Raw genomic sequence first — 243,793 nt, 5'->3', positions numbered from 1 at the left:
CTCTGAAAAGGAATCAATTTGTATGAAAGTCAACACTTATTTCTGATTACAATTTTTGTTTTAATTTATTTATATATTTTACCCACTGAAGCCCCAAAATGGCATCAAAGGAATAATTATAATATTTTTAGCCCCCCATAATGCAAATATGCTGCCTCTCCAGTATGCAGATTCAAAATGCTACAACAGGGAACATCGGCATCCAAAATAATCACCAGCAAACTGAATCATTATCATAACTATACTTAACAAATTGCCATTATTATAACTACTGCTTCTAGTATTACTGCAGTACTGTGTGTGGTTCGTCCAAGTAGTGTTGCTATAACTCAGCAGAAGCTGTTCCTCTCTATTGCCTGTCTCTGTCTCTCTGTTCCAATCCTTTCCAATACTATATATATAAAAAAAAATCTGAACAAGTGGAAAAGTAGAATAAGTCATTTTGTTTTTGTAAAGTGTTATGAAAACGTAAAAGGAGATGAGAGGGGGAAAAAAGAGATGAGTGAAGAAGAAATGAGTTCTAATCTTTCTCTCATTCATGTGCGGGACTTGCTTAGGGCCTTGCATCAAACCGACAGAGGGATGTCCTGGTCCCGGGTCAGTTCCAGGTCGCTCATGTCCCCTAAGCAACGGTCTGATTAATGCAAACACTGCGTTACTATGGAGGCTGGGACACAATCAGTTCATACACTCATGACCCGGGACAGCAGAGCACCCTGCGGACATGGACGAGTCACCTGCTGAGGACAAAAGACTGGACTTTATAGCGGACTATGTCCTGAGGACTCTGAAACTGAAACGGGACAAATGGCAGAAGTGCGTGTCCAGCGAGGACAACAAGCAGGTGCTGCAGGAATTCCTGGACAGAGCCGAGCAGAGGACCCTGGTGGTGTCTGTGACCGCAGCCGGACTACTGCAGCCCTCCGCCGCCTTCACGGCCAGCCCCAAAAACAAGGCGGTATACTTTGTGAAACAAGGCAAAGCACCGCTCAATCCAGACACCATGAAGGACAATTTGGTCTACGGGGACTTGTCTTACGCTCCGCTGGATCAGTTTTCAGCTCTAGTTGAGGAGGTAAGCAGCAGAGCGCTATGTGTTAATTATTGTTTAGGTGCGTGAAGGACCGGCTCAAAGAGACCACGTCCACTTCTGCGTCACCGGCAGTAAATCTGCAGGGCTGTGAGTGTGAAGTTTTAAAATTAGTTAAATCACACTGGCTCAGTATACATCCAGTGCTAGAGGTACATTCATACGAGTAATATCCTGTTAGGAACCCGTAGTTGTACTACATTTGTACGTCACTCAACTTTATGCTCCATTACATCCAGGGCCGGATTAGCCCATGAGCAGGGGCCATAAAGAGCTGTGCCCCCCTTTGACACCCCACCCACTGCACTGTGGTTGTCACTCTCTGTGCATTGTGTGCATTCGTTTTTAATTTGCAAACAGTATGTGGTGGTGGGGCAAAGTAACTAAGTACTTTATAGGCTACTTCTTCTTCAGTACATTTCAGAGGGATATATTGTACATCCTGATCAGCTACAACATTTAAATAAGTGTGAATACATTAAAACACAATAACATAATACTTTGAAAAAGGGTACATTCTTCATAATCTAAACCTTAACACGAAACTTTTTCTTGAGTAGATTTTTATTAGTTCTAACTTAAATCAATTGCTGAACTCATTCAGGAATGTACTTATTAGTGCTGGATACTGGACCTTAAGATGGTGACCGTTCAGTCCAATAAGGTGACACTTACCGAACCAATATGGTGTCCTGCATACACTTAGCTTGAGAAATAGCTCCTATTTCAAATTAATACCTTTAATACCTATAAGATAGATGGGTTGCCTGAAAGACCCCATCATTTAGTGATGTATATACTTATTAAGTAAATTTGAAAGTAATTACATTATCAGAAACTAATTACCAGACAGTGGCTTGATGCCTGTGGGCCCCCTAAGTGTCTGGGGCTCCAGTGTAATCCAGCCCGATTGTGTCTGATAGCTATTTTTTACTTTGCCCATATGAACGTTTTACATACAGAAAATATCATCAGCTTATAAATTATGATACAATCTTAAACTACCCAGCAGGGTAAACAGCAGTTCTCTCCCCCTCAGCCAGCTAAAACATCACTTAATCATATATTGTAATGTAATATATAGTGACGGGCCATTATGCTGCATAATGAGTGCTTTTACTTTTGATACTTAAGTGAGTGTTAAAGTACAGTTTTTCATACACTTAAGTACAATATTGGACTTTTTTTCACCCCTTGATACATCAAAAGTTTAGTCAAAAGCAAACATTTTCCGTGTTGAGAATACGTCTGTTTCCCTATACTCATCCAGGTTGTGGCCCCACTGCTGAGTAATAGTTGGAACCACGGTGAATGGCCACAGGTAGTGTCTCAGGATGTCAGACGCCACGTCCATTCCCTCAAAACCAATGTGTTCGTGGTGTCAGGCCAAGTCCAAGGCAAGACACTGCTGCCTCTCCCCGCGGACTCCGAGAGAGTTGAGCAAGCTGCCCTGGAGACAGACAAAAGGTAAACAAACACATGAGACTTCAAGGGTTATGTCAATGCATCATTTGTCCCATGTCTACATTCAAAAATGGTTTCCCGGTGAAACGTCACAGGGGGGAAATAGTGGATAAGAGCATCATCCACTCCTTGGAGTCGGCGGTGATTGAGTGGAGCCATCAGATTCATGCAGTTCTGAAGAAAGACTCCTCTGAGGCTCTCCTGGAAGGCAAAAACCCCACACCACAAACAGAGCTGCTCTTCTGGAAGAACAGGTCAGCACCTCTGTTATTACAGACACTGCATATCCGCTGGCAACTTCTGAGAAGCACTTGTTCTATTGTCGTCACCGTGTTGAAATAAAATGTCCCTACAGGACCTCAGAGTTGAATTGTTTCAGAAGTTTTTGCTGGTGCTGCTAATTATTCTGGTTTCAGAACACCTGTGCTATCAAGTGAAAAATGTAATTTGCAGCCCAGTACTCTCTTTTTATTTCTTTGTTGTGCTAATGCAAAAGAATTATTTCTTATGAGGCCAATACCCACTACTTTTATTCTTTGTTTTCCTCTGCATAAATGTTACAAAACTTGTTTGTTCGCCATCTGTTTTTAGTTTGTATATATGCAAACACAGAGTGCGACTCAGCTCTTTGGTTTGCACAAGCTGTTGATAAGTTCAAATTTAGCCTGGCTCAAAGGTAATTGTGTACAAAGTGGGGATTGACTCATATTTTATCACTAAAGTAAAACTGCTTGTACCATACATACTATACAAAAGTATTGAGATATCTGATCATTACACCAACAAGGACTTTAATGGCATCACATTCTAAATGCATCAACAGTTCTGCCGCTAAAACAGCTTCCACTCTTCTGGGAAGGCTTTCCACAAGATTTTGGAATGTTTCTATGGGAATTTTTGCCTATTCCTGCATAAGAGCATTTGTTAGCTCAGGCGCTGATGTTGAACAAAAAGGCTTGCAGCCTCCGTTACACTTCATCCTATAAGTGCTGGATGGGGTTGAGGTCAGGGCTCTGTGAGTGCCAGTCAAGTTCTTCCACACCAAACTCATCCAGCCATGTCTTTATGGACTTTGCTTTGTGCACTGGTGCACAGTCATGCTGGAATAGAAAAGGATCTTTCCCAAACTGTTAATACAAAGTTTGGAGGCACAGCATTGTCCAGAATGTCTTTGTATGCTGAAGAAAAAAGATTTCCCTTCACTGGAAGTAAGGGGTCGAGACCAACCCCTGGGAAACAGCCCCGAAAAGAGGTTTGTCTGGATAATTTTGTCTATATGGAGTACATAGACTAGTTGTAACTAAATATGTACACAAATGCCTGGGGAGACTTTTGCGTAGCTGACTCATCCATCCATTTTCTATACCGCTTATCAGCCAGGGTCGCGGGGAGCTGGAGCCTATCCCAGCTGACTACAGGCGAGAGGCGGGGTTCACCCTGGACTGGTTGCCAGTCAGTCACAGGGCCAACACACAAAGACAGACAACCACACACTCTCACACTTAGGGGCAACGTAGAGTAGCCAGTTAACCTAATGTGCATGTTTTTGGGATTGTGAGAGGAACCTGAAGAAAACCCATGGGAGAACATGCAAACTCCACATAGAAGGGCCCAATCTGGGATTTGAACCTGGAACCCTCTTGCTATGAGGCGACAGTGCTAACCACTGCACCACCGTGCCACCCGTAGCTGACTCAGCTAACTGATGAAATGAATGTTGCCATACAACAAGCCAATGTTATCATATATTAGCAACTAAAATATGAGTCATTTATATTGAAGATTTAAGTTAGCAGACATGGGATATGGTCGAGATGCCCTGCTCATGAGGTGGAGATAAAAGCAGAGCTGGTCTCAAGTACCGTCTTCCCCTCATTATTAGTTTGTGTTTAGCCTGTCAAACATTTTAAATGCAGTCAGAACTATTTATTCTTCCACTTGCCCCGTACAAAGGCTGTAATATATGGGGTGATCTAGCAGCAATCTAACTGCACCATACATTAAATTTATATAACCACAACAACACATGTCTTTCAGGTGTTTAGCCGTCCCTGCTCAGTTTACAGTCCATCGTCAGGGAGCAGGGGAGATGTTTCTTTGGTGTTGCCTTGAGAAGCTGCAGCCTTAAATCTGCTCCTGTGTTTTCACTGCCTTCACTCTCCTGATGCTCACTCTCACTCGCTCAACCACACACATCACACACTGCCTGATTCCTTAAAAGAGCTGCTACTTTAATAACACCAGTCTACCACTATTGTACTGAATCACTCAAGTCATTACTTTGAATTTGATCATTCAAGTTGAGGATTTTGTTTGAGGATTTTTGAAGAAGATGACATTCGGTAAAGCTTTACCTCATTATAACTTCAGTGGTTACTAGGTTGAAATTTGGAAATCACTAAATCAAAACAGGTTGCAACAGTCACATAGAGATTATTATTTACACCCAGCATTAAGAGGGGTGAGTGTATGAGAAATTTCTCCTAATACAGTGGAGCGAATTTCAGCTGAGCTCATTGTGGACAGTTTCATACAGACATACTTCTGGTGTACTCCAATTCAGTCATCTACAACAAATGTGATAAAAACATTTTGTTCTCTATTTTTTCTCCTTGAAGATACGCAGATCTGGAGTGCATCCACACCCAGTTAAAATCTTCAAAGGTGGGTAAGATGGCAAGGCTGTTGGAGGCTGTGGAGAGCAGCTATTTCCCTGCCTTTACGAACATGCAGAAGGACGTCCTTGCAGGTAATGACACAAATACACCTGTCAATATAGAGAGAGATGAGATCCCACATCTACTTTTTCACATGTAGCATTTTTTTGTTGTTGGAGTGACTTTGATCACATCTTCACTTTGCCAGCCTTGGAGGAGGCCAAGGACATCTGCACCTACTTGAAGCCCTTGCAGCGTCTGTTTGAGGACATGGAGAATGCTGAGTTTCCTGATGTCAGGGGTCAGATTGGCCCTTTGATGCACACAGTGTGCCTGGTATGGGCCAACTCCAGATACTACAACACCCCGGCACGCCTCATTGTTCTGCTGCAGGAGACCTGCAACCTCCTCACACAGCAGGTCAGCCGCACTGTCTTCTGTGTGTCAAATAGCAATCCAATCCCAAAGGAGTTTTGTTTTTTTTGTAGTAACACTCTTTGTTGCTAAATAGTCATTACTGTGGTGTTTCTGAAGTGCACTTGTCAAGGAAATACCAGTTGGTGGGTGGTACTGTGTTTTTTTCTCGGATTTTCTGTTGATGAAGTTTTACGGTGGGTTGAACTTTTTTCTTTATGCTCCTCAGTTATGAAGGCTTTTACTGTTCATGCTATCAAATTCTCTATTGTTCCTTTGTGTTAAGCTCTTTCTCTAAGGGATAATATTTTTTGTGTCAAAATGTATTGGAGTGGAAGTATAAAGTAGCACTAGCATTTTTATTTTTGCTACAAGTTTTTTAATTCCAGATATCAGTTATTGGTATGCTTGCTGACACCACACAGTCTGTGGTGTCTGAGGAGAGTTCAATACTTTTCCAGCCTTTTGTTTTTAAAAATAAAAAAGCTAATCCATCCACAAACTGAGGATTATTAGCTAAATATTTTGCTTTTATTATAGCACGAGCTGAGCTTACCTGTTACTGCTCTCCAACACCAGGCCCAGGTGTATCTAGCTCCAGAAGAGATTCTGAGAGGAGAGGTTTCCGAGAGTCTCCTGAAGGTGCAGATGACCCTGGACATCCTGCAGCTCTTCAGAAACACTTACGAGGACTGTAGGGTCAACCTGAGCCGATACCAGAGGAACGGGAGGTTGGTGAAGCCTTGGGACTTTTCCCCGCTGTTGGTCTTTTGTGGATTCGACCACTTCATTAATAGAGTCAAGACCATTAAGGTAAGGATTTGTTATTTGCTGAAAAATGCCTGGATTTTGACAAGGGAGAATTGATATGTCAAAGATGTTAAACTTGCTTTGTGAAAATCTGACATTTCTGTGCAATGATCCCCCAGTTTAGCTTTTCCTCCATTTTTTATTTCCTTTTCCATGTAGGACATCCTTTCGACAGCCGTGGACCTGCTGAAGCTTGAGAAATTGGAGATTGGAGGCATCCGAGGACGAGCCCTGAGCCAGCAGGTCCAGCTGCTCCACCAAGAGTTTGCGGACACGTACAAATTCTTCACAGAGAAGCCTTATGACTGCTTAGACCTCAGCAACAGGGTATGGAGGATTAGGACCCCAGGGTGCATGAAGGTTATGTTCACTTCCCTAATGCGTAAAATGGACTGTAACTTTGTTCTGCTACAAATTCCGTGTAATTTTCACCCCTGAACACTTCTCAGGACAAGTTGGCAAACACCACCACAGTCTGGTCACTCCAGCGTTTGTGGAGCAAATTGTTTTTCTGGCCAAATAGACTTTTTTTCAGTGCCATCTAGTCGCTTAACCAAGATGTTCCCGAGTTATAGCAAGAAAAGCAATTTACTTTGCTTGTAAAACCCAGTCAGTACTCCCTGCTGGATGGCTTTGAGTCAGTGAAATGTGAAAAGGAATATGCTGTGCTGGCTCTGCATTAGCTCGCACTGCTGTGTGGTGTTTTGACTGTCGTCTAGCTGAGCTATCTGCCCTGCAGGAGTATGAAGACGATGTGAGGGAGTTCAAACTTAAGGTGGATGACACAGACCGACGACTAGGAGCTGTCTTCTGTCAGGCCTTTGAGGACGCCTCCGGACTGGAGCACGCCTTCAAGGTCTGAGAACTTAATCTCTCTCTGTTTCTGTCTCTCTCCCACACACACACACATACACGCACATTCACACAGGTTTATTGATTGCCCTTTCTCTTACAGGTTCTGGATATGTTTGGCAGCTTGCTGGAGCGCCCCTTAGTGGCCGCAGATGCTCTGGACAAGTACCCTGTCCTTGTCGCCATGTTTGACAAAGAGCTGGACTGCTGTAAACTCCTTTATAGTAAACACATCCAAGCTACAGCTGAGTTGGGTGAGAATTGCAACGTTGCCTGCATTTCACACAATACTTCAATTTAGTCACTTCACAGAGAGTCATATGAGTGAAAAAAGTTTCTGCACGGTGCAAATGTACACATTCCACTAGAGTGTGATGAGAAGGTCCCACAGGCTTGGTTTAGCCTTGAGTCAGCCTTCAGATTGCTAAGGTTGGGTATGAAGATGAGAATGTTTAGGTTAAGATTAGAGATGAGAGATTCAGATTATATTAAAAAAAACTTCTACATCAACATGCGTTTGCAGAAACAGTTTCCTCGCCCAGTCCACACACATAAAAGGGACTAGGGACTGTTGTTTGTAAAACCATGCCCACTTACTGTACGGTGCACAGCGTATGGAGGGTTTGATTCCCGTGGATGAAATTTTGTGCTTTATTGCATAATCCCCTCAAAAATTCCCAAAGTGTTACGAACTTTACGCTAACATGGTCGATGGCTGAAGGTCCGAAATCTTTATTTACTCATTAAGTAGACTACTGAGTGCATTTATGAACAAAGGAGTGATCCAGGATGCAGCCACAGACAAAACTGTTCACAGTGAGATATGTTGCTGTCAGATTTTTTAATGCAATTTTGCCTTTCACCTTGATTATATTGAGTTGGAGGCATAAATCTCAGCGACAAATATCTCAAAACTCTGATAAAATCAAAACCGTCTTGTACCACATTGTGGCTCGCATTGCGTGCCATTTCTCATCTAACTGCTGCGTCTCTGCTGCGACTCTGCATTGGTTGTTGTCGAGATCGAAGTTGGGATGCTCTTCAATTTAAAAGCTCTTAATTAAAATAGAAAGCGGTATCAAGAGACATCTTTGAAATTTCCCTCACATTTTTAGTCACTGAAAACCTTGACACCCACAGTCCACCCACACAGAGACACAGTGTGTTTTATGTCACCTCGTTAAACCTCTTGTCTGGATTGTGTGGGCGGGTAATTAGACTTGACTGACAGCTCCATTGCTGTCTTTTGGTTTTGCTGTGTCCATTAAGGCGGGACAACTTGTTATTGTTCACACCACAGAGCATTCATGTGCTCCTTAGGTGGTCCCATGTGCCAAGCTGAAAAGTGGTTCTTCTGACTTCAGCGTGTTCGTGTGTTTTTCATGTGGAAACATCACAGACTCTATAAAGTCAGTGCCAATAAATAATTATTCCAATTATTCTGACACCACATGAATGCACTATAGTACAGCACACCTCCACTCAACTTCAACATGAGTAGACGTCTAATCAGCAGAGGTATTGTAAGCACCTGGTGTTGAGGACGTTATAATATAATATATATATATAATATAGATAATCTAACCTATGCTCTGGTGCAGTCCCACATTGTGAATTATGTGTAAAATAATAATATGTGCAATATGGCAACCACGTATTTTAGTATCTGTGTCAGTAATGATTCCTGACATCCTCAGGTTGGACTCCAGTGAATAAGAATATGCCAGCAGTGGCTGGTGGGCTGAGATGGGCCCAGGAGCTGCAGCAGCGCATCCAGACCCCCTTCTCCAAATTCAGACACCTGTCTTACCCGTGAGTCTCCTCTTTTGTCTCCAACACAGCAGATTAAAAAAATGAATTTCGGTACGGAGCATCTCCAGTGGTCTCAGTGTGAATTAATGGCTCTGTGAGCTGTTTTAAAGACCTCATAAAAATGATGTTGTGGAATATTAGCCACTGGAAAGATATTGGATATAACCTTTGCATGGGTTGTAAAATTTCATCTTCTCTGCAGGTGCCTGGAGTCTGCAGAAGGAGCCAGGGTCATCCAGAAATATGAGGAGATGATGCAACTGCTGGACAGGTGTGTGTGGATCTTATCTCAGTGTATTACACTATATGTCATCATGCGTAGATGTATGTGTTACTGAATAAAAGAACAGGAAGGAAGATTAGACAGAATAGACAGTGAGAGAAAAGGACACCAAGGCAAATTACATTATTTCCTCCTCTAATTTCATACCAACACTGTTTTTAGACCGAACATTTGTGTTTTTGTTAGTTGAGTTTCTAACAGTTATGAAGCAGCCCCTGTGGTATAGCATGTAGACATGCAGCTCGGGACATGATTTATGTTCTCATTACTGTGGCGCTGCTCTTCACATTATTTCACAGCACTCCCATAATCCCATGTGCTGTGTCTCTGCTCACTGATGCCAAGTGAGAAATGGCCTTTTAGACCACAGCCAACATCAAAACCTGCAAGATAAAGCATCCCGTTGGGGTGGGGGTGGGGGTGGGAGTGGGGTGCTGTTCATGTGGAATCAAATTCAGTTGCGTTAGAATCAAAGAGAGAAAGACACACAGAGAGATTCCCTATACTTCTGAAGAAGTGTGCTCACGCAGAGACGGGAAAAATCCCACGTCGTGAACATGGCTGCTGTCCTCTTTTCACTTGATTTTGCGGTAGTGTAAAAGTCAAGCCTGCTAAACTGAGATTGTGTACATTTTTGAATCTGAATCGTCGTCATTTTGCATCAAAACTGCCAGCTGTTCAAATATCAGATTGGTGAATAGTGAAAAGGCAACCTGATGAACTGATCCACAAGGCCTAGCATCTGCACTGTATTGTTTTACACAAAATGTGTACAACTAACATCAATAATTTTTTCTTAAAACATCAGGGTTATCAATAATACTGGTGTATCTCGACACCCCTATTCACTATTGCTTGCAGAAAATAAGGGTGTAACACAAAAATATTGGTTTGGTACGTACCTTGATTACCACGATTCAGTATGTTATCAGTGGATTAGTAAAACAAAAGTGTTCCTCTGTCTTGAAAAAGCCTATAAATACCTCTGCAACCAGAAAAAAAATCTCTCCAAATATGAAATAAAATAATTATCTATTAAAGTGCAACGTTTAGAAAATGACCTGTACTTGAACTGCATTTGGGTTCACTTTAGCTGCCTTCAGCTTCGTATTAGTACCATAAAACCAATTGATTCAGTGTATTAGATGACAGCAACAGCAGATGTCTTAGATTAAGTCGCGGACAACTTTAGCTTCTGTTCATAGATGGCTGGTATCACTTTGCTGGCTGAAATGGGGATGAGAGGGAGCGCCGTACCAGGGCTCAGTTACTTTTAGCTAGGGTCAGATCAAGCTCGCCACAATGGCGGCAGCTTCCCCTCGCTACGCTACAAAAACTGCTCTTGAATGGAAAAAGAATTATGACAGTGTTCAAGGTGGTGATCTGACCCCTGATCTCAGTCCAGTTGGCTTTGGGTCTTGTAGGTCTAAAGGTGGGGACCTTTGCGGATTTGCACTTTGAGACATTCAAATAAAACCATGTTGGTACTCAGTTGTAGTACTCAGTGCTACAAGATTTGAAAAATGTGTGTCAGGCAAACCAGGGGGGGCGCACCTGTGATGCACAACCATTTTTACAACCATGTCATTGATCAGGTTTTGCCATCTCTGCGTGATTGGCCTCTGAAACAAGAGCTCTGCAATAAAACCTCCTCTCGTGAAGGCTCTAATGTTGAATGAACTGTTTTAGAGAGGTGTTGATTCAACTGTGTGATCATTATGCAGAGTGGAGTAGAATGTCCTTATTGTCACTGTAGAAAGCACAAAGAGTTTGAAATGCGGTCCTTAAAAGTACAATAAAGACAATGAAAACAATAAAAGATGCATTTAAAACTATGAGGCTTTAGTTTGTGGTGCTGGTGACTGCATGCGTTGTTGACTGTTAAAATAAAAACCAGTTATCTAAAAATAAGCTCAAAATCTTCAAACTGCAGAGTCATTTCAATAACTGTGGGGATAAAGATATTGATTAGGGTGCTTGTTAAACCAACTATGTGTGAATTTTTTAACTTCTTAGCATTTTCAGTATTATTCTGATAACGTAAGGTTTTGTTTGTAGACAAATTAGGCAATGCAACTGAAAATCGGTGACATCAGTGTTTTATTACTGCATTCCTGCAACATCAACTCACACAAGGCTTTTAAACATCATTTACAGGATGACAGGTGACGATAATCAATTATTCAGTCAATTACTTGTCTATCAATGTCATTTTTTAAAGCAAAAGTAAGAAAGATCTGCTTCTCAAAACTGAAGATTTGCTGCTTTTCATTGTTTTCTATGCCAGTAATTTACTTTCTGCTTTTTCTTTTTATATACCAAATAATTCAATGACAAAATGGTTGAATGACTAATCCATAATGATGACTAGCATTAGTTGCAGCCCTTTTTAGAGCTCAGATTATTGTTAGTATTAGGTTACAGTAATTATAAGTATAGTCTAGTCTAGTAGTGTAAGTATAGTTGGGATAAGTCCTTACATGTGTGGTGTGGGTGTGTTTGTGCAGGACACTATATGAATAAATCTTTTATGAATGAGATGCACATCACCGTGGACACACACAGATACGCTGACAAACGGCCATTCTTTATGCTTCAAATGCTTCACATCATCCCTTCATGCCCCCCCCCCCACACAGCGTAATGGAATGATGAACAACACCAGTTCCATGCCCTCAATTTACTCCCATCAGAAATTAGCCCTTGTTATACTGTAATAATCATTGTCGCTGCCTCCGATGAACGCCGCCATTATTATACATATTCCAGTCAGGAACAGGACGGGCATGCTCACTCATTACCCCCACAGACAAAATGCAGCGTGATTTATGGCCATGACCAAGGCATTTGATTGCCTCTGCGTCTGCGGTGCCACTATCAGGAAATGAAGCTCACAGCAGAAATCCAATAAGGAGCACACAGTGCGCACTGAAGTTCTCATCATAATTGTGGCTATTTACAGATTGATATAGCTGTACAGAGCCCTGACATATTCTCTGTTCCCAGCCAGATGAATCAGCATTTATCCTCATATTACCCCCCCCCCCCCACCCGACACACACACACACACACACACCCTACGACTACATCTAGCTCTCCTTCAGCACTCCCTCTCCCTCTGCCCTTATTGTCTGCTTGATATGGACAAGCAAATAACGCCTTTGTTTACAACCTCAGAGGATTGGGAAAATGGCTCAATCACATGCCTTTTAGCTGCTTGTTTTTGCTGCCTATGTTAATTTCTACAACGTGAGCCTTTTTCACGCCTGTGGCACTTATGAAATAAAACCCCACGGCCCTTTTAATGAGAATATAAAACAATGTTACACGCTGGCGGGAAAGGTACATATAGTTTGTCTGTGATTATAACTTTTGTTTGATTGTGTTTGGTATTTCAGATACTCCACCAGGCTGTATGAGACATGGACAGAGACCGTGGGCGAGAGTTCTCAGTACAACCTCGGCCTGCCATTAATCAGCAGGGACCCGGTCACTCGGCTGATCTCAGTTAACTTCAACCCACAGGTTTTTACCCTGAGCCCACATGCTAGAGATTTAATCTGAAACAGGACGTTAGATGCGTTGCTGCCTGTAATACTTTCAGTACCTGTGGACAGGATCTAAGTGATTTATTGGTTTGGTGATATATTGTCATGCACTGACTGTCTATATGAGAGTATAAAGAAATGAAGTCGTATTTCCTCTTTCCTCATACATCATTTAAACTCGTCGGATTATTTAAAATCAGTCAATCTATATGTCATTAATCTGAGTTTTAGTGAAAAGTTTTCAATCATTTAACACCAAAACTCTAAACTGAATGTTCATGTATAAAATCTGCTTTCAATTGTGAAATTGGGCTTAAGAGTAAAGATGCTTACCATTGGCAAACACTACAGGCAGCCTGGTCTGATAAAATTGAAACTCTAGTTTTGTGGTCTGGCTGTAAATTACTTTTCTGTCTTCTATTGTCCCTTTCCCCGTTCTTCCTAGCTGGCGTCGGTGCTGAGGGAAGTGAAGTACTTGGAGGCCAGACAGACTGAGGCCATACCTGAAACTGCAGTACAGATCTACACCACCAGGGGGCAGCTGTGGCAGTATGTGGCCAACCTGGAGCTTACTGTGGGCAGATACAATAAGGTCGGTTTAGATTAGGCTAAAATCAGTGAAGGTGGACTTTCATGGGCTAATTACACTACTGTTTAGTGTCACAGCCTTTGGTTTTAAAGTGGCAATCCTGAGGGACCGCAAATCAGGTCAAGTTACATGGGTAACAGCGCTACCACTTATGGTAGCTAGCTAATCTGCGTGCATATTTGCTGCTAGCCTGCACCAGAAGTGGGAACGCAACACTTTGAGGTGACTGATGCCTGATGCTTGTGGTCACTTTGTGTACTCGTATATCTTTACAATATGCTATACAGCATAGCATTGGAAGAATATAAGAGGCTTTCTTATACAGCAGCAAAGGTTTAGAGCGATAAATCTAGCATTTGCTGATTGGATTATTCTCTCCTATACAGCTATGAAATCCGCTGGTCAAGTTACTGTGTTTATACACATTAATGTAGTCTTTCATCGTAAGCTAGTTGTAAGCTAGTTTTAAGCTAGCTGTAAGATGGTGATAAGGTGGCTGACACAGTAACTATGGACGTGTGTTTCCAGCTTTGAGAAGTGTGTTGTAGGCTGTGCGAACTAATCAGGAATTTATTTTTTATTTATTTTTAATTAGATGTCAAGGGAACAAGAATAGATAAAAAAAAAAAAATCCAGACCTCAATATATGGACCACAATGGCTGTACATGTTACATTTTTTATTTAATGTTTAACTGGTAACATTTTTTGTAGGAAGCAGTTAAGAAACAGTTTGTTCTCCTTTAACGGTGATGTCACTGAGTTTTGGTCTAATCATTTTCTGATATTTCTGCGTTCACACATCCTGAGTAGAGCTGGTGAAAGTGTTTTGCTGGGTGCCTTTCTTCAAATAAATTAGGCTAGCAAGGCTGCTGAAAATCACCTTAAGAACAGCTTCAGCTGTCTGTCACAAGATCCTTTCTCAATGTGTGGTAAGGCCATAGCAACATTAGTCACTCTAACGAAGTATCGGCTAGACTGCCAAGGAATAGAGACATTTGTGGTCTCCAGAGGATGAAAACTAATTATTTTGAGGATAGCCTGATTATCCTCAAAAGGCAGCCAGAAGGTCACAATTTCAATTTGTCCTACATTTTGGTTCTTGAAAAAATATTGTAAAAGTCAGGTTTGGTTTTTAACTCCCTAATGATTTTGTTTCTCTGGCCTTTAGTGCCAACATGTGGTTATATCGCAATCTTTTTATTGCTAAGATTTCTTCTACTTTTTATATCTAACGTTGTTTATTTTTCAATCCATCTGTGAGTTTGGTTTCCTGGTGTTTAAAGAGCATTACAGCCTTGTGGGGATGCTGTAATTTCTGTAAATGTTTTTTCTTTGGTCTGATATTATATCAGAAATGTCAAAATGGCTTGGATCAGCAGCATTCTACTCACTGATTGCCTTATGCAGAAAGCTAATAAGCAGACATATTAGAATTTTATTCTCAAATTATGCTAATGAGGATTTGCATTGTGTGTGTATTTACTTAATGAAATGTAATGCATGAAATATGCTTATCTTTGTCGCAGATACTATCACACACTTAGTTTTATTGTTGGCCTTAATGGGAAGTGGGCATGGGGGCAAAATGGCAATTTTAATAATGTAGTATAAAACAATAAAGGAGTCATCGCTGATGTAATTAACTCAGTCTCGCCGAGGACGACTCCCACAATGCTCAGCCACACGTATCGCAGCTCCCTAAATGAGATGATTACATATTAAAAATACAGCTTCAGGTAGTCAAAAGTTCAAGTCCAATTAAGTCACACAACATGGAACGATCCAGAAAGAGTGACTCTAATGAGGATGACATCCTGTCTTGATGCTCTGGGCCTCTGTGTGGCCTCTGGAAGGGCACACAGAAGTTATATTAGAGTTATATTTCCAAACACGCTGAATGGGAGCTGAAAATCACATCGCATCCTTCTCTCTTTCTCTCTGTCTCTCTGTCTCTCCGTCCTGCTGTCTGGCTGCAGGTGATGCACTCGGTGCTCGACGTGGAGCAGCCGCTGGTTCAGGGCCAGCTCGGGGACATCGACGCTCGGCTCAAAAAGGCAGAAGATAGCCTGAACTGGAACAGCCAAGGTCAGGACTCTAACTGAGTAACTAACTACCAGGTATAGCTTTTGACACCTTTAAGTGCCTGCTTACCTGCTGTTAAAGGGATTATTGACCCAAGTAAACACACAGAAAGAAGACTGACAATAATCTTCTCATCTCATTCTCTGGAATAAGTGAATAAAGGTATAAGATGTGAATAACAATATGTAACAGTCAAGCAGATATTTATATATGATATATATGATACAGGTAGGAGTGTTCCTCCCTCACTCCTCCCTGGTTATTCCTGCCATCCTTCTCAGTTGTAGGGCAGTTGTTATATGAACAAAGATGCTTTACATTTTGAAACACATGAGTGGGGAACATGTTCAGATATCGATAAGTTTTGCCTGACGCTGTGCTGACAGGCGTATTTCTGCTTTCTTCGACTCTCAGAGGAAGGTGGCAAAAATGACAGAGTGTTTGCGATACAAGCTAGTGCATCCGATGATGCAGAACATACAGTAGTTGTGCACGTCTGCTCTCTGCTTTATGTTGTGCGTGTGTGTCTGTGTGCGTGTGTGCGTGCTTACAGCTTATCAGAAGATACAGCATAGAATCCCATTCAATCCTACCGGCCTCAACAGATCCACACTGACGCCCTGCATATATGGATATCACAGAAAGACAATGCAATACAAGACACTGCAAAATATTACAAGAAACAAAAAGCTCTGTTAGTTTTGATGATCATGCAACGACAAAACGAGCAATATAATGGCCAAAAACAAATATAAATCAGAGTCACACACAAGACATTCTTCATTTTCTGGAAAGGTGTTTTAGTTACACACTTCGGCTGTAGCTTCTTTTTTTTTTTTTTCTTATAATATCTTTTTGAGCAAACACCCATCTCCATCATTCATTCCCCTGTAGATGTTTGGCAGTACATTCAGGGGGTGCGAGACTCCGTCTGTGACCTGGAGAGCCGACTTCAGAGGACCAAGGACAACGTGGAGGAAATCCAGAGCTGCATGAAGTCCTGGGCCAGCCCGATGTTTGACAGGAAGGATGGCAAAAAAGATGCACTGCTGAGCCTGGAGGACAGGGCTGAGAGGCTGGACAGGTTTTACAGCCTGATACGGTCCTCGGGAGAAAAGATCCATTTCCTGCTTAAGGTGGCTGACAAAAGACTTCCTGATTGTCTGACGTGTTAAATTATCTTGAGGTTTCACTCACATTTCATCACTCTACAAGGTTATTATGAAGTCAGCAGTTAATGATCTTCTTTGAAATTTTTGCAGCAATTGTCAAATGTGGCATGGATGATTCAGCGTGTCAACTTTTGTCCTTTCTTAGAGCAACGTGGAGCTGTTCAGAGGCGAGCCGACTTCTGAGGAGTGGAAGGCCTACGTGGATTACGTCGACGACATGGTCATCGATGGATTCTTCAACAGCATCGAATGCTCACTCAGGTTCTTCCTGGATAACACTGGTGACTACAAATGGATTCTCTAAAAGAAAGCACTTTCCATTAGCAGTGCTGTAGTGATAGTGGTGTTACTACTGTTGTCTCAAAGCCAGAATGTTGCTGCCAGACCTGACCATAATATCCAAATAAGTGCACCCTGCTACACTGTTTCTACTGTACACCAAAAACATCATCCTCCAGCCAGCACTGACTTGGACAGCTTCTTAACAACACATCCTCAGGGGTTTTAATGTCAATTGGGTCTCCGCCTGCATTGGCTGTAGACGTGAATTCAGTCTGGACTTGCTTGTTGGCAGGAGTTTCGTCATCCAGTTTAGATGGACTGGGATGCGGTTCAAGATATAGTGGATTGTCGCCATGCTGCTGCTGTGTGTGTTTCCTCCTCTTCTTCTTCTTCTTCTCCTTATTCTACACATTCTTCTGCCTCTGTATTCCTCCCTCTTTTCTGTAGAGAACTGACCTGCACATATCTCAGCACAGCTGTCCCCTAATGCGGGGGACACACAGCAGTCCAAGGACACACAGGAGGCAGAAACGCCATGATATATCAGTTCTCGTGCCAGCAGTAGCCTCGCTGTTCACAGGAGATGTACCTTTCTCTTTGCCAGTCAGCTAGCTCTTTTCTAATTACGCATAGCTGATCTTAATAAAAACTTCACAGATTTATAACTTAAAGCTTTTTATATTTTCCTGGATGAGCAGGGCATCACTTCTGCTTGCAACAATGAAGTTAAACGGACCATGGTGTGATGATGTGCAGGGAAGGGCTTCTCTCCTGCTTCCGATCTATGTGTGTCTGTTCTCTCTCTTGCTCTGTGTGAGCAGTTTTAAAAAGACTGTTACAAACAACACTAAATATGGGCAGCGCTCTGGAGTAGTAGGTTGTCCGGATTGAGGAAGATATTTGCTGAAAGTTTGAAAACTAAGTATTAAATTTAATCTTTTGTACATGTATGTTTGACCGTTTCTCCTTCTTCTCTTTGATTCCAGACCAGAAAGCGTCTGTGGCCCCTCTGTTTGAGGCTCAGCTCGATCTCAAGGTTCCTGACATGGTGTTCACTCCACCTCTGGAGTTTGGGGTGGGAGACAGTTTCTTTGAGCTGGTAGAAAGCCTCATCAATGATGTGTTCAGAATCTCCTCACTGGTGCCACGCCTCGCCCAGCACAGCCCCTTCCCCCACTATCAGGTACTGACAGGCTTGATGAAGCCCCCAACATCTATAACTTGTAATTCCTTTTCATTTGCAGTAAGTGAAATCCAGATCACTCCCATGAATATGACACGTGTCCCCTCAGGCTGACATGGAGGACATGGCTGATCTGGCAGACATGCGCCATCTCCTCATGGAACGTGTGCAGGGCGTCATGGCAATGTGCTGTGAATTTCGCAACTCTCTGGAGCACTACAGCTACCTGTATGTGGATGACAGGAAGGAGTTCATGCGTCAGTTCCTGCTGTACGGTCACGTTCTCAGCAGTCAAGAGACAGAGGGTTACCATGAAGACAGTGTCTCAGAGAGCCCGCCAACCCTAGATAACTTTAGAGAGCAGGTGGACAGGTAGGTATTGGTCAAGAGGAGCATAAGCATATGTTTGTGTGTCCATAAATTTCTATCTCTGGTCACTTTTATGTTCAACTCCTGTTGTTGACTTAGGATTTAAAATCCTGTTTTTGTTTTCTGAGTGAAGTGTTTAGTTTAAAGAATAGTTAAAATAAGCAGTTGAGTTTGGTTTAGTTTGTAATTACATGATGGAAATCTGTTTGTCATCATTACGTAGGTATGAGAAGATCTACGAGGAGGTGCAGGGTCTGGAGCCGGTGCATGTGTTCCAAGGATGGATGAGGGTGGATGGCCGTAACATGAAGGGTGCCCTGCTCAACATCATCAAAAAGTGGAGCTTCATGTTCAAACAGCACCTCATCGACCATGTAACTAACAGGTGAAGTCCAGTGAGCAGCAGATCATTGTGGCAAACTTTAGATAGACATTGGTGTGTAACTTGCATGACTGATTCAGTTCACTGACTTCAAGATTCTTCTGTACTTGAGCTACTGCTAAGGCCTAGTCTCTCTAGCTTTTAAGTCATAAAGTCAGTCAATTTCAATGAAATCACAGCAGTCGGCCTCTAGTGGAGCAAACGTGCACAAACCAATTGTAATGAGTTATTTTATGGTGAACGTTGAATGATCAGACTGAGAGACTGTCAGACGAATGGCCAAGCTAACTTGGAGAGCATCTGGGGCTGACTAGCACTAGGCTGTTCTCACTGCGTTTTCCAGGCGGGTTAGTGTTTTAGCTTGTAGTTTTTCAGCTGTGAGGAGTCACCACTTGACTGAGCACTGATGGCTGCCTCTTTTGCTATGATTTGCTGATACCATTTGCTGTGCCCTTCCTTGGTGTGACTGGAACGTTACGCTACATTTTAGCATGCTGTTGTGAGTGTGCTCACACACACACACAACAGTAATAGCATACCATGGAGCAGACCTTTATGTAACTACAGTCAAGTGAGAGGTAAATTAACTGAAATGATGTTAAGTTACTCTTTACATCCTTAAGTGTATTACTGAAATCTAAATGACATGTGAAAGGCACATTTGTAGAAGGGCCGAGGTGGTCATACCATGCGTATATTAATGCCAAATCATAATATATTTATCTACATCAGTAGAGCTGATGAACCCTATTGAATGAGTTGCAAGTCTTCAATACTACAACCTGGGTTCCAAAATAGTTTGAACGCCGCTTAAAGTGTAATTAAAAACAGAACACAAAGGTGTGCAAATCCTTTTTGGAGCTGTATTCATTGGAATACAATACAACGACTATTAAATGCAGTTTTAGATATTTTAAACATTTATGGTCCCCAGGCTAAGATAACCCTGATGACATCATCAGGGGTTATTTTTTCTGACTTCTCAAAACTTCTTCGTTGCCACAGAAGTGATTACACATCTGGTTTCACAGGCTGAGTAATACTCCCTGTGACGCATAACTCAGTGTACCAATTTTACACCTCAAACGACAAATTAATGAGTGTCCCTTTGATGACAATTGCTGTTTCCAGTCTGTCAGATCTGGAGACGTTTATCAGAGTGGCTGAGGCCGGCCTGAGCCAGCAGGTGGATGAGGGTGACTATGATGGCTTGGTGGAAGTCATGGGTCACCTGCTGGCTGTTAAAGAAAGACAAAACACCACAGATGCCATGTTTGAGCCCCTGCAGCAAACCATCGCTCTGCTGAAGGTCTATGAGCAGGAGCTGCCTGACGTGGTCTATAAACAGTTAGAGGTGAGGACTGATATTCAGTCACGTCAGGTTCTTTTTACCAGCACTTATTTTTCCTTTTTGTTTCTTTCGGCTCCGACAGAGCCAATCCTCTAACTTTGTTTTTGCGTCTGCCTGTCTCTTTTCTCTTCCTCCTGGCAATTCATCATCTGTCACTCCTGCCTGCCTCACTTTTATCTCCTTCTCTTTACCTCCCTATCTCTATATCTATCTGTTTATCTATCTGTCGGTCTGCAGGATTTGCCAGAGAAGTGGAACAATGTGAGAAAGCATGCGGTGTTAATCAAACAGCAGGTGGCGCCTCTGCAGGCCATCGAGGTGGCCAGCCTGCGTCGAAAGTGTGCCTCATTTGATGTGGAGCAGCACACCTTCAGGGAACACTTTCGCAACAACGGGCCCTTCAGGTGGAACACATATCTGCTTTTTGTCTTGAAAAGGTTCTTTGGGTAGACTTTATTTTAACATCCTCTTGCATCATTTTTAACCCACAACCAACACATAAAATGTAGTGGTAGGTTTTTTTTTTAAGGTACCTGTTAACAGCGATAATTCCTTTTATGAAACATTCTAGTGATCATAGTGATCATGGAGTATACGCAGTATACTATAGCTGTAAACATAATCACTGATACATGATTACACACATGAACAGATGTGGAGTGACATTATATTATCAATGTGTATAAAAATTAAATTGGTAATTAATTGATTGGTAACTGTTTTGATTATTGCTCAAGTCATTTTTTTGTGTGAAAACACTTTATGGCTCCACTTTCTTAAGTGTGAGTTTGTTGTGTGATTGTAGCACAAAACTAATAGTATGAAGGTGGCACTCTGGGCTCTGGATTAATGTCCCAACATTTCTTGCTGTTTTCAGAATTTTTACAAACCAAACAATTAATCGATTGATGGAGATAATCATCAGTAGATAAATCCCTGATGAAAAGAATCATTAGTTGCAGTTCTATACAAAATAGTTGAAGTGACAGAATTCCATTCGATGCACTTTGTGCAATCCACTCTAGACCATAATAAACAGTTTGCTGAGGTAATGAATCAAGTGAGAAGTAGGTTCATTTTCTCATAAGCTTACAGACAATCAGACTTCTTTTTGAAACCAGTGGACTCGCCCCCTGCTGGTCATTACAAAGAATGCAGGTTTAATGCAGTCAGCCTTCACCTTTCAGACCAGGACACCATTATTCATACAGTCAGTGGTTCAGCTGTGACTTAAGGGCCTCATTAGTGGATGAAGTTTTTGCTGTTATCATCGATGTTTTATATGATTGCATCTGTAATATCATGTTGTAAGTCATTAATCTTTTGTGCTTACACCAGTTATGAATTCTTCACAGGGGAATTGCAAGTTATAGACAAGCATTAGTAAACATTTAATATGAGCTGATGTCTGTTGACAACTACATTATTTAGTGGGGGATGAAATTGTTGTTTTTATTAATTAATTGTTGATTCATAAGCAGTATTAAGAATGACTGTAAAATATTTAATTACTGTTTGGTTTGAGTGTTCCAGATTTAGCCAATGAAGGAATAACAACTGGCTGTTTAGTTTCCTTCCCTAAATTCTGAGAGTAGCTTGGAAAAGATAAGAATGTCACCTTTCCGCCTTCTCACTTGAAGTGTTATCTTGAGGCTCTCACATCCGACAAGGCTAATTGAATCTTAACGTAATGATAATTAATTCATAGGTGGAGATGCTTCGTCAAATGTCTAATTGTCAGATTAGTTATGTATGTAATTGGTCTCTTAATAACCTGGTGATTATTTTCCCATTAATGTCATGGAAGTCGTTGTTAATTGTCACAGTGTGCATTTAGCGCTGGAGACTCTGGTGTGGTTACACTGCAGCCAAGTCAGGTTTGGCATAAGTGCAGCCCTTCATTACCTAAACACAGCTTGATTTATACTAGGCTTGTGCAAATGTGTTTGTGTGTGTGTGTGTGTGTTTTGATGGGTGCCTGTGTGGGCTCATGCATTCAACCAGGTTTGACAGCGAAAGCCCCTACCAGATGCTGGACTCATTCCACCGGCAGATCCAGGAGCGGGAGGCAGTAATGGCCTCTCTGGTGGAGTCTGCCAGCCTGTTTGAGGTCACCGTGTCTGAGTACAAACAGCTCCGACAATGCAGGTAAAACTCAATGCTGGAAAGGGGAAATACCACAAGCCTGTGCCAGATTTGAAACTAATGAGCCATTATAGCAGAGATTCTCTTTTACATTCACAGTATCTGAAGAGTTCCACTTTTTATTCTGGTGTAATTCACTTTGTCCACTCTTCCTTCGTCCCTGAGGCGTGAGGTGGGCCTGCTGAAGGAGCTGTGGGACATGATCTCCATCGTGGAATCCAGCATGGCGGCGTGGAAGACAACTCCCTGGACAGAAATCCATGTGGAGGACATGGAGCTGGAGTGCAAACGGTTCTCTAAAGATATACGAGGGCTGGATAAAGAGGTGAGGATGTGTAATGTATCTCGGGTTAAAAGGTGTGGGAGGCTGAAAAAAGGTGCATAGGAAAAAATTTATCTTGAAACAAGATGAATAAATAGTTTCCAATGGCAACTGACCATTCACTAAAGTCCTCCTCTGAACATTGATTATCCCTTAATAATCCCATAGTAAATGTAACCAGGCACAGCAGCCCTGCCATACTTTGGATTTTGCTTATGTTTAAAAGATGTGCATTATCTCTCTTTTGCACGAGAAATCTGAATTTAAGAAGTTAAAAAGGTGGTGTCTTTTTTTGGCCTTTTCAAAACCAAAAAACACAAGTGAAAACTTGTGATTAAATAGTGTGTTTGTCTGTGTTTGCGCTTTCATAACCTGTAACTATTAGCACATGTGGCTAGCTTACCTCTACAGTAGTAATGGATCATTACTTCCAAGGCAAAAGAGCATATCATTAACTAACTACATTAGTTTGTGGGGTAACATGTTACCTAAGAAAAGCCACATACATGATAAAAACTGGCGTAGAAGCCGGTCTTGGATGGAGTTTTAAGCTAATGATAGTGGTTTGTCCTGCTCTCTTTTGTGTTTGGTGAAGTTTGCATTCTTGAAAAACAGCCGTAGCCATTAATTATCTATTTTTAAATATTTCAAATATAAGTAAATATTTTCTAACATGTAAGCTGGTGGCATGAAAAAATCTGAAGACAATGTTCACAACCAACTCATGGCGCTAACACTGACATATTTAGCTAGCTAGCTGTATAGCTGATAAACTGCTTTTGTCCACTCTCCTAAGATCAAGGGTCTACCACAGGACTCCCACTGACCCCTAAAGTGAAGGGGCAGGGCTTAGCCAAGAGTCATTTGGAAGTTAACGTTAAGTGATCATTGCTCAGAGGCAAGGAAACAGTTTGTTAGGGAAAGGAGAGAGCTTGTAGATACATGAATGTTAACTTCACTGGAATAAATAAAACTAAAATGAAATCCTGAGCTGCAGCTGAAAGCTATCTCGTCCTCTTCAAAAGCTCTTGTGTTGATTCTTGGCCTTTGTCTCTGATAGGTTCGAGCGTGGGAGGCCTTCACAGGTTTGGACAGCAGGGTAAAAAATCTCCTCATCTCCCTGCGGGCTGTGGCCGAGCTCCAAAACCCGGCCATACGAGCCAGACACTGGCACCAGCTAATGGCTGCTACTGGAGTCCGCTTCATCATGGACCAGGTTTCCTATTTATTCTTGGGCTAAAGATGATGTAGTTCTGTTCATGGGTTGGGGTAAATAGTTCCATATTATGGTTTGAATTTACAAGCTGTACATTTGCTGAAACCTTTATTTTTATTAAGCAGTGGTGTTAAGAATTTAACTTGAAGACGGGATACGCACAAGGCTGTTTTCTGCATCCTCACTGGGCCTCTTTGTACTTTTTGTTCTATTTATTTATTTACTTTTTTTTTTTTGAAACAGCTGTTTACTCTGTACAAAATGTATTCCAGGAATGAAGAAACTAAACTGGTCTTGTGAAACTAGTGGTAATAATTTACTCACAACTTCACTTCACGTTTAGATGGTTGCAGATACTCCGCAGTAGGGAGCTGTTTTAGTCACCTGCAAACATGTGCCACCTTTATAGAAGCAAATTAAAGGCAGCAGGCCTTCAGGCAAAGACGGTTAAAGCTGCCACAATGTAACCTACCTCTCCTTTGATGTTTGTCTATCAAATAAGACAACCTACAGTTCTCATCTTTATATTCTTAAAATGAAATTGAAAACATTTTTTGATTAATTTTTATTGTCTACTGTCTTAAAATTAAAGAGATAGCATATTCCTAAAATTTCAGTCGAATAGCCTGTCATGCATTGTACCTGGATTATTTTTATTAGTTCAGGCAGTCCACTGAGAGGGTAATCTTTTGATTCATGTTCACAGCACTTTTTGTGGCACTAGCTTGGGCTTGAACAGTGAATTGTTTCACATCATGCTGGTAGGTAGCGATCACTGATTGTAATGGCTGGTTTCACGTCCTTCGCATAAATGATGCTGTGGGTCCTGTTAAACTGAAACGAGCAATCACAGCAAGTGCTCAGCACTAATATGTTACTAATATTATCAGGTTATATAATGCAGGCTATATCAATTGTGGGTTAAGTTCTAATGGGCTTTTCTCTGAGCAGGAAACCACTCTGGCTGACCTGCTGCAGCTGAACCTACACTGCTTTGAAGAGGAGGTGAGAGGGATTGTGGACAAGGCTGTTAAAGAGATGGGAATGGAGAAAGTCCTCTCTGAACTCAACTCCACATGGTCAGGTACAGGAAGGGGACTCTGCTTTAGTCAGTGCCAGCGTTCTGTTTTGCTTTCGGCTTGAGTTTTTTTTTTTTTCATCCTGCCATCCAGAGTTTGTGACCTATTGATGGTGTGTATTGATCCCATCCAGGTATGCAGTTCCAGTATGAGCCCCACCACCGGACCCAGGTGCCTCTGCTGCGCACTGACGAGGAGCTGATCGAGACGCTGGAAGACAACCAGGTGCAGCTGCAGAACCTGATGTCGTCTAAGTACATTGCCCACTTCCTAGATGAAGTGTCGTCCTGGCAGAGCAAGCTGTCCGTGGCCGACTCTGTCATCTCCATCTGGTTCGAGGTGCAGCGGACGTGGACTCACCTGGAAAGCATCTTCATTGGCTCGGAAGACATCCGCTCACAGATGCCTGAGGTGACACCCCGAATAGATAGAATCACATACATGCACACACACACATCTAATTATAGCTCTACAGGTATACATCACAGACATTCTCATATGCATGCGGGCCTTAACCTGCACCCTTGTCATTGCCGTATGAGCTCAGATGGCATGACTGTAATAGCTGTTAATTAAGAATGCATTAATTGGCTCATACTCCTAGTTTAGGAGCTAAGATTACACGACTTTTTAATTGCTCCCTTGATGTTCGGGCTGTGTTTAAACCCAGATGTTTGCTATTAAACCTCTGATTCTCCCCTCTTCCCTTTGGGAACCTAAATCCCTTGGCTGGTCCCCCTCATGAAATCCTCCGCAGGACTCCAGGCGCTTCGAAGGGATTGATGCCGATTTCAAAGAGCTGGCAAACTCTGTGCATCAAACGCCAAACGTAGTGGAGGCCACCAATAAACCAGGTCTGTTTGGTAAACTGGAGGACATCCAGAGCAGGTGAGATTTCTCTCTGTTAATGGAGGGCACCCTCATACAGGGTTTCTACTTATTCCACATGGACACATGCACACATTGACTGTGTATTTCTCTACAGGCTGTCTCTATGTGAAAAAGCTCTGACAGAATACCTGGACACCAAACGCCTGGCTTTCCCGAGATTTTACTTCATCTCTTCTGCTGATCTGCTGGACATTCTGTCTAATGGGACCAACCCACATCAGGTGGCTCTCCTAATTTTTACCTGAGGGCTAGCAGGCTGTTTTGAGCAGCACTTCCTACTAGTTACCTTTTGAGAGTTTTCTAGAACCATGTATGATTGCACTAGCTCCTTTGCTGAGTGCAGTTGACTTCTGTAGTACCCAAAGTGTCCACACAGAGGCAATGTCCCTTACAGTTTTATAGCCTGTTCCAGCCTTCATGATCAGGACATTGTCTTATGCATCTCCACCTTGAAGAAGTAAATCTTGGTTAAGCACAACTTGCCACTAAATCTCTCTAAGAAGAAGTTAGTAGGCACGCCGCAGAACATGGGTCCTGCCTTTCGATAAACGATTTCGAAAAACAGTAATGAAACGTTATTTATTTGCACGGCGGCAAAGAAAATACCAGTGGCAGCGTGAGCTGAGTGTAAACTGAGAGTGGGCTGTATGTGTCTGTTTGTTTGCACAGGTCCAGAAGCATCTGTCTAAGCTGTTTGACAACATGGCTAAGATGCGATTTGAAGCAGATGGAGAGGGGAATCCTTCTAAGACTGGTCTGGGCATGTACAGCAAAGAGGAGGAGTATGTCCCGTTTAATCAGTCCTGTGACTGCACTGGACAGGTAAAATACGCCCCGTAATCTTTTATTTATGTCTCTAAAATTGTGCTATCATAACTTCAGTGACTAAATGCTTAAAAAACGTTTATTATCTTTGCTAGACTTACTGCTGACAGCATCACTATAGATTTGATAGAAGGATGAATTCACCTACCTGCCCTTTTCTGCGGTGGAAGAAAATATATATCAAATGAAGATATCACAGTCATACAATAAAGGAGACAAATGAAATTGAGTCTGTCTTTGCCCCTTGGGTTTTGCATATCAAAGCCTATAAATCCATTAATTTTCCATTACGTCCCATAGTATTTGCCTCCACTTCCACCCTAATGCTTATTAATGACCTCATTAGGGTCCATTGATAAGAGAGCCCGTCGGTGCTCATGTGACACAGGTTGCAATGTTTTTCTACATTTGTATTCATGAATCTGTCTTTGGTTTTTGTGGGGGTTTTGTGTAAGGTGGAGATGTGGCTGAACCGGGTTCTGGACTCCATGCGCTCCACGGTTCGGCATGAGATGACCGAGGCCGTCATGGCCTATGAGGACAAACCCAGAGAGCAGTGGTTGTTTGACTACCCAGCTCAGGTACACAGACTCAGCGAGGGATGCATGTTTATCTAACAACACTCACTTTTGGGATTTTTCACATTAGTGGCCTGATCCAAGATCAGATAGACTGTTGCAATAATCAAGATATTTCAGTCCAGTGCACACACTCACTGATGCTTTACTGATACACAGTTTGCAGTCACACTCATAGGTATGTAGAGCAGAAACAGCAAGAAGTAGTGTGTTAGGACGATCCATATTTAAAATTATTTATTTAAATTATTATTCTTACCTGTAAGAAAGGTTGCTGCTGAGGACCAGGTTTGCAAAGAACACGGTGCAAATATATGTATGCATTCTGTGTGCATTCAGTGCCTGAGTTCCTAATGCAGCAGCTCATTACACAGCCAGCTCCTAGACTGATCCTGATACTGCCCTCCAGACGCACTCTGCCGGTGAAGGAGAGCTCATAGGATTAGATCAGTGGTGAGATCTCCTAAGCTTTGAATAATAACGCAGTGATCTTAACTACAAATATTTACTTTGGCCAACACCTGAGAATAACTGCTACTGTTATTCAAAATAATACTAATCGGATTATGATATAATCCTTAGCATATATGCAATCATCAATACATTAGGAGGCAGTGAAGACTTTCGTGGTAAACAAAAGGGAGACGAAGTATAAGACTAATCAAAGAACCACAAAATATGCACGAGGTACAGAGAGGGAGGAGAGAGCAGTTCAGGTGGAGGAAGCAGAGGTGGACTTGGGTATTAATATTAGTGTAAAAGTCTTACTTGATTTAAAGTAAAGATATTGTGCTCAAATAATAAATAAATAAAAGTGAACATATTTGGGTGAAAGTCTTAAAGTATGTGATGTTAAATGTGCTTAAGTATCAAAAGTACAAGTAAAACTGGAATCACACACCGTCCTAAATGTCTTAACAAAACAGAAAAATGTAATTGTAGTCTGAAGCGGTTATGCAGTTCATTGATGATCAAGTTCAAATACAAGTTAGATGAACACAAACCACAATGTTGTCCGATTTTTTTTGTATTACAGTAATCAGTAATTATTGTTTTCATTAATGATAGCTCAAGTTCTTCTTTGTAATAATTAGTGACAGTCCCTCCGACAAAAGTGATGGATCCAAATAGCGTGACCTTAGTGCATAATAAACCTCTGCTAACATGTCTCCTTCCATTATGTGCGTGATCCTCCTAAATTCTGGAGAGATAAGGGGAGAGCGGAACAGCTGACAAGAAACTGTGACTCCAGCATGCTGCGTTGGCTTGATAAACACAGCACATGTGTTTGGGGCAGAATGCCTCACATCTGCTCCTGAAAAACAGCTGCAAAAGCCTTTAAATAAATCTTGTACTGAGCGTCTTCCATTCCCTTCACAAATACTCCGATTTGTGGAAGACAGTCGGTTTTTCTGTGACTGGAGATTGAACTTTTGACTAAATATTATCTGATAATGTCCAGTGATAGGGATGTCATACTACATATTTAACACAGCCATGTTCTACAATTTTTAGGCCTTAAACTAAGAGTTTTCCTTCAATAATCTACTTATTGTTGCCGACAGAGGAGGGGAACAGAATAGGATTCTAAAAAGTGACATATGGACATCTCCCTGCCATTGTTAGTTGAAATTATGCTTGACTTTAAAAACGTGGTCTTTGATCTGTATTTCTGCACTGGTCAGCGAAAGCAGCCATGTGTGACAAATATAAACTTCATCTCAATCCAAAGCTTCCAAAGCTTTGTAAAGAGAAAACTCTGGGTTGTATGGGCAATGGGTTGCCAGCTTTATGCCTGAAACATATGGACATATACATATTCATTAGTTGGCTCAGTTCATATATTTGATTTATATTTAGATGCTTTTATTTCTGTTGGAAACAAGTTAACAACTAAAGAGAATCCGAGTAACCCCACATGCACAATCCACCCACCTGCGTTTTATCAGCTATATGTTTCAATAGAATCTGTCTCTCATTTGCTCTGATTCAGGTGGCACTTACCTGCACTCAGATCTGGTGGACGTCTGATGTGGGCATGGCGTTCGCCCGTCTGGAGGAGGGCTATGACAACGCCATGAAGGAGTACTACAGGAAGCAGGTCTCCCAGCTCAACACCCTCATCTCCATGCTGATTGGGCAGCTTACGCCGGGTGATCGGCAGAAAGTCATGACCATCTGCACCATAGATGTCCACGCCAGAGATGTGGTAGCCAAGATGATTGCTCAGAAGGTGAGGGAGAGCACGGTGGATACATCTGGCCAAGAATCCGTACTGTATAAATTTTTATGCAGAAGGTGTGATTGCTTCTGTGTTTTCTGAGAGGCTATTACCACTGAGTAATGCACTCAGAATATTCAAGCAAGGTATGTCATTACCATAATTAGAGGGAGGAAAAGCATAGATTATTCCTGGCTTTACCTCAAGCCTTGGTACTTAATCTTTTTTTTTTCGTCTAGGTGGAGAATTCTCAGGCCTTTGTGTGGCTCTCCCAGCTGAGACATCGTTGGGATGACAAGGAGAAGCATTGTTTTGCCAACATCTGTGATGCACAGTTCCTCTACTCTTACGAATACCTGGGCAACACACCTCGATTAGTCATCACTCCTCTAACAGACAGGTATGGAGTTGCCATGTCATGTTCAGGATGACAGGCAATATCACGAATTCTTACGAATGAACCCAAGACCATGTGACCTGACTGTTAGGCAAAGCTGATTCAGTTCACTTACTCGAGCTTACTAGACCATATCTTTTTCTTGCACGCCACACATGCAGTTAACGGTGATACAAGTGTCAGATTTGCTGTCGCAGTTCTCAGTATTTAGTGAATGAAAGCAAGCTTCTCATTTCTAGCTGGCAAACCTCAGTTTCACTGAAAATGTCATTGGCAGATTTTATTACCTAACAGTAACTCTAGGAGTCGTTTCAAAACGTTTCAGTGTCTCCGGCTGACTTGTTTTAAAATAAGAATCCCTGGCGAATGATGTCTTTAAATTGACTTGATGGCTATGAGCTAGACTGAGGCTAAAGCTATACGTCCCTGGCAAAAATGTATCCTCACAGATGCGTATCGAGGACACTTGTGTGTAAAACAGCAGGTAGGCTAGCTAGTACCTGAAAAATCCTTGAAAAGGGTATTTCATTCTATGTTGACCAACTTTGGCTCGTTAGGTTAAATATTTGGATTTTATGCTTTATTGTTGATATTTTTGAACGTGTTCCAACTTTAAACTCTTGGTATGTATTTCTCAATCAGAACAATGAGAACAAAATACCATAGTTTTATGACTGTCATTATTGTTAGACAACCATCACTACTATTGAAGCTCTGTCATGACTCGGGCAAAAATGTTTATGGACGACGTAATGTGAAACTTGTGAAATTTAGTGAAGTTGACATTTGGACTTTTTCAGAGCCCTCATGTTGTCCATCTTTATTTAGAGTCAGCTGGACAGCTACAGCATGTGGAAAAACCCAAAGCTTAACATCTCTGCAGTGCATAGTTGTGGATGAAAAGATGTGATTGGACAGTCACACTTTGGGAAAGGGTTAAGTGAAGTGTTAATTGGCCAAAGGCTGCTGACTGCTTCACTCTTGAAAAAGGTGAAGTACAATGAGTATTGAGCATATGCTCCTGTATAGTCCATCCATCCATCCATCCATTTTCTATACCGCTTATCCGTCAGGGTCTCGGGGGAGCTGGAGCCTATCCCAGCTGACTATGGGCGAGAGGCGGGGTTCACCCTGGACTGGTTGCCAGTCAATCGCAGGGCTGACACACAACGACAGACAGTCACACACACTCACACCCAGAGGCAATGCAGAGTGGCCAATTAACCTAATGTGCCCAGAGAAAACCCACACAGGCACAGGGAGAACAAGCAAACTCCACACAGAAGGATCCAGACTGTGACTCGAACCTGGCGACAGTGCTAACCACCGCACCACCGTGCCGCCTTCCTGTACAGTCTTTTTCAAATGTAACAGTTTACAAGAAGCCCATTCAAAGTCCATTATCATTTCACAAAATCCATTTCGGTTAATGATTTTTTTTTTCCCTGTTACTAAAAAACTGACTAGAAGAAACAAGCTTCTTATCTAATAATAACCATCTGACGCATTCTGATGATCTTCATTTGAATCATTATGTACACCCACCTCAAACGAATCCTTTCAGAACAACTCAGCTCAGGCACTTAGCCAGCAGCTTGTTTGTTCTCACATGCACATGTTTCTGCAGGGTTCCCGATAAAGTTTTCACTACGCAGAGATGAATACCTGCCTTCCAGAGCCCTTTGGCAAACTGCAGCGTTTGACTGTGTGGTTTTCCATACTGACCAGTATTCCCTTTGAAGCCTGAACAAACAGAAACAATGGGCTTTGATGGGCGGATCAGCAGCCGTGTAGCAAGACTTCACCATCTGGTGCATGGCCTCGCTGCGACTCGCTGCGACTCACACAGTTTGCCACTGGCTTTCATTTCAACAATGGACCATGGACCAAGGGGCTGGGTGTCAAATCCTTTAATCCACAACTTGAGGAAACGGCTAGAAACATATTTGCTCCATGAAACCACCAAGAAAAGAATACGTGTTGATGCTGCCAAGTGAAAACAGGATATCACCAAATGTCACATAGCTGCAAATAAAAGGCTTGTTTACAGTTTGACATCATGCATGTTTGAGTATATCCTGTAGGATTTTAAAGGATCAGTTCACCCAAAAAAAAACAACATTTTGACACTTACTGCTATTCAAGTGAAGTGTATAACATTTTTCACTTCATATTATTTAAATAAAGCTAATGAAAATAAATACAATAAAATAGATGAGTAATAAATTATTAAAATGTACTAAACAAACCATAAAAATTGCAGCATATGCAGGATATCAATAAATATTAATAGCACCAAATTTAACTTAAAAAGTGCTAGTAAACAGAAATGTTTTGAAGCTCTGCTTAGAAGAACTGAGAAAGCAAGCAGAACTTTATATGGATATAATTTGGGTGAACTCACCCTTTATATTTTTAAACACTAGCCTGAACCATCTAATTGTCTGGGGTACAAACCAAGAAAATCACCAAACCATTGCCATGCATGTGCAGCATGTGCAGCTGAAACTGGAATGAATACAGGACTTAAACAAGCTTGTTTACTGCAAGCTGGCTGTAGTCAGTATGGTCTGCTCACCTTCTGCAGCGGGATAATTAGGCCGAAGGAATCACATTCGCTAATCCATACAAGCAGGACCGTTATCGGCACATGGTTAGCATTCGCTCAATACTTACTGCAGAATCTCCAAAGCAGCGACGTTATGCAAAATGTCAGGAATATTTTACCCAGATCACGCACACACAAACACACACCAAAGGAATGGAGGGAGAATGAGTCATACATGAGACGTACAGACTGATGTATGTCTGTATGTCTCAGGTGTTTCTTTTAAAAAACACTGTAATAAAGCAAGTCACCTTGTCACAGCCCCCCAGTTCGGCTTCACACTCTTGTCTTCTATCTGGCTTTAGTTATTCTGTGCAGGACATCCTTATCCAGCCTCCTAGAGGACTGATTGTGAGATTTTTGGCCATATTTCAAAAGAGAGCCATAAAGCCTGTTGGCACTGGTATACGGATGATACACTGTATACAGATGGGATCATTTGTCTTCTCTGAGCTTCTGTCTGTCGTTATGCTTTCCAAGATTTACCCTTTCCATACATCATTCATTAACCAGCAGCTCATTAAAATCATTGCTGTATTGATATTCAAGGCAAACCATTGTGTTTATTACCCTGATCAATAAAGTCCTGATTGTCTCCATCAGTTCACATCCCTGATGCTGCTGGTTTTTATTGATACTAGATGGGCTGACTGTTTGTTAGTCCTGACAGGTTCTGCAGGAGAAGCAATCACTGGTGTGGCTAATCAGCCTGTGTGATAATCAAAGCACAGGAGCAGATTATATTATCATATAATGAGGTTATGTATGATGACGGCTGAGGCGACACTGAGACAGTGTCAGTTCTTGTTGCAAGGCTGTGTCAACTCAGGATTTGTTATTTGTGCTGTGTGCAGTTTTTGTAATGCTGCTGTAGAAATAAAATCTTTGTCCAAGATGCATTTATCTAAAGTTAAGCTGGATGGAGACCTTTGATTCGAGGAGAGCGTCAGAGGAGAGCATCCTTTGTGTGCGGCCTTTTAGTATTTCAGTGGTTTGAGTCCAGGAGATTGGATGTCATGTTATGCTGATCTTCCACCTGTTGAATTCCACTCTGCACTCTGCTCACCTGTTGAAACCATCTGTGTAATTTCTCTTTGAAGGTTTTGCACTCCACCTCAATCAAAAAAAATAAAAAATAAAAAATATTTTGCCACACAGCTGGGCTTGATTATGGTTTGGTTGAGTATGGAGTGTGCAACCAGACTAATGAGTTGTCATTTTGTCAGTGTTTAAAGGCTCTTAGAAAGTATTTAACCTTATTAAAATTGCTTCTGATTGATTCAATAATAAATTTAAACTACTGCACAAAAGAAATAGACATTACAACCTGGCAATTAACAATTGTTTTCACTCCCTTTACATGAAAGCAATAGTCCAGCATTTGAAACTATGATTTTACTGTTTTTACTTTCTTTCCAAGGTGAAATGATAAATTAACACCACCACCATTCATGTATAAGTATAGAGCTAATCAATAGGGAATAAGCTTAGCTTAGCATAAAAAGCAGATAGCAAACAGCAAACCTGCCTCTGTCTGAGTACACCCATTAAAGCCTTAAAAGCTCACTAATCAACATATTTTTAATTTGTTAAATCTGCCCAGAGACAGAAATGTAAAAAAACCCCCCAAAAAATGGCATCTAATTTGTCTAAAACAGCAAGCCTTTTCCTGTTGCTGTTTTTGTGTGGATTAAACAAATAATATTCAGCAACAGCCGGTCTCCAATATATTGGGTGTGTTTTTGAACATCGGACAGGGCCGGGGTAGCTGTTTCCCACTGTTTCCGCTAATTGGCTGCCAGCCTGACACTTTAGACAGAGACATTAAAGCACCACTGATCTTTTCATTCGACTCATAGAAGGAACGCAAACTTATTTCACAAAATGTTTAAAGGTATACTATGCTGGAGGTTTCTTATTATGAAAACAAACAAACTAAAAAGCCACAATGTATAGACTCAGTCATCACTTATGACCAGCTACACGTGTATGATGATTCACTGAGCTGCAGAGATCCATCCCTCTGACTGTATTTTTCAATTGTTCTAAACGTTTCTGGTTGTAAGCCTGTGTGCAGTGAATTTAGCCCCCAGCCAATAACAAGGCGAGGGCTGGGCTCTTCGTCTCACTCTCTGTCCTGGATACATACAGAGCTACAGGACTGTGTGAATGTTGCACTGAGGGTGAGGCGCCTGATTATGGATCCCACTGATTTTCTTGCTGGCCCTTCTCTGCCTCTTGATTAGTTGGTTTGCTTGATTGAGTTGTTTGGCTGTAGACACCATGAGTTAGCCATCTGAGTCAAGCGTAGAGGCTGCATTATGTATTGCTTTGCTGTGTGTCTGTTTTCTTGAGGCTTTTTTGTTAAACAAACATACATCAGCGGTGCTACTACAGCAGCTTGTGAGCTGTTTGTGAGCGGTACGTTTTAAATGTACATTTCTTTATATATATATAATGAATCCCAATGTAAAGTTTTTATTTTCATTTTTATTTACTTTCTGATTGAATGGAAACATTTGTTTAGTATTCCAGGGACTCATTTTAGGCTCCATAAAAACTGCAAACAGCACAGAAAAAACTCGATACCAAGAACTACACATACCTTGTGTCTGTGAGGTGACCGTGCTAACCCCTGAGCTAATGTTGCCGTAGATGCATGCTAAAACAGATCTTGAGATATACCAGCGTGTCTAATCAGCCTCCTCACTGTGAATGAATGGAACGAGGTGGCCTTGTCCATATCATAATAAATAAAAAAGCAGTCAGTGGAATCAGTTTTTTGGTTCCTAGCTGCCAGGCTCCAGTTCTAATCAGCGAAGCATCTGTGTTTCTCAACTGTTATTTAGATGCTACATCACCCTGACCCAGTCGCTCCACCTGACCATGAGTGGAGCTCCGGCAGGGCCCGCAGGCACAGGGAAGACTGAGACTACCAAAGACCTGGGCAGAGCCCTGGGCATCATGGTGTACGTCTTTAACTGCTCTGAACAAATGGACTACAAGGTGAGTAAGCATGCATTGGTGCACATGTAGGACTTGTAGCCTGCGCACGTAGCTAATGTGCATTCCATAATATGCATGTTTCTTTTCATCTTTGCCTTTGTCAGCGATATGGTGTGCATTTGTCATTAAAGTCGTCAGCTCACCTTTGCGCTCTTCTCTTTTCATCTTTTTTTTCTTTTCATCTTCTGTCTTGCATGTTTCCCTCTTGAAAGAAGAACTGTTTAGTTAAACTCCGATTGTTATTTCTTTGCTAAACCTTGTCAAAACGCTCGCTCCGTTCCCAACCTCTATCTTACTTTATTATTCGCTCTTGTATACTCTTACACACACTCATATTCTGCATATTGAGTGCTCAAGGGAGACATAAACATAATCTTGTGATCCGGCTTCACAGGGGCATCATTACAGTATTGAGGCGTGCAGCACCTCCGGCTGTACACACCGCAGCAAGGTATCAGAGAGAAGTGCTAATATACTCCAGGAGGAACACAGGCACTAGAAGCTAACTTCAGAGCCCCACACTGTTACTCATATTCAGTCATGCACACTTACACACAAGTTGGATCAATCCTCCAGTCAGCTCCAGTTTGCGTCAGAGAAGGTTTCCTCTGCCCCGTAATTGGAGAGAAAAGTCAGCTGTCTGCTTCATCCTGGTCCAGCTGCTCTCCCAAGGGCTGTTCACCTGCCCTAAAGTTAGTGTTGGAAAAACTAAAATGTGGGTGGTAGTCATTTTAGCGTTTCTCTTTTTGGCATCAACGCTTTGTTTTATTATGGTGAGGCCCTGTTTATGTATCATCCTGTTATTATTTGCCTGCTCGCAGCCTGCTGTGGTAACTGCAGTTCTCTTTCCATATATCTTCTGTCTAATTGACGATATGTCTGTGTCTGCCTCGCCACACGCCTTATCAGTCAGACAGTCTCCACCTGTGAGCCTGCCTGACTGACTTCCTGTCCCACTGTGTCCATCTGAATATCTGTCTCTCATTCTCTTTGTCCAACAGTCCTGCGGGAACATCTACAAAGGCCTGGCACAGACAGGGGCGTGGGGCTGCTTTGACGAGTTTAACAGGATCTCAGTGGAGGTGCTGTCTGTCGTGGCTGTACAGGTAAGAAGGAGTCCACTTCCTCCGCCTCAGGTGCTCCCAAAATCCCATTCAGGTCCAGACTTCATTGTGAGAGCAGTCGGAGTGTATTTTCACCCTGGGCAGTTGGAACTATGTGTGAGTTTTCATCTTATTTGAGAAGTGGCCTTATCCCAATCAAGTTGTGGTGAAAATAAGATCTTTAAAACAGCACCAGCAGAGGTAAATAGCCTCTTCATAATGATTGCAAACGTAAATTGCTTCAGCTATAAGACTAATCCACCCAGACTGGCCCCTTTGCACCGCAGAGCCTCTTCATAATTGGAGCCTTCTCTGATCTGATTTGAGAGTTGAGGATGGAAAACCACTTTCTTTGCTTGCCTGTGGAGGTGATCATGATGCTCACATTTTTCAGCACTGATAAAAAGCAACGTTGAATGGACAAACTCTCAGAGGATGCTCTACAATAATTTCGGTGAATTAGTATTTGCTCAGCGTTGATACACTTGAGTACATCCTTGATCCTTGCAAATCTGTAACCTTTACCGTCACAACTAAATGCCTAATGTCAACTCTTATTTCAATCGTATCCTCAAACTTCCAAACCCAGTCTTGGCCTTCAGAGAGTTATGTGAAGTTGTGAGGGATGTCCTCACAATGCAAAAAACAAAAAATCAGTCACATACACACACACACAAACACACACACACAGAGCTTGGTTGCAGTATACTTGCAACCAACCAACACCAATCATTTTAACATAATTACAATGCCACAATTATCACTGGTGGCCACTGGGATTTGCTTATGGTGCTGGGAAGGAATTTAATGTTAATGTTCTTTTGCTGAACACTAGTGCAAGACAAAAATCAAGTGTTTGCATCTCTGGGCGTCTGTTTGACTTGGTAATGTTTATTCACAATAATGCATATTTATCTCCGCAAGAGTCTTTCAGATAATTTAATTTTAAACAAAACAGTCTTCACTTGTGCAAACAAATGTAAGCTTTTAGCTGACTGTAATAACAAAGCTGGAACTGAAAAACGGTCTCGTTGTAGTGAGCTGAAATGGCATTTGTCTGTCCTGAGTTAATACAAGCCATGGGACTGTGTCACTGTAAGTCACAGTAAACACATAGGATAAGGTGCAGATTAAGTGAAATGTAGCCTGTAAATATTCATCAGGCAAAATTGGCCAAATGGCGAACAAAGGGGCACAAATTAATACCATTTGGAGAAAAAAAACATCCAATAGTGGCTGTTGCCTGATAGAGTGGTGTTCATTCATTACTACTAAAAACCTGTCATTATTAAGGCTGTTGGCAGAGTGTTTTATAGATTGTACTGAAGAACACCAACAACACTGTTCTGTCATTTTTAATGTAGTTCTTCAATGCCGTGAGGTTCCTTGGAGAGAGAACCTGTCATGGACATCACTCATTGCCACTCAGATAAAGCAAGCACAGAAATCACCATAAGGCTAAAATCCCATACCAAGTTCTCACTTTTAAAGACGAGAAACAGAAAGCGTCCTGATGAGAAACATCTCCAACTGGCTTGGCACAGCCCGGGACAGGAAGCCTATGCAGCAGGTGATTAAAACCGCCTAGAATGTTGTTGGTACCCCTCTACTGAGCATCGGTGATATCGATGGGGTGAGGCGAGGTATCCAGATTGTAGACAGACACCGTTCTCAACTAGCTGATGAACACAGTGGAGCATTTAGCAGCTGAAGAGACAGATATTTTTTCTCAGCAGTTGGCTTAAACCAAAAGCAGATATTGGACTTTAATGATCAGATGGACAGTGCTCCGAATGAATGCCAGCCTTGCTCTGTCTCTGCTGGATGTCACTAACACATTAGCCATGTGAACTTGGTGATACATGTTAATGCATTTGCAGTTTGCGGTGATTAATTCCTTAAAAAAGGAATGCAGGTTTAAGTCATTACCTCAGTATAACCTCAGGTCTTGAATCCCTCTGAAAGAAATGTATCATTCTTGTAGTGCCTTTGCCTTCATTCTCCTCTTCGATCTCCTCCTCGTTTTTGGTGACATGAAGTTAAGAAAAAGACTTTTTTTTCTCTCCATACTGAACAGTGTATACTCTGAGCAACCTACAGTAGCTGGCCCTTTGATTTCGGGAGCCTTTTGAGAAATCAGCCATATTCTGCGTGTTTCAGCTGATGCTAGCTTTTCTGCTATCTTGCATTCTGTTATCCCGGATCAAACAGAGCCTCTCTCTGTGGTTTCTTGAGTCCCTCAGGTGTATTCAAACCATGCATGCTGTTGCCCCAGACAATATCTTTATGCATGTGCAATACTGTCACAACAAAATGCATACAGCTGATAAATACGCTGATCATGATCGTGATGATAACCGAGACAGAGCTCTCCAAAGGATCATCATTCATTGCTAGACTTAACACTGACTTCTCTGCCCTTCCTTGTGTCTCTCATAAGCAACAATGAAAGTCAAGCTGCCTTCTTCCATAAGCTGTGGAACAGTACTTAAAGAATTTTAAAGTGCCAGTAGAATGGATAGGTGTTGCGTGGCATAATGAATAATAAATCACGGTGACTTATATGTGAAGAAGTAGACCTTGAAAACAGAGGAGCGTCAAACTCCTACTGTGACAGCTGGCAGCTTGCTCCAGCGCTCAGACTGCTTCAGTGGAGCCAACGCCGAGCCATCTCTCTCCACGGCGCACACACCTAATCCATCCTCTGAAGGGGGGGCAGCTAGCATAGCGCAGCGACATACTCGGCTGCCGGCCGGGGTCTGCTAACACAGGTGGCGGGACCAATTCTACATTAAATAAAGCAGAGACAAACAGAAGGCTGCCACATAACAATATGGAGATAAATTGGTGAAGTTCTGCCTCTATTACAGCCAATGTAAGACCGGACTGTGAATGCACTGATGCTGCTGGCACCAGGCTGTACATTCAGAGAGACAGCAAAGCTCCACTGGATTACACCTTTCAGAACCGTGTCTGTTCTTAGAATTTTTTAAGATGTGCTTTACTTCCCTTTGTGTCCCTGTAGGAGAGCAGTCGTGGGCTGCTGTCATTTCACATAAAAAACAAGCTCCTCCGATGTCCCCATGAAAACTTTTGTTCTTTTTGTTTTTGGACTGCAGCTGCACTGTTTGTTTTTGCCTCTTCCTGTTTTGTTAGTATGACTGAGTGATCTGTAGCTGAGTACTCACCCGTGAAGAGATGTTCCTCCTCTTTCCAGCTGTCGACTCGCTACGCCTTTTTTACCACACGCATGTTAAATTCATAAAGCCTCTTACAGGCTGGGATTCAGAGTTTTAGGCCAAGACACACACACACAAAGTTTGTCTCTGATATCTCATTCAATCATAATGTAGACAAACGGAGCCTTGGCAGTTCATCCATCCAGTAAACCCTGTCTGATAACATGCTCATATTATTGATGAAATTGTGTCCCTGAGAAAAAGGTGCATATCGCATATCAATTTGACATGCTGTTGTAAATTGACTCATTTATGAGCTTATTCAGGCTACATCCGTTCTGAGGGTTTGATTAGTTGGAAGTGTCTTTTGTGAGTGCTAATGAGTGATAAAAGTTTATGAAATCAGCCAAATCTTCTGCATAGCTTCTGCATCGTAAGGCCTATAGAGCATGCACACTAGAGACTCCTGATAAACTTCCTGTTTATCCCTCCAATAACTTGAATGGGTAGAAAAGTATTTAATCACATAACTCTTCTTGACTATCCAAATGTTTGTTTTTGGACCAAATGGTTCAAATTCTGGTAGCGAAAATAATCATTTTGTGGTGACAAATGATTCTTCTGTACGTGCAGGTTAAAAGCATACAGGACGCCATTCGAGATAAGAAGCAGAGGTTCAACTTCATGGGAGAGGAAGTGAATCTTTGCCCAACTGTTGGCATCTTCATCACAATGAACCCAGGCTATGCTGGCAGGACTGAGCTTCCTGAGAACCTCAAGGCCCTCTTCAGGTAGGCCAACACAAGTCGCACGTCTGTGCTTCACTACGTCGTCTTTTTTCTGGTGGGTTCATGATTAGTCCATTAGTGCAAGTATAAATTATCAATAAGTCATGTGATTCTAAATTATATCAATTCAAAACACTAACAAGAAAGTTTGTCATGAAATTTATGATACACGTATGGTGTCCTTCTCTGATTACCCAGTGGGAGCCAGGCTCCATCCAATCCCAACAGGATCAGTAGATTGAGAAGGGGATACCAGTCAGTAGATGGGAACTTGACAATATTGTTGGAAAAAAAGAGTTCAGCGTCCTTTTGCTAAACCACATTTCATTAACCTTAAATCAAGAATCGATAAGCTAATTGTGACAAAATTTCGCAAAATGTAGGATAAAATTATGGCATGATGATATTTTATATCCAAAAGGTCAAAGGTCAGCTTCACAACATAATGCTTTCTGTTCATTATTCAACACCAGGCAGATTGTGCCCATATATCAATCTAATCTAATCTTAGGTGTCCACCTTGAAACTGTGCTGATTGTATGGATCTTCTGTGCTGTTGGGTTGAACTTGTGTGTGAAGCTTCCACGTTTTAGAATTTGTAGCTTCTTTGTGGGAACACCCATATCTGAGGCATCGTGGTCCACCACAAGTTCATTGGTTTGGCTGATAATGAGCTTCAGTTGATGCACCATGTGATGAAGCTCTCTATCAGCCACTACATAAATTATATGAGTCTGAACAGACATGGGTGTAAACTACAACCTGACCGGTGTTCTGAGGCATACAAGTTCAAGGTGGTGATTCTGTTAAAAACATCAAATTACTAAAAAGGGATAGAGGGAATGTTTTTTTTTTCCACTATAAAGTGATTCTAGTGAAAGCTGTTGATGTCAATTCCACCTGACACAAGTGTCATAAGGCTGCAGGTGCATGCAGCGAGGCAAGAGTGTCAGAGAAAGAGAGAGAGAGCATGTGGTGACTCCTTTAAGGGAAGACAGCTTAGAACATAAAGCAGAGATCATCAGAGAAGAGCTGTGTGAAGTGTTTAATTGTGACGGATTGTGTTTTGTATCAAAGCTGGCGTTGCTCTGCCGTTTGCTTGCTCTTTCTCAAAAGTTACTAAAAAGTTCACAGAAATCAAGTGAATTGAGCGTACCGCAGGTGACAGAACATGTATTTATATCAGCTTATGAACTACATCTGAGCTCCTTTTAATAGCTTCTGACCATTTCACCACAGACCGTGTGCCATGGTGGTGCCAGACTTCGAACTCATCTGTGAAATCATGCTGGTGGCCGAGGGCTTCATTAACGCTCGGGTCCTCGCGAGGAAGTTCATCACCCTCTACACACTGTGTAAAGAGCTGCTGTCCAAACAGGTACTCTCTGCTTTCTTTGACGTTACACATCTGCAAAAAGACATATCCATCCATTTCCACTTCAAAGCTGAACAGCTGACACAATGCTCTTTTTAATATTTGATAAAGAAATGACTCTGAGGCATCACACAAGAGCTGACTGAACTGTCTGGGTGAAGTCTTACGTGCATATGAATAAGAAGCCACAGGGAGTTTGGATGTTATTCCATCTAAATTTTTCTTTAATCTTTTTTAGTCCTGTTTTGCATGTCTTCCTATTATTTTAATTATTTAAGAAAGCAATAAAATCACTCGCAGTGCTGAGTAACAGTTACAGTGCAGCTCCTCAACTCGGGTAAGCAATATAATGAGCCCTCAGTTCTGGATGAATTTCTCATGACCACAGACCCATTTAAGTGTCACAGTACACTACTTCCTTTTTATGGCTGCTTTATGAAGCTCTGGTTCTTCAGACATTTTTAAATATCACCTTAATTATAGTTTTTAGCTGCTTCAGAGTTCAATTGCAAGTTTTCCAACATTAGCAACGCAGTGGCAGTGAAGTCAAATGGTAATGAACAGACTGCTTCTCTAAGCTATATTCATGAGAGCTGAAACTGCAAATCAGTGGAAAGTGCAGATTCACAGAACTACTGTCTTGAATTAAACAAGTAAGTAGTTCATAATTGTGAATATAATATTACACAAGTTCTGCCTCTAGTCCTGTGCAGACCTACTCCAGACACCAGAGCATGCTAAGAGAGCACAGTAAATTATATTGATGTTATCAGAACCTGCAGGGAGCTGAAATGATGCTCTAATAAGTCTGTGGTCTCTAGTTTCATGGCAGCAAAAAGGTCGGAATGCTGCGGCAGTGTGTCTGCAGCTGGTTTCTGCATGGGTCTGTTATAAAGTGCTGAGCTTCAACATAAGGCACCTGTGACAGACACGTGTGACATGTGAGAGCCTCTGACTTGGGTTAAACATTGGAGGGGGACGAAAAGTGCAGATAATTTAAGATGATGTCATGTTGTGAGGAGACCTTCTGTATGCTCAATCCAAGTGTGGGCACAGCTTTACCCAACGCATAATGAAGTCACCAAAGAAAACAAAGCTTTGGTCAACAATGATCGATCAATTGATCCATTTCATAAATACATAACACAGGTTGTTGTAGTTGCACAACGTGTTTGTGGTTGCATATATTATCTTCCATGGCTCCAGACCTTGGGAGGCATTGTTTTTTTTAGCATGTTTTATTTTACTTCAGTCTGGCTCTTAGCTGCTAACTAGCTTTTCACAATCTGAACCAACCAACAACTGCTGTGAAGACATACAGGCAGACATGTTGCACGAACATATCTTAAAATGTTAAGTACTGACTCTCATCTACTATTTCTCTTGTCTGTTAGTAAATATTGTAAGGTGGTTGTGTTCTGACTTATTTCAGCCTAAGTTTCCTCTGATTCATAAAAATGACCAGTTCATACATTATAATGATTCTAGAGATAAATTACAAACATTAAGAGATTACACATAGACTAGCATATGCTAATGTCAGCATGCTAACTTACTCAAAATAACAATGGTAACATGTTAGGCAGATGAATTTTACAATGCTGACTTTCTTAGGTTAGCATGTCAGAATGCTAAAATTTGCTAAGAAGTGTTAAACACAAAGTACTGCTGAGGTTGAAGGGAGCATGCCAGTAGTTTTACAGGTATTTTGTTTCCAAAGTTATAGGAGAGATTAAAATTGTGAGCTGATGATGCTGCTGGATTAAAAGTACAGAGATCATCCCATGGAGATACCTCCACAGTATTGCGTGCCAATTCACCCAGCAGTTGTTGAGATTCTTCACTGATACTCGACACCTACTGGTGGTTTCAAGATATCAGAACCAAATTTTATGACAAGCCATCCAGTAGTTATTGGGACTTTTTAGTCTGGACCAAAATGGTGGACTGATGGAGCAATATTGCCATCTCTGTTTCAGTACCCTGTGATGCTGCTTTGTTTTTTTGATTTGCACACAGATTGATTAAATAGGCCACTCAATGAAATGAGATACTAAAATGGCACAGGGGACACGGCCCTTCTATGTTAAGATGATGGAGTGAGTAATTTTCCTCAGATCTCTGTCAGCAGCTACAGGGAAATATATCATTCTGGAGACTGATGGATCTCACTGGTGAACTGAATAAACTCTGATAAGGTTCATGATATTACTAGATGATAGACGCAGCTCTTTTTTTTTTCTTTTTTAAATTTAGCTATACCTTTTTAATCTCACTGAGTCATCTCTACACATACTGCTGTAAAACTGTGTGTTTTCATCTGCTCACTGACATCTCTCTGGCCTTTACCAAAGGACCACTACGACTGGGGCCTCCGAGCCATCAAGTCAGTGTTGGTGGTGGCCGGTTCTCTGAAAAGGGGAGATCCCGGCCGAGAGGAGGATCAGGTGCTGATGCGAGCTCTGAGAGACTTCAACATCCCCAAGATTGTGACCGATGACATGCCTGTGTTCATGGGTCTGATCGGAGACCTGTTTCCTGCTCTGGACGTCCCCAGGAAGAGAGACCTAGACTTTGAGAAGCATGTGAAAGAGTCCATTTTGGACTTGAAGTTACAGGCCGAGGACAATTTTGTACTCAAGGTGCAGTAAACATGGTTCCTTGGTGGCCTCCTGACATGCTTGTCTGCTTCAGTTTATCACATTCGGTTTTTATTACAGCTAAAAAAAGTGTGTCACAAGTTTTGCTAAGCCAAGTATGAAGGCAAACACAAGTCATCTGCGAAGTCCCCAAACGGGGGTTTCATCTTTAACAGTTTAGACAGATATTACAGTTGTAGCACTTTCATTTAGATTTATCTTACTTCTTTCCAAAAGCTATTTACCTCATGTCATAATGTTCTCCTGGGAAATACACATTAGTGTCAGACAAGTCTGCAGCATCTGGATGAATCGGCCAAATATTGCAGAAAGCCAACCGCTGCTTGCGATGAGAGTTCAGGTGCCGGAGCTGCTGACCTAATTCTAGTCATTATGTCACATACAGATAAAAACACACACACTCACACACATGCTCGATAGAAGGCGGTATATGTCAGAGACAGATGAACGTAGGACCAGGGGAAATAAGTGCAATCTGCCTCAGGTCAAATAGACACGGGAACCACATAATAACACTCCATCAATGGAGGCTGCCGCTGCACCATGCCACTTAACCCTGACATTGTGAGAGACAGCCACGGAAATAAACAAAGAGGAGGAGAAACACAGTGAGTGAGAGAGAGAGAGAGAGAGAGAATGGCAGAGCGGTCAATAACAACCATCCACCCCCAGAGTCTGAACTTTTACTTTCTTTGTTTGTGAGATCAACCTTTTGATTTCAGACAAGGAGGAAAGGGAGGTAGGGAGGAGGGGGGGGGTTGCATACCTTTAGCGTTAGCATGTGCTAGCATTAGTCCTCCCCACGTCAAAGCAGTAATCAGCCAGCGCCTTTGAGAGTATAAAGCTGCCTGCGCTTCGGCTTGAATGGACGGTGAGTAGGAGCCCTGAGGAGTCCGGTCGATGGCATTGATTGAGCTTGCCATCTGTATGTTTGAGTGGAAGTGGGGAGGAGATCTCTCTCTCTCTCGCCCATTTTTCTCTCTGTTATTCTGTTACACACTCTGTGGTGTCACCTCCCATAACTGAATTGACTGGAAATTTTACATTGTGAGTCAAGAAAATTTCAGTCAAGTATGAGGGTGCCTATTTGACATTTGAGAAGTGCCCCCAAACATGAAATATTTTGTATTGCAAAGGTCGTATGTAGAGAAACATTATGTAATCAGGACTGGAGAAAGCCAACTGCTGACACCTTTCATTTAAAATTTATACCTCATATCATTTTATTGTTTTATATATTTAAAAACATCCTTTTCAAATTTTTCACAGTGACTAAGTATTTTATGATAACAGTTCCATATTACATACTACATCCTGGTAGAATGTAATACGCACCATATTCTGACTTAAGTCGACCATCTTGGTCTCCTGAAATTCTTCCCGCGCTTCAACCAGTCGACTGGCCAATGGGGAAAAAAAACACATCTGAACAGTTTCACAATATACATGGATTCAGAACTGCTTTAAAACAAGCCATTGTCTGATTAATGAGAATTTGGTTGGAGAAGGGCGTATCAACCAACCAGTTTACAAAGTGACCAGAAGAAGTCAACCTTACATTATATATACGCTCTTAAAGCTGTACAGTTTTGGCATTTATTATGTTTTATATCAACAAGTAGAAAAAAATGATACAAGATATGCGCTCTTCCATTCCCTGTTATAGGCATACTGACTTTTGTGTATACTTAATTTTGCCACTTTTGTCCACTGGAATTGGGATATATGAAATTTACAAGCAAAAAACACTGAAAACAGTCAGCAGCAGTCAGTGACATTACTTTCACTTATTGCTTGTCATAATGCATTTTTCATTGATTTAATACAGAACATCTTTTGTTTTCTATAGAAACATTATACTACATTTTGCAATAAGTGTGCAGATATCTGTCCTTCCAGAAGACCACTGCTGTCATTTATTGCAGTGTGTGAACAGTGTATTAAGCTGCTGCGCTGCACTGCAGTGCATCACACCACCCTGTCATTCTACATCACTTTATATTCACCATAAAGCAGCACATTAAGACTGAGATGCAGTAGACGGAGTGCTACAGTGTAGTTGCTTGTGAAATGCTACATTATCTACATTGCTACTGTAATAGGCTCAGTGTTTATTTGTGTACCATGTCATCATTGTCCTTCATGTGGTCTAAACAAAGCATTAATAAAATGGTTCATTCTGTGTGTGTGTTAGGTGGTGCAGCTGGAGGAACTGCTGGCGGTGCGTCACTCTGTGTTTGTGATCGGGAATGCAGGCACTGGGAAAAGTCAGGTGATGAGGTCGCTGCAAAGGACCTATCAGAACATGAAGCGCAGGCCTGTGTGGGCGGATCTTAACCCAAAGGCTGTGACCAATGATGAGCTTTTTGGCATCATCAACCCGGCAACCAGAGAGTGGAAAGATGGTAATTATGGCTTCATGCAGAAACCACGTTTGATCAATATAAAGTGTTTAATGACCTTATTTGAATATCCAAACCCCTTCTCCCTGCAGGCCTGTTCTCCAATATAATGCGTGAACTGGCCAATATCAGTCACAATGGACCAAAGTGGATTGTTTTGGATGGAGACATTGACCCGATGTGGATTGAGTCACTCAACACAGTCATGGATGACAACAAGGTGTGAGCGACTTGAATGTGTGTGCTTAAATGTGTGAACTGAGTCTTTTATTTAGTATCAAAACCACTAAAGCGACACATTTTACTGTCTGTTATTCACTAAATCAGCATTCAGATACAAATAGGAAGATGTGGTTGAGTCATCACTGACACGAGAGAGTAGTAAACTATTTGTACTTTGTGGATGAGAGAATAAGTGTCAGTGTGTGCCTGTAATGCTGAGAATAGTAAAAGAGCTGAGGAAAGCAGGTGACATAATCGAGAATAACACTGTAAAAGGCACAAAAAATGACAGTCTTTGTCTGTCCTATCTACATACACTGCATGTGAATGTCCTGTATCCTTCTGTTAGGTGCTGACTCTGGCCAGTAATGAGCGGATCCCTCTGAACCCCACCATGAGGCTGGTATTTGAGATCAGCCACCTTCGTACCGCCACCCCTGCTACTGTATCAAGAGCAGGTAGTCCTTGCCCTTCACAGTATTGTGGTTGTAATAGATGTATTTTTTAATGTCCCATTCCTAAGGAGCAGTGGTTGCCATTGTACGGCTCACGGGGATAAACTAACATTACCACTGCGAGCACACGTCTTGATTAAATTGGCCCTAGTCAGTTTCTAGCCATGCTAGCTGTATAGCACAACGGACGTCTGTTGAACAGGTGTCATGAAATTTGGTGGAGCCATTTATGTTCCCCACTTGATGAAAAGTAATACATTGACTTTTCATCTGCAGTTAAAAATTTCAATTTGTCCAATACTTAGATGTACTCAAAACAGCTGTACTTTGTGTTAATTGCTAATTAGCAAATAGTAGCATGTCAAAATGCTAAACTATAATGGTGAACATGCGACACACAATGCTAAATGTCAGCTTAACATGTTAAAAAAATGTCACTGTAAACATGTTAGCATGTTGATAGATAGATACAGTGTTGTTTTGAGCTAAATGCTAAGTACACCATCGAAGAGCTGCTAGCATGGCTGAGACTAGGATTCTTGTTATGTTTCATTCAACAAGAATTTATCTCTCTGAATTGTGTACTTAATTTGAATTACTTAGATATTAAGTGAAGTGATATCTCCACTCAGTGGTACATTTCTCTAAAAAAAATGTTCGGTTTTCGCCTCAAACCAAGTGATGTACAGAAAATGACGTACAAATTGTAGAGCAGCTGCTTTATACGTAGTACTTGGAAGTGACATGACACATGTAGAGCCAAGAGAGGTGTTTGTGTGTGCGTGTGTGTGTGGGTGGGTGGGTGCGTGAGGGGGGGATTAATGGGTTAATTGAGCCATGATTGCAGGTACTGTAATCATTAAATATGTCATCACTGACACGAGAGTAATGAATTAATGGCTAAATATGTTAGATTCCGTGTTTTTCTTTCTAGGCATCCTGTACATAAATCCAGCAGACCTTGGTTGGAACCCACCAGTGTCTAGCTGGATTGACAGGAGGGAGGTCCAGTCAGAGAAAGCCAACCTGACCATACTTTTTGACAAGTACCTCCCCTGTTGCCTGGATACCCTCAGATCAAGGTAACACAGCTCCTCAGTAGCTCTGTGTCACTATGAGACAACGTTCTTACAGTCATGACCAGTTGACGCAGGATGCTGACATAACGTGGGGAGGGATTGCGAAAAAGTGGGCCGAAGTAAACAGGGACTGACTCAGAAGAACTGGATGTCATCCTACATTCTACTGCACAAGACCACTGGCCTCCTCCAGCACCTCCATCACCAATGCTATTGGAGCAGACAACAAAAACAGGAAGCAGAGGAGGGAAACAGAGGAGGAATAATTAGTCCTCATTACTAGGCCAAAAATCCACAAAATGCACCACAATACTACAGTCTAATGCCACATAGATATTCATGGATAAATTGTCATCCATTTTCTTGGATGTCAACATAATTGAAATTTTATTTTTTAAAGCAACAGTTTTATTTTTTCGGTATCACCATTTAAATAACTTAAGCAGAAACCATAGTTTAATATTTTATTATCTTAGGTGCTGAATGAGGAGCACAAGTCGGTGATAATGCTTGAATCTAGTGATGTAATGTGTCTGTCTTTGCTCAGGTTTAAGAAGATCATCCCTATCCCTGAGCAGAGTATGGTCCAGATGCTGTGCTACTTACTGGAGTGTCTGCTGACTCCTGAAAACACCCCGCCAGACTGTGCCAAGGAACTTTATGAGCTTTATTTTGTCTTTGCTGCGGTCTGGGCCTTTGGGGGAGCCATGTTCCAAGACCAGGTACTGTGTAGGCCTTTGGGCATGAGAGACATCTACTGAGTGGTTGCATAAAAAGAGAAAAGAATGGGACACAACTGAAACAGATGAATGATTTTTTTTTTTCTCTCTCTCCTCAAAGACTTTTTGCAATTGCATTATGGGTATTCCTGGGTGCTATTCAAGCCCTGATGGTTCTTATGCAACTCAACTTTATGTCTCTATTTATGAAAAGTCATTTGAAAGTTATTTCCAGTTGAAGAAATGGCAGATTTTTGAAAAGGGAGAGATCGCCATCTGAAAATGAAGTGGACTCCATTCCTGCTCAACAACACACAGGCTGGCTGAATTTAAATCAGCAGGAGAGCCGTGGCGAGCAGTTGCTAAGCAATCCAGTTAGCGGCGTACAGTAAGCGCGTCCATCTAAGTTATGGGATAAAACTGCTTTCCCCTCGGTACAAATGTACTCCACTTTATTTTCCCATCACAGATGCATTTAAATGTTAAGTGGTTTTATTGACTGGAGAGTTTGTAGTGAAAGGAGTAGACAGGTACCAAGGGGGTGGGGAGGCAAGGAGGAGGCCGAGGATCTGCCAGCCAGCAGGTGATGAGACTGCTTTCCTGTCTGAATCAGGCAGATGTATAGATAGGCCTGCCATCTCTCATTTTCTACCCTTCAACTGCTGTGGCTGTATCTCTATGTTGTCGCCGTTTATTTGTCCTTTGGTTTGTATTCACACCAGTGTAAATCAAATGCACAAATCCATAGCTACTGTATGGGGGGGGGAAGCAGAGAGGAAGTCATTTTAGAGTATTGACTGCCCGCCTACCCTCTGTGTCTCTGCGTGTGTGCTCTATGTGAGTGTAGCTGGTTGACTACAGAGTGGAGTTCAGCAAGTGGTGGGTTGCCGAGTTCAAAACCATCAAGTTCCCATCCCAGGGCACCGTGTTTGATTACTACATCGACCCCGAGAGCAAGAAGTTTGAACCCTGGTCCAAGATGGTGCCCAAGTTTGAGATGGACACGGATACACCACTGCAGGTACAACAGGTTGTTTTAGAGTGTACAAGCTATGGTAAAGGTTTCGATGGAATTACATGGATTTTACATGATTAATAAGTGAAATCGGCTCTCATCGTTATTTTTATATTACCAATACTTCAAATTACTATACATACAGTGCAAAGTGGAACTCTAATCAGAGAATTATCACCCTTTTTTGGCAATTCCCATCAACCCTACAGAACAAAAATATAACAGCTCAGTCTCACTGCTCTCATCCACCAGCAACAACAAGCATCTGTTTGCAATGAAAATCTCTAAAAACCCACTGCACACTGCACGCACAGTACCTAATGTCTGACAGGCAAAGTTAGTGACTAGCTGGGGTGTTTAACAGCTTAAGACACAGATGTGCTTTTCAACAGTGAAGGCTACGTTTATGATGCGGATGAAAAAAAAAAAAAACAGGCATGTTAGCCATTCATTCTATAAGGTCATAATTAATCACAATGTGGTTCTTGGCTTAAATATTGTTATTACATTTTTTTGAACTCTCACAGATAGGTATCTGATTTGGCTTAAAGATCCAGTTTCATTTATTAAACAAAATGCTAAAACATTCCTGCTCCGGCCTCCCACATCATGAAGTTCGTCAGCTTTTCTCTGTTTTATGTCATTGTAACTTGTGACGTCGTCGTAATATCGTTTGACAGTCTCTTGTAGGAACCTGTGATCGGAATTTTTAAAAGGTTTTCAAGTTTTATAAAGAAAACTATTTGATTATTTGAAAAAAATATTTGACACATTTATTGATAATTAACGTAATTGTCAGATGCAGCCAACCCTTCAGTCTTATCTCACAGGAACAGGAACGAGACACATACAACTGACACATACTGCATGTTTTATGTGTATGTATACTGTATGTGTGTATTTGTTTTCCATGTGCAGGCGTGTCTCGTCCACACTACAGAGACCATTCGAGTGCGTTACTTCATGGACCGCCTTCTGGAACGTCGTCGGCCCGTCATGCTGGTCGGAAATGCTGGGACAGGGAAGTCTGTTCTGGTCGGGGACAAACTGGGATCGTTGGACGCAGAGAAATACATGATTAAAAATGTCCCGTTCAATTACTACACCACATCTGCTATGCTCCAAGGTAGGAGCCATAATCAGAGATATTAGGAAAGGTGTAACCATGGCAACAATACTGACATTATCTCCTTCTCATGTTAAAAACTCAGTAATGCACTTTGAGGTGTTCCAATATGTAAAAAAAATCCTGAACATGAGCCAGCTTTTTATTTTCTCTGTTTGAACACCTCCCATTTAAACCCAGCCTTTAGAGTCTGAGTTCTAGTCTAGTTCCCTTCTCAAAAGTCTATTTTTTTGGCAGTTTCTCCACATGGCAGAATTTGATATGACTGTCTGTGAAGTTGAAGGTAATTTGAAGGTCTGTAACCAGGCCAGGTCAGTGCAGCCCACTGGGACAAACTCATGATTTTGGATTATTTTGATAAACATGACCTGACTCCATGTTAGCTAAAAGAAGGAACTGTCAATAATGTATTGATCAAGCCCATTATTTTCTATATTTGAACACCTCAGTTGGTGTCATTGCTGATATCAGTAGTTTTGAAGTTTTTTGGTTTGTGAATGCTCAACACAAAGAAATGTTTGTTTCAAAATCAAAGAAGCAAAGACACAGAGAGGTTTTTGTATATAGTAGACTTGTGCCTTTTCTTATTTCCTACAAGTGGTGACTTTCTGGTTTCATGTCGCGACCCTTTTTGCCAGTCCCGATCCCCAGGTTAAGACCACAGGCTTATGTACTCTTTCAGTTAAACCAAATGTCTCCACACTGACCCGTAACTCTCAGGGTCTTACCTGCTCCTTTAATATTGTTCTTCAACTCCATTTTTCTGAATGTTCATTCTTTCTTTGCTACATTTGTGCTCCTTGCCCGTCCATTGCTCTCCCACACAGCGGTGTTGGAAAAGCCCCTCGAGAAGAAAGCAGGGCGCAACTATGGGCCTCCAGGCAGCAGACGGCTGATCTACTTCATAGACGACATGAATATGCCTGAGGTGGATGCATATGGCACGGTGCAACCTCACACACTCATACGCCAACACATGGACTACAACCACTGGTAAGGCTGTCATTTATGTGCAACTATGCAATATGTATGTATGAGCAAACATGAGTACATGCCTGGGCTGTTTAAAGAGGACAAGACTGTGTCTATGTGGGTGATTTTCATAAAACAGTAGTGGAATTGCTCCTAACTTTAATTGGATAAATGATGGACTGTTTCAGAGAATTTGTCCATGCATTAACATAGAAAAGGATAATTCAGATAATAGAGTGCCAGCAGCTGATAGGTGTAATACCCCAATAATTCAAATGAACAGCCTTCCTGCTGAAAACAGGAAAGGCTTTTAGTTTTCAGACAGATCCTGTGCTCAGTATCAAGGTGCTACAACTTTTATGAGTGTCAAAAGTCAAATGTGAGCGTAGGGTTGTATGATTCCCCTTAAAAGGATTTTGTTGCTCATCTCTCTGACACAGTGAGGCCATTCTGAACATGGTTCCACTGCGTCAGACATAGGCTGACTGGCTTAGACACGGTCAGCCCATTAGAGATATGCTGGGAGGATTTCAGGTATGAAATTGAGAGGAAGGAGGATGTTGCAGAGCCACGGCAGCTTAAGTAGGAGCTGAAGCGGCCATATCGGGAATAAGTGTGGGGAAAGGTGTATGTGAGCCAGGGTGTGTGAGTATGCCAGGCTGTTAAATAATGATTTATTTATTTTTTTTCTACACGCTTGTGCGTGTGTCTGTGTACTCCCAGGTATGACCGTAATAAGCTCCTTTTGAAGGAAATACACAGTGTTCAGTACGTGTCCTGCATGAACCCCACAGCCGGCAGCTTCACCATCAACCCACGACTGCAGGTACACACACACACACACACACACACGCACACACACACACACACATTGTGTCCTCACAGCACATTGTGTTCCACTGGTTATGCAACACACTGCTGAGCTTACATGTGCACTAATTCCTCATGCACATGTTATCATGTCATCATCATCTTTTCTTCATATTTGTCTCCTATTATTAAAGCAGATGACTTTATATGCTGCTCCATATTCATTTGTAATTTTTTAGCCAAACTTTAGAACCTTACTTTCTTTTTCCATTCATTCGTTGGGGCAGCCATTCATGCACAGTTGATTGGATTTAGATGAAACTTTAACAAAAACTAAATTACAACGTGTCTCAACATTATGTTGCAGAATTCAGGAAATTATGCTGGTTTGCCCGAGGGTGGTGTTGGCACATTATTTGCTTGTTCATGTGTAATATCTCAAACTGAACTGATCTGATGTATCTAAAGTTCAGAGAACAAGGAAAACACAGCGGGGAAAATTGGATGCCACAATAACTGTTTATGTGTTCATTCAGTGTTGAGTTGTCATGTTAGTCTAATTGATTGATTTTCATGCGCTCTGGTCATTATCGAGTCCTTAGATTAATAGGTGTCTTCTAAATCTTCTACCCTGATTACAGAATCCTGAATAAGCTCACTGCATCACTGCTTAAAAATAAAACCAAGCTACTGTGGTGTGTGAATACCTCCTCCATGTTTCAGCTCGCTCCAATACAGAAAATAGACTAAAATGATAAAGTAATTTATAATGATATTATGGCGTACATAACAGTCAACAACTCTTCATATCTAAATGAGCAACATATTTTTATTCAAAATCATCTCTGAGTGTTTCGTGATCTCCCTGTGATTAATGTCTGCTTATGTTTAGGCAATTAAACCTGCTCCTTTTAATGATAAGGCTGCTATTCATTTACATTTTCTTATTATTGTAAGATATGATAAGATGAGATACTCCTTTATTGATCCCACAGAGGGGAAATTAGGGGTGTTATAACAGCACAAAGACAGAAATAAGCCAGAGATAAATAGAGGAGCATATAAAATGAGCAATTTTAAATAGGTAAAATAAAAATAATAATGCAATAAAACATGTATACTACATAAGAGGTATTAAACTCAAATTACAGGTGAAATTACAGCCTCCAGCAGTACCCACAACTCTCAAAAAAAAAAAAAAAAGATGAGGAATATTCATATTAAAACTTATGTTCAAACGTTGACACTTGTTCAGAATTCATTTGGTCAACAGTACTCACAGGGGTGTAAAACAGCACTGAAAGGCAACAGAGTAGAAAATGAGGTATGGTTCCATGCTTACTGTGTTCTTTCTCCACACCTACTGGTCTCCCCTTCTACCCATTCTCCCAAATAAAAATGATGATGGTCTCTCACACATGCAAAGGGGCCAACATGACCACTAAAAAAAACACATATACAGATGTATCAAAGTATAAGGTATAACACTCACTATTAAAACTGGGGACAGAATTAGACATAGCAGTGCAGCAGTGCCGGTAGCTGCTGATTGCACAGGTGACTGTGGCTTTGACTATGTTAAATGGTGCAAAAGCAGCAGGAACAAAGGGACACTTAGATCTTGTAGTTACACTTTAATGGTCTCAACTCAGTCTCTGTCTTACTTAAAATAAAACCATTATAAACCTGTGTTACTGATGTCTTTTCTATACCAAAAGTCACAACACATTTAATACTAAAAAAGTTGAGGGACGTGACAGTCCATTCTAAACTTAACTCATGTGAGAGGAGCATTCATTGTTAAAGTCTTTTGTATTTAAATGTTGAGACTCTCTTTCAAGTACCGCGTCCTTGGTTTTCTCACCTGAAGAGTTATTCTTGCAGTATCCGTTAACATTTTCATCTCTTTCTCAAAATACAATGTAGACTTGATATCAGATTTAAAAAAGAAATACCGGTATTTTGTCATTCAGAAATATCTGATTAGCCTGGCAAAGGTTTGTGCTTGAAAAGGAAGATAAAAATATACAATTTGCTTCAACTTGTTTGCTGCATTTTACCAAAAAGAAAAAATCAATCATGTTGACACTATGTTCTGTTAATTCATGGAATGGTAGGTGTAAAAAATGATTTTCAAATCAACAAATAGAATTCCGACAAAGCCAAGACCTTTGTTATGCTCCAAGTTATGAGCTCAAGATGTTCTTCAATATCTTGTACAGAAACTGTATTGACTTTCACCGAAAACAGCCTCTAAAATCAGATCAACTTCGACTTTCCAGCATTTGACAGGCGTCAAGCAAATTAGGCTTATACTAACATGTTGATGAGGAATCAATTGCACTGTATGGACAGCAGTGAATTATCAGAATTATTACAGTATATAATTGAAAACAGGGTATGACTTCTAATGGGGATATACAATGCAAACTCACTGATCCAAGTTTGACTGACTTTAGTGGACTACTCTTCTGAAACAGAGTGATTAAATTAAAGGTCAAACTTAAAGAGGGTCATATTTGAATTGAAAAGGCACACTTAACCGAGCCACAGTCCCTCTTCGCTCCTTCAACACCTGCAAGGTGACCCTCACTTTTAGTCTGGAAGATAACTGAGTGCATCATTAATGAGGAGCAACATGTTTACAGTTGCCTTGTTTGTGCTGGATTTCCCTCCGCAGCGGCACTTTTCCGTCTTTGCCCTGTCGTTTCCTGGAGCCGAGGCTTTGAGCACCATCTATACCTCCATTCTGTCTCAGCACCTTAAAGGCGAGGGCTTCAATGCTGTCCTGCAGAAGAGCTGCCCCACCCTGGTCCAGTTAGCTCTGGCCCTGCACCAACGCGTGTCCTCCACCTTCCTGCCCACCGCAGTCAAGTTCCACTACATCTTCAACCTGCGAGACCTCTCCAACATATTCCAGGTAACATAAAAGAAGAATTTGTCTGTACAGACGTTCTTTTACGAGAACGACCTCGTGTTAATCTTTTCGCAATTACATGTCAGAAGTTAAATCGAAAAAGTTGTGTGCTTTTTCTCACTCCGCTTTCCATTTCGAACTAGTACTTAGATATTTTGCCTTGATTCTCTCTGTTTTTACGGCTCTGCTTCCCACATGGAAAAAGCCAGGCTTCTGTCACTAATTTCTCATCTAAATGATTATTGATTTAAGAGCTGGGTCTGAAAGCTAGAAATAAGTCTGAATTAAGTGTAACAGAAAATAGAATGGATTTGCACTTCCACGGGTGTTAGTGATGATTTAATGTATTTAAATGAATATAATATCAGAGCAAGAAGGCTGTCGAGGGAGAAGCTTTTGGGGCCATATTTCTGTCAAAATCCTCCACGGTTTCATGGAGGGCAGGCTCTCTCATTTAACACACTCCATTGTATAATTAATGCTTTAAGCCACTCGGCTATAGGAACTTCTTATTCCATAATTACGTCTAGGAGTTTATAAAGGCAGCTCTGAGTTCTTATTCCACAATGTAGAAAACACACGTGTTGTAATGTACTATTTCATGTTTACCTTTTCCGTTCTAATCTGTATTCTTATACTACAATAGATCAAGTTACTACGAATAATGTAGAAGTATTGCTGGCAAAAAAAAGTATTGTAGAAGTACCATCATCCAGTGAAGTTTCTGCTCCACTTTTCCTGCAGCCCCACCATGATGTTGGCATTTGTGGTTCCAATGGCATTCATGGTGTTGCACTCAGTTGTAGAAAAACGATGGAAGTAGTCATGAGAAGAATGAAAAACAGGGCTTGGGAGAGAGGTTCAAGCTTTTCCTACTTTTACAATTCAGTCAAATACAAATAAAGTGTTTAGCTGTCAGAGAACTGAAGTCAGATCAATATACACCATAGGTTTCAGACACGGTTACGCCATCCAACCACCACTTTCTTTTAAGCATATATGGGCCTTAATGATGTCTTTTAAAACGAAAGGAAACGAAAACAGTGGTTCGTTAGCTAGCTAATGTTAGCTTAATCTAGTTGCTTGTCCATGACGCGCGTCTATGTGTGCGTGGTGATACGGTTGACGGGCATAGTTCAGTGAAAGGAGAATCACTCCTACATGAAACTTCTCACAACAAGGTCTGTGGATTGTATTGAGTAATTTTAAATGCATTTCCCATCTAGTTCCATTTTATTAAAGCAATGGCAGACATCTTTACAGCACATAACTGCAAAACTCTACAACTCCCACCAAAACAATCTAGATGTATGAATAACACTACAGGTAAGAGGAAATATATGCACCTTTGATTTTGGGTAAACTGTCCCTTTAAATATCTTATTATTGACAGGTTTGATAGTTGGATTTTGGACATCATATTGAGTTGATGTGTAGCAGGTTTGAACACTTTTAAGCGTAATTACTATCCAAAAGCTCAAGCTCTGATGACCTTCCCTCCAGATCCCTGATCACGCTAATCAGAGCCTTGAAGCAATAAGAAGTTTAGCCAGACCATAACACTTTGAAGCCAGCATTTAAAGAAGCATTATGTCTGTTTTGTATTTGTTTTAATAAGGGGTTTGCACAGTGTGACAGGACGTCCGGTAGCCACAAGGAGGATATGGTGTCAAAACTTTCTCCCTGTTCCTTTCTTCACCATATAGAGAGAATACAAAGAAAGCTAGAAAGAGGCTCATGGAGCTTGTTTGAAGTTTTCCTGCCTAACTTATTCTACTCTTGGCTCTAACACCTTAGAACAGTCAGGAAGAGGTGAGTAGTCTTGCAGCTCACAGCTCTGCCTCAGCTGTAATTCCCCCACCGTACCTCTGTGCTTTTGCACCTTCAGAAGTGGAAAAGTATTTGGTGAGACAGTACAAACGCTTCAACTAATTCTGAGCATGAGGCCTAAATGGTTGTCACTCTGTTTTCTGGCTTGACGTTTCAGATGTTCGCCTCAGCTGAAATAATTGGGGGTCTTTCTGTGATTCACTTTGTTTTGTAAAACTTGGGAAGTTGGAGATGTAGCCAAAGGCAACCGTCTCATTATGATCAACTCTAATGAGCCGTAAAACTGAGCTCGGAGACTTTGTGTGCGCTTACAACACTCCTCCAAAAAGGTGTTTTTAAATGTGACAAAAGAAGTGGGTCCAGACAAGGCTCAAGGTTGCGTCTTTAGGAGACTATTGTTGCTGTTATTTGCTGACAAAATTCTCAGGTCAGGTTTTTTTTTTTTTGTTGAATAGCAAGTAGGAGCTAATGCCAACGTTTTTTATTTTCTCAATCCCCACTACTTTTTCCACTTTGTATTTTGCCACTTTACTCTGTCTGTCCCCTTCAGACGCTCTATCTTGATAAAGCTCAACTGTCTCTGAGATCATTACACCCTGTGGATGTTAAATTAGATGTACTATAATTGTAGTGTACTGTAGCCAAATTCAACTTAAAGTATTAGACAAACAGTTTGGTGTCCGACTGGGAGTGTTGTCAAAGAGCTGTACTGCCGGTGCGCGTTCTCTGCCATGACCAGCGGGCATATCTGAGGGCCTGTCTTCCCCACGTCAGCCCAAATGAGCTCCTCAAAGCTCAAGAGGCGAGGGAGAAGATGGGAGAAGGACGGACGAAATGAAAGAGGAGAGAAGAGACCAGGGAAGAGAAAAAGATAGAAGGAGTGTACATGAGACTTGCAGTGCAGAGAGGCGAACTGTACTGACTGCACAATACGTCTGTATGATGTTTCGGATAGTCAGCTGGGTGCATTTGTTAGCCAGGGAAGTATTGTTTGGGGCTCTGAGCAGCTGTCAGCCTACGAGGAAAGCATGCTCACTCCAGACAGACGGACCGACAGATACATGCCGACATCGAGAACTCTCTAATCCCTCTCCTCTGAGCTGAACAAAGCAATGAAAGATCAGGGACAGAGAGGATGAGATAGTCTGCCAAAGTCAGCTGGATAGAAGGAAAACAAAGTTCTCTCTCCTCCTCACTTTGTTAGCGTTTTGCCGTTTGCTCGACTGGTACAAAGAACAGTTAAGTCTGCAAGTATGACTGTTATGTAGAGATGCCATATGGCGTTTTGTTTTGCTCAGGCACGCTTTTACACAAGAAGTGACTGACACTATTAAACAATGAAATGGAGTAGAAAAAGACAGATCTATTAAAAGTCAAGGGATTGGATCATTCACACATACTCACGGAAAACAACTTGGCTTTTGTAGATGTAGAGTAGATGTGATAATTCTGGCTCCGTTTGAATCTTCAGCATACGCATCCACACAGATATCCACACACGGGCACACCTCCCATCTGCACCATTACACAGTGGATTTAGCAGCCAATTGTCACATTCAGCGGGCTCAGATATGAAGGTAGATCAGATTCAGCTGGCTTTACCCCCGGAGATGATTCTGTTGATTAGAATAGGTTCTGGGGCTAGAAACACACAACATCTGCTTGCCTCTGCTTATGCCTCCTGGGTGACAGTACTCAGAGGGGAACAAACAGTGCCTGGGCGCCTTTTCGTCCCCTTCCTCATCCTATACGGCACCTGTTATGTGAGGCACTTAGATGGCACGAGTTCCGTCTGACTGCGTCGTGAACGGTCCTGCGGGAAAGCCAACATGTCACACAGACCTCTAATCAATCATCCACTAAACACTCATCTGCTCATTGTCATGACTTTCTGTTTCAATTTAGGCTTCTTTTTTTTTTGAACAGAAGATGAAAGAAGTATGAATTACAAACAGAAAAACACATTTATTTTCAGTCATGCCTGCTGAATCGGTCCCAGAGGATGAATCTTATTGATTTAGTGATCCCCTGACTTTTCCTCTAGCACCACCATGTACCAAGTTGAAATTTTGCTTTTGATTAAAATATCTCCAGAACTATTGAATGGATTGCCATGAAACAGAGGCATACAGCTCTCCCACAGGATGGATTTTAATAAATTCGTTGATCCCTGAATGTTGTTGCTGTACTTTTATCCTTTCAAGTCTGAATTAAAGTTTGTCCAATACCGGTTTATATCCGGTTATATGACCACTGTCTCTTCTCTTTTTGTGACCCTGTAGTATACAATGACCAATGGCTGAATGTCGAACCTTGAAAGTAAATGACATTCCAGTTCACTTCCAGTGAGTAAATGTTAGGATCCTAACAATCTAACTCAGGGTGGTGACCATTACATAACATAACATAACATAATTACATAGGATTACATAATCCTACTGAAGACCATTGTACAGTTAGTCCTCAAACATCATGTTAGCATTGTCATTGTTAGCATTGTTAGCATGTTGACATTAAGGTTTAGCTCAGCAGCGCAGAGCTGCTCATGAGGCTGCAGACTGGTAATCTGCTCTGAATTCACTCTCTCACTCACTCATGCGTGAATACTACCTTTTCTTTTTTCATTCCACTGTGGGAATTTGCTTATTGCTTATTCGGACATTCAAATAAAAAAATGGAAAATAAATATAGTGCGCTGTGTAGTAAATAAGAACATTACATGTTACGGTCACAGGCATCTTTCCTTGATTATTCATAATCCTTCCATCCAACTCCTGCCCACAGAACTTCTCCACATGCAACAATATCTCCAAGACAGTGAAATGAAAGAATAGTTCTGCCATTATTTTTTCAAATATCTGTGACGCACCTATTAACTGCTTGCCCTCTCAGTATCCACTGATTTGCCCACAGTGACTGTGAATACTTTTCCTTCCTTGCTGTGGTGTAAAAGAGCCAAATCAGTCTCTGGAATGAATGTCTAAAGTAAGGCTTATGCTTGACGCGACGTCCTTGGCACAAGAGAGCACATGCCACAAACAATGTTGTTATTTCTCTTGCGTTGATTATGAAGGCTCAGCGAGTTGGCACGACACTCACCTCCAGGCTTTTGTGATTAGCCAAGCGCTGCAGTTTTCAGTTGAAGATGAAAGAATTTTAAGTAGACTGGCCGAACGGTTCGCCTGCACAGACGCTTCTAGAGACCACATAGACAGTAATGTCTTCACCTCAGCACAACATGTGTCAGCGGTCTTTTAAATGTGAGCATTTTCAAACACTATACTGTTCAGTAAACAGATTCCGGCACATCACTAATGTCTTTTTAATAGCTGTTAACAGATCAATACATCCTTTGGATTTAGGTGCACATTTCTGCTCTTTTAGTCAACATTTGTTGACATTTTACTACCTTACAGAATGTTTTGTTTGTTTGTTCACCCCCCCCAGCTTTGTACAGAATTACTGGAGTGACCGACGCGCTGATGATAAAATCACACAGCTTTGTCTCACACAAGTATGAACAAAGCTTTTCCTCTCTCTCTCCCTCTCTCTCCCCCACCCTCACTCTCTGTCTGTCTGCCTCTCCCCCTCTCTCCACAGGGTATTCTCTTCTGTACCGGCGAGTGCCTCAAAGCCCCTCTGGACCTGCTGAAAATCTACCTGCACGAGTCCAACCGGGTCTACAGAGACAAACTGGTGGAGGAGCAGGACTTCCAGGTCTTTGATAAGCTGCAGGCGGACACAGTGAAAAAGTTCTATGAGGTGAGAGTTTTACAAAGTTCAGCGGAGGAAGACAAGAACGAGAGGCTGGAGGATGGGGGTGGAATCATTAGACTGCCTGCTCTGTGTCTGGACCTGGACATCAGTGGCCAATGCAGCGAGGAGAAAAAGAAATGTTGGGGAGGGGTGGAGGGCCAAGAGAGGGTTAGAGAGAATATTAATCAGTGTGGTATGGGGGTCTGGCTGTCAGGGTCTGTGCTGTCAACCCAGCAAATTGGAAAACATTTTAATGGTTTTCTGTCCACTGCTCCCTTCACTACCCTCTCTGGCTCTATTGCGTGCACACTAGTCATGCCACAATGAAGAACCTGACAAGTATATGTGTACACACACCCACAGAAAGAGAAGGAGAAGGACAGAGAATAATACAACCCACTCCAGAATATATTATTCAGAGTTGGCACCTTCAGTAAACCTAAGTGCCACAGAGCAATATGCACCATGTTTTCTTGCTATTTTTACATGCAAACAAGGAGCTCTTTAGAGACCGTTGCGCTGCAAGGAAGTACACTTGATTCTGTAACAATGAAGACTGCACCGGAAGATAATATAGATGTGAATTTGTAAAAAGAAAGCCTCCTTCATCACACCTACTGCAGGTTTTCTGCAAGTGCAGGTTATCAGAGAAAACAAGCATCCCGAAGAGAGACACAAAATCTCTTCAGTGAAATATTCAGGGCCCAACAGTTGCCAGGGTGAAAATGAACTAGGTCACCCTCTGCGCAGCTGTGATATTCAGCTGTGTCCCTGTCCACATTGTTTAAACTTAACACTAATGTTATGCTGACAGGGGTAGTGTGTGGGTTTGTATGTTTACCATTGCAATGTGTGTGTGTGTGTTTGTGCATCCCTCCCTTAGGACGTGGAGGAGACTCTGGAACAGACCAGGGAAATGAACCTGTACTGCCACTTTGCCCGTGGGCTGGGGGAGGCCAGGTACATGGCCGCAGAGTCCTGGAGCACCCTCAATAAAACCCTCCTGGAGGTGCTGGACAGCTACAATGAGGTCAACGCCACACTAAACTTGGTGCTGTTTGAGGACGCCATGGCTCACATGTGAGTTAAAGTTTTGGAACTCTGGGATCTGTCGGGGGGGGGGGGGCATGTAAAGAGAGAGTTTTAAAAATGTGTTTTTGTCAGTTCCTTTATTGTCTGTCAAGCAAATCAAATGGCTTCCCAGGTATTTTCGGATTTGCTGTTCCATTTCACAGACTGCCAAAAGCAGACAGGCAAATCTGTAAGTATACACCATGGCAGCCTAACATAACTGCAGAGAGCAAGTTATGTTGTGCTTCAGTCAGAAACATTAGCAACTATTAACTCACCAACACCACTTTTGCTTATACTTTCCCTTGAAAGTGCAAATTGGAAAAATTGAAAAATTGAAAAAAATGAACCGACATTATTGACAGACTGTGAAGAAACAACAGTGTTGAGGTTATGTCAAATAAGTCTTTTTGTTGTGTTGCAGAGATATCTGCTGAAGTTAGCGTGCTAACCCGCTAGTCCTGGCCCGTCCTGTCTCATAATACCTCTTTGTACCTCTAGAGGCCCATAGCCCCTCGTAGTTTGAACTGGTTCACTAAGTTTCGCAAGCTCTCTTAGAGTTTAGTCTAATAAGTAAACAACTCAATCACAACTCAATCACAAAATGTCAAGAAAATAAATATTCTTACACCTATTGTCCTTACTAAACAGGAAAGTACAACTGTACACCTTCTGAATTAGATTCAGCTGAGGCCAGTCACCTGCAGTAATTTTCTGCAGCTGACCGACCAATCAAAGATACCTCCAGCAAAATATAAGCAGCAGAATTAGCAGTTACTATGGTGACCTTAATTCACGCTGATTGACATTATCATTTATTCCACATCAACTTAACATCTGTGAAGATTTTCAGTCATCCAGGTCATGGTATATCTAAATGCCATCCAAAGGCAACTGGGCTTGCTTGAAATTCTTGAACACATTTCACCTCTCATCCAGAAGCCTCTTGAGAATTTCAAGCAAGTCCATTTGCCTTCAGCGTTTAGATCTGTATCATCTTGTTCACTTTTCATTGAAACTATTTGACATTTTGTTTTACTTTTTATGGTTGCAGCACCATTCAAGATGTCTTGTGCATCATTTTATACACATTTTTAAAACATTTTTACTTCTTGCTCTTATGTGTATATGTTATACCTTATATACCAATGTATATTCACTGGTTTTGAGCTATCATATAATGGATACTGTATGTGGGAGTGTGCTGAACTAGTGTTCGGCTCAGCTCAGCCCAGTCTGACTCAGTGCTAACCAGAAAGTCTGGATCTCTTGTGTTTCTTCATCAAGTACATAAAGCCCCTGTGTAGGCAAAATTTTATTTTGTGTAGTTTGTGTAGTCTTTGTGTGTTGTCTGTACACACAGATGCATATTATTTGTCTGTGGAAAGAGAAAATTTTAAAATAGTGCTTAAGTGGGATTGGACAGTGTTCAGCTGCACAGTATCAGTTTGTGTTATGAGATGAAAAACACATCAGTGAACCACATCCTTCCACTCCCTGGTCTCTATTTTCCTTATTTAATACTAACATGGGAACTGTAGTTTATCTGTAATAAATGCCTCATACATCGGCCTGAGGCTGCAGTGTACCCAAATTATATTAATCCATATCTGAAAATAGTCCCCACCAAGTGCACTATTTCCTCCATCCTGAGTAATGTTTGCTAAAATCCACAGTACCCAAATTACTGAGCCTTTAAAAAAAAAAAATTAAATGAAATATAATATTTATGGGCCATTTTTGAGGTTTTATGTATTCAGTTGGAACCATGGAGCCTGTGGCTGAAAGCCACAGAGTTTGGAAGTCAAAAAGTAATGAGAAGTGGACAATTGATACAGTTGAACAAAAAAATGCTCTATCATTTGCTGCACTGCTAGTGTATATAAAGGTTTTTAGTAAGAAAAGGCAACTGGTGTAAGCAGATGCATAAATATGCACTTACTTTCTTCACATCTGAAGATAAACCTGACTACAGCAGATAATATTGCTTAATGCAGTCGTGACTCTGCAAGTCATATAATAAAAAAAACACTACCAGCTTCTTGTTCAAAAGGTCAATCCTTTATCTGTTTAATGCTCAGCGTAGTGTTTTCTAAATGCTAGCATGGAGCTGATTGATCCACCCAACAGACACAGTAAATAAAAAGCTACATTTTCTGAAGGAAAATAAAGTATGCTCAGTTATGTTGGGAAGTGGAATAAAAAAAAAGCATTTCAATTCCTATGTTGCCAAGGAAAGTGTGTGAATTAATGTTGGGAGAGTAAGAGATGAATGCAGTTAAACTGGCACCTGGTAATGAAAGCAGCTGAAGTGTCAGCTGATGTCTAAACCATGGAAGCTTAGACAACTGAGATATCAGTCAGCATGTGTTAGGTTAGGACATGAAAGCAGTTGACGTGTTATGAGAAAAGTAAGAGGTGAAGGTTCAAATCTCAGGTAAAATGTAAAAGATTCAAGTGTTGAAGTACAAGGTGAAGTCAAGTTATGTGAGTAGTGACAGCAGCTGGATTGTCAGTTGAAGTGTTTAGGTGTATTCCTTTTGTCATCAACCTCAAATAAAGCAACAAAAGTTCAAATAAAGTGACTTCCTGTAAACACAGACAAGAGGAACGTTCTTCTTGTCATTCAGAAGGCACGCTACAATTTGGTCTAATGTTTGATACGTTATGTGCTGGTACATCTGAATGAAGCAGAGTGACAGACAGTAGAAAAGCAGAGAGAGGAGACACAAACTCCCTGTGTTTGTTTGTCTCATGAGTCAGAGATTGTCTTTATCCCTCTGCATTTTATCTCACCCGTCCACCGATTCCTCCTTCGCACCTTTCCCTCCCTCTACCGTCTCCACCTCCACATGTAGCTGCCGTATAAACCGAATCCTGGAGTCTCCACGGGGTAATGCGCTGCTGGTCGGAGTGGGCGGCAGCGGCAAGCAGAGTCTGACCCGATTGGCTGCCTTCATCTCCAGTCTGGAGGTTTTCCAGATCACCTTGAGAAAAGGCTACAGTATCACAGACCTCAAGGTTTGAGCAGCATGACATGGCAAAGACATACCACACTGCAAAAAAACATCTATCTGAGCGACTTGTGTTATTAAGTTTCTTTCAGCTCGCTGAGTTTTAAAATTGAAGTGGAACATGGAGATGTATCTGTAGATATAATTCCCCCATTATGTAAACACAGTACTGGTACTCCACACAGCATCTCCACATTGATTTAAATCTCAGGCATATATCACAGATCTGTAACCCTCTCACAGTCCAGCCTCATTATGTGTGTCGCTCTCTTTCCGTCTCCCTGCCACCCAGACTGACCTGGCATCCCTCTGCGTCAAAGCTGGCGTGAAGAATATTGGCACCGTGTTCCTAATGACTGACGCCCAAGTGGCAGACGAGAAGTTCCTCGTTCTGGTCAACGATCTGCTGGCATCGGGTAACAGAAGGCCTCGCTAATTACCGCGTGTCATGTTTTGCAAGAGAGAAATGCTTTTGCTTTGCCACGGCAACAAATCACTGCGGTGCCATTTCTGCAGCATTACTCACCAGCTGCAACACATCATTGTGAAGAATTGCGAGCGAGGCCGAGCTTTGCATCTAGATTTATGCTTAACGTTTGAAGAGTGCAACATATAGCCTTTAAGAATATCAATATAAATTTGTTTAATATCTATTAGAGTTCATATCTGCAGTTCTCTCTGGTGATGAATACTGTTTAAACTAATAACCAAACTTTCACACTGTTATTGGTCAGATTAAGAATGGGGACACCATTTAACTGTGTCAGGGATGATTCATGTAATTTGACCATCCCTTAAATGAGCATATTTCTGTGATCATTAAGTTATCAGCTCTCTAGCAGCTGCTTGAGCTGTGACTGAAAATAAATGTGGGCACCCAAACAAAAACTAAGTAACCCTGATTGCAAATAAAACAAGGTGAGATGCTGTGTAGAAAAAACAAAGAATATGATAACTAATCTTGGGGTTTTTTTTAACATTTGTGACATCATTTGAAAACGATACAAAGACAATATATTTCATCTTTTATCTCGCCAATTTCTCACTTCATTGATTTTCATAAATAACTGCTTATTCTGAGTTTAAAGCCAGCAGCACAGTTCAAACAAGTTGGGACAACAAAAGACTGGGAAAGTTGTGAAGAGTTCAAAAAATACAAGTTTGTATAAAGAGCATTACTACATGTACTGAATGTTAATAAGGTTTTCATTTTCAGATTCCAAGCCAACCAAGTCATCGTATGCATTGTTCTACTTATCTTTGCTCCTGTAGAACTCCTCCTGCCACCATCTCTATTAACACACTTTGGTTTGATGATCAGAGTCTCACTGTCAGTTCAGATCCTAATAAGATGAAAAAGTTCCCAAAAGTTCTGGCGCAAGTTTTTCTTTGGAAAAAAAACAAAACAAAACAAAAATATCACAAAAACTGCTACCCACAGTCTTGGTGGTCGTCCCTTTGGTAATGTGGGTGATTTTATTCATTCAAGGAGAGATTCCTGACCTGTTCCCAGACGACGAGGTGGAGAACATCATTGGCAGCGTGAGGCCAGAGGTTCGCGGCTCAGGATTGATGGATACAAGGGAAAACTGCTGGAAATTCTTCATCGACCGTGTTCGCAGACAGCTCAAGGTGAAGTGGTCAGACAGTGAGACAAGAGCAGGACAAAGAGACGTTTGTGTTCTTTGTTACTCTGCATTTCACGCTCATCATCCAGAAAAAAGTTAATCTTTTGCTTCTCCTCAGGGGGAGGAAGTTTGCCATTAATCTCTCTCACAGAGCTGCGTCAGTATTTGATCTCCACCCTCTCTTAATATAGCAATTGCATGCTGCCTCACACTCTAATTTACTATTCCAGAATAAAAAAACAAAAAAACTCATACACGGATAAACATCTGGCTTTATGATGAAGCCTTTCCCTAGACAATTTTCTTTTCTGACATTTTCAGATGAACTTGAATGTTTTCGGAGGCGCTGGACGTCATTATAAATCACTGGCAAGTGCAGAAAAGCCGCCGTTTAGCTGCAGATAATTTCACCGACTTGTAGCCGCTTTGTTCCCCCTGGGGAGAGAGGGATTCCAGGGGGTTTCTTATCCTGTCATTATTACAGTGGGCACCACCACCACCCACATCCTCCACCCCCATCTCGCTCTCTCCCTGAGTTGGAGAGGGAATAAATGGGGAAGGCAGTCCCATGGGCACAGCCTTGTAAAGAGTGTATTTCTAACCATTTGGCTTTCTGTCTCTCAGGCTGTCAGTCTGGATGTTTGGAAAGTCTACTTTTTCCCCAAAAAATGTTGGTAATCAGATTCAGAATGTTTGCATGGAATTTGCTGAAGGTCCATTTGCATGTCACGCATTGACGATTAGGACTGCGAGTAATGGCTATATCATCCATTAATCTGATTAATCTATGAAAAATGCTCATCACAGTTTCATAAGGTCCAAAGTGGCCTCTTGCCCATCCAACAGTCCAAAACCCAAAGATCCTTCATTTACTATCGTATATGACAAAGAAAAGCAGCTTTCTTTACATTTTAGAAGCTGGAATCAACAAGTATTTGACCCCTGAAGTTGAAGGAAACAAATGAAGCTACGAACTGTTTTATTTATGGCAACATGAACCTATACAGCATTGTAGAAGTGATCAAACTGAGATGGATCCTCTTCAGGGACTGTCCAACAAGCTGATCCAGTGCATCACTGCCCATGTTTCCTATTAAAAAATTGGCAGTAGACATAATGTTCTGGGATTTTCTTGGAATAAAATTAGACCATCAAAATCAATTTACTGTACTTCATGAACAGCTAAAATCATTAACATTAGTCCTACCAAACCTGTCTTAAAACTATCAAACTATCTTAGCAATACAAATTTATCTGGATCGTTAATCACATACACTCTACATAGTAGGGAGGGTATACATGACTCTACTTTTGTACAGTAATTCACAGCGTAAAGCAAAGGAGGTGCCAGTCAAGGCTTCCTGGTAATTTAATTAAGCCCTGCATGCAACCTGTAAGAAAACTTCAAATGTAGACATGCCTTTGCTTGTTGTGCTGCATGTTCAATAAAACAAATCTTGTAATTTTATGCCACATTAAAGAGACAAATGTAGCGTCTCTGTGAATCAAAGCAGTATGTTAAACAATTGTCATCGGGAATGTAAAATATGTATCAAGCTGTATAGTCATCAGTAGTGTCTGTGGGTGTGCCTTCTGTATGTTTGTTTCTTCAGTCTAATGGTATCGAGCATCTGGCTGAGCTTCTCAACGAGCCAGCTGTTTGTCTTCAGCAGTGAAAATAGTCTGACGTAGCCCACAGCCCAGCACACTCTTTTAATTCACATGCTTGCTGGAGGCTTTATTTGCTTAATGATGTAGCTGCAAATAATTAATTCACAGCTTTCCATTCCCCCCACCCCTTCTTGACCATGAAGAAGTGCCTGCCTTTCGTTTCTCATACTGGCTGCGACTCAAGTTGTGCTCGCAGAGAGAAAGAAAATGACTATGATCTTACTGCTATATCAGACTTCATTCTGCAATTTTGTTTGACCTTGTTGTGTGTGTGTGTGTGTGTGTGTGTGTGTGCGTGTGCGTGTGCGTGTGCATGTGCGTGCATGTGTGTGTACACTCCAGGTGGCTCTGTGTTTCTCCCCTGTGGGTAATAAACTGAGGGTCCGCGGCAGGAAGTTCCCTGCAGTGGTGAACTGTACAGCGATCGACTGGTTCCATGAGTGGCCACAGGAGGCACTGGAGTCGGTCAGCTTCAGGTTCCTCCAGGAGGTGGAGAATATTGAAGTGAGAAAAGCCCATACTTTAATATACACACAAGGATGAAGCCACACACACACACACACACACACACACACAAAAAAGATCTTCACACTCTGAAAACATAATTTAAAATATCAGGCACCATGACGCAACGAATGTGATAATAATTTAAAGAACAAGTCCGAAGGCTCAGAAAATTAAATTCGGAGCCGGAGCCGGAGGAAATATTGCTTTTTCCCAGCCAAATCAGCACAGTCATCTTATTTTAATGTGAAGTAACCAGTTCTGTGATTTATAATTTTTGCAGCCTCAAGTGAAGGAGTCAGTCAGTAAGTTTATGGCATACGTCCACATGAGTGTCAACCAAAAGTCCAAGGAGTACTTGGCCAATGAGCGTCGCTACAATTACACCACACCAAAGTCTTTCCTGGAGCAGATCAAGCTGTATCGCAGTCTGCTGGGCCAGAAGAGTAAAGACCTCACCACCAAGATGGAGCGGCTGGAGAACGGCCTGCAGAAGCTCAACAGCACCTCTGCTCAGGTACTGTCCATAAGCAACCAATTAAAACTTGACACTTGAAAGTTTAATATATATATATATATTTTTTAATTGCTTTTCTTTTTTTCTGACATTAATTTTTAGCACGTGGTGCCAATGACCCCATATTTACATTCCAAAATTCTCATGACGTTGGTAGTTGAAGAGCTTTTTGTCCATGTTGGCTCTAAAAACTGACCATGTAATTTATATATTTTATCTTGACCTTGGGAACAGCAGAGTAATCTCACTACAAGATTGAATAGCCGATTAAACATATTTTAAACATTTTAAATCTGATCGCAAATTTTAAACCAACAGCATAATTTAAAAGCGAGAAACGTTGATTTCACAGTGTAATGGCTATAGAATAATGATAATAATTCCATTAGCATTTAAATTGGTACCCTATAAACCTCACTTTCACTATGCACTGATGATCCCGTCAGGTTGACAGACTGGAACCATTTCTGTCTGCCTTCATGTCTCAATTGTAAACTAAATGAATAGATAAACTCTGAATTTTGTCCTGTGCTGTTGGTAGTTGCTACCATGCAGTTGTCTTTGTAACCTGGAAAAGCTAGCATGTAGTACAACACATTTTTATTTGTGCTAAATGCATACAACAATGCATGTTGTAACACGTGCCACCACGTCCAGACTGTACCTGTGCCGTACTCAACCAGTTAGCCTCACAAAGCCATCAGTACAACAGAAAAAGACTTTTTGTCCTTTTCCTTATGTTGGTATGAGAAATGTGTATCTGCATCACTTGATTTCTCCATCTTTAATATTGACACCTGGATCCATTTGTTCAAACCCCCATACTTTTGCGGAAGAGAATCATATGAATTATGCAGCACAGGTCCGTGTGTGAAGCAACTCTAATTATAGAGGGTCTACTACACTGTGCAAATAACACACACACATATACATAATTTCAAATACATAGCGTGTGCCTCCACTTTTTTTGCATAAACATGCCCACACATAACCACCTGCACGAAATCACACACATGCATTCACACCTTTTTACACATAAGTGACATCAATGTGTTGAATGCCTCAGGGTGCCATGTGTTTTTGTTCCGTCGCCCGTTTACTGTGGAAGTAAGGCAACACACACACACACACACACACATATAGGAAATGCATGGTAATTGAGGAGCCTTCTAATTAGAGAGCACAGCCTTTACAGCAGCAAGAAACCATTAATGCATCCCTGTGTTTGTCGGTGCATCCACACTGATGCTCCTGCTACTATAAGTGCTGTTATTTAACATTCTGTGGAAGAGAATCTGTGGTTCACCAGGGGCTGCTGTGGTCATGATAAACAAGCAGGCTTAAAGCAAAAGATCTGTGTCTGTGTGGTGTGTGTGTGTGTGTGTGTATGTGTGTGTGTGTGTGCGCGCGCGGGGGGTGCGCTATGCTAAGTGTATGAGTCATCTGCTCCCCAGAGGACACATTAGTTCCATGTTTTTCTCTACTTCAGTTTTGTGGAGGTAGTGTCCTACCTTTGGCTACTGTCTTTGTGTGTGTATGTGTGTGTGTGTGTGTGTGGACACATATTCTTATAGTTGTGGGGACAAACATCTGTTAACAGTGGGGACAATTTACAAAACCCCACAATGTAAATGATTAAGTATTAGTGTGAAGAGTTGTTCTAAGGTTAGGCTAAGGTTAGGATTAGGTTAAGGTAAGAGTTAGGATTAGGCAAGTAATGTTTATTGTTATGGTTAGGTGGTGGTTAAGCCTCTAGGAAATTAATGTAAGTTTATGTAATGTCTCCAGAAATGATGGAAACACAACTGTGTGTGTGTGTAATAGTAAGTAGTTATAGTAATAATAATAGTAATAGTAGTACAAGTAGGAAAGGTTTTAGGAATAGTAGTCATATTGTTATTACTACTTGAATTAATAGTAGCAGGAAAAGTAACTGTGGTAATAGTAATATTAGAAGGAGTAGCAGTAGGCGTATTACATTTGTGACAGTACAAATAGGAATAGTAGTTGTAGTATTAGTAGCAGCTGCACTCATGGTAGAAATGACAGTAGTACCAGTATTAAAGTTGCTAATAATTACTACCATTGCACAAGTGGTAGCAGTAGTGCTAACAGTAGTAGTAGAAAAAATAAAAGACGGGGCAGTAATAGTAGTAGTAGTAATACTGGTCATAGTGGGAGTATTAATAGTAGTGTTAATGGTCATTGCAGTTGGATGGCAGGTGTTGAACGTAACGAGCTGCTTCCTGACAGCTTTTGTACTGGGGAAAAAGAAAAATGTCAGCTTGTTTTAGAAAGGCAGTCAGGAACAGAAACATGTTTTCCAATTGCAGCAGATAAACGCAGAAGGCGCTCAGATGTATTGAATATCACCCATGTCTCCCACCAATTAGTTTGTCCTTCCTCTCCCTCCTTCCCTCCCCCCCTTTGGCCTATTCATCATGTTGATGGCTCACTTGGTGCTCGTCTAGTGTTCGACCGAATCTTTTGCGCGGAGTCTTCACAACCCGAAAGGGCCGTCTTCCCTCTAGCCTGATTTCCTGTTTGTTAATTAGCTGAAAGACAAGCATGAAAAACAGTCTGCTTTTATTTCCCCAGTGCAACATTTTGATGAAGTCGGACAGTAATGCAGAGCCCTATTTGTTGGGGAGTTATGAGGAGTTTGTAACAGCTTTAATTTCTCTTTACGGCCGTCCTTGGTTTGTGAGTTTGTGTGTGTTTATGTATGCTGATAGCAGCTCTTTATCCCAAAGCTTTTATTTTTTTTTTCCCCAGATATGCATGCCATTCATCTTATTCCGCTCCTTTATCTACTTAGACGGAATAGTTTTTTTCTCGTAACGGATTAAAGGTCACATGCGTGGTCCGTGGCACAATCCCGCAGGGCACCAAATGTTATCCGCAAAAGGTTTAGGCCCTTTGTGAAGCTTATTCGTTCGGCTTTTCTAAGCCACAGAATCCTCTTTATTGCTTTGAAGATTTGACGAGATGTTTAGGTTTCAATTAAATTGCCATTGAGCTTGATCGGCGATTGTGTTACGAATAAGATCCAATGAGGATACAGACAACAAAAACAAATGATCAGCCCTTCAAAACCGCCCGAGAGATTCAATTAGATGATAGCGATAGATTCATTAGTGCCCATGATATACACACTGATTGCTACTCATACCATTTAATCAGATAAAAATAGATTATTGTCAGCAGTCTGCCCCTGTGCTCTATTGACTGCATGTATTCCTTCCTTTCTCCCAGCTTATGTAAACTGGGCACGCGTTGACATTTGTGTGTATTCCTGTTTAATTTAAAGGGGCGGTTCACCCCAAAATCAAAACTACATATTTTTGCTCTTACTTGTTGTGCCATTTATTGATCTTGATTGTTTTGGCGTTTTAACATGACATATTTCTGAATTAAATGGGACATCAACTCAATTTGATCGTGGTGACTAATGAAACCTATCTGTGCGGCTAAGAAGCTGATGATTGATGGGTGGATGTCATGGTATGATGTCATGATGATTTATTTGTTACTTATTATTAGTTATTTTTTCAAATGTCATGAAGGTTGAAATTGATTTGTTCAAGTAAGCATATGCCCTATTTTGTTTTTCTGATCACAATGATATTGATATATATGAATTTTTTTTATTTTTTTTTATATCAATTTTTTTTATCTATTTTTTGCATATATTGTTAAATGGGGGCACAATATAAAGGGTGATGTGAACTAAAATGTCAAGAAAGGCATTTTTCTGGTCATCTCATGAATGATGAATCATGGTCAGAAGCGCTAATTTTAACCATAACTTCACATTCTTTCGTCTACTTTAGTGCAACAAAACAGAATATGGAATTTGAATTGGGAAATAAAATTTCATTTTATTGTCATAATTTTAATCTGCAGATCTCCAGTTTTGACTTCAGTCTCATACATCCTCCTGACCTTCTTGGTCTCTTTGTCTTGTCCTCTCACAGGTGGATGACCTCAAGGCCAAGCTGGCTGCTCAAGAAGTGGAACTCAAACAAAAGAACGAGGACGCTGACAAGCTGATCCAGGCAAGACCATTTTGGACATGGACAGACGTTGACATTGGTTAAATGTTGCTATTTTCTCTTCTCTAGGGTTGTCCAGCCTAGCAGATAGTTTTGGTTTATTTGCTGAGATATTTGTCTTCTGTGGTGAGCCCAGTACGATGTGGATGTGGAATTTTGTTTGTGGTGCTCTCAGAAGTGAAAAATGACATCTAAAAAATTCAGCACCAGCTCGCCTTTCCAGAAGCGAAGTGTCCCTCTGACTGTGAAGAAGGCACAGATACATTCCTGGTGCTGACTGAAGACACTGCTCACTACAGCGGGAGAAAGCTGGAGTTAAACCTTCGATCTTTTTCTGTCTTTCTTTATCATCCATTATGGATTGATGTCAGATAGGTCAAAAGGATAAACATTAGCATTCTGTACAATATTTTTCTGGGTATTTCCCACATGTCAGACTCCTTTTTTTGTCTGCCAGCATTTAAAGATGCCTAGTGCAGGTATTTAGTAGTTTAGTCTCTTGATCCAGCATGGAAGCTTCTTTTTTGCCTTGTGTCCCCACTGTGAAAAGGAAGCCACTGACTGATTAACACAGCAATAAATCCTGTGTGCTGTCCCTAGGTGGTTGGGATAGAAACTGAGAAGGTGTCCAAGGAGAAGGCAGTAGCTGATGAGGAAGAGCAAAAGGTGGCGGCCATTGCTGTGGTGGTCAGCGGCAAACAGAAAGACTGCGAGGAGGACTTAGCCAAGGCTGAACCAGCTCTCCTAGCTGCTCAGGATGCCCTTAACACTCTTAATAAGGTCAGTTCTTCTCTTATACCTTGCTCTGTCTTATTGATTTGCTCCATCATACTTTTCTCTCTTAGTTTTCTTCTGTTTTTAAGAGGGGTTGTGTCCTTTTCTCTTTGTTTGATTTAGTTTTCCCAGCTTCAGTGGAATAAGTTATGTCCACACAGGCCTTGAACTGTATAAAAGATTATTGAATCACAGGATTTAGCCTGGTCTTTGGTAAAACAATGTCTTCTCTATGTTCTACAGACATTTTACTTCATCCTTGCATCCTGTGTAGGTTTATGAGCAGCCTGGGGGATTTTCAAAAACACCCTCTGTGTTTAAAAGGTGCTCTCTGTTCAAACAAGCAGAACCGACAGTTCAATCACTGCTTAGAGCTCTCTAAAGATGCCCTAATTAGTATTCTCTGTTGTCTTCTCAAAGTCGGCGCAGGTTCTTCTTCCTTTATTCTAATCCTTTCCTTTTTCGCTTTTTTCCCCCTCAGCAGACCACGAAGATATGCAGTTGTTCAAACTCAATTTAATCATAGCTCTCTCATTTCCCATCCATTATTCCCTACTATCTCGCCTACTTCAGAACAACCTGACAGAGTTGAAGTCATTCGGCTCCCCAGTGGCGGCGGTGACCAACGTCACAGCGGCAGTCATGGTCCTGACAGCACCCGCTGGCAAAGTCCCAAAGGATCGCAGCTGGAAGGCCGCAAAGGTTATGATGGCCAAAGTGGACACGTTCCTGGACTCTCTGATAAACTTTAACAAGGAGAATATCCCAGAAACTTGCCTGAAAGCTATTCAGCCTTACCTGCAGGTAATTCTTTCAATCAGCCCTACTTGTTCATTAAAATCAACGCTAACGACTCACAGTGTGCAGTGTCTGCCGCTTGGCAAGTTCAGCTAATAAGTCATAAATTTAGCAGGGGCGTGACTACAATGACAGTGGCACATTATGGCTGTCGAGCTTCCAAATGACAGCCAGAGAAAATCAACCAGTTAATTAAGTGTTACAAATTTAACAGCCACCCTGATTATGAAGTTCAATGAAGCAAATAGGAGCTAAGTTGGTGCAGCAGATAAAGCCAAAATTCACTCTAAATTCAGGATTCCAAGAATACTGATCTAACAGATTTGATAAGACTGAAGTGTTAAATTGTGTTAGGAAGAAAAGCCCACTACAGTTCGAACTCTCAGTTACTTTTAGAATTAGTTAAAATAAAGCTTTGAGGCTGGTCAGCCAACTAACTTCGTGACAGTTTTTTGGACAGGAATCGTTTTGTCATTTTCACAGCCTTTGAACAATCTTAAAAATAAACTGCGTAGACATTTTGAAGAACAAATTACAGAATCCCCCGCTTACAAATGAAAAGTTGAAATCGTAATCGCTCAGGGTCTCACTTGAGTTGGATATTGCCATGTAACTAACATTACTTCCTGACTCTTTCACTGTCAGCGCATGTTTGAACATTTAACATTAATCTGTTTCAGTAACTCGCAGTCACAGTGACTGGCTTTACAGAGGCCACGCTGTAGCTCTTAGATACAAACTGGATGTGAACTAGTTAACTATACTAACAAATTAATCTATGACTTACCAGTTTTGCTAAGTTGGGTTATGGACACCAGTTTAACCAGTGTTACTGTGATTTTTAGGAAGCAGTTGGTGAATTTTTAAGATGTAACTATCTCACCAGCTAGCTTCATATTAACATAGCTGTCTTGCTGTCCTGTCAGCTAGTCTTTTCTTAGTTTAATCATTATTTTAACGTAGAGCAAATCTCAGAAAGCAGGGTTATGGTCTTCATTCAATTTTTCAGAGCCCTCATGGCATGTTTCAAAATTCTTCCATTTATTTTGCATTTGTGCAATTGTTTATCCTTCTTTTCCATTCCCTCCAGGATCCAGAGTTTCAGCCTGATCTGGTGGCCTCCAAGTCGAACGCGGCAGCCGGCCTGTGCTCCTGGGTTTTAAACATTGTCAAGTTCTACGAGGTTTACTGTGAGGTGGAGCCCAAACGTCAGGCTCTGAACAAGGCCAACGCAGAGCTGGCTGCTGCACAGGAGAAGCTCTCCGCCATCAAGAGCAAGATCAACGTAAGCCATGGCATTGGAACGTCAAAGCAGGAAAAGATGTTTGCCATATGCTGAGTATCTATTTCAAAAGAAGGCATTTCCAATATCTGCAATCCAGAGGATTTATTCTCTGAAACTGTATTACAGTTTTATTAAAGAAAGGACTGACTATTCGTTCAAGTCCTGTTTTTGTTTCCCAGTCTTTTCTTTAACACAGAATCTGACTGACACAAACACTAAAGAGCTTCTTAAAACTTTATTTGTGGGCTGACTTTTGTGTTAAACAGAATGTGAGCTGAGAAATGACTTGTGAAATCTCAGCACCAAGCTATAAAAGATTTCTGAGACATCAGTGTGGATCAGCTCCTCTGTCACTCTAGCAGACGATATGCAGCATAATAAGAATTTAATGCTACAGAAATAAAATAAAAACAGCAACCAGAGGCTATAAGATAAAGCAAAACTTCAGGATATGAATTATTTTATCAAGGCTTGAGTGACAGTTGACACATGAGCCCCACCAGCTTTTCATCAATACAAAGCTGGTGTAAGTGCTATTAAAAGCTTTTACTGTTCATTAATCTAAAACCAAGTCCATCAACCTAAAATCCCTATTGATAAAAGCAGCTGTAAATAATTGTTTCTCAGTGGCGTTTGACATTCAGCACATCAGAGTGGCAGAGAGCCCCAGCAGAGCGCGGCGCTCGGGACGCTGCTGCGGCGGCGGCTGCTGCTTACATCAAACCCTGCAGAGTGCAGAGTGACGACTCTTAATAAGATCCAGCATGACTTCTCCCTGTCATTTTTGCAGCCCTTAGTAACATCGCATGAGTGGAGAGCGGGTTCGGAGCCAGGGGGAATTAGCAATCCTCAAACTAATCTACTGAACCTGTGTGCCTCTCCACCGATTAATCCTGTTTGTCCTTGTGCTAATTGCTTCCATATGCCAAATAAATCCATAGTGGAGGGAATGATGAGTTTTACCCAACTTCTCACACAAGTTTCTTTCATAGAGAGACTTTAAGCTATCCTTGTTCTTTGTCTTTGAAGATTCTTTATGACCATGCTGCCTTTTAACAAGTGCCAATTTTTCTCTATTTCTGTATGTGTGTGTGTGTGTGTGTGTGTGTGGCCTATCAGCACCTTAATGAGAACCTGGCTAAGCTGACAGCCAAGTTTGAGAAAGCCACTGCAGACAAGCTCAAGTGCCAGCAGGAAGCTGAATCAACGGCGCGCACCATTTCTCTAGCCAACCGTCTGGTGAGGAGGGCAACGTGGGGTCACGCAGAGCACCAGCTAGCCACAGACCACCAGCACACAGTCACAAACACACTCTGTCCCACTTGCTTCTTTGCTCAGATACATCCAGATGTATACATGCATCCCCATCCCCACCCAAAAACAATTTTTATCTCAGCAAGTTAATGTGGCTGTCTCATTCCAGGTGCACAATTCATATGTTTACACACAATCACATACACAAATCCCACCATCATCTGCTGCTGTGTAAATCTCCTGCTGACAGCAGCACAACAGAAAGATGAGTGTTGACAGTGTTAGTATGATAATCTAAATTATTCAGAGGACGTTTTGAAAAGGCCTGACAGGAGCAACAAAAGGACGAGAGGTTGTGCTCATCTGCGAGTCAATCACAAATATAGATGCAAATGTGCTCAACTTGCTCGAGTGTACAGTGTGTTTCTGTGATGTGTGCTGAGAAGTCACAGTCTGTATTGCAGTGCGAGGCTTCTCAACTTTTGAAGAGATAAGATATTAAGGTGAACTTTATTGATCCCTGGAGGGAAATTGGATCATTGCTGCAGTAAAGAGTGGAAATGTTGGTACACGGGTAGTGAGGTGATAAAAGATATGAAAACCTAATAAAAAAGGACTTGAAGATAGCAAGGCATTGTTTTTCAGGAGATTTCCTCATGTTCGAGGGGCTGCTTGTTGATGACGGCAGCTGTAGATTAATTTAGATATAATTTTTCAGGGTACCCATTGGGCGTGTGGTGGAGTAATGTAAATGTCAGTAAAATGACGTGCTCTCGCTCTGTCCCTGTGTCACAGGTGGGAGGTCTGGCGTCTGAGAACGTTCGGTGGGCAGAGGCTGTAGAAAACTTCAAGAAACAGGAGAGGACCCTCTGTGGGGATGTCCTCCTCATCACTGCCTTCATCTCCTACCTGGGATACTTCACTAAACACTACAGGCTCCAGCTTATGGACAACACCTGGAGGCCTTATCTCAGTCAGCTGAAGGTGGGTGGCCTTTCTTGTGCATTAATGGCTGATAAATGTAGAGGATATATTGAGGATGCTCCTCCTCCATGTAACTACATGCCAAAGACCTCAAGAACTATGAGTTATCCTGAACCATTTTCAGTTCGATATGATGCAAACTCATGTGTACTCAATCAATATCATCTGTATATTGATATCAGGTTCCCATCCCGGTGACCTCTGACCTGGACCCTCTAACCATGCTGACAGATGATGCAGATATTGCAGCGTGGCAGAACGAGGGCCTGCCTGCTGACAGAATGTCCACTGAGAACGCCACCATTCTCACTTCCTGCCAGCGCTGGCCCCTGATGGTGGACCCCCAGCTGCAAGGCATCAAATGGATCAAAAACAAATACGGCGAAGACCTACGTGTCATTCGCATCGGGCAGAGAGGGTAAGAGGCTTTATGGTGAAAGGTACACATTTTTTCATCCATTATGTTTTTTGGAAGAGGTTTTGACAGAGGAATTCTGCTGCTTTGCCCTGAAAGGTACCTGGATGCCATAGAGAGAGCGCTGGCAGCAGGTGATGTGGTTCTTATAGAGAACTTGGAAGAAACGTTGGATCCAGTTCTTGGACCGCTACTGGGCAGAGAAACCATTAAGAAGGGCAGGTAAAGAATACTTCAGCCTTTTGAAAACTACTTAATATTGTCAAACAGGGCTGGGTACTCAGTCTGCTGACAGAATAATCTCACTTAAAGTTTCACTGAGGAGCTATTCCCAGACTTTTCATTTGTCACGTCATCAGCAGATTGAGTTTGCCCATTTGCCATTTGTTGATGTTAAATTAAAATTTGAGTGCCACTTCAAGTTCACTCTTGACCTTGCAAACGGCTCAACAGCTAAACTTTCCAACAGAGCAGCTAAGCTGATATTGTTGCGATGCTGTTTCCAATGTCAAGAGTCAAAGTCAAAGTGGAGTTTTCGGTTCAGCCTGTGTGACCTAGTTTTGAAAACTGTAAGCTTTCTAAATTCAGCATTGATCAGCTTGCTCAGTTTGTAATTGTGTACTTTAATAAGACTTTTACCAATACTCACTGTCTTCTGAATGTATTATCAAGTTTATTACGTCAGCAGAAAAAAAAAAAATCCAACGTGAAGAGGAGAATGAACAGGCTTGTCTGTTGTAATCGTAGCTTACCACATGCTGTGATGCACAGTAGAGAAACAGGACACAGGTGCATTGCTCAGAGACAAGCGGGTTAGACAAAAGTCTAGTCATGGCAACAGGCAAAAAATGCAAGCAAAAGTCATAACAGAGCAGGCAGATCAAAACAGACAAATGTATTCAGGCTGAAGAAAAGGCTAGACAGCTAAGCAGGAAACACAATAGATGATCTGGCAGAGAATGAGTGGGCTGGTACACTGCAGGGCTGATGGGGAAGGGAAAGTGGGAACAGGTGTGCAGGTGGAGAGTGGGGGGGTTCAACTGATTGGCTATGGTGTGATTTTTATTTCAAAATTAGCGTGTATACCCAGGTTTTGCAAGTGTGCCCATCATTCAGCACTACACGTTGAATAAATGTGCTGGAAAACAACAGCAGAAAGCAGCATGGAGGCCAGTGATAATGATATGGTGGTTACTTTTTTTTTTTTAACATCTTTTACATCAGTTTCTCTTTCAGTCTCAATGAATCTCAGTCTCAGTGACTGATTGGTGTTTAAGCACTGCTTGAGCAGAGACAGGTGGAGAACCATTCACACACCGCCTGGGACTTCAGTGCACTTGAGCTGGAGCTGATATATACTCATGAGTACTGCAGTCATTTGACCCGGAATGAATGCCAACAGTACCCTTTGCCACGGCAGACAAAAGCCAGGTGTTAGTTGTTGCTCTTTTGTCGTTTTGTTTCTTAATTGTTGGACCTCCTTTAGCAAAAATGTCATCTGGTCACTTTGTCGTTCACCTTTGACAAAGTGACGTATGGATGCACTTTGCTCTAGATTAGAAATGATCGATGCTGCTTGATGTTTATGGAAATCGTAATCGATTTAAATGTATTATGAGTTAGCAGTGCAGAAGTCATTAGTACACCAAAGTACAATACTGAGGACTTTCCATTTGTAAATAACAAAACATAATCAACAAACAACAAAAATGTGCATTTTCTCATCATTAAAGTTCAGTTTGAACTTATGAAAAGATTAAAACTGACACAAAATATTAAAAGCTACTTTGATTGAAAATATTATTTGTAGTGTCAACCTTCCAATGCACTGGTTGAAGCCCAGATATAACAACTGTAAAGTCTGTTTCAAACAGGTCCCAGACCAGTAGCCCTTTGCAGTCCCCACTGTAATACATACCTGCTGTACTTATCAAAGAAAGCTAAAACCCCAAGCTATAAAGAAGTCAATAAATACAGTAAAAACACCCTTGGAGTAATGACTGGAAAAAATAAAATAAAAATTTAAGAAAAGAGTATGACGTACAAGGTGATAATAAATAAATTAAAGAGATGATTTTTCTGAGCAAATTCTAATTGTCTCCGCTTTTAGAGATGTTTGCTAAAAGCCTTAGTGCCCAGCAGTTTCAGGAAATGACTGAACCATTTTCAAAATGGTAAAATATTTGTGATCTGTCTTTCCATATTTGTGTCTTTGGGAGTAATCAAAGTGCTTGAGTCGCAGACCCAACAGTAGGGAAGTTAGAAAATATTGAGAGACGGATTAATGCATTGTTGGTTTTCGTTCTTTTATGTGGTTTGTTGTCAGTGTGAAACCGAGCTACATCACCCCAGCTTTATACTTAAAGTGACGTTCTTAGAGAGCTACTGAGCAGACAGCTGTACTGGAATCAGTTGTTCTGAATTCAGGAAACCTTCTGACTTTTTTAAAGAGGCAAATAACTCTAGCATGGATGGATAAATTCTAGAATTGCTGTTAATGATGAATCCCCTAAGCTGATATCTAATTTGGTAACATGTTGCCATTTTTATTTGCATTTAGCCAGTGTAAGTGATCAGAAGATCCTCGTTAACCCAAACAGGTACATAAAGATTGGAGACAAGGAGTGTGAGTACAACCCCAGTTTCCGGCTCATCCTGCACACCAAGATCGCCAGCCCTCATTACCAGCCGGAGCTGCAGGCCCAGTGCACCTTGATAAATTTCACAGTGACCAGAGACGGTCTGGAGGACCAGCTGCTGGCCGCCGTGGTCAGCATGGAGAGACCTGACCTGGAACAGCTGAAGGTGAGGAAGTATCAGAGGCTGCAGACAGAGACACAACCCGATGCAGCTATTTAACAACGAAGAGCAATTTTTGACACATATGTTTTCACCTGATATGTCTCAGGAATGTAAAAGTGAACCTGAGCAGACATGAAAGCAGAATCTGTCACGCTCTTCAGGTGCTATCAGAGAACAAACAACTGTTTTGCACTCATTGCACTGTTCCGAGTTCCTCTCCTAACATCTCCTCTGTGCAGGTGTAATTAAAAGGAACAGTCAGAGGAGTCAGGGGCCTCAAGAAGCCGGGCATAGCGCTCTCGCTTGTCATTATCCATCTTAAACACTTCAAGAAAGCATCGTCTGTCTTTAAACATCACAAGAGGCTGCAGGTCCGGGCTCTTTGATTCCAAAACAATCAGCTGGCGCCTTTGATTAACTGCAAACTAAGTGGATGTATGATAATTATGGGGCTTTGGGTCCCTCACTTAGGGAGACTGGGATGCTGCACAACTGTGTGTGCGTGCACATGGCGCCTGTGTGTTCACATGGTATGCGGAACATGAAGCAATCTGAAAATTCGATTAGCATTTTAAATGAACATTGAATAGTTTTTCTCAATTAAATCTATTTTCACATGAGTTTTGAATCTGTATGAATATTACTTTGAACAATTATGCAGAACTTGACAATTTTATTATTATTTTTTTTTTTACAGTTTTCTAAATTTCAATGAATTTTAAACCTGAGGGAACACTGTAAAGCTGTTTTACTGTGTTCGAACCTCGGCGACTTCTCATAGCTTCATGTATGGAATGCTGCTGGATGTCAGACGAGCAGCCTTCTTCCAAAAGACATTCACTCATCTGGCGTTGTAACGACGTTGGAGCGGAGCGTTATCTAACATTTTGAAACAAAGTCCTCCTCCGTACTGTAGATGTACAGCAGGGTTGAGTTCTAACCTGTGATTCACGTCGTTTTCACGCTCGTCAAACCATTTAGCGGGTATAATGCATGGGAGCACATGCATTTGTTCTCCATTCATTTATTCATGACATTCCTTTAATTTATGAACCATCTGCATGCGTAAAGGAGCTTTTGCTACCAGACTGCAGCTCCATTTAAACTAAAGGAATAGTCTTTTTTGTATGATTAAGTAGGTTCTTTATGTACTGTACAGACAAAAACTCCACTATATGCTCATATATCAAAAGTGACAGAAGCATAAATATGTTTATTTAGCAACTTTAGCAACAGCCTGAAAGCACAACAATAGTCAGTGTTGTTTAGTTTTTTTTTTTGTTCTATTTTCGTTTCTACCAATGCCTAAGAAGAACATCTGTCTCTTGAGTAGGTAAACTGCTAGTCGCTAACTTTCTGTCTGCTGTTTGGTGCTGAGTGAATAACGTACTGTTGGTTTCGAGCGAGACTCGATCGAAACAGTGAAGCTGTGGGCTTCAAAACCAGAACAGATGATCTGAAAGTTGGTCAGTAATGCTCAGTTGGGGGATGAATCTTTATGAATACATCACTATGAGACAAGGCATTCACATTGGACATTATTATTTTATTCATCGGGTTATTTTTTTTATTTTATTTTTGTGCGTTTTTTTGCTTGCCCTGATTACTGATGCAGACTAACAATACTCCAGCTGTTAAACAGAAGCTTCTAAATGACTTGACTATGATTCAATATTCACCGAACAAATAGCTTTAAATAGAACATCCAAAAGCTGTTACGAACTGTTAGGTTTGAAATATCAGCACCCAAAATGATGATAGACAATAGAAAAAAGATAAAGAATTTTTATTTGATTGTCATGGATTGTTACTGTGTCGCATAAATCACATGTAAAGCCAATAATCCAATAATCCTAAATCAAAAAAAATCAAATTACCTTTTGAAGCACTAACAATTTACCATTGTGTCACAGTCACCCTGAGTACTGTTCCAAAGACACTCCTTCATTTATCATCAAGCTCCAGGAATTGTGTAATTTTGTCTTGATGCTATCCTCAAGGGAGTTTCATCTTTTTCTTATCACTTTGGCAGACTCATTTATGTTCTCACATCCACATCCTCCTCTCCTCTCAAAATCAAAGGAGAGGCGGCTACGAGAGGCTTTAAGTTGTATTTTCCTTTTTAATGTAAATGACGAGTCTTTGTTGTGCGGACCTCGGACCCTTGACTTTGAGGAAGGGAGAGCTGTTGTTTCACTCTATTGATAAGCGATGTGGCTTTAAGCTGTCATCGCTAGTCAGAATTAATGGCCGATTCTGTACACGGTGTACCATACAGCAGGTTCCTGGCAAGCCGACTTTTGAGGAGTAATGAGCAGCAGATAGTTACATATCCACAGTATGGTCCACACTGTGAATGTAAATGTTCGTAATTAAGTGAAAATTCTCTTGATCAAAGCCGCAGCGCTTAATGATGCCTTGCTCTCATCTCGTCGACAGTCTGCTCTTTTCATGTCAGATGTTGGCTACTGGATTGGCCAGTGGGGCTACTGCACCACGGCAATTAGACAACACATTGACACACTTCCACTGTTCCTTAAATACTAGTCTTGTTAGTTGAAGGGGAAAGGAAAATCACTCAGTCCCTCTTCATTCAGGATATGTCTGACCGACGGCGGTGCCTTCAGGAGGACGGGGAGGAAGATGATGGGGATCTCTGTTTATGGGTCGGGCAGATTTAGTCGAACGCAAGCCGATTTGTACGTTGAAGGTTTTCTGGAGGTTTGTGTTGGGCCTCTTTAGGCAGTGTTTTAAACAGACCTGTAGGCTTTCATCCATGAACAAATCAGCATTTTTAATGAACAGGGGAAAAAAGAGAGGCAAAATGCCGGAGTTATTTATGTCCCCTCAGCAAAATCCAATGGAGAAGAAGTGAAATGTGATTTAATGAAGCTTGTTTAATTAGCGTTTCACTGAGATTGGAGGGAGGGAGGGTGAAAAAACAAGATCTGGAACTCACTTATCATTTTAATTAACACTGAAAGTTGAGGGTGGGTGTTTTTTTTTGGGGGGGGGGGGGACACTGTGTACACTCCCAGCACCTTCCTATCAAAACACGGCCTGTAGAATGCAGTACTGAATGGCTTTTTGTTGTCAGTAAACAACCCCGAACTGATAACAATCATCAGACTGATAACAAAGTGCAAATTGGCTGTACCTGTTTATATCCTCTGAATGACTTGGTGCCATTATACCTTTAATGAGGTGAGCGTTGCCACTGAGCCGTAAGATGACTAGCAGGTGAAAGAGCTCTCATTTAACCGAGTCAAAGGCGGGCTAAGGAGCTTAAAATGTCAAGATGCCTTTTTGGAGAGAGAGCACACGGGGATCAGTCCATAACCTTTTACCGCAGTAACTACCCACCGGTCCTCCCTCTGCGCATACGAGCATGTGTACATCCTTGTGTGTGTGTTTGCTCAGGCACAGTTCCTACCCACACCATCAGCGTTAATGAGAACTAAAATGCTTCCAAATTTACCTTAACGGGGCACCTCCATGGCGCTCAGTAATCATTTGCCTAAAAAAATGATAGATGTAATATCTCATTTTAATCCCAATTAGGATGTTCTGCTGACTGGTTAATTGTTTGGGTTTTTTTTTTCCCCCAAGCAAGGGTAATTACAAGCACATTGTGCCAGCGGAAAGCTAGTTGTTAAAACTGACTCATTATTAGATCCAATTGGGAATGTTTTAGTGTGGATAGCTTTTCCCCGCAAGAGGCAGAGCATAGAAGGTCACAGTTGACTCATACAGGCAAATGTCCCCTTTTAGCTGTCCACCACTCAAACCCATTTTGTATTTTTTCCTCTCTCCTTGAAGCTCACGTATGTCAGTGTCTTATTTTAAAATGCCACGAATCTCGTCTTTTTTTTTTTTTCTTTCTTTCTTTGTCCTGTGCAGTTTTGGCAGAGGAGAACTTCTCAACTGCAGAGTGGGTAATAAAACTCAGAGCATGTAAGATTTAACAAGGCAGAGGCTCAATTAGTTTGAACAATGGTGTAAAATACCTCTCATCACTGCAATAGGAGATACTGTCATAAAGAGAGCAATTAAGCAGTGTGATCTCTTAAACTATCTGCTCCTCTGGCGCGATCTGAGCTAAGTATGTCTTTTGTCATGGGAACATTATGCCACAGGGAGGAGGAACAGCTCCGCCCCCGCTCCCCTTCACCCCTCCGCACCCCATCCCCCGCAGCGTCCCAGCTCCCCTGGTGATCACACGGGGGGGTAGAAAACAGCACTGCCAGAAACTTATTCCCTCCGTCTGTCAGGGATCACGCTGCTCCAAAACCCTCAGTTGTTATCAGTCACCAGCAACACTGGAGTAGGCAAATCGTACAACAGCCCACCATCCCATAATTACAACAATTCAAAGGTCACAGAGGCTTCTATTAAAGGAAACTTCAATAAAGCAAAGTCATTATTGAGCAGAAACAAGGAGCTACAACAAACTATAATGAAGGACAAAGCAGGATGAAGCAATAAAGAGAGGTAACCGTGCCCTGCCGGCTTTGTTCTCTCGACGCCGCTCAAACGCCAGGCTTTGAAAAAGTGAAAGCTCTCAGACACTTTTGTTTTTTCAGCCAGAACAAAGACGGGAAAATACTGTTTGAGTTCAGGCTTTATTAGAGGACGGGGTGCACTAATCCATATGGCAAGGTGTGAATAAAACCCATTATCGCTGAGCTGTGCGGATGTGTGTATATTCTCCATGATGCCTGTTTTGGTTCATAATTGAATACATAATGTCTCGTAACAGATGATTCATAGAAGATGTGAGTCTGTGTATCTGTGCGGTTCACCATCAAAGCTTCTTTCCCTCTTCTTTGAATCGACGGTCTCATCACATCGAGGGTTAGGTCGCTCGGCAGAGGTTTGACGTTGGCAACCAGACGGAAGCTGGTTAATCCAGCCCAGGGCGCTCCCTTCATGTGTCCGGATAGCCGATGCAGAGCATATTGATTAGCTGTGCCTTTGAGGTGTCCTTCAGTATTCATGTCCTCATATTGACCCACACCTTGAACATCTCCCACCACCTCAGATTAGGCCAGAAAAGAACCTGACAATGAGCACACGGTGTATCTGAAAAGTCAGGACTGTCAATAGATGTTTTTCTTGTGTTTCTGTGTTTGTTAGTCTGACCTGACGAAACAGCAAAATGGTTTCAAGATCACTCTGAAGACGCTGGAGGACAACCTGCTGTCCCGTTTGTCAGCAGCTTCAGGAAACTTCCTGGGTGATACAGAACTGGTGGAAAACCTGGAGACAACCAAACGCACCGCCGCCGAGATCGAAGAAAAGGTTATCTTTACAACTGTTTTTATTTCACTTTCCTAGCCCTGTTAGCACAACTATTGAGTACATACAGGGTATCAATAAAATACTTACCTACAGGTAACTACAGGACAAGTTAAAAATACTTTAGGGCATAAGGGCCTTTTGTGCTTCAGAGGAATTTAGAAATAAATTACATTGTAAACATTTTTAAATTACTGAGCATCTGTATGAGTTGAATGAGTACTCTGATTATGTGGTACAGATACTCTTACTCTTGATGAGTAACATCTGAACAAAATGTGTCAATATAACTCAACTAGCTACTCAGCTACTCGGGTAATTTTGTTCTCTAAATAGTTCTTTTAATCTTGTGAGCAAAAATATTAAATAGTTTTCTAATAAATAATAAACATAGCACCTGCTGATTAACCCATATCAATTTCAGGCCTAAATAAACAACTTCTGGTTATCCCTGCCCGGTTCGTATTTAAACCCTGCCCATTATGAGTTCAGGTACGGATAATTTATCCAGTTAAACAGATCTTCCCTTGTATCTGAATGACAACGATGATACACCAGTGCTGTGTTGTTAGTTGGTAACAAGAAATGAACATTTTGACAAATGAATCCAGTCCCTTGGCCTTTTTACTACTGAAATTACAGTGAAATATCAGTTACAGGGTATAATAAAGCAATCCATTTTTCATTCTCATTAGAGTGTAGTTATAGGGTATGTGGACGTGACATTAGTGCTTACTACCAAGTAAATACTGAGAATGTAATGTGGCATTATTATAATAATATAATTACTCGGTACAGTCTATCACCACAATACTATTAAACAGAAAACAAAATCTTTAAATCTCACTGTTAAAATAGATGTCTAGAAACTCTACTGCTCTTAATCACTAAAAATGACCTCAGCAGCAGCAGCATTCACAGCAGAGATTTGCCAGCCTGGGTCCATTAGCATGATGCCCCCTTGCAACAACATAAATACTATCTTCATATCCACAAGGCAAGAGGCCATTCAGACGTTCCCTGACGTCTACCATATACCAAGTCATGATACTCTGGATGACAAAGTTGTGAAGTTCTTAATTCTTCAATCCAAATGTACACAACAGTTGCAGTTATTTGCAACTGTAATCTAAAGCTTTTCCATATTCATTGGTGTCCCTTTTTGGTCAGCAGATCAGATCATGTCACCTTAGAAGAGAATTACTGATCTTTCTACCACTTCAGAGCACTTCTTAAAAAGTACGGTATGATGATGTGAGAGTGTGTGTTCTGTCAGCGAGGAGATGAGCGCCACTTTTGCAGATGTTCATTCTTAAGCATAATTGTGCAGGCATTTACTAGCAAGGGGGGGAAAAAAAAGGCACATAATTGTTGTGTTCCACACAGCGTGAGAGCATTTTGGCTGGAACCGTGAAATTGGAATAGCTCTGCTCTTCACTGAAGGGTGTTTTATTGGATGGTGCACAATTTCATCATTAGCTGATTGATGATGAATCCTGAGTGTATGCATATCTGTGCCCATGTATGCTTGTGTTTGTGACTGTGATTGCATTTGTGTTTGCATCTTTACTGTAGGTAAAAGAAGCCAAGGTGACAGAGGCTAAAATCAATGAGGCTCGGGAGCACTACAGACCAGCAGCAGCACGGGCTTCCTTATTGTACTTCATAATGAACGACCTCAATAAAATCCACCCCATGTACCAGTTCTCTCTCAAGGTAGCCTGTCTATTGACACGCCATGTTTCCTCCCCGCCTCACAGGCCCTCAGCGAGACCCCTCTTTACACTCATTCCTCTGTTCCTCCCTTCTTTCTTCCATTTGCTCACTGTGTTTTATGCTCTTTGCCCTGCTTTTATTGTGTTTGTGGCTCCCTAATGTGGTTATGTAGAGCGTAATGTCTTTCATATTGTCAGCCAGAGAGCGCTGAGAGGAGGCAGCCAGAGATATGGTTTGCAATCACTCCTGACTCCGCAGGTAGCTGCCCTGGCCCGAGTTATTTCCAAACATAATCAAATGAAAACACATTCAGAGTACATACAGATACCTTTGACCTTATGAATAAAATGAAAGACATTATAATATGTGTTCCTCACACAAGGTTAGAGCAAAGTGTGACTCTGCTAAACTGACACAACTGACACCACAGAGCACAGAACACGCAAGATAAATAACAATTACACAACAAGTAGTTCAATCTAAGCAATTTGATTGGCTAACTAGACATTTAGAACGTGAACAAATCAGCATGACAGCACATTGTGCTCATCACTAAAAATATTCCTCTGACATTTGGTGCAATCTGTGAAAAAAAAATCAGAAGAGGGGTGTTGATGAAAACAAATCACAAACCACATTGCCCTGCAAAGACTCTCCTCTCCTGTTATAATGATTCTTGTAGCTGTTGAAGTCACATTTATATAATAAATTTGATATTTAATAAAACAGTGTCTGAACTAGAATTTAACCACCTTATATGTAAAAGCTCTCCAACATATTTATATAAAGTGATTCACCAGGTTGAATGAGCTACTCTTATTTTTTGTTTCAACAGCTTTAATCTTTTTTATAGCTTTAATATATATGTGATGTATGCTAGCCTGCCATGTTAACACAGGTGCATGTCTCCCTTTGTGTGCATTAAGCTGAAGAGTTTTGTGATGGCAGTGAAAATGTTGTTTCTGGAAGGGAAAACACCATCAAATATGAACTGAAGCAGAGTATTTTATTAGGTAAAGATAGGTTGTGAATTTTGGGAATGATTGCTTTTATATGTTCTCAATTAGTATTGACTTTTGGACGTGACAACGCAAGGGAGTTATTGGAAATGTTTGAGCGCGGAAACCGCTTGGCCTAGACGCTCTGGAATCTTTCATCAGCTGTGGCAGTGAGAAGTTAATGGACTTCACATGTAATCATAAAAAGGCTCCATAATTTCCTAAAAACAACTCGTCACTGCAGGTCGAACAAGAAGAAATGGATTGTTTTGCATTGATAGGGACCATTTTCAGTGGTAGATTCTGATTTGATTTACATCTTTAGAATAAACCGGCAGTGCCAGCTGATCCACAAATCAACACAACCCAGTTATTTATTCATTTCATTGAGTTATATTTTGCTGACTCTAAGTGATTCTATTGTCAACACTATAGCTGTTTGGTACTTGTAACACTTCAATGTCAGAAACAGAGACGGTGTTGAGTGTCGTACCTGCTCCTGTGCATCCTCAGGCGTTCAGTGTGGTCTTCCAGAAAGCAGTTCTGAAGGCTGAGCCGGACGAGGCTCTGAAGCAGCGGGTGTCCAACCTAATTGACAGCATCACCTCCTCAGTTTTCCAGTACACCACCAGAGGCCTGTTTGAGTGTGACAAGCTCACGTACATCGCTCAACTCGCCTTCCAGGTAGGAGTGGAGGCTGGTTTCATCTTCTGCATGGTTTGTTTTCGAGAACAAGCTTGCCACTGAGACCAGACGCCCTGTTTGGATCTAATCAAGTGGAAAGGAAGTGTGATGTGTGCTGAAAATACAACATTTTGAAGTCCTTCCTGTTTGTTGCATCCCCAGATTCTGATGATGAATAAAGAAATAAACCCTGCTGAGCTGGACTTCCTTCTGAGATATCCTGTCCAACCAGGTGTAACATCACCAGTGGATTTCCTATCCAACCACTCGTGGGGAGGGATCAAGGTACAGAGAGACTGAGATGACTGTATTCCTGCCACTGCTGAAATGTAATGATAGTGGAGAGGAGCTGAATTCTTGTGTGCGTGGTCAAATCAGAAATAGTTGATGCCAAATGCTTGATGGAGTGTGCAGCTGTGGCTGGCACCAGGGCCAAAACCATTAATGAGTTAATTGAGTAGTCAGTCAACAGGAAATTAGGCTTCGAAACCTTTCGATAATTGACTTAATTTGTCAGTGAAAAAAGCAAACATTAATTGAGTGATATGAAGATTTGCTTTTTTTCTGTTTTAAATAATTGATTGTCTTTAGCTTTTGGGCTGTGTGTTTTCATTATTTGAAACTCTTTGGACCAAACGAGTTAAAAAAAAAAAAACCCTTCAGGGTTTATTCAAGAAACTTATTTGCACTAGCCACTCCTGTCTCATGAGTGACTGCCACCCACTCCTCCTTTGTCGAGCGGTTTACACTCCAGCAGAGCAGGGTTATATAAAATTGGATCTTGGGACAGAGCTAATATGATGGCTTTCAGGTCAGCACTCTCAATGGTTTGCAGTTAGTCAATGGCAAATTCCTGTGTCAGCACCGAAATTTATTTCAACAAGAATGCTCGACACAAGATGCATGTCACCCCTGCAAGTAAAATCCACTTAATGCTTCAAATGAATTCATTTATATCTGAAACTTCACTGTTATAAATGAACCGGAGGCTGCAGGCTAATTCAGGCAGTTAATCAGAGTGCCTACCAGCACCCAGCTGCACTTCCACTCTGCCGGGAGGAAGTTAGTATTGTCACTCCCAACTCTGTGCTGTGCTGAGCTTTTGCTACCTTTTGGGGAGTGATGAGGTCAGGGCTAAGATGCGAAATATGCTACATTCACACGATAGTCCAGTCTCTATGACTGATGTGACTGTAAACAATTTCATTAATAAAATATTCAGTAGGAAACTTTCTTATGCATAATCTATACGAAACTGCGATATAAAGTTGTTCATACCACCCAAAAATAGTTTCATAAAGACAGACCTCTACTTTTGAGATTCATAGAGATGTTTTTAAAAGATGCATGAAGATTGTTAAATGGTACATTAGCTCTATCTTTAGAATCCCATCCTTGATGCTCTTCAACGCTGAAATCTTGAAGACGAGTCTCCACTACTAAAACATTTAATTGACTCTTATGTCTTTCCAAACCGAGTTTCCCTCCAGCATGTCATGAATGAGAGGCGTGACTGAAATTCACAATTTCCCTCAAGTTATTTGAGCACTTAGCTGCTTTCCTAGCTGCTGTCTGGAGTTGCTTCCCGTGATGCAATTTGTGCAGCCCAGTCTCCCAGCAACAACTTTGCTTTAAACGCACTTAATGGGCAGCATGACAGTATGTGATTCGTCAAGGCCCAGCTTAGTTCTGTGACCCCGGTACATTTTAACACCGACAGGACACTAGAACAGACTCTGCATGCCCGTAGTTCCTGTTGAAGAATAGACGTCTGCAGATGCAGCCCTGTGGATGTCAAGCAGCAGTGGTTCCCTCTCTTGTCAGATCAGTTTAGCAGCAAACTAAACCCTAACGGCAGCGTGTTTTTTTTAGCCTCTCGTGCTCATGAATTTTTCAATCTGTACCGCCTAGAATATTAACTTAACCTAAACCCCTCCGAGGATTTGGAGATGGCCTTTCCCCAACTGCACTCAGCCTACGGTGGTTGTTTAAGGCCCTGCTAATCAAATTCAATCACTCGATTTTCTTATCACAGTTGGAAACATAATCAGTTGGAAAGCTTTAAAGGAGGATAAGATCCTCTGATTGTTTGGCCCTCTTGATGATATTAGCGGAGTGGGAGTCCCATGAGACCCAGTGTATTCTCCCCTCACTGGGTTTGAGAGGTTGCCAACCGCCTGTGGTAATTAAACAAACTGAGTTGAAGTGTGTGCTCGGCCACTTTGTTTCGCTCCGCTTTTACCACCTCAAGCCTGTCGAGGAGAGACTGTAGGGTCCTTGTGCACTTTGTGTCCGCTGTGGGAAAGTTTCAGCACCCCACTCATAGTGTAAACAGTACAGGAGACAGCATATACACTGTATGTGTGTGTGTGTGCGTCAGGGCGTACACCTGCTCGAGCCTGCAGTGCGTGACAGATAAGGTGTCTGTCGGCTGGGGCATCACATCAGGCCCTTACTGCTTCTGCAGCAGATGCATATTCAGCCCCCCCCCGTCCTGTTTATGAAAGGGATCGTGTCTGCTCAGCATTTCTGTTTGAATAAGTATTATTTATGTAGACGTGAGAGATAAGCACTCCTTTCTTTTTCTTTTTTTTTTGTCTCTTCCACCAACTTTTGCAGACAAAGTTAGTCCTTTTGCTGTGTATTGTGAAATGTTTCTGAAGTGGTCAGAAACTTGGTGTGCATCACCGATCACAGAGTAGCAGCAGTTTTCAATTTTTCTGTATGAATTGTTTTTGGTTTTTTTTGTTTTTTTCCCCCACCCACCACTAGTCCCTGTGCTCCATGGATGAGTTTAGGAACCTGGACCGAGACATTGAGGGATCAGCCAAACGCTGGAAGAAGTTTGTGGAGTCCGAGTGTCCAGAAAAAGAGAAATTCCCACAGGAATGGAAGAACAAAAGCTCACTCCAGAGACTGTGCATGATGAGGGCCCTGAGGCCTGACCGCATGACGTACGCTGTCAGGTGAGAAGTGCAGTCATCGCTTGCCCTTTGCTCTGTGATCTGTGAAGGATCTCACTGACCTGTGCTGTTTGGTGAAAGGCTAAAGGTTAAACATCTTAACCTCTGGCTTATAGTTTGAGTTGACAGGGCAGCTGTGCTCACTGCTGCTATGTTTGTCTGGTGCTGAGAAGCATTTACACAGCTCTGCAGGTCCAATCAATGAGCCTCATTATGAAACAGGTCTGTAGAAAAAGCCCTCAACCTGTGTCTGGGAATGTCATCCTATCAAACTTGGATGTCTTTTCCACCTTGTATTAACATGCTGTCTCTACAAAAAGAGACAAACTACTATATATATATATATTATATATTCTGACTTCCTGATGAACATAGTGGAGCATTTAGAAGTTAAGAGCCAGATATCTTCCCCTGGGAGATCCTGGGAGGTAGGACAGACCAAGGGAAAAGCTGGGTAATTATTGGACTTATGGGTGGGTTATCCTAGAAAAGAGCTGGTTTATGCAACATGTTGACCAAACAGTCACATCCAGTGCATTAGTTGCGAACGTATAAGAAATACATACATGCCTGTTAAAGCCCAGTTTGGACTGTTGGAGCCGATACTGATACAAAGGCTGATATTCTTTATACATATTACAAGTGCAAGAACATATCTATACTCTTGAGCATTGCAATATTATATTTTGTGATCATTTATCTAAACACTGTATTAAATTTTAATTAAGAGTTTACATGCAAAGGTTTGAGACAGTGGTTCATTGAGGAAGATTCTTGCCAATAAGGAGCCCTACTATATGTATATAAACATATGTATGGCACCATTTATAAATTAGCATGTGTAAAAAGTGTTTCTTTCATTCTAAACTTTAAAATGAACAAAAAAAGTCATACCAGCAAAATATTAGACAACGTATATGCCAATATATATTGATATATCGGTAAAAAGCCAGTATCAGCTGATAATATCAGTGCTAATATATCGGTCGGACTCTTGTGTCAGTTTGTTTTGGAGTGAAACTGTTCACTCTTACTGACTGTCGGAACAACATTAAGAAAATCATTATGTTTTAAAGGCTGAAAAAATTAATCCATGGAGGGTGAACAGAGCCAATTTATTTATGTCAATTTAATATTTTGTTCTATAAGCAGCTCTTCAAGTTATTCAGCTTGTCGGTGAGAGATAATAAAAAATTGCTGAAGAGAACTGAGTCATATTCTCCCCACAGAGACTTTGTGGAGGAGAAGCTGGGGAGCAAGTACGTGATTGGCAGATCACTGGACTTCGCCGTCTCCTTTGAAGAGTCGGGCCCAGCAACGCCCATGTTCTTCATCCTCTCTCCTGGAGTTGACCCTTTGAAGGATGTGGAGAAGCACGGTAATGCTCTTGCTTGTTTCATCTTTAGTAAAACTGTAAAACTCAACCTCCGACTTTGTTCTGGACTTTTATCAGAGCATTCATATTGCAAGTGTATCTTTCATTTCTTTGTCAGGGCAACATACAGGATTTTCATGGGATAGCCTATTGAAGTCTAGTGTAGGCATACCTGCATTCGTGATTTCCTCTGTGACTCCTACTGCATAGGATTACCAGTCAGAACAGCAGTCATACCAACACATCTGCTATCTTTCTCTGCTGATATCAGACATCACTGCCAATGCACAACAGGCTCTGGGTAGATTGAAGGGATTATAGTAAAGGTCATGAATATATGAAATGACTCCACTGGTGTATTAGGGGCAACAGAAAGTAAATGTCATTGGTTTTAGACTTACTTTACGTTCCTGTATGAATAATGTGGGTGACAGCGGGATGCGCTGTTTTGATTTTTGACCACAAATGTGCCAAAAGTCGAAGCTTTTGTACTGACCTGGAACGTGGCACCATCACAGCCTGACACTTTTGAATCTGCTGCCAAATAATTCAGTCTGTGTGGTATTTGAAGTCAGCGCTATGAAATATTCAGATTACAGGGATTATAACAGTTTACTTGACCTAAGAGATTGTCTCAGTCTTTCTATTGTGAATGTCTGAAGACAATTTCAGGAGAGTTGATTCACTGATCATTGAATTGATTCATCATCATTTATAGTTTATGTCTGATCTGACTTTTGCGGATTTCTTTGTCTGCTTGAAAGTTCCTGTTGTGGAAACTAATCCAGATCACATTCATTTCAACATGACACTCACATACAGCTGCTGTAGTATTTGTGAGTATTTTAGATGCTTTATTTATTTATTTTGAGACTTGGATCCCAGGCAGCAGCAGGTGGTTAAATCAGCCGTAAAGCTGCCATAGACAGACCTTTGGCCCTATGTGAAATCCACCATCATCTCCTAATGTGATAAGAGGCAGCACTCCAACTGGAACTGCCTGTAAGGAGTGTGATTATTGATTATCAACACCCTCACTCTGAGCGTACTCAATCACATCAAAGCTAAAAGTAACCAGTCGCTGCCGCTGTAGAGAAAGCATGGTGTTGATGAGGAGCAGCAGCCACATTACACTGAATCACAAAGAGGTGCCTTTTCATTATAGCTGTGACTATTGGGTTTCTTATTGGTATTAGGCTTCAATTAGATTTTCATTAGATAGGTGATGTGATTTTGTATGCTCTGCAGGGGACTAATATCCCTGAGACAAAACCTCACTATCTGCATGGTTTCAGGTTGGACTTTTTATGAAACAGACCACAAAAGTTTTATCATTTGAACTGATTAAGACCCTAAATGTATACTGTGAATGGGAACTGCTTACTTTTGTTTATTTAGTGGGAGTTCGATGGGAAGATAGGTAGTGTTATTTTGATCAGTTTAAAAGTTTAAGTAAAAAAAAAAAGAAAAGTAGAATTTAATATATTTCTGCATAAAAATTACTCAAAACATCAGCGGATCACACAAGTCCTGAAAGTAGACAAAGAGAACCCAGTCGAACAAATGAGACAGAAATATTATACCAAATGTTATACTGTATTATGCTACTTATTTATTCAGGAAAATGATCCAATATTACATATCTGTGAGTTGCAAAAGTATGTGACCTTCTAGGATTAGCAGTTAATTTGAAGGCCAAATTTGAGTCCATCTGTTCAGAGATGTGTCCAATCAATGTAATGAGAGTTACAATACCATCTCTGAAGAGTTTGGACTCCACAAATTCTCAGTCAGACAAATTGTGCACAAATGGAGGAGATTCAAGACCACCAGTATTGGTTTACCAACAAAGATCACTCCAAAAGCCACACTTGTAATAGTCTGAGAGATCACAAAGGAACCCAGGGTAACTGTCAATCAACTTAAGGCCTGTCTCACATTGGCTAATGCTGATATTCATGAACCCACCATTAGGAGAATATTGAGCAAGCATGGTGTGCAGGGCGGAATGACAAGGAGAAAGCCACTTCTCTCCGAAAATAACATTTCTGCCTGTATGCGTTTTGCTGAACATCATGTGGACAAGCCAGAGGACACTTGGGAAAATGTGTTGTGGATGGATGAGACCAAAATAGAGTTGTTTGGTTTAAATGAGAGGCATCATGTTTGAAGGAAACAAAAAAAACCAAAACACTGCATTCCAGCATCAGAACCTCATACCGTCCGTTGGGTGGATGGGTTGGTAGTATCCTTGTTTGGTACTGTTTTGCTGCATCTGGGCCAGGATGGCTTGCCGTCATTGATGGAACATCCATCCATCCATCCATTTTCTATACCGCTTCTCTGTCAGGGTCGCAGGGGAGCTGGAGCCTATCCCAACTGACTACGGGCGAGATGCGGGGTTCACCCTGGACTGGTCGCCAGTCAATCGCAGGGCCAACACACAAAGACAGACAACCACACACTCTCACACTCACGCGTAGGGACAATGTGGAGTAGCCAATTAACCTAATGTGCATGTTTTTGGTATTGTGGGAGGAAGCCGGAGTACCCAGCGACAGCGCTAACCACTGCACCATCGTGCCGCCCATTGATGGAACAATGATTATAAAGACATTCATTATATCAGTGAATTCTAAAGGAAAATGTCAGGACAACAGTCTGTGAGCTGAAACTCAGGAGATACTGGATCATGTAGCGAGACCGCTACCTCAAACACGCAAGTTTGAAGAGTTCAGTCGTGTCATGTGGGTATTTATGTTTGAAATGTTACTTATGTCTTTCAGGGAAGAAGCTGGGTTACACATTCGACAACAAGAACTTCCACAATGTTTCCCTGGGTCAGGGTCAGGAGGTTGTAGCTGAACAAGCCCTCGATTTGGCAGCTAAGAACGGCCACTGGGTCATATTGCAGGTACAGTACAAGCATACACATACAGTACAGGCACAGTCAGAAACATCTGACTGTGGTATCAAATGTAATGTAAAATAAACACTGCTGTGTGTTTTACACTCACCGCATGACATTACCTTTCACACAGAGCCCACACACCACCTAATTTGTTTTCATGAGAACACTGAGACAGTTATATTGAGTAGATCCAATTATAGTTCAGTGTATTTGAACATGTATATGAAAGAGATAAACCGACACTTCAATATGATTGTTACAACATTCTTTTTCTCCGTGTATTACAGTAACCTCGTCCTCTTCACACAAAACATATATTAAAAATATTTTGCAAAGTGTTCATGTTTATATATATATTCTTTTTTTTTTTCAGGGATTTTTTTTAATTCAGGAGCTGTTTTAGGTGACATTTCCTTTATCTGTGCATGTTGTGAATGAGGTGTACTATCACATTGTTTTTCATCACACACGCAAAGGGATGTTTGCTTTCCTCCCAGGTTTGTCTGCATGGAAAATTTAATTTTCTGTGGAAATTTCCAAACTGAAAGAGCTGCTGCATTATACAGTACAATATCTTCAGCCGCGGTGTCTGTTCTCCTCTTATCTGGAGGGCAAGGCTGGCGTTTGCATTTTAAGTGGAAACCTTGGTGGAATTCTAATGGGAAGTATCGACAGATATGAGCCGCAGACCGGGCACTGCGGGACACCCTTTGCTTTTAATTCACACAGCTGGTAAAAGTTTTTTTTTTTTTTCTTAAAAAAAAAAAAGGAAAAGATTGGGACGCCATCACTCTTTGTTCCAAACCCAGGATAGCAAAGACAAGCAGTTGTTTAATTACCTTTGCATAAGAATCTCAATCGATAGGCTTAAAAAGGCCTTGTCCCCCTGGCAACAAACCTCCCACTCGCTTTATCATCGGCTGTCTGTTTGTCTACCCGTTGAGAGCCACCCCTGTGGCACCGAGGAAAACAGAGGGGAGGTATCATATTCTAGTCTCTCTCCTGTTTCTACCCTCAGTTTCTTCTCCTGATATTATGTTCTATCCTCTCGCTTCTGTTCCTCCTCCCACCCTTTCATTGCACCGCATAACATTCATACTTTGGTCTTATCATTTTCTCACACCACATCGACTCTCTTATCAGTCCTCGCGTCCTCCCACCTTTCCGACAAATGTGCTATCTCTCCCTCCCCTCCTCACCTTCTCATCTCAGCTATCCACCTACCTATCCAAACTCCCGTCTCGTTTCACACTGCACCTTTACCCTCCCTGCCGCCAGGCCCGGCTCCATCAGCGGAGGGCCGGGTCAATGGCAGGTTCCCCTTCGCTGACGGGTAATTATACTGCAGAACAGTAGCTCCTGCTCAGATGGGCCAGGGAGACAGAGATGCAGAAACTTTGAAAGCACCCCATTGGGAGGGGAGGAGTGGGGGAGATGGAGAGGCAATCAATCGGGCAGATTGGAGTTGAATATCCCACATCAGCCAGGCAGTGGGAATCGAGTGGCCCAAACTCGCCATCCTCTTTGCACATTTACTGCTAAAGCCACCCCATTTGCAGTCGGCAGCAGAAAGAGGTGCAGAAATGAGAGAAAGCAGGGGAGACAGTTTGATAAAAAGACTCCCTCCATGTCCTCTCTTGTCTCTCTTTACTTTGTAAGGAAGAAGAAGAGATAGCTTTGGTAGTTGTTTGAAACTTAAATGATTCAAAAATTCCCCTTTTTCCAATCAATTTACTCTGAGGGTTGGACAAGATTAGTATTAACTATTAATGTATCTAAAAATGACCCTTTGTAACCTACAAGCATGGCAAGGAATAAATTGAGATACTTGAGATACGCTGAGAATATCAATATTGTGGCCCTGTTATATGATTAATGTGAGGTGAACAATCTTGAATTTTATACTCTTTTCAATAGATTCTCAATTTTTTTCCTCACTATTAATTCCACTTTTATAGGTCAGTCTTTTACTGATATCTAAATTTTGTCAGGATAACGTGATAGCAGAGTTATATTAACTCAGAGACACGTCTCTCTAGTGTCTCTTGTGCCTTAAGAACCTGCAACCGGATCCTACTCATCCTACTCAAATAATTCATGCATTTGCCTTGTGATTAGGATCTGCTCCAACATTTAACGGCTTCTTCCACGTCCCATACTGCACCCTTCCATTGGGTTTCATGAAAATTGAATCAGTGATTTTAGTCAGCCCTTTTAATGATGTTCAACTCAGGGAACTCCCAAATACAGATGTAAAATACAGCTGAGGCCAAGAAATGTAACACCCAGCTCACTAATGGTTAAAACTATAAACCATCACGTAATGTTACCAACAAAAACGAGACGCACTACAAACGCAAGCAAAAGGCTTTTCAGTATAACAGTAACATAACGCTGTTCCTGACTACCATCGCGTCATGCTCATCGCGCGTTTGCCGTGTTAGCGACGAAGGCAGCCAGCTTTCGTTCAGGCAGTACAGTAAGCAGGTCAGAGCCGATCGAGGTGCGGTGGCGCTTCGAGTCCTCCGACTGTCGACTTCACGCTTCACGTTGCAACCCACCTGGTGAGATGCAGCGCTGCAAAACAAATAAACGGCGCCAAAATATTTTACTCTGTTGTGACATCTGTTGCTCATTTGTTGTCCTGGTGCTTCACCACCAAAAGTTTTAATTTCATTCATGCTATAGAAGAGCTTCAGACGCCTGTCACAATTGAGGCAGAAAACTTTTCCTGGACACCTTGGTTATCTATTTATTTATTTAGTATTTTTCATATCAGTCTCCTGCATTGATGGCCTGCTCTGTGTTTTTTTAGCTATTTTTTGTCAAACATAATGACAGATGAACCCTAGTAAGCTTTTTTTTTTTTTTCCGTTGTGACCACAATCAAATCTAATTTATATTTCATGTATTCCCACTCTGACCTCCTCAACGCTGAAACTGTATCCTGCATATTTGTGAAATTTACCCACACCATTTTTAAATTTAGCCGCAGCAGTCTGTCATGCTGTCAAGTGCCTGCAGTGTGTCGGCAGTCCTGTTTGTCCCTCGGTTCTGTTAACTGTGTTCCTGCGTCAGTCTGGAGTCTGACTGCGTGTGCGCTGCGGGGCCGCCTCCTCAGTGCTGGAGCCCAGCTGTGCGGCTGTCCACGCCGCTACTCCTTGACGAATGTGTTTTTTGCGTGTGTGAAGGAGAAACGATTGCGTGCGTGCATCCTGCTTTGTGTTTGTATTTGCACGAGCTGGCACGCGCGTGTGTGCGTGACAGGCGGTTCGATGTGTCATTGTGCTTTCCCTCAGGTTGTGTTTGATAGCAATGCATCAAAGACCTCGCCAGTGGTGTCTTCTAATGGGTTTTAGATTCAACTTTTATATTATTATTATGTAAATAGGTGACTCTTTGATGTAGTATCAGCGCAGTCATCACAGGGGCTGCAAGGCCCTTATCAAGAAGACGTTGAGGGAACAAAAAAAAATGTTGCACCTGAAAGTTAATTATAAAGCCATAAAATAGTGGCTGCTCCTCTGTCTTGTTTGTTTGTCTGTCGGCCTGCCAGTCCGTCTTTCTCTCCCTCCGCTCCTCCCCCCTCTTCTCCCCCTGCAGCCAGAGGATGAATGGTTTCATTACAGGGACAAGTTGTGAGGCAGTCCCTCACTTCTCCTGTTGGCTCTCTTTATTGCCAAACTATTTACATGCCAAGAGGAAGGGTTGTACTCCGGTTTGATGGAAAAAGCGCTTGAATTTAGACTTTTAATTTGTATACCATTCATTACTCTCTAAGGCATTGGGAGGCAAACTAACTTATCCCCTTCTCAGCATCAAGCTCCTTGCGGACTTCTCTCGAACAGAATGTAAAACTTTTTTCTCCTCTTTTGTTTTTAAACAGCTCGCCCCCAAAAAAATTGACGTTCCGCTCCTTGTCATGTCCCATCATTTGGAAAGAGGCCCAACTTCAGCCATCATAAGGAAGATTAAATGTGGAGAGCAAAGGGAAATGAGAAAGTAAAGAGGCTTATGAATTAATGACTGGAGTTATTAGTGCTGTAATTAGATTTAGGGAATGGGCAGTGCTGCATGGTGAGACGTGGGGGGGGGGGCTTGGCTGACTCCTTATCATTCACAGGATATCCTGTAAGTGTCAGGACAGTTGAGATGGAAAATTGAGCTCATCCATGCTTGTGTGATAGTACAAGTCAGCTCCGCTGCCCGCACCACACTGACAGATGAATATGCAGAAAAGTCAGGCTGAAGTTATGCTGGAGAACGGTCGCTTAATGTCAGCGACCTGGAAATGGGTTTCAAGTGCTATGTACCATTTAATTTGGTGCCACATCAAAGTCACAGTGAAGAGAGGAGAATATGCAACATTTTAATTGCTCCTTTTTGCTTGTTGTCATTACAAACATAAATTATACGGCCAATTCCGGCATCAAGTACCTTATTAAGCTATTATGTGTTATCCATTAAAGCCCAGACTTAAGCAGATATCCAACAGCAAAAACATCATCTGGGTGTAGATAAGGCTCTCTGCCCTCACAGGGGAGAATTAATTTTGCCTAACAACTTGTCCCCAAGCAATAACACGCAGTTCTCCTTCTTAACCTTCTGCTTGCTGATCTCGTTTCCTGTTCCTCTCCCCACACAGAACATCCACTTGGTGGCTCGCTGGCTGGGTACTTTAGAGAAACGTCTGGAGCAGCATGCAGAGGGAAGCCACGAGAACTTCAGGGTGTTTGTCAGTGCTGAGCCCTCCTCCACACCTGAGGGCCACATCATCCCACAGGGCATCCTCGAGAACTCCATCAAGATCACCAACGAACCTCCTACTGGCATGCACGCAAACCTGCACAAGGCCCTGGACAACTTCAACCAGGTAAATACATCCACGGGTGTGAAGTCATTCCTGGAGGTCATCTGATATTAATAGAAACTCTTCGATGATGGAAAACAACTAAAAACTTTTATTTGTGTACAGTCTTGATGTACCAGTTTCAGAGGCAGAAAAGAGGTGAAGGGAAGAATGATGTAATCTATCTTATAAACTAATTGCTAAGGTGCATTGCTTCATTAATGGCTGGGAGCTACTCTGCAATAGCTGGCTTAACTTTATATGATATACCTTATACTGGTTTAACCCCTACAACTTTACTGTTTGGGTTCACTCACACGCCTCATCAACCAGCAGTGGCAGACATCTTTTACACAGGAAAAAAAAAGTAGACTCACTGTACACTGCCAGCTTAGCATAAAACAGACAGACAAGTTAGCGTGTAAAAGTGTAAATAGGCACCTTAATAAGGTGATAACATGTTAGCGTTGCGCTTTTGGCCTCTTCTGCTGCCCTTGTGGCCAAAATAAAATCACCCGACTGTCATGGTATTTCATGCTGATATGTGCAACCTCCCTCTGAAGGACTCAAAAGATTTTTGTGTTTGCCATGAGTGGCAATTGAGACAAAACATGCCAATTTTCACTCCAGATTTCTCATCAAGTCATCGATTTACAGACATTTAGGAGCTCACAGCTGGCGAGAGTCACCTTTCACTCAACTTGTAATTGCCTCTGACCCACGGAGGACAGATGTGAATGTGGCACGTGCTGAAAAGTTTGTGTGGTTACATTCGGGAGGGAGACGGTGGTGTTCCGTGGGGACGGAGATCACTGCAACATCAATTTGCTACTTTTTTGTGTTTGTTATCGGAAAGTGGCCAGACAATATCATTCTCCTTGGCCATTCTACAGCCCCTGTTGTGAGAATGGATCAGCGTGCTGCTCTGGCCTCTCCCAGCTTTTCTCTACCTTATCAGTTCTCTTCTGTATCTAAGCCTTACCATTACCGCAGTGCTTTGCTGCCAATGCATCCTCCCCTGCACCATTACCTGAGTGGTCGGCTTCCTCCCTGTCTATTTCCACGATCCTTAGTTTGCCGATGTCTATCAGCCTGATAAGTGCAACGTGCTTGTGAGCTCTGCCTTACGCAGAAGCCACAGGGAGGTCCACTGAGGTAAGGATGAGGAGAATATTCCAGTCATCTGTACTCAGTGAAAGCTAATCAATGTTAGGCTAACTCCCTGTAATAGCCTACCCCACGTGGCTAAAGCCAGCACTAAGCCAGAGAAATGACAGTTTCTTTCCTCTTGACCTTTTCACTGGGAAATGCGCACAGCTCCATAGCCTATTTCCATTCCCAGAGGCTTGTAAGATGGTGTCTGGGTGGGCTGAAGTTAACTTGTGGCAGAACGGCTTAGGTTTTTACTAAGATAACACTTGTATAATGCTGTCGTACAATAAGCTGTTAAGGATTTGCACTTCCCTGTTTGCCAAAAGTGATCGATTCAGTTTATCATTCAGATTTCCCAGTTATTCACACTCACACATACCCTGGTGGACCTCTGTCTTTTCAGAGGTATTGGGGTGTGTTTTTCAGTGCATGTATATGTATGTGTGTGTATTTGTGTGTCTTTCTCTCTGCAATCTGCATGTGGTTTCTCTCAGTCCATGAATAGGGAGGCTATGCCTCTCTTTCAGCTGTGCTGAGCAGAGGAGTACCATGCAGAATATTAACTAAATCTGCGAAGGGGTGTGTGTACTCTGTGTGTGTGTGTGGGGTAGTCAGTCTTCACTGTACTTGTGTGCATTGTAGGAGCCAGCTCCCCAGGCACTGCACCAGGAGAAGTGAAGGGGCCTTCACCATGGCACTCACCATGACACATGCTGGAATAAAGAGAATTTAGCCTTCCTATTTCCATAGGGTTTATTGGCATGCTTATTTAACTGCCTCTCCCCCCCAGAGATTACAGTGCCATTTATGTCCAGTTTTTTCATATGCCGATACGGAATAATGAGCCCAGGAGACGGTTGGAGGCTGAAAGCGTCTGACAAGTTGTGACAATTAAAAGGGAATCTCATCTAGTCATCTCATTGTCTGTCTGTTAGTGCGCGGGGGACTTGACAAAATAATACAGATCACAGGGCTGCCTGCCACAACTTTTTACCTGTAACACACTGACATGGCTCTGTTAATGCAGCTGTACAGTTCAGGAAGTGTGTGTGTGTGTGTGTGTGTGTATGTGTGTGTTTTAAATCAGTCTCTCTGTTTTGCAGGACACATTGGAGATGTGTGCACGGGAGAATGAGTTCAAAAGCATTTTGTTTGCCCTGTGCTACTTCCATGCTGTGGTGGCGGAGAGGAGAAAGTTTGGTCCTCAGGGCTGGAACAGATCATACCCCTTTAACACTGGAGACCTCACCATTTCTATCAATGTCCTCTACAACTACCTGGAAGCCAATCCTAAGGTAGATGTGTTTCTGTTTTTCTTTTATTCTCGTGAAGAGGATTACAAAGACCACCCTTTGTAATCTTAATTGGAAATCTGAACAAATGTGACTCCAGCTAAACAACACAGGCCACCGTCTAGCAGCATCCCATCTGTCTCTAAATCCCAGGTGCCGTTTGATGACCTGCGCTACTTGTTCGGTGAGATCATGTACGGGGGTCACATCACGGACGACTGGGACCGCCGTCTGTGTCGGACCTACCTGGAGGAATATATCAAGCCCGAGATGATGGAGGGAGAGCTGTACCTAGCGCCTGGCTTCCCTCTGCCTGGAAACATGGACTACAATGGCTACCACCAGGTGAGGTGGACAAGATTCAGATCAGGTCCCTCTCCTTTAGATCACTTGAAAAGTAAACTGAAGTTATTTCAGCAGCAAAAGGGAAAAAAAACAGGTGAATTCAGGCAACAAATACATTGCACCTCATATTTATAATACAAGAGCATATCATGAGTACAGCAGAGGCAGTTTAGGTGTTTACCTAGGGCCACTAGGGGTCCACAAGGGGCTTCTGAGTGGCTTCCAGAAACCTAATGGTGGTTTAATATTGCTAAAATGGAATTGCTATAATTAAAAGTTTTTTACAGCGTGGAGTTCTACAGTTCAATGCTAAATCAATAACAATAAAACGCCTCCCATATGGGTCCCTTGAACATAACAGATTGTGGTTTGACTTGTATAAATATTTCTCTGAGGAGGAGCTGCTCTGTGGGTGGAAAGAGTTTTCCACTAAGTCTAACTGTCAAACTTGAATGCTAGTGAACTGAGATCACCAAGTCATCAGACAGGGAAAGCTGATAGTCATGAAAGTCTAAATGAATGGAACTACATGAGTCGTGGAACATACGAAACACTTACATGCACAACAAAATGGCGGACAGAATTCATTTTGTGCTACAGCAGATATGTACTTCCGTCTACCTCTATAGCTTAATTTTGAGGCGGGTGAACAGTTGAGCCCCACACGCCTCAGAGGGGAAAACAATTCATCGCTCTCCATCGACTTTGCTTGAAACAGAAAAACAGAAAAAGCTGCAGAGTTCTGAGATGCACTAGCAACAGGGTAGGAAACTGTGGACTAAATTTTTATAAGCTGTGAAAAACAGCCTTTAAGGAGCCAGAAGTGGATCCATACACTCAGTATGTCATTACGTGTGCGGCAAGAAGTACGTAAAAGTAAAAGTACGCAATGTGTTGAAGAGGGCTTCTAAATTCAGTATCAAATGCTTTAGTAATGGTTTGGTGTGGAGTAATTTGTTGAACTCATGTTATCTGACAGTTTGTCGCATCATAAGAAATCTCTGTGGTGTCATTTGCTAACCATCAGTTAGCTGAATCATTTTTTTCTGTATTTTAGCAGCTTTCTGGAGCTTATTGCAGCAAGTTGACCATGAGAAACCTAACATAAATTGGAATAAACAGCTGGTTGAAGGCAAAATGTGACAGTTGTGCCTGAGGGCAAGAGAGAGAGTACATAACTGCTAAAATGCCTGGATGGTTCTTTTCCTTTTCAGCCCGAAGGACCCGACATCCATGATTTCCAAAAACAATCTGAAATGTGGACTCATCAGACCACAGCACAGTTTTCCACTTTGTGTCAGTCCATCTCAGATGAGCTCTGGCCCAGAGAAGTTGGTGGTGTTTCTGGATGTTGTTCATATGTGGCTTTCAAGACTTCACTTATATTTGTAGATGCAGCGACAATCTGTGTTCACCAGCAGTGGATTTCTGAAATGTTCCCAAGACCCTGTAGTACTATCCATGATGCAATGTTAGTTTTTAACATGGTGCAGTGTGAAGGATAGAAGGCCACGGACATTTAATGTTTGGTTTTTGAGTTTGTCTGGATTCTTTGAATTGTTTAAGGACGTTAAATTGCAATTGTGCCTTGAGAAACATTCTTCTTCAACTGTCGGACTGTTTGCCCACACAGATGAACCTTAGCCCGTCCCTGCTTGTGAACGACTGAGGATGTTCCTTTCATATCTAATCATGATACTGTTACCTGTTACCAATGAACCTGTTCACCACTTGAATGTTCCAAACAGGAGTTTTTTTTTTTGGGTTGTACTTTGATGCATAAAGGGGCACACAACTTCCTGCGTTGAGATGGAACATTGGCAATGCAGGTGCAGAAACATTCAATACACACTACATGTTTGGATACTGGGTTGAGTCACTGTGTTAACCAAGTGTCCGACATCGTCTGTTAAATGAAGATACACGTATGAATTTGACTTTGCAACTTGTGTGCGGTGAGAGTGGGCTTCGTCTGCTGCGTGATCGGCATTAATGATGATAAGCCTTGCTTTGAGCCTTAGAGCATTTTATACTCAAGTCAAGACAGCCCCATGCGGTGCCGCTCTGCCTCACCTCTTCTGTCGTACATTTTTATTTAGGATTTAACACAAACCTTGATCGACAGGGTGATATCAGACACGCAATGGGTTGTTGTGTCAACTGCTGCAGCTCCCTATCAAGTAAATAAGTAAGGCCAAGCATGTTGTCCCTATTTCAGTTTGAGGTTTACATTGCTTGTTTTTGGAGTGGTTTTTTTTCTTTTGAAAAAACTTTCTTTTCTAAGAGCGGGAATCAATGTCAGCAGTGTCCCTTAAGGAAAACCGACAACTGCCAACATTTATATGAATAACAGTGGTTCAGAAAATGTGTTCTTTCCGACAGTCCAGATTTCCCCTATGAGGTCCTCAGGGAGGCAGAGGGAGTGGGGAGTGCGACTTGTATTTAATTTTCTCTCAGTCTGGGTGCTGCTCAGCGGGCACATCCTGACTGGTGCCGGTGGGAAGGGATGGAGCGTTTTACATTCAGCTGTCACCACATATCCAAGCTGAGGGTTGAGTGGTTGAGATTGGCCGAAGAACAGGGCCGGCGAAGGCCTTTGGGTCCCTGGGGTCCTCAGTCACTACCATCTGGAGCTAACAGTATATTTAGAGGGAAAGGGGTTGCCAAAAAAAAAGTAAGAATGAAGGAAGGTGACTCAGCAGTTTTACTCCTCTTTCGACAATAAACAGGTGTATGCAAGCAGAAAAAGTTAGCCAGCAAGTTCAGAGGAGATCAGACAAGCTGACTACAAAGTGTTTCTGTATTAAAGGCCAATATATTTTTCCATCAAAACTTTCATCAGGATATTATGATTAGAAGAGCTTTTTTATTTAATGTAAGTGCCCCCACAAAAAGCAGCCTTTTTCAGTTCCACTTTCATCTGCACTAACTTAAAAGCATATTGATATTCATTATGGACCAGCAGATGGAAAATGCTGCATTTCCGTCCCCTTGTTATGGTCATTAACAGTCTGTCAATTGATCCTGAGTGTTTGAATCTCACCCAGAAATATCTCATCATTTATATGCTTCCATTCTTGTCCTTTGTCAGCAGTACTTTAGAAGGAACACCTGAGAGAAGTAAAAGACTTTGGTACTTTTCTGGCAGGGAGTAATTGAGGTTGCCATTCTTTATGCTGTTAAATACAATGTATAAAATAGTATAAGGGTAAGTTAGGGCTAGTGCTTAGATATTGCCCTGTTCAGGTCAAAAACTTGTATTTAACTTATTTTAGTTTTCAGGAAGAAGATTTAAAAAAAAAAAAAAGGACAAGGAAATTGTTTTGCTCAGCTGAATTTCAACCTTTTATGAAATCCTGAACTTCATAAATCAGATATCCATAAATCTTGATTAAGATGACACAAGAATTCTGGACAGTTTTGACGTGAATTTTTCTTTTTTTTTTTTCTTCCCCAGTACATTGACGAGACCTTACCCGCAGAGTCGCCATACCTGTATGGCCTTCACCCCAACGCTGAGATCGGCTTCCTCACGCAAACCTCAGAGAAGCTTTTCCGCACTGTGCTGGAGATGCAGCCCAGGGATGGGGGAGTCGGTGAGGGTGGCGGGACGACACGTGATGAAAAAGTAAGGAAGATACAAAACATAGCTTGAAATATTGCTACTGAACAATTAATTAGCAGTCACAATATGCCTGATTAATTTTCTGTGGATGAACTAATAGAAAAATGGACTTTATCCGTGTGAAATATGTTCGATCAGGTTCTTATGGAACGGTTTGAACTGATTATTATTCTCAGATGCATCTGGGATGTTAGATTACTTTTTGATCTATTTTCTTCATACAGTTCTGGAATCTGAAAGCTGTTTCAGAAGCTTTTTAACACAACAAAAACAAATCTTGATTATACTTGCATCATTGGTTTAGACATAACTTATTCAAGGAATAAGTTATGTCTAGGAATAGGAATAAGGAATAAGGAATTTTTTGAGGGTGCCCTGTCATTGGGTTGTCCCTTATTTCCATCAAGACTTTGATGTGCTCCCAAAGAGTTCCGAAAGCAATGTGTTCACAGTTAACATTTTCCAATTTGCAGCTTTAGGGTTTGATTTTTTAAATCTTATCACACAGTGTCTTATAGTATCACATTTACTGTCGGTTAGAAATGCTGAGGTCCATGACTTACATGTGGCTTTTGCTTGGTTTAGTACAATGTAACTTATTTGTAATTTAATTTCATATAAAATGTGTGCCTAGAAGAAAAGGCAACAGGTCATGTTAAGTTTTGAAGTACATAGTGTCAAGTTTATTTTATTAACCAAATATGCCACTTGTGACTATTTTGTAGCCACCAAAAAGCCAAAATGTATCTGATGTATGAGTGTGATATTCATGCCTTAGCTTCTGTTTATTTATGGCTGCACATTCCCTGAACTAGAAACATTTGAGATGTTTTGCATCATGTTACACAAAGTTCCCAAGAATTCAGTTTGACATATTTGGTACGTTATGAAACTCAGGGGTCTTCTTTAGAATTTAAAATGAAGTTCTCTGCCGACGAACAATGTTTGGCTGCATAGCATGAATTTGTGATGACAGGCCCACTAGCAGGTCTGTGAGTAAGGGGTAAAAAGGTGACATTTAAAATCAAGTCATGATTCTGATGTGATTCTCGTCGTGAAAAGTCAAGCCCTCATACATGGGAGATATCCAGAGCAGATACACAAGCGTCTCACAAAGTTGACTGTCTCATTAAACTCTGGGCCAGAGCGCCAAATCTTAAACGCACAATGACAACAGGTGACATTTTCAGTAGCTGCTGCACACTGAATTGAAAATAAATTGCAGACCAACTGTTGGGAGGCCCCCGAAAGCACCGAGGGTGATTTTTACAGGGATGACATTTTCTGGTGCATTTTCTGGTTCAGTACTGCTCTGAAATGAAGCTTATTTGAGTGTAAAAGCTCAAGCAAATATTCTGTCAGAGAGTGTGCAGCCTTGCACACTCCCTCAGTGGAGCAAGTACCAATTTTTTAATATTATAAATAACAGTCCTGGTTCTCTGAGTGTTAGTTTTGTTAAAAAGTCATTTATGCTTACTCTTGCTTGAAATAAGCAACAAAATGTCATGTTGGAGATACAGGGAGGCCCAACAAACCCCCCAAAACCCTACCCACACTTTGCGACAGTGGCGAGGAAAAACTTCCTTTTAGAAGGCAGAAACCTTGGAGCAGACCCCGGCTCTAGGTGGGCGGCCATCCGCCTTGACGGGTTGGGTTGTGAGAGTGAAGGGGAGTGGTGCACAGACAGAGATGCATAGCAACAATGAAAATGACAGTATTGGAACAATAAAAGACTGCATTAACAATAATAATAATAGTAGTAGTAGTGCTGATAGTATAAATAATAATAATGTAGAAATATGACAGGTGGTAATAACAGTCATCGCTGTCGAGTAGAACCACAGCACGAGATCCGAACTGACTTGCTCTTAATTTAAAATAACTTGCTCTTTCAGTAGTCAGAAGTTTTTCAAAAATGGTGAATCACTGCCAACACAAGAGATCCGTGAGCATACAGTCAATAAATATGCACAAAAAAATATTACTCTTAGGTCCAGGTAAAACTCCAGTTTGGATAAGGATCTGAATTCAGTCCCTGTCAGACTTGTGTCTGCAAATTGACTTTGATGTTTCTTAAGCAGGATTACCATTTATACCAGGCCAACTTCTGTAAGTAAGGCAAATTCCAAGAAAATCTGGAATTTGATTAATTTCAAAGGGGGTTAAACAAATCTGACCTAAGTTAACATGAGCACCTTCAGTCTCGCCTGGTCCTAGTCCAGATAGCTTTCAGGCTTAGCTTTGTCTCAGACTTAACCAGTGTTACACTCAGTCTGACAGACTGTTCCTTTATACTGCTGCTGTATTGTGAGCATCAGTCAATTTGCTGCATTGCCCAGATTTAGTGCTAAACACCAGAGCTCAAACCAATTTTAGCTAACAGCTGTTCTGTTGTAACAAGAAACTTTTTTCATCATTTTCTCTCTTTAAATGTTGCTGATATAAAATTAGAGAAAACATAGACCCAGAATTCAGCAAGTGCCAGAGGAGCAGACTATTACTAGCTGTTTAAACAGCACCTCCACCATATGGAGGCTCTTAATGTTCTATGTACAAACAAAGCATCAAAATCCAACTGACTTCAACTTCTGGACCATATTAATGCTTACACATTATTATTCATTTTGTGGACTAATGGTAGAAATAACTTTCAGATTACTCATGTAGGCCATGAACCCATTATGTCAGTATTACAGTCCATGCCATGTCCAAGTCTGAGCTCACCACTGCTCTAAAATATGTTGCCAGAAGCTTTTGGGCAGTTTCATTCTTTCATTTGTCTGTAAGACATATTTAATATGTGCTGCTCTGTGGCTGTTTTATGTTTAAGTTTGTTTCCGTGTTTCAAAGTCATGAATGATTTGTTCAAAAACCAGACTTGATTTGGTTACATGAGCTCTGTTTGAGCTCAGCATAATTATGTTTCAATTTGTTAGGCTTAATCAAGACAGGCTTTTCACAGTAAGCGACTGGACCAAGCTAGTCTAGAAGAAATATTTTCCATGGTAAGTTGGGTTAGAATTCGGCTTAAATATCCTTTACAAAACTTCTTTTTTTCTTGAAAATAAGCCTAATTTAACCGGTCAACTATCAAACACGCTTATCCGCTGCATGTGAGTTTGTGTGTGTTTCCGTTCCTCTGTGTATTATGATGTGTGACCTTTCTGGTTCAGAAGCCTGGATACTCCTGTCTTAACAGATGACAGCAGACATGCAGAGCTTACCAAAGAAGCTCACTTTGTATTCAGCATGCTCAGTAGCTGCCAAACCCAGATCAGATATTTGAACTGAAAAATCCATAGATATGATGACCTCGGCACCTAATCCGTTGATAGATCGCTAATGCTGGTTGCCTTGGGAAAATGTTGACACAGACGTTACCTTTCATCAGTTGCCTATAAAAATATGATGTCAGCATTGATTTTCTGGTGGGATTAGACTGTTATTGAAAACAAAGAGCTGCCTTGCAAAATACATCTTCATGAATATTTATACAAGTGTCTGTATCAAACTGTAACTGTTTCTCAGGCTGTCAGTGTTGGCAGTACTGAGTTATCTGTGAGTCTCGCACAGATAACCCCAATCTTTTATTTCAGCTAATATTCTCTGCCCTTTTGTGTTTCTTGTGTCCTGAGTATCTTTAATTGGAACAGTAAGATTAAACATGACTGTCACATCATCCAAACACTCCCTGACACACTTGTTCATTCCTTCACGCATTATCAGGTGCGTTCGGCGCTTGAGGAGATCATGGAGAAGCTTCCTGAAGAGTTCAACATGGCCGAGCTGCTGGGCAAGGCGGAGGAGAGGACTCCCTACCAGGTGGTGGCGCTGCAGGAGTGTGAGCGCATGAACCTCCTCACACAGGAGATCAGACGCTCCCTCCGAGAGCTCAGCCTGGGACTCAAGGTGAGGAGATCATTGTGCTAATTACATTTATTTTATAGCTTTAGTTACTTTTCTACAGTGACATATTGGGGACATTAGAGGGCCCTGATGATGAGTTTTATCAGTTTGTGTAATAATCACTTACTAAAAGCTGGGCAACCTTTATGGTTTTTTTTAGATTTATCAAGTTTTAATTGTAAATTTACGAGTTTAATTTAAAATTTAGAGTGTTTTTTTTCCTTACCCAACCCTGGGCTCTTAGACCCCCTCTCTAATGACCAGTTTATAAAATACTATAAATTATATAATTTTAAACTAGTGATTGCCAGTCTTTTTTGGGTCATGTCTAGTGAAGTCTCCTTGTGATGTTTCATATGTTCATGAGCTGCAGTTCCACCAAAAAGGGCCCAAAGAGGTCAAATTATTAAACATATAAAAAAAACTACTGTATGAATATATTATATTGTATTATTATATATTATTTATGTGGTAGACCTGTTTTTCTCTTTTTGGGGGTCCTCTGCAATATGTGGAATATTTGAAATGACGTGACTACACACGTCATCAAATCCTCAAAAAGAAAGATATCAGTTCCCATTATTATTCAGAGTGAAACCATCTCCAGAACACACTCGTCATGTGGAACTCCTCACCCGTCTCCACGTCAACCAGCAACAGTGAACACAACAGCTGTGTGTGTTTCTCGTCATTCTGTAGCCTCCATAAACAGATCTCGGTTACACATGTGATCACTTGCATCTCTGCACAAATCTGTACATACAACATGTAACTGCACCTCTTAATAAGTGCCCATGATAGTACCCATGACACGTAACAAAATGATGACATCCTCTGAAAGTTGCACTGAATGATGTCAGTGTGTCTGTGTGTTCAGATTTCAGGCTGAGGAGCCAGAATTTTGACTCTTAATTCACCTCCATCTTCAGCTCTGCTGTGTCCCCCCCGTGGAGACTTTTTGCTTTCTCTCTTGGCGTCGTCCCGCTGAATATCCATGTCTATTACAGGGTGTATATCCCGTGATTAGCTGATGGTTAAAATGCCATCTGGAACAATGAGTTAGATTACAGAGCAGCATAGTGACAATTTCATTCCCCACCTCCCCATGCAATGTTGATCCTGTCCAAATGGGGCTTACTTCTCATTTAGTTAGGGACTCCCTTGAAACAACCTAAATCACTTTCAGTTGTCTGCAGACGAGAACCCCTGGCCTAAGAGAAATGGTGCTAAAAGCTAAATACCTCAAATGTAAACCAAGTGAGCTGTCCTTCAAAATTCACCACAGACCAAATATGCTCAGATATGCTCAGCAGCTATGATTCTATGATTCACACTATAAGTTGGCTTGGTGGCCGACTCTGATGTGCTGCTGCATTAGTATTCCTGCATAACTGCACCGTTATCTCTGTTGTTTTTGTCAGCCCAGTCTTCAGAATGACTCAGGGATCCGGCTTACAGAGTAGCAGAAAGGAATGAGACGTCTGCGCTCTGTGTGTCAAGCCTGACTGAGTCGTGTGCTAACAGCAAAGGAAAAGAAAGAGAGGGAGGTTGGGGATGGGGGGTGAAACTGTGTAAAAGCGTTTGTCAGGAGTTATGAGGCTTCGATCTCCCGACACTACAAGCTTCAATAAATCGGCTCAGTGATTTAAAAGCCATGTAGACTATTGTACCAGCAAATGGAATCATATTTCGTCTTTATAGTGGAATAAATAGGAACTATCAGAATGTTAGCCTTGGTGAGGTGGTGCAGTTTCATAGTGCTGTGATGTGTCAAAGTCTGCTGTGGCTGAACTGACAAATTGGATATTTTGAGGGGAGTTGCGATGGTTAAAGGTTCACAGTAAGCACACAGATGTAGACCAATCTATAGAACCTTAATCACCCTCATAAAAAATCGTTGTGACTGTCATATTTGGGTATCTGTACATCAGCACTAAATCAGCTCTAGCTTCAGTGGGTGAAGGACACCACTGTTTTCACTCGTCTGCCGTCTCATTACTCTTCAGTGCCATCTTCTCCTGGCTGTCTTACAACTTGTTTCCTTATCTGTCACAGTGTGCTCGTCTTCATGTTTATGTATTCAACAGTCGTTTCTGAGGGCTCGTTACCGTGCAACACCTTATGTGCCTGGGAGGTGTCACCTCCAATGTTTAGCTTCTAAGACAAACGGAAAGTGGCACACCGAATTCCTGTCTGCTGTGAAAATTCACAAGCCATCCAAGAACTTTGCTGTACACCAGAGGCAGCATCTGTAAACGCTGAGAATAGTCATCATAATTAAAAGAGCTATTATCCAGATGATCAGAAAGAGGATAAAAGCCAAATTACACAAAAGATTTTTCTAATATTCATAAACAGCCTGTTCATCAAATTACGGCAAACACTGGAAAATTCATATGAAAGCAGTAATAAAGTTTATGTCTGTCTGAAATGAAATGGCATGTTGTTTCCCTGCTAAAGCACGCAGATATTTCAATTACATGCCCTGTGCTCTCCTTTCAGCAAAATATAAACACCCCAAAGACTCTAAAATGTTTATTTTATGGTCGGACATCAGCCATGACACGACACAAAAGAGCCACAGTAAGACTGTATAAGCTTTCTCGCTGCTGTATCCTTTTCAACAAACACGAGGCCTCTCATTACAGAGTGGGTTTTCTGTAAAACAGAGTTCTTACTGACATCACCACCAAAATAATTTCGACTCAAATGTCCACTTTAATGGCCAGGTTTGAGGATGGCATCACCAAATACGCCTGTTATCTTCACTGGAATGAATGTGTATTAAATGAAGCAAAACAAAAATTTATTGTTATTGAAGTGGGAGAAAAATTTTATTTTTAACCAGAATCATGTTTATTGCCAAGTACTTTTTCAGTCGTGCAAGAAATGTACTTGCGTCAGAGAAAACCAATAAAATTTGGCAGTAGAGAAAAATAAAAATAAAAAGATTAAATAGTTATTTCAGTCAAAGTCAAAGAGCATTAATAGGAAAAAAAGAAAATAAATATAATGGTAAACAAAACAATAATAGTGTATACAATAGATTGTGCAATTTTATTTTATATGTATGTCATAATGTCAGTCTCAGTTAAACACAGCTGTGGTCATGCCAGCATTTAAAAAAGGCAAGAGCATCTCAATGGAATCACCCCAATCAGTGGATTTGCTCACAGGTACAAAGTAAATCCATGGTAACAAGTATGGAAAGAAGTGGAACTGATTGGCTGGGAACAACACTAAAACACCAAGGAAATTGTTCAATGAACAAATGTGACCACGACAACTAGAAGCACTAGCGTGTTCCCGACTGGCTTGCATGAGTTTGGTGTTAGCTCACCAACTACAGCAGATTATTAACTATGAGTAGTCACTACTTCAGCAAGCTGCTACCCACCTTCAGTTTCACCAGCAGTCATGGATAAAAGTCACTGTCCCACTCTGCGGTGTGACCAGGACTTAAAGGAGCATTGCTGACATATCTCCAAAGATCATTTTTCTTGTTTTGTAATACAAAATATTCATAATAAACTTGAAAATTTGACAAAATTGATTATTTCAACTTGACAGCAAATGTTCTTCTTTCCTGTGGCCCCAACCTTTCAGGGAGAGCTGACCATGACCAGTGACATGGAAAACCTTCAGAATGCTATTTTCCTGGACATAGTGCCAGACAGTTGGACCAAGCGGGCTTACCCCTCTATGTCTGGCCTTGCATTGTGGTTCACTGACCTGCTGGCCAGAATCAAGGAGCTGGAGGCCTGGTCAGCGGATTTCGTCTTACCATCTGCAGTGTGGCTTGCCGGCTTCTTCAACCCGCAGTCCTTCCTCACAGCCATCATGCAGGCTATGGCTCGAAGGTAGGGCCGGAGTGAATTTGGACATTGAGGGTTGAAATGTTGGAGAAAGCACTTGGTCACAACACAGTAAATCTTCCTGTGTTTGGATGACAGGAATGAGTGGCCTCTGGACCGCATGTGTTTGCAGTGCGATGTCACCAAGAAGAATCGTGAGGACTTCAGTTTACCGCCTCGCGAAGGGGCCTACGTACACGGGCTGTACATGGAAGGCGCCCGCTGGGACACACAGGTACATGAGTCATTCATTGATTTCGTTGTTGGGCTGACTGTCAAATAGCTTATTCTGACATCTGGTCTCCAGGGAAGGTGTGGATACAGAACCAACAACAACACACTTTGATTCACAAACACCCTATACAGAAATATTCCTTTACACATTACTTCTGAATGTGGATGATAGACTTTAACATGAACATAAGGTGAGCTAACCTCAAAACTGTATCTTTGAACTGAGTCAAGTAAAGTTACTTCAATATTTTGGCCCCGAAGGGCCTCCACTTTCCCTTTGTGGCTTCATTTTCTGCTTTGCATCCTGCTGGCGTTCGGTTCTTGGAGCGCAGTGCGTTACTCAGCTTCCCAGGGCTCTATCTATCTACATACATGCTGCTGCTGTATATGCGCCCAGCTTTCAAGGAGCATCCCTGTAGACCTCTTAATTAGGCAATGTGCAGAGTGTGCACTTGAACACTTAGAGGAGTGGTTCCTTTTTTCTTCATTAAAGTTGGAGGCGCAGGCAAATAGACAGGCGGACAGACGGGCTGGGCGGCTGCTCCTCACAACTCCGCTCTCCTCCTCCTCCTCCCACCCCTCCTCTCTTTGTGTCTTCCTCTCAGCCAGTTCAGAGCTGTAGCAGAAAGTGAATGGGAGTGAAAGCAGCGCTCCATCTGGACACAGCTCTGTGCAGCAATAAAAGTCAAAGATTTATGATAAACTTACTCATTTATATTAATGAACCTTGCACTTTATTCAGAGGGGGTTCAGTCATCTGGACAACTAGATACTGTATATGACAAACACCTTGTGTGCTGAATAGACAAGATAGAAATGCACAAAACACACAGGGGAAGCTGTATGTTTGTGTGATGGATACCCCTTAATGGTGATGAATACTCGATCTTTGTAATACATTTTATTCTCTCAATATGTTGTGACATTATACAATTAGGATGGATATCTGTTACTGTACTAACGGTGTATATAGTGTCATTAAATAGAATTATATTGAATTTCGATGAGTCCACACGGTCTGCGTTAAGATCCCATTCGTTTGTATTTACCCAAACGGACATAAAGTTATTGGTATTTAACACCTCTTTAAAGTTTTATAGCAGATGCAGATGCAATTAGGGCTTTCTCCTCTGAGCTTTCCAAAGTCATCAGGATTTACATTCATTCCTGAAAGTCACTGTGCATGCATGGCGAAACTTCTGTTTGTCAGGCACTAAGTGTAGGAGGATTAATTAATGAGACAGACCACTCTGTTTCAGTGTGTTTATAGAGTGTGTATTCTAAGGCAGCGCAGCTTGACTTCGACTCCAACTTTGCTGACTTTGACCACTTTTCAAGGATACCACAAGATTGTGTTCTCCAAACTGGGAGTCTAATATTGCTCATGCCAGCCAAGATTAGTCAAATGTCTGTTTTTCTTTCCTACAAAAGAACATTATTAAAAGCAACCTTAATGGCAAGCACAGAGTCTGGAAAAAGTTTTCACTACAAATCATCTCCGTGAAATGTTTCTGTCTCTGGCTGACTGGCTTGTCATCCCCCCACACACCTCCCTCCCTCCCTCCCTCTCTCTCCTTTCCCCTCCAAACCTCTTTCAGACTGGGATGATTGTAGATGCACGTCTGAAAGAGCTCACCCCAACCATGCCAGTCATCTTCATCCGAGCCATTCCTGTGGACAAACAGGAGAACAGGAATGTGTACCAATGTCCGGTCTATAAGACCCGCCAGAGGGGACCCACGTATGTATGGACCTTCAATCTGAAGACCAAAGAGAATCCCTCCAAGTGGACTTTAGCTGGTGTAGCCTTACTTCTGCAGATCTAGCAGAAGTACTTTTTTGTGCCAACAGGGTCAAGGATTAGATTCAATTGGAACTAAAGATATTACAGGGAGACCATGTAATTATAGGAAGGAAGAAATAGTGCAGTTTTCCACTTACAAATGAAAAGGTCAGTTTATAAAAACTAAAATGCATCCTTGCTCAACTTTGCTGCAACAACTTAAATGGTCTGGTATGACTCCTATTAGCTTATATTAGCAGATATTGCTCGTTGACCATGTATAAAGATGGATGACAAAAATAAGCTCCCCAAAAGTAAAGCCCAAACATCTTGTTTGCCCCAGCGGTGACTGGCTACTGTATAGGTCAGAAACCCATCCTCCTCCATGTTAGCAGATGGGACATGAGCCAAATTAAAATCATCAATAAATGAATCCACTGTCTGATCACTATTGCTCAGACTTTGGCTCCAAATGATGTCGTCTATGCAAAATGGCTTTGACTTCACAAGCAGTTATTTTAACGTAGGTGTTTGGGTCTGTAACCCAGTGAAGACTTACAGAAAAGTCCATAAACACGTCTGGATAAATATCATAGTGAAGGCCACATGTTAATGCTACTGGCATAAAAAAAACATTGTCAATAGTCAACCATTGCTGAAATATATACATTGGAACATTTTTTTAATAAAAACTTGTAGCCAATAGTGGTCAGCTGGCACAAAGGATGCTAGCTGAGTAGCTCGGCAGCATGAAGGGCAGAAACGTGGTCAACGTGAATACACAAATGCAGACACTTCAGTTTAGGGAAGATTGTTTTGCTGCGCTCAGGACTGTGCCACCTGAAAATCTTAAAGCATGGGGGCAAGCAAGCATGAGCTGCAGTTTGAGCGTTGCAGACTGCAAGTGCTATGGCATGAAACAACAAGAGAAAGTTGACTTCTTCTGTTAGGCATAATTTCCCTCAAAACAACCTCGGCTGACAAGTTACAGCTCTGTATGCGTTGACACATTTATGAAACTTTGTCACCTCTTCTTTTCTCTGTTTCTTTTTTCCTTCCTTCCTGCTGCACATTCCCCCTCTGAGGCCATATTTGTTTACTGCTGTGGTTAAAGAAGCACTCCTGGACTCCTTACTGCTAGCTCAGTACCATCAGTTGCATTGATCTTAGAAATGAAGTGAAATTCACTGGGCCACATCGTGTAATTATCCCGTGCTACAAAAGTTGCATATTTCGCTTTACATCTCACTGCATTATAAAAGCATACCTGATCTCCACAGATCTTCAGGTTTTCTCTGTTTGAATTTCTGGTGTCATGTCCAGTGGCAAGAAATTTCTCTCCACCCACCCACAGGAGGTGACACATCACATCTCAAGAGTAAAATCCAAAGTGCAGAAATAGAACAGCAAAAGACTCATTTTCTATCTTTGCTGTTTCGTTTTTCTTTTTTTTTTCTTTTTTCTTGGCGTTCAAGGATTCCAGTGTGCCCAAAATTGCCATGAAATGCAGCTTTTTGAGACTCCAGTACTTGAAGACTGTTAAAATGACTTGTTTTACTTTGTTTGAGCTGCTATATGTAAAAGACCAATTATCTATATGTGTTTGAGAACAAGTTCTTGTAATGTCATCTTGTGAGTCATTTTATGAGGAGGTGTTGTAAAGCTGAAGCTGGTGGGGGAATATAACAGAATAAATTTAACTAAAGCGTGATTTCACACATTTTAGAATCTGTAAAACTACCTACACTATTTACTCATTTTAACAACTTAATCAAGTCTTAAGTGATCATATATTTTTGTATGTATATAAATAACTTTGCATAAATTTCCACTCTTTCCAGAAAACTTCCAGAATAAAGATGTTTTATCTCATCATTCCAGATTGTGCATTTGGTTTTATTTTCACATGCGCTACATTATAGGCTATTCCATTTTATTGCCAATATGCACTCCTTCCCATATCTCCCATTTCCAGTCTTGCTTCTTCTCTTCCAAGTCTTTTGACCAACTCTCCCCCACCTCTCTCGCCCCTTCCTTCCACTTCCTTCCTTTCGTTCTTCCTCCGCCCTATTTGAGATTAAGCAATCCTCTCCAAAGCAGAAAGTGTGGAGTGTCACAGAGATATCCCTCAAAAGCATGTACAGTAGAGGCGCGCACTACAGTATTACCCAGCACTAAAAATCTCTCCCCTCTTTCTTGTTCTCTTGCTGTGTCACTCAGCCAAGGTCCCCTGACGTCTCTTTTATCTGGTTATTGGAGAGCCTTAACAATGCACTCAGAAACAGAGGGGTGTGAGGAGCAGATGAGGGGAAGTAGGAGAAGAAAAGCAATTGTTGCATGGTGGCACAATTTATGTAGACCTCCCAAATCACACTTAAAGTCGGCATAATGGAAGTAGATTCTGCCTGTGCACACGTGCAGTTCCCCTGCAGCTGCAATGTTGAGGAATACATTTGCCTGTACTGCAAAAAATGTTCTTATGTATATTACTCATCCTACCAGTCATCAGTTAAGCCCCAAATACTTTTGCTATATTTTTCTAAGTCAGGCTTTCAGTTCTCACAAGGTACAGTAATAATGGTGGCAGAATCACAACTCAAAATTTGGACTAATTTTTGACAGAAATTAATTTGAGATTTTGTACACAAGTAAACAAAAGCAGACATCTCATCTGTGATGATCATCAATATGTTGGTAGCACATTTTATTAGCTAGTGTTAGCTAATTGCTAATCTCTAACGCAGTGAACTGGTTGAAAAACCCAGCATTTTGTTAGGCCTTTTCTAAAGCTCAGGATAAAAGTCAGTATCCTCACCAGTTGATGTTGTACAAGACACTGAAATAAAAGAAAAGCCTTGTGTTGCAAGGCAACTAGTTAGCCCAGTATTGTAACAATGTTATTGTTAAATTATTTGTTACTTTATTTGCTCTAAGGAAGCCATGCTTGAATGCCTGTTGTAGTGCAACTTACTAGCTGACTTTAGCATGCTAACATACTCACAATGACAGTGCTAACATGCTAATGTTTAACTTGCATTTTATGGATCCCACTGCTTTTCTAGCAAGACCCAGCTCTCTCTGCCTCTGACTGGGCGCCTGGCTATGAGTTTAATGTTTGACCATGGACCTGCTGTGTTTTTCTTGCAAGCGGTTTGTCTAAGAAACCGCTAGCCAGCTGCTAACAACACATACCACGAAGTACAGTTGGGGCTGATGGTAATGTTATCAGTCTTGCAGGTATTGATAGTAAAATTAAAATTTTGACCCAATCATGATTCCAATTCATTCAGAGTATACAATATATAATAGTTAGTTCAAGATTGGCTCCTTGGAAGGAACACAAGGTCCCTAGATAGTTAGTCCGGCATGCTAGCATTTGTAGTTTAAATATGCTTTTGTGATTTTGGTTTTGTAAAGGGTGCAGCTACACAGTGGTGCAGTGGTTACTGCTGCCAACTCACAACAAGAACGTTCTGGGTTCAAGTCTATGAAGTGGCCAGTGGTTAATTGGCCACTCTACATTGCCCCTAGGTGTGAGTGTATGTGACTGTCTGTCGTTGTGCATCAGCCCTGCGATTGACTGGCAACCAGTCCAAGGTGTGCCCCACCTCTTGCCCCTTGACAGCTGGGATAGGTTCAAGCCCCCCTGCGACCGTGATGGATAAAGCAGTATTGAAAATTGATGGGTTTTGCAAAGGCTAATAAAGGACACCAGCTTCCAGGCTCTTAAGCAAAGGCATTTATTCTTTATTTAGGCTTGTGGAGTGGCGTATTAGGACCCAGAAGATGAGCCTCTTTTTGGACCAAAGACTCCCCCAACTGCCACTGCATCCCAGCCACTGTCCTGATGTGAGTGAAAAGCCAGATGCATAACAGCTCTCCAGAGCAGTTAATGATGGGGCTTTGCAAACTACAGCAGCTCCAAACCCCCTGGTCTCAAAAAGCTAAAACCAGTGTGGAGATTCATATTTCATATTTGTAGGTAATATGAGTGTTCTTGGCATGCTACTGAGAAGAGAATGCTGGAGTCGAAGGGGGGGAAATCTATCAAAAGGGTTCATGCTCAGAATGTGAAAGAAGGTACCTTTAATCATCCGCTTGCGTGAGATGTCAGACGGTTGCTAGGTTACAGGTCAGTGCGGAGAAGCTTCTAACATGAGAGCTATAGAGATGCCATGGTGTGTATGATATGTAGGCATGCAGAGTTCTAATTTCAGTGAAATGTAATAATGTGATTTCTCAGCGCAACATTAACTAACCAGAGAGGATGCCTTGAATTCCCACATTTGTTGTCTGACCACGTGCTCTTGTTTCTCACATGTTCTACATACATACAAATCTACACTGCGGTCATCTAACTGTCTAATTATCCTGTGGTCATTTGGTGGAAGGCGGACTGCTATCACTGCTTTCTGCCCATTTTTTTCTTCTAAACTGCCACTTCTGTGCTCTTTTTACACTATAATGCCCAGAGATCACTTGTCAGCCAAACAGTGTGTCCGCCATGCCTCCCAAAATTTACAAATTCGCATTACACTCCCTCTGAGTGCTGAGAAATGTGCTGTCGTGACAACCGCAAGCGCTGCCAAGACACCTCGCTCGCAGTAATTTTCACAACAGGCGTGTAAAGTGCTGATAAATACCACAATGTTGTCTCAGCCTGTAATTCTATCTAAACCATTCTCCTCACTGCTCTGACCCACTAGAGTCGGCAGTGGCAGAGAGGCTGGATTAGCCGCTCACAATCTTGGTGCAGTATGGGAGCCTCGGCTCCGCATTGCCTCTCGCTCCTCCCGTCCCGCCTCAGCCAGCAGAGTCAGCTGCTGTGCAGACCAACCGTGAGAGGAGCAGTTTTTGGCTAGGGCTAGAGACTGGGGTAATTGGCTTTGACAGAGCTGATGAGTTGCTAATTAAATGTTTATCTGAATCTGGCATCTGTCGTAAAACAAATGTCTGTTAGCTGCCTACTGTACAATCTGTGGATTATCACAAATAACTGGGGTTGGGTCCTGCATGCGGGGAGATAAGCAGGGAGAGGATGGTGATTTGGGCCACGTTTTGAGCAGTCAGGCAGAAACTAGTCACAGCAACAACACCTACTGCGTGCATGTTGGGAGCTGACTGTGACTCATAATGGCAATGATTTTCTCCATCCACATTCAAGCTGGCACTGGTGTACTAACACACGCTGAAATTTATGTGACTAGTGTAGTTGCAGTTATTATTACTTTTGTCTGATTTTGAATTTTTTTTTAATCTATTAAGATCAGTTTAATAAGCTAGTCTATGATTCAATTTTAAAAATATTTAAATAAATTCAGGGACAGTAAAAGGATATATCTCTTCATGAGATTTATTTGTTTATTGTGATGCTCCGGATAAGCCGTAGAACCTGCTGTCTTCACAGAGATTATCTATTCTGTAAATAAAACAAAGAACATCAAAAAGGTCTGTGGATTATCCAGTCACTGTTTGTGCAAGGAAATTCTGCTGTTTAAAAAAAAATGGTGTTCTACCTGAATAAATCACAGACACACCTGTGCTTGCTTCCACATATGGATCCTCGTCTGATAATTCAAACCGAGATGAGTCCTTGTTTTTGGTTGCTGCGACCTGAGATGTTGCTGTTCAGCCATGTAACCTTAATTCAATCAGAAAAGTATTTTCTAATATCTTACTGACACATCCTGTCGAGTTTTAGTTTTCCATGTTCTTGTCATGGTCCACGTTTCCTGTTTCATTTTGTTACTCACCCTGCCTCTCATTTCAGACCCTTCCACTTCATGCTTTTTGTGAGTGTCCTGCCGGCTTTGATGGAGTCTTTCTATCAAGGACATGTCCCCCTCACTTTTCAAACTCCAATGTTCATCCCCCTCGCTCTTACTTTCAAGTTGATTGTGACAACCAGCTTAATGAGCAGTGAGTAGTTAGAAGTGCAGTGCTTTAAGGACTTTTGTGTTGTGGGCTTCACCTCTCAGGGTACAAAACACAGTCCGTCCTATCTTGCTGGCAGAGCTTGTTGGGATAATTTAAAATCTAAGCTGAAGGCCTGCAGACACTTCCTGGGGTGAAAAAACTATTTTCCCCTGCCTGTTGTTTTTGGAATAACAAAAATAGATATTTTTATTTTAAAAAATAGAATTGAACATTAGTCAAAAACTTGAAAAAATACCTACGTGACTGAATTTTGGTGTTGGAGGTTCAAACACAGCCTTAGTTATCATGAAGAATCAGGCCTACATCAAGGAAGGAGGCTGGCATTTTTCTCCCATTACTATGGAAAGCGAGACAGCTATTTTCCTTTCAGTATGTGTGAGATTGGTTTAAATATATAGTTTTTCTATTTGTTTGTTTTTTCTTAGTTGGACCTGGAGAAAGATCTGGTTGTTCTCTGATCAAACTATAATAACATTGAAAAGTGACAACAACACTGAGTCATTAATCATTGTAGTATTTGGCCAGACAAAGACTTGTTTTAAGTGGGATGTGAGCATTGTTGGAATAACATCTGTTCAGATGTGAAGCCCTGACAGTCTAAATATCTGACAGATCAATAACTAAAACTGTTGCCTTGTATGAGGCAAACCGATATGATTAGTGCAGACTGAACCAGGAAGTGAAATCACAGATCACATGTATAGTACTTGAATAGGCTGTGTTTGTAATTATGTGAATTATTATATCAATGTAATCTATATTTTGATTTCCAGAAAATTATACTCTTAGTTAGCTATCTTTCTTCCTTACTACACCTTTGAATTGTATGCTTACAAATAGAAGCTGAGAAATTCTGCATACTATATACTATACTTTAATATTTTCCAGCATGTAAGCCATTCAGCCAAAACCAGTCTGATATTTACAGGGAATTTACATGAACTTTCATCATGATGTTTAAAAGACACTATATTCACACTAGACACTGTATTTGCTATATTTCAGAGTAGCAGCAGTGGTGGGGAACAGTAATAATAACAACACACCACTTATCATTCTGGTATGGCGGGAAATGCTCTGGCTTGTTTGCATTTCTTTAAACTAGTCACAGTCATCTTGGTCAATGCTAATCCCAGGATGCACTCGAGGTTCTCCTGCAATGTAGTGTCAGTGAGAACATGTTTTACCCACAGGGAGCTGAACCCTGGAATTAAAATGGCTAAATCCCTACAACAGAAAAGCTAACAACTGCTAGCTGTTACCATTAGTGACCAGGTTAGGCTAATTTTCCATTTTCACTGTGTAGCTTGAAGGTTGTTGTTGTCTCCTGTTGTGACTGAGATTTTGATAACCATAACATGCAGGTAAAAGAAACAGGCGGGCTCATACCGAGCAGTCTACATCCAGTGAGTCAGAACAGGGGAACACCCACTGTCCACGGTGAGTCACTACACCAAGTTCATCCCTGTGTCTTTTTCTGTGGGATGTGAGCAATTTGCTTCTCAAGGCACTGCAGCTGAAGATTTGTTTTGGATGTCAATGTTACTACATGACGAAGGGTCAGTGTGTGTGCTGCTATGAAAAGATGCTTAAATGAGATGCCGTTCTGAAGTGCAGCAGACAGAAGTGGCGGAGGAAGGGAAAAAAAAAGAGTGGCAAGAGAGGAAAGTGAGCACTTGAGATCCTGGTTCAAGAGACAGAAGAAACGATGCACTTGAACATCAAGCAGTTGAACTAAACAGTCTAGTGGATGTCTGCTCAGTACGGCGGATGTTTTGGAAGGGGTCGGGCATCTGTCATGTTCTTGTGACCTTTTTCATGGTATCCATGGCAGCTTTATGTAAAGAAAAAAACAAAAAAAACCTATTCCTTCTGTCTTTTTCCAGAACACTTTTCATTTTTACTAGATTTTGTTTCTGGATCTGTCACATTTCTCATCCTTCCTGAGACCACACACGAGAAAATGAGTTTGTTAGTTGAAACTGCATCCTGTGGAACTTTCTGATGCTCAAAACTGAAACATGTCTTCCTATTTCAAACCCAGACATGACAATCTCCCTGACAGAGCTCACTGGCAGCACCACCTGGACTGCAAAAGCAAGGGACAAATGGAGTACAGAGAGCACAAACTAAATATTTAACCAACAAAATAAGCCCTCTGCCGTGGATCATGTTTGCATTAAAAGTGGAAGAGATGGGTAATGAAATACACTGTTGAAGAAACATGTTCCATATGGGATGTGGAGAGACATTTTGAAAGCTGCTGATTATTTTATGGAAAGCCCTGTTCCCGGGCCAGTTTCCTGCTCTTCCCTCCACTTGAATTGCAGTGCTTGTCTCAGGCTATCGTAGCCATCTTACTTCTGAAGCCTCAGCTGCTCTCCCATCCATAGATTCTTTTTGATTGCAGATTCATATTTTCATTTAAATGCTGATGCGTTAGAGGATCAGTGTAAATTGGAAAGCCAAACTTATTCTGTCTTTTTTCTTGTCTGTTTTTCCCTTGTGTGTTTGTGGAGGAGTGCAATTGCAGGCGCCGCTGTTTGCTGTGAGAATTGCTGTTCGCACCCATGGATTGCCATGAATTTAAAGGAGCTCTGAAATTGGACTGACCAGCATTAAACTCAACCATATTCATTTGGATGTCAAATTGAAGTGCTGCCCTTGCCGACAACGGTGCCACATATCATGGTGACACTGTCAGTTTAAGATATGGGTCTGGCTGTAACATACTGTCAGATGAGATGTGACACCCCTACCAGTGGGAAAAACAAACCTTTACAGTTTGCAGAGTTGAGATTTAATTATACAAACATTTTTCTGAAGCAGAGCTGCTATAGAGGCAGGCATAATCTGCACTTCAGTGGTCAGGGACAAAAGGATGTTTTAAAGGAGAAATTAAGATCAATTTCCGTAACTATCCTCATTATAAAAATTCCAGCATTGGTTGCTCATTCATACAAACCAGCAACCTCTGCGGCTGAAAATCGACACAGAAGAGCCAAAAGTCCCCATAGATTCTCATGATAAAATCATCAACTTTACAGCAGAAAAAACATGTTTACAACTTGGTACGAAAGCCTGTTTTGGTCACTGTGACTTCTGTTTGTATCACCAAGAACCTACTGGTGAAACCCAACTCTAACTTATTTTAAGTTTTATAAATATAACATCCGTTTTTTAATGCAGGCTTTGCGTTATTTTTGTTTTATTAATACATCTTTAGTCTCCAGGTTCAAGTTGAGCTAACCCTCTGATGACATCATGGAGTGTTATTTTGTCAGAATTCAGATAATTCCTCCAAACTTACAGTAGAGCCAAAAAAGACCTTTATGTGTAAAATTGGTGGACTGGCTCCTTTAAGTAGCAGGTGAGGGTTTATCAAAGAGCAGGACCAGTACACGTGTCATAACACAACGTACTCATCTAGGTTAACTAGGATAAATTTGAAAATTTCAGGAATGAAAGCTTTTGATGTCTTGGTCACATGTAACCTAACTGTCGTTTAAATGTCATTTTAATCGCAATTTTTCAAGTTCTTACTACATTCTAAAATACAGTCATTGACATGCTGTTGAAACGATGGTTATATATAAGCTACACTCTCACTTTTCAGCCAATTAAAAGTTTTTGGGTCAAACGGTGACTTTTAGGTTAAAAACAGAAGATTAAATGTTTGTTGGACATCTGGTAGATATATATTTTTAAACAGCCACAAAAGATGGCAGGAAGGTTGAAGGAAGTAGAGAGTTTGTTGAGCATGTCTAGTAAGTATGCTCAGATTTTCAGATCAAACGACATCTGCACAGATGAAACCAGTCTGACTTTAGTTAAAAAACAAAACATTTTTACCTATGCTTTAAAAAGCCCTTGTTCTTCAAGGACACTCCAAAAAAAAAAAAAAAAATCAAACTTAGTAAATCCAACAATAACAGCAACTTAGCACAATAGCTAACCTCATTTGACTCAACTTGAAGCAAACACAGAACACAGATATCTCGAGGAACAGTATTGAATGTTTAGAAAAATATGGATGGTTTATTTGACCCTACTATAACAAGCATTATAATCAGTTTCCATGATGTTCAACTCCTCTGATGTTGATGGAACACAGTCTACATCCAAATATGAACAGTGATATATCTGTTATCAACAACACATTCATTCACTTCTCGTCCTACAAAGAGTTTTGCAAAGACACACACAGTATAGTATTAATTTATCCTGTCAAATACTTGGTTAAGTGGGTTTCTATTCTGAACTCACGAAACAGTGATGGTTTATAGTTGTTTTTTTTTAAAGAATCTATTGAAAACAGACAGTCTAATACAAAGTCCATCCAGTACAGACTTGTCCATAATATTGTTTCTAGAAGAGCTTATTTACAATCACCTACTGGAAGCAAAAAAACCTGCCATTGCTTTAAGAACAAAACAAGCTAGCCATCACTATTCAAACTCAAAACCAAAATCAAAAACAGAACAGAATATTTTTTATTGATTGTGCTTTGTAACCCACAAAACCACTTGGTTTGTAGAAATGGAACATCTGTCAGAGGCACCAAATAGAAGTGCTTATAACATCCATTTCAGTTTCTCTCATTGAGATTCTCTAGAGCTATGAGTAGGACAGGGCGTACAAATGGTTGTTTTTTACTCATTTATTTATATATTTATAAAGTTATTACAGGCTCATCCTAGTTCATCACCTGTAGTGGTGTTGTGTTGCACAACAGAAGTCATGGAGGAATCGGTCTATGTGTTTAACCATGCAAAGCCCTTTAAGATTTGCCAGAAAAGGTCACAGAAGAGATCTGTTGGACAAAGGGGGCCAACAAAGGCTTAAACAGACACAATCAGTGTTTTCTCACTAAAACATACACAAGAATGAGGCAGTAGCCTGTGGATGAAGAGGGTAATGAAGACAGTGAAAATAATAGTAGGCAAGTTAGCTGGATAATACCACATCTTCCCCCATCCACGACCCTCTCTGGCTTCAGATCTAGCTGGGCCCATGTACAGTGTAGCTCATTATTCCGGTCTCTCACAGTAAGCTAGTGGATGTCCTTGGTCCTGGAATCTCTGACTGTGCGGGAACCTCAGTCAAAGAAAGTAATTTTGCCACCATCCTACTCTCAAAGAAGGCCAGTGTACCCACGTACCTCAGTCAACCCCACCCCCTGGCACAGAGCATTGCTTCTTCCTGTGCAGTTCAGATACAGTTCTGGCTGCCATTACACAGTCACCTCAGTCTTGCTGCCTGTGCGGTAGTGCTGTGGCTGTTGTTGTTGCTGCTGGTGGTGCTGTGGGATGTAGTGGAGCTGTTCCACAGTATGAGTCCGTCTGGAGGCAAACGCCTGCCTCTTAGATGCTGTCTGGTTCATGGCTAAAGTGTTGGAGTGCCCGGTGCCTCCCGATCCCGTTGCCCCACTGCTGCCGTTATTAGAGGCACTGGGATGAGAGTGCATTTTGGTCATCTTGTAGCGATCCATAAGAGGCGTGGTTGGTATAAACACGTCTGTGTGCGAGATGGCACGTGACATCGACATGTCGCTGCCACGGAACCCACCAGAGATGCTGCTGACCATACCACGCTTAAGTGACATCATCAGCTTGTCCGGCGAGAGCAGAGGATCCTGGGACAGGAGGCGGTCTTGTGAGTACAGGCGATCTTGTGAATAGAGGCGGTCTTGGGAGTAGTGGCGGTCTTTTGAGTAGAGGTGATCCTGCGACAGGAGTCGGTCCTTTGAATACATGCGGTCCTTGGAGTACAGACGATCTTGGGAAGTGTGGCGATCCTGTGGAAGCAGACGCTCCTGGGATCGAAGACGTTCAGCGGACAGGAGCTGCTCGTCCGAGAGGATCCTGCCACCATAGGGAGACATACCGTTAGAGGACATGCTGTAATCCTGCTGTGGGGCTCTCTGTGGGGACAGGACACGGTCCTGGGACATGGCCCTCTGGACACGACGGGGCCTCTGCCTTTGCTGAGACTGCTGCTGTGAAGATTGTGCCTGGGGTGGGGCCTGGGAGATGGAGGACTGCGGGGGCTGACTCTGGAGCTGCTGCTGCTGTTCCCGGTGCTGTTAAGCAAAAGATGAATGAGGTGAGTTTATTCACAAGCTGAGAAGGGTAAAAGGCTCTGCCACCCACCACTGCAGAAAGAAATGAAAGACCAGCTATAGCTTCTAACTAATTCAAATCTGGAGACTCAGAGATAGCATAGTCGCTCTGCCTCATAGATGCATGAAAAGCAAACAGAACAGAACATGACCTTCTATAGACGCCTGCACACTTAAACCGAGCACTTGTGTACCCACCTGGTCTTGACTCATTTTGAGTACATGCAAGGGAAGAGTGCCTCTTGCTGCCAGGTCGGGCAGGTGGCGCTTACGAGTGTAGTAGTCTTCAACTTCTTTATCTGCTGCAGAGGAAATGGGAAAAAAAAAAACCAAAAAAAAACCAAAAAAAAAACAGAAGCAAGAGGTGAAGAGGAGATTCAGGGAATTAAAGAGAGAAAAGCACGGGTAGGTGTTAGAATGCAAGGGGAGAAATCGGATAAAGTGGGACTGGTGCACATTGCGCACAATGCAGAGAATAGTGTTGGCGGACCCATCTGTGTTTCACCTTTCCAAGCTCATGGAGGGGAATAGAAAATAGAGAAAGACAGAGGAATCACAGTCAGACTGTAATACATGCTAGGCACAGAACATCCACACATCCAGGCTTCATCTGGGATTCTACAGACAGCTGTGGCTGTGGGGGCAAACTTTTCAAAGGTCATGTGAAAGTGTATAAACAAACACATCATACAGATATGGAGGGAAGCACGCAGGCACCTCATTATGTACATGCTGTAAAGCTAATTGCATCATTGCACAATCACTTCACACTGAGAATTGCAAGTGTTTTATGTCCTTGATTTGATGTTTTATTCTCATCCATGTGTACAAACATGCATTTAAAGGCAGATCAGGAAAAATAATAATAATAAAAACATTTCCAAAGACAGTAGTTTAGGAGTGGACGGAGCATCGTTGTCATGCCACACAACACAAACCCATGCATAAAGACCCGTCTTTAAATACATGAACACACACATAATGACACACATTTACAAAAACAAAATGCAGCATAAAAATGGAAACATTTATAATACTGTTGTAACAAAGAAGCTACTCTTTAGTCCGTCTGAACATCAGCGTGAATGCTTAGCCATCAAACTAAATCAGAGGTGAACACTAATGCCATTTATATAGTGAGAATAAATTATGGAGAGGAGACCTCTCCACCTATTGAGAATTCATAAATGACTCTGGGCCTGTCTCTTCCAATAATGAGTGCAGCAGTGTTCACACCACCTGTCAAGATTACGCCCAGCCAAAATCCCCTTCAGCAGCGAGCCACGGGTGCTCGCTGCAAATCGATTCATTATGAGGGATAATAAAAACAAGATGTTCCTTTTTCAAGCATAATAGTCTTCAAGATCTGGGCAGGGCATTGCAAACTCATCAACCATATTACCATCGAGTGAATGAATAACTTGTGATGTATACTGTCCCGCGCTGCAATGAGCTAAATGCTTTTCTTCAGTTTGATACCAATTTGCATTAATAAGCAGGAGCATTCTTCTCTTTTTATTATCCTGACAATGAAAACGCTGCTCTGTCTTCCCTCCAGCACAATCCAATGTGATTTATCAGTGTGCAGACACTAGTTGAGCAACAAAAAGAGACTGCAGAGCCTGTTGGCTATTTGCTGCAACAAATAATTTGCTTTGGAAGCAGAAAGAAAGTTGGGAAGACTGAAGGACATTGCCTGAGGATATCTTGCCATTTTAACTCTGTGTGTCTTTTGTGGGCTAAAATCTTTAGACAATTCATTTGATTTTGTTTTACCGCCTATCAAAAACTATTATGCTAATTCTCACAAGCATTCCTCAAGCAAAAGGACAGGGATTTTTTTCTTTTTCCCGATACATCTGGGGACCAGTAAATGGCACTGCATCCTGCAAAGCCGTTTTGCCATTTAGTTTGAAATGGTGCCTGGCAGCTACGAGTGGGAGCCAGTGTGGAGCGAGCCCTGACGGGATGAGTTGTAGATCATCATGCTTCACTTTGACTGCAAGCCAGCAGTGAAGTGGGGCAGTCATGATGAAATTACACGAGCCTTAAAGAATATTTGCGTTCCACTCAGAAAATATCATGAGATGAGACCTCATTACGCAGCAGAAATCCAGCGTAGCACCACTAAATCAATACCGAGCCGGGCTGGGCATAAGAAGCCGCTTAATGTACTTATACGCTCCAAGAGAAATGGTGGCTGCAGCCTTTAAGTGGAGACAAGGGAACCATGGAATTTCAATGACTCATAGATTTCTGAGATGACTAGGCTGATTTCATGAAGGATCAGAGTTGAGAAATTGGTGTTTTATGATTCTGCTTCAAGGTCATCTCCATCCACTGAAATGTTTATTCAGTGGGGAGTTGCTGAGCTTCTCAATAAGTCCCAGTGAGGATTCAGGAAGCACACGTAATGCGTTTTTTTGTTGTTGTTGTTGTTTTTGTCATGCAGGGCATCAGGGCAGGGAGCCTACTCTTGCATTAGTGCAGTGAACTTGGACCTACTGAGTTTCTTCAGGGATGAAAATCGGTTGAGGTCGGCTTTGACGGCCGCCTCATAGGAGGGCGGCAGGTGTGACAGGCTCTGGAAGGAGCGCGAGAAAGACAGGTCGTAGGGCTCCGTCTGCGAGGTCAGGATGCTGCTTATCCGATTGTTTTCTGGAGACACATACATACATACATATACAGACACAGAAAGGGAAGAGAGAACAAAATGGGCAGGTTGGCTTCTCCTACCCCCCCACCCCACCCCCCCTCAAAGAGAGAAAAAAAAAAGGTACCCAGGATCACACCACCATGGAAGACCACCTGCTGAGGTAGATAAGGGAAGACTGAACTGGATTGCAGGCTGGAGTTTTAGTTTCACAAATATATCCTGAGGCACAGTTTTTATCGTGCAAGTAAGGGATTAGAATATTACAAGATGCAGATAGTAGAAATTGTTCAGAACTCTTTCAGGAGACATTTGAGAAGTGAGACATGAAAATAATTTGTTTTTGTTTCCTGGGCTGTGGCTGTAGCCATGTCCTTTGGATTGTCTTTGAGCTTGTAATGAGCTCAGGAGAAATCGTAACATCTTTTATTTACATTTTGACATAGTTTGAAAGTTTTGAACTAGACTTAATAATCTGTTACAGTCATTTTAATTGGCAAAAATAATCCTGCTACCTAAAAGTTTTGGACTCGTGTGTTTTGCTATTAAAAGAGAATGAGGCGAACTAAAGACTCAAGCAAACTGCTAGCCTGGAACTGTGTCTAAAACAGAACTGGCTATGAGAATCCAACCCTAGAGCCAAATTCTTTGATTTGGCTGATTTTAGGCCAGAAACTAAATTAAAAAGGGACTTCCATTCCCATCAGAATTACAACCTGGCGCCGTGGAAGAAGCTTTGAAACAGCACTTCGACACACCACGCAGGTAAATAAGATTTTCAGGCAGTGAACTAATGTAGTTAACGGTTAAAGTGGAAATAGACAACAAAGTATTATTGATATTAGTATTATTATTTTTGGTGCCACAATGACAAATGAATCGTTTTTCCTCAGAGCAGCAACTACCAACAACAGAGGACAAAAGCATGAGTGCTTTCATTAATTTATTCTATAATGGAGACAGGAAAACAGGTAGAAATTGTGCTCTGCTGCCAGCTTGACAGGGTCACCAGTCAGCCTTCATTATCCGGGTAAATTTCCTTCCCGGTGGCAGACAGAATTGCATTGCATTGTATGTTAAAGCAGCAACCTTGTCTTTCCACTTTCAGTGGATATAGAAAATGTAAAGAAAAGACTTGTTCAGCAGTGAGATATATTTCTAAGAGGTGTTTGGCCCTTTTCACTCAAAAATTCTGGCTATGGCCCAGGGAGTTGGCTGTAAATAAGCATTAGATCTCTTATTCTCTTCTTCTTGCATTTTAACGTCACTTGTTCAAGAAAACAGTTTGTTTACGTGCTTTAACTCAGTGTGTTAGGCTTTGAGAAAAGGTTGTATATCTAAAACTCCAACTTGCTGGTGGCAGTTGTGGGGGGGGGGGTAAAGGCGGTCACATCAGGCACTCGGTGAGCGTGTGGTGCGGGACTGACTTGACAGGTGACGTGGTGGTTTGACGGGGAGGAAACAGCGGCCCAAAAAAGAAAAGAAAAAAAAAACAAAACGAGACAACACACCAAACAACGGATGTGTGTGCTGGAGAGTGACCCTGCGTGTGACAGTGCTGTGATGTGATCAGGGACAGGGCAGGGGACAATGCCTGGACTGGCTGTCGTTGATGTGACGCGATATGATGCCAGGAAGGTGCACGAGGGGGTCGACTGGACCAAAGTCCCCTTTTATTCTCGCTCTTTCTCTTTATCTCTCTTTCTCACACAGGCACGCACACACAAGCGTCCGCAGTCTGTCCCATTCACTGCCGTCTTCCTTGCTCTGTCAATCTTATCTGTCCTACCATGCTGCCACCCACTTTCCCCCGCTCCTTAATTCTTTCTTGTCCATTCAGTATTCCCTCTTCTCTCATTTTCTTTCTCACTCCTGCTCTATCTCGCTTCCCCCCAGTGGGCTGTGAGTCTGTCACGCAGTGCAGAGCAGCGGGCATGGGTGCGGCTCCTGACCAGCCTCCAACGGGAAGATAAAAATAGGGCTTTAGTAGCTGCTGCAGGATGGAGAGAAGGAAAGGAAAGAGAAGAGATGGAGATAAGAGAATCTAACAAGCAAAAAAAAAGCAGACTCAAGTACAAGAAGGAGGGAAAGTAGAAGACTGAGGAGTAAGCTTGAGAGAGTAGGACAGAAGGGTGGTGGCAGGGCCGGGTGACAACAGGCGGTCCCGGCAGCTGCAGGGAGGGGGTTTGAAGGATGTGAACGATCTGTGAGTGGACTGTCTGCCACACTGCATCAATAAGGGGAGAATCGACTCTGTGAGTCTGTGGCATGCTGTTAGCTATCTCAATAGCAAACACGTTCCACTGCTTCATCACGATGGACAGTACAACCACACAGACCTGGCTCAAATAGTCTTTGCGTGTGTTAGTATGAATCTGCTGATATTGTATATTTTTCTTATTGCCAACAAATCAAACATTAAGACCAAAACCAGACACTGAGTGACTTGTTCCTACATTAAAATGAGGACAATCACACTTAATGCTAATCAGAGTCGCTTCATTCATTTTGTCTGACACTTTTTTCATGTTCTCCAGTTTCTTGTTGGAAGGGGACTTTATCTTCTTTGGTTTAGTACCAAATGCTAATCCCACTACGGAGATACCATCTATACTATTCATTTTTGTTTCCTTTTCTGCGACTCTGTGTTGCATGGATTTAGCTAGATAGTCATATACAAAGGTCGCTGTCAGTGTCTGATCTGCACCGGAAACACGATACCTTCTACGCATGTGTGATGCACGCTTTGGGTTAGAATTGCATGCATCGCATGGATCGTTTACTGACAGTGATGTCCACATTCTCTCCCCTTAGTACAAAGTTCAACCATCAGTAAGCAGAACAACAGAACTATTTGGAGCTGAGTACCACAAACAGGGAGGGGAAGTCAGAAAGTATGGCTAGTTGAACTAATACATCTTTTTTTTTTTTTTTTTTTTTTTTGTCTACAAGAATGTGTTGACAATAAGAAAAACAGAATGTTGCAGGTTGTGTTCAGCAATCACATGAACTGATTTTGTGTGGATGTATAAGTATACAGACTTTTACGCCCAACAAAGCACAAATTTTCTTGTTTAGTCAGATGAAACCAAAAGCAAACACTCTTAAGCAAATGCTACTTAAATCAGGTCTGAAAACACACCAATTTAAGTGAAGGAAAGACGACGCACACACATGGGGGCGGTGTGTGGTGTATGTGTACACATATGTGTGCAGGAATGTAATGAATGAGTTTTTATACTAAATTAAATGTATGTATGTATGACTTACCACGCCTCAATGATCGGTGAGCTACCAAACCCAAGTGAAAAACAAATATTTCAGAAACATGTTGATGATGAGGAGAACAGAACCAACAAAGACCTCCTCCATATTCAGCATGACTAGTAGAAGCCCCCCACACCCACCCACCGCTCCAAAAAGAATTCAAATCAAATCAGCTTTTACTTCCTGAGGCATGTCATGTACACTTGCGTATGCGATTGCACATTTTCTGCTTGTGATTTGCAGTTGTATTTCGTGGATGTCTCAGTAACAGGCCGCTGGGGGGTCATGGCAGTGGGTTTTATCTAGAAAATACACTGCATGCTGAAATTTCAAGTCTTTCAGGGGGCTTGTGATCAAAGTCTCCGTGTTAGATGTGTTGTTGAAATGGATTTTTCATGTTTTCCATAGATCTCCAAGGCATTTCTTTATGGCTGCAGTTTGATTATCTGTGTGTGTGTGTGTGTGTGTGTGTGTGTGAAATGAACCACATGGTCAATTATGTCGATAAAGAAGGAGGCATTTTGGCTGCAGAACTCAAGCGTAGTGCCTAAGAGCAAGCGAGTCATTCTTTTTATATGTTTGTGGTTGAAACAAACAGAATTTAAATGCAATGGCAAGATCAGAGCGATTTAACAAACACAGAAGGTAGTGAATATTCAGCTTATGGCCTCTCTTCTTTCCTTTTATCTCTGCTACCTTTCCAGCTTTCACCTTGCATCTTTATGTAAACTGCTACTTTTCATATCTGCCAGTCTGCAACCCCGGGCTGGCCTCGGCTCGCTCACAAGAGCCATTTGAACAAACAGCTGCATGACATCAGCAATAAGATCCAATTCAGGGTGATGCTCCACATGGGGAGCATGAGGTTACGGTGATAACTTTTGTTCTCAGGATAACAGCAGAGAATGTCACAGGTTTCACATGCTCTGTCAACCAGAGGACGGGGTGACCTTGACAGAACATTAAGTAGATCCTCAGCCAATTGTATTCCATTTATGTGTAGAAAAAAAGAGGGTGGGAGAGAGAGAGAGAGAGATGGACGACAAGTGTGGCCTGATCCCTCTCACAGAAAAATGTTCAAGAGTATGGGATGTGACACTTCTGTGATTCAATCTTCAACACAAAAAGCCACATTTTCAATAACAGAATGGATTCGCAGTGAGGCGAATTGAAAAGAGGACAGTGTCAAAGGGTTTTTCACACATCCATGTCAAGCACCATGTTCAAGTTAACGCTCAGGCCCAGGCTTACATCTCAAACACTGACCTGAGCTGTGAATTTACTTAAATATTCGCCTCTCCCACTAGTTTGTCTTACCATTCTTAGGTGTGCGTGTGGGGCTACCTAGAGCCACATGGTTATAGTTGTGCTGATGGGTACCTGCAATGACAAAAGCAATGAAATATCCATTCAGTGAGGAAAGCTATGTATTAGCTCCAGTGCAGACTGTTAGCAGTGTGAGGGTGATGATTAAAGAGGTAATTCACTAAAATGCTTGCAGTTTGAGAGACTTATTTAGAGGACTGTCTCAAATGGACTTTTATGGCGTACACAAGCCACAATGTCAAATCACCAGTCTGAAATTGCTGGCAAACTTATTTAACGGGTGAAATATCCCTTTAATTTCCCCAAATGAAGGCAATGGACATTAATAGAGATGAGACTGTGGGATGAGTGAAACTGCAGTAGGTGGAGTCACTCGCTGTGACCTGAAGTGCAAAACATCAAACAGAATCCAGGAAGTCAGAGGCTACAGTACGCATGAGGGAAAAAACAAGAGCAAGAAACAGGGCTGTATACAATATTTATCACATCCTGTCCTGGAATACGCAGACCATCATATTCTTTAGAAACGGCATTATTTAAGACACAGAGACTACATCTGTGCATTCATTGTAGAGATCTCAAATGTGGTAATCCTACAGAAGTGGTTCTACATAATTCAGCCCAAATACCAAAAAAAAAAAAAAAAATGCAAGTAAATGATATTTATCACCTTGATAACACATACATTGCATTTAGGAAAAAAAAAAAGCCTCACATAAAAAACTCAAGCAAAGGATCAAATCCGTACGGACACATTTTAAATCAAGTTTCAAAAGTGGGTAGTGGCAGGATTACAACTGTTTCACCCTCCATGCCCACAATCTCACACACACACACACACACACATTCACACTCACAATCATTTCGCTCTCAGGACACAAAATGCTTTTTCTTGCTCAAACAGTTTTGAAAATATTGTTGGTAAACGGGAAAAACAACGACTGCAGGTTTAAGTTATGACCATCTGTTTTACATAATCCATTCTTCTTTTGGAGAAATGATGTTTTGTCTGTACGTTAGCAGACAGGGAAAACTACTACATTAGCCATGTGCCTTGGCCAGTATTGCTATAAGGAAGAGGTAAGAAGCTAGTCAGTGGCGCAAATAGGAGCTGTCAGCCACTAAATAAAAAAGCAGACCCAGAATCCGCTAGTCAATTCAATTACAGAGCACACTGTGTTATTAGTTTTCAACATACAGCATAATCTCAAGCTTCCACCTGCTGTCAGATGTGCACCGAACAGAATGTGAAGCTGAGTCAATGCATTATCAAAATGCATGTTTATGTTTGTACGTTCGTACCATCCACAAGCAGCCGTTTTCTCTTGCTGCACACCTAGCATTAGCATTTTAGCTCCAGTAATCGTGCAGGCAGAAAGTCAAAGCTAAAATAAACTCTTGCACAGGATTTCATGTGCTGTACGATTTAACATGGGCTGCTCCATACGTGGGTCAGTTGATTGCAACAGAACTGACTGAGCAGACTCCATTAGCTCATGAGGACTGTGAAATGACTTTGATAGCACCTGAAAAAGTTAGTAAGTCAACCTTTTTTTGTCAAATTAAAACTCTGCTAGTTCATTTTTTCACCATTTAAAGGGCTCTTTAGCATTTGGTGGTGTTCCCAAGACACCAAACTGTCATGTTGTAACTCACGTTGGTCCCAAAACCATGTATCTATTTGTGTTTTCCTTACTTGCAGTTCTTTTTGATGTTGCAAATGTTTGAATATGATTAGTGAAAGTGTTTCTAAATGTGCTTGGGTTTTAAGCAGCATTTTTTTTCTGACACATTTACACGTTTTCTTAAGTTGAAGTCCTCTGAGCTCTCTGAGCCATGGTAAAACTCATTAAAACATTCACACACACACACACACACACACACACACATGCTGCTCCATGCCCCATCTCTGGTCATTGGCCATTTTTCCTCCGACTTTCTGTGCACTTGAGTGTGATCTAATCAGCAGGAACAGTCTTCAGAGTTGTCATCTGGTAGAGCAGAGCCATTTTAATTTTCAACTCAGAGAATAAACAACAGCTTCGCCCAATCATCTACCTATCCTACTGTGCAGGAGTGTTTGCGGTTGACAGGGAATGTGATCCAGTGGTACAGTGCTCGGCTGGGCACCGCAGTGTGGAGGTGCTTTAGTTGAAAGATGGGGCCTTTACTGAGCCCATTGTACTGCGAAAGTTGATGAATGGCAGCTATTCTCAGCGGTGTGTAGAACCGAGTGTGCGTGCGCGCATATGTGAACGTGTGAATGTGGGTTTGTATGTTTGTATGTGAGGAAGCAGCGATAGATGGAGAACCCATCGTTGAGTGTTGCCGTCGCGACACGTTCATTTGCTGTCTGCTGCTGTGCCTGTTTAAAAATGCATTAGAGCCAACTGCTGAAACGTCCATTTACATCTGTCACAGAAGTGAAGGAGGAGAGGGAGGGCCCGCGCTCTCAGATCATGGGTTTCAATATTTGCTCGAGCTATGGAGATAGATGGGATGTGTCTTCTATGTGTTGCTTTACTGGCTTTCTCTCTTTCCATATAAATGCTTCACAGTGATTCTTACAGAAGAAATGAATCAAGAGGGGAAATTCACAGTCATCTGAGACTGTCTCATTTAACAGCAGTGTAATATCAATACATGTCTGTTTTGTAACAAGAATAATTTAACCTACAATAAGGCAAGGGCGTAGGCTTCGTTTAACACTGGGGAGGACACATATTAAGTTGGGTTTGGGGGGAGGTTTACCCCCCAGAGAACTTCTTCAAACACTTCGGTTCCTGCATTCTGATAAATTTTTACGCACCGATTTGTGCCTTTCTTAGATCAATTTATGGTGGAAATCTTTTTATTCGTGTAAAGGAAAAGACAACACTCAGGTACCAGGCAACAGTTTAAATATGATGCAAGAAAATGCAGTAAGGCTCTCTGGCATTTTGCAATGTATTCTTTATGATTCACTCTTCTGTCACCTACATGACTAAAGTTAAATATGTTATGTAAGTTACAGATGTAAACACAAGTCTGCTGGGTGAAAATCCTGCCATCCTTCTCCACATGCAGCTTTTCTCTTTCTTTATACTACATGGGTTGGTGGTCCAAAGTTTTGATATTAATAGGAATTTTTATTTTAATTGTGAAGGCCATTACTCATTTAACAAGACTGCCATGACTGTTATTTCTAAATTAAAAATCCTTGCAGAAATTCCGTCCTTCTTAAATACTACTAATAATTAATTGTCCATGGTAACAGCACACACTCATTCCAAACCATTAATCACTCCTCCATGTAAAACTGGTCTATCTTCTGAAACAAAGGTGCCACTTTCATATCTCATGCAGTACGTGAACAGTTTTACTTAGTTGACCCTCCTAGTCAGTCAGCACGCACGAAAATGCAATGCAAGCTATTCTCCAACCAAATTTGTGCATAAATAATTAGGGGCGGCACAGTGGTGCAGTGGTTAGCACTGTCGCCTCATAGCAAGAGGGTCCCAGGTTCGAATCCCGGTCTGGGCCCTTCTATGTGGAGTTTGCATGTTCTCCCTGTGCCTGCGTGGGTTTTCTCCGGGTAGTCCGGCTTCCTCCCACAATACCAAAAACATGCACATTAGGCTAATTGGCTACTCTACATTGCGCCTAGGCGAGAGTGTGTGGTTGTTTGTCTTTGTGTGTTGGCCTTGCGATTGACTGGCGACCAGGCCAGGGTGAACCCCGCCTCTCGCCCGTAGTCAGCTGGGATAGGCTCCCTCATAGGCCCGTCTCCAGCTCCCCCACAACTCTGATAGATAAACAGTATAGAAAATGGATGGATGGATAGACAAGTTTTAAGTTTCCCATGTGTTGTTAACTGCTGGTTTAAAATACACAAACACACACAGCATTGGCTTTATTTAACCGAGACCACGATCTCTCCCTAACCTGGACAAAGTGCTTAGAGTTTTCTAAATGCTAAGCAGTTGCTTCAGTTGTCAGGAGTGCTACTGCAGGAACACAAGCAAAAAGCCTGAAACAGTTAACATGTTCCAGATATGTTCAATATGTAGATTTTCATGTCATTGCTAATAAATACTTCACTTTGGGCAGCATCCCTACAAAGCATTGAAGGTGTTTTTTTAGTTTTTTGGGGGGGGTTTTGTTTGTAGACAAGGTTGTTATTTTTATACCATCAATCAAAAAGCTGAGTGGAAGGTGGGAAACGTATTTATTTATATGCTTTGAAAAATGTTCTGCTGTGATGAGATTCAAGCCAAACATCTATTCTTTATGTCCAGCATATATCAGCATGTATTTTCTGAAGGGTTGGGTCCTGGACATGCCATCATTATTCTCCATCTTTTAGCTTCTCTGCACAAGCTCACAAAGAGAAAGAAAAACGACACAGAAGTGGCCACAATGCAATGCTCTTGATGTCTAAGAATTTCTTTTGCCTCAAGTTGTGTGGTGTGGAGAGGTGGGCCAAGCTCAGTCTTAGCCCACTGAGAAGACAGAGAAAACTGAAGCTCATTAAGAGCATGAACGGCCATTTTCAGTGATCCTTCTGTAATCTGGGGGCCAATTAGCCATATTCAAGAAAAACTCCAAGCTCATCCAGCCTCTGGTCAGCCCGTTGGTGACATGGGGTTGCTTATCAGCTTGGAGCACCCCACCGCACCGCCTTCTTCCGCCGGGAGCTGACATGGCAAAACAACCTCCACACACTGCGTTACCATGCAGAAAACTATTAGTCAGTGATGAAGGGAGCTTACAGTGGAGGCTGAGACCCCCCTCGATGCACCGCTGTCCATTAGTTATTGCCTTCATCTCCTTAAATTGGCATATTAAAGTAGATGCAAAGCCAGTGCTGCTGTCTAATCATACAGTTGGTTGATTATTTTTGATTGACATGCTCTCCAGATTGTTGGGTTAAACAGGGTCCCTATCTAAATTGCTAAATGGATGTTTTTCTGTCCGTATGTTGATGACGCAGCTGTGTGAGTCAGTCAGATTTAGCGTCTGTATCAACCATGTATCTATGATTGGTGGGCTTCAAACACCTTCTTCTGGATACAGTCGACCTCACCTCCGCGAAAAGATTACTCATATTAACTTCCCCTTCGCTTATAACCGATGTCTGGAGAATACCTCCTTACAGGGATGGCATAATAGCATCCAGATGGCACATAAGTGACTCAGTAGTCTGACATTTGGCGCGGCATTTTGTTTCACATCACACTTCCAAACATCACATCACATACAGCACACACACACACACACAACAGGCAAGAAAAGGCAAACTGAGACGACCACAGAACACCTTGAACCCTGTTGCCAAGGTTAAATAAGCATTTGCACAATCGACTGTGGTCACATGCTGAGCGGCATCTAGGAAACCATCAAAACATTGATTTCTAAGAATCTGCATTCTGTCCAACAACTGAACAGCCACATCATGATATCCAGTCAGCTATCTCTCTCTCTCTCTTTCACTGTGTGAGGGTGTTTGGCCACGATCTCTCGTATTTCTATGAATAGGAAAGTCATTCTGAGAGTAAAAAATGAGCCAAATGCATCCCTAAAAAATGATCATCTCTGTGAGCACTAAATGGGAGCCTAAACAAATGTTGTCATCAGAGATTCAAGATGTGAGCTCCCAAACATCAGACCCAGGCAAGGCCCAAAAGTCAACACAATGGGACACATAGAAGCCACATATTGCAAATTGAAGACAATACAGGAAATTATCTGTGGAAAGTGAGATTTGGGGGTTTGTATGTGCATCCGTGGCCCAGCATTACTAAAGGCCACTGTGTAAAGTGTGTGCACATGGAAAGATATGAAAGGGTGTTCAGATGATATTTTGATAGTCCATTTTAATTTGAGGTAGACTGACCCATTAAGACACTTTATGTCGGTGTTGCCTTTAGCTCGTCACCAGTGTGTCACTTCTTTTTCACAAGACACAATTACTTCCTCAAGTCTCAGGAGTGGTGCTTCAAACTTTCATGTGTAAGAGATTTAAGAAAATGAAATCCTGCAGCAGCATGTTGTGACTTAGAATATAAGAGGGAAACACTTTCGCTGCTTAGAAAATGCAAACCGTAAGTAGAAATTGTGGTAGACATAGACAGACTTCAAAACCCTCACAGTACAGACAGACAGATGCACTTAATGGAAACCCTAAAGGCTTGGTATCTCTCAGCAACACAGAGAGGGGAAGGGGTAAGTAAGTAAAAGGCTGGGGAGACAGAAATACAGTGGGCACAAGATAAACTGTGACACAAAGCAGATAAGGAAAAGTATGAAAAGGGAAGATGTGGTGGGGCAGTGGGATAAAAAGAGGAGAGAAACATGGACCAGTGATCACAAAACAATCCTCCACCCCTCCACACCACCCACCACAGAATCTATTAGAGAACCATCCTTAGCTCTCTGCTCCACTCTCCTCATGACATCCCTCTCTAAAACCAACATTCCTGCCATCCCATTAGCTCTGCCAAGTGGAGCTACTGGAGTTATGAAAGGCCCAGAGGAGCTGGAGGTGGTGGTGAACCCCCACAGTGCATTGTTTGTGTGTGTGTGTGTGTTTGCAAGTATGTGTGCAAAATGCGTGTGACAGGTATGAATGCGGATGTCTCTGTCCGAGTGGCTCTGTTGACAGCCCCGTGCGACCAGCACATCCCTGCCTTCCTCTTGCAGCAAAGGAAGAGAAGGAAAGGGAAGCCACCTTGGGCTTGACATTTAACAACTGACAAAGAGTGTTCACATTTAATCGCTAAATGTTAACTGCCATAATAGCCCCACTTCACTCAGTTAGTGGGGGATAAAGCTTTAGGCGCCTGGACAGAAGGAGCTCCCACCTCCTCATTGATTCCACTGGCAGGGCAGGAGGCTTAACTGTGACCCAATTGCAGCACTGGTGCTAATGCTTCTAAGTTATATTTATAGCACTTCTAGCTTGGCTAATTTTAGTTTCCACTGCTCAGATCTTAATTGAATGGCTACTGTGAGCCAGAGTTTGGACAAAAAACATGGATTTACCCTGATAAAAGGCTTGAGTCCCATCTTCAAGTTCAAGTCTCATTTTCACAATTAACACCTGTTTTGTTGCTGTAACTATAGCCTACAGGTAGCTAGGAAGAGGCTGGGTGGTTAATGAACTGGGCAGTTAGCATGATTAGCAATAGCTGCAATTTCAAGAAGAAGAATGCCACCACAGAAACTCATCAACAGATATTAAACAGCACTTAATGAACTAACGCTCTACAACCTTCTCTGGCAAACTGTATTTAACTAACTACAATGGTGGCAGTAAAGCAAAACCTAATATAAAAAGGCACTGGGAACCCAGTTTGACAAGCAATCTCACATGTGTAACACAAATGACTGTACTGACTGCTAACCACTAACCACTGCACCACCCTGTTGCCCCACATTCAGTATCAACGAAGAGTAAAACACATGTGAATTAAATCTCAGCACTAAAATGTATTATTTTTCTGTCTGTCACGAGGAAAAAGAAACACAATGAATGTTGTATGTAACAGTCTGAAAATCATTAACGGTTACACAGGAGTCATGTTACGTTGTTATTCATTTCATCAGTGTGGTGCCTGTCACATCCGTCTCTGCAACATACAGGCCATTCATTCCCTCTCTGTGACTGCCTACAGCTATACGTCCTCTGTCCTCAAGACTATGACTCCTGTTTTCATTTAAAAAAAAAGAATTCAATTAGAACAGGATTACAAGTATTATATATATTTCAAACATAGCTACATATTGTTCTACAGCAGCAAATGTATTGTTTACCTCAGAAAGTCATTATAAGCTAATACCTCAGTGGAAACAAACGGCATTTCTGAGTCCAGTTTACTCTCTGTTTCACATTACTTCTGTTCAATTTTACGGCAGTTCCTGACATTTTCATCTTAAACATCTGAACTAATGACTCAAATGGGAGGCTTTATTTTAAATGTCAGGAGGATTAAAATATATATAATGATTTAGGAGACTCTAACTCCAATAATTTGCTTTGCGTATTCTGAAGATCGGTTACAGATGGATAAAATAGATGGCATAATGCACAGTCTCCTGGCTGTGTTCACGAGGCACTAGTGGTGTACTGGCCATCTAGCAAAATGGGACACATCCAAGCTGTCTCTTTATGAGCGTGTGCTGCCTGTGTTTTCCAGCACTCGACCCACAGGGTTAGATTTCTACTTGAACTTGGTCCTAAGATCATTTCTGACAGTGAGCTTACATTTGATTAAAAATAAGATACTGAGTATCAAAATTACACTCTGTCATATGGTTTACAAGAGATCGAATGACATGAACTGTCTATTACTTAGCTTAATCAGTGCAATAGAAAACACATCAGTGATACTCTTATATATTTTACAAAAGCAAACGACATTTTTAAATTACTACAAGCAGGTATTAGAGACTACATATGTGATATGAACAGAATAATGTCAAGTATTCAGAGAGAAAGCAAAACTGTATATCTACTAATTCATGTACAAATTAATTAATGAAAGGGTTCTCTCAGTTGAATTCAGCTGGTTATCCCAGTCTTATATCTGGTGACAGCAGCAGCTTGTTGCACATATCTACATTATGTTAGTAATTATTCATGGAAATTTGACAGCACTCCAAAATACACAATACTTTCAGTGCAGCATTTTTCAGTAGAACTGTGTCTAAGTTACCTCCCCTCAGCATTTCTGTTTTTAAGTCTCTAGTCAAATAGAACGTCACAGCATACCGATAACTGTCATTTCAGCTTCTTCATATTATCTCAAATGATGAAGTTTAAGGAGGCTGGAAGAACAGGATTCAGTTTAAGGCACGAGTGCTCGTAATTTAGGACATGATTTGTGGTCACAGTATATTTGGTAAAAACAGATGGATGGAAATGAGTTGGAGAGGAATAAGTTTCTGCTCACCTGATGAAGTCCAACATTCCCTTTTTCTTAACATTATAAAACTGCAATATTCATGTAAAATATTGATTAGCGCAGCTTTAACGATTTCAATTCTGTGTTCATATAAAATTACAAATAGTGAAAAGTGGAAATTGCTGATTGTATTTCTTTGTCATGAAAGGTGCACCACGTTCAAGAGGACTACAGGAAACAGGAAAGCAGTATGAAGTGAAAAACACTACTGACAAAAATGTTAAAATACATAGTGCTCAGTAACTTAAGTAACCCCAGCAGCTTAAGATACAGTATGTAGTTCAGATTCCGCTTATTTGGTTTTGTTTTGCCGCTACAACCTTTTGTATTGCTAGTCTGCAATTACAGTATGTTGTTAAATGTTGTGCTTGCCTGTTAATCTACATTTTATGTCTGCTAACGAGAGTGAACCAATTAACACACGTTTTGAAAAGGGTGAAATGAACAGCTACATGGAAATACTCAGATATCATTATGCATTCATATATAACCCCATTAATGAGTCACTAGAGCTGCAGACTACAACGTTCCTGTGTTCCTCCAAGTGCAATAAATTCCCAGTCCAGACTATTTCTATCCATATTGCCAGTAAGTATCGCTCTTTATCTCATAACTCACAATCACCCCCAAGACACCAAAGGCCAAGTTACTTGACATGTCACTGCCTCTGCAGCTTGACAAATGTGCCATGATAGTCTCAGCAGGGATGGAGAAGGGCAGGAGGTCGAAATGGACTTCATATCCAGTTCATTTTGAAATGTGATAGACAGTGAACCCACCGTGGACTATTGTGACCCTGTGTGTTAAAAGGCAATAAGAGATCTTTTTATTGAAGTAGTGCTTCATGATGTTCCTACAGAGCTCGTCTGGTTTCACTGTTCTCTCGCTACAAAGCAGAGGTGACTCACTGGGTTTAAAGGCAATAATCTTTCCTGAAAATCAAACATTGCAACAGTATGGCATTTTCATTGGATGTCACATTGTAGGAATAATACTCTAATAAAAAGGTCATTTCTCTCAACAGTTGATTGGCATACCAACCGACTCCATTTGTGGGCTGTTGAAAGGCAGACTTCCTTTGAGAGGAGGCGGAGGGCGAGGAAGAGGTAGAGGAGGAAGAGGAGGGTCCGTATATCTTAAGCAAGGATAAGCACAGATTTATCTGATGTCTTCTTAAGATAAAAGAAGTAACATCATCAAAACTGCCTTTATCCATGCCTTTATAGACCAGCCCTCCTCTCCACTGAGACGGACAAAGTCGAAGACCACGCACACCATAGAGGTTAGGACATTCAGTTCAGTAAAGTGGACGACACATAGAAAAAAGCTTTAGTGAAACAGTTGAAAACACACATTTCAAAAGGCAGAAATTAGAACGGAGTGAAACAGCACCAGTTGGGTTTTAAGGCACAACACAATGAATAAACAAAATGTGGGCCAGCTGCAACAAACATCAAGAGGTACAGAATATTCTTATTTACATACAGTATGTCCCAGTCTAGTTAGTTTTTTCATTAATTAGGCCAAAACTCTACTCAAAGAAAATACTTTTTAGTTGAAAACAAAAACTGTATTTCAACTGAAATCTCCTCATAACAATGTTTCATTGTAAGCGAGCCCACATCATCACACCATTGATTGAACAAAACCAGATAGGGGTGTAACGGTAGCTGTATTTGTCCATAATTGTTCATTTGGTCCAGTTTGCTGTCAAAATAGCTTAATACTGTATTATTCAGTGTAGCATTTAGTATGCCTTTGGGTGTAACACTGACGAGAAAGAACCCATTAAACAGGCTAGCTAAAAACCTTTTGTCCCTGTTGTTACGTCTCTGGGAACAGAAACAATTAAGACTGCTGGCTTAAACTATTTGCAATACATTTTGTTATTACAGAACGAGGCCTGCTATTATATTCCTTAGCATGTGCATTTTGGTCAGATGGAGCCATGCAGTGTAACTATTTCTTGACCAACAACAGTTTCATCAGACCACCTAACGCTTGCCCGTCAACCTCATTGTGACAAAACTCAAAAGGTGATGGGAATTGTGTTTTTGAACATAGCCAAACTAAGATAACTGCCTCCTGACTCCAGCTCCATAACACACACAGGGGAGGCATTGACCTTCTCATCGAACTCTTGGCAAGAAAGCTAATAAGTGCAAGTTACACCTGCTACACTTATTTTAATGGACAATTTTACCTTAACATTTTATGTACCGTTCCACCCCTAGAGCCAGCGCACACAGATCAGACTGCACACATACTCATCACACAGACAGGAGAGCTAAATATCAAGGGGAAAATACACAGGTTAGGCAGAGATACACAGAGGTCAACGGGAAGGCACTGCACCACAATTAATACTCCAGGTATAAGCTGCCTCCAAACACTGATTGGGAACCATATGTTACTTCTGATAATTGCTATTGATTACCCACAGGTTCATAAGAGACATACAGACATCAGAAAGAAGTGGTTAGAGGCAACTTTGACCTTTTAAAAAAGAACAGCCATCCCTACCATGGTGACTCTGGGAGCGGACCGGCCATTGTTTTTCTCCTAGAAAACAAAACCAAGTTGTTATTTATTAGATTATGCTACTTAAATATATAGTGGTATAACAGAAAAATGCATTCACATTAAACAGCTAGCAGTTATTTTATTTGCACTGAAAAGCAGGGACAGGCAATTAGACAGTAAAGCAGTAGAATAGCTTCATTTTGTGAATTACATCTCTTTTATGAGTCAAATGTTTCCCACATGTGACAGAGCAGACACATGGACACAAGCAGGGCAGAAGGCTGCTGGAAATAAGACCAATTTTAGTGCTCAGATATCGATTGTGTTCCATTTTATCTCGCCATCAACTACTGGCTGATGCTACTTGACACCATGACACAAAGCATCAAGTCACCATTCTCCCTCTGTTTCATGCATACACACACATTCAGACACACACACAAGTTAAAAGCCACCAAGTGAGATTGAAGACAGAGAGAATTTGGAATTCGAAGATGAAAAGGGAGAATTGGGGCAGGAGGAGAGGAGAAAAGGATAATGAGAGGAAGGGAGGAGGTGTAAAAAAGTCACTGTTGTTCCACGAACCCTGACACCACAGGGCTCCAGCCATGCGGCACTTTGATCCATCACTATCGATTTACCATCAGCTTCTCATCGCCATGGCCTCCCACACAGCAACGCACCGCTACAGGGATATGTTCCCCATCTCTGAACAATATGCACACCAGAACTGACCTTAAACCCACTGACCAAATGAACCTTTATGGTTTGGAGTACATTTATGATAAGAGGTGGGAGTGCTGCTGTAGATACATTGATGAGGAAGATTTCCATTTTTACACATCAGTGTACCGATAACAGAGGGAGGTTTACATAAAATCCCCTGTGAGAGAAATATGCAAACAGCACATCTCTGTACTAAAATGCTAAAGTACACACAACATTAGAACCAGCAGGGCGAGGGCACATACTGCGTACATTGCACTGCTATATTCAACCCACTGTGTACACTGTATCCTTTTCAAAAAAGCCCTTTTTTATGGAATCAAGAACACTTCAGTACATGGAGTCTTGACTTAATGTCCATTAAGTGAGATTATATAACTTCTGAAAAATCAATAAAGCACACCATTGCTTAATACAATACACTCAGCAGTTTTGCTTATTTGGTCTTTTATGACAAGTAGTTAAAAGTGGCTATTGTTAGTTACATATAAGCTCCTTTTTATTTACAAGAAAATACTAACTCTTAAAGGATTTTTTTTAGTAAAATATATGTATTTTTAATATATATATATATTCTATTTTCAAGCTTTAGTAATATGAAACACTGTGCAATATGTAAACACTGTGTGAATAATCTTATTGCCTTTATAGCATATAATATTTATAATATAATGATATTGAAGGTTACTATAATGTTGTTGATAATCCCCTTAAGATTTATTATGGTCATTCTGACCTCATGAGGCGGTGAGACCTGTACTCGTTGAACCTTAGAGGAACAGGAAAGACCCCTGCCGTTAACCTCTTGCTATACTATGTTAAGCAGGGCTGTATGAGATTCCTACAAGATGACCTTGAGTGTTATCAATCAATAACTTACTGATGGCTTGATAAATCCATCAGATGTGTAATGCAACGCTGACGTATTAATGGTTTTGAGTGTTTCCCCCGGAGGACATGCTCTGTCGTCCTCTGCATCCTGTTTTGGTCTGTATATGAAGCCCTGTGTCTGGTGAGGGGGGATAATGAATGATGATGTACGTATATCCCTGTAGAGCTGGATATGGGTGACCCAATGAATTCTACTTTCCATGTTTAAGGCTTGGGAAAAATCTGTAGCTCTTGTACACCTTCAGCTTTTGTAGTTGCAGAATGTATCTCCTTTGCTTTGGTGGAGGTAATGCAGGTAATTCATTTGTCGTTGACCCTGCTACACGAGCTCCAAAACACCAAACCAATCCATTCACAGTCTTTCACACATCCGTTTAATGGCCTGATAGGCTATTTAGAACCAAAATGTGACAAAAAACCTTGATGGCCAAGCATTAGTTACAGTTCTCCTGACTCAACATTCTGCAGGATATATGTGATGTGTGCAGTGTTTTAGTCGACAGAAACTCGTGAGGTTGAACAGTGCTACAGATAGATTCAACGTTTCCCTGCAATGCCGCACAAGCAAACAATCATCTTATTACGCAGCATTGCCATGAAAAGCTGTCAGTTATTTTGACGTGCAGTTTTCCTGCAGAGCAGGAAGAGGAGATAAATCAGAAGGTTTAAAATAGACTCTCAGTGTAGGGGTGAAATTTATAAAAATGAGACTTTTAAAGCAGGGCTACAAATGACATAAGTGTAGTTGGCAGCTCAACAGTAAACAACATTGCTTTTGCTCCTTAATTGGAATAGGACTGTGTTTTACAGTTAACTTCTACACCTACATATAGTCAGCAGGAGTGTTGTTGGCTGTAACCGGCAGAAAGTCCCGGATTTGTGGTGCCGCACCTCAAAGGGGAAAGACAGCTGCGAGTGAAAAACTGCAGAGGAGTAGGTGCACTGAGGAGACCTCCCTCCCAAGGCAAATCTTTTTTGCCAGCATGGCCGCCATTACCACTTAACAATGTTTGTTCAGATTTTCAGGCCAACGTAACTCGTTCTGCACAGGCTCCAGTGCATTTCCAGCCACCCTTACCCTGGCTGGCCTTGACATATCAGCAGGGCTATCTGAAATCAATGATGCGGACTCAGCCCACCAAAATGTCAGCCACAAACGTGTCATGTGTTCACAATACACACAAAGCCAAGGTAAAAACAATTCTGATATTTACTGAGCTTTATATAATTTAAGAAAAATACATTAAAGTTAAACTATATTTTTTCTCAAACTTCATTTAATTATCGTAAGTGTGAGTTTCATTGATAGCAATGGGCATTTCCGTGATGCTACGTGGAGGGAGTAGTGACTCCAGGGGTTGCTGCCATACTGTGATACATACTGCAGAGTTTTTTTTTTATTACTTTGACTATGACTGTAAGCCTTCATATAGTCAATTTAATGGTATCTTACAAACCATGTTTGCTAATGCTGCCGATGTAGTTGGCTCATGGACCTGGAAACTGAAACCAGTTACACAAACTGATCCCTAATTCATTGTCACAAGTGTATTGATGAAATGCATTAACTCTGAGCTTTTTAATATAGCATGCAAAGCTGTTGTTTTACCACCTGAGACTTCCACAATGTGAGACTGAAGAAACCTATAGTGTTTCTAACTAATGGAAATAATTGCCATCAGTTAAAAATAACGCCAATGCAATATCATCTTCTGCAGTCTTGGTCAAATCAATGTGTTGTAGTCACATATAGCATTATGATAATTGCTGGTCTTTTGTCTGCACTGGACCATAGAGAGGTCTATCTAATTCCTGGGAATGTCCTTCATTTATTTCATGTCTGCATTCTGGTGTATTTTTAAGTAAAAAGGAGTGCTTTTTATTCACAAATAGTACAAGATGGGTCTAGTATTTCCATTGTTTCCCGTTTAACAAAGCACATTGGAAAGAAAAAAATATAATTTAAAATTCAAACAAACCCATCCATCCACGATCACCCACAGTTAATTAAGTAAAATTCCATAGTACAGTAATTTCACTTTCACTTTACATGGTATCAGTTGAACAACAACAGAGACAGAGTGCCTGGGTAATCAATACATTTGACCAGAAAGGGCAGTCTCATTCAGGAGGAAACACATACAGGTTGTATAAAATAAATGCATATTTAATTTTTTAAGGCTCAAGTGAAACATCACACCCTTTAGCCAAGCAGACCAAGATCGTGAGGAGGTTACCATGCAAGGAGTATTCCATGACTCACCAAAAGAGTGGTAAAGCCAATGATGTCCTTCTCTTTAGTGCCAAGATTGGTTTGACTTGCACACCAAAGAATGCCAGAAGAGGGCATGGTTGTACTTTGATTTGTGAAACTTTAGTTGTACCATCCAAACCAAAGCACCAAATATCTAAGCCATATCTAACCAAGTGTGAGACAAGCTGAATATTTGTGGATAACCACAAAGATTGTATGTTGAATCATGGCCTCGAAATATGTTATGTAAACTGCTTTTTCTAAAGTGCATCCTATGGACAGCTTTCAACTGAGGAAGTAACCAAAGCTGAAACCAAACCAAAGGGTAACCAAAGGGTGGCTCGGAATATAAAGATGTTCACACTCTCCTCAGAGAACTGTCAGAATGGTACAATGGCACCACATTCTTGACTATCACATGATAACTCTTAACTAATTCTCTGTTATACAGGATGCTTAGAAACCCTAGTGGATTTTGAGCCCGATTTCTCACAGCGTGGTTCTTATACATAGATATTGCTTTATGGCCAGTATGGATAGGACTTGTTCAATGTAGATATGACGTGAATACTGTATTAAGATATGCTAGAGTGGAAAAGATCTGAATCTGTCTTTAAAGTATCTACCTCAACATGTAATTATAACAGAGTTCAAAGTTTTGATGATCCAAAATGTGCATTTCTTTCTCATCTGCCACCCCAGTTGTTGATTTCTTTCAATCAACACCTCACTGAGTGAAGAAGCGCTCGGTTTCTTGCTTTGCTAATCACGGTACATTAGCATATTAACAAATCAATTGGCACGAAGGAGTGACTCTCTCTGTACCTGTGGCAAAACACTGTGTGCAATATTATGTAGCGTACTGGATGTGTGATTTGTTTCACACACACCCCCCCACCCCTCATCCAACACATACACACACACACACAAACACACACCAGTGCTCCCCTGCTGGGTGTGTTGGATTGCTATCAGTCCCTGAGAAAGCTGCTTACATAACCACGCTTCCAGCACCAGCCCACGTCGGCCTCCATATTAGATGATAGCATCTTAAATGGCTTTTTGACAATATTGCATCTCACTTGCAGTTTACAAAGACAAGCCCGCTTATGAGGGTGAGTGTGTGTGAGAGAGCGAGAGGCCATGTGACTTCTGTTTTGACTGTAAGTGAAATAAGGTGGTGTGTAATAAAAGTGTGAATAAAAGGGGATGATGTCGGGATTGTTTAGCAGAGAAAGACTGAAGGTGTCTACTCAACTTTTGGAGCCAAAAAAGTACTGATTATTCATATGCACAGCAGCTCATGCACTTGTTCAAAACGGGCTTGAAAATAATGACATTAAATATTTATGCCTAACTGGTTTAGGGGTTGGGATCATAAAGCATGAAAGCAGATCATGACGCGATTAACAAAAGCAGTAGTACAAAGTTGCAAGAGTTTACTGGTCTTCGTGCAGGGGAGGAAAAAAAAAAAAAGCTTTCTTCATTAACTCTCCATCTCATACAGCAATCCCCCAAGCTCAGATAGAGCAGGACGAGCAAGCAAGGGAAAGATTAAGGAAGGGAGAATGAGAGTAAAGATTCGATAAAGAAGGGGAGAGTCTTATTTCAGTGCTTCACACACTGCTGGATGATCAAAGTAGAAAATGCTGTTTTAATTCCAAGAATCATATCTCATCTCCTGTCCACAAGCTCATTATAGAGAATTATGCTGCAGGACAGAGGGAGAGAGAAGAAGAGGAGAAGGAGAGACAGAAGAGGCGTGCAGAATAAGCCCACAAAATCCAGCAAGTTTACTACAGTGTACTTAATACTCATTATTTGCCAAGCACCGATTTACACCAGACCTTTCTTCACCTGTTATAGACGTTCTAAACGGGCAATCGTGACCTTTGCTTCAGCCCTGAGGCATTTCCCAGTGGTGAGGTGGTGCATTGACATGGACATGAAAGTAAGTGACAGTCATAAGCTACATTATTCACCGTGTTTAATTGCTCAGCTTAGGTCCATCAAAGTTGCTTTCCAACAAGCCACCACACCCACAAGCCACATCTTGTGTACTTAGCACAAGAATAGAAAACAAAATATTGTGCTTGACAGAGGTAGTTATTGCATTGAATATATCAATAGGTAATGTTGGTGAAGCTGTGGTGCAGAGTTTCCATGTACACAGTAAAGTTTTGAAAAATATTTCATTCCTGAATGTAGTCTTAGCAGTGGCTAGCCAGCCAGCTAACAAGACGCAATAGTGTAAATAATACAACTTAAGTGTACCTTGAGGGTGTGTTTCTTCACTTTCAGTGGAGGCCAACCAATAGCTAAAACCTCTCCTAAAACTTCTTAAAAACCAAACCCTGAAAATGTTTAAGTTACAGGGCATTATGGGACTAAAACCATGATAAAGAATATAATTTGAGTAAGCTGACACTGAGGTAGCTGAATTTTAACACTTATCTCTGCCTTCTGTCTACACAGAGGAGTCATTTTTCTCACTGAATATGGAAGCTTTTTGAAAATGCTCTCCAGAGTGGAGGAATCTTAAAACACCAGCAGTGTGTTTTCTTGGTAAAATGTAATCCTTGTCGAGGATTGCATGGGTGTCAATATAAAAAGACAACGCTCTGTGATGACTCATTTTCCAAATGACAGTATAAAAATCATACAATAAATAAGTTGCCATAAGTATTTACATTAATTTTGTAAGACATCTTCACAATCATAAAATGGTATTATGACCAATGTCTCAGCACAGTATAGTGGATAAGTTACCGGTCACTTGGTTAACAGACAGAGATTGAATCGCTATGTTATGTATGGTCAAGTGGTCCGACAACACAAAGAGAAAAATATGGAAGTGGAACTAAATTGTAAGTCTACCTGTATTAAAATGTAATTTAGTTGATCAGCGAGGGTTAAACTGGTGCTGACACCAACCAGACTGTTTCCGCCTCAGTCCTCAACAGACTATTTAATTGTTAAGGAGTTTGAGTCTGAACACACAACATTATTTTCAAATGTAAGCAGCATTTTCAGAAATTTCAGCATTTTCAGATTTTCAGAAAAAAAAACCCAACACACAATCCATGATCTAAAATGCAATACTTTTTTTCTCAGTTTTGAAATGCCCTGTAGACTACAGCCAGACTTCCAATAGCTGATGCATTTCTCCATTTGTACCATCAAAACACAGTATTTCATTTCATTTCGTTTTTTTTAGTACAGTAAAGCTGCCGTGTTGCTAGCTAACTTCAAATCAAGTTTATTTATATAGCCCTTTACAATAGCCAGACGGTACCCAAAGTGCTTTACAACAAAGCTCTAGAAACAATACATAACAGGTACATAGATAAATAAGTGCAGTTAAAATTAAAATACAACTAAAATACAATTAAAATACAATTTAAATACAATAAAAAGAAAATAAATAAAAGAAAATACAAGTGCTGTAGTGTTAAAAACCTTCCAGAAATGTATAAGATGCAGCAGGCAGAGTGAGTACACATGAAGTGTATACCTAGTCGGAATAAAAGGCCAATCTAAAAAAGTGTGTCTTAAGTTTTGATTTAAAAAGGCTGAGATCACTAGTGGTGCGGATGTCGGCGGGCAGTTTGTTCCACAGGCTGGGACCAGCGACGGCAAAGGAACGATCGCCTTAAGAAACTTATGTTTCATTACTTACAATATGTCATCCAAGGAAGAGCCACATGAAGTAATCTGTCCTATCAGCATAGCTGTGTCGTTGGCTGTATCACTCTATTGGTTTGTTCAAATAACACAGATCTGCTAGTCAATCAAGTTATGTGAAGTTTGGAAAGAGGCAAGAGGACATTAAATCTCTATAAGTCACCTGAAAATATGGTTGTGGATGCTCTCAAGATCAATCTTAAATCAGATCAGTCATTCGCAGCTCTCTTATGGACTTCTACATACGTGGATATCTGTAAGCCCTTACAGCACTCTGTTTGGATAGGTTGCTGTAAGAAAATGTTAGTCTGCTCTTTCATAAATATATCCACATCTGACTCAGCACTAATTCGGAATGTAATGAATTAGTTTTGGGAGAGTCTGATGCCCCCCAGTTGACTGAGGCCACAACTTTTCCAGCTGATGCCTGCCTGATATCAAAAATCACAATATAACCAATCCCCTAAAGTAGATGAATGGCCACAGGATGACACCTGATGTCAGCCTGCACAGCGGGAACGAGCATCGAGGCGTGACGGTCCTGAGAACGACCCTCCCTGTCCTGGCAGTGCTGGCTTTTTTCCCAGCGAGTGAGAAACACACAGAGATACCTGCACAAATTGTGCACATCCATCCATACGTTACTCCTCCAGCTCCCCATTCAACAACACAATCAGGCTCAGCAGGAGCTCCAGTCTCCAGTCATTACAGCAAGTTAATTCTAAACTCATTAACAATGGAGCCATAACAATAGTGCGCACAAAAGCAGAAGGTGTGGGTGGACTGTCTTCACGCAGGAGGAAAAAAAAGAAGAATGGTGGGTTTTTCATAATCAACTGTCAGTCATTTGCTAAGATAAAGGCTTCTTTAAGTCTACATAGGGGATGGAAGACCACAGTTGCAATTTAATTACCATTTTGCAGGAGTTTTACAAAAGAAACATAAGTATGCAGTGTCATGACTATGGAGGATTGGCTTCATGAATAGAAATGTGTTTCTACAAAAGACAGAGGAGGGAGTTGAATTAAAGCACTGACATATTCATTGAAAGTTCCGATTTTTTCGTCTCCTCTGGCCTCCAGGTTGAATAAGGAATAAAAAGACAAAAGAATTGGATGAATATTAACCAGTCTTCCCTGTATTGGGAGAAAATCTTTGTGACCTTTAATGCCCTCTAGGATTTTTTTTCAACACCTTCCACTTTGTTTAGTTCTTTTTAATTTTTCAATTACGATAAGTTAAAAGTCTTTTTTTTTTTTTTAAGAATTAAAAATTCCAATAACATCTTCACATCCTCGTCATATTCCTGAGTGTGACAGACGGGATATCGATAACAGCAGCATTGCTACACAGCCTGAGGCACAAAAGTCGACAGCACTTGACAAGGTGTGCACATTTTGCTTCAGGAGAGCGAGGTGTGAGTGAGACAAATCTGAATATTGATTGAGTCCATTTAATCCACCTCGGCGCCTATTGATATGTCAATCATCCTGCTAAATCTAGTAAAGCGTATCAGTCTCGCGAGCCGAACAGAGGCCCAAGGACACCACTCTTTTCTGTCGTGTTTTAATTGCTGTTGGCACTGCACGCCGTGACTCATGGTAATGAGTTAATGAAGTCGTTGAGATTTAGTGAGCAGCCACAGGCTACGGACTTCCTGCCGAGAATAGTGCACCATTCAATATGGCTTTATTAACATTTCAGAAAAGTGCCACGAGTCACATCAGTTGCACTGATCACAGCAATGGTGATTAATTCTGTGGCCTGCCAGATCAGACTGGAGGGAGCTAAGTGCAGCAGGGTAACTTGGGATGAGGTTTATGGCACCATATGCAGGCATTTCAATGTTTCATCATGATTGGATCTCACAGGGGAGTAAATCCTTTTCTTTTTGCCTTTCTTTTTCAGTTCACACACACACACACAGACACCATGCTATACTGTCTACAGCATCTATAGAAAATAGTCACCTCTCCACTGGAAGTGTTGAACATAGAATCAAAGTAAAGTTAATGTGGCTTAATAGACATGCTAATATCAATCTATAAGTCTGTCGGTCCGTCCACCGCTTTGGTCCAGACTGCAACGTCTGAGCAACTCTAAGATGGATTGCCATGAAATTTTGTAAAGATATCTTTCATACCCAGATGATGAATCCTAATAACTTTTTTTAATCTGATGACCTTTTATCTAGAGCTGCCATCAGGTCAGCCTCAGCTGTATTTTGTTTTTAGTGATAATTGGCAAATGTTAGCATGCTGACATGCTAAACTAGTGAACATGAACGTGAACATGGTAAGCATTATGCATGCTTAACATCAGCATATCAGCATCGTCGCTGTGAGCATGTCAGTATGCGAATGTTAGCATTAGCTCAAAGCATCACTGTGCCTCAGTGCAGTCTCACAGAGCCACTAGCACAGCTCTGGACATTCAACCTAAGAACCTTAAAGGTCAGACTGAAAACAGAGAGTCACAAGGTAATAAAAATAATTCTGAAGATAACACACAATACATTTTGGCAGACGCGTGCACCACTTTAATGGGACACACCTAAATCATCACTGGGACAGCCAATCGGCTGCGCAGCAGACATTTTGACATGTCATAGCAGGAAACTCACAGGTGTATTAACAACTCCCACATTCTCCTTAGAGGAAGTCCTGCTGATGTGCATGCTGGGTCACTGTCACTGTGACTGGGACACTTAATGGAACTAAGTCGTCATTATCGTTATTAAGTTCACCTGTGTCTTTCCTGCTGTGACCAACCAAAATGTCTGATGGGCAATAAGTCTACTGGTTTTAAAACTCACATAATTAGTTACATGGAGATGAGTTGTATACAGTCAGCGGAAGGTCAAATTTTTGTAAGTCAGTATCTTGGCAAAAAGAAGACAATGGAACAAAAGTGATTGAAATTCAAAAGTCAGAGGACGTCCAGTCAAATCAATCATTAGGAAGTGGAAAGAGTGTGGCACAGCTGTAAATCTGCCTACAGCAGGTCGTCCTAAGACACTGTGAGAACGTGCATGAAGGAGAATAGAGAGGGAGGACACCAAGAGAACTGTGACAACTCAAGGCTGTCTACTACACAGTCAGTCATTTCAGAAAATTGCACCACAACAACGTGTGTTTATGTTCAAGTGACGAAGCCCCCTAATAATTAGTTATGAAAGGAGCAAACGAAGGACTCGTTATATTGATGTTAGAATTAACACGGGAGACCACTCATGTGGCACGGATGGTGTCAAAACCGAGCTTTTTGGCTGGAGATTGGTGGTGGTGGAAGATTGTCAGATGGAAATTTAGTACACTTGTCCCAGGATAAAATTTCATGTTGTACTATATACACTAAATTAAAGAGTTTGGTCTACCTGCTGTAATTGGAAAGTGTTATGACATGAACTTTGTTGATTTGGTGCTATATGAATAAATTGAATTGAATTGTAAGGTTCTGATGGAGTGCATTCTGCTCCAAAAATGATCTACACTTATCCAGAGCATCATGGGCATGAAAATGTCATGAAATGTTGTGGGAATCCTTCTTTTGTGTGATATTTAGCATGAATTATAATCATTTGACTTAAAAATCCAGTTTTCTGTCTTCTCTAATGGGCAGTAAAACTTGATTTAAATTCCATCTTGTCTTGAAATTCCGCAATATCAAATGGGGAAAAACAAGGTAGGACCATGTTTTGAGGAAATGTATTCACGTATTATGTCATATTTTACTGATGTCAGGTAATTGGTTCAAGCGTCTGCCGAGTGATCAGTATTCTACATGACTTACTGAGGTAAGGTGAGTCTCAGTCGGAGGCATGGGGGGAGATATCTGACAGAGCCTTCCTCCGATCTAATTAAGTAATAACCCTTGCTGAGAGAAACCCAGAATGAGCCCAGAGGAAAATCTATAGAATTCATTTCCGGAGATGCAGCGGCAGTTTGTTTCAAAATGACAAATATTGCATTCGTTAGATGTACATAAACATAAATCATCTTCTGAATTTGTTATGGGGTCAGGGATGCCATTTGACGCTGTTGGTCATTTTGCTTTGCTAAATTGGCATATTAGTACTTGTAGAAAGACAGTCTGTGTCCCACAGTCTTCACGCCAACTCTGTCTTAATATTCGTTTTACACCTGAACTAGCAAATCTAGTGCTTCTTGTGCAAATATATTTGGGCACCTGTTGAGACTAACAAAATGCTGCATAATGGAGAGGCACTTTGGAGAAGAGGGCAGGAAGAGGCCAGCCTGCAGATTGCAAGGTGATGGGACTGGGGACTCCTGTGGTTGGAGAGGAAGCATTCCCCGCTGTGGGAAATTACATCTGCACAGCCAAAACTGCAACACAAACAACTTCAAATATCCCAGATTTGTAAAGAAGACCTGGGGATCACTCCTGCTCTTCTTCGTCTAAAGGATCAGTTAGCCGAGGACATCTGCTTGTGGCCTTTGCTTGGGTGAAGTACATCAAACCCTCTGACAAATAGTTTTTTGATGGTGTGCAAGCGAGGCATTTCTTTCTTCTCCCACCATTACTCTGTTGATATCATGTGGGGAAACAAATTGAAATATGACTGAAGTGGAAAATGACTGTATATTGTAACTGTGTATAAACTGGTGAAGCATTGTAATTATGCACCGGAGCCAAGCATGAAATATTTACCCAGGGAAACAGCTTTAGAAATGCACAACACGTACATGTCAATGCATGAAATACAATGGCTCTTTATGGGTGTGTTTAATTATTACATTCTGCAGCTCTGGAGCCAGCGTGCTCCCTCTGCCTTTGACAAAACGTCATATTTCACGTTGGCATGCGTTTCAGTCAAATGAGACTGAGTCAGGTTGATAGATCGAGGGTCTGTAGAGATGATGCATTTCCCCTGTGATTGCTTTCATAGCCATTACTCACTGCATAGGGTGATTAGTAGGCCGGCGGCTGACACTTCTGCTTGGGCCTGTGGGATGCAGCCGTCTCATAGGAGGGTCCGGTTACCTCTGCCACAATACTGATCTTTGATTGCTGGGCTCAATCAATGGGCCAAAAATAATGGATTATGTGCATTCCTATCAATCAGCCTGCCAGTGGAAGGGAGTCATGAAGGACAGACAGCATCCGTGCTATTTATGAAAGAGGCTGGAGGACTTTTAGAAATATCACTCACATTCTGTCTCTAGGATGTCATTGTGTTACCTGTCAAAGGTATTTTGGGAGGAATGTGTCTGCGCTGACCTTGACTTGCCTCTGTTTGCAATGAGAGAGTGAGAGAGAGAGATAGGGAGGAATAGTAAAAAGTGTTGGCTTGACCCTTTAAATGAGGTAACATCCACTGACACCAGCCGGTTTAAGAGATTTAGGTTACATTCTTTCATGTTTCGAGTTAAAAAAAAAATGTTCACTTATGTCACTTTTTCTCAACCTAACCAAACTGCAACTGTTTGGTAATGACTGGGTATTTTATTGTTACCATGACAGCGAAGGTCACATGATGAAAGTCGATTGACTTTAATTATGTTGGTTCTACTTGCACATCCAAAACTCATAAAACGCCGAGGGTGTTAAGTGATACAAGACAAGCTTAAGATGATGGAAAACAGATCGTTAAAAGTGGCATGCTATTTGTGCCCCAAACCAAGGAATCACTTTGCACTGAAGGGATGCACTGAATTCTGAAATTGTAAACATTACTCCAAGTTAATTATTTAATTTTCTCCAAAATGTCGTTCAAATTTGAAAAAACATTAACATTAGTGAGTGACAAAATTTCCTAACAATTTGCATTTTTCATAGGGTTAATACATTTTAGCAAGTTTTAGCTCGACTGGGGTTGATGATGCGTTGAATTATTATTTTATATGACAGCAGCTGCTGCTTGTTACAAAGCCCCCTGTCCATCAAAGCTGATGAAATCGCCCCAACACTGTCCCAATCAGCTGAGACTCTTGAGTGTGAAACAATTTAAAAAAATGCCTTTAATTGCTTCTTATTTAGTCTAGGAATACTTGAAGATATGTTTTCAGGGACTTCAATGGATTATAACTGCTCTTTGAAGAATATGAAGTAAAAGCTTTATTAACCATGAATAAATTCATTATTTACAGCTTATAAACTCTTATCTGAAAGTGGTACCAACTAATTTAACAAACTCCTTTAATTAAAATGTTAAATGGTGTAAAAGAGAAGTAGTTTTTCTTTGCCTAAATGCATCTGGTCCAGTCAAAGTGCATAGTCAAATTCAGTTAGAACAAATTATAGCATATTAGTGATGACCTATTAAATGATTAGGGGGAGTTGCTTCAAATAAATATACTTTAGATCACGCACATGTAGTTCATCAAATTGAGAAGATTCATGTCTCTTCAGTGGATGGGGAAATGACATTTCCTCAATTAGTGTTCTTAAAATAGAGGCTAAGATGGCAGCCCGGGGGTTGCAGCATTGGACAAGATCGTTAGCCAGCTCAACCACAACGCCCTCAGAAATAGGCCGTGCCCTGGTTGGTCCCTTCACTCAACCAAAACAACCAATTTAGACATGAAGTCTGTCATGTGATCCTAATTGTGCATTAATCACCATCAGATTCTGTCACAACAGCAGACACTGTGAGTTTTGAGATTTCATTCCATTAATTAAAATCAAGACAGCAGACCATCGCACAAGTATAAATCCACCAGGTTCTACAGTTTCAGTTAAAACTAAAAAGGTAATGAACTAGCTAAACCGCTTGAAGTCAATGAGCTGCCAGCACTGTAGATGTCAACCTCTGGAAACACTTTCCATTTTTTACTAAATTTCCCAGGGGGCATTGTGGCAGCTGCATGGCTGATTCCTCCTGGTTTAATTTAATATCTTCATGCTTCCCTAGATTGCTGCCTCTGCCAGATAAACCGCCATGATCTTGGGAGGGATGATGGAAGGAACAATGAAAAGTCAGGCAGAGTTTGAGCCAAAATCAGGTCCGGATGCTGCTCAGGTGGGTTTCAGCGCTCGAAAGTAATTCTTGAGATAACTCAATTTAACCTCCAGTGAGCAAATATTGACTCACTCTCTTGTTAACATTTAATTTTCTCGGAAGAGCTGATTCTGGTTCATGAAAGGACCAAATACTAATTAGCAGAGATTACTAATGAATGTTTGAGGTGATTAATAATGCAAAAGTCATTTTTCTGCATGGCCCAAGAGTATCATTTTCCTAACCTCACCTTTCGGCACTAAAGAGAGCATCTGAATTTTACTGTCATCTGGTGTGCACAGTAAAGCTATAGGGCGAGATCAGTTGCTATGTGACTCTCCTCGCCCAGGGAATGAAGACAGGCATGAATTTTATTACCTCCCTCGAGATGGACTGCAAAAGAGTTCTGAGCTGTTTAGACTCAACCTGATGCAATATTGATGGCGCTGGTCAGGCTGGCACAGACAATGCTCTGAGTAGACGGATCAATGCCACATCAAGGGAATAGAGGCAGTTTAGTGAAGGGAGGACAATTGAACTGGAGGCTGATCTACTTTGTGTGGTTTGAAATGGACAGAAGCTATACACAGCAGGCTACAACATAAAGCCTCTGTGCGCTGTGTATCATCATCAGAAAAAAAACAGCCACTGCAACGCCCCTGAGCGGAACATTTCTACACATTAACAATCAGTCCAATTGTTTAAGCGAACATCTACGTTTTTGCAGCATCACTACGTGTTGCAGCCGTCTCCATGCGTGGTTTACCCACGAACAGCTGACTATTCTGATTAAAAAGACTGAGCAAGCAGACTTGGGTAGCAGAGTGTTGTAGCATGGATACAGAAACAGTTTTCACACTAACACCTCGAGTGCTTCGCTGTTAGCCTTTGCGGTTCATTGCCCGCGGCTGCAGGAGTCAATTCTCTCTGCAGGGTCTTTTTGTGATTTTCTGCTAACAACCAACTTAGAGAAAACACTGTTTGAAAATTGCTTGGGTATAAGATGTGCGCATTAGTCTTTTATTTTAAGTTTCTACCTAAATGGAGTTATTAAATTTAATGGAGCATTTCCATTATATGGTTTAATTGTAACTACTGATTTAGAGTCTGAAAAAAAGACTTAAGTGCCCTTAAGTGACAGGAGACCTGTGGTGTCTCTGGCATTTGATTGCTGTGCTGTCAACAGTGGAGGTAATCCTGTAGCCTTTTTTTGCAGCTGAAACATGTAGTTTTAAATGTGAGTAAGAAAATGTGTTAGAAAATGTAAAATATGCTGGTACTACAGATATCGAAGAATATAATATATCTGATGAATAATAAATATAGCAACTGCTGATCACTTATCACTTCCAGAGAAAAGTGAACAACTTCCAGTTAGCCAGATGCAATTCCAGTTTAAGTTTGTCCATAAGTGGTGTAGATATTGATAATTTAGTTGGCTGAACAAATATGGATGACGTTACACTCACTCATCCCCAGGGACAACTACAGTTGGAGATGTATTTTCAATTAGAGTTTTATTCCTCACTTTCAGCGTGCATTTCCCACGACATCAGCTGACCGTTAACTAAAAGTTTTTGTCGTTCAAAGACACAGCGTCAACTTGTGATACTGTGATCCTAACTGAAAAAAGTGTCATATTGTATAGCACAAGACAATACTTGACTTTATTTTATCTATTAACAAGTCCACATAGTGCCAGCACTTTAGCATTACCAACTCAAACCTTCGGTCCCTTTGCGACATACAGCATTTGGAAAAATCCATCGAACAACCGAGTTTGTATTCCACTTTGAAAGTAGAAGCTAGACAGCCTAGCTTGCTAATATCTGTACTGGTTTCCACTATACATCCTGTGTATGTTATTACAACACCTGCTGAGTTATAAAGAAAGACAACATTTTTCCACTTCCTCCTACTTAGACAGAAGCACTGCCATCTTGTTCAGGTGACATCATTTGTCTGTGCACTTCCCATCTATACATCTGTCCAGCGTTTCACAGGATCAAAAAACTAATTAATACTGAACCTATCAGAAAAACGACATTTACATACGTCGGAGTGTTAGGACTGGCTGAACGACTTTGTATTTTGGCCCATGTCCCATCTGCTAATACAGTGGAGGCAGGAAATAGGGGGGAATCAGGGGTGCAGCCCTCAAGGATATTGTGCCAATTAAATTTTAATACCTGCATTATCAGTGGTATGAAAAATTCACACCCCATGCAGAACACATTCATGTGAGCTTGTTGTCACCGAAGAAAATTAATCACTTCTATCTGATGATTTAAATAATTATAATTTTGATCAAATACACAAGTCAGAACGGTGAGAAAATACTGACTTGGCAAGAAAAACTTTTTATTTCAGTGTAGCTTTTCCATTCACACACTGACCCTAACATTGTATTCCCAGTCTTCTGAAACACCCCTGTCTTTCTCATATGACTGTCAGCAGTCCTAAGGGGTATGAAGTTGTATGCAAAATAAAACAAACCAGTCGGTACACAATATCTCAGAAAGGAGATGGAGCGAAAGACTGAGAGCGTCGACACTCTGAATATCTTCTTTTTAATGCCAGCATATGGATGTTTCAATTCTACCATATGTGCCTGAGGGGAATTCTCCCTTGAGCTAGCTCTTCCTCTTTCTTCTGCTCCTCCTCAGGGATCTCTGGCCCTCTCCACCACCACTCCTGTCATCCCAGGCATCCTAGCTGGGAGCCTTTTCTGCATTGCATCCTCCCCTGGCTTCTGTCACCAACCGCTGTCTGAGTGTCTCAGCTGAATTCCCATCTCCCTGTGGCTCCTGCTAGCTCTGCAGTGCACTGTGCCAAATGCGAGGTAATTAAGACACAGAAAACTCCTCCACTCAGTTGGGAAGAGGATTGAAAAGCTCATATCTGTCAGAAGCGGCAGCATGCTGCTAATTTTGCCTGATTTGAAAGCGCTTCAAGGGTGCGCCAATTACTATGTGCATATAGTATAGGCAGTGGCATGTGACTCGCATGGCAGGAGAGCGCAGTCTTTTGGGGAAAAGAAAAGTTTGTTTGTATCTTGATGATGTTCCTCGTCTGTCACAAAGCACTGAACCACCAGTGCACCGCATAATAGACTACTGTTAGACATTTACATTTTTATTAAACATCACACAGCATCCAGTCGTGATATTCAGCTTGGAATAAAAATCAGATAACAACCAGTCATGATGTTTACAGTTTATTGGACATCAGATGTCAATTTGCCCACATCTGATTGGATTAATCTCTCTCTCTCTCTCTCTCTCTCTCTCTCTCTGACAACAACTATATAAAAAGGTCTGCAGTGAAATTGAAAATTTAATTTCCATTTTAACGCCTTTGCATCCCACAGACATCCTTAACACAGAATGGATGGGGTGGGTCACTCTGATTTATGTGCCTGCTAAACTCCCTAATGGAATTTCGTAAGCGTAGGTGTCAGTGGTTTTGGCGTCACATGATGAACTAAAGGCTGTTGCAGAGGCTTTCCTATCCTGATCAGAATGAAATCCAGAGGGATCATGTCCAACATCAGTCTGAAAATAATGATCTTACTATGTGTCTCCAAATACTCACATGGAACAGGCACACCAGTGTGTTTGCATGGTTTAGCTCTTTAACTAGAAATTATCAATACTTACCTACAGTACATACCATACATACAGGACAGTAGGTACAGTTTTATATTTTTCTGCGTACTTTTTCCACACTTGACTCTCACACAGCTATTGGTTTCTATTCACCTCTATGGTATGATCAATAAAAAGTCAAATAAAAATGCCTGAAAAAAGACCAGAATTGAGCTGGTACCCTGATTCAGCAGTTACATGACATCATTATTGCATTAATATATATTGGATATATTTATATGTATATGCATATCGTGGTATTATAGCCCACTTCTGGTGTATTTTTGTATGCATATTATTACACACTTTATATACTACACACTTTTCTAGTTTGTACATGAATATATGTTTGGTTAGTGTATTTGGATTCTTTTCATTGATATGTTTCCTGAGGCTTCGTTGTTGTTTGTACTTACTACAGCTGAAGACCATCACTACACACACACCCCGCTCAGTCAATAATCTCAGGCCTTGTCCACAGTGTACTCCCAAAGATTTAACTTCCCTGCAAATTTGACATTCAAGCTTCTTATCTTTCGCAATTAGCCAGTCATTTGTCTTGCAGAAATAGTCAACTTGGTCCCTTGTCCAGCAATCAGGTGCACTGTGCCCACTGCCCATGGTGAGAAATGTGCCACCTTGGTAATTGGCACCTAAAGGGGAGAGTTAGTTTTGGTGTCACAACTTATACTGACAGCCTCTGAGTCATTTGCACTGCAGCTAGCTACTAATAGCCAGGTACATCAGCGACAGCTGCAGCACTCAGAAATGAACTCTTATTAGTCACTAAAGTTTCTTATCGGTCATCTCTTGTTATTCTTTGCTTTGCTTGCTTTTGGTTTTCGGTTTGTAGAGAGACACACTTAACCTGACACTGACCAGATGATTGGCACAAATCCACCTGTTTACAAAGTAAGTCACACCCCTTGTGTGACTTTTTGAGGTGGGTCAGGTGGTGGTGGAGATGGTGTACCTAGACTCACCCAATAAGAAGTAAAGGTATTCATACTGACAAAAATCAGAAGTGCTGGTTCTCAGACATTGATCACAGTGAACAAGTGTGAGTCTGCTACTAAATGTTTTACCTTAAAAATATTGGGTGGTTTGCCATAAGTTTCCAGTTATATTCATTATGAAATCAAATAATCAGGATTCATTTGAACAGTCTACACTCCACAACCTGAAAATGATGACGTAACTGACGGTTTTAATGCTTGCCATGATTACACAACCAACGCAAAGGTTCAGTAGTATCGTCACGCTGTCAGATACTGAATTGAAATCAATGTCTACGGCTTTAGACAACCGTGGGTTCCCACTCGTTTCCATGGGGTCTGAAAATCTGTTTTAAGGCTTTTGAAACATTGCTTGACTTGTTTAATCCATTACAGTGCAATGTAATATTTGGAATGTTTTCAATTTAAATTCTGAAAGGAATTATCCATGTTGTGCAAATTGTTTTACAGGCATATGAAGTGCATAGTTTGCAGTACATGGGCAATAATATGCAAAACCATTAGTACGATCCTTTAATGTCTACTCATCACTGAAATGGTAATGCCAGTAAATAACAGCACATCCACAGTTACGTCATGCATAGACCTGTTCCGGGTGATTTATAATGAAGCAGTGACAGTGACTCCCCCTCCTGTGCTTTCACACCCGTATCATATTCCCTCCATGCCTCACTCAGTGGGGGGTTAACAGGTTGGCTCGATATATGTGAGAACACCCCCCTTCATCGGACACACTCCCTTCCCCAACCTCTAATGGACCCTAGGGAAACTTCATTATTTATCGCTATTGAAGAGGTCTTTCAATTATAATACCTCAGCCCACCCCCACCCTGTCTATTATCCCACAGTCTGGGCATGTAGACTGAATACCTGTAGCCTCAATCAGTGATAATTCAAGTACCCCACCATGTGAAAAGTTCACAGAATCTGCAGCTGGTGACAACGTGGAGGCAATTTGCCAGAAAGAGCCAGGACTGCTGTACCGTTATATGTGATGGAGGAAGGGAGTCAGTGACAGCTAAGAGATGTAGACATGGCTCTGCTTTCTCTCTTCAACTCGTGGAGTAGCTTTATCAGCCCAACAGGGCTCCTCTCAGCATGTCAAGTCTCTCACATCCCAAGTGATTTTTCAAATTGGAGCGTAGTGCCAGGCTTGACAAGCCGTTGATCCTGCGTCCCTCCAGCATGTATGTTAAGTGAACAATAGAGTGAAATGGATGCCCAAGAAAATGCCAACTGTTCTATGGAGAGACTCAGCTTGTTGTTAAATATACTGCAGAGACAATAAAAAGCTACATTTAAAGGCTTTGTCAGCCCAGTTTGGTGAATTGGATTGTGGCTGTGTTAATTCACTTAGAACAACAAGCAATAGGTGGCTCATAATGGTTTGTCATCTGTAAATGTGAAATTAGCAAATGATTTAGGTGCTCAGTGAACAATTACCCACTGTAAATTGATAATGATTAACTGATTATCACAACAACCGAAGACATTTATCAGCCTCTATACAATAAGGCAAGGCATGGTTAAACAGGGCTGTTTGTATTTGCATGGTGGTTGTTTTTGTATGTAAATACGTTCATGTGTACTTGGATTTCTCACATCGTAGGGACAAAAATCTGTTCCCTATGGGGACTCATTTCCCATCTGGAGGCAAAAAGCTGGTCCCACAAAGTAATGTTGGTTAGAACCCAAGTTTTAACAAGGGTTAGCGGTTGGGGTTTCGGAAATGCGCTGTGGTTATGGTTTTAGTAAGTGTAACTCTTGAAAGAGTCACATAAAACATGCCCTAACTAAAGAGATGGAATCAGTATTAAACACACCACCTCTGCACCAACACACCCACTACAGACTTAACATTTGGCCAGAATCGATCAAAACACAAGAAGCAGTGACGGAGCAAATTAACACCAAACTCGAAACATGTGCTCCCCTTTGCCTTTTCAATTTTTCATCTGTTGGATAGATTTGGAGATGGATCCCAACCCAGGGCTGATAAATTTTAATTTGATCCCTCCCATGCATCATTATTTGCACAATGCAACTGGCAGCCATAGCTTGTGTGCCTTGAATAGCAAGTCTACATTCAAATTCTGCACGGAATACTAAATTCTCCCCCCTTGTATACAACAAAAGGCAATCATTCCATTTGTTTTCCCACACAATGGCCTCTGGATAATGGTAATATGGGGGTGGGGGTGGATGGAGGAAAAAGCGACCAAGTTATCTGCCTTTTCCAGTCTTCGTCTCTGCCTCTTCGTTATGAATAATAGATTACAGATGAGAGCGGGAGTTTGCCTTGCAGGGAGGTGGGTATGAAGCTGCTTGAGGTCAGCGCAGCACTGCCAAGATCAGCCTTTTAGAGGCCTTTTCCAAAACACTTGGAGAGGTATCCTCATAATGCCCTTAGCATAGCTATTTATACTGGCTGTTTTATCACTCAGAACAACTCTGTGAAGGACATGGCTGTTCAATATACAATGTCGTGCTTTTCAATATGATGAACAGCTTGGGCAAGCTATTTTTGGTTCTTCTGTTGCTAAATATTTGGTAACCCAGACTGCGGCGCACTCTGCTGTTGTGCTCTTAACACATTTTATCCCTCCTGTTTTGAGCTTAGCCGCCTTTATGCTTGTTATGTTGGATACTCAGATGGCGGGGAGGTATTCAGAGAAAACAAAAAATCCAAACAAATGTCACTGCGTAATAATTGTTAATAAAAAAAAAGTAGTCAGGATTGAAAGGCATCTTATAAAAGGATGGATGAAAGAAAAAGGCTGCTTGATTCAAAAGCTTGACACATTCCTTTTAGCTGTGGATTAACAGCTCTCAGATCTGCACCCATGTCTCTAATGAGAGCGTGTGTTCGCTGCTCACGTTCGGGCAAAAAAAAAAAGGAAAAAAAAAATCAGTTTAAATGAAACATTGGATTCAATTCCCATCGCGCATACTGTGATGAAGAAGAAGAAGAGAAAGAAAGCCCCAGTGTGGAAAAGCTTGAAATTCAAAGACTGGGACCAGGCCCAAAACACAATTCAACTGCTCATGCCAACCTTCTTTCATCTGCTAACGCGTGCGCGAGGGAGGCAAAATGGTCCACAAGGATAGATATTTGGGGCAAAGTTCACAAGTTTATTTTATTTCAGAGCAGGCCATGGCATTTTAAGTAATCTTATCAGTCTTGGATGGGCTGGCAGAAGTGGGGGTGAAAGTGGGGAAGCAGGAGGGAAAGAAGGTGTGGATTTAAAGTTGTTAAATGTTCTTTTCAGCAGGGAATTGCTCCCTGGGGAAGAGTTGGAGGACAGAAACCTTGATTTCCAGACTCTATTTATTCTCCACTTTAAAGGATGATAAATGCTCCCTTGCAAAAAGAAGTTAATGTAACACTCTGATAATGTTCCTTTTCATATCTTTTACTTCAGTCTCTCAAACTGTCTGCTGACTGAACAATGTTGTAGTGCCGGTTGATAATTAGCAGACAGAAGGAAAACTATTTACATGCCAGTTTCTGGAACATCAACATGCATCACAGCATCGTGCTGGAAAAAGGCTGAAAATTAGCATATCCACCCAGGTGTCATCTTAACATCACAACACAATTCAGTTCCTGTGTCTACTACAGAGTCATTTGACTCATTTGCTCTCAGTGAAGACTAATGTTTGATGTTAGCGGGTGTTAGTGGGTTTTTTTTTCCCGGTCTGAAGGGGCTGTAAATAAAAGTCTTGTTAAACAACCAATTTAATATGGTTTATAGTTTCATTAAACATATATATAACTCCTGAGTTTGCTGAATAAACTTAAGCAGAGGTAGCAATCCACAGATGTGATGCTTCAGCACATGGTGGATTCCAGATTCATCGGGCGCACAGTCTCCACTCCACTTTATTTGTGTGCAGGACCTCAGTGATCAAAGATGATGAATAACGAATCTAAAGCAGGGGAAATTAGCATGAAAAAGTCCTTGCATTCCAACTGATGCATAAAATATCTGCACTTACTTTAATGAGCGGCGATAAAAGTTGCCATGCTGTGCGGTGGGCAGCATCTTGATTGATGCTGCACATTAAGAGTACGCTACCGTGCGCGAGCAAACATCATAGCAGCCTTGTCAGCCCATTGTCCCCGACTACCTGCCTGCAAGGACTCTATCTCTCCACCTGCCATTTTAGCCACCAAACTCCTGTTCTCAAAATCCCTTTTCTTGTTTAGCTCGCTCACTTTTTTACCGCTCACATATTCTGTCTGCGCTACATTCCTTGCATATTCCCTTCTCTCGTCTCTCTCTGAGATAAAAGCCTTCTTTCTCTTCCCTCCAGCATACCTCAGTGCCAGACAAATAGCTCCACTTGTTTCAAAGTGGCCACAACAGAAGGACAACGATAAGAGAGCTGTCTCCCAACTGTCATTTCCTCTGTCTGCCCCCCATCTCACATCACTGTAATTGACTGCAGTGTATCTAGAAGTGCTATTGTTCCTCAGGATACCCGAGCGTCTTGTCAGGAATTGTAGGGTGGCTTGTCATTCACTGACCTCAACATATTTGAGTTCTGGTGGTATTCTGGAACATGCTACAAGGTGATTGTCACATGTGTTAATTTCTCAACACCCACAGTTGCTTGTCAGTACTCGGCTAAAGGATGCAAAGGCTCTCTGTGGTGAGCTGTGTAAATGAGGGTGACGAAAACTTGTTTTCGCTACCCAGTTTCTTTTCCTCTCCACTGTGCTCCTGCTGCAGCTCAAAGCAAATGATAAAACAGTCATGTCAAACTCCCTTACTTTACCGACCAACACCCTGTTAACCCCTAACTGAGCAGACAGTATGTTTACTAGTAAAATATTCGGCTCCTTTCTGCTTTAGCACAATTCCTCACCACAGTCCTTATCCTGGCATCTCCTGCATATTCAGGAGAGGAAGCTCTAGAGACAGGGCAAAGGATAGAGATGTCCGGTCACCTCCCTGTATTGTGTGTAAGAGAAATCTGTCTTGATCTCTTTCCACTAATGAGTGCCACTGCCCCAGTCCTGCTCTCTCCAGGACCTTATTAACTCCTTTTTTTTATTTATTGGTTATTCTGCAGAGTGATTTGCCAGCAGGTCAGACGTGCCACCTCCCATGCACCTGACCATCAATTTGTATGAGCGGGCGCTCTTCTGTCCGATAGGAGCCCACTGTCAATCAAAAACAGCCACCGAGCAAAAAAGTGAACAGCCTAGCTGGATTTTCAGACCCTGAAAGTGATTTGGGGGTACAGATTGCTCCCTGAAGTGGGACCTGGCTTCAAAGTGTTTAAAGAGGAAGTTTTGTCAGTGTGGGAAGAAAGGAGCAGAGCAGGCTGGAGTGATGGAGGTGATTAAATCCTGAACTCTTGTCATTATCAGAAGGAATGAAACCACCAATATATCTTAAGATAGCTCATTAATTTTCAGTAAAGCTATATCCTTTTTATCCCCTTCTATTGCAGGACTGTTATGACATGGCCTCAACAGAGACTACATTTCAATAGAGAAGCAAACAACACATTGACCCTGAACAAATCTAACAATTATTTTTCATAGCAAAGGGAAAGAAAGACCACTGTTCAGACCACTTCAACCAATAAACTGGCTCAATGTGTCTTTGTGGCACCAAACTCACAGTTTTCCGCTGTGTTTGTGCCAAAGCCAGGTATTTTAAGCCAAAACATCTTCTCACAACCCCAATCTTGTGTTTTTGTGACTAAATCTAAGCAGACCTTAAAAATGGAATTAAAAGTAAAGTTTAAACATAGCAAACATGAAGTTCTAACATATTCCTTCTGTGCGGAAACACACAGTGCTGATATATTTTATTCTGGAGACTGGGTTGACATAAAGCAATGCCCTTTTTCTGTTACATTCCAGTAATCAGATGTTATCAATTTGAAAATGTATCAACTGTCATTATGAGCAAGGGAAATTGTGTGTGTGAATAAAGACTACAAAATTAAACAGAACCCTTCATGGATATTCATGCTAAGCTAACATCATTTTGATCACGTTTGAAAAGCCAAAGGTGGGAACTCCTACACTACTTAAGGTTGTTAATGACTAAAGTAAACAGGCCAACATCGCAGCAGTGCTTTTTCACTTCTTTTTGTATGGCTTTTGCTGGAAAATGTGCGGGGTGGGTAGGGTTATTAAAGGGTGTGTTTTATCGAATACACAAATGCGTTGATTGAAAGTTTGCTCATTTTTTAATGATTATCTGTCCCGTACACATCACTATCACATTCCTACCGCAGAGTTCGGACAAAAGTTTGTGTCGTAACCTGTCGCACGCTAGCGTTTCTTCGAATGGACAACTGCGTTCGTCACCCAGGCTACAGTGCATTTCTCAGGCGGTTGCTGACCGTGATTGACCAAAGCATCCCTACTTTCACTGTCAGTATAAAATGTGTTGAAGTCCGCCCTGTCACCAGCACACACACATCAGCTCATGAGTGTATCACCAAACTTTCTAGAGCTGCTGGCCCAGCAAAGTTTCATCAAACTCAAACTCTAATGCAAAACACCATGCAGTGAAAAGACAACAGACATACGTTAGATGTTACTGTGCCCGACTGAATGTTAGCTGATGGAGCTCTAAATGTGTCATAACAACCTCTGAAACCAATTGTGTATAAACATCTAAACTTTCCCTGATTCTTTTTTCCCTCTCTTTAACTCCTAAATGTTCCATTCTGTTCATCAACTAGTTGTTAACATTGTCAGTGTGCTGTTTGCTACTGGGCAGCTGGTGTACAATGAGCTTTTTTCAGTGAAACCAGTGGCCAGCTGCTGGAAATTGGGTTGATGACCAACATGTTCTCATTCCAAACTTGTCAAATATGGCAGCTTGGTCACTGGCACTAAAAGCTTCAAAATATTGGGGCTTTTATTGGGGCCAACAACCCCGCATCTTCCACTCAAACGCGTTTCGCAAGACTCAAATCATGTGCAGGACCAGTGATTATGACTTCTGGGCTGTTTTGAACAACGCAAAATAGTCACAGTTTGGTTAGGTTCAGGAAAAGAGGTTTGGTTAGGTTCAAAATTATAGAGTTTGGTCTAGACCTGCTCAAATTGGAAAGTGTCATGAGATAACTTTTGTTGTGAATTGGCGCTATATAAATAAACTGAATTGAATTGAATTGAAAAGCTCAAACTCATAGGACCCTTGAAGCATGTCCTTCCAGAATATGAATGGATAATTCTGATACAACTTACAATGATGTAACCATTTATTTTTTTTATTTTGTAGATATTTGTCAAGAATGATCGTTGCAAGTCCCAATAACGCAGCTAAAAAGTGTCGCCACCTCACAGACAGCAAAATGCATAAACCATCATTGAGTCAGTAGAAGCTGACAATTCAGACTGAAGGCTGAAGTGACTGTTACACTATTTGATTTGCGGGAAATTGGCGTTTTGCATCAGGGATCTCATTTTCCATCTGTGGTTTGATGATGCTTTGGAGCTTTTCTTGGTCACCGTATGAATCACTTCCTGCCTGGGCTTGTTTTTCCTTGTGTACCTTAAACAACACCAAAGGTTTTCACGGGCGGATGTTTTCATCTTCTGCCTCATCAGCCTGGAGTGTTGATTACGCGGGGCTGGAAATGATGATACTGCCTGTGGGCTTGTTGTTCCACGGCATCTGATTCATTCGGAGGAACAGGAGATGACTGCTTCACAATCAGAGGGACGTACTGAAAGGCAGAGAGGGGCTTTTTATACCCTGTCATCAAGTTCCTCACCAAAGGTAAACAAAAAGGACACATCAGAGGCAAATAGCTGTTAGTCTGTAACAGCGGAACCAAATGATCTATGTTTGGTTTGTTAGATTCTTTTGTTCCTCAGGCTCTTTCTCTTGTTCATCCCTACGGTCTCTTAGTACTGCTCTGTTGTACCGTACAACTCGCTACATAAGGAGCATGCCAATTAGTGACTCTTGCACTCGTTAATGTGCTGAAATTGCACTGTAAATAAAAATTCTTTGATAACATCCCCCGCTAATTCTGCTGCTACATCACCATATCCACCATTCCAGACACATCATATTCATAAAAACAATAATTGCCTGCCATGAAAACCAATTTGACTTCCTCCATTGGGCAGAATTAAAAGTTGGGCTTAGCAAGGTAATGAAGTATGGCACACGCTAAGTCAAGGATGGAGGCTTTGTCTGAAGTAATCACTTCTGCGGATGCTGTGGCTTGGCTGCGTTTCATATCAACAAGACTGACATATGGAAAAATAATTAAAATGGGCGCATTCAACCAATAACAGCTGGCAAGCTGCATTTTTAATACACTATCAAATTTGCATGCTGGCTGTCAATCCACTCTCCTGACTGAGGCAGAAAATTCCAATCAATCAAGGTGTTGGAGTAGCTACATCAATGGCAGGGATTCTCGACACTGAGCTTTTCTCCTCTCTGCAGAACAGAGAGATATGTGTGACAACGTGACAGTGATTTACAGTGCAGAGTTTTAGTCGGTGACAGAGAGTGAATAGAAAAGTACACTGCAGTTCCTCTGTGACAAGAACAATTAATATAAGGCTGCGATTGGGCTGCGTAGGCTAGAAGCGATGATGTGTTGTAGCATTGCATCACCACCGCCAGCAAACAAGGGAAAGCAAAGTAACTCCGGCTCCCTCTTATCTATCTTCCAAGATTATGTTTCCAGTGAGCGTTTATACAATTACTGGTGACTCTGAAACTTCAAACTGAGTTCTGCAGTTTTTTTACTTTAAACCCAAGGCAGAGTAACAGTCCCATCTGACAGCAGCACACACACACACGCACAACAGATCAGGGAGCATCCTCATTAGTTTGGCTCAGTTTGACAGAAGCCTCAACCTTGCTGCCTCCTAATTTTGGACAAGAGGACAACAGAATACACAGGAGCAAAGGAATCTGTGAGGCGGAGCATCGATCTGGACAGATGGCTGAGGGGACAGGAGCAAGGTAAGCAGCTGTGCATGCTGAAAAAAAGTTTAGCATTACTAAAAGATTGTCACGCTGGGAAAACACTTGGCAGGAATTAAACAATTTGGAGGGATTTTGAAACGTAACAAACAAAAGTGACCCTGTGTGTCTGCGCCTTAAAGTCTAAAACATTCGCTCCAAAATCCCACGTCCAAACTGCAGCCAGTACTAATGGTGTGCATGTGTCTGCTGAGACATCCAAAGGCTTTTGAGCAATGGGAGATCATCCAGGGGACAGATGGCCACCCACCTTCACACTTCACCTGACTCCTTACAGGGGCATCGGAGGGAGTCACGGAACTCTGTCTCTTTGTCTCTGCTGGTAAGCTGTGGTGATGTGGACGTCATAAAGACGTTGTGTGCTTGTGAATGAAATAGAACGATAAAATGAGAAAGAAAGGCTCTCTCTTTCAGTTTGCAGGTGTCTTGGTTTCCTCCTGTCTCATTGTTGCACAAACTGATCATGCATTCATAGGGTTCAGTAGTAATGGATTATAGATTACAAAAACTAACCCGGCGCAGGTTACATTTGAATGTGTATTCGATTAAAGTTCCTCTGTCAAGGATTATTTGATTACATTTTTGATTACAAATATGCTAAATTTAATTCTAAATCTTTGTTTTTCGTGATTGTGCACAAGCTGAATATGTTTATATGTGTATATGAAGGTGAGTTACTCCTCACAGGTTGCCAGTTTTGTTAAAGCCGACTTGACTAATATGAATGTTTGTTTCTCAGTGTTTGAAAGTGAAAGATGAAAATCTCTTTCTCCTCTTGTAAGAGTAAGAGTCCTCCGTGTGGCCTTTGATTAACAAACAGCAGCAACAAAACCTTACACAGGAGACACAGCAGCCCGTGTGCAGAATACAACACACACAGTTCCTCTGTACGTCGTGCCAGTGCTGTTTTTGTAGGGGTCATCTGATTCGAGCAGCTGTTGATGCTGAATGTGAGGAACGCATTGAATTTGCATTGAAATTCTTTAAAGACGTTTTAAGACAGAAATATTTGTGAAACTGTGAAAATTATTGTGGCTGCATGCATTTTTGTAGTATGACGTGCAGTATTTTCAGTGTTTGATTTGGAGTAATCCAAAAGCATTCCAGTCAGATTCCACTTTTTGTAATCCAATGAATTATGTTACTGATGAGAATAATTGCTGTGTAATTTGTGTTCAGTTACTGCCTGCTGACTTACTGCCCTCGCTGATGCTGACTTTGCACAGGTAATGGGCTGATTTAAGTCCACCATAGGGTATAACAATTCTTACTAGACATTTGGACAACAAGACATATTGTATAGAACTCTATAGTAAATAGCGATGACAGCATTATTGTGTGTAGCTGCTCTGTGGGAGAATGGTGTACATCAGCAGCATAGTCGGCTAATCGAGCATCATTTTTCATGTATGCTTAAGCTGTTGTGTAAAGGAGTTGGATACCTGAGTTGGATATCAAGCTGTGAGCAAACACAGCCAGACACGACCACTCAATCCGAGATTATAATGCATACGGTTTGAATGGCAGAGTAAAAAGGTGACATCTTGGTTCTTATAAACAGCACTGAATCCTGCAGCTCTTCATGTACCGACTCACTGTGGTTGTTTTTTTGTCTTTCATCCCACACTGCTAACAAAGCTCAGCTAATCTTGGTGACAGATAGGCTGCATTTCCTACAGCTGCTGCACAATAAAAGCTTCGTTTTGTCATTTTTCCAGAGTGAACACACAACTTATCCCGAACCTGTTTCAATGTAGTACACAGTATGAAATTAGGACACAGATCAAAACTCTGTGTACCCTAGAAAGGCAACAACAAGTTTATGACCCGTCTCTAAAGGTTGCTTAAAGGCATTTTGGGAAATGTAGGACACTATTAACTGAAGTAGAATTACAGAGGGTAAGCTGAGGGGAAGGTCAGTACTCCAAAAAGGTACATTACAACAAACATACTCTTGGACTGCAGAATGAGACTGGATTTTAGTGTCCCACCCCGGTGCTCATGGCAGATCTCATTTAGAGTTCGGGCTTGTTTTGTACCCCACAACACAGATGTGAAGCATCCAGCTGCTCTGACCTCACATCTCCTCCCCAAGGGCTGCGCTGCAACACACACACACACACACACACACACACACACATACACAGCTTGCCATATAATTAACAACCAAACACCACTTTCTGCTTGTATAATTAAGCAACGTAAGAGATGCCATACCCAAGCCAGAGGACTCCATCATGACTCGTACACCTTGTTCTGTCAGTGCAGCAAAAAACATTTACTGAAAAACAACTTAGATGGCGTAAAGAAGACAACATCTGCTTCCAGATTCACGTGGAAACAATTTTTCCACATCTATTTGCGGTCTCTCTCTCCTTTTTTTTCCCCGTTTTTTTCTCCCAACGTTGTTACACTCGGCCAGAGCAAACCAAGCTGTGCAAACCTCTTCAAAAATAATGAAGCCCGGCACAATTTAAATCCAACGGGGCTGTTTACTTACTGTTAACCTCAACGTAACACCATCTCATCAGTGTGAGTTCACATCAGCCCTCAAGTTCACCGCTCTCAATGCTAAAATCCATCCACGGATTTTGGATAAATTCAACACCAGGTCGAGTGAGGGATGAAACGATTTACTGACTGTTTCTGATTCATTAAACTGGAAAAGGCAACGACTGCGTGTTGCCAAAAACACTGAATACAACGTAGGTACAAGCAATTTATGTCCTTCAATCAGTCGTTCAGAGAAGTAGTATATTATGTATCTGCAGCCATTCTGCTTCTGTGGATATGAAGAGTGCTTGTAAAGAGAATATGAGAGAGCGGGGGAGGCTTGCTTAAACTGCTCGTTTCCCTCCACCACCCTGAAGTGATTGTACACTGGCGGAATGTGAAAGATAATACCAAGCAGCAACAATACCCAAACCAACCTTCAGACCAGCGTTTCATTGATTTTAGGATTCAATCCACAGTAATACCTGCCTCTGGGCACAAGACAGTCAAACAAACATCGGAAAGAAGCATACTGTTAGTGAACCGAGGCTCTTGTATGTGCTTCACATTTCACTTTTTTTCTTTTTTTTTTAGGTATAAAATTTTAGGGTCAGCAGACCTTTCCAAGATCTCAATCTGTCACGTTTCATTTGTTTTTGCAGTAGAGTAATCAAAGGCTGCCTGCTGCAAGAAAACACAAATCTGACTGCACAGATGCTGAATGCTAAACCATACCCCATGCTGTTGTTGTGACAAGTACAGAGGCAGAATATTGCTGTTGTGATATTCCTACAGAGGAGGAAATCTATTGAAAAGTCAGAATTCATAAAAGTAATCTTCTTTTTTGAGGGTGGGGGGCGGGGGGTGGGGATCTACATACAAAGAATATCAGCAGATTTTGTTTATTTCTTCCTGCCTACATATGAATGCCATTGTGAAATAAAATGGACCACCTCTGGGGATGAAAGGAAAAGCAAGAAGAAAAACAACTGATTTCATGTAAACATAAAAACGATGGGTCCTCGTTAGAAATAAAAGTGAAGAGAAGCTTTGAGGCCCCTGCAGTTTTTTTTGTGCACTTGGAAACAAGGGCATGACACTGAAAAAGATGAGTGTATGCTGGTGGAAAAGCCAAACATGCCTCAGGAGCGACATTTTAATCTGAACTGGTATTTATTAAAGCGACGCCAGGTCATCAGCTGCTGTAATTAAAATGATGAGCAGGAAATCAGCAGGTTTTCAGAGGAAGAATGGAACGACACAACGCGGCAGTGGAACCAGACTACATTTAAATTGTGTAGATTTTTACTAAAGCAGTCAACTGCCATGACACATTACAAACATTCTTGCTCTGGCACAAACACTTTCAATTAAACATCCAAAAGCAGCATCAGGTAAAGGAGCTTGCCCTGCAACCCCCACGAGGTCGCACACACACACACACACACACACACACAGATAGTCTGGTTTGTGGAGTCAAAATGGATGGGAAAATAAATCACAAGAGCTCGGCCAACATGGCTGCATACTAATCAGTGTATTACCCATGGGAAAACTCTGCCCCACGACTAATGGCTGCATGTATATGTGTGTGTTGTGGATGCGCATATGAGCTCAGAGTCACCTTCTCCACTCCGTCGTCGCCCATCAGCAGCACTGAGTGTGTGTTCGCTTGTACTTAATTGCAAAAAGCAGAGGCTGCAATTCATGTGAATTGCCCGGGAGGAAAATTGGATCTGGAAACATTTCACCTCCGCCGGTGTCTTGTTGTTGATCACCGGTGTTGCAAGTGGAGCATTACATGGGTCGCTTTAGCATTCAGCAGGTACACAGCTCAGTGTTTGTAGCTTACATAAGTGCTCATTCAGTCGCCTGTGTGAGAAGGGAAAAGACAGGAAGAAGAAGGAGTTTTACCTTTCGAATGGCCTCGACCCAGCGTCACAAAGCCTGATGAGATGAAGTTGTGAAGTTCAGCGCCTCCACTGCTCCGGACGCTCTCCTTTCCATAGTGGAGACCTGTTTGCATGCACACACACACACACACACACACACAGCCATGCAGTGCCACCACACAGGAACATGTAGAACCATTCACATGCACACGTTTATGTGGACAGGAGACACACACAGACATACACACCCGATGTTAGTATTGTGATCAGTAAACAACTTTGATTTATAAGATAAATCTTAGAAGATTAGAAACAATTTTATTTGATCAAATATTCTTTTTTTTTATCTCCTGAATTACTGGATGCTTTTAGCTCAACAGTCCAATAAAATGATTCAAATAAAACAGACAAAATGTCACGGTGTGGCCGACTGTGAGAGGTATCCAACCAGTGGCAGTAAGTCACAGGTGGTAACACAGGACTTGTGCTGACATCATCAGGGTTATATTGTCAGACTTGACAAAGATCCCTCACAGCCACAGAACACATTATAGTTAACACAGGCTGTACATAACTAGTAGGCTGACTCTGACGGGTAAAATTGCTGGATATGAAGTATGTGAGCAGAATGGCAGGGAAAGTCTAACTTTATGAAAAATGTCAATTCATTTTTCCTTTATAGAAATGAAAACAAGAAAAGGTCTGCTTCAACTGGACTGTGTAAAACTTCAAACAACGGGATGGAGTGTCTCGGCCAACAGCTTCCCAATTCTCTATTATACAATTTTCTCAAGCTTCAAAGACCTGAATAATAAAAAAAAAAAGATAGGGCAAAATAACCACCCAATCAGAGCTGAGCTTGGTCTTTCCACACTCACACCTGAAAACATGAGACTTGTGAGAGGCAAGAGTGAGCCTGCCACTACTGACTGATTTACTGTTCATTTTCTTGACTATTTGATTCACTGTTGGGTTATGCAATATTTATTTCCATTGCAATTTCCCAAAGCGCATTTCAAACGTCTTGTTTTGTCAACAACAATCCTGATTTTTGTTTGTTTTTTGTTTTTGTTTTTTTAAATTTCCTAACGTTTCTGGCTTCACCTTCAACTGACATCACTTGAGGCAACCGATCACACTTTGTGCAGCTGCTTGTGCAGACACAAATGTCTGTCACATGTGCAGTTATACTCCCCATCACCCGGAAACACACTTTGATGTGAGTTCCCCTATTTGATAAGATATTTAGACATATATGTAGTGTATAATATATGTGTACTACTACTAGACACAGCATCAAATCCTCGCAACTCATTTGCTACAGTTGCTGATTTTTTTTTTTCTTCTGTTGGCTGACAAATCCATTCATCATCCAATCTTTCACCTTTCAGGGATCATAAGCTACAAAGGCTGATGATCACTGAGCTAAAATAAAGCGAAAAGTTCAACAGGACACCAGTTAAAAATAAGAAAACAAGTGTGTGGGCTTTTCCATCATGTTCTCAGTTGTGTCGCTTTCGTGGTGTCAAACGGGAAACTTCCCCATGGCGTTACTCCCTCAGGCTCAGATAGATGGGAAATTGTCGATAAGTGAACCATACAAACAAGCACTGTATGATGATCCTCAGAATGGGGGGTTGAAGCAATATTTTTCAAACACACACATGCCAGTGCACTTTGAACTCAATCGCACCTCTCCCTGTGCTGCTTTCATGGCTGCGGATGGAGAATCTGCCGGGGTTATTTTCCCGTTCCATCACAGCAGCAGCAGCGTCGTGTGTGACAAGCACGCCGCGTTATTGTTGTCTTCTTTTGTCACCTTTGTCATTGGTAGGCCGCTCCACGACCCACTGCGACAACCCTTGAATCTGAAAGACCCTTCAAAAGCAATCCCCTCCTATCCTCCTGCTCCTGTTCCCAGCTCATTAAGGTGAGGTAGCATGAAGAGCCTGCAGGGGGAAGGCTGCGCATTATGAATTTATCGTCCTTGATACAAAGAAAATCGTGACTTTCACCTCAACCGTGTTCTGCTGAAATATGCCGGAGCTAGGATTCATATGGTAATACTTTTTTTAATCAGACTTCCTTACTGGACACCTACACCACTAAGTTCGGTACCTCTGCAAGTGGGAAAACGTGAATAATAAGATAATTATGTAATGAATTGAGCTGGATGTGGTGCTGTCATCGTGGAGGTTATCTGACTCCAAGGTCGATTAAGCTTTAACACAGCCGGGCAGGGATAATTTACATGGTATACCGATTTTATAGCATTATCAGATGCCGATTTGCTGGGGTGGACATGGAACGGCGTACATCATCTCGATAAAGTTGTTCAGCTGGAGCTTGGAGTGGCGTATCTTCACGTCTTCTGCTTACGCTTTATTCAGCCTAAGATACAAGCTGAAGCATCTTAAGGAAAAATATAAACAGCAGAGCTGTTTAAATGCCATCTTGGCAAATACATGCCCCTTTTCTTTTAACCTTACCCCTGCCCTCTCATCAAAATAATGGTGCAGTGCAGTAAGTCGAGATCCACGCTGCTCCATAATTAACTGGTACTGCTGCTGGAAAGGGATGCTGATGGATCCCTGCCTCCACACCCGAAACCTCTTCACGCACACACGCACACATGTACACTCAGGGGGCCAAAGGTCCAGCTGTATAATAAGGAGCAATAATGAGAAGTAGGGCAGGAGACAATTAGGCGAGGTCTCTCAGATGCTAACACAGGTGTACTCAAGAGGAAGCTTCTATTAAACATGTTGATGCAGTCAGCATGGAAATGTTGTTTTTGACACGTGGGTGATGATTATCTGGCCAATGGGGAGCCAGCGAGGTCACAGTGGAGATGTTATAGCTGAACACTTTAAGGATTAATTGGAGGGAGGTGTTTTATGTGTGTGTGTGTGTGTTAGTGGTTGGGACAAGAGAGCTCACTGAATATGATTACAAAAATGCCTTTTGGCAAATAATTAGAGTAATTAAATCACTGTTTTGTTGTTTAGGCAAAACTTCTTGTTTGGAGAGAGCATGGACACGCACACGCACATGCACACACACACACACGCTTTAAAAATATCTGAAGGTCATGTCAAAGCTGCTAAATAGCTGGAAATGTTATTCTATCATCACGACCTCTAATTGTTCACAGCAGCTGACCTTTCAGCTCTGGAGGTTGCTCATCTCAAACTAAATTAACTGACCGCTCAGGCCCCTCCAGTCCTGTATAGGAGCTCAGACACATACAGACACCATCTGAAGGCTTTCCAACTTCTGCATGAGCAGAACATCTCTCATTCTGTTGCAGTAAATGCACCTCCATAACTCATAATCCAATTTGCCTAGTCCTTTTTTTTTTTTTTTTTTTAAAAAAAACTGCTGTATGGGAGTAATTGTTTTTTTTCCTTTGGTTTCTGTTGAGTAAACTGAGACAAAGGGAACAGCTACTCTCTGCACTACCTGAAAACTATATTTCATCATTCAGCGCATTAAGAAAATGTCAGGGAGGAAACCAAGCAACACTTTTCAAAAAAGCAAGAAAAGAGGCAAATCTTTGCCTGTGGTGTGTGGTAAATAAATCAACTTCATCTGAAGAGCGCTGTGGGCCAAACTGCATTACTCAGAGAAGCAGTTATTGTTTACTTTAACCAAAGGCGAACTCCTGTAAAGGTATCTATTTCTCCCTTTCAAGGTCTGCTCCTTGTTGTGGCTGTGGGGTGCTCTGTGTTTACACCCCAACCAAAAAGAGGATCTGAGCCCCACAACAATGCAGAGTGGATGAGAATAAATATAGCAGCACTTGCACTGGTATCATATTATGCTGTCTGTACTGTTTTTGCTGTAGGCCCTGTTTTTTTTTTTTTTTTTGTAAATGTATCGTTCTAAAAATGCAGTGCACCAAGGGTACCATGTCACCACACAAGGCCTGCGTTGTGGAAAAATAAATAAATAAATAAATTGGCGTGTATTTTTAGAAATGAGCCTAAACAAAAATCAGAGGGTAAAACAGAAATACTTTAGTAAAGAAGCGATTACTGCTGAGAGCAACTGGGCATCATTACACGAGGATCAAAGGAGAAACGGATGTTATTCCCACTCTTGACATAAGTTGATAGGATCCTCTTGGGCCCTTTAAAACCACTTGCTTTATGAGGTCTCTCCATCTGATTTTAAATGTCTCCAAAAGCCTCTGGATGTGAAGCGCCATTCTTAGCAGCCGAGGACCCTCTCCTTAAGAGGTCTGCCTCCCCGTGCCAAATGCCCATTTAGGCGCACATGAATATGCATTTTCTATGACAGCGAGTGGGCTCCCTCTCAACAGCACCTTGGAGCCTCTTCGGGCATCAAGCAGAGCTCCAAATTTATATGCACACATTAAGCACGCTTTCGCCTGGGCTGTCACTGCCTTTCATGTCCGAGCCCATCGGGACTGCCGTGGTCCCTGATGAGAAGAGGCGGGGCTTGGCTGGGGCAGACTGCGCCAAGCCCTTCTGACTTGCAGTGATTGTGTGCAAGCAGGCAAAATAGTCACAGTCGAGCAATAGCGTCAGATAAGACCGATAAAGTGACGCACGACCTTTCTTGAATATAAATGCGTGCAAGGTCATGCTGAAGGCAGCCTGCCACGTGCAGCTGTGCATCAGCCATGTCCCCTGCACGGCTGCCTAGTGACCATTAACAATGGAGTGATGCTGCGTCCGAGCAGCAGAGACACTAAGTGAACGAACGCTGAGCTGCAGGAAGATGTTCTCAGTAAGTATTTGATAGATGTGGCAGAAAGAGGCCAAGTTTACATGAAGAGTGAACCCAAACAAAGCTGAAAGTACACACAATCTATTATTTAGATACAAAGATGCAAAATTATTTTTGCTGTCCTGTAGCTCAAATCAACCGTAACAACAGAAATGCAGCGGCAGCTCAATCCTAACCAGCTCGAGTCATCCCTTCAGACACAGTCAATGAGAAGGTATATGGAGCTTTCGGGGAAACAGCGTATGAGGAGTCATGGCCTGTGATGGCCGATTAAAGGAGCTTTGGAAAAGCCTTTCATTGAATCAAGGTTTAAATGAAAGACTTCAGGTAGCACATGCAGCCAAGTTCAATCATTTTGCAAAATCAACACCTATAACATGTGAAGATGCTTCTTTTCTCCCCCGCACTAAGGCTACGTGTCTTTTTCGTTACATTCCAGTGACTCCTTTGTGTTTCTAATAACTCATTATTTTCCATCTGTGTCCCTCTCCCCGAGAGTCCTTGCATCTCTTGATCTCAAAGCACCTGCTTTGCCTGAAGAACCTGGCGGCGTTTACTGGCCTCCCCCGGATTTCTGTTTGTGGTCATATCGCCGATTTATGCCTCCTGTCTGTTCTCTGGATCATGGGGTTAAATCCCGTTGTGTGTTCTGCCTGTGATTGGCCCGCTGAGTGACTGAGAGGTCATCATTTCCAGCCTGTCAGAGACTGCAGGGCCTCGCTACCTCGTCAGCCTGTAATTATCTCCACTAGCAGGCCGCTGTTTTTCTCTGTCACCCTCTCCCTCGCACTATCTTGCTCAAATCAGATGATTACTGGATGTTAACATTGGAGATTACGCTGCTGAAAGGGTGAGCACAGCGGCTGCTCTTCGGAAGAAAATGCACAATTTTACACTGAAATAATGAATATATTGCAAACGCTTTATAAAGGTGCTCTGAGAGTGATGCGAAGGGATAAACTGCTGAAATCTGCCTTCAAGCTATATTTGACCAACGGTCATGACACAAAAACTGTGGTGGATGCTTGTGAGGCGTTGAGTGGAGAAAGAGGAGAGCTCTTACCGTGGTTGGATTTGGAGGTGTGCACAGGGGTGTAGTGGTTCTTGGATGAGGTTCTGACTGGTGTGTTATCTTTGGGCGAGCCGTTCATCGCTGCGAAATTCTCACAGTCGTATTGCGATATGGGTATGGGCCCCTGCTGCCTCAGGATGTCGGCAAGGGCCCTGGAAGCCAAAGAAACAGGAACGACTGTTAACACTGCACCAAAGAGATGTTCCTCTCCTTGTACAGTTTTTCTGTGTCAGTGCAGCTGAACTGAAAAATGAAGTGATAGTGTTTTCTGCACGCCGAATGGCTGATAATTGTGAAGACAGTGTTGTGCTATTACGGGTAATTCAGGGCTGCTCTGTTTCTTCTTCTTCTTCTTTTTTTTTTCCTTTTTTTTTTACGTCTGGGAACATGACGAATGTTCATTTGCAAGAGAAACAACAACGCTGGATGTGTGAGCATCTCGTCTAATTGGGTTGAATTTGAATGTTTTTCAGACCGCACCAGGTGCATATGGAAGGATGGAGCCCTCGAGGGGGGAGAGTGGAAGAGAGGGAGAAGCAATCATGATGAAAGAAAGTTCAAAAAGTGTTTGTTTGCTTTTCCTGGCATGGCTTTTGAAAAGGAAATCAAATTACTTTTGCAGCGCTGCAGCAGCTCAAAGCTTTTGTACGACAAATGTATCACCAATGTAACCTTTGCTTTTAAATTAATATTTTAACCTACCCTCCCACCCTCCACCACCCCCAACCCCACTTCCTGTCACTTATTGAATGTGCAGCGGTGCATGCATGTCACACGACCTTGATACAGCCCCAACGTTAACACTATCCATTATTCACAGTCTTAAGGTTGCTCAAGTGTTGAATAATGCATCCAATAAAAAAAGCTATTCAATCTTGAGGAAATAATGTGTGTCAGCATTTGTTCACTGATGTGAGTACAGTCTACAACATGTGGTCCACTCATGTATGATAACTTTCATATGGTGAAGCCCCAGGAGGATGCAAGGGCCAGCTGAGGAGGCGAGATGCCATCATTCGCCATGATATCCCATCTTTGATGAACCCCCACCTGAACACACCAGACAGCCATGTGGCAATGTGCAGAGGGCGGAGGGTGGAGGGTGGGGGTAACACTGGGGGTAAGTTGTGAAATATGATGTTTGACAGCTGGCCGCCTTCACTTGGTTGGCTCCTGAACCAAATCTTTGAGCTAAAGTTAGGTTCGAACACGAGATGCCCTTTTTTATTCCAGCTTAAACGAGAGAGGACAGAAAAAAAGATCCTATTTGCAACATAAACTAACAAATATGAATATAAATGTCGAGCACCAGCCCTTCTCACTCCCACACACGCACACACACACACACACACACACTTTGAGAACACCAGACTACCACAGCCACAGTAATAGTTCTCTTTCAAGTCCTCTGTAATTATTTTGGGCTTACACAGATGTAACATCTGCTGCAAATCTGATAGAATCTGATCTGAAAAGTGCTCATCAGTTTGGCTTTAGATAACAATCTGTTAATTAATTGAAACACATCGCCAGCCTGATTTCTAGCTCATTCTTTCTGATATCAGGAAAAAACACTCTGACCTCGACTTCAGATAAAATTATCGTAAGATGTACGCTGCAAACATTTGACATGTTTCTGACATGAGTCTTGCCCTTTGACCCTTGCCTTAAAGGGGTTTGTACATCCAAATGTGCATATGATGACTTTTTCTGTCTTACTGGGGGGAGAGCAGCAGAGAACAGAGAACTAACACACTGAATGAATTCACATTATATGTGCTTCTGCCCACTCACCTGTGAATATTCATTTCCTGAGGCGGCTCTGTAGCTTTGTCATACGCAACTTTGGCCGACACTCCCAACACTATGATGAAGGCTATGATCCCACAGGTGATATAGACAGCAGTGTTGGTCTGGTCCATGCTCGGATCGTACGTTTCACCGGTCGGGATGGGCGACGGGGCGGCCGTCACCACCCACAGCGGTGTTTGGTAGTTCTTGCAGGCTTTCTGATCCAGCCGGTCTTTCTTGTACTCGCAGCAGAAGCGCAGGTAGCACGTCCCGCAGCAGTACCGGTGGTCCGTGTTGTTACACTCGAACATTTTGTCATACTGCCCGCTCACGTCGTAGTAGCCCAGGCAGGTGTCGTGGTTGCTGGCGGGCGCCGGCTGCGGGGTCTTCTGCGGGACGACTGTGGGGACCGGGGTGGTTTTGGGAATCTTCTTGGTCGTCGGCTTGGCTTTCTTACCGCCTGTGGCAGCGCTCAGCACGCTCAGAGGGTCCAGGTATATTAGCAGCAACAAAAGGTGCTTTGTCCCCATGGTAGTGAGAAGAACTCTTCAAGTCCTGTGTTTTGGCAAAGACACTTTAACTCGGGTTAAACATGCAGAGGTTTAGTCTTGTCTAAGTTTCGCCATCGAGTCTCCCCCTACTCGCTCAGTCTCCTGTGCCGCCTTCATGCTGAATACAACTCTGTGCGGACTGTCGTCAGGGGCATTTCTCTGCTAAATATTATGCAATGGACAGACTAAAGCCCATTGCGAGCCAGCGGGGATCAGTGGCCGGAGAGCATCATATCCTGACCGGGAGCGAAGCTGAGAGGTGCCCGGGCTCTGCGCGTTCTCCCTCGGCTTGAGCGTCGTGTGAGAGCCGCGCCGTGTCGCTGTCCGAGGTGCTGAATCCTGGAGCCTCCGAGTCAGTTCTGCTCAAGTCAAAGTTAGGCTGGAGAGACACATAAGCCAAATGGGCTCATTAGGTATTGTCCTCACGTCAGAGTCACGTCATTAATGAATTAGCAGACTTGTATACGTCCAAACAAGTTGACAGATTTTAGTTCTGAAAAATGATCCAATTTGAGGTCGTTCTTGCAGTTTTTGGGGTTTTTTTTTTGTTTTTTTTGCACGACGCATTCAACTTGACAACATGACACCCACACAACACCAAATGACTGTGTGTTATCTTCACGTTAAGCATTACACCCTAACCATCGCTGCGCTCAGCTAAATGTGGATACAAGATAATTTGTGTTCATGTTTTCAACTAAAAATTCACATGTAACTTTAATTTCTTTTAGATTTTCTTTATCTGCTCAAAGGGTGGGAGTGTGAAAAGCAAGCCTACCTCAGTTAGGATACCCGCTGGGGAGTTGCTCTCTGTCTGGGTCTCCGAAAGTGAGGAGAATATCAGAGCTCTGAACCCCTCTCTCTCCCTCTCTCTCTGTCTCCCTCTCTGCTTCTTCTCTCCTCCTTCTCGGCTTTTTCCCTCCCTCCGTCTCTTACATCACTTCAGCGCTGGCGTCAGAACTCAGCCAAGTATCGGTAAATTGAAGCCCCCCTCCTCCTCCTCCTCCACCTCCTCCTCCTCCTTCCTCCAAGCAAGCAAGAAAGCAAGCCCGGTTATTGGCATTAACACTTGGAAATTAAATGGCTGCACAGACCTCCGTGCGCAGAACAGCAACCAGCAACTCCAGCAACCACCTCCACCGTGTGCGCGTCTCAACACTCGTGTTTATTTGCGCTCACAGTTCCTCGACCTTTTTGTGCAGCTGGCTGTTATCATGCTGCAGCTACATGTCTGTAAACAGTCATGCCTTTCAAGGTTGAAACAGTAATTGGTTCGTGCACTCACAGTTAATACATTCTTTATTTCAGATAAAGTCATTCATATTAGTGTGGAGCCAAGTCATGGCACCTGAGGAATTATGGAGAACTGATATGGCTAAATTACAAGCGAGGTGTGTTTCAACACTGTCGCACTGAAATGAACCAAATCTGTACAACACACTCCTACACACAGCTCTGTCCTTGTTAAAGAATGCCGTTTACTCTCTAACCATCAATATCCGCAGTCACCAATGAAAAGCATGTGCAGCTCTTTGCAAATAAAGACTTTGATTAGCGCACCTTTCACCAGAGGGGAGGGCCAAATCACCAGGTAGATACGAGGCTTTGCTGAAGAGCACGCGGCCATATTGCACATCAGGTTTTGCACCGAACAAAAACTACTAAGGGTGTCTTGATATCGGAAGCTATACAGAGAGGTGTGGAAGCTGCAGGGTGAGAGCGGGACCTTAAATTGCAGTTATCTCCATGCAGCGTGATGAGAATACAGCACATTGTTTCCGGGGAGTGTTTCTGGCAGGCAGGAGGCTGTAATGATGTGGGCCAAAGAGGCCCTAGTAAAGATCAGAGGAGAGAGAGAGAGAGAGAGAGACCTTGAGGAGACTGCCTGAAAAAAAAAACAGTGGGAGGAATTTTGTTCTTCTTCATTTATATGCAGGTTAGCATGTGACCATGGATGGTGATTGAACACATTGTTAAAAAGTGATTTTGCCTATAGGGTTTCATCTAAACCGGGGAAAAAAAAACTGTTTTCCATCAACCTTATCACAAAATGAAGTACCAAACATGTTACAAGACATTTTATTGGAAGTGTTGTTGAAAAGTCACTAAATACATTTGGTCAAGTGTTGTACTTAAGTACATTTGTGAGGCCCTTGCATTTTCACTTATTCCATTTTATGCTACTTTATACTTCCACTTCATTACGTTTTTGGAGGCAAATATTGTACTTTGTACTTCATTATTGCTGAGCTTTGCAGATTCAGGTTACTAATACAATTAATATACACAATTACAAAGTATACATCAGCTAATAAATTATGATGCATTATTACAGATTAAGCTACCCCGGTGTATGAAGTAGAATTAGCCCCTCTTTACCAGCTGATGAACACATTAATGCATCAATAATTATAATCCAGTGATATCAATCAGCAATAATAACAATAGTAAACATTTGCAGCTTTTTGATCTCAGACAAACACACATTGCAAATATCAAGAGAACATTGAGAATAGACCGAAGCAGCTTTTGTGTTGCACTCTTGTTTTTGTACACTGACATTAAAACAATAATACAGCAGTTGATGTGACTGCATGTGCTATGATTTATATGGAAAGCAGAGGGAAAGCGAAATAAATGCAAAATGAGTCACAGCTGTTTTGTGCACAGTGAGCTGTACACTCAGCGGAGAGAGCTTCAAGTTCATTTTCGCACAGATGTGGAAACTTAAATGGGAAGTTCTGTATCATCATTACTAAGACACAGAAAATGCTGATTCCTAAAACTGACATCAAGTTTGTTGAGATTTCATTAGAGCGACACTAATGAGTATTTTTACACCATAAATTGATTGAATAACTACAATATGAAGGGGTCATTTGAAGTGACAATCCTACTTCCCTTCACTGAAAGTAAGGGGCCAGCCCAACCCCTGAAAAAAAAGCCCCATAAAGAGCGGTGTCTGGATATTTTTGTATATATAAGGTATCAGCTGACTGAAAACCCAACTGTTCTTCTTTCAGGAGCCTTTCAAGACATGAAAGTCTCTGATAGCACTGATAAACGCTAAAAAGCCAAAGATTTGTCAACTACCAGCAGGATAGTTCTCCTTTGTGAGCCGGGTCCTGCTCAAGGTTTCTTCCTGTTTGCCACTGTCTGCTTACTCAACGGTTCAGACTCTGGGTCTCTGTAAGGCACCCAGAGACAATTTTGATTGTATATAAATAAGTAAAATTGAAAATTTAATTGAATTGATTTACTTCAGGAATTGGTGGAGACCAAAACAGAACTACAAGAGAGGGACTATTGGACTGAGACTTGTTAGGTGGAAACAAATGCAACAAATAATGTCACTAAGCATGCAACTGATTAAAAACACTGAATTTGAAAACCTAGGAGCACTTTTCTGCTGACCACTCTCTGCATTCACATAGCCATATATATATATATATATATATATATATATATATATATATATATATATATATATATATATATATATATATATATATATATATATATGTGAGTGTGTGTGTGTCTGCGTGTATAGTGCAACTAACTTAAACGGATTGCCACCAACTCATTGCTGAGTTAGGCGTGATCTGTGCATGTGCTTGACTCAAAGAGTTAGTAAAAATCTTTGCAGTAAGGCCAGTTCGCAATATTTGAACTGGAAAGCCAGCACTCAGCAGGTCAGGAGGTGAGAACACACTAATTAAAGCTGCTACGTGCCAACTGTCCGTGTTGACCCTGTTCACTGCAAATAAGTGCGGACTCGCACAGAGAATGACCATGGCCAAATCAGGATTAAAATCAAGCTTTAAATCACATAGTGTGTCCCCAGCTTGAAGGGGTGACCTGGTGTCGGCCAATCGGCTGATTATATTCTTTCTTCTTTCTTTTTTATTGTCGACAAATAACATCACAGATTCAAACTAAACTCAAACTATTAATTACTGTGTGTTTATCAAAGCCTGATATCTAATTCCTCTGTGCCACAGGGCTCCATCATTGTCCATCCATCCATATATATCATTGCTTATCCTTTTCAGGGTTGTGAGGGCTGGAACATATCCCAGCTGACATTTGGCAAGAGGATTGGTACACCCTGCATGGGTCACCACATCCATGCTCATATTCACACCTATGAGTCAGAAATTAACCTAACCCATGTGCCTTTTGGACTGTGGGAGGAAGCTGGAGGGAACCCTGGCAGACACAGGGAGAACATTCAAAGGGTTTGAACTGAGAACTTTCTTGCTGTGAGGCAACAGTGGTAACCAGTGCACCACCACCACCACCACCAAATTACGATATCCAGCAGTTTTAGAAAATCGCCCTGCCCTTTTAAAAACTAGATTTGTATTCTTATTTGTTATATAGTGTTATGTTTGTGACCCTCCTTTTAAAAAGCTATGCTGCATCTTCAGTAGGAACCAGCCAGCTTGGGGATGAGTGCCTAAGTGAGGATGTGTTCTTTGCATAGGATTTGTTCACTGATGGACTGGGGGGTGGGTCATCCGAGAGGACAAAGTGTCCCCTCGGATGCCTCTGTGGTAGATGAAACATGATAAAGTGGCCTCTAGGGTGCACTTCAGTGGAGAAAATGTGATGTATGGGCTGCCCCACATGCTGGGAAATGTGTTGGTTTCCGTGTGCCTCTAAATGGTTAAATAGTTAATAGGTCCCTGTGTGTTTTTATTACAGAGGTGTGGTAGTTCATCAACATCTGAGTCCACATAATCAAACATTTTTAATCTTAACAAATGTTTCACCATGAATCCATCATTAATTTCTATGTGCTTTTGCCCGGCTGCGTGGAGCTGGTGTCCTTTCTATTCTCAGGTAGCCTGAAGCCACAAAGGGGTTTTAAAAACCTAACTAAAAGATAACTACCAACATTACCCTTAAAATATTTGGACCTCAACTACATTTATTTAGAAAATATACAAAGCAATTCGAGAACCTTTAAAAGTTGCCTGAATCCACCTCCATCAGCACCGCCTGTCAAAGCTTTGCAGGAACAGCCAGCAGTGCCAGATCAGATATCGCTGCTGAAGATGGAGGTCACGCAGCTGACCGCTGCCTTGCAATCATACGACAGTGTTTATGAAACAGACAAATCTCAAACCCAAGTATGACTTCCTTATAAGCTGAGAGCAGAAGACTTTTCCTGACTGCGGCACTTTCGCTGCTGTCATCCCTCTGTCACTAACCTCCCTGCTTCCCCTCCAGAGGAAACACTGAAGGAAGGTGGAATGCCAGCTCTCATTAAAAGAAGGATTTCAAAAGCTCCCTGACAGGAACAGTAGGGGGAAAAATGCTTAGCATAAGCATCTTTTTCACTATCACCAGTGGTGACTGGCAGCAGGTGAGGATACCAAAAGATCCTAATTTAAAGTCTAAGCCTTTCCTATAAAACTTACAGTATCTCTTGAATGACTTAAACACCTTCAGCACATCAAGCCGAAGATGACAGACTGACTTAGGAAATTGATTTGTTCTTCAGGGGCCTGAACTGAAAGATTTTTTGATCAAAAGCACTTTGTTTTTTCATTTACTATGCATCAAATTAATCTATTCAGTATAGGTTCTGCACACTGAGTGGCATGCAGAGGAGGAAAAGAGAGTGTGATGATATTTGTGTCTGAATCCAAAACCAACAACGCCGCTGATTGGGAGGCTGAGAAGCAGTTGCTTGGTAACCACGTTTTACGATGCCATCCATACTTGTTGTAATGAAAAATTTAAACTCACTACTGAACTATTCTCTGGGACTTCAACATGAGATATAGATGTGCTCTGAGACATATGGATCAGGGCTGGAAGTCAAACATCAAATAAGAGCACACAGTGATGCGTATCGTACACACACACACACACACACACACACACACACACACACACACACACACACACCAGGAATACAGACCTTACTCCTGCTTTGTGGTTCACGTTACTGTGTCTCCAAATACACACATGGCCTAAGGCTGGTCGGTCTAAAATGCATAGATAGAAAGTAACGTTTTAGCCTGAGTCTCGTACATCTGTGTGCTGTGGTTTATGACGGACTGGGATGATGTTCCATTAATGTTTCAGATCCATTTCTGTTCCTGCAATAAACATGATTGAGGATGCATTCTGCATGAGGCTGCATTTGGTGTGATTACTACATCGCTTGTTTCTTTTCTTATAGATTCATTACTGGTGGTGTTTTTGTATTCCGGGCAACACTAGGTTTACTGCCTCCTTATTTATCATTTATAAGGATTATAAAAATAGTTAATAAATGGTTTATAACTCACTGTAATGTAGTCCTAAGCAGATAAATGAACATTTGTAAAGTGCAGCTTTTGCAAAAGGAAATAGCACATTCAATCTGTCAAAAATAAAAACTGACATATACATTCATAAGCATGTTAATTAGCTATTTTACCCACAGTTGGCACTGTTCAGCAGCATTTACATATGACACATCCTGTCAAGTTTAAGTTTAATTTTCCATGTCCTTGTCATGTTTCATATTTCCTGTTTCATTTTGTTATTCACCCTGCCTCTGGATTCACAGCCTCCCACTTCCTGCCTTTGTGTGTTTCCTGCCAGTTTTGATTGTCCTCTCTGTCCTAACTGGATCCACTTGTCTCTAGTGTATTTAATGTGTACTGTGTCTTCACTCTGTGTCACTTTGTCTTAGTAACCCTGTGCGTAGTGTCCCAGCTTTTGTTTTTATTCTGTCGATTGCTTTTCTGGATGTTTTTAGGTTTGTGCTTGCCTTTTTGAGCCTCTGCCTGCACCTTTTGGATTTGTTTACCTCTTGATTGATCTCCTCGTTAGGATTTGGTCTTTCTGGTATTTTTCCATTATTCCTCCCCTCACCTTTCTGTGTGTGTGTGTGTGTGTGTATGTGTGTGTGTGTGTGTGTGGTGGGTGCGTGTGTGGCACATCTCACCTGAAGCCAGTGCGGGGCTGGGTGTTCCCAACTCTCCTTCCTGCATTCCTCTCTCCTGCGCACCTGTTCGTCATATCCGGCATCCAACTCCACCCTCTTCCTGCTGCCTTTATAAAACCGCCTTGACGACTTCACCATCGCCAGATTGTCGCTGCAACTTTGTGGCATCAGGATCTGCCTCTTTTCTCTGCCAACTTTGTTTCCTGAGTTTTTTTGTGACACTAATACCCTGTCTGGTTTTGGCCAGGTTCACCTGCTCCCTCCGGCCTTACCTGTCCCGCACTGCTCCTCTAAATCGTCCAACCTGTTTTTTTGTGACACACTCCTGTTCACCACGCCATTTAGAAGGTCTTTGTTCTCAGAGACCACATACACTCACATGCCACCCCTTGTTGTAGGCCTTTTGGAAAGTCTTGTGGTAGTTAGCTTTCTTGTACAATTCAACCTGAGTAAATATTTGAGCAAATCTTTCAGTAAAAATCTGTTTACTAACTTTATCTTTCGTCTCGAATGTTCTGCTTTTGAGGTACTCAGTTTTGGAAACCTTAACACTCCTGTGTGCTTGTTCCTCCCTGCTATCTTTATAAAGTAAATGTCGATGGCAGAGTGTAAGAGTTATAAAATCATGCCAGCACCAGCATTTAGCTTGGTCTCATATAACCTTGTTTTCATTATGCAATTCCGTCTGCCACTGGGTATGAAATTCAGCACAAAAGAAGTGTGTATGTCATTATGCAAACAATATCTGTATGTACATATTGGAGAAACGTGTGAGGAGAAACTTCACAGATTTTCCTCTCTCTCTCTAATCTCAAACATATAAAGACTTCAAAATTTGAAGATAATGCATGTTGCTCAAGAATTCTCTCTCTCATTGGCTTTTGTGGTCCTGCTCAGGAGCTACCAAGGTAATCACGCAGATTTTAAATACTCCATATCAAAAATGTTGAATGAGAGATTTACCACAGGATCTGTAAACACCTCACAGATAAACAACCCATACTGACACAGACCAGGCTTATCTTGTTATTGTTGGGAGGGTTGGTCAGCTGAAAAAGCCAAAAAGTCTTGTTTTATTTGAATAGGTTAACTACAATATCTGACTCTTGACACAAGAGTCAGACAAATTGAAAATTGTGTATCATAAAGTTACAGTCTAGATTTAAGGCATTACAAAAATCTGTTATAGAGCTCATGCACTTCTGTTTCTGTTGTCATAACTGCAAGTTCACAGTGACCAGCTGAGCAGAATAAAGTCTTTCTAACTGATTTTTAACGCCCCCCCCACCCCGTAATTTTAAGCTCGCAATTATGACTGGCCATGCAGAATAAAGGCTTCAGACACGTTCAGAGAGCCTTGGATTTCTCTTTCTTCCACATGACCACCAAAAGACCCTTTTTCATCCAGGAAAGCTCTGAACTTCACAATCATTAGAGGTTAAGAAACACTTTAAGCTTCTTATTTGTTTATGAAATGACCCTGGATCAGCACCGTGCCCACTCACTGCCCTGAGATGATATGCATTACCTAAATGTGGGAAACAGAAAGGCAGGCTGAGGAATAGCAGTTTTTCAGCTGACAAGACTTTGCTGTTACAGCACTGACAAAGCAATGAAGCGCGGCCCCGTCTGAGCAGGCCACCATTGTTCTTGACTCCTCTTGCTCTCTCTCCAGGGGCCGATCCTTTATACATGCCATGTTCTTCTGCCATTACCATGACCCAATTTCTTTTGAAAACTGTGTTTCCCAAATTGCAGAAAGAGCCAGGGCTGGTACAAGAGCTTTTAAGTGAAACTGTCCCCTTGAGTTTAACTATGCGTGCTGCTAAGTCCTTCTCCAGAAAGTGCTTTGTCAAGAATTTCTGATAATGTTCCTTTATAACCCACAGGGATACAAGTTAGAGCCATAGGCTTTGGGCTGGCCAAGTGTCGAGCTGGGCAGAGAACTAAAACCCAGATGAAGATGACGAAATGAAGAGGTGTTTCTTATGTCATGAATCGTTGCTTTAGCCTAAATAAAAGTGAATAATACACACATTCTCTTCTCTGTATGGTGTGCTAATGCCAAATGAAACCAGCTGAATGCATTACATCACTTCTGCGAGGACTAAAGCATTTTAACCCTGTTGATATTTCTGTTAGCTTTTATCCGTCTGCCAACTGCCTCCTCAGAATGAATAGTAGGTCAGGTCTGGGAGTAATGGCACTTGCCAACATGCTGTCATCACTTCCCATAACTGTCTTGTTAGACTAAAATCCTGTCCCAGCTCCTGTCCCTGGCACTAGTGTTGGAACGCTATAATGTCTCACTAATTTACAGCCAGACTTACAACTGAATGGGCCCGTTTGATGTTCAGTGTTGGCTTTTGATCAGGGCCATATATTCAGAGAGCTCAGTGGTCGGGGCTATAAATGATTATTACTGTAGTGCTGCTTTGTAGAATATAATGAATGGGACTTGGTACCCTCATGTAGGAACTGGAAGCTTTCTTTCAAAGTGTAATCAGTTACAGATTATTAAAATTGGCTACAATTGTCATCAGGGAATCTTGGGATATTCTACAATTACACTGTAAAAAAAATCATTGTTGTTGTGACAAGACATTTAGAGTCACATAATAGAAATTTGTGTCTCAAATACGGTCAGCCATGCAAACATACAAACTTTTCTTTGCAGCTTTCTTTGCAGAAAAGCAACCAGTTATTTCACAAAACTCCCTGCTAAATTTACTGCACATTACGCACCCAAAGCACCAGACAGCAGACAAAGTCAGTAACTATCTGGTGAACACAGTGGGACATTTAGTAGCTAAAAAATATTCGCTTCCTCAGCTGTTAAATGAGTTGGAAGAGACAAAAACAGCTGAAAGGTTAGTGAACATTAGACTTACATTTGTTAGGTGGCAGATCTCATTAAAACTTGCTGGGGGTGTGTATTTCTGACATCAGGCTCTTTTTCTTTTATGGAGACTCTTCATGTGGGTAGTCTGTCCAATGTGATGTTACTATAAACTTAATATATCGTTGAAGCAATTCTGTATGTATTTTGATGTACCATTCGCACCTATTCAGAAACTTCTTTGGAGTGGACAGACTGTTAAACCAAACTCCATTCTAAAAAAAAGCAATAGTAGGGCCATATTTTTTCTCAGTAAAAACTTTATTTACAACATCACTGAGACTCTTTTCTCATGTGCTGACAGGCACAATTGGCACACATTTCATTTACTCATTGACAAACCTGAGATGAAGTGTTTGACATGGACATATACTCACGGAGTGGCCAGACCCCCACTTTACCATTTTACCACTACCACAGTGTCTGTTGCTCCTTGGCAAAATAAATGTGGCACAGCAGCTATTTGACAAAGGTTTTGGGTCGGGTTCATGACGTATGCCTGCTTTGCATTGGTTCAGATAATTGGACAGGATACATAAAAATAAATAAATAAATAAACAAAAGCTGTTGTGTTTATGTGTAAATTATTTCAATATCAGGGATGTCTTCTATGAAATATTTTCTGTTACATAATTTTTTAGAAAGGATTTATTGGATAAAAGACTTCATGCTTTTCAGAACCAGCAAGAGACAGCCAAAATCAATTAAAGCAGCTTTAAAGCCTGATTGGACAACACCTTCAGTAATACAAGTCCCAGTGCACCACTCAAAATGACACATGTGTCAACTTACGAGGCCATCAAACTCACCTTGAACAACTTCTGTTCAAAAAAAAAAAAAAAGAAAGAAAGAAAAATGCAACAAAAGAAGAGCCATTTCAAAATTTGCAAGCCGCACAGGAAGGATTAAATTCAGTGAGCGTGTATTGTTATATTGTACAGGACTGTTAAAAATCAGCTGCATTACAAGAAGTCAGATTAGCAACTGAGTTTCTTATCCATTTCAGCACTGCTTTGCTTTTTCTGGGAGACAGAGGAGCCTCATCTTTCGGCCCTCGCCACATTGGCTTTAATTCAAACCAAAACAGTACTTCAGTATATTTTGACTACTTTCACTCACCATTACTCAAAAATACTGCAAACATATTGCCAGTATCAGTATGCAGTGGTGTCACAAAAGCCATAAGCTTCTTACACTCCCTGTACTTCCTTACCATCTAACACACAATGCTGGACTGATCAGTGTGAGGTATTTTCCCTCTCTTGTCACACTGTCTCCTTTGATTAAAAAGCAACCACAACAACCGGGTTGGAAATCCTCACCTTTCTGTGTGCAGTACACTGACATCCCATCAGGAACTGGAAATCACATTTTTCAAAGTGTTGCAGGAACTTTGGCTCCCACACGGAGGCATCGGCATGTGAAGCACATTTTTTAACGGATAATTTATTCCCATTAAGAAACTGGAATGATGGAACAACAACAAAAAAAAAAGCCTGAGCATTCTTGTTCAAAGCATCTGTGATCTTGGTTTTCTTCAGTAAGTAATGGTTTACAGCTGGTGTTTGTGATCAAATTAATGCCATCCAATTTCATGCCATCAGTCATTCCTTCAGCCTTATCACTTGCGCCACAGTGTCACGCTGAGTCCCTGGGTGGCCAGAGTCACAAATTTTTTAATTGGGCACAGATTTGTGCAGTGAAATGCATTTTTTTCCATTCTTTCTCAGCACCTTAAGTCACAATAACCTGAGCTTGCAGTATGTGTTATGCAATTCAAAAACCTTCTAAAAGCACAAACAAGGCCATTGCATCTACGATGACATTTGTCGATTCAGCTCCAGCTGAGCCTCGGGGACCTCAAACGCTCCCCCTCACTCCTGAGAAGACACTTAAACCAGAGTTAAACATTAATGTGCAATTATTTATACATTGTGTGGTCTCACATGCCTCCTTACATTACGGTACAGTACGTTCCTCAGTTCCCTGAGCAAGTCTGCTTATGTGTTTCGCCAATTAGTTGTGCAGCCATCAGTCGCCACAGCAGCAAACGCAATGGGAAGTCACCTAGCAGCGAGCTGCACTACCAAACTTATAGGAAACGCAGTGAGCCCCCACAAATCATGTCAATGCCTCCCAAAGGACGACTTTTCCAGATGCCTCTGTTTTCCTCTTCACTGATGCGTTACAGCATGTGTGGGTGTGTGTATATGTGTGAGTACGCATATCATAGCTCAACTATGAATGTGGAAAAGTGGGTCACAGCTGCCAAAAGAAGGCTGTTTTCTCAAAGCAGGGGCTTTCCTTGAACCAATAATCAACCTTGTCCCTCCATGACTCTCATTTAACCACATGTTCTTTACCATGGAACTGAGACACAGTGGCAGTACTAGAGCATAAATTTTCCAGATAGACTGTCATACTGATGTGCGTCCTTCTCTCTATCGTTCACAGGCCTTTCAACCATCCCTCCATTTCTCTTTGATATCTGCTCCGTCTCCCAAACCCGAGCAAAGCTTGTTTCCCAGCCTGGTCTTATCTTTGTTGTCGAGGAAAATCCATTTTTGCGTCTTGCATTTTCAATTTCTGCTTAGATTGCTGAGGTTTAGAATATTTTTCTGAATTTGTGTGTTTGTCCTCAAACACACGGAGTTTATTTGCGAAGCAGGAATTCTCCTCTACATTTGAAGATTTAATATCATTAGGAGCAGTCACAAAAAGCAACTCAGATAGTGATCTTTGCTTCTTAAAGGTGATTTCTTTTTTCTTTTTTTTTTCTTCCTGTCAGTTCACTCTCCGTGTCTTCGCCATCTTGCTCTCTGACTATAAGTTTACATAATTAAACAATCTCACTGAGATATAGACCAGTGAGAGGGTCACAGGGAGGGGACCGTCCACAAAATTGAGACCAAACCTCGCGCATTATTTATCGAGCCCGACACATTCACGTCAGTTCGGTGGAGTGACGGTCAGCATTATCAATGCACTTTTCCAGCTCATTACCCAGAGTTCCTTCAAGCCCCACATCTCACCCAAGAGGTGTTTTCGTGTGCTTTAGTGTATCTGCAGAAAAGCACAGCACATGAATTTAGCAATATTGTGGATACTGATAATTGAACAAAGAGAAAACAAACAGGAGCTGATGCTGAAAGCAAAAAGCCTTTATGTGTTATGGTTTGTAGGATACTAATAAGCGCTCCAGGCACTCTATTTCTGCTTCATCCATATGTCCAGGGCCATATTCAAATGATGTAAACTGCCTCAGCTGCTGTATTTGCCATCAAATGCTACTGTCTCTCTGCTGTGGGGACTGAAAGCTGCCTAAGGCTAGCCAGAAAAACAAAGCTACGCCATCTCTAGTCTTTCTCTGGGCTCCATAAATATTTTCATCTCATGTTTCCTTAGCCTCATTCTTAGGCTGCCATTCAAATTGTAAGACATGGTCCATCTGAAGTTAAAGTGCATGTTCCTTTTCTGCAGCAGCATTTGTTACTGCAACTCCTGCTTCTGCCATTTTGAATGATGATGGTTTTCTGCCTGTGCTGGAAATCACTCCATATTTACTGTACAGCAGTGCTGTGCATTGGCAACAATCTGGAAATATGATATACAGTATATCATAAAACAGGGGTGATATATATCTATATTGTGATACTGTAAACAAGGCGAAATATTGTGTTTCAAATCAAACTCTTTAAAAATGTCACAGCATAAAGAGCACAACACCACATACGTACAATCTGCACAACCCTTCCATCAATCTTTGAAAAATAATTGAAAATCGATACAGTATATTCGGGAATCAATAGAGTATCACAAAAATTGCATAATACTCTTGGTATTACACTGCTAATAAAGATATTTTCTTACACACTCAACACATGGTGCATAATATTTACTGTTGCTGCAACTATCTGTTCTAAATGTGTGAAAAATATGCATTACACCGTTTCCTTAAATATTTGCCACGATAGAAGAAAAAGTAACGGTCATTGCATGGTACTACTCTGTGCCCGTAATCCCACCATGTAATGCAATGCAATGCAATGCAATGTATGGAATTTTATAGGTATGAAGATTACAATTTGTTACAACCACATTACATCTATATGTGAAAATGACAATAAGTTTCCACTAGTGTGGGAGTGAAGGAGTCCTGTGTTGACTACATAAACAGAGAAATCCTTTGATACTCAATGAAATCATTTCATTTTAAACTACAATGTATGTGCACAATGCAGTGATGTCATTCTCTAATTGGCTGGTGATGACACAGCCAGATACCAGCCAGTGCAATTAGCTATTTTCTACATCAGCGTGGTGACTTTAAGACCCCTTCTGTACTTTCTGTTTACAAGGGTTATTTTATTCCAGTGACCCTCTCCATTTATCTATCTCTCTAATCAAGATATTTGAAGGTTTCACAGCCATGAAAAGTTTAACCCAAAAAAAAGGCAGCTATCATGAGGCAATGAAGGGCTACTTAGTAACTACTCAGTATGATGAATCACTTTACTTGAGGGGCACAAAAAGAGCAACTAATGGTGAAGTAATCAGTAATGAATGAGTCGTCACTAGTTTGTGCTGCTCAGTGTTCACGGTTAATCAGAACATCTCATGAAAAATGTAGTTCCCATTGCATTTCACAGATACATATGAATTAATCATTGCCTAATGATTCATTATCTCTCAGTCTGTTCTTTAGCAGCTCATCATTTTCTACTTTTTCATAAGCAATAAGCGTTTGTTTTCGAGATAACTGTTGTTCCAATGGGACATTTTGTAAATATTGGGGTTTTAGAATATCGAATTGTTGGAACAATGAGCAGTCCCTGGGTGTACTGCTAGTGGGTGTGGTAGCATTTTGAATAGCTTATAAAACTTACATGCAAATGTTAACATCGGGCAGTTAAGAAGCAAAATGATGCAGTTCTTATGTACCAATATCACTGCTGACAAAATGGTGACCGTGTTTGTGGAAAACCAAGTCATAGAAAACATTCATATCAACAGTCAACATTGAGGGAAAAGACAGAAAGAGGGAGACAGGCAATGAGACAGAAACAGAAAGAGACAGACAGAAAGATCAAAGGTTGTCCCCATGAGTGATGCTGGGAAACGACCTCTTCTGCCTGGATGGCCACACTCACATCAGACCGAGCCACAGCTGTGCTGAGTTGGCTTTGTGTCACTGGCGGTGTGTATGTGTCTGCATACATGCATGTATTCACACTTTTGTTTGCTTTAGTATATGCATGTGTTTGGGTTTATATATTTGTGTTTTCCATGTGGTAGGTGTGTGTTTGTGTGTTTTCCATGTGTGTGTGACACGTTGAGAACAATCAGTAGCCCCCCTGCTGAGAGTCTGGAGAATGACGGCTTCACATTGACCTTCATCATGAGTCTGTGTAAAATAGGGAGTGTGCTTGCTGACACTGCCTCTTATGGGGAAACAGTAAAATGACAGGGGTCATGCTACCAAGTGGCGCCATGGAGTCTTTCCACCTCGGTCATCACACTCCAGCAGCATCACAAATACATCAATCATCATGCAAACCATGGAAATCTGTAATGCTCATCTCTCAAGTTCTTCGAATGCAGTTTTATTCAAAGAAAAAAAAAAATACAATACAATACAAAATACAAAACAACCTGCTTCAAGCGCTTTTTGTGTCAGCCCTTGAGGGATATGGCTAATTTAGTTTTTTTGTGCGTTTTAAAATAGGAACAAAGAGTAAATTTATTAAAAGACCAAAACTTTGATGGAACAGAAATCATCTTCTAATTTGGACATTAAAAAGATATTGTAGTACTTTTCTGGTACTTTTACACTGGATTATTAGTGCCACCATTTATCTCAATGTGCCCGACTCCTGATATTCAAGAGTAGGGGATAGAAATACATGTTAATTTGCATTTTCTTTACTCAACCTTCTGGAAATTTGGTTAAAATGTACACTCAGTTTGTTTGGAAACTCGATTATTGTGAACTCTCACATTATAAAAGCACAGAAAACACCAAAGTACATAAGCACACAAAAGAAGAATAAACACATTACCTAGTACTGTTATCTTTCTCCATGTAAAAATGATTCATGAATATGCTGAGAAGTAATGGTAAGTAGTTCGAAAAAAAAACCCATTGCTAATACAGTGTATATGTATTAAATATTGCATCAGGTGGAGAATACAATGTGATGAAATATTAACAGCTCACACACAGGTAAGGCCGTACATGCAAGCAAGCATGTGGGGATATTAGAATAAGGCCCGGAGTCTTTGGAGCCCAGCGGGTCCCTGAGGCAAGAGCAGCGATGCATTGTGATTCAAGGCCTGGTAGAACATTGCACCCGAGGGTCCTTGATGGAATGTCCTATAGGAGCGGCAAAGGGTTCTTTTTCGGATCACTGCTACATAACACAATAAAGGAGCTTTTCTTTGGTCCCCGGCCCAGTCTGCTGCTATTTTAAAAAGTGAAGGACACAGAAATGGCTCACTCATCCCAAATACCACCCGGCTCATCAAAAACAGGCCTGAAACGACTTGATGTTGGAACATAACGCACCTTTTTTTTTCTTTTTTTACCAGAATAAAAAAATGTGCATATGGCCGTCTCAGCAGTCTTACATGGCCTGCTCAGGGATCAATGTCATTGGTATGTATGGGCTGCCATAGCCCCCTCGCCCACACACACACACACACACACACAGACATCCTGCTGTAAGCCTCCAAGGCATCATCTTCAGCATTTTTCAATATGTGATCATCAGAGAAAAAATACAATCTCCATATTTTTTGTAATCATTGTATTTCAACATGGGGATGATACTAAAGACGTATTCTATTGCAGGTCCATCAGAGATTTTATCTTGCCTCATCAGTATTTTATCCAGCCTAATCAGATTAATGTTGTTTGTAAAGATAATCTGAAGTTTTGGTTTGGACGTATCCGAGCGATGGATAAGGGCGCTGCATTTAATAGAGCGGAGGACACCTTCAGCAGAGTTCTTGTCCTTAGATCAACTGTATCTTCCTTCCAAAATTATCCAGCTAAAAGCTCTGACGCAGGACTTAAAGGAGGATGTTTTTTGGTGTAACTGCCTCTGCACAACGTGGAAAATTGCCCTGGGTCTCTTGGCTACACATAAGCAGAATGAATGAACTAATCTGGAAAACAAGCTCTTTGCAGGGAAGGGTGTGTGTTTCCTCTGCGTTTTCTGGGCAGATACATTTTCTTTCACACACAGGGTTTGATGTCATTAAATCTAGATGTAAAGCTCATGATTTAAACTCATATACTTATGCAATTTGTTCTATTATGTAAAAGACATTAAACACTAGTAATTCAGAATTCAGTTTAATTGAATTAGTGTATAGATAATGCTGCTTGTCAGCATGTCACTATGGCAAGTGGATCACAGAAACATAATGACACCTGGTATACGGATATGTATTTTCAAATCACTGTCGACATCAGTGGCTGCTCCTGCAATATTTTGCGCATGAAAACACTTCGGTCAAATGGCAGCACGTTTAGAGTGGTTTCCCCTCATCTCTGCTGAGTGTTTGATCATCTTTTAGCTGATCTTGGTTTTATAGCCATCACTGTTAATGATGTGTGGTTCAGTCTCATGGACCGTATTTCCACAGCACTCAGTCATTTTAAGTGACAAAGCTCTGAAAAAACAAAATGTTACTTTTCCAGCCCAGCACCAAGCAGCAGACAGACAGACAGACAGACACTAAAGAGACAGATGTTATACTCTGGAATTTGTTTAGACCAAAAACATAGCTAAAAGGAGAGTGAATGTTAGATTCATAGCATCTCTATGATTGTGATGGTGACTTTTTATTGGTGACATAGTATTAACTGATGAGTGATCTGGGATTTATAAAATGATCTTTACATGTAGCAGTTAATAATTATATGTTATTCTTATTTAAACAACGATTAATACAGTTCATATTTTTGTAATTTATAAATGCATTTTCATGAGGACTTAAAAAGTGTTTTTGTCTGCTGATTAGCTAATGTGTTTTCCATTTTTATACATACATTTTATATGTTTGTCTTTGACTTAAATCATGTATGTAAGTTATGAAAACAACAGGCCATGTTGCAGAAAACCAATTGGGATTTTTTTTTTGTTTTGTTTCTTTTTCACTGATTTTATTTCCCATCCATCTCAGCTCTGTTGCCAGTGATGTCGATATGTCTTCAGAGGTTCTGCCCCTGTCTTTCCACAGCCACAGGAGGTGTGTTGGGTTTTAGTGGCTTTATTTCAGCTGCTGGCACATTGCACTGAGTTTACTCAGAGGGCCACTCCAACATGAGTGATCTCACACTCTAGATGGGATGCAATCTGTCTTCTCCCAGGGCTCTTTGTCTAATACTGCTAATTAGAGAAAGAGAGAAAAGGGTCAATCCTCTCTGTGTGTTATCTGTACTCTCTCTCTCTCTCTCTCTGTCCTCTTCCTCTTCTTTCTCTGTCCCTCTCTCTCTCTCTCTCTCTCACCCATTCTCTCTACCAATTACTGGATTAGAAGGCACACTACCAGGACTCACTTAGAAACCCAGGCGTACATGCACTGTCACTACCAATATAAGGCTAATGGTGACTGTAACACAGCCTTGAAGAGCCCTGTGGTTTGTGATCAACGTTGGCCATTAGCTGATTACTGCACTTAATGTAGAACAGCAACCAAATAAGGGCCTTTATTTTATTTATTTTTTTCAGACGTACTCCTGAGACAATGATACCACTACAGTGAGCACAAAAATAGTTTTATGTGGAGGAGAGTCAAAATTTGAGTAAACTGGAAAAAGAAAATGTGAATGAATGCATATTTCAACCCTGTACCGTTAAGTGATTATTAGGATTACAAGTTATATAAAAATTCACCTCTCATACAGTCATCATGAACAGGGAAATAGACTATCGAGATCAAACCCAATTTTTGTCTACCAAGCTGTAAACTTATTTATTTCTGCTGATAAGTTGTTTACTTTAATTGGCTCGCTTTTGGAGCCAGCCTCATGTGGCCATTTGAGGAACTGCAGGTTTCTGCACATCCACGTTGGCTTAATTTTTAAGGTCCGTAGGTTGCCATTTGATGAGGACTTGGTTCACCAGTATAAGCAGTAGGTGGCCCCAATTCTGTAGTCAGATGTGATTGTGCCATTGCAAAAGAAGAGGGCACTGTTTCATGTTTTGAAAAGTTCTGATATTTAAGTCTGCTGCTATTTTTCATCTCTTCAGGGGAGCAGAGGGGATATTAAAGTCACACTCTATATGTGTACATGATTTATTTTCTATTGCACTGAGATACATTTTGCTTTCATCAGTACTCCAACTTTTCTACCTCAGCCAAGTGTAAAAACTTTTTTGCAATATTTGCAAATTTTAGGCATTTCCACTTAGATTTTTGTAGGCGCAAACTGAAAAGGTGCATAAAAACAGGTGAATGGAAAAGCACCTGTCGATTTTTACAGAAATTTCCTGGCGCAGTGAAACCGGAACAGCTTAGTGAACCATCCAGATGGTCTATAAGACATTGCATACATAGCAAGATATGATTTGGCTCTGTTTCTGTGCTTTTTTTTCACTGTTTACTCTCAAGCATCACGTTTTAGATATGTAAAAGAATGGGGATCTCAATCAAAAGGATGTTTTCCGGCCAACAAAATGCTGCCAAAACTCACCATCTGTTCCTACGTGGGGGTGGAGGTGCATTAAAGCAGCTCCAGCAACCTTTTCTTGGCTGGTGTCAGTAGAAGTTACTTCCAACTACTTGATCAGTCACATGGCCTTGAAACCTTAATTTTAACCTTCCCAACAGGAAGAAATGGAAAATTGATTTTCTTCATATTAGCAGCCCCTCTGTGTGGATGTGGAATGCTGGTATGCATGAAACACCTACAGGTAACAGATGGTTGAAAAACGTCATTGAATATACAGTACAAGGTGTGATGATGCAGAAGTGTGAAACACGAGATGCAGCGTGACCTTCCTGTAGAATCAATCGGAAAGTGAGAGGGAGATTCTGCATGATCTAATCCTGTTGGCATCTGTTGTTTAGATGAAAGGTCTTTAATTCTCAACCTTGTACAGTATCAAGCACTGAGATGATGGCAGTATTTCCCTTGGCAATGATTGGAACGACTGAGAAACAAGCTGGGACAGAACTTAGCTTAGAGAAACAGACTTTCCCTGGTGGTTGCAAATGAAGTTATGCAAATTGGACACTCATGGGTAAAGGCGTGATGACTCACGCATGGGACAATTTTCACAAAGATGGCCCTCTGCTCAGCACTTCAGTAGAGAGATGTGTTGATTTTCTGGCTCGGAGCTTTTTATGTTGTTTTCCTTCTGATTTCGCAACACAACAAACCTTAGAATTTCCCACAGATCCTACAAAATGCACCCTAAGTTTTCCCTGAATAAGTTGGGAGCTTAAATCACAGCAAATCAAGCCTCTTTTGAAGAGGAAAGGCCTAGTCCCCCTCCCTGCCTCTTCTGCTTGTTAGCCAGCCAGCGACTTGACAGTGTTTAATTGATGAAACTATGAATGCCTTCGAAGGCTCAGCTCCACCAAAACATGCAGTGAACAGGCATCGTATGGATGACAGGCAACAGCAGAGAACCCAAAATCTCCAAAATAATTCAGGAGTGCAAAAGAATATGGTGTTGATTATATAATTGTGTGCATGCCTACTCCAGTAAGTCTCGTTGACTCCAGCTTTCATGCGGCTCTCCTATCGTCAAAAAAAAGCACATTTATGTTCCCACATTGTGTGTGTGTGTGCGCGCGTGTGTGTGTGTGTGTGCATATGATTTGTGTGTCTCACTAACAGCCTCCTTCGTATGAAACTTTTCTGTTTGTCTGCTTTCATTTGCCAACACTGCTGTGTTTATTTGTGCTCCACGTTGCCAGAGGAGGCTTGTTAGCTGGGATTGTTTATTGCCCTTAGAGGCCCAGTTTTGTCGCTGCGTTTCTCGACAGCTCATCAGCCGCCAAGTGGCTTCACAATAAATTGACCTAAATTATGTATGGCTTTCTTGAGTTGGTGTGGAAGGTCCCTTTGTCTCAGCAGGAACTCAGATACATTGACAGTAAAATGGATTCACCAACTCATGGAAGTTTTTATGTTTTATTGTTTAACAGCATTGAATCAAAGTAGATTTAATGTGGCTTTTTCCACACTGTTTAACAGAAAAAGACACTTTAATGTCCAAGAAGATGCATCTGTTGTTGTGTTCACACTCACATCACTCTCAGCCTCTAGAGCTTGGAGCGCCTTCAAAGTTGTCATAGGTCTCTTGGCGTTCTCCCCTCACTAGTCTCCTTCATGCATGCTCACTCACTTGAGGACAGCCTACTCTAGGCAGATTTACAGCCATGCCACAGTCATTCCATTTCATAATGATTGATTTAACTGGACTCCAGGGGATGTTCAGTGCCCTTGAAGATTTCTTAAATCCATCCACCGGCTTGTGTTATTTTGTTCTTTTGGTTAGAGGGGGTGAATACTATTTTGTACATTATACCTAAGGTTTATAACAAGGTGGAAGTGTATATCAGTTTTCAATCTCCTTGATTACTAAAAATTGATATCAGCCCAGAAAATCCATCATCAGTGGATCCGTAGTTATAACATGGATTTAACTAGTTTAGATTATTTTGCAGAGATCACTTTTTGATCAAAGAAGCTACGTTAAATCTACTTTGATTCAATGCTGAACGAAAACCTCCAGAGGAAGTAAATTGTCTCCACAAGTTCTAGTGCACATCCCTGGCACTGTGGCAAATCTCTCCAAGGCCAACCTTTGACTAAACTCTGCACACATAGAGCTCAAGCATTATGTGGCCAAGTCAACTAAGACAATCGGGATATGATGAAGTATACAGTACATGCAAAATAATTTGTTCTCTCTCCTGACTGGCTGACTGCAGGGGTGAGTGTTGGAAAGATGCCATTGTAGAGAATCTTTAGAGGGATTACCAAACAGTGCTTAATAAAGAATGTAGATAATTAGTTTCATCCACAGCAATTGCCAATTGTTATTTATATAATTTCTGACAAGCTTGATTAACAGATGCAAATTCCTCATAATCCATACATATGCACGGTGCCAGCCTGTTTGCGAGCTCCTGCTGGCAGTTTGACTCCTGCTTTACGATTCTAATCATAACAGCGGAACTCATTTCTCTAACGAAATCGCAGAGGAGTCAACCCTCTGTCAAAGCTGTCATATGATTCTTCATACCAACCTGGGTGCCAGCATATATTCTGCCACCAATTAAACTGCCCATTTGATAATGACTAACTAGTGTTTACGCTGATTTGAAAGCACACATTTATCCAGTGTGTGTTTATACCTCATTTATTTTCATTCTCCCCTCTTTCTCCCCAGTTTGAGCCTTCAAAGTTTATGATGCATGGCTGGGAGATTTTCTATTAGTCCACTCGCCTGTAGATTTATCCAGCCCAGGTTGGAGCAGAGGCAGTTTGTGTTTGTGAAAAGAAGCTTTTCCCTGCTATTACAAGGTGCAAGGAGATTGGATTAAGTGCTGGTCAGAGTGCAAAATCCTGCACTCCTAAAATTTGGTCTCTTTGCCCTAAATAAGACAGGAAATGTCGACTTTGCAGCAATGTTTCAAATTGTTTTAGGTTTACTCTACCCAATATAAGCTGACTGGACCTCAGTGACAATTAAAATGACATCCTACCATTGGCCTCCTCTTGTGTCCATATCAATTAAGAAAAACATGAAGCTACACTGTAGCTGCATGTGATAGCTGAGCTTGGGCGTCTGCTATATCATTTAATTCAGTTCTCAAAACCTGCACCCATGGAATACATCTACCTGGCCAGTGTCATGGGCTATACGGGAATATCACTCTATATAAAACTCTGGTACAATATGCTCCATAAGCAGTCTTTCTCATCAGTTGGCATCAAATGTGCATTTAGAGGGGAAAAATCGACAAGACTCACCTGCAACAGCATGAGCCGTTCTCTCTTGATTTGTCTCTCTTGATCTGATTTGTTAAGCTGCGCCTATATTCAGAGTTGGCCAATCAAAGGAGGGGAGAGATCAGACACCTACAGTTGAGCAGAGACTCTGCTTGCCTTCATGTGGGGAGAGTCAAGCTCATGTCCGTCACAACTCCCTTGCTCATCGGACCAAATTTGTGCACACGGAGCAGAAAAACTCCTTCAAAAGGACACGACCAGAGTGATCTCGTCGACTGTGTCTGAAGTACGATTTCCCAAACTCTACTGTTTTGCTTTCAGCGTGCTTTTGTCTTCCTGCATTCAGCCTTTGCTGTGGCAAACATCACCCCTTCTGTATCGGCCATTGTTCCTATGTTTGCGTCAGATATAAGATGATGTTGCAGTAGTTTCAGCTGAGAATCCAACAACCAAATCAAGAAAAGTGAGTGGAGTCAAGCAGAGCTGTACAATGCAGGAGAAACAGCAGACTGTGAAAACCACTTTATTATATTATACACTTTCCTTAGCCAACCATACCACAATTGTGTTGACAATGCGCAAAATATTAAGTGCAACTAACATGGGGCTCTGTTTAGATCTCTGAGACTGTCTGCCAGCTTCTTTGCATGAATGCTTTCACATTCCATGTCCAAAAAATAAAAAATAAATAAAGGTGGCATTAAACTGTGATTATCCTTTATACTATCTGAATTTGAAAATTTGTGACCTTGGTGCCTCCTTGTGGCGGACAGTGAAGCAAACAGCAGTGTAATCCATGGATCTGAGCTGAGGATGCTAAGTGATGTAAAGTGAAGGAACACATACACCAATTTTTATTAGAAATATATCAATGGAGCCTATGCCGGCATAATAAATTTAAAGATTCTGTAATCACACAAAAACTTTGCACATCTCTAAACGTGTGTTGACGCATTAGTATTGTTGCTCTTTGCGACCTTTAGATGACTGAGCTGAAACTCAAGCATCATAACTAAGTGGTTTCGCTTTACATCCTCACTCCTAATCATCTGTACTTCAGTTCACTTGAAAGGTGGTCACAATCTTCTTTCATTTTCCACACTTCTCTGTGTAAGCGTTTGGCGGCATATGAAATTGGACTGCAATGTTCTCAACAAGCCCAACAATCTAAAGTAAAGTGGTAAACACTCCAGAGTTTGGAGAAACGCTGCTGTAAGTGCCATAGATTTTCAGAGTGACGAAATGCACAAGTAACTGCTCAGCCCCACTGATGAAAATGGTCCGCAGACAAACACAGTTCCAATTCAATGATACACCGAAGACAGTGAGTCGTCTCCATTTTTGACGAGAGCAGGGCTGATTCAGTGGAGCAGATGAGGGTTGAGCTGGTAGAAAGTGGAGCTAGATTCCGTTCAGAGAAAAGGTAGCCCTGGAGATTTAGGGGCGAGAATTTGCTGCACGCATCGTTTGCTTCTTTAATTTAAGGATCCTAACAGGAAGAGTGGTGCTGTATGGCTGAGCGACTCCATCCCTCATTATAAAATGGCTGCTTGTCTCAGTCCATAGGCTCGGTCCTATTACTTCTACTATTGCAGACACACGTTATTATAAAGCTCTGCAACTTATTCACAACAGGGGCGCTGTTGGGGAGTGGCTTCTAGTTTTATTATATGAAAAGGTGGGCAAGGAGTATGACATAGGTTCTTTGTATGTGTCCATCTATGGACTGTGGGCTGTCTGGATGTTAGCAAGGCAGCGTTAAAGCCTGCGCATGAGATGTGTTTGTATGGAGAGAGGTACCACTCGGCCACATAAACCATCATAAGCTGTCCGACAAATAGCTCTTTCCATCATCCTAAATCTTTTTATGCTTTTCCTTTCAGTCCTTCCACTTTCTCTCTGCACATACTTATAAAGAATCATTTTTCTGCTCTAACCTCTTGACTTCCAAGTGTAGTAAAACTCCTGTATTTTATCATACATTTCAGGTTTGACTCACTCTCCCTATGTCTGATTCCTCTTGCTTTTCAATCACTTTGCTCTGGGATCCGATCCAAGCCCTGGCCGCAGCCAAAGGGAGATAATGCAACCAGATAATGCATCCAGACAGTCTATTACTCTGATGGCCAGCAAAATGATGCCTCTGAGATTTCTGACCAATTTCAGGCTCTTATAACTCTCAATTTGTACTGTAGGCTCACAGTAACAACAGAAAAAGGAAGGGAAGAAACGACAAGTAAATCTCCCAAAAAACAGAGGGACTACCTGTGTTTTGTTTCCAAGCCTTTCAACAGTTTGTTACTGCTTGTTTTCATCAGCCTCTGAGCACAGTGATGAAACTAACAGTCTTACTTCTGTCCAGCTGTCAGGCCATCCAGATATTAGCATCAGTTCTTCTTGCTCACTCACTCTGTTCTGAATTCCTTGACCTCTTTTGTCTGGCTGTTTTCATTTTCATTACCTTCCCTTTTTGTTCTTGCTGTCACTCCCACTCTCTTTCACCATTCTACACCCTCCCTCCTCCTCCCCACCTAGCCAGCTTATGTCTGGTGTTATTTCAAATCATATTTAAGTTTAAAGAGGAAAATGAGTCTGGACGGCTGGTACTCCAGCAGCTGGTCACCTCTAGGCTGTTGGGAGTTCAAGAGTTCAATAAGATAAAAAAAAAAAAAGTGCTGGACTTATTTAAATTTTAAAATAACTTGGAGATCGCAAATTTTCTAATGTTTTTATTGTTCTGGCTGATTGTTAAATTAGCGGCACGGTGGTGCAGTGGTTAGCACTGTCGCCTCATAGCAAGAGGGTTCCAGGTTCGAATCCCGGTCTGGGCCCTTCTATGTGGAGTTTGCATGTTCTCCCTGTGCCTGCGTGGGTTTTCTCCGGGTTCTCCGGCTTCCTCCCAAAAACAAGCACATTAGGTTAACTGGCTACTCTACCCCTAGTGTGTGTAGTTGTTGTGTGTCAGCCACCGCGTGCCGATCAGTCCAGGGTGAACCCCGCCTCTCATCCGTAATCAGCTGGGGCTCCAGCTCCCCCACGATCCTGACAGATAAGCGGTATAAAGAATGGACGGATGATTGTTGTACTCTCATTTCTGTTTGTTCTGCCACAGAGGTGAACCTTCACATTTTACCATTTGATTAGTCTGATTTATTGTCATGACAACTTGCAGATCTCAGTGTGACAGATAAAATATGTAGAAAATGAAACATAGACTATCAGCAGGTAAATAATAAATAACTGCTAGACTGTTAAATTATGAGTTCAGAATGGATCATCTTGTAATACTGAATCTTATTTTATATTCAATCGTAAGTTAATGCTATCTTACGCCAAAGACAAAGTATGTAATGATTAATGCAATGTGATGGCATTATTCGACATTTTATAACAGTCTGCATGCACTTTTGACCCATTTAGAAGGCTATTTGTTTTAACACGTTTCCATCCTGCAGTTACTAGCTTATAAGTTGCTACCAGCAATCTCGGCTGTCTCAGGCCAGAAAAAAAGTTTTTTTTCCTCACATTTCTTCTAATAGATGAAGACTAGAGCGAGACTGGCTTCTTTAAAACCTGCTAGCTATTCTGAGTTCAGCCCTGACTTTTGTCACTTGTCCTCACTTGTGCTGCTTTTAACCTTCCTGTTCTTGTCATTAGGAACTAAGGGCACCAGTGGAGGGCAGGCAACATATGGCAGCTGGAGAAGAGTGTACAAACAACTTACAGTGCACATGTAGGGAAACAGAAGCCCTGACTGGTATACAAATGAATACATGGGATGATCACCAGGTTATGGATAAGACTGCTAAGTATCCTCCATAACAGTTTCAGTGGATTGATATAAATGGGTGCACCACAAGTCACAAAATGTCACGGAAATGTAGATGTTATTCAACTCTGATTTAGTGGTGCAAGTAATCAAGTACATTTACTCTACTGTTTTTAAGATTATTTAATCCTATTTCATCATATCAGACCCCATTTCAGTTCTGTTTATGGTCTGCATTTTTTCTGCAATAGCAGAATACAATCAGTAATTGCTTCTCTCTAAAGTAGTTTTCATTGTTGATGGCAGAGTCTGCCATACACTGGATTGAAATTGCATGCACACACACAAGGGATTCACAGGAAAGAATGTATGCATGTATTCCACATTTGTAATTCCAGCTGACTGATAACAGGCTCACTGTTTACTCGTAGCTCTAACCAGTAACACTACTGTTGAACGAAGAAGTGGCTTTTATTATAAAGCAGGATATGCAATATGTTGGTCACCAAGAGTGGAGTAGTGGTATTTTATAAGGCAATAGCAATGCTGTTTTGGCCCACGTTAGGATGGTGGTGATTATGATGGTTTGCTTTAAAGAACATTTAAAAAAGAATAGAAAAAGATAGAATAATTGTCATATTGCAAAAACCAAAACTGTCTGACCATCTGTCTAAAACCCAAATATAATTTCTTTCTTTACTTTTTCTTAAATTCAATTAATTTTTTTTATCCTTTTTTCCATTCTTATCCTACTTTGCTTATTTATTTCCTTATTTCTATCTGAGCAGCAAGACTAAACTTCTCTTCCTAATAATCCAAAGTATTTTGGAGATTTACCACATTCCCAAAATAGTTTAAAGGTAAAATTGTTTATAACTAACTGAGTCTATTTGCGACTGACGGAACTGAATTTGTTATGGCTCTCTAAATTGGGACCTTTTGACTTTGGAATTATCACAGCTACTTAAGAGTCAAACGAGGATGACTCGGTCACATTGCTGGTGTCAGCACTCTGCCCACATTAGTGTTTTAGGCATTCATGCAGCCCCAATTAATTGATATGTGTGAGAGAGCTGGATATGCTGATGTGCCAAAGTCATTAGCTGAAATGTGAGGAATAATCATTTTGTTTCAGGGCCATAGGCCAAAGCAAGAGACAGACGCCTCATTCTAATTCTCCAGCCATCTGAGCCACAAAGTGAAGTAAGCTCACCTGGATGAGATCCAAAAACTGCTCTTGGAAGTCAAGCTCTCCTTAGTTTATCAGAGACAGGCATCAATATCCTCCAGGCTGATTTCAATAGGTACACAGATCATTAAGCGAGGTCTCAGGAGTGAGTTCAAATGAATCTACTATCGGTCTGATGAAATGCTTGAAAGACACATTGCTATCTGCCCATCTGTTTTTTAAAGTTTTCTCTTCACAAACTGCGTTTGGATCAGTATGAATATATGTTGTGCCTTCATATGGTTCTCATGATTTCATGTCCAAATGTCTTTACAGCTGCATAATTTTTTAACTTTTCGAAATTCTCCATAGTATTTGCAGATCACTTGTTTTTCAAATTATTCATTTAGCCCTTAATTTAACTGTACATACAGTAGGATACAATACCTGAGAAGTACAACCACTGTGGATTACTATAATCAGCTCTTACACGATTGTGTGATGCCACTGGGATTAATTCACATGGCACCAGTGATTACATTACAACAATTTTGTGACCCTTTTCCATTTGCACAATTTGTCTCCTATGAAATAGGCTTTAAGCCCTGTGAAAAATTGCCTTTGTGCCTCATCTTTTTATGCTGCCTAAACCAGGGAAAATTGGGTCACAGAAAAATATGAATGAAACACACTCTCAGCTCTCTCTCTCTCAGAAAAAGAACGAGCTGACTTGGTTGCCAAGGAGTCCCCGTGACGTGTGGACTCAGAGAGAAAAGCCAGCATGCAGAATGGGAGAGAGGTTTTACATGGTGGTAGGGGAGCTCTCAAAAGCGTGATCCAAGCTTTATAGTTGTAGGGCATAAGGGACCAAGCCCATATATAGATGTCAGTGTGACACATCTGGCTGCGATGTCTCAGTTCTGAGAGAGGGTGAAAGGTCTGGTGCAGGAACACTCAAGGCTGTTTATTCTGCTGAAGCACTGATATGACCCACAGTGCCAAATAATTTGTCAGTTTGCTATTTCAAAACTCTTTTCTGTCTTGTGTGGTTTAAAAAAAATTACAGTAATTATGTCTGCAACAGTAATTCAGGTTTGTGTCACCATCAATTTTAACCATTTTAATTTTGTTCAGAGATTTTTTCCCATCAGTTTAGCATGATGGATGACTAAATATTACAATACCCAAGAACCTCAGCCTCCACTATGAAAAGAAAACTAGTCAGTTTGAGACCAATTTTGGGACCAATTTTGGGACCAAAACATGGCTCCAAGAGTGTATTAATTCAATGGCACCCTGTGGATTTTTCTTGTACGAAAACAAAAGTTCTGATTACATTAAGTTTTTTTGTTCTTTCTGCAAAACACATTGTTTGAATCCTTGAGGTCTAACAAGTTGAATGCATTTCCTTCCTCATAAAATATTCATGAAGCCAATACAATACAAGGATTTTTCAGAATATTTAAAATTGGACACGATTTACATTCACGTTCACTAGCTTCCCTGCTTTTGCTTGTTATTTCTATGACTTTTGTGTGTTACTGCCAGTAACTACTGATTACTGGAATAGAGTGAAACAAGTATTGCATGTACATGTGGGTCTTCCTATAAGAAGATGATACAAACAAAAGAGGGACCCACTCAATAGTGCAACACTGCTCAGTAGCGCTCCTAGTGGTGAAAAACTCTACAGGATACCTTTAATCAGCAGAAGCTGTCTAAAGTCATTGTATAACAGTGCAGTAGATATTGAAGCTCAGTACTTTTTACCACAATGTACCATGGGAGTTGTAGTTAACAACTACATAAGCTTACAACCTTCACTTTTTATCACATAATCTGCTCAATTTCAACAACCCTTGAAAATGCTCCAACTGCCACTAACCCAAGCTGGTCTTTTAAGATTACTAACTACCTTAACCACAAACAAGCTGGCACACAGTGAGCCAGTAGCTTTTGGAGGTCATGGATAGCTGGTAAGCCAACATTAAAAAAATGACTTGCTTACTTACTATACAGCGTAAGTTGACAAAATCCATAATCTTCCTCAGTTTGCTGAGTGTGCATTTTTTGTTTTGGTTTTTCTGTTTTGTTTTGGGTTTTTTTTGCCAAACCACTTCAGGTTGTTTAAAGGAAATAGCATGCAATATTGTTACACATCTTACTGTTTAAATGAATTTAAAAAGCAAAGATGTTTAAAAATGAATGAATAGAACCCAAAAGACATATAACTGCAAGCAGTATAATATTATTTCTAAAAAAAAAAAAAAAAAAAAAAAGACTCAGTGCAGCAGTTACACACAATTGCAATTACATGCTCAGGTTGTGTACATCCCAGTCACCAACAGAAAGTGCATACTGAAAGCTATCAAAGACTTCAGAAAGTTCAAAGTGAAATAGAAAAAGCCTGCAAACATGGACACCACTAAAGTTCAACATTTCATCAGTAATCCTCTTCCCAGTTTAATTAAATCTACAGTTTAGAGTCCAATAGAGCTCACACATGGAGGTGGTGGACAGCAGAAGGATGGGGGGAGTGGTTGTAGTCCTCCTCTTTGAATGGCCCTGCTATCACTTGACAGAGATTGTCTGCAGTGGCTTGATAAGTGGATGAATCCCTTTAATCTATTTTCATGTACCCCTGATCCCCTCACTGGTGTTTCCAACCATTGCCAACCACAGACACACAAACACACGCACACTTCCTGTTTCATTCACTGGTAAGTGACAAGGCTTGGTGTAATTCTTAAAAATCTACTAATAAGTACAATTTAATAGTAAGCAAAGTTTCTAAAATGTAGAACTTCAGTTTTAACATGTAGGTTAGTTTCCTAATTTTTAACAAATAAGCCAGTTCATATACTTGAGTAAAATATGTAAAAAAAAAAATATTATACAACCCATAAGTTGGTTTTGATTGACATTAGCCCGAACAACTGAAAAAAAGATGTGAATAACAAAACAATATGTAAGCATGGTCCCTAACGTAAACATTTTGAAATTCAATAGCTGTTAACATACAGTTAGCTTGATGCAATGCATGTTATGAACATGCGCATGCTAATGTTAAGCATATTGGCACGTTAAGTTTCTTCTTTCAGACTCTTTAAGATTCTGTTTGTTTCTGTTTTATTATAACAGATGTATAATGTAGAATTGTCATTACATAAAAGAGTAATTCAACATACTGTTGACTGTGTTTTATTTAGAACCAATGTTGGACCACAGTGGCACTTCAGAAGTCATTAAATGCTGCTCAGAAATCATTTAAACCATTTAACCCTAACCTTAACCCTTTAAATCATTTAAACCTTACCCTAACCCTAACCCTTTTTTAAGTAAATGAAGCAAAGGGAGTGAATTGGAACTCAATATTGAATTCATACAACTTTATAAATGCAAAAACATGCATTGATGAAATATTCTAATTTCTTGAATAATTATTAGAAGACTTTTCTAATTTTCACTTGATATTCACTTATTTCTTCAGCTATTCATTTCTTTCTACTACCTGTTCATTCAAATAGTTTTGCCATTTTTCATCAAGAGTGTCTATACAGAGTGACATTGAAATCCATCAAACAGTTGTCAAGATATTTCACTGAAATGTTACATCAATGCACCAACCATTGCCATCTCACCACTAGTGTGGCTGAAGTGCATCATAAAATCTGCTGCCATTTCATCCTTGATGCTTCCAGTTTACATTGTGTGAGGACAAGAGGCACAGATATTGAAGAGGGACGCAGCTTGGCCTGCTGCTAAGAGCCCACTCATAAGCATAACATGGGTATGGTAAGGTTAGACAGCAACCTACTGCTTTCCCAAGTCTCAAAAAACATTTCTCACATATCCTCCTGTCCCAGCTGAGGAATGGCTTTGCTGCTACAGTAAGACAGAGATAAATAGAAGTGTTCAGGTGACTCATAGGGAAGTCTCTAACAGCTTAGAGCAGGGTGGAAGTGCAGCACAACCACTTTAAAGAGTCTTTCTTTGTTGGTCTGAGTTTGTAGTGTGTCTCTAGGGCCTTTGTGGTCGTTTCTGAGTCATTCCAACCTGGAACAAAGCTTACAGATAAGTGCCTCAGTTAAAGTCCTGGTTTCCAAGAAATATACTTTTGTTCTTAGACTATGTCAAATAGTGTCTTGTGAAGAAGGATAAGTAGAAACTTGTACTAGTGTCTCCAGTGCGAACAAGTGACAAGAAACAGCACCACGAACAAGCTGTGATGAAGTTAGTTTTCTTTCGTCTTCGCCCACAGAGAGAAAGTTTCAACTTTGTTGATTTGAATTAGGTTTGTGTAGATTACAGCCATATAACAAGTGAACCAGAGTTTGTACAAGGCAAGCAATATGAATTCAGAAATAATTTAAAAAATAAGTTTTGCAAACTTGACTTGAGATGTTGTGCTGGAGTAATAAAAACAATTCTTATTCAGTTCCTACTGTTCATATCTGTAGGCCAGGATAGACAGTGCTGTTCAAATTATTCTCACCTGGCCAAAAGTGAACCAAACTGAGAGGGTAAACACTCATTGTGGAGGCTGAATAAACTGTACTAAACATATTTGGAGCTGACACAGGCTCCATTTCAAAACTATGAGCAATGTTCTGGGCTGTTTTAGTCATTCATTTGGTTTCCTGGCTTCATCAGTGTTCAGCGTTACCACTGCTGTTCTTTACACATTTGTGCGTGCATGCTCACTAACACTGTGTATCCAGCGCCTGCTTTCTTTCAGAGCACTTGTTGTGTCTTAAATGTGGAATCTACTAATCCTAGCATTGCACTGCCTTAGAGTGCTTGTGAGAGCCTATAGCCATGCTACAGACTACTGTAAAGGCTAACATCAATATGCTAACATGCCCACAGTGACAGTGTTAACATGCTAATGTTTAGCAGTTGTAATGTTTACCATGTGAGTGCATTTACTTTGACTTTTAAGTAAAATATTAATGTAATTTCAGTGTTGCTCAGAAGCCAGTCTGTACAGACAAGTGCAGAAACACATGTAAGGGTCAGTTGAACCACATTACAAATAAACTCACTTTTCACTTATCCAGCCATCAAAACAGCAGAAATGATGTTTCAATAACTCTGGATCATCCTTAGAACACACACTTGTGTGTGTTTTCAATGAAATTACTTTCTATTAAAGAAACAGTTTCTATTTCAGAATCTTGCAATATATAACAAAAGTATCTTCATTGATAGATATCATTATAGGTAAGTGAGAAAAGATGTTTCTTTGTCATTTGACTATTTCAACCATTTACGGTAAGTAGAAAGAAAGAAAGAAAAATGCATGGATGGAATTCATGACAGAGAACATAAATGATCAGACTACCAGACACTGTCAGTTTGGATAAAGTCATGAAGTGTGTGCTGTGCATTACTTGCAACCCTCCAGGCAAGTGCTCATCATTGCACCTCATTGCATGACCTGTGGTATATTTCGTCACTTACCAGGTGGCCTCACCAAGATAGGGATAAAAACTCTGCATTCTGCTGACATTGTGTAGGCTGCAAAGCATTTGATTTTGTACAACACATTTGATCATTCACTGTTAGTTTGTGTGGATCTGATAAGCCGCCGACATGCTCTGGTAGAGTGGTGTTCCCATGAAGAAATCTATTTACTGACAATGATGCCACCAGTTATGCTGCGCTTACAGGGAAGCAGGATCTAACTGGCTACCATAGTAACTAACACCAACTTGCATCCTTTTCGAGCCTGACCTCCCACCTATTTCCCCCCACTGAGTGCTGTGTGCTGTGAGGGATGGGTTGGGAGTGGGGGTGTATGTATGTCTGTGTGCATGCATGAGAGTTATATGCACCACAGCAGGGTTACTGAGGGGTTTTCACTGTAAAAGCAGTGGGGTACAAAACACGCTAATGGATCCCAACAAAACCCCTTTTCAGAGCAGACTGTCAAACAATAACGTCTGAGGATGGAGGAGCACTTGGTGGCCTTTTTGCAGCACAAAAATGGGCCACAAACTTTTCACTCCCAAACATCATGCTGGCATACCCACGGTATAAATATATAAAGGGCACTCAAAATACTGAAAAATTATGAATTATTAATACAACCTACGCTGGACAGGAGGAAAGCTGTTTCAGTGAATAAATCCAATAAACAAAATGTTTGTTACAGTCAGTTTAATGCATGTGTTCCTGATGCTATGTATACTGCATTGTTTGTCCCACTGATTGTACACTGTATTGTATGCACTCCCAATGGCATCCTGAAGATACTTGTGACTGAACTGTATATGAGGATGTGAACAACGCCTACGCAGTTTGGCACAGAGATAATGTTTCATCACAAAAAGGTTGTTTCTTGCAGCTCTTATTCACAATGCAGGATAACATACGATGAAATGGAGCGATGAAAGGGAAAAATGAATTTTCTGCTTTGATTTGTGTTTAAAGGAGCCCCTAAGGTGGTGGGCGTGCGTGCATTCTTTGATTTGTTCATGCATTTCACTCCTGGGCTGAGATTCCAGGGACTTAACAGGCAAAAACACTCATCTTTATTTGCATGGGACTCGTCGCATATTTATTTATTTTTTTTATTGGGATCAGTTACTGCTGATGAATAATTTAGTCAGCTTTTCTACTTCACCTCCAGGGTCACACTGAAGGTCCATTTCCCAAAAACTCCCCATTATCTGCAGCTGACTGTATTAGCACTGCCACCGTGGAGCCCCACGCTGAGAGCCTCCTGACCTTGCTGATGAAGGAGTTCTGGGGAGAAGGAGGTGACATCACGAGATGAGGACAGGCTCCAGGCTATTCTTCAGGGCAGTGTTGTAAGGCTGTGCTGAAAACTCACCCACAAGTTTGAGGAATATTTGTTTTCTTTCGTGGATAAAATACAAATCTTTCGACTCCTTTATTCATTTTGCTCCACAGCTCATTCATAATATGTATGAGGACAGTAAGAGTGATAGCCAAGATTGTCTCTTTTGATGGAGAAGATTAATTATCCTCATCCATTAAAGTCAGGCTGCAATGGCAGTTCACTCTTGCTAAGAATATATATGTGCTCTGTGTTTGTTTTGACTTGTTCACTCACTGGATCAAAATTGTAATTACCAAAAAGAACAAATTAAAATATTACTTGTGCAGCGACAGCACCCCGAATGTAAGTGTTCTCTAAGGGGCTTGAATTTTTGGTACTGACTGACATTGCAGTAATTTGATAAGTGCAACATCTGCAGTATCTGCTACTTCATTGGATCTTTTTCGCAGGAGACTTTTTCACATCTCATAGTATAAGGACAAGTGTTGTTGATAAGATTAACATAAGTTTATTACATTCAATTAGTGTCCTATTAATATAACCACTAGTGTGACAGTGACCCAGCATGACTTGGACCAGGAGCATGAAAATGAAGCAGATAACCTGAATTCAGCATCACTAATTTTATTATTTATACGTGTGCTTCTCCCACTGTGGCATGTCTAAATGTCTGCTGTCTCTTGTGTTTCCAGCCATCATAGCTCTTCAATAGCCGAATCCAAGTAATGATTTGAGTCACATTTAAGCAAACGACTGGTGAAGTCACAAGACTACCCTTTGCTTACTTTTCTTATATATATAAAGCAGTACAATCAGAGCAGAGTATGTAAAAGTTTTTGCATCTTTTTTCTACCTCATCATTCTGTATAAAAGGTACAAAGGTGGAATTTGAGGTCATTGTAGTTCCACCTCTGAGCCTGCAACAGATGAGGTAATAGCACAGAATCGCCATTGTTTAGAAAGAAAGGTCTTCTTTGAGGGGCTGTAATCTCAATCTGAATCACTATCAGCATTAGCAAGCTAAAGCAATTGGCTTTCACTTTCCAAGTAAAAGAGTTAGCCTAGCTTGCTAGTTTGTCTGGTTTTCACCTTCTGAGTGGAATAAAAACCAGCAACGAGTCCTCGCAAATGTTAAATGCTGTCGCAGGACACAGTTTAACTCTCTAATGGCTGACTATGTAGACGCATAAAAAAAATAATTAATTAAAAAAGAATAAATAAACTAATTAAAAAACTAAATTAAATCAACTTCCATAAATAGATTTTTAATGTAAACAATGCAGGCTCGCAGCTGCTACACACTGTTTCTACAAATCTGTCAAAAAACTGCTCGATTCCCTTTTGAAAAACGGAAAAATCCGCACACTAGTTTATGTATCATCATTTACTTTTTTATCAAAAACAGTAATTCCTTTTGATATCACTGCGGAACAAAACGGTTTAAATGCATCAACCTTCAGCGCTGATCATGAAATCAACAACTGTGTTTCAGATAAACTCTCAGAAGAAAATGAAGCAGCCCTGCAGCAGTTATTTTTTGCAAAAACCAACTGAAAATCCATCTGTACAATTTCCCCTCTTATGCCCTGATTCATACACACAGGGGGGACAAGAATTCTTTTTTGGAAACCACTTAGTTTTGTGAAATCAGCTTTGCTTTCAGTCGTGTTGTTGTTCCCTCCCATATGGCCATTAGGGTTGCTGCTTAGTACTCACCATAGAGCATGTTACTGTGCGTGTGTGTATATATATATATATATGTGTGTGTGTGTGAGTGCATGTTTGTGTGTGATGTCAAGAGAATGTGTAGGAGCACAGGGCTCAGCTCTCCATTATAGCTGTGATTAATAGCCTAAATGAAACACAGCTTGGACGTGAGGGAAAATCATTTCTCACACAGTCTGTCTTAAATAGAGAGATTCTATTAACTGCTTTTTCCTCCCTCCCTCTGCATCCCTCTGTCTTTCTCTCTGTCTCTATCACTCTTTCATCATTCTCTCTGTTCATATCATTTGTGATATGAAACGCTCATCCTGTCTCCATCTTTTTGTTCTTTCTCTTTTCTCTGTCTTTACTCAGCCATTAGTCTGTGTTTCGCTCACTGCCTGTTTATTTCAGTCTTGGTCTATAGGCCTATCAGTCTGCGGTCTAAATTCTCACCCTGTCTAAACCTATTTACTCTCACTTATATTGTCTCTTCATCCGCTTTGCTCAGCCCTGTCAATTTATTCCCAACTTGGTGCTGCTGTCATTTAAATAGTGTTATCAAGTGTGTTTAAGTTTGTCATTTTCATTTGATGTTCTCTGGGGAATTTTCAGTCAAACCCCTCTGAGGTTTTCATATTTCTCCATGCACAAATAGTCAATTGCAATAAATTGTCGCTTTCCTTAATAATTTCATTTAAAGCAGGAGTCATAATGTGCGTAGCCTAGCAGCCTGGCTTAGCATAAAGACTGGTAGTATGGGGAAATAGTTAGGCTTAGACTGATTAGATGGGCTTAAACTGAAATGGAATTAAACAATTAAAATGTCATATCTCATTTGTATATATTAGGGAAAGGAATTAGTATTTGTCCAAATTATAAAATAATAACATTTTTTAAATAATAAATTTAAAAGTAAGTTGACCGTTTACATTTTTCAAACTGGGCGCAGTAATTGGAACTGCTGTCTCTGAATGCATGCACAGATCTACATAGGAAAAATGATAGATCTGCATAAGATAACATTCACCTTTTTCAGTCAGACATTCTTCAGCCTAATGTTACAAGCTGAATGGAGACCGGCAGGTATAAGAGTGATCTTTTGAAGTATTTTAACAAAATAAATGACAGAAATGTGCAGTGCAAACTATGTAATGTTTAATTTGCATACCAAAGAACAACCAGTTTGATGGCTGACCATTTGCACATTAAACACAAGGAGAAAACAGGCATCACCTTCATATTTCTCATCACCTCATTATTAATTTAATGTGGGTACTTGGATATGGAAATTACTTAAAATATCCATTACTAGTTTATACATTTCTGTTTGTGAACAGGGCAATGACAACTCAAACAAACGTATTTCACAAAATGTTTAACTTCGATAACAATTTTACACTGTCTTTGTCTACTTTCTTCCTGGAGAAAATGAGTTATTAAGGAAATGACTGCACATGCAGTGCAAGGCATTACAGTTAGTAGGAAAGAACTGACCTGATACTGAGAGTTAATAGGCTTGTCAGTATGCTGGGGAGGTGTTCCAAACTTTATATAGGATTTGTATCTGTCAACACTCTGAGCTCTCTAACACCAGTCTTATGAAAAAGTTAACAGGACCCGCCGGTAGGTTCATCCATACAAATCTATGTAGTGTAAATTTTCTTTTGTCAATGCATTTTTGAAACCTAAGGCCTAGTTTTGAGAGTACACTATAAAGCACTGGGAGACCTGTTCAACACCAACTTTACTTCAATGACCTCGCATTTTAAATACATCTACATTAATATGGAATTGTACCCCCTTTTGCAGCTACAACAGCTTCAACTCTTCTGGGAAGGTTTTCCACGAGATTTTGGAGTATTTCTGTGGGAATTTTTTCCCATTGATGCAGTAGAGCATTTGTGAGGTCAGGCACCGAGGTTGGATGAAAAGGCCTGGGTCATAGTCTCTGCTCCAGTTCATTCCAGAGGCGTTTGATGGGGTTGAGGTCAGGGATCTGTGCGGGCCAGTCAAATTCTTCCACATCCACAAATGTCTTTATGAATCTTGTTTTGTCCACTGGGACACTGTCATGCAGGAATAGAAAAATGTCTTCCCCAAACTGCTGCCACAAAGTTGGAAGCATAGCATTGTCCAAAATGTCTTGGTATGCTGAAGCATTAAGATTTCCCTTCACTGGAAGTAAGACACTGAGCCCAACCCCTGAAAAATACCACACCTGAATTCAATAATAAAGAGGTATGTCCAAATACTTTTGTCTATATAGTGCATGTGACACAAACACTAAATCTGTTCTGGTTTATAACAAATATATAACCACACCAATAAAATAATATAAGGGGATCTGCAAAAAAACGTCACGTCAGTTCATAAATCTACCCCTGCAGTGATTTTGTCAAATAAAACTGTCTTACCTGTCACTGACATTCGGCTATATATTCACAGACATTTCATCAATACACTGAATAAAACTGATATGGAAAGCAAATAGACCTGCAGTAATCTTGGATGTTGGAGATGTTGCCTCTTAAAAAGCTGTCTCCATCCCTTTTTGGACGCATCATTCATTGAGGGCACCTTGTCAGCCTTTATGAGGGATTCACTATCTCCCCTGCCTCATCTTTACATTATCTTATCTGCTTGTTTTCATTTACATATGTGCAAACAATACAAAAAAGTTTTATATTTACAGTGTTTGTGTGTTGCATCTTTCTCAAACACAAATGTTATTTTTATATGCGTATTTTTCTGTATGTTGTGCCTCTCTCCCTGTCTCTGCCCCTCCCTTCTCCTGTATGTGTGTGTGTGTGTGTGTGTGTGTGTGTGTGTGTGTGTGTGTGTGTGTACTCACCTGAGTCAATCCGGAGCAGAGCTGTATTCTTCCAGTCACCTCTTCGTCACCTTGGCCGATCAACCCAGTCAGCTCCATGACCTTTGCTGGATTATGCTGTCTCTTTTGTGGTGTTCTTGTCGGGCTGTGTTTCTGCTTGTCTTTGTCTTTTGGTTTCTGGATTTTTTTGGGACACATTCTTGTTTCTTGTGCTCAGGTTTGCTGCCTCTGCCTCTCCTGCACAACCTGCTCTGGAAGATTGGCTATTTCCTGTTAGACTGTCCAAAGACTTCATGCACTTACCTGCAAGTAGACCACACACCTGTCATCTGGCTCCTGCACTGGAGTCTGCCTTTTTGGAAAAGATTGTCAACTCCAACTTTGTTTCTTTGTTCATAAATAGATAGATAGACATAAAAACTAAACATATACTAAATAAAACTAACATATGCTACATAGAGTATAGTAAAGTGCATAGAAAGCAGGTCAACCAGATTGACTGTGTGTAATTAAAACAAGAGACTTGTTTTGATTGCACGGTACAAGGGTACTTTATGTATGCTTGAGACGCAGAGAGGTGTGAAAAATTGCTGTTATGTCACAGCATAGTGTAGTTTGTAACATTTCTGATTGGCTAAGAACTCTCAACATTTTGTCGCAGCCACCATTACTAAAAATCCACAGCTGCAAGCAAGTTTGTTTTTTTGCTCAATGTGCTTTGACATATCAACATGAAGTTACAGAAGAAACTGTTTATATGGAGTCATTGTTATTGTTATAATAATATGCAAAACTGCTGTGTAAAAACAGCCTAATCTTTGCAGGCCTTTGGAGTGTGAACCTAGACAACAACAAACTGAAGAAACCTTTTTTATTTCCTGAAAAATAGTTCTGCACTTAATGTTCTGGGCATTTTGGCTAATTCAGCTCAAGTAAAAGGGGAATTAATCAGGCAATTATCATTTATTCAAAGAAATATAGGTGACATAAACAGGTGAAATATAAGCTCGATGCTCTTACTGAAGTGTTCTTACTACCTAAACACAGATTGGTATGATTCACTCCTTGTTTGCACATGATGTTGACACCTGACACTCGACTTCACACTGCTGTGACAGCAGCTTCCTTGTGGTGAAGGCAAACGGCTCACTGCTGTGTGTCGCCTCGCTGAAACAAGCCCTCTCTGGTCTCTGATGACTCTGTGAAGCTCGTTTCCCTCCCCCTTAGACCACAACAACTTTGATTTCTGTGGGAGTGGGGAGGGGGCGAGGCTAAGCATGAAGGCAATGCATCAAAACGCCTTTGCAGTGCCGCTGATAACACGGCGCTGCCTCAGGAATAATAGACTTGATTGAATTAGCCATCCATTTTTCTCCATGCTCATACATCTCGCTGTGGCTTGATCCCACTGGCAGCCAAACGCTTGTGATTGAAGAGTCAGAGGCGGGGGTGGTGGACAGAAAAAGAGGAAAAAGTCAAGAAGTGAAAGGACGAGTTTGAAAGATGGAGCTGGGATGTGAAAAAGTGGATGGCTAAAATGGGAAGGAGGTGCATTTGAATGTGTTTCAGTTGGGGTGGAGGAGGTTATAACAGATGCCCAAGCCTCTTCCTTTGTCTCTTGTCCTTCAGATCTTGTCCTTCAGCCTCTAAAACTGACGAACTGTATAATCATGCTTTTCCTTACAGCAGCATTCTACCATCAAACAGAGAGGGGAAAGAGGTCTTCCTAGCTCTTGACAATTAGAGACGGCCAACAAGAAAAAGTCCTTCACACGAATGATTAGAGTATGTGCCACATTAATCAATGGCGGATGGAGAGGCAGTGCACTGTGACATGTTTGAAGGGATTTCAAACCAAGGGTATAAAAGACCAAGGGTATAAAAGAAACATGCTAAGAGGTATCTTTGCATTCAACTTGCACACACACTGGGAGAATACCAAACATGAAACGGTGGCCCCTCGCAGAGGAGAGAGAGGGAAGAGGTGTCACTGTGGATCATGTAAGATCCTACGGGCCCAGACTTTGAACGCCACAGCTGCTTATTAATATTCCTGTCTCACCACATGCTTTCATGGAGACTGAGATGGGATTGCTGTGATAACTGAAGTACATGGCGATGGATGCAATCCCCTGAATTACCTGAAACCTGACCGGCAAGCTAAGCCATCCATAAGGCAGCCTGGAAGTAAATCAATGCCTGTAATTGGTTTGTTTCCCCCCCCTCACCCACGCTCTCGCTCTTCCTCGCTAACTCCTCATGAACATAGTTGACACAGTCCCAATTTGTTGTCTATATTAGTGTTTATGAAAGGATAAAAACTAATAAGAGTGCATTGCAACACTGATAGAGTGGGATGCAGAGAGATTTAAGAGAATTTGAATGTAAGCAGCTCATATTCTTAATAGCTGCAATATTTGAAAATTGCATATGTATTTTTTTCATCATCTGTCTTTGTTATATTTCTGCTTAAAGATGCAGTCAGGGTTTTGTTCACAATTTAATTTGCAGACAATAAGACTTCTGTAACTTGAATAACAGCTGGATTATAATGACTGTGAATGGCTTGTATGCAAAGCTTTGAGGAAAAAATTCACACCAAAAACACTTAAAATTCAGTCAATCACTTTATTAACTGGTTGTTCTGTTACACATACATAATTATGTATCTTAAACATTTGTAAAATATAATTTGTGTTAGTAGTGATTCAAAGCCACCCCACAAAACTGTCAATACCTCACATCTAAATGACTGTAGAGGTTGTTTTTCATTACACTCATACTGGAAAATTCAGAAGCACTTTACATTCAGAGTCAATATTTAGAGCCAGCGTGGAAAAGTGGAAAATAAGACTGTGGCTATTAAGAAGGTGCAGGAGACCTCAGTTTCACAGTTAATGTGTGCTTTTCCTAAACCTGAACTGTGATCCTTAAGCTATCATTTGCATTTCACTTACATAACTAAATGGATGGATTGTGATCTTTCCTCATCATACCATAATAGCCCAGTTCAGACATTGTAGAAAGATTGTGCTTATGTGCAACAGAAACAAAAGTGTTTGCAAGTAGAAGGGGGGGGGATGCAAACCACAGTCTCCAGTATCAAAGAATCAAAGACACCGTCTGCACACCCATCATCCCACTGCTGTAACAGTCGTTCTCTGCATGACCACAAACAGCTAAACACTGGTTTACTGTATGAACAAGCACTGCTGTCATTTATCATGGTGAGGGCAGGTTTTACATGTGTTCAAAAATGATCCATCCATCCATTTTCTATACCGCTTATCCGTCAGGGTCGCGGGGGAGCTGGAGCCTATCCCAGCTGGCTACGGGCGAGAGGCGGGGTTCACCCTGGACTGGTCACCAGTCATTCAAAAATGATCAAAGAAAAAAAATACAATACAAACTCATGTGTTAGCTGCAATTCCTAAAAATATATTACAGTAATGCTACCAAGCTGGCAAAAAAAAAACAACAATAAAAGCACACATTTGCTAAAAACCCATTCATTAAATAACATAATCATGTAACCTGAGCGACAGTTGTGTGGTTGGTTGTCCGAAGGTTAAGGTCATTAAATTAGTGTTTAATTACCTTGAGCACTTGGCTAACAACCTTTCTATCCAGCTTCAAAACCTTTGTTTTTTCTTTTTCTTTTCAATTTTGATTGAACGTTAGTTTTTGTAATTAAGACTCAAATATTGATGTTGAACAGTATTTACTTCCACCCGATGTGAACTCGTCATTAGTAAACTACACACAGCACATTCTTGATTAGCAAAGCCTTTAGCAAAATATACAAAAGGAAAAAGAGGTCACAAGATACAACTTTCTCTCATGAGAGTGAAAATGTCCTCCTTTTAAAAGCTCAAAATAGTCTGCCTTTAAAAAGCTGAAGAGCTAAAAGCCAACTTGACACCTTGTGTGCTCATAAAATATTTATCAGTTGCGGTTTGTCACTTGTGGGGAGGAAAAAACAGGAAGTCTAATGGAAAGATTTCCTCTTGTACATTTCCCAAATACTGAAAATAATCAAATACTCTTGTCCAGTTTAAGTGAAACAGAAAAATTAAATATCAATTATTTTTCATGTGTAAGGTGATATTATACTGCGTCTGAAAATGATGCTGTCAGTAAAAATTGTCCTCTTTATGTAAGAACACTTCTCTCCCCATCAAGAGTCATCGTTTTCATGATCTGCTCGGTCATGATTCAGAAACCATTGTGACTCAGCGAATTGTCCTGATTGCCTGTTGAAGCAGCGGTGTTGTGTCAGACTGTGGATTGAGGACCAGCTTTTCCAATCTCCCACCTCTGAACCCAGGCACTGAGGGAGAAAGCTGACCTCAGATCAGGGTTTACAGGTTTGCCCATCTGGTCTCCGCAGTTGTGCACACAGATAAATGGCTCGCTCTATTTTGTGCGCTCTGAGGTTGAACAAGGCTACAGCCGTGCTGAGATGAAACAGAGGGGGTTGATGTGCTCCTTCACCTCTGCACCCTTCATTCCTCTGCATAGGCCTTCTCCCCTCACTTACACGCCTGCAATCTCACCCCATTCTTCTCTCACCATATCTCCCCTCTCACTCTTTCTCTAGTCCGTCCACCATCCCTCTGTTTACCCCTCCCTTCTCTTTCCCTCTGTCTGCGCTGCCTCTTTAGATTTATCATTCATGTACCTGTGCCTCTGGTAAGCTCTCAGGCCCTGTCAACGAGCAGTGGGGGCAGCGATCTACCGGAGAGAGTGACGCCTCATTTCTGAATGAAGTGACACCTACCTTGGCGAAGCTGACGTGAGGTCAGATGCGGTAGAATGAGATGCCGCGCCCATGTCGGTCCACCCATAACACATGGCAGAGGTGAAATATGTGGCCGCATCTCTGTCTTCACAATAACCACCTTCCCTTTGGGGGGGCGGGGGGGACCTGTGCCTGTGTGTGTTGGAACACATTTATGAGTGTGTTTTTCTGCTCTGTACTTATCTTTGGCGTGAAAAGGTAATTCTTACTTATTTAAAAAAAAAAGCTATCACTAACCAGGAGCATTGTTCTTGGACATTTGGTTTTAATGTTAGAGTGGTGTTTTTCCACTAGCTGCTCCACATGTTGAATGCTCTGCAGTCAGACCTTCTGCATATCTGATTAAAACACTTGAGCTGCTTGAATTTAAAATAAAGCATTTTTGCTGTATGCTGAACTGTAAGCTGTTGTGTTTTTACATGAAGTAACCAGAAGAAAACAGCTGCAGATGAAAAGCTGATCCAGGTACATTCATGTAATCTGAGCATGTAAGTTGGACTATATCTGTGTATGGAAGTTATTCTTCAGTGTGAGAACACACAAGTGTGCTCAGACTCATAAGCATCTTGCGGGTATTTTCCGGAGAAGCGTGACCAGATTTTGAAATCCCAGAAAATACGGGGATCCCAGTTTCCTTTATTGTAGCCTTAACTGGTTATAACATTGTATTCACCATATTAAATGCTGAGATCTGAACGCAACATCACTTTAAAGGAGCCCCTGCGGCAAAGATACATGAGCAGATGATTAGACAGGTTTTCCACAACCCCTCAGGTTAGCCAAATGAAGGTGAACAGTAATATGTTGATCCAAACTGTCAGCTGTAGACTTTCAACACAGTTCACACACTGACTTCCACATTATACTTACCATAGTTGTGCTTCATGTTCAATGTCTGTCCGTCTTTGGTTTTAGATACATTATATTCATGATTTACTCATGTTGGGAAGCTTTTATGACATTTACAGTAACATAACGAGTCAAGTCGAGTAACGTTACCTTAACTTCAACCAACTCGTCTTTGCTCCGCTCCACATGTACAGGTTTTACGGTAACAATATTACAGCAGTACAATACATACATTTAACACTGACTAGACAGCGCAACATTGTCACATACAGAGTGAGTCGAGTTTCTGTGCTGCATGGACCGTGTAGTAGTCATACACAAATACAGAGCAACGAGACTGAGAAGGAAGCAGAAACAAATCGGTAATTTCAAAATAAAATTTAAAAACACAGCTTGAATGGATTCATTTTTGCAGTAAAGAAAGATTTTTTGACCTGTTGGCCCAGCACACCCATAGAGTTATAGGGAAACCACAGCGAACTCTTGCCTTGTTTGCTCCCAGATCTAAATAATTACTTGGTGAGTACAGTATTATCATAGCCAACAAAAATTATGTATATAAATACAATAAAAAAGATAATAAACTGTAAGTGACCTTTAGGGTGAGTATAGCAAGGAGACAGGTGAACATTTTTATCACAAGGTGCTCCGTGCCAAGTTCTAGCTCCAAGATAACATCTAGAGGTGGACAGGGTGACAGACAGCAGTGGTGGCTCTCTATTGTTGTCTAATGTTCTCCAGTCTCTCATATGTGAACTAGTCAAGTCAAAGTTAGTGTGTGTGTTTGCGATGTGGATGTGACAGCTTTGTCGAGGACATGACCACAAGGCGAGGACCCCTGTCTCACACGGGCAGACCTTCCAGAAGTCAGCTGTAATCACATCTCCCCAAGCACCCTGTCAACCTGCCTGTCATACACATGTATGCATGCACACACACACACACACACACACACACACACACACACTCACACATATCAGAATCACATTAAATCTGACCACTGTGTTCCACTCAGGTCGTTCCATTTGCTTTGATCGATACATGGAAAGTGATCCAAGCCTGGTCCAGTGCCTTCTACTGACAAACAAGGGGTCTAGCGGTTGTCAATAGAAGGCCCTGCATTGCATTTTGTTCCACTGCTGTGCTTATTGGGTAAGAGCAGGACTCTCAGTTTCTCTCTGGCCAATAATCAAACCCACGCATGCCCCTTTGACCCTTTCTGTAACAGCTTTTCCCATGAGAAAATAGACACATGCACACATGCTTAAAACACGTACGCTACCCTACCTTACCTACTCCCCCTCTTGGGCATAAATTAGCACACTGATACTTAGCAGAGTGTGTGTGTGTGTGTGTGTGTGGCTCTATTTGCTCTAATAGTTCCAACAGGCACTGCGATGCTGAGAGCATAAACACGCTCAGTAACACGTTAGTGATAGCAGGAACAGAGAGACTCTCATCACGAATCCTGCAATCCAATTTTCACATTATGCCGGGCGAATCATTGTTGCCAGGCAATAGCATATCGATGGTTCGCTTAACTTGGCACGACGAGCTCTGTCTGCATTCCTCTGTTGGTCTAATGGCAGCTGGAGACGCGCCGTCACACCCTCTCAAAAGGTTCTGTTCTTCGTATTGTTGGGAGCATCAGCGATTGCGGTATCCTCAGGGGGCAAATGAAGGAAAAGTGAGAATAGTACTTTGTATGAGTAAGAAGTGAAAAACGCCGTAGAACTTAACCTAATACAGACTCATTCAAAAATCAATACATGATAAAACTGCTGCTAATAGTAACCAGCGTTTCAAACAAGAGCATTTATCAGTTAATGTTCTGTGGGTGCTTTATTGCATAGGAATATCAATATCTGAATTTAAGTGTGCAACTTTTTTTTTTTTTCTCTCAGCATTAGTGTGCATGGGAAGTTAAGCTCCCTGTTGGAAATAAACACCGCCATCTAGTGTTGTTTGTGGCTGATGCTTGCAGATGAGCAATCAGAAGCCTACTGCGAGCGATGAAAGAAGCTCGGAAGATCGAAACGGCTGCAGAGCCACGCTCAGACTGCTTCTGCAGCGCTTCGTCTCAAGCTCTGCCCTCTGTTTCCTTATCTGGTCCACAGCCAGACGAACAGATGCACACGAGCACCGCTGAAATCCAGCAGCAGACACACTCATAGCACAGAACGCCTAGGATCAATAGCTTCCCGGGACCTCAGCCAGAAACACTTGTATCCTGCCTGTAGTCTGTGCTCACTACCTGTGTCACTTTACTCATGTTAACAGGGGAGCTCTACACTAGGTTAAGCTGTGTTTTCTTATTAGACAACAAGATCTCTCACAATACAAAGACTTTCAAACAGCTTTATGGTGTCATTCAGCTCCCAGTAAATCCTCACATGCTCTCATCCTCTCTTCTCTTCTTCACAGGGAACACCAAAAAAAAAAAAAAAAAAACACCAGCACATTCATCACAAGTGCAGGTTTTCTATGTGATTTTGTGCATTCAGTGTAAGTCTCGACCACTGAGATGCCTGATAGAGCTGGCTGACAGAAGGCAGGAGGAGAAATCCCTCCAACACCAAGATTGCAGAGGCATTTTTTTTGTTGCTTGTGAGGATAATGATATGGCTTGTGTCGCAGAGAGGGGGCAGCCAAGGTGGAGTTTGAGCTGAGAAAACATGTCTGTAGTTTATTACTGCCTACGGGCATGGCAAATCTGAGGGACCAGAGACAGATCCCCACATTCTGACCAAAAAAAAAAAAAAAAACAAGAAAAAGAAAAACACAGCAGAAATAGCCCAGTCGATATGAGGATACATTTGGACGGAGAATAGCATCAATCCAGTCCCCAAGCACATAAGCCACCATCTAATATAGGGTGTGTTGTCCGCTACAAAATTCTCTGCAAAATCCAGATTCTGCAGAGGACAGTAAATAGAGGAGATCTGCCATTTGGGAGGAAAGAGATTGGCCCTTTACTTTATTGCACTTTTGAATTCAAGACAGTATTTTATAGGGCTGTAATTTCAAATCCACGTTTTGATATTTGGATCTGCAAGCACTGACCGAAACATTCAGGAGATTTGAGTTTGATTCTGATCTTCCGATTTCTGCTGCCACGCCTTTGCCATGGACGTGCAGGGAGTTTTGATTTTTGCCTTTTTAAGTGTCAGGCAAAGGCCCTTCTCTTGCTCAGACAATCTGAAAGATGGTAAAAATGTGCTGCTGTTTGAGGCGCACTGTGGGGTCTAGTTCAATCAGAAAGCTGCTGGATAAGAGCTTTCTGCTGTGTTTCTGCTGGTGCCTCCAAAATCATCTGTCCGTAAACGGTCAGTCTGACTTATTATTTACACAAGTAAATAATAAGGGCCAATCATTTATTTATTTGTCAAATTAATCTCATTCTTGCAGTTCATGCCACCAGATTCTGCATGTGAATGCAAGCAGCTTTATATATATATATATATATATATATATATATGTACATATATCTCTGAGCACTGATCCAGCATAACTGGGACACTGTTTCTGAAAAGACATGATGCTGTTGAATTTTTTAAACACAATTTTTTAATGCTGTGAGCACTACAAACAGAATTCCAGTCACTTTCATTGTATCAGAGGGAAGATAGAAATCACAGAGACAGAAAAAATAAGCCCAAAACCATCTACATGAATAGATTTTTTTTTTTTTTTTTTAACTGACCCTTTAACATTCAATGGACAGTCTCCACTGGAAAATAATTCATTTCATCAAATTAATGAGACATGGCCTTATTGTCCTAGAATTCATTTCTGAAGGGACATGCACTGAGGTTATCTGAAATTCACTCATTTGAAAAATTTAATGACTCCTTACATCTGGGACAGTGACATGATTTATGGTGCTTATTTTCTCATCACAATATGTCTGCTGCATCAGAATAGAAATCGCACTTCATCCAGGTCTGTCCGGAGCTCCGTTCTCCTCACCACTATTCATTTGTGCTCCCCATTAGTAATCCAATTACGCACACTGGCTCCTGCCACCGACGTTGCTGATCGTTTTTTAATCATATTAAGCCTTTCAGCTCGTTCAAGTGTTTGTTTCAAATCGGCCAGAAAACGTGGTCTCTGGGAGGACACAGGAATGACACTGGCTAATAACCGCTGAATGGAATCTCGACAGAAAGCTGGCAGTGCTTCCGCCTCCTGCAAGGCAACCGCTGCCTCAATCACTGGCTCTTCCCTGCAGGTTATACACAAGATGTTCAGTAACTGACGCACTATTTTTAATGCGTATGTTCGATCTTTAAATACTCGGCTCATTTAGAGACACGGTGTACACTTGAAGGTATAGAGTCACGCGTGGTAGGAGAAGAGGCTCTGCACTCAATTAAGGATCCGTCTTTACATTCTGTAGGAGTGGAAGTCAATATTCCCAGTCCTCCCTGGGGCTTTGAAAAGGGGAAATGGTGAGAAATGTTGACAAACAGATAATCAGTTAAAGGCTACATGAAGCGAGGCTCACATGCCTCTCTGTCGGCTGAGATAAAAATCCACAAAGTGTAACTGCCGTGAAAGATAAGGGAGAATCTCATCTCCTCCCCATCTTCTTTCTCACAAGCCCACCGCCGGCGTCCATTTTTCTCTCCTTCTCTCTCGCTCAGTCTCCATTGCTCTCTTTCTTTCGGGCGTTTCCCTCCTACAGCTCTTTCACTCACAGCACAGCCTGCGCCTATAAAACAAGTGAGAATCCTAAAATTGTGTGTATAGCCAAGCAAAATCTTAAACAAAAAAAAACATTATTTCAGTATGAGGGTAGAGTGGTCACATGTCTGCCCTGATGAAGGGATGGTGAGCAAAAATACTTATGGCTGACCTTTGACCTCCTTTGTGGCAGGGAAACAAACAGAGCTTTTCCACACAGGGGTTGATGAAACAGACTGCAGAAGACTCAAAGTGAGTTTTGCAGGATAACTTCTTAGATGGCTTTGTGTGACAAAGCATGTGCCGCATCAGGTTAGCAAATGTCAGGAATCATGTCGAACCCTCCTCTGCAAACAACGCAATATTCTTTGTGGAAGCTTAGGATTTGTAGGGTTTTCAGTCTGTTTAAAAATACTGTACCTCCTCGTTTGCAAAGATGTGTTGAAGAAATGTGCTTGTTCGAAGACATTCGCTACGGTACATTTGCAAGCCACAACATGTCACGAAGTACTTGGATTCTGGAAGGAAAGTTGTGACTACATTTTAAGCTCATCGGCATGTCTGAGTCCTTTTTCCTCTCGAGAGCTCAGTGTACCTCTGCATGGTACAGTGCCCGTGCATGTTCGCTGTCCAGGTCTTCACGCAGTGTTCGCTTGGGCTCCATTTTATTTAATTCACCACTTTCTACATCTTTCATTGTTTCATGCACCACTGGCACCGCATCCTTAGCTGCTAAGGCTTCTTTTCCGAGTCACTTTTGGTGCTCTTTCCAGAACTCTCCTCGTCGCCATCAGTGGTCATTCCAACGCACTTATCCCAGGTTAGGCACGCTGAACCCGAGAGCAAATCCACAAATGAAAATGTCCTCAGCGGTTGTAGTGTTTGGAAGCTCTTTACTACAGAGAACCTGCTCATCTTCCCACACATGCTTCACATAAAGCGGTAAAATGGCGCTGTTGGTCTGTCATCTGGATTCATCCATCTGTGGCACATAACAGCTGCTGGCTTTTATATGAGCTGCGTTCTGTTGTTGTATGTCATCAGACATTTTGTTGATTCTGCCTCTGGACGGTGATATGGGTTTCAATTTATTCACAGCAGACTGATCCAGAAGCTGTCTAGCCATGTCAATGGCAGCAGATAATGTCCTCTGAAACAGTATGGGCTGTCTTGTACTTTGCAAAACTGTGAGCAATATAATAAGAGTCACAGAATGCCTGCTGTTGCTTTGAACGTGAAGATATTATGCTCTTTTAAGATGCACTGAGCTTCTGCAGTTTCTTTAAAAAAAGAAAAACCACCTGTTTCTCTCTGTGTCTGTTTGGTTCTAAAACAGCATGTAAGCTTTGATGGCTTGTTCTTCACCAGTTTTAGGCAGGTGTTAATAGTTTATTTTCATCAATCAACAAAATGCAGTGAATGAACAGTGAATGAACACTCAAGTCTCACACTAGTGAGAACCTATAGTTGAAGTGACAGCCGTCTGTCACAAGCAGCAGATTACACCCAATATACTAGTACACATATTGACATAAATACAAAAATACAATGTGATGAAATACATCACATACATCATGGCATGAGTTGAGAGGGAAAAATCTTCTGGACAGGGTGGAAACTTTCCAAAATACTGTTAAGTAAGAATGCACTTCGGTCATGAAATTATTAGCGATGGGTTGGCAGCTCTTCAAGTGTAGACTGATCCAACCAAAATTATGCAATGCTATGAAACTTGGTCATGTATATTTCAGAATAAGATTCTTTTGCAATTCTAAGGAACATGGAGGTTAGAGGGCTCCAGAAATAAAAATTTGTTTTGGAGCAAATGACACTCACTGCAGAGTGGACATTGTGCTTTCTCATTTCCCTGAGTCTCATCCTCCTCGCACCAACCCAATCACCGTGACGACCTTGAAGAGGACAGTTTAGCCATAAGACCCATTTCTCTTTTTTCTTCTGCACTCCATCTTCCTCCATCCCTCCCTCCCTCTTCTCCTTTTAATCCTCCTCCTCTCTGGTGCACCGTCTGATTTATATGACCGGGGTGAAGACAATAGCCACTCAGAGTGGAGGATGGGAGTTGAGGGGGAGAGATTTCATTGGTGTCACCGCTTTCCCAGTCAGTTTCCTGGGCTGTTTTAAAGAGGAGTGGATACAAGAGACACCAAGCCCTGTGACTATAAACAGTCATCGGCGTCCTTGGTGGGGGGGGCAACAGCTGATGGGAGATGACCTTTTGACCTCAAACACTGTCTGTATTGTGTGGGTTTGTGTAGAATAAGAAGACAGAGAATGCAAATGCACTTTTTTTAGTTTTAGTGATCAAATGGCTGGATAAGTTTGGTGAGGAAGCTCTTGACTGGCCCACACAGATCCCTGACCTCAACCCCATCCAACACCTTTGGGATGAACTGTAACAGAGATTACGAGCCAGACCTTTTCATCCAATATCAGTGCGTGACCTCACAAATTTAAAGTTTCAAGTTCAATGCCTGTTATTTGGCTTGTTGTAAGTTTAGTAAGATGCAAATTTGTGGTCCATATCAGCTGAGATGTTGAAATGCTAAGGGCCTTAAAATGAGTCTTGCATCACTGCTTCATTTTGAGGTATACAGCCCTCTATTCTGTCCTTTTGTAGCCAGTTTAAAAATTTTTAAGAGCTTCAAATGGCACACAATATGTTGGACAGACTTAACTTTAATAGGCGTTCAGAATTTTGGTTTAACCAGGCTTAAGATCTGTTCGGTTTAGTTTTCGGGTTTGATTTTCAAGTTTGATTTCGCCATTAAGAACTGATGAAGGCAGAAGTTAGTCTTTAAGACCTGTGAGTGAACATAATTCACTTGAATGTTCTTGTGTGTGTGTGTGTGTGCTAAAACAAAAGTGTGTGCTCACATGTGTGGGTGACTGTGTATATGTGTGTGTGAATAGCAGCTCAGCTTCTCCACACTGAGCCCCTCAGGGATAAACAGGTAGAAATACACTCTATCAGTTTAAATGCAGCCCTCCAATTTCCACCCTAGGTGGGGAAAAGATGTAATCTCTGTTTTGAAACCCCG

At 41.4% G+C, this 243,793-nt stretch overlaps 2 protein-coding genes across 6 annotated transcripts; one reads left to right on the top strand and one right to left on the bottom strand.

Annotated features, from left to right (window-relative positions):
• The first annotated feature begins 642 nt into the window (after positions 1-642).
• Positions 643-120,856, top strand: dnah9 (dynein, axonemal, heavy chain 9). Of its 5 annotated transcripts, none has more exons than XM_046376223.1 (78): positions 643-1,075; positions 2,361-2,557; positions 2,650-2,808; positions 5,173-5,303; positions 5,420-5,631; positions 6,205-6,438; positions 6,595-6,762; positions 7,175-7,291; positions 7,391-7,541; positions 8,985-9,099; positions 9,302-9,370; positions 12,781-12,907; positions 13,376-13,522; positions 15,497-15,605; positions 16,497-16,738; positions 16,920-17,055; positions 18,043-18,239; positions 18,349-18,611; positions 18,832-18,993; positions 20,122-20,344; positions 20,579-20,745; positions 22,346-22,489; positions 22,652-22,811; positions 23,869-24,024; positions 24,976-25,108; positions 25,237-25,514; positions 25,861-25,991; positions 26,089-26,215; positions 26,664-26,816; positions 27,275-27,400; positions 29,391-29,630; positions 29,858-30,018; positions 35,473-35,629; positions 36,631-36,735; positions 40,545-40,702; positions 41,939-42,077; positions 44,429-44,716; positions 46,929-47,139; positions 47,229-47,356; positions 47,708-47,816; positions 48,748-48,895; positions 49,440-49,614; positions 50,459-50,632; positions 51,545-51,752; positions 52,580-52,745; positions 53,448-53,550; positions 56,215-56,454; positions 61,882-62,043; positions 62,921-63,117; positions 65,967-66,129; positions 66,415-66,538; positions 67,612-67,754; positions 69,764-69,925; positions 70,209-70,442; positions 74,420-74,500; positions 75,098-75,277; positions 75,845-76,075; positions 77,160-77,354; positions 78,474-78,593; positions 79,404-79,592; positions 79,775-80,010; positions 80,107-80,229; positions 82,608-82,812; positions 87,946-88,110; positions 89,683-89,823; positions 91,335-91,505; positions 91,668-91,790; positions 94,278-94,471; positions 95,698-95,846; positions 98,630-98,757; positions 103,400-103,627; positions 105,859-106,050; positions 106,201-106,392; positions 109,850-110,020; positions 113,744-113,926; positions 117,530-117,783; positions 117,877-118,012; positions 119,610-120,856. In XM_046376223.1, exons 1-78 carry the CDS (start codon positions 725-727, stop codon positions 119,835-119,837), a joined length of 13,395 nt encoding a protein of 4,464 aa, XP_046232179.1. In that variant the 5' UTR covers positions 643-724; the 3' UTR covers positions 119,838-120,856. The 5 variants fall into 5 exon arrangements, with proteins under 5 accessions (XP_046232179.1, XP_046232180.1, XP_046232182.1 ...); XM_046376224.1 differs by lacking the exon at positions 119,610-120,856 and adding an exon at positions 118,085-118,380; XM_046376225.1 differs by lacking the exons at positions 643-1,075; positions 2,361-2,557; positions 2,650-2,808; ... (8 more) ...; positions 12,781-12,907; positions 13,376-13,522 and adding an exon at positions 13,600-13,741.
• A 68,017-nt stretch (positions 120,857-188,873) lies between these two features.
• LOC124053084 (protein shisa-6) lies at positions 188,874-191,626 on the bottom strand. The gene is made up of 2 exons (XM_046378048.1): positions 190,742-191,626; positions 188,874-189,099 (listed from the first exon to the last, which is right to left on the bottom strand). Exons 1-2 carry the CDS (start codon positions 191,266-191,268, stop codon positions 188,874-188,876), a joined length of 753 nt encoding a protein of 250 aa, XP_046234004.1. The 5' UTR covers positions 191,269-191,626.
• Positions 191,627-243,793: the final 52,167 nt, after the last annotated feature.

The sequence above is a fragment of the Scatophagus argus genome, chromosome 21 (assembly GCF_020382885.2).
Source record: "Scatophagus argus isolate fScaArg1 chromosome 21, fScaArg1.pri, whole genome shotgun sequence".
NCBI classification, from domain to species: domain Eukaryota; kingdom Metazoa; phylum Chordata; class Actinopteri; family Scatophagidae; genus Scatophagus; species Scatophagus argus.
This window is presented reverse-complemented; position numbering and strand designations above follow the sequence as displayed.

Coding starts and splice junctions, on each gene's coding strand:
- dnah9 (XM_046376223.1), top strand. CDS start 725: ATGGACGAGTCACCTGCTGAGGACAAAAGACTGGACTTTATAGCGGAC. Junction 9,100..9,301: donor TTCAGACACCTGTCTTACCC/GTGAGTCTCCTC, acceptor TCTTCTCTGCAG/GTGCCTGGAGTCTGCAGAAG. Junction 117,784..117,876: donor ATGCAGGCTATGGCTCGAAG/GTAGGGCCGGAG, acceptor TTTGGATGACAG/GAATGAGTGGCCTCTGGACC.
- LOC124053084 (XM_046378048.1), bottom strand. CDS start 191,268: ATGGGGACAAAGCACCTTTTGTTGCTGCTAATATACCTGGACCCTCTG. Junction 189,100..190,741: donor CAGGAAATGAATATTCACAG/GTGAGTGGGCAG, acceptor TTTGGCTTCCAG/GGCCCTTGCCGACATCCTGA.